The sequence below is a fragment of the Caloenas nicobarica genome, chromosome 1, assembly GCF_036013445.1.
Source record: "Caloenas nicobarica isolate bCalNic1 chromosome 1, bCalNic1.hap1, whole genome shotgun sequence".
NCBI lineage: Eukaryota > Metazoa > Chordata > Aves > Columbiformes > Columbidae > Caloenas > Caloenas nicobarica.
The window spans coordinates 58,199,367-58,477,860 of record NC_088245.1 but is presented as its reverse complement, the minus strand read 5'-3'; the positions used below and the strand labels follow the sequence as shown (position 1 = coordinate 58,477,860).

Sequence of the window (278,494 nt, the reverse complement as noted above, 5' to 3'; positions counted from 1 at the left end):
TGGATAGTTTCCTTTTTCTTGATGTGACTGCCACCTCTCACTGAGTTGCCTCTGTTGATGCAAACCATTTCAAAATACCTGAAATTAAGCAAGAAAAGACAGCAAAATACATGTAAGTGAATTATGGGGTTTTACTTTTAGGTTTTAACCTGTTCTTCTGTGTAGTGCAAAAACAGCTTTGTTGGCGTGTTTTGAATTATGCTTGGAAATCGGACCATTAATGGCATTGCTGTGGTTCTGTCTCAGGTGTATAGCAGTTTTAAATTCTACACTTTTTTACTTCTATTTTAAGTCGATAGACATAAGAATATAAGCCTATTGATTATATTTTTTAATTATTAAAGCAAACTGCTTTCTCAGCTTGAAGGAAGAGGATAGTTATAATCCAGATGATGACCGACAAAGCTGAAGAAGATGATGGCTTTCTCTTTTTCTCAAATCAGAGCAGATACAAACATATATTTGACTATTCAAACATAAATTTATAAATTTTAAAAGGAATAATTTTCCAAAAGTATATTGCTCACTCTACAATTAATGTTACTTTTTTTTACTGTCAGAGGTCTGCTGTGATCTTCGCTGCTTTTTTTTAAGGATTTGTAAAACAGCGTTTACGTTTCAAATCAGATGTGATTATTTCTTATTATATGGACTTGGATTTTTTTTTAATGCCATTTTTCCTCTGTGTAGCTAATCTTATGGAAATGAACAACAGATATTGGTAAAGGGAGCAAGATGAGTTATGTTTTAAATGGCATCTTATACTATGAAAAATCTGTGCTACTTTAAAGACAAGCTGAAATTGGGAACCTAAGTTCTCAAAAAAGTTACTTTGATGATACAGTTGCATTCAACTGCATGATACTTCCAAAATGCCAGATGCTTGATTTTTAGCAAAATTCATACATCTGAGCACAGAACTGGTGCTTTGCTCCTTGCAAGGAGAAGAAGAGCCTGGCTCTTACCTGGCCATCAAATAAGCACGTACGGAGACTTCATAAATCTGTGACTTAATTTCAAGTTGCACTCTGGGTTGAAGCAGGAGGAACAGGTTTAAACAGGTATAAAATTGGGAACACTTCTTAGCTGATATCCCATTAATTGAAAAAAACAAAACAAAACAAAACAAAAAAACCAGCAAACATGCTGCCTTTTTTTCTGAGAGGAAGAAATCCTCAGTCAGCATTCACACATTCAGACACATGGCAAATTGGCAACTGAATTGACCTGGAGATTTTTAACACCGACAAGGTCTGAGGCTGATTTAATATAGTTTTGCATTCTTCTAACACTATGCATAAGGGAGAAAATTGAATGCTATTTAAAAAAAAAAAAACCCAAACATTTTATCTGAGGTATTACGTTATTGTGCAATACACAAGGTAAGTTAGTAGTAAATGTCGTGTTCATGGAAACAAGTAGAAGTATGCCTGTTTGGACCTTTTTAACGCACTCATATTCGTCACTCCTTCTTGCATATTGTTTATAAATCTTTATTGAGTAGGTAGCACCAGTTTCTCTGGAAAATGCACCACTCTGACTCTCCAGGGTTAAAATGGGTTTCACCCACTTGATTGTCCCTAGTATTGCAGAAAGCACGTGTGGTTGTTATTGCAGCAGTTATTACTCAAGTGAGCCTGTTTGTGGGCAAATCAAAGGTACGAGGGAGTCACGGAGGAAGGAGCTAAGGACACACCACCTGGGTGTTTAAAAACAAACAAACTAAACGAAAATAAACCACCCAGGACTCAATCTCCTCTGCCTTAGTAGCTGGTGCCACAAACACTTCAGCATGTGAGCACCTGCATGGGCCTGATGAATCTAATGGAAGGATCCACACAATCCAGGGAAGCCTGCAGATACTCACAGGGGTACAACTATTTGGCACCTGACTGTGACCTCTGTTGAAGAGTCTGCTGCCCGTGGGTCAGGATTCAATGAGTGACCACAGCATTGTTTCACAGACGTGACATCTGTACGGTACAAAGATGTATCATATCGCTTTGCTGCATGTCACGTCTGAAGTCCTCTTGATCCAGAATTTTTTGAGCCAGAATTTTTTATAGTTTTCTGTTTCCATTTTACAGTTTCCATTAAAAAAAAAAAAATAGAATGGATCCAAAATAAGAACTTATGTGTTGTAGTCAGATACGAAATTGTTTGCAAAGTGCGGAGGCGCTCTTTCTGTTGACTCGAAAGAACCAGAAATTCTCTTGTGTGACCTTAAGTAGTGCTGGGAGGCACAGAGGCCTGTGGGGCTGTCAGTTCTATCCCGCATGCCTTGTAGGTGGCCATGCCTGTTGAAGAAGGTATTAAGTTTCTAAATAACATTGTTTTAAATATACTTGTCACCTAAAAGGAGTGCTTTTTGTTTGTGATTTTTAGGGCGCTTTTTTGTTTGTTTTTAATTAATTCCCCATAACTTCTGATTTAAAGTACTTGCGTGGCTGGATGATTGCTGTCTGTCACGCTTTAGAAGAGCTTCTAAATGCACAGTTGTCATCCTAAGCACGAGGCAGCTAGACAATGCTTTTGATTTAAGATCTCAAATATAACAATTGCTTCTATCAAAGCAAAATCTCTGAGTGTGCTTTGTTTTCAAATGCTGCACCCTTTCTTCATGTTCCTCAAAATTTGCCACTGCCTAAAAATTATGCTAGTAGAAGTTGAATTCTGGTAACGAATGCAGATTGGCCTGAGCAGTGAGTCGATTGACAACTGATGCTTTTATTTTCATGTAGTATGAGAATTAAAATGGTGTAGCTGTTTTCGTTTCTCTGATAAATGTGCGTGCTTTCATTCCCACAAATCTGAAATCTGCTAGTATATTTAAAAGACCGAAGGAAGTGCAGCTGCATGACTTATTTTGAAACTGTAGTTTGAATTACTTCAGTAGGTTTATATCTTAAAACTACTTTGCTGTTGGAGTTAAACTTTATGTTTTTTGAAAGTAATGTTAAAACACATAAAACAATAGTTTTGAAGATTACTGATTCAACCCACTTCGGAATTAGCAGTGTTGAGATTGCATATTACTTCCCTAGACTTTGGTTTGTCGTTTGCATTTCATATTCTCTTGTCAGTATTAACATGCTGGTGCTGGATGTGGTTATACATCAGAATTTTCCTGCGGAAGTTGTCCAAATAATTTTCTGCAAAATCACTACTTTGCGCTCCCTCCGGTTTAACAAACAATCCAATGAAGTAGCCAGTTTTCACGATTGCACCATCCTGCATCACCTGTAAAGCAGTCCTGACGAGGAGTGCAGGGAAGGCAGACCTGCTGCTCTTTCTGATGCAGACATCGATGAAATTCTGTGGAAACTCTTCAGCTTTCACTACAGCTCTTCTTTTGGACAAAGGGCTGGTTTTGGTTGCTCCCCTGTCCATAGGTGTGTTCCTACCAGCCGGCTGAGATCTCCCACCCTTTGAAGACCAATTTACTTTCTGGTGGGTGTCAGAGTATTGGTTTCAAAAAGGCATTTTGTTCTTGTGTATATATACATTTGCTGTTCGAAAAGGCAGTTCATTACTGGCAATTGCTTGGAAGACGGTGTGAGGCAGCTCCATGACAGACATCACAAGGACCACCGCCAGACTTCTGCAAGGAAACAGGGACACGTGAGCCCATTCCCATCAGCCGACCCCCATGAGTATGTGATGGCAGAGCCCCACCGCAGCCATCCAGCCTCGAGGTGAACGACGTGTGAGCTGCCTTCAGATGGCTGATCAGCAGCTGGCCACAGGTAAGCCTGTCCCTTGGTTGCGGGGCAAGGAAGGACCCAAGCAAGCAGGTAGCAACCTGTATTTCCTGACATTGGAAATTTCATACAGACGTTTGTACATCAGCCTTCTCAGCCCCAGCTGCCCCTGATGCAGCCTGTGGTCGTGGAGGCAGCATCCAGAGTCCTGCCCTCAGCAGCTGACAGCAGAGCTAAAATCTTCACAACAGGCCCCTAGTGCCCAGCTTTAGCCTCTTACAAACTATGTGTTGAAAGGCTGAGGGAGCTGGGTCTCTTTAGCTTGAAGGAGACTGAGGGGCGGCCTCATTAATGTTTATAGATACGTAAAGGGTGAGTGTCACAAGGATGGAGCCAGGCTCTTCTCGGTGACAACCAATGATAGGACAAGGGGCAATGGATACAAACTGGAACACAGGAGCTTCCACTTAAATATGAGAAGAAATTTCTTCTCAGTGAGGGTGACAGAGCACAGGAACAGGGAGGTTGTGGAGTCTCCTTCTCTGGAGACATTCAAAACCCACCTGGACGCCTTCCTGTGTAACCTCATCTGGGTGTTCCTGTTCCGGCAGGGGGATTGGACTAGATGATCCTTTGAGGTCCCTTCCAATCCCTGACATTCTGTGATTCTGTGATGTGTTGGTTGTTTTTCACTTCTGACTGATCCAAACAGACTTGGAGTCCTGACTGCATCATCTATGCAAAGCTTCAGAAGCCATGAGATTATCTGGTAAATGTTAAACACCGTTCTAAGTTAAAATACAGTCTCAGCATCTCCTCTGGCCATGGGTGATGTAGGGGTTGGATGCACGCAGGAGAATTAACTCTCAAGGTTACTGTGTTACCCGGTGAGCTGCTGCCTTCGTTTTCAGCTGATGGTGCTTTGTGTATGGGTGACAGCAGGGAATTGAACCAAGTACTGAACGCAGGGAGACTCGACACCAGCTGGTCAAAAAGTAAGATGGAAAGTCACAGCCCATCTAAACTGGGAAAGCAGGACTGGAGCTTTCCTCAGGAAGGTGGCAGCAGGTGGCAGGCAACTAATCTATCTGACTGAAAAATTATTGGTTTACAATACAGAAGCTCTACACAGCAAACCCCACCACAAGCACTGGTAGCAAAGCCTGACTGATGGGAATGGATGAACTGAGCCAAGGGCTAACCAAGATGTGTTCCGTCTCTAGTGTAAAAACCTATTGCATGTTTAAGTAAAAATAACAGTAGAAAAAAAAATCCCAGGCCTGTAGCAGCATACGTTTTCTGAAACCCTTTGGTATTAGGAATGGCTACTACAGAGCAACTGGCCTGATAGCGGTGTGGTAGTGTCACTGGTACAACCAAGGACAATATTTACATCCATTTATATTCATGTCACAGTCTGGGTTCTTAATAGCCTTCCTGCCAAACCTTTCTTAATAGTCCATTTGGAGAACCTATGGATCAACCTTTTTTTTTGAAAGTTTGATGTCGTACTCTGCAGTGGGTAAGTGATTGAAAAAGGTAGCCAGAGGAAAGTGCTATTTCCCGTATTTATTTTCCTATTATTTCTGTACCTTCTTGTCTGCTGCATCATCAAGTCCAACTGTCGGTTCTGAAACCAGCACATTTTGTTCTGCCTAATTGCCTATGATAAAGACTATGGAATAAAAATGTAACTATTGCTTATGGTAGTTTGGCACCAAAAAGCTTGTTTTGTTGTGTTGCCGTGGTAGATAATAACCAAACTCTATTTGCAAACTAAATGTATTTTCTTGGACTGACTGCTTTTCTACAGACCAGCTTTGAAGAGGGCACTTCCTTGGAGGACCTTTCAAAGGTTGATACCTTCCTCTTGAAAGCAATTCCTGCCTAAAATCATCCTGACCGCTGTCATTTTGCTTACCTGTTGTCTTCAAATAATGATGAATTACTTGGAGGATGGGTCTGTCCCTGCTGTGCAGATGCTGGATTTGGGGCTGGCCAGAGCAGAGCATCCCCTGCATCCCCAAAAAGCCCTGCTGAGGCAGGATAAGGCTCAGCCAACTCCCATTATTTCCCTTCTCAGTCAATAAGGTGAAGAAAGCAGCTGCTTCCTCACCTCTAGATCTTTAATTTCTTTAACTTCAAGTTTTACTCTGCACGTATACATAGAGACCTCAGAAATTTGGGCATGTGGGGTACTGAGCGTGACTTCACACGGCCTCTACAGGACCCTGGGACTTAACCAAGCTGGCAGTGAGAATTAGGAAGCACAAACTATTTTCAGGTCCTAGTACAAGTTGTGATTTTATTCTGGATTTATGTGCAGGGTCGCTACCCCATCCTGTGTGGGAGATCTTGGATCAGAAGGGGGCAGGCAGGTGGGAGGACTGCAACACGCCCTTGAGGAGCATTGCTGTCCCCCCACTCGCCTGCCCCCCTCTAGACATTGCACCTTGCACAGCACCCGATATTAATCCAGACTAACCCTCCCCACAGCAAATCTCCCCGGCCAGATAATCCCGTTGCAATCTGGCCCTTCCACCCCCGGAGGGCCTCGAATTAGGTCAGCCGGGTTTATATTGGTATTTTATTTATTTATCTATTTATTTTTTTTTTCCTGGTTACACGCACACCCACCCGCCCGTGGGGCGGAGGCGGGCAGGGAGGCGGGGAGCAGCGGGGGAGCTTTACCCGATGGCAGCGGCTGCCCGGCGGCCGATGTCAGCGGCAACGGGGCGATGGCGCGGAGCCGGGCGATTTACGAATACACGGAGGCGGAGGACAAGAGCATGCGGCTGGGTTTCCTCCTCATCGCCGCCGGCTTGCTTTCCCTGCTGGGTTTGGGTTGTTGTTGGCTGCGCCCGGCGCTGCAGGAGCGGGGAGGCGGCGGTTCCGCCAACTGCACGGTGCTGGCGGTGCGGCAGCTCGGAGAGCGCTTCTCCTGCACCTTCTCCTGCGGGGCCGCCTGCCGCGGGACCGCCCGCTACCCCTGCCTGCAGGTCCTGGTCCGCACCTCCCGCTCCTCCGCCCCTGCGCTGCTCCATGAGGACGAGCGGCAGCTCCGCACCAACCCCAAGGTGAGACCCGCGCAGCACCGCGCTCCCGAAATGCGGGTAGGGGGACGGTGGTGGTGCTGGGATATCCCGTAGGGGCAAATCCTGCCCCGTCGCCGCGGTGCTGGGTGCCCTTTCACCTTCGGTTAGGGTCCGGGTCCCCTGCCACCGCCTTCCTCGGGGTGCAGGTTTTTCTCTGATGGGGGGAATGGATGAAGTCGCGGAGCATCCTTTTGAAATGCCCCTGTGCTGTTACTCGGCAAAAAGTATATATATATAGTGTGTGTGTATATATATATATATGTATAAATACATAGTATGTGTATATATAGTGTGTGTATACATAGCTGCCCAGGAAACTGGAGACATTCAAAACCCGCCTGGACGCTTTCCTGTGTAACCTCATCTGGGCGCTCCTGGTCCGGCGGGGGGATTGGACTGGATGATCTTTTGAGGTCCCTTCCAATCCCTAACATTCTGTGATTCTGTGAAACACACACACACTATATAGTATAGTACTACACTATGTAGTATAGTATAACACTATGCTATATATAGTGTAACAATATTATATATACACACCCACATGCTATATATATATATATATGTATGTATTTCCGTACAGCCCCAGGTCATCCCCGCCGCGGGAGCGGGGCCGCCCCGGGCCGGCAGCGCGGCGGGAGCGGCGGGCGCGGCTCCGCTGCCGGTCCCCGGGGCAGCCCCGGGCCGCCGGGGAGAAGCCGCGGAGAAAGTCCTGTTGCTGTTGTGCTGTGTGTCCCCGAGGGTGAGGGGCTTCCCAGAGCAGCTCCCCAAAGCGCAAGGAGAAATTTTAACAGAGCCGCAGGTGACGGGGCGCTGGGGAGAGGTCTGCACTGAAACTGAAGTTCCCCCGGTGCTGTTTTGATTCTCAAACTTCTCCATCGCCCGCATGAAAACGAACCGAACGGAGGCATCTTTAAAGTTGCATCTTCTAGCAAACTAGAATAGTCTGAAGGCAGTGCGTGACTTGCGGTTTTTTTCTTTCTTTAAGAGCAGTTACTCTCCTTTTTCTTTTCATGCTGAGTAAAGATCAGGTTGCCAAGTGTGCTGCCTGAGTGGAGGAGATTTTGTTAAGTAGTTTCCAGAAAACACAAAATGTGGTAGAATATCCCCCCCACACACACACCTTCCACCTGAAAGAACCCAAAATTAGGAATGTACTGGGGGAGCAAATTTCAGCTCTTCGACCAAGATGTGTATGTAGCACAGTGCCAAGGGTTGCGCCATGCATGATGCAGGGGTCTGCATGCAGGGGCTGGGAAGTGGGCTTGTGTGTCCAGTTGGGGATGTGCAGCCTTGCATCTCCGCAGTCATAGTTACACCTGTGTGGCTCTGCCGCTTGGAAGATGGATGAAGTTGCAAGCTTTGGGTTTGGTGGTTGGTTTTTTTCCCCTTGGCAGCTTGTGGGCTTTGCTGGGGCAAAAATCAGCAGAGCGAGAAGCAGAATGATAAATCTGACAGGATTTGGATTAAATTGTTGGCACCATTCAGAAGCAATGAGTGATGAAGCTGCAGAGCTGGATGGTGCCTGCTACACCTTTCCCTAGGGGTGCTGCTGCCAGGCTACCTGTGGAGATGGCTGTGGTTACGGAGAGGTCCACCACGAGCACCCAGCTGTCCAAGCACCAGGACTTCCCCAACCCTCTCTCCATCTTCAGGTGGGCTGGGGGTAGTTGGTGAAATGCCCTTTTGATACGGGGTGAAGATGTTGTGTTGCTGCAGGGAGTGCAGTGTGGCTGCCCCTGAGCATGGACCGATGGCCCCGTTGTGGCCATCTCCAGCAGGGACGAGAGGTGGGAGGAGGGAGGTGGGCGGTGAGCCGTGCCACCAGCACGCCTGGGCTCTGCAACTCCTGCAGCACCCTCAGTTTCAGCAGAGGCTTTCAAACTGGACTGCGAATGTAACGTCTCTCTGAGTAGTCCGAGTGTTTTGTTTTGTTTTTACTTCTTGATTTCATCTTCTCCTGCCTTTCTGGAAGTCCAGTGGGAAGAGGAGAATTGCCCCTGCCCAGGGGCTAGATTACAATTTCCGCAGGAAGGCACCCAGAGCTTCAGAAGCAATGCCTGTAAATGTCACTCAGAAGCCTATTTGTATTTAACAATTAATAAAGAAACACAGGGCTGTGTGTTGGCAGCGTGTTAGATTTGCATGCTCTTACAAATATAATCCATTTTCCCTAGCTTGCACCTTGCATCTCTAGGCGCGGACTGTTTACTCTGGCATATTGATTGCTGAGCATTGAATCTGATTTACCAGATGAGACCAAGAAGAAAGGATGTATTTTTTTGATGTAACCGCATTCTCTGGTAGTAATTGAATTTAACCAAGTGGAAAACAACATAGAAATAAAAAATGCGCTCCAATTGTTTTCCTTACCTTAAGGAGCTTATGTAAAACCAATACAAAATAAGAAGAAAAGTTGTTTAGCTCTCATTAGGAAAACATATCCTTTTAAAGGAATGATGTGTAGCTGTCACTTTGGTTTTCCCTTTTTTTCCATGTTTAATGTCTGTGTAGCTAAGCAGTTAAATTCTTTTAATTTTTGCCCCAAAGTATCACCGTCTTTGAAAGCTTTCAGGATTTTATGCTGAAATAGATTAGTTGTACCAACAGACTAGCAATCTGCTGGATTTAATGCTTGGGATCCAGTATGTATTTATGAATGAACACCTCAGGAGCCATTTAACCCTTCCCATTTCCATCACCTTCCCGCAACACGCTAACTTGTGTTCATGCAATTAGACATAGAGCACGCTAATCAGTTCCAAATAACAAGAAGGAAAAAAAATCACCAATTTTGTTATGATCAGTCTTTAAATTTTACATTCTGTTTAGTTGCTTCTCTTTGTGGGGTAGCAATTCTTCCTGGTAAAACAACAGTGCAGAAAAGTCATAGTTTGGGCTCCTTAAAATGTGCAATACCGAATCAGTTGGCAGCTTCACTCCACCTCAAAAATTCCCAGTGTATTGGACTAAAAATATTCTACTTTCTGTAGTGGAGTGGACTGGTGTATAAACGCAGCAGCAGCTACAAATCTGTCTGTTCTAGAGAGGTCTAGCTGCAGGAAAAATAATTTTTTAAAATTTTTCTCTCTCTTGCTTCGTAAGATAATCACATCATTGTACAGCCCAGGATTCATTGTAGCTCTTAAAAAGATTATATAGCTGGGTCAGAGTTAATCCAGAAACATATATATAAAGCACCAGGCATGATTACGTTTGTGTTCAGACCAAGTGATTTGTGGATTTTTTTTTTTTTTTTTTAATAAATTTAATTGTTGTCTCAGAGGAAGAAATTTCAGCCGAGGGACGGGAGCCTTTCTTCAGCTGTCTTGATAGCAATGATAATCTCTGAGATAAAGCCTAAGGGGGATTAATTCCAAAGTCAATTTGTCACTATCGCTCTGGCCGTCGAGCGAGTCTGCACCACATATGGCCAGCACAGGGGCCAGGCTATAGGTTTTATTTGGTAAAATAACGGCGGTGGGGTTTGTCAGATGCTAAAAATATCTGCTTTCCAGCTTTTTAGACTTTTCTATGTTTAAAGTTAAGTGTAGGGCAGGAAGAACTCGTCCACTGTTTTGATAAAGAGACTTTTGTTGGAGTGACTGGTGAGCCTGACATCAGCAGCTGCACAGCAGGAGCCGGTTGTCCCCGTCCCTGTCCCCGGACAGGGGTGCGCAGCAGAGGCAGCCGCTGCTCCTTGTCTGCGCTCCGCGTCTGCGTGTGCTCCTGTCACACTTCTTTCTGTCACCACTCAGCCTGATGGGGTTGTACACAGTTATCTCCTCTGTGTACTTTTAAATAGGATTGGTTCTGGATTCTCGTATATATGACCCATGACAGAGGATGTTTAATACCAAAATGTGTCCAGTGCTCCAACGATTTTGGAACAGTCTGGGTGCATCTGGTGAAGCGTCAGTTCTGTGTTTGCACTGGTGCCTGTGATGGGCAAACTCTGCAGATGCTGTCTAGTGATTCCTCTGGAAGCAGCCCCAGGTGCTGCAGATAAACCCCACCGCCCTCCCGTCTCGCCTGGGGCACCCCTCGCTGCCTCCAGCCTCTGTGAGGGGTCGTGGGTTTAGTCACTTCTGGTGGGTTTCTCTGTGCTGAGGGAAGCAGGTGAAAAGCAGACACGAGGCTCAGCTCCAGCTCCATTGGCGCAGTCAGCTGGGAGGGAAGCATTTTTTTGTACTAACGGAGCAAGTCCCTCTGCTCATCTCCTGCCACAGCAGGATGGTTGTGGCAGCGCTTCCTGCCTTCCAGGCCATGAAGATAACTCCGTAATGCACAGAGCTGCTCGCAGGCAAAGTTAGGAAAAGCTCATACATTGCCTGGTGTGGTAGGCTGGCCCTGTCTGGACACCAGGTGCCCACCAAAACCACTCTATCTCTCCCCTCCTCAGCTGGACAGGGGAGAGAAAATATAACGAAAGGCTCATGGGTCAAGATAAGGACGGGGAGAGATCACTCACCAATTACTGTCATGGGCAAACCAGACTTGATTCAGGGAAATTAATTCAATCATTAACAATTAATTCAATTTAAATTAATCAGAGAAGGGTAATGAGAAATAAACCCAAATCTTAAAACACCCAGGCTCAACTTCCCTCCTGATTTTTCTACCTCCTCCCCCCGAGTGGCACATGGGGACGGGGAATGAGGGTTGCGGTCCGTTCATCACACGTTGTCTCTGCTGCTCCTTCCTCCTCACACTCCTCCCCTGCTCCAGCGTGGGGTCCCTCCCACAGGAGACCTCCTCCATGAGCTTCTCCAGTGTGGGTCCTTCCCACGGGCTGCAGTTCTTCAGGAGCTGCTCCAGTGTGGGTCCCTTCCCCGGGGCGCAGTCCTTCAGGAACAGTCTGCTCCAGCCTGGGTCCCCCATGGGGTCACGAGTCCTGCCAGCAAACCTGTTCCAGCCTGGGCTCCTCTCTCCATGGGGCCACAGGCCCTGCCAGGAGCCTGCTCCAGTGTGGGCTTCCCACGGGGTCACAGCCTCCTTCAGGCATCCACCTGCTCTGGCGTGGGGTCCTCCCCAGGCTGCAGGTGGATCTCTGCTCCACCATGGACCTCCATGGGCTGCAGGGGACAGCCGGCCTCACCATGGCCTACAGGGGAATCTCTGCTCTGGCACCTGGAGCAGCTTCTCCCCTCCTTCTTCTATGACCTTGGTGTCTGCAGAGTTGTTCTCTCACATATTGTCAAACTTCTCTCCAGTTGCTGTGCCACGGCAGTTTTTCCCCCTTCTTAAGTATGTTATCGCACAGGCACCTCTACCGTTGCTGGTAGGCTCAGCTTTGGCCAGTGGCAGATCCATCTTGGAGCCGGCTGGCATTGGCCCTATTGAGCATAGCAGAAACTTCTAGCAGCTTCTCACAGAAGCCACCCATGTAGCCCCTTTGCTACCAAAATCTTGCCATGCAAACCCAGTACACTTGGCGATGAGGAGTCAGAAAATCTTGGCTTCAGTGGTGCATTGTACTTTTGCAGTGATACTTACCTAGAGCATCCTTTCCACTCCTTTGTTTCATCACAAGCTTCCCAACCTGCACAGCACACAATGTGGGCGTTCTCTATCACACCAAGCAAATGGTACGTGCTGTGTACCATAGTTCACCAGCAACCAGCAGGTCAGTCCTCAACAAGTCACTTGGGGACTGAGGCTGGAGACTTGCTTCTTAGTGCTATTGGCTTGTCTTCTCATGGGCTGACTTGTTTCTCCTTCGGGTCCTTACATCTATTTGCATTTGGGATTTCTTGGTCTCATCTTGTAGGCAGTGTCTTCCAGGCTTGAGACAGTTTCCCTCAAAGCCTACTAAGTCTGGCTTTTTTTCCTAAAAAATGTGACCAATTTAGGCAAGAATTAATCTTTGAAAAGCATGAAATGCAACCTAGGAGCTAAACTATGGTCCAGAGTTCATGCCTCTGTCCCTTCGCCAAGACTATCTGCTCTGATTAAGTGTTCAGAAGGAACCAGGAATCTTCGCAGGCATCTGCAGATGAGAGCACCCAGCAGCACACACACATAGAGATCTTACAAAACCTTAGTGTTAAGGTATATTAGCTGCTCGCTGACATTTTTACTGAATTGAATCCTGAGTCATCTATCCAAACACTGGCTTTGAGTGAAGGGGCAATATTATTAGCCTGATACTGATTTTGAACAGCGTAATTGAGACTGTATTTGAATTACATCATAATTTTATTGTTGCTATGACATGGCGTAGGAGGTGCGATTATGGCACCGTGTACCAATAGATCCGCTGAAAAGGCCTCTGCTCCATTAGAATTATGCTGAATGTCTAATCTTAAGTGCTGTTCCCCAACTTCACTGTAACTTGTTTAAGAAAAAAAAGTCAAAGAAATATATAGATTGGGACACTTCCACTGAAAATGGATGTTGCTGCATGAGCTACAGTTGAGCACAAGGCGTCCTAACTTGCTTTCAACTGCTTGGCATTCGTTTGTTTTGATGATAGAATTTCATACTCTGTCTTGTGGAGGAGGACTGTGGAATTAACCTTTCAGAAATTGCCTGTTGCCAAAGTCGGAGCTCGTTTCAGGTTCATCCAGCAACTCACATCAGCGGAAGTTGCCAGGTTATGGTTTCCTTTTATCTGCCTGCTGACTGTGCTTTGGAGGGTGATACAGCTGATCAAGCAGAGTCCCCAAGAAGTGTGCTTGGGAGGCTGAGGAAAGAGAGATCCACCACCTACGTGGATCAGAAAGGGCTCAAATGAACTTCAGGTTAGTATGAATTGTGCCGACATCCTGGGGAGGCAAACAAGCTCCAGAGTTTGCGCAGCAGGTGATAAGTCCATGTTGGAGTTGGACCCTGGGTGTTCACCATGGCTCAAGGCCTTCATCAGGTTGAGGAGATGATCCAAGGTGACCTCTGGGATTCATATGATGACCATTTTGCCTTGGGCAGAGACCACTCCTCTTTTCAAGATTGCTAATCCTTGACAGGCTCAAACAATGAGGTCCCATCAGTTTATGGCAAGCCCCTGAGTGTCTCCTTAGCATTTTCCACATGAAGATAAAGAGATGGAAATGAATCCAGCATGTTTTCTGTCGACTGTTATTGGGATTGCTTGTGCAAAGAGTGGTTTGACGTGAGTTACGGGGAGCATATTCACCATTGTCCCCAACTTCCAGGTGTCCCTGCTGTCCCTTGCAGTATTCCCACACACTGTCTTACCTTGGCATGGGAAAAGACGAACATGTTAATCGGGGAAGCTGTTTGTGACTCCCTTTACATCTTCTAAACCAAGCAAAATCCCTTCCCTGAAAGACTCAATTTGTAATAGCTTCATATTGAGATAAAAACCTGGGGACCGATGTCAAAAATTGTGAAGTCCTCTGTGATGAAGCTGTCCTTGGAGAGTGTTACAGCTTGCTACTTGTCCATTCAGATGGACATTTCTTGGAAAACAGATCTCTGCAGCTGTTTCTAAGCCTGAAACTCAGGATGGGGATAAACAATGTTTCACCAGGTTCTGAACTTTGTGAAGGATTCACATAATATTTGGGGGAGGTAGGTCTCTGAAGGATCCAGAGAAAGTCTGGCCAGCAGAGGAGTGGTGGGGTGGTCATGCTTTTGTAGCAGAGGACAGGATTAGGCTCATCCTTGATGAAGAAACATTTCAGAGGAGAGAGGGAAGCTGCATGATGGAGTTGGTACCACAGGAAAAGGAGTTTTTGATATCAATGAGGAAATTTAGGCTGAAAAATGTATATTGATACCTAGTTGTTCTGTCTAGTTCTGCATTTTATGTGCTGGTTGGTTTGGGGAACTCTCAGTAAAGTCTGTTTACTTCTGCTCTCTTGTATCACTATATTGCAAGAGCATATCTAAAACCTGGGGGCTTGGGGAAGAGCAAGGTGTAGGTTACAGTCAGATGTAGGTGGTGAGTGTACAACCGGTGGGATATGGTACTGTTCCCACAGCAGGATCTGAAAGGCTTCATGAAGAAGAACAGCAGAGTGAAGAAGGCTGGGAGTGCTGGACCCTGAGCCGAGCAGGGAGCACCAGGAGGGGAGGAGGTGGGGTGGTGTGGCATGTTGGTGACTGTCAAGGGGACAGAGCAGAGCCAGCATTGCCCTCGGGTGTCTTTATGCCAAATCTGCTGACTCCGTCTAGCTGCTGCTCAGATGTGAGGAAAGAGGAGTGTGGTTGATGCTTCCAAAGTACGCAATTAAACCAAAACCATTGCCGGCCAAGGAATACTATCTAAGAAGGAAATAACTTGTGATAAATCCTGTGTCCTGGTTTCTGAGGTAGAGTGGTGTTGCTGCTCATTTCTGTCGTTTGTCATCAGCAGTGCGAGAATCCTTGTTTAGGTCATCTGAACAGGGATCTAAAGGGAGCTCTGTGCTGTAGCAACACTGGGTGTGGGCACATGTGGAAACAGGTGCCCTTGCATGTGAAAAAGACAAATTTCAACTTGGAAGCAACAAACAAGACCTTGCAGATCCGTCCAGTCTGAAGCATGGACACTACTTGCAGCATTTGTAAGTGTTGACAGAAGTGGTCATGTTTTACATGACGAGCCAATAAAATCTGGAGATTTATCCCATCTCCCCAGGACAGCAAAGATTGAAGCTGTCGTGTGGTTGAGATGGACATCTAGGTCTGTACAGCTCGGATATAGCGTGCAGCTGGGGGTATGGTAGGCCCCTGTGAAACCTCACCAGATGAAGAGGAAGAAGCAAGCACTCACTAGGCATAGTGGGTCACGGTGGTCTTTATTTTCAGATTAGAGGGGGCGTTTCTCTGCTTGTTCTTATTGCCTTCCAGATACTATGAAGAAACTCATGTTGTGATAATTTGTGGGGATTCTTGCTCCCTCATCCTACCTAAGTAGCAGACTTTTTAGCTACCTTCCCAGTCCTGTTTTTCTGCTTGCAGCTCCCAGTTTTAAAGGAATTAAATATCTGTGTGTGCACCTTGAGCCTTTCTGTTCATGCATCCTCCAGGGCCAAAAGCCTTTATGTTATCTGAGGAGAAGTGAAGCTGTGTTTCTCAGTTAGGTTCGACGTCTCCTGTAATGACCTCCCATATGGATGCCTAGTAACAATAGGAGGGATTTTGCTTGGACACTGAGATCTTGATGCTGCCAACATTTTATTCAGTAGACTATTATTTTTTTTTTCCTTGTTTAACTCACTGTGGCCAGGAGGGAAGTGTGATGTGTCGAATATGAGACTTGGAAACAAGATATGTGGGCTGTGTGCGACCCAGGGCTGAGACTCTGAAAGCCCAGACCCAAGTGCACTGAGGTGGGGGAGGAACAGGCTTTGATCTCTTTGGGCTTTGAAGCAGATGTCTGAGGGTGAGATCTGCAGATAGCTCAGCTGCACACTCAGCTCTTGTTGACTTCTATATGGTAGAAGCAGATGCTGAACCTTTCTGCTGAATTGGGGCTTTGAACTTTTTGTGTTTGTTCCCCTGTATTGTAACAGTGAAAGAACACTTGTCTTCTGCCAGCAGGTATCAGCCAGATATCAGATACCCATCATCTCCGGGAAAGCTTGCTGCAATATTTTGGTTATTTATTAGCATGGCACTAAACAAAACTTGTGCTTCACTGAAAAGATGTCGTAATTCAAATCCAATCCATGCAGTTGGCTAGGAATACGTCAAAATGAAACAATCACTTTTACATTTATCGTGCAAAACCCCAAGGTATTATATGGCAGTTTGGTTTGATAAGTGAACAAAACATGATAAAGCCTTTATTTCATTTCTGAATTCTGGCAGATTCTTTTCCAGTACCTGCAGGGAGTAACTAGCAATTGAAGTAAAGTTTAGCTAACTTTTCTTTTTTTGTTTCTTTGGAGTTTGTACTTACTTTTCTTTCCCTTTTCAGTCACACGGTATTATGAGGGAAATGCAAAGAGAGTGATGCCTTGTGTCCTGGAGCACAGAAGTAACTGTTTTTCACCCTGTGTTTGCAGTGTTCATACATCCCTCCCTGCGCAAGAGATGATCAGGAGAACTCTGAGAACGTCACGTACAAGCAGAAATACTGGAAAGAGAAAGTGGGTTCTCAATCATTTACATGCTATTTTAATGAGCACTTGAGGTAAGTAATCTACATTTGCATAGGCAGAAGTGTTTATGCATCGGTTTAGCAGCTGTACATTGGTTCTGCTTGAAAATACATATAAATGCATGCGTATGTATATACACACAGTCCCACATACTGATGTGGTTTAGCACACAGAGTTCAGTGTAGAACTTTGCAAGAGAACTTGACTGATGAAAAGCTACATAGAAAGTAGAAAACTGGTTTTACCACTTGAAGTAAAAATATAAAACTCTGAGGAAATTTTCCCTTAAAACATATAATTTTATGAAACAAAAAAAAAAAGAAAAAAAAGGCATCTTGGCTTTTAAAACTCAGATGATAAATTTCTGGATGTTAATGTTTCTTGCCTCCATGGAAGAGAAATACTACTGTCTTCATGAGGGGCTGGAAGAAAAGGCAGACCAATAAATAGTGCAAACCTGTTCAGGAATTGTGTTCATGGAGGCTTAATGAATCAGACGTGTAACAAATGTTCTCAGATCTGCCAGTTTTCACACATGCTTGCAGAATGGGAAGTTGTAACTTAAAGCATCTCCTTTCCTGTTTCAATTCTTACTTTTACTACCGACCTTGATGTGACTTACATCTATATGAGGGTGATGTGTGGTTTCCTTCCTTCAGTAAAGAGGAAGAGGAAGGAGTCCTTCTGCCCGTCTCTTTCTGATGATGATGTGCTGGGAAACAAAAGGTGATGTGGTGGCAGCAACTTACTGTTACTGCAGTGTGCAGGCACCCTGGGAGGATTTTGGGCAAACAGCAGTCATTGGAATGGTAGGTCCATGTATACGGGGAGGCAGAAAGAAAATAGAGCTGGGTGAGCTGGTTCTCCCATCACATCTATAGGTAAAGCAAAGGCAAAATTCTCTCAAAGGATGCATGCTGCCTAGACTCTGCCATTCACATAGGTTATCACTGAGGAATTGTGCAGCACTCAGGCAAGGTTTTTTTCCTTATAGTTGCTGCATCCTATACTGTTAGACATTCTTGCCAAACGCAATGACTGCCTTGAAACACTGCCTTTTGCTGATCATACAACAATTTATATACAGCAGAAGACAGGCTTGCTGCCAGAGATACTGGAAGATAGTCTCAGCCGAAATGTGTACGCCATCTATTTTCTTCTGGAGATAGGAATGTGCTTTGAAAGATAAGTTTTGCTGACTTGGAATGTGCTTCCCTAGGTATACTTTTGGAGCTATGATGACTAAACAGCTTGTGAAGCGGTAAAAAAACCATCCAAACTGAGGGAAAAATCTGTTCACTTCAAAATAGAAGTGTGCGTATTTTGTCAGTATTCTTTTAACTGTGTGGCTGAGCTATCTCTTCCGTGTCAGTCTGTGTAAAGCATAGAATAGACTGGTAGGTTCCTTAGAGAGAGTAGTATTTGCAATATTAATACTCTCTCTTTTGAAACAGCAGAATAAAACTCTAGGTAAATATCTAGGCAACGAATGAACATCATCTCCTCTTCATCAAGCTTAATTTAGTGTAAATCTCAGAATTGTTGCTGCATGCAGAACACACTGTTAGGTAACATCTCCCTTCAGTTTGGTGGGGCACCTTTCAGCAGGCTGGTTTGAAAAGAAGAAGAAAGTGATGCCATTTGTACAAAAGGGCTGAAAAGCAGACTTGGCAATTTCAGGCATTCTCTGTTAATATAAAAAGAGAGGCCCAGCACAAGTAGCTGTCTGGCATTTATCTTAGGGAACCAAAGCGCAGCTTAGCTTGGAGCTTGGAGCTTTACTGAAAATCAAGATTTTTCTTTACTGTGGTTGGCACTTAACCTGTAGTGTCCCACTCCTCTCTGGCTGCCATCGGGCCAAGTGGTGCAAGCTGCATGGGAAAGTTGCTTTTCCACACCTCTGGAGAAGGTGTCTGTCTGTTGGTGTGATGATAACTCGGGCCTGTAGGGAGCCCTGCCCAGCAGAAACCACCTCAAAGTGTTTCAGCGCCCAAAATAAATAACAAATTCAGATCAAGTCCTCAGGCTGTTGCCAAAGTTTTGAGGAGGTGCTGAGCTCCAGTGCTTCAGCATTGGTGGATCTCACACCGAGTGTTCTAAGGGGTCTGTAGTCATGACCACATGCAACTAAGGGTCACATCTGCATGTCCTAAAGTGGGAAGCCCGTGAGAAGAGGCAGGATGGGGCAGACTCTGTGACTTTATTTCTTCAAGTTACAGGTCTCATTAACATCAACAACAAGAACAAGATCAAGAAGAGAGAAACCGAGTTCTCCATCAGCCCAGACCCCCCAGTTTCATGCCATGCAGAAATGGGTAGAGCAACATATGTCAAGTTGTTTCTTATTAGTGGCTCATTTATATGGCACTATTGGTTTTTAGCTCTCAGTTCACCCATTCCAGCAAGAACACTCTGTGGTTTCTTTGCCACAGAGTAGCAAATGAACCAGCCATGCTTCATGCTCCTCTGTGTTTGCTGCAGGATACTGTAGGTGAATTCACCTGATAGTTGAAGAGTAAACACTGTCCAGTGATTGGTGACCACCTGTATGGTGTTGGGGTACCCTGCAGGCCATTTATCTGGGAATAATTATCTGCAGAAGCCAACGGTGCTCAGGAAGTAGTGCTGCACAAAAGGTGAAACAGAAGTCTTGGCTTGTTTTGGTACTTCACAAAGTTTTCTAAATTAATTCCCTCCAGTCAGAAGATGTTGTTGCTATTACCTATCCTTTCTTTTACTGTATCGCCTGTGGAGCAGTGCTTGGGCCTGGGAGGGAAAGGGCATTGCTGTTAGTAAGACATGGTACTGCCCCTGCCTGCAGCCATCCAGCTGAGGATCTCTGTGTCTTGCAACAACAGGGGAAAAAGTTCTGAGGAGTGCTTGTCATAGTGAAGGGATGTGAATAATTGTGGTCAAAATAAGCGTATGCGGACTGTAAACATCTTTAAATCCCGATTTGCCTATCCCATCTCTCCACCTCTGCCAGCTTTCACTGTGGCGAACAAACTATACTATGTGGTGCGCAAGTGATGACTGGAATGTTTACATGCCTGTAACTTTCTGGTCCTCCATGACTTTTTGGTAACCCCTGCACTGCAGTTCTTCCCGTGATGTTCAGTAGTTGCTCCGAAGGCTCTGATGGAGGCCTGTTGTATCAAGGGTCTGTTATGAACTTGCTTGGCAGCACCTAAAATGGATGTGTTGCATAATTCAGCAACTAATCCAGTTACCCCTGGTCAGAGCCCCACGAGGCTCCAGCCCTGAGCTCAAAGTTCTGCTAAAAATAAGTACTGGTCTCACCTTTTAGCAATGAAAACAAGATTCCTCCCTCCTTGTCTGCTCAGTGAAAGGGAAAGGTGTGTTTTCAGAGTTAAGGTAGAGACTTCTTTAGGGCTTTTAAAAAAATTTTGTTGATTCTTCTTTCACCCAGTAGTGGTGCTGCACAGTGGCCATCACCGTTTGCAGCAGAACCATGTCTCAGTGCCTGAGCAGGGCCTGAAAACATTCAGGGATTTTCCCCCCTTTTGTCTCACTAGGTCTTTCTCTTGCCCCTGACACTGTATTATGTACTGATAACTGGTGTTAGGAGTTTGGGTGCATCCGCTGGAGAGGATTTGCCTTTACTGGAGAGCTCAATGGCAGCGTCACTAGAAACAAGAGACAGTCCATTACCAAGCTTAGGGGGAATATGTGCAACCCCTCCCATCAACATCTTTGAACTGAAGTATTATGTGGAAGTCACAGAACAAAAATGGGTTTATTAAACGCACTACACTTTCAGGAACAAGGTAATGTCTTTAATTGTATCTGCTGATTTTCACAGAGAAAAGAAACACATTTCCAGGCATGACATAACTCCTTTGGGTTTGGCATCACTGCCTCAGCACCAAGGGAGTGATTCTGTGGGGGCTTCCAGCAAAGCCCTGTCCTTGTCTGTTGTCAGGAGGTTTCCTCCGGCAGCAGGGACACCTTCCCTTTTTTGTTTCCAAGCCAAACAACAAGTCTTCAGGCTCTGGTAACATGCAAGTCACCTCTACAAAAGTAGCAAGAAAAAGGACCTGCAAATCCAGCTTGCAAGCCACCCACTCTATGCCTCCCTACCCCTCTTTCCAAGGAGGAATTGAAAACCTGGGCACCAGCCCAGTTACCTCACTTGCAGGACATGGCACATGGGGCCACGATGAGCTCCCAAGCCCCTGCAGTCACCTCTGCACATCTCCTGCAGAGCTCCTGGGGCTGCGGCGTTCCTGCTGCGGGGGATATCTGGCTGCCCGGTCCCCCCTCCTCGGGCTGCTCTTGCTGTGGACATGCAAGTCCAGTATAACCCATGTGCCACTGGGGTGTTTTTGCTGGTCAGGGGTGTTTTCCTCTGCCGGGATGGTCGTTCTCAGGTCGCGCTGGCCAGTTTGGCCACGTGGCTCCTTGCCAGCACTGGCCCTGGGCTATGGCAGCGGTGCAGTGGGCTCAGGGTCTCATGCAGCGTGTCGTCAGGCTGCAGCAGGGCTGATTTTCCCTCTTTGCTTTGGAAGTTGTTGTTTACAATCTCACACCAAAAAGCAGAGGTAAAAGGAGTTATCTTGTAAAGGAAAATAATAAACATTTTCTTTTTCAATAACCCTTCTTCAAGTATTTCCCTCTGCTGTAAAAGCTGTGTCTCAGTGGGACCCTCTGCTGCTGTTACACCCTCTGAGATGTTTTCCAGAGCACTTTCCGTAACTGCTGTCAGCTCTGGTGATGGATCTGCAGGGAAGGGCTCCTCAACTGGGCACCACCAAGCCCACGTTTCCATCTTCCACTTCCTCCTCCCACAGCCCCACCACTTTCCAATGCTCTCCCCTACATCCTGCAACTTCTCCATGTGGGCCAGCAGATGCAGGAAAGAGGAGGTGGTCCTGACACGACAGGGCAAGAATCATACGAATGCAAAGAAATGGCATTATACACTGCCAAAGTTGACCTTGATAAGATTCCATGGGCTGTTATAGGCAGATAACCAGGACATTGCCATCCAGGAGCATGTGGTCTATCTGCCGGCAGCGCTGTCTGCCTTTATTAGCTATTCTCATTCACTCATGGGGTCCAGCAGTGCTTATCTGCACTGGAAAGTTAATTTGGGATAAGACAAAGAGCAGCTGAAAGCACAGTAGTTCTTCCAGAATAACCACACAGATCAAACCACGTAGGAGCAGGGCTGAGATTTGTCCCACCGCTTTTTGGCACCAACAGTCAGTACTGAGAAGCTACATCCCCGAGGGTCCCTGAGCTCTCCTGTGTGCTGGGTCACCCTCCAGGAGTGCTTTTCCCTCCTCTTGGCTAAAGAAGGGCATTTAATATCTTAAATGTGGTGCCAATAGTCATTTAATGATGTATTTTTGAGGATACCCAGTCATGACATGACACATTGTCTGAAGAGATGCTGTGAGCAGTTGACAGTGAATTGCCATGGAGGAATTGCACAAGGACTCTTGCTGTAGCTAAGAATAGCAATAATGTACATCTGAACCCAAATCTCATCCTGAGGCTTCATTAAAGGCCAAAATGGAAACTCTTTAAAATTACTAAATTGCAAGAGTTACAGTCACACCTATAATGAGTGTTTGGCATCTATTGCTGCTACCTTTGGTACAGATGTTTTCAAAAATATCTAAGATTCAGTCAAAAGGATATCTTGCTCTCCCCAGTCACACTTTCTTGTCTTTAACTGAATCCAATTTTCTAGTTTGTTTGCTTGACCCTTATTTTTGAACTCTCTAATTTGTATCCACTTAAAAGAATACTTAAAATTAAATATCACTTGTAAGGTGAGAGCTGTGAGGACTGAATGCTGCCTACTTATGGCCTCTTTGCCAATTAGCACTCTGTTATTCAGAGATGATGATACAGTAAATCTGAGGGAAGCAGTATTATACCTCCTGTGAAAGGATTTTTCTGTTTGAGTGCTGTCATTTATATGGCATGGGCTGGTGAGTTTGTGCCCATAAAATTAGTATTATTTTATTCAATTTATGGTCTCCACATGTGCCTGATTATGTGTCTGGAGGATTTCGACTAAGCAGACTTCGTGTATTCCACTATTGAATACACCCGGGTTTCTTTTGACCATTTTTTGTGTTGCCAAGTTTGAATTTTTATATAGTTGAGCTGCTTATAACCAGAGTCTTATTCTGCTCCTTACTACACAAATAGAGACACAAGGTGCCGGCCTTGGGGACTTGCAGGCTGGCATAGGGAGGAGGAATCTCCACATAGCAATTCTGGGGGAGAGACCCCAAAATGCAAATGCAGGTACAATTAAATCAGGGATCAAGTGTAGCCTTGTGGTCTGGCTCCACCAACATACTAAGGACAGATAATGCCCTGTAGATTTGCAGGCACCTCCATTAATTAACATTTCTGCAAAGGAAACAAGGTTTCTTCTTGTTTCGCCTGCAGGGAATGTTTTCTTAGTGCTGCTTTCTGATCAGGATGAAGCTGTTGGGGAAAAGACAGCACAGTCATTGCGCAGGTATCTGATTCCCAGGTGCCCCTGTGTTAGGACAACTTAATTCCCAGGACCCGGCTGGATGAGCCTGGGCTGCCAGGATTTTAGGCTGTGAGCTGTGTTGCTCCAGGGAGCACTGGGTAGTGTTGATGAAGTAATGCGGGATGGGAGCGTTCAATGTAAGTGAGGACCAAGTGAGGAGTCAAGAGGATATATGTATTTTCCTAATTAGCAAAAGTTCTCTTTCCCTCTGTGGCAGATAGTTTTTCAGCAGACTGCATGTCTCTGGCTGTAGGTGGAAAAGCAGCAGCAAAGTGCAAATGCCGGAAGACTGGTTTAATAACTCTGTTCAACTGCAGGGAGAGCAGAAAGAGCCAGAGCGGAGAAAAACCTGCCAGTAGATTTCCCAGCCAACCTCCCAGACTTAGAAGAGTTAGATTGACACCTGATCTTCCAGACATGTGGCAAAGCTGAATTTCCAAACTTCTTGAGATGCCCCTTCCTCGCTATTCTCCTCCTCCCTCCATTTCCCTTTCGAAATGCATAAATCTGTCACAGATCTGACCGGGACTGCGTATTAGATGTTGTTGGCAGAGGCACAGGGGTTCAGATCTTCAGGGGAGGCTCCCCGAAGCATCCCTGTAGGAGCGTACTCAAGTCCCTTGAGCAGCTGGTGTTTGTCGTACCAAACTGTAGCTTATTGCTGAAGTAGCCTCAGCTGGGAAGGAGCCCAGTTGGGATTGTCTGGCACTCCAGGGCTGGGCAGGAGTCCTCTGAGGGTAGGTTTTGTGCAGACCCTTGTCTGCTGGTGTGGCTGGGCTAGCCTGGGCTAGTAGCAGTGCAGCGCTGAGGACAGGGACTGGCTCTCCATCCAGACCCAAACCACAGGAAGGGTTTTGTCAGGAGCCTCCAGGTAGCCCCATGGATGTGTTGGGGCTCAAAGCTAAAAGGGAAGCTTTAACTGCACTTTAAGCTCATTACACAGTGTCTGATGCCATTTGAGGCAGATATCTATAGCTGCCGTTGGTATCATGTTTTTTCTGGAGTGTTTTTTCAGTCCACAGTGTGATACTGTATCTCTCATGGCTCTTTGTGATGACCATGACTCCTGGAAGACCTAAAGTACCAATGCTTTTTAATTTTTTTTTTATCTGAATGAACTTGTTAGCCTGTAAACACTGCAAGTAGAAGTGATAAATTGGCTAACGAAAGCAGTGAATGAAATGGTCCACTTAATCGTTTTCTACCACTATTGCAAATAAAACACCTTTATTGTTTCCATGGCAGATGCTTTCCACTTACGATGAATTGATGGCGTCGAGTTGGTTTATATTTTCTCTCTCTTCTGTTCCTCCTCTTCACAGACCAGATGACGTGATGCTGAAACGCACCCATGACGAGACTGTCCTCTTGCACTGCTTCCTCTGGCCTGTGGTTACGTTCCTGGTCGGAGTCCTCATTGTGGTCCTGACCATCTGCGCCAAGAGCTTGGCCGTCAGGGCAGAGGCAATAAAAAAGAAGAAGCATTTATAAACAGCAAAGCTGCTGATGGGAAAAAAAAATTTGCAAGAAGGTCTCATGTGGGGCAACTCGACACACTTCAGGTCTGCAGGGCACCCAGCTGCATCTTCTTCCACTGCCTCATCTGAGAATGGAGTTGCTTTTGCCTCAGGATTATTCTTGGGCGACTGCCCCATGAAATGTCAGCTAATCGCTTCTTCTGCTATGACAGTAAATAAGAATATTCTACCAAAAAAATAATCTACACTGCACCAAATATGTTATGCGCTGTTAGTCCTGAACAGCAGCTACCCAGGTCCTAGTGGTACTGAGAGCCAGTTTATAAAACACCCTGGTGTTGTTCATTTCATTTCCGCAAAGTGATCTTTACTACTGTTTCATATTAAATATTTAAAATATTTAATTTATGATAGACTGTATTTCCAAAATAATAAAGTTTGATTGTTTGGGGTTTTTTAAAACTTTTTTTTTCCTTAAAAAAAAAAAAAGCTTTAAGACAAAAATAACACTGTGCTGATTTTGTTCTTTTTTTTTTTCACTGTGTAGAACTTCATTTTAGAATTCTAACTTTAACCTCTGTCTAGATGAAATCTTTCATCATGACCTGTTTATTGTGAAGAAATGTAGAAACCTCTCAGAAATACTTCTTCAAAAAATGAAGCAATTATTGGAAAAGGTGATTAAATACTGGACCTAATTTTATTGCCTTGGTGGTATTCAGTCCCCACAGTTTTTCTTGTCCCTTCTCAGTTACCCTCTTCACCAAAATGCTTCGGGGCTGTAAGGAGCAGGGATTTGGAGTGGTTTTACATGAATATATTTTACCAGCGATTTCCCCAAATAGTGGAGTGCCTGAGTGCTTGCTGAGGGGACCCTGGGAGCTGTGGTGTCACGTAAGTCACCAGGCTCCGGGGATGGCTGGAGAAGGACATCAACTCTTTGCAGAGCTGTGGGCATCTGCTGCTGAACTGCCCCTCCCAGTCACACCAGCTCCATGCTGGGTCCCTCCCAGGGGACACTCCAGCAAAGGCAAGGCAGGCTGGGCACGGCATCTTGCTGGGTTGCCCTTCTCTGCTCGTCCCAGCTCCTCACTGTGTACAATGGGAACACGGCCTTTGTCTCCTTGCTCAGTGCAGAGATTTCTGTATTTCTGGCAGTTTCACCAAGAACGTCCAGTCCATGCTGTAGTCCGACACTGACACAGCATAGCTTTATGGCACCCGTCCTTGCCCCCGCAGGGTTGTGCACCCCTGGGACCAGCTGAATGGCTTTGCAGGGAATGCTGGCACACGGTAATAAAGCATTTTAATCTACCTGAACAACTCTGCAATTCTAACCATACTGTTCATTGTACTAATCTCTGATATTCTTAGCATTATGTTTGAATACCTTGTGTTTTGTTGTGCTTTTGACACATAGGAGAGGTATTTCCTGATGCTGAGGAAAGTGCAAGATTTGAAAGCCTGAAAGCTTTGTTGGCACAAGGCATGCTGACAAACCTGCTTGTATTGCCCAGTCTCCATTTCAGATTAATTGTATTGTGCATTTAAGAATTGATCTCTGTACAACTTCTTATTTTATAAACTTGTAGATGTTGTGGGCATCGTGGCGCCCAGTGATGAGGGCAGCAGGACAGCTGGAGGACGTTCACAACTCCCCTGCTTACTTGCTATATAACTTTTGGAGAGTCTTCTGGTCCCAGTGCACTCCAGGATAGCTGTTCCTTCAAACGAAGTTAAGGAGATATGTTTGTGGAGGTGGGAACTTGATGCTTGATACTTGGGAACTTGATACAATAGAACAAGGGGTAATGGTTTTAAACTGAAGGAGTGGAGATTCAGGCCAGACATGAGGAAGAAATCTTTTACACTGAGGGTGGTAAAACACCGGCCCAGGTTGCCCAGAGAGGTGGTCGATGCCCCATCCCTGGAGACATTCCAGGCCAGGCTGGACGGGGCTCTGAGCACCCTGGTCTAGTTGAAGATGTCCCTGCTCATGGCAGGGGGTTGGACTGGATGAGCTTTGAAGGTCCCTTCCAACCCAAACTGTTCTATGATTCTGTGATTCTTGGCTAATTACTCTGTATGAAAGATCTGATTAGTTTTGGCTGCACATGTTCAAGCACTTCCAGTTCTGTGGATGGAACATACTGCTTTTGCGAGAATTTCCCAGTTTCTGTGTTTTAAACATCACCACTTTGGAGGTGCCTGTTGTCAGACTCACACAGGTACTCTCTGTCTCAGCCTGCCAAAAAGGATAACACTGGATATGCTGAATGAAGAGAAGTTGTGAACGCTGAGCTTGTCGGACGAAAGCCTGCTGGCTTCTGGAATTGCTGTCCTGCAAAAGACACAGCATTTTCTTTCGTTCGTGTCTCACTGCTGTGGCCTCACATCTCTGCAATTCTCATGCCTCACAACCTGCAGAAACATTGCACACGTGTGTCTGCTTTTGGGGAGGTTGGTTACTATATATATTTTTATATATATATGTATGTATATATATATATTACTTTTTCACACTCTGCAAATCATAGAATGGTGCTGCTGTGGGGTGGTTTGGTTATCTGGGTAAGGTGGTGGCAAGCTCCCCTCCTCCATTTGCTCTTGGTAACTTCTTACAGGTAAGGGGAATAACCCTGATTTATGCGGGTGCACATTCTTTGTTTTCCCAAGGGAGAAGGAAATATGCCGTGACACAGATTCATCATGGATTTTAAGCCAGTAGCTTGGGGCTCACAAATCCAGATTAACAAAATCCTCTCTAGCTTTGCTCCAGAAGCTTTTGTGACTGAATTGTGCAGCTGATTCACCAAGCAAAAGGCAAGAAGTGAGTTAAGTTGATGCAGCTCGCTTGATTGACAATCATATCTTTAAATCTGCTAGAAATGCCATTTGCAAAGGCCTCTGAAAGAAAGTAGTGGTTACAAGGATGATATTAAATCATTCTGAAGAGAGATTAACATCTCAAATTAAACATCTAAATTGGCGTGCAAAGACAGGCAGCAAGTATCACCCTGCTTGGCAGCATGTGATACCGAGGGGAAAAAAAAATCCTAAAATTCACTCCTCTGTTCCAGCCTGCACCTTGTTGATTTAAGTGTGTCTTTCTAATCCCCATACTCTATTATGGAAGCTGGGTATTTCCTTCTAGTGGATTATTCACTGATTTCCCCCTTGGCTTTGTGTATTTCCAGTTTTTTCAGCGTATTCTCTAAAGCGTATTTTCAGCCAGAGCGGCTGGATTTTTTTTGTGTTTTTGTTTTGTTTTGTTTTGTTTTGCTTTTTTCCCAGAGCCATCTGCAGAGTTGACTTTTGCATTTTATTCAATATTTGTATGCCATTGCTTTGAGGAATTTTGTTCTGTCATGCTGTCTGCTGCTCTGCTTCAGTAAGACCTGCCTTTTCTTTCATGTAGTGCAATTAAATCATTTTGTTTATACAGTATCTTTCTCTGTCAGCTTCTTAGGCTCACTTCAAAAGTTGAAGTAACAGGAGCATTTTCTGTTGCATTTTTCCTCCTTTGTGTGTTTCTGTGTTGCCAGCAAAAGATGAGATTTCACAACACATTAGAAAATTTAGCTACGGAATTAGGGGAGCTTAATTCAGCACTTGGACCAGATGAAGGATGTCATGGGGGTATCCTGGGGCATTTTTAAAGATGATTACCTGTCGTTTCTGGTGTAAATGTAGCCCTTTGATGGAGTCCAGCACAGCCTGCTGGATTTGAAGGGCTTTTAGCAGCTGGGCTCTTCAGTAAGTGCTGCAGAACGCGACCTGGGGGTGCAATGGAGATGTAACACAGGTCTCCGTTTCCAAACTCACGCTTCCAGGCATGTTTTGGGGGAAAGGATCCGTCGAGCACGTGTTATCCTCTCAGAGTCCAGCTGGGAAATGTGAAAGGGAAAAGACTGGTTAATGTTTAAATCCTTTACACAGATAAGGTGTGGGTATTAAGTAACCTTGAGGAAGGGTCTGATGCAGGTTTCCGGGCGTTTATGCCTTATTTGAAAAATCAAAACTGTTTGGAAGTGGGCAGTCGACACCCGTGTGGGTCTGGTACAATAGCAGGACAGCGTGAGTTGCTTGTTAGACAGAAGGAACATGCTGTGCAAACGTCTTTGCTCAGCTTTGCAAACACGGGAGCTGCCTGCCGAATCTGTGTTCCTGTAAACTTTAGCCTAAATGGCCAAAAGTGTCTTAAGCCAAGAATAGACACGTGAAAGAGGAGACACCTAGAACGGTGTTCAGTAAGAAAAGAAAAAAAAACCAACTTAGGCCATAGCTTATATTTGGGTAATCAGATGAAAGGAGGCACAGCAGAATTCCTAATTATGAGGCTTATTGTATAATGTGAATGTTTTCTTGCAGTCCCTGACAGAAATTCTATAGCCAGAGTTATCGAAAAATCAACTTATTTCTGTTTGTGATTTCTCTGAGAATCAAAAGATGGTTTGCTTGTTTGTTTGTTTTTCCCCCTCATCATGGAACGGTTGCTACTCCTCCATTAACTTTCAATCAGAAACCAACCCCTTCCCTTTCTGGCATCTTAAGAGGTTGCTACGCTGATCTGTCAAGCTAACAATCTTTGCTGCAGAAAGCAGGAGTGGGAAAACCTCTGAGGGAATATGTGTGCAATTAATCATACTGCCTTGTCAGGTCACAGACCCACTGAATGAATCAACCCCAAAGTTTGATATTTGAGAGGCTGTGCAATTTTCTTTCTGGTTTGATATGGTAGCACGGGTGCCATCATTACTTGCACAGTGGTTAATTCACAGCTCTTTGGTGGTCTAATGGTTTTAAGTCTCGTAAGCTAAAAAAATTGCTTTGCATACACTGGATGCATGGCTAGAGATGCAATATGAAGAAAAAGAATAGTCCATTAAATTATATACCCACAATTTGGATGTGAAATTTTATTGTATAATACATTGGCATAGCTGTAAAATTATGTACAACCCTACAATACACAAACAATTTCCATACAGCACATACAGCAATCGAGCTGAAATAACTGCCAGAAATGCAGTAAAAGTTACTTAAATCACCTTTGATATTGCATTAAAAAAAGCAATCTGCCTGTAATTTAATTTAATGAGCTAATGCAGTGTCAAACATTACCTTACATAAGGCAACTTTCTCACAACTTTTCAGCTAACATAAGGTTTATCTCTATTTATTTGCATGCCAATTGCCATTCGCTAAAAGCAGATGGAAAAAATCAACTACTAAGCTCTTTCATATAATTGCTTGTTCAGAAAGTGACAGCAACTTATGGTTTCTCGGCAAAATTCTTTAACTATTTGGACCCCATACAGCAGCATCAATTAAAAAAGGGATGTGAGCAGCTAAAGTTTTGTTTCAAAAGCCTCCAAGAACCAACTTTGAGGCCATTTCCATTCCCTCACTGTAGGACTAGGACAAATCTAGACTTCATATGAGGAGCAATTTCTGATCATACCCAAGAAAGCACATGCCAATATTGAAGTCTGTGTCTTTTCAATATACACACATGGCTGCATTTCAGTTCAATGTATTTCAATGGAAGAATGCAATTTCAATGCAAGAAACACAGGCTCCTACACCAAAGGTTTGTGGAACTGCAACCTGAATTTTGCAGGTGAGATGCTTTGAGCAGAGCCACAGCCCTTCTCATTTTGGCAGGAGAGCACCTCCTCCCTCACCCCTCTGCCCCCTTGCAATTAAAAGGACTGAACCGTCTTTTCCTGCACTACTCCTCTGAAGAATAATGTTTGAGACCATTAAAAATTAACTGTGAAACTGTGAGGAATTGTCTAGATCCTAACTTTTTTTTTTTCCCTGAAAAATCAGGAAAAAATGGTCTAATACCGAAGGAAAAAAATAATATGGAGATTCTGGAGTTAGCTAGCTTTCCTTGCTTTTGATGGATTAATTTTCAATCCTTACTGAAAATACAAAGTATATGCTATGAATCTACAAGTGTCCAGACAAGTGAGTTGCAGGCAGTCAATGGTTCTGGTGTATTAAAAACAAATCACAGAATCACAGAATCACAGAATGTTAGGGATTGGAAGGGACCTCAAAAGATCATCTAGTCCAATCCCCCTGCCAGAGCAGGAAAACTTAGGTGAGGTTACACAGGAAGGCGTCCAGGAGGGTTTTGAATGTCTCCAGAGAAGGAGAATCCACAACCCCCCTGGGTAGCCTGTTCCAGTGTTCTGTCACCCTCACTGAGAAGAAGTTTCTTCTCACATTTAAGTGGAACCTCTTGTGTTCCAGCTTGAACCCATTACCCCTTGTCTTACTGTTGGTTGTCACCGAGAAGAGCCTAGCTCCATCCTCGTGACACCCACCCTTTATATATTTATAAACATTAATGAGGTCACCCCTCAGTCTCCTCTTCTCCAAGCTAAAGAGACCCAGCTCCCTCAGCCTTTCCTCATAAGGGAGATGCTCCACTCCCTTAATCATCTTTGTGGCCCTGCGCTGGACTCTTTCCAGAAGTTCCCTGTCCTTCTTGAACTGAGGGGCCCAGAACTGGACACAATATTCCAGATGAGGTCTCACCAGGGCAGAGTAGAGGGGAAGGAGAACCTCTCTGGACCTACTAACCACCCCCCTTCTAATACACCCCAGGATGCCATTGGCCTTCTTGGCCACAAGGGCACAGTGCTGGCTCATGGTCATCCTGCTGTCCACCAGGACCCCCAGGTCTCTTTCCCCTACACTGCTCTCTAATAGGTCATTCCCCAACCTGTACTGGAACCTGGGGTTGTTCCTGCCCAGATGCAAGACTCTACATTTCCCCTTGTTATATTTCATTAAATTTTTCCCCGCCCAACTCTCTAGCCTGTCCAGATCTCGCTGGATGGCAGCACAGCCTTCTGGCGTGTCAGCCACTCCTCCCAGCTTGGTGTCATCAGCAAACTTGCTGATGGTACACTCAATTCCCTCATCCAAGTCATTGATGAATATATTGAACAGTATTGGTCCCAGAACTGACCCTTGAGGCACTCCACTAGATACAGGCCGCCAACCAGACTCCGCCCCATTGATCACAACTCTCTGGCTTCTCTCCTTCAGCCAGTTTGCAGTCCACCTCACTACCCGATCATCCAGTCCACACTTCCTCAGTTTTGCCGTGAGGATGCTGTGGGAGACGGTGTCAAATGCTTTGCTGAAGTCAAGGTAGACCACATCCACTGCTCTGCCATCGTCAATCCACCTTGTTACGTCTTCATAAAAGGCTATGAGGTTGGTCAAACACGACTTCCCCTTGGTGAAGCCATGCTGACTGTCCCTGATGACCCTCTTATCCTTGATATGTCTTAAGATGGCACCAAGGATAAGGTGTTCCATCACTTTCCCAGGGATGGAGGTGAGGCTGACCGGTCTATAGTTGCCCGGGTCCTCCTTCTTGCCCTTTTTGAAGACCGGAGTGACATTTGCTTTCCTCCAGTCCTCAGGCACCTCTCCTGTTTCTCAAGACTTGGCAAGGATGATGGAGAGTGGTCCAGCAATGACTTCAGCCAGCTCCCTCAGCACCCGTGGGTGCATCCCATCTGGACCCATGGATTTATGGATGTCCAGATTGCTTAACTGGTCCCTAACCCAGTCCTCATCAACTGAGGCAAACTCCTCCATTGCCCTGCCTTCCTCTGGGGCCTCAGGGGTACGGGGCTCCTCAGGACAGCCTCCGACAGAGTAGACAGAGGCAAAGAAGGCATTCAGTAATTCTGCCTTCTCTGTATCTTCTGTCACCAGGGCACCCACCCCGTTCATCAGTGGGCCTACATTGCCTCTGGTGTTAGTTTTATCTGCCATGTATTTGAAGAAGCTCTTCCTGTTGTCCTTGACCCCTCTCGCCAGGTTTAACTCTAAGGAGGCCTTAGCTGGTCCCGATCAGCTGATCTCGACGACTGAGTTGCTGCTTTTTTGCATCCAAACTGGAGACTAATGGAGATACATACAGGAAGCAATACACCTTAGGGAGCATTTTAAATAATGTCCCGAGATCTTATTTAAAAAATTAATTTAGATCAGACTAGCAACAAATGAGGGGGGGGATTGAAAACTGGCTGCAGATCTGTCAACACAAAGCAATAATGAACAGCAAGATACCGAGCGCAGGTGTGGGGTGAGGTGTCTCAGTAGCTTTATTCATGATATGAAATGGCAAGGTAAAGGGCAAATTAATTGAATTTAAAAAAAATATGACAGATCAGGAGGGTTGCAAGCTCCAGTTTGATGGGCAGGTGATTCAACAGCAAATATGAGGAGCTAAGAACATTAGCAGAAGAAGAAAATGTCCTTTCTATTCCTGAAAAATACAAAGTAATAAATGAAGATGGGAGGGACAGAGCAAATATAATGTTTGGTGGAAGGAAATATTTTGGCAAAAAAAATGAGACTGTAAAGCCTTTGGATGGATGCTAGACAGCATGCTGGTATGATTGCTGCCAGCTAACCCTGGCTTTGGTTGAATCAGCTGGTGTCTCAGCCTGAAACTGTAGCCTTTTCTCCAGTAGCTGTCACATAGTGACTTTTTGGTAGAATATGGGGGTACCACGTTGTTTTGATTTTTTTTTTAACCCATTTCAACCTATTTTTTTGTAGCCTGTTTTGCTCAGAGCAAACTGTATTTCCCATTCTTTTTGCGTTGAAATTGCTGGGAAGTTTAGAGCAGTGTTGCATGGGTTTTTTTCAGCAATTTGGGCAGTTTCTGGTGCGTGAGTCTGCATGTTGGGGACAGCATGGGGGGAATGGAGCTGAAGCTGGCAGAGCCTGATCGCGACAGCCTCATCCTCTCTGGGTTGCATAAGTTACTTAAGTTACTTAACTCACCTTTGATATTGCATTAAAAAAAAGTACAACAACAAAAAAACGGCAATCTGCCTGTGATGTTATTTAATGAGCTAATGCAGTGTCAAACATCACCTTACTTATAAGGTAACTTAAAGCAGCTATGCTGCCTTTCCAGATCCAGAGAGGGTGGAGCCATCGCTGCCGTGCTCTGCCGGCTTCGAGCTCTGTCATTGCAGCATCAGGACCGTCACATTGATTTTTCTTTCCATAAAGCAAAGTTTCTATTGCAAATCCATGCACAGATGCATGGCCCTGCATAAACTCTCCCTCAGGGAAAGGAGTTTGCACGACTGGGTGCAGCACACAGGACATTGCTGGAGCTGAACATCTCAAAATTCACTGGTGTCAATGTCAACAGGTTTGGGGCTATTGTTGTTTTTTTCTCCCGAGATATTTTGGGCATAAAACATATAGTTATGCACAGCAGTTATTTGACAGTAACCTGTTTTCCTTGCTTACAGGGCATGCACATGTGCTCAAGGAAACCCCCCTGTGCAAAGTGAGCAAAATTAAAGGTTTGGGCAAAACTCCATATTTCAAATCATTTTTAAATGACCTACTGTTTAAGTTTTGTCTTGACCTATATTGAAACATTGTGGGAATTATTTCTTTTTGGCCATAATATCTGTACAGATCGATAGCCCATTTTGTGGAAACAAGGCAGCTAATGTATGGCTGCATAGTGCAAGCTCATCGCAGCATTAACTGTGCCTCCAAGGAAGATGGATTTGGACTTGTTCCTTCCTTCAGCCCTGCTATTAGAGTGACGTACATACTTTTTGATTTCACTCTGTTGCTTCTTTCTTAAGCACTCTTTCTCTGAGCATACAAATGCATAGGTACTGTGTGGTAAAGGTTTACCAAACTCATCATTATTCTGTATTCACGCACACTGAGCCATCTCTCTCAATAATTAGCTTTATAATGATCGAAGACATTCTGTACCAGCTTGCATTCCTCCTCATGTTATTCTTCTCTGTCATACTTGTCTAACACTGCTTATGATGCATTTTCAAGGTTGCTTTTATTGATAGCTAAAACAAAAAGGTAAAGTAAAAGTGAAAAGCCAAATTGATTAGTTTTATATTTATTTTACAAAGACATTAAAATTAACTTTTTTTAAAACGTACATTCTGTGCTTTGCTAAATAACCTTGAAGACTGTGTTACCACGTCAAGCATTGCTATTAGCAATACTCATTACGTAGGTCAAAAACATTCTGATAATATGGCCCTATCCATTTAAACACTACCTATTATCCCCTATGCAATCTGGAAAAAAAAAAAAATTAAGAAGTGCTGTAGCTTTTCTGACAATTAAGGGTTTGTTTCCCTTTTCAAAAGAGTACATTTCTGGCAAATGTACCATATTACAATCTGCTCCATCATTGGGTGAGGAAAAGGAGGGCTGGCAGCACAGTTATTTTTAAGAAAGTCTTTCATACAAAGATTTTAATTGGACCGTAGGTCTCCTCACATCCCTGGGAAGCGAGAATTACTTTTACAAGCAGCTGAACTGCTGCTTGCAGAGGTTAAGTGTTTTGCACAAGGTTGGACAGTGAAACAGAGACAGAGGTGAAATGCAGAGATCCTGGCTCCTCACCCCCCATCCCAGCTGCTCGACTCATTCCTTGTCCTTTGCTGAAAACATCTACAGCAAGATGCAGATTTTGCGGTGGGATCCAGTGTTTCTGCACATCAGAGGCCCCGAAAAATGCTTGTAGTGCTCTGCAGGCTGGGGTATGTGATTGCAAGTGGTGGTGCTGGCTTCTGCTGGCTTCTGCTTCCACCCCGAGCGCTGGATGCTGGTTTGGTGATGAAGTGGTGCTTCGCCATGCTGGCTGGGGATGGTTCTCAGGCATCTGAGGGAAGGGAGACAGCTTTTCCTCCCCTTCCTGCCTCCTCTAGTCGCTTTATCCCTTACTGTTCCTCTGAACAATGCCCTCGCAGTTTGAACTAATTTTCTTTGAACTGCAGGCACTGCATAACTCATACTTTTGTGTGTTATTCCTTCCTTAAACATCTGCCATTATTTATCAGTACGGTTTAAACTCTTTATGTTCAATTTATTAGTCTCTCTGAGAATTACCTCCAGCTTTGTGTGGAAATACACTCAGCGGTGGAAACAGCTGCCAACCACATAGCTCCCCTAGATCCTCTTGTGATGGTTTTCATTACGACACGATGATCTCCAGCACTGTTTCAGAGGGTGGGATTTGATGACTGTACCATTTTCCTGGAAAGAGGAGGCAGCACCATCCGACACAAGCCAGCACAATCTGTTTTGACATCTATGTTTTGAGTGAAGACATTTTTAATGCTGATCCAGAGGCAGATGCCGTTGGCAAACCCCTTTACTTGGATACACTGCAAAAGTTCTCCCCTTCTCCTGGACATGCAGCGTCTGGGAGGCAGCTGTGGGCTCCCACCGTGTGGTGCTTCTCCAGCAGATCTGGGGATGTGGCATTCATGCTGCCAGCAGCTGTGGCACCTGGTCCTTGCCCAGGCCTGCTCCATTGAGTTCATGTCACAGTCTTAAATGTAAGGAGTCGAGGGAGGTTCTCCTTCCCCTCTACTCTGCCCTGGTGAGACCTCATCTGGAATATTGTGTCCAGTTCTGGGCCTCTCAGTTCAGGAAGGACAGGGAACTGCTGGAGAGAGTCCAGCGCAGGGCCACAAAGATGATGAAGGGAGTGGAGCATCTCCCTTATGAGGAAAGGCTGAGGGAGCTGGGTCTCTTTGCTTGGAGAAGAGGAGACTGAGGGGTGACCTCATCAATGTTTATAAATACATAAAGGGTGGGTGTCACGAGGATGGAGCCAGGCTCTTCTCAGTGACAACCAATGATAGGACAAGGGGTAATGGGTTCAAGCTGGAACACAAGAGGTTCCACTTAAATTTGAGAAGAAACTTCTTCTCAGTGAGGGTGACAGAACACTGGAACAGGCTGCCCAGGGAGGTTGTGGAGTCTCCTTCTCTGGAGACATTCAAAACCCGCCTGGACGCCTTCCTGTGTAACCTCACCTAGGTGTTCCTGCTCCGGCAGGGGGATTGGACTAGACGATCTTCTGAGGTCCCTTCCAATCTCTAACAGTCTGTGATTCTGTGATTCTGTGAGTACAGTGGGATAATGGGCTTAGAGCCTCACATAGATAATTAGTGATCTGCTGTTTTTTGTGTCGTTCTCCCTCACTTTTCAGACTAGCGCTAGGATAAACCGCTTGCTTCAAGATCCCGTCTTGTCCAAATCCTTTATTTGCTACCATTGACATTTTCCAGGAACCACGGTTAGGTCACACCAGCTTCTGTGGCAAATTAGACCAGCCACAATATTTGGGGAAAAGCTTGATTTAAATACTTAATTATGAATATCAAGTTCGAGGCTAGAGGGCCATTCATTTCTTCTCATTAAAGGCCATTGCTCAAGCAGCTTTGAAGTTCAATTATTTCAAGGCCCATATACTACCCATATCTATCTGTGTCTCTGCTGTAAGGTCTAAAATGCACCACTGTTTTCTATAGCATCTTGCATACCATCTGTTTTCCAAATCACTTTCCTCAGCTGCATAATTTAATTACTGAGATAAGAACTAGAAGGGGGAGGATACGGAGATGTAGGTAAGGGAAATTTGTTTATGCAGTCTCTGCACCCAATTCTCCCTTTCAGTGTGAAGTACTAGAAGATAAAGTGTAATTTCAGGAGCAAACAGGACCTGCGCCCATTAACAAGATGCTCAGCTTTCCTGTCGACCTGGAGGAGTCTATGCAGGGAACAAAATCCCGCCACACTGAACTTTCATCTGCTTGGCATAATACAAGGTATGAGCCAAAATCCATCCTCCCTCCTGCTGTCCAGAGCTTTTTTTGCCTTTCTTTGGTCCCCTCTTCTTTGAGGCTGGTTCCCAGCCATCAGTCATTCTTGCACCTATGGGAAAGTCAGCGCTAGACCCGCTTTTTTTCCAACCCATCATTCCTGTTCCTCACAGAGGTAGGTGACAGGCTGGGGACTGAGCTGGGTTGGGGCCTCATTTTCTGGGGCCAGCCAGGTGGGACTTGTGAGGGGCAGGTCAGGCTTTGCCAGAGCAGCTGGGCTAATGGAACAGGGAAGGGTCTGAGAGGCAAAACCAGCCCATGTCTGACAAACCCTGCCCCGCCAGCCCTTGGCTGCGTAAAAACCTCGGACACTCTCTCCTGGAACAGAGCAGAGAGCTTAAAAACAGCCATTTGTTTTTGTTGATCACAAGTTAATTTTAACATAGGTCGCCCCCCAGTCTGTTGTGCTGAGTGGCAACAAGCAGAGGGCTGTGGGAACATGTGGGGCTGGAAAGGAGAAGGTGGGCGAGAGCCGCTTCCTCAGGGAAAGCAGCATCTCGCACAGCCGATTCATGTCTGGTTTTCCCTGGGGAGGCTGAGTGAGGAAGCAGGAGTGTGTCCTGCCTCGGCGTGAGGACCTCCTGGGCAAGGTGCACAAGTTCCCACTTGCACTGCGGGATCTTGGTGACTCAGCACCCCCCCCAGAGCACAATGGGGTCCAGTTCCCCCCAGTTGCATGATATAGTCCTTCATGGGCTTTTCCTTCGTCTGGTCTCTGACAGCATGTCAGGTAGAGATGGGAAATTAAATAAAAGATGTCACCACAAAGTCGGTAGAGGTCTTTGATGGCTTTGCCCTTCTTCCTAGCTGCCGCCTTCTCCCAGCATGGATGTATGTGCATTTTTCCCCACTGAAATGGATGTGTCTTCCCTAGATGTGACCAGTACAAATTCACTCACCATATTTTCTGCCTTTTCTCCTTTTCCTCTAATAGACTTAGTAGAACAAGATGTTTAGGTCTGATCCCACCAAAGCAAACAGAAAACCATGCTCAAGAACATTGCCAAGTCAAGGATCTGAATTTTTCCTACCTACTCTAGTTCATCAACTACAACATACTTGACACTAGCTTTTCCTTTTGCTTTTTGCCTCCTCCGTTTTTGCCATTGAAATTTTGGGCATCTTAAAGACAAGATTTCAGCCACCCTGGGAGCTGCTGGAGGGGCTGAGGGAGTTGCTTGCTCACCAGAATGTTTACAGAAAATTTGTCACAGCCTGACCAGATCTAATTGGCATGATGTGTAAGAAGAAGGCTTCTCGGATATTTTTAGTGCTCTCCAACATTTCTAGCACAGATCTGTAGGGCATTAATTAATTCTACTCTGTCAGTTCATTCTCTTGAAGTTGGATTCTCACAAATAATTTGGCTCCAGATGTCTTTTAAATCCAGTGATAAGATAACAGGATGCTGGCATTTATCATCTGTAGTGTCTTCAGCAGATATTTTCTGATCTGTTTGATACTTTGGACATTATATACCTCTTTGTTGCCTCTGCAGATGCCTGCCTTTTTCTCCTCCTGGCTTAGTTACTGCTACTTTAGTCATTGACAGGCAGGAGAAATGCCCTCAATTAACACACGGACCTTTCTGTAGCTGTCCTTTATTTGCATAAAATTTTCTTGCCCTAGCCAAGCTGCATGGAGCATTCTGACCACCTTCACTTTGCTTTCTGCATCCAATTATTTTTACTCTGTGTTCTTACATTGTAGCTCAGCTCATACCAGATCTATTTGGGTAGCTTTACTACGTGCCATCTGGCCTGTGTTTGACTTTCCAGGAAGTCTGGGCTTTCTTATGCGTAATGCCACTAGTCTCTTTTTTAATTTCAGGATTCTTTACTTTAGGTAGGATGGAAAACAAAATTGAAGGGCCTTCTTTCTGTGCTGGCTGCGCTACAGCCTCAAACTTGGTCCAGGCAAAAACCAGACGTGTTTGTCTCATGTATCTAATGGGAGCGGGAGAGATCTTGGGATTATAGTGGGAGGAAATAATTTTTAAAACTTCTAATAATATGTTTTCAAACTGAAAACTATTTTCATAACTTTACATCATGTGGCAATGCAAACAAATGGATTTGAAATATATCCCCATCCCTACTGACAAATTTGTGTGTGCCTATGCCAAGGATGAGGAGAATTTCTAGAGGCGTACCTATTCCCTGCTGATTCCTTCATGCTTGCAGGCTGATGCAGGAATCTAGTGCGAGTGTCCTGGGGAGCTACCTGATGCAGTTGTTTTCCTCCCTGAAGAGGCCTCTGGCACTATTTTGCCATAGCACTTTGCTACTCTGATGACTAGTGGAGACACTTCAGCTGCAGATCTCTCATGCTTACCAGCTGCAGTCCTGGGGAAGAAGCTGAACTAATGTGAGAACTGAGCTTGGATTTTAGTTTAGTGATAGACCTCTGAGTGTGGCTCCAAAGGGCATCGCTTAAATTGAAAGCCTTATTCTGAAAATGTGGAGCAGCTCCTGCAGAGCTGTGAGAGTCCGAAGCCCCCGAGGATGTCCCAGGACCCACCTCCATTGGGCAGCATGAAGATGCTGAACTCCTAGTCCATCCCAAAATGTGACTAGGATACAGGGATAGTAACCAGTTAATTTTAGCCCATGGATGCCTTCATTAGGTGCTATAGATGTCTACTTAGATGACTACTTTGTCAATCTAACTGCTTTGTGTGTCTTTGACGAGAGGCAGCCACTTCTGGGGTATGGTTCTTCCAACCCCCTTTGGCTGCCTGGTGATAAGCATTCATAAGGGCAGTCTGGGATGATTACCCCAGGCAGACATGCCTCTGCTGGAAATGTTTGTGCCTGATCAGATGGAAATGCTCCTGGTGTTTGCTCTTTCTCCACAGTCAATGAGCTTCTCCAGAAGGTACTTCAGATCTGAGATGCCAGAGGTGAGTAGCACAGCGGGTTTGAGGAGATGGAGGAAGCCAGGGTTAGTCAGTGGCTTGGTCAGTGCCTCCTGAGTGCAGCCTGTATATGGTACATGTAACTCAATAGTGTCTAGGTGCCACATCCAAGGGAGAAAGCAATCGTTTCTGAGCTGATGGAAATGCTGCAGCTCCACTAGAAGTGGAGACAAGGACTTAGTGAACATACATTGTTCTCTGCAAGAAGGAAGCACCTGACCAAGAAAAAATTATGCTTCTGATAAGCCATCAAAGAGTTTTTATGGAGGTGTTATATTAGCCCGATCATCAGCTTTCTTCTGTTCAGGTTTTGGACCTATGCAGGAGAGAACACCTGGGCGCAGCTGAGCGAAACGTGTCTAGTTTTAAAGCCTGGTGCAAACCAGCCCAGCCAAGACAGGTAAATAGAAAAAACATCCGTTAGAGCCAGGCACATGAAACAGGGCTTCCGTGAGACACATCCAAGCGAAGGGCTCACTCAGCTCACCCCTTTATGCCTGTGCTCTGCCTTTTAGAGAGGACGATGCCTCTCCTTGAGTTATGGGTGAAGATTTGTGGAGGCAGAAATACCTGGTTTTAGGCCCCTTCTCGTCCTGAAAGGACTCAAATTGCAGGTCTCAGGTGGCACCTGATGACCAGGTTGTGTGACCAACTGTGGGGAGAGCAGGACAACTCTGCCTTCAGTCCTGGCAGGAGGCAGCTGCTCCCGCTGCTCTCTGCTGTTGATTTCATACATCAGCAGCCCTGGATGCTTGAACACCAAAGACAAGCAAGGACACGGCGTAGAACTTGGCGGGGATTTAGGCACGAGCATGGGGAAGCCTGGGTACAAAAATGTCTGGCCCAGCCGCTGCAGCACTTGCCAGCAGCGCTCGGTGCGCAGTGTTCAGCACGAGGCCATGGCCATGGTCCTCTCGCCCTGGCTCTTCGCGGTGCCCTCACACTCATGGCCCTGGAGCCTGGGAATTGGAGGCACTTGGTGGAGCAGTGAGCTCGGCTGGGGAGCTCTGGTTGGAAGGGAGGCAGAGCCAGCGAGTCCCCGCCGTGCACCTCTGCAGTCATCCCCATGCGCCGTGGCCCCATAGCTCAGTGAGGGAAGGCTTCAGCGTGGAGGGAAGAATTGCAGTGGTGCTGAGCCCCAGCTGGGCTTCCTCATAGTTTTATCTCTCTTTGACCCTTGGAGCTGTGTGGGCCCATCTGGAGCATCTCTGGGGGCTGGGACATGCTCCTGGCACGCTTTCCAGCTGGGAATTTGGGTCAGGAGGAGTGGGGAGGGTAGCCTGCAGCTAGGCTAGGCATGGACCCTCTCGGTGCTGATGGTGGGGACCCTGCCTGGTCAGTGACAGTCCTCAGGGGGACTTTGGTCTCTTTTAGGGACCCCAGGAACCCTGCAGCAGCAAAGCTGTAGGTGCAAAGGTAATGTTTTGCCTGGAGACTTAAAGACTTTGAGGTCTGCAAAAATTGCCCTCTTGGACCTCGGTGCCTCCACGCCTGCCCAGTGCTGCTGACTACTCCAGGCCTCCAGGAGCAGGGACCATGCCTTGTCTCAAGCAAACCTGCGTGTTGTGGAGTGGTTTCACACCATGCAAATGACAGCTGGCATCTAACTTGGGTATACAGAGGATGTCAGATACCTGCAGGAGCCAGACCCCCAAAAAGCGTGAGGCACACACACCTGGTTGTGCAGCTACAAGCAGCGATGAAGGTCCCGGGACTGTTTGTGCCCGGAGACCCTCCCCTTGCCAGCGCTGCTGGGTCCTGCTCTGCCCCATGTGCTCCTGGACGTGCCCACCCAGCCTGGCTGTGTGCCCAGCCAGCAGAGGCAGCCCCGCAGCTGCCAGATGGTGAAGACCAGCAGATTAATCCAAAGGGGCGGCCACCGGCGGCTCAGCGATCGATACAGCCCAGTCCCCGCAGCGGTGACTGTGGCGTCACTGCCGCCTCCCTCCTGGCATCGGGCGGCCATGCACGGCCTGTTGGCAGCCGCTGCACGCTGCGTCCCACATCTCCGGCCCTGAGAACAGCAAAAGTGGGTCTGGCTTTTGCAACTCCCCCAAAACGCAACATTTTTCCACAAATTAATTGGAACAGAGTTTTCTCTCTCTCTTTTTTTTTTTTTTTTTTTTTTTTTTTTGCTGCCGGGGGTTTTTGGACAGATCAGGGCCAGTGTTGTACCTGAGTGATGTGCAAAGGCTTGCTTAGCAACGCTTGAAATTTTCACTTGTGGTATTTGCTGACATATCAGTGTTGCCACGTCGCGCCTGCCGTAAGACGTCTGACACCAGCAGCTATTTCTAGGGGTTAGGAAAGCAGCTAATAGTGAAGACCGGGACTGGCAGAAAAACGAAATTATTATCTATTAAATGACTTACCAGACAAAACAGTCAACTCACATCTACAAATCCCAGGTAAAAAATCAGGTCCAAAGCTAGAAACCTGATTCTGGCAATGTTTTAACAGGAATCAACCACTGTGTTCTTGCCAAACTAGAAGAGATGCTCTGTGTTTCAGTTTCCTTGCTGTACCTTGTAAAAACATTTGTATTTCTTCTTGTCTGCAATGCTGGCCATGTTTCTCCTGTGTGGAGATACTAACTGTACATTATTTTATCTTTATTACTGCTCTTTTGTGTCTCCGTTGGCTTCAGGACGGAGTATGGCTCAGAGGTAAGTAAGCTTTTATATCACGAGAAAAATCTAACAACTCCCTCAGCCTTCAATACACAGCTCCTTAGCAAACAGCTCACAGTACAAAACAGAAGCTAATAAACCATTCTTCTTTTTACATAAACAGAATTAACCTGTCCTAAACACTTCCGATGACAAATAAGGAATAACTGAGACACAGAGCGCTGGCAATAAGCATGCTGCTGCCGAGCACCCGGAACCCACAAGAATGCTAATTCTTTTTAAGCATTGTGGAAAGAGGGAAGAGAAGAAATATTTTCACTAAAAAGCACAGTTCAGATCCTTGGGTGGCAGGCAGTGATGGAGCCCCAGTGCGGTGTTAATTTGTACAACTGCCTGGCCAAATGTCTCTAAAATAACAGGCACCCAAGTTCAAGAGGCACTGTTGTTTCAAATACCCATTGTGTAATCCAGACGGTATTTGGGTAATTAACAGAGAAGGGCAGAGAACGGGGGGAGGCGGAGGGAACAACTGTATCTTTCCGCCGGGGCACTAATTCGGCCAGCGGGCAACAGCAGAGCCCCTTTCCCCAACAGGCTGAGGCTTCTGATGAGTCTAATGATCTCTGAAGACGGTCTCACTTGAAATCAAACTCACTTATGACCTTTTCTCTGAGCAGCAGGACAAGCAAACACATAATGCAAGGGCAGTCAAACAGAAGACGAGGATGTGATTTCTTTTAAAATTAATGTTTTATTCATGAACTATTTAGAAAAATGTGTAAAATACGCTCAAATATATTTGATTTGTTGACTGTAGCTAAAAATATAAAAATATACTTAAATGCATAAATTAAATTGACAATAGTGGCAAAATTCTGTGTTCACCCAGTGTTTGTTAGGAACACAAATATAAGTAATTATATAGCATATGAGAAAGGAATATGTGCTCAAGATGTTTTTCAGACACTTTACTCCAGGCACTGGCAAAGAATTTATGGCTAGTGACATTTCAAAATTGTGGGTTTTCACTGTAAGATACTGCCCTGCTGTAGAGCAACACATATTTAGCTACTTGACATTACTTACAGTATTTTGGTAGCTTTCAAATAAACCAAGAAATAACCGAATCATCGTGCACACCTAACAGCATCACTGACACTGAATGTGCCCTAATTCCACAGTATTTGCTAAACTTAGCTAGTCATAGAATCATAGAATCATTTTGATTGGGAGAGACTCTCAAGATCACCGAGTCCAACTGCTAACCTAGTTAACCCTAGTGCCCAGTATTTCCCGCCAGTCTTAGAAACCAAATCCCAGTCTGAACCAGCTGCTGATCTGTGAGGTCACTGGTAATGGACCAGTTTGCTTTGGCCATAGTGGTCGGGAGTTTTGATTTTGTCAGCCTGTGAGGAAGACCCGAGGGCACGGTGAGCGCCCAAGTACGGGGTACGCACCCATCTTCTATTCAAAGCCGCAGCCTCTTGGGACTAGAGGTCCCAGCGCTCACAGCTCCACAGCCTGAATGTCTGTGACCGGGCCACCAGGGAAGGGGTTGTGGTTTTATATTGCGCTTTGTTCACACAGACTGTCCGTCTGAAGTACAGGAAGAAATCAGAATAAAATGTAATGCACCTGCCATGCCACTCCTTGGTAGCGAAGCTGCGGCTGCGGCAGGTTCTATCTCTGCACGTCAGGCGCGTTTCTCCCATCTGTGGCCCTGGGGGGATATGCTGATATAGCGATTGGATGGTTATTGTTCTTCATATATATTGTATACAGGAACTCCCAGGCTGAGGCACACGGCTAAGTGCTCACGTATTCCTATCCATCTAGTATTTAACTTTTTGCTTTCAAAGTCAAAGCGTAAATAAACGTATACAATACATAATATAAACTGAAAGCTCACACATTTTCTTTTCTCTGTTCTACAACTGAAAGGAAATTCATAGTATATCATGGCATAAAATAATATTTCTGGCAATTTTAGGCACGTCTATAAGCTGTATAAATAATTATAGCAGCAGAGAAAAGTGTTTAAAGTTGCACTTTTATGACATCTTCACAGTATGCCTATTTCTCTCACCCACTTTTGTGTTCCACTAGTAACAAAAAATATCATTTATCAACTCCAGCTATGCAAAATCTTTTTTTTTTCCCCCTACTATTGGTAGTGGATCTTGTAATTGTATTGCACAGATTAAAAAAACACATTTATTACAATTTTTTCATTATTAAATAACTTTCAATACAAAAATTTAAACTAACCTAAAAGCCCAACCCTGCAAGTGCTTCAGAAGTGGAATGACATTCTTCAGGCAAGTATTCCAGTTGACTTTCACAAAAGTACTCAGGTAGCTTTGTGGACAATGCAGAGATTCACAGGACTGGGCTCCAAGTGTGCAAATCTTAGCTTATGGATCAGCAACGACACTAGCCTTGCTTTATAACATTATTATTGGGAAACATTAAGAAGGTAATTCTGAACATCATTCGTGGACATTCAAAAGAGAAACATCCTCTTCAGCGGAGGGTGTCTTTTTCCTTAAGAGCTCTCTTTGTTCAGTACACAGGCTCCTTCAAGTTCATTTTTGTTACATTAACAATTTCCCATCAGTCCTGTTATTCAGCTTAGAGGCACAGTAAATATAATTAATTATACTGATAAGCAGGTGTCTTATATTAACAAAATGCTACATAGATACTTTTTACCTATTCTCAGTGGATTTACACTGGTTTCATATGGCCAGAATTGTCTGGAAAGCAGAACCAGAACAATAATGTGTGTGTACAGCCTCACGCGTGACCTGCCCAGGCGGAAATGTAAAGGTGCTCAAGAGCATTGTGCCAGCGTGTTTAAGGTCACCTGTCATGTTATTAAGTGATGAGGAGGAAGAGGCTTATGAACTGTGTCCATTATCAGCTGAGAGAAAAGATGAAAACAGCTGTCTGCTACAACGCCATCATTTTGGGTGCAGATTTGTGAATTCTGTAGGTGTGGAGGACAGAGCTGAGAAACAATGTCAAAAGAAGGAGCAGTACGATGTGTGTCTTTCTGAAAATAATGAACATCATGCATACATAGTATACAATCAGACTTTTGCCCTCAGATCATATATTACTGAGTTCCATTTTCCTCAGCGTAAAAAATGACACAGTAATACACAGAGTGAGATAATTTATAGGGTACATTTGGTACGTCTTCACAGTGTAATTGTACTGCTGGTAACTAACATGGTGATCTTCATTCCTCAGCTCCCGCTGCAAAAAGGAAGGACTAAATGCAGCGCACGTAACACAGTCACAATTTTCATGATGCCCTAATTTCAGTGGCTATTAGCAAGGTCAATGATTGATCTAAAGCTGCTGTGCTTGGTTGTCCTTGCAAAGGAAACAGAGAAAAAAGGGGCCTGCAGAAAATTTGCACATTTCTGTGTGGCTTGGCTTAGCTTTCCCTCTGTGCAAATGCCTTCCACTATGATGCTAGTTCCCTTCTTCAGATCCCACTGAGGGCAGAGAATTTCAGGGTTCATCTGGGGCCAAAGAGGATGTACAAGTGGAATGAGCAGTATTTTCATACAGAGATACCTAAAACGTTAACCAAGCTTACATGTTCCAAGCAGCAGCCGTGAAAGCTGATATAAAGGGTGGCTTCTGAGGCATGTGAGGATATTGGGTCAAGAAAGGATGAGACTCTAGGTGGAGTAGGAAGGAAGAGGGATTATCAGGCTGTTTCCTTCTCCCTAGGAAAACCAGAGTGACATGGATGTCCCACTGGTTCTGTTTTGGAATGATTTAAGAAAACTATGTCAGAGCTGCCCTGCAGATTTCTTCGCTCATCTTCAGGCAGGTGTTCCTGCCACAAGGAGAGCGTGGCTCCCGTAAGCCATGGTGAAATCACAGTAGTCTTGGCCCAGGGCCATAGCAGGTCCTCACTTAGGCACTTAGGGGTATTGGCTAGTTCTCTGAAGGCCTTCAGAAATATTTATTTCTCTCCAAAATAAAAGTGGAATTTAGGCACTTGTCTTCAGCAGCAGGCTGTTTTCTCTAGGTAAAGTATGGTTAGATATATAAAAGAACTATCAAGCCCTTCCTTCTTTTTGTTATGGAGAAGACCTGTGCACTGCCTCTTCTCTATTTGCGTGAAGAGCATTCTAGAAAGACAAAGAAAAGCTGAACTGAGTGTTCAAATCAGTCCCTTGAATAAGGAACCTCTTTTCAGAGGAGAGAGGATGTGCCTAATCCGCTTGGCTGGAGAAGGTACCAGGTGAGTGTTTTTTGATTGTACGTCTTGCTAATCACTAAATGCTTTGAGTAACCTGATGATTAGCACAGCCCTGCCAGCCAACATCCCCAGCCGCCTTCTATTCCAGCTGCCCTTGTGGTGGTGACATCAGGCAATATCGAAGTGGAGAAGTCTTTTCACATGGACATGCTGGGGCCATGCTTTCCCTTTGTGAAAGCAAGTAGCATTCGACGGAGACCAATGCTTGGGCCAAGGCAGCTCTGTTGCAAGCAGCTTAAGGCTGAAGCCAGTCATGTGAACTGCGGGATATATAACTTTATATGTCTTTATTTCTCTGGTTTTTTAGCTATCATGATGCAGCGTTGTTTTTAATGAGCTATGGAAGTTGCCAGACTTCACATCCTTACAGGTCTGTTAACATGAATGTCCGAGGCGTTTCCTTGAACACCTTTCTTATTGTAATTGTATGTAAGTGAAACTGCACAGACACAGCCTGTGGTCTGATCCTGCTCTCTCAAACCAGTGCAAAGAAATCAGAATGTGACCTGTCTCCCCTCAAAGCCACGCGTGTGGGGCAAAGGTCTGCTAGACTTCACAGCAGCATGTGTTGTTTGATATTTTTCTGCTACGTCCCATGAGACTGAAACAGTTGCTTCTAGTGAGGTGGACCCTGTTTTGGCTGGCTGTTAATGAGTTCTGTAAAAGGTATGTCATTGTGTTATGGGCTACACCCATTTTCATCAGATCACAAGCAGTAAGTTTGAAGTGTAGAGTAGCATTGTAATTCCTACACAGGACTACTGTTCCTTTGCTAAATAGTAGCTTATTTCATCTCACAAACACTGAACTAGTTAAAAAAAATGAGGTTCTCCTTATAGGAATTTTCCTGTGTGTTACATGCCAATACATAACCTGCCCCAAATGCAGCAGTCCTGTTAGCCATACAAATTAAAACAGTTTATGTAGAACAGTTCACAAAAACTGTGATAAGAAAAAAATAGTATTATCTGAAGCTTAATATTAATATAAACAAGATAGAAAAAATACATATTTACATAATGCCAAAATACAATTATATACATTAATATCTGTTACACTTAAATTATATATCTTTTAAAAAAATCACCAGACCAATAAATTATACAGTCTCAACAGAAAGGTCTGGCACCTTTCTAGTGCATGAAATACATACATTAAAAAAACCCAAACAAAACCCCTAGTTAACAAATGTGGTCACAAAAGCAGTTATCTGTAACATTCTTAGTGCCTTGAATAAACAGCATCTGAAAGCAAGCAAAACTGAGATTAGAAAAAATAAAACAACCCTGGTGGCTTCACGTTCAGCTCTTCACTACCGAGCTCTGAAAGGTGGTTGTGTGACAGCAGCGCTGGCTGGTGACTGACGTGACAGCTGAAGAGGAGATCCCACCCCTGCTTTTGCTAGCACCCCCAGCTTGTGGGACCCAGTTATAACATTTCAGTCCTTGAGCTCCTCCAATCCTGCTCTACCTGTTGATGACAACCCCGATTTCTAAGGGCTTGATCAAGAAAATTATTTTGATCTCTCTTCCTATACTGGAGTGCCCAAATTTGAGGAGCTACCGAGGTCCTGCTGTCTGACTCTGAAAACTTCCAGAGCCTTTAGGAACAAGCTCTGCCAGGACACGCAGGCCACCTCTGCTTACAGCTTCTCCAGACTGGTCCTCCAGCCATGAGAACAGGAGGTGAAGGGCAGTGCTTGTACCAGGTTTGCTACTCCTGCAGTTCTTATTCCCAGGGGACTGAGTACAGGCTGGGGACAAGGGCCTATAAGGAGGGAGAGTTGGAGGAGGAGGAAAGAGCACAGCCTTGGACACCTACATCAGCCAGTCAAGGCAGATGGGAAGTCTCCTAAGGCCGTCTATACAGTCAACAGAAGATGAGGGAGATTCAGGACAGAAATTGAACGACGTCAATGACAGAGACCAGAGAACCCAGCCAGTGGCCTCAGTGTGCTTAAAAGTGCGTGATGTAAACACTGATGAGGTACAGGAGGAAGCCAATATCATGACAGGGAAGAGGCTCAGATCCCCCAACAGCAGAGGAATCATGACGTGTGAGACAGGGAGAGCATGAAGGTAAGGTACGAATAGCAAGAGACGTTATCATGACCACTAATGGAGGAAATAAAGATGCAATTGTGTGAGTGACAAGACCAGAGCAGTGAAGAAGTGGAGATCCACGAAGAGAAAAAAAAACAATGGCAAGGGATAGCACAATTTGCCCCCTCAATTGCATTGTCAATGAGCTATTACATTTGAAACACTTTACAATTTGATAAACTTGCATTTACCTCTGTGATACTCTGGATTCACATTTTCATATATTGGAAACAAGGGATTTTCTTGTTCACTGCGAAGTTTTCTGGCTCTTAACACATCTCTCACACATTGATGTAGATACACATATTGACACTGCAAAATATTTTTTTCAAGTCACTCTGGGATATTTTGTAACTTAATTTTCTGTATTGTGAAAAATCATTACAGGCTAACTTCTTCACACACAACAAAGGGTGGTGTTAAAAATGAAAACATACTTCTAAAATTATTCTCATTTTCGCACTAGTAATATAGTAAACTTTTGTGATCACTCGGTTTTAGAAATGTTACCAGTAAAACATAAATGAACATAGTATGTTTTGACAGATCATGTCATGAGTGAAAGGTCTATCAACTGTAAGGCATAATTTGACATGATGCTGTGTTGGATTGCTACTACTTCTGAATGCTTTATTATAAAGTATGTGTACCAGAATTAATATGTACAGGGAAGCACGCAGAAGAGACAAACAATTTCCTGATTTTTTGTTCCAAAAATAAATATTTTCCACAGAATTTTATCACAATATATTAATATTTCATTGAATTTTGATGAACCCAAGTTTTCTGGCAAAGCAGAATTTTTTGATCCAATATAAGATTACTTCTGACTATGCAGCAAAGGACAGACTGTCTTATCTGAAGAGTGCCTTTCCTAGAAGGGAGCTAAGATAATATTAACAACCAAAGTCAGAAGGGCCAGCATGTTAATGACTATTTATTGAAGTACCGTGGTAGAACAGATTGTTAAGTCCCCAAGGTTTGCTGCTCTTTGTGGTTTATGACATGGATGATTCTTGGTTTTTGGATTAGTGTAGCATAGTACCCCAAAATCAGGCTGAGCCTTTTTATATATCAAGGTGTACCTTTTTAACATTACTTTAGCTCAAAGACATCATTTCTCCCATAGCATTTGTATTTTGTCCCCCCACATCTTCTACTTCTTTTTCACAAGAGCTACTGCTCTATGCATTTTCCTCAGTGCTCTGGGAGAGCGAGGATACCCGCTGTTACACACTTACGGCTGCTGTCTCTGTGGAGCAGAATCCTGCACCTTCACCCACCCATTTGGTGGGAAGTTGGCCAGGGCATGGAGACTTCCTTTGGCAGAGACCATTTGGGACTGAAATGGTGGACTTCTCTGCCTGTTACAGCTGCTGTGCTGAGCTCACTGCTTTTTGAGCTGATGGACAGAGTTTGCTGTTACTCCTCTGCATGTCTCCAGCTGCGGTCTCTTGTCTTAAGCAGCTTTCAGCCAAGCCTGAAGCAGGGGCACTGTCTTGTTGCTGCTGTTTTACTCTGACTGCATAATGTCAAGCACGATGGTGCTGTGACCTTTGCCTGGAGCATCTCATTGCAAACAGTCCTATCTGCTGGCTTGGGCTCCTCACTGGGGTTTGGCTTCTGCCACATCGACAGATGGGGAGCTAGCTTTTATCTCAACTCCCAAACAGATTGTGGAAGCCAAGACCAGGAACTAGGGTCTTCACACACTTCAGATGAAGTTTGTGGAGTAGATCTTTTCTTGTCCCTCTCTCTACCCATTTTATTTTTTCTTAAGAGATGTGTAAGATTACTTCATAATTTACTGCTCATTGCAAACTTCCATAAAACTCCAGGATAAATTTACTTTATTTTCTTGCAGAAGGACGAGAGGTTGTATTGCTTGGGCTTCAAGCTACCTCGATGAAAGACAATTCCAAATCAGAAACTGACAGTTCAGATTAATGACTTGCCCAAAATACAGCAGCTCAGTGGCTGTGCACTGGCACAGCTGCAAGGTCAGCCTAAAAGCATGTTACAGCTCAAGTGGGGTGAGTACCTGTGAGCTGCAAAAGCTTTTTGTGGCCTCATCGCTGGGATGCTGCTTGTGAACTCTTCCAGGGGCAGGACTGGTTACAATGGGGAGCTGGGTAAGACTCAAGCCACTGCTGGTTTGTGGCAGAAGTGCACGTAGCGCTAGTAGGGGCATAGAGGGATGCTACTCACTACTGCTGTAGATATTTCATTTGGGTCTGGCTACCTTTTGACTTAGATGCCATGTCAAGCTCATGCCAAAGACAGGCTTTGTATCACACAGTTTCAGTTGTCTATAAGCCTGGTGTCAAATTTAGGCTCTTGAGGTAGTTGCTTCTTTTTCCAGGCAGGGAAAAAGAGCCACCCTCCTGAGACGCCCGTCTGCCTTTGATGACTACGGCTGATGGGCGAGTAGAAGGTGAAATGGATCTGTCAAGGAAGACGCCCAGACCAAGCTGAGAATCTGTCTCCCCTCCAACAGGAGGTCTCCTCTGATTAAGATAATTCCAGGAAATCTCTCTTTTGCCTTCCCATTTGAGCCTCTCTTTATACCCATGTGTGACTTTTATATCTGTCAGGAAGCACTGTCACTGATGTTTTAGTTTCCAAATTGCAACAAAGAGCTCCATTAGTACCAAGCTACAGGCAGACCCACCAAACTTGTTCTGATTCCTCTACTAACAGTTCACAGGGAAAATGTAAAGGCTGCCTCCACAACTCGCTTTTATTAAATCGGCTCCTGAGCGTTTAGCTGTTATTAGTGTAAAGTGATTTTCTTGCAGTTTTAAAAGCACAGAAAGAAATCCCAAACACATACTTTTTCTGCACTTTGAGAATAAATGCACTTGCTTTTGCATAGTATGTTAGGGGAATGCTGATCGACTTTCTAATACCATTAATGAAAATGACAGAGCAGCTCAATAAAAAATGAACTGCAATGCCACAAGGCCACAGTGCTTAGAGTTTTAAAATTATGCACATTTAATTTTCTCTGCCCTCCATTCCTTTTCCCTATTATGTTGACCTCTCTGTTTGGTTTAGGCTTGTCTTCCAAACGCATCCCTGAAGGACCTAGCTGTGCTCAAAGCTCATTTACTGGGCACTGCACCAACACAACGATGTGCTGTGAAGCGTCAGCTGGATAACACTGCTGGCGTGATTGTGGGCCAGTGCCAACGGGAGAAATCTATAGGAAGCTGAGATACCACTTGTTATGGTTTAGACTTGCTGTATGAGAGCCAATGGAAACAATCCTGAACTAGAAATTCTCAGAGAACTAAAATACATCTAACTAGGATTTCACAGTGGAGCAACTGTGAGGTGCTTTGAAAGCCTTTAAGATGAGAGACTGATTATTATATATTGCAGCTGGTTTTGCTGTGTTGTAGAGCTATCCAAAACTTACCTCTGTCTGAACCATGTGAACTCGATGAAGCCTTAGATCATGTACTGCTGCATAAATGTCCACGGTGTCCTTTGAATCCAGCTGCTGCAGAATTCGGTCCAGTGCAATGAATGTGCCAGTCCTGCCAACACCAGCACTGGAAAAGAACACAGCCCAAAAGATTTAAAAGAAGATCAGTCAAAGCATACACTATCTTCATGCGATATTTTTGTGAAGTTCAGACCTCCAGGGCGAGAAGCTTATTGTTCAAATGGCATCTCTGGGACTTCAAACTCTTTGTAGTGCAATTTGTTTAGAAAGGAGACAAAGATGGTGATAGTAGAGTCATCTTTGCTACTGCCCATACTGCTTTCTGCTTTGTATTAACTCAACCATCGAGATACACTGAGAGACTGTAATTTTTAAACCTCTTCTCTCCCAGGGATGAACCAGTAGGCTTTATTCTAAAAGATAAATTGGCTTGTGCTTTATGGAAGGGCAGAGTAAGGCAAAGTATCCCAGAGCCCCCAGTAGCTGACATGCTGCGAGGTGGCATTTAGAAACAGGAGGTAGGGAAGAGGAAAACTGACCTGCCAGTGATACCATAGACATCTGACATGTTGCAGCACGTGATGTACAGGCAGACACACGTGGGGTCATGTAAGAGATACATGCCTCAGCCCACGTAATGGGTGGAGGGGTCAGATACTACATTCAGGTAGTATCAGTGAGCATTTGGCTTTATCAGAAGATATACACAGCACCACACCGCGCTCTCTCACTCTATAACCCTATATTCTGCTGCAGCTGGCCAGTGGATCACGGATCAAGCAGTCCAGTTTTGCCTTTTTTGTATATGTGCGTAGGAGTGGATCACAGAGCAGAGCAAAACCTGCAGCCCTATGGCTGCCAGAGATGGCACAACAGCAGAAGAGCAGGAGAAGGCAGTAAAGAGAGGGGGTCTCAGTCAGAATGGGGAAAAGGATAGGTCTTCCAGCTAGTTTCAACATCCATACCTAGCCAGATTCACCTCGGGTATATCTTACCTTTTCAGAACACTCCTTTGCGATTCAGACGTTGGGCCGCAACTGCAGTGCATGGGTAATTTAAGAATGCAAAAGCTTATGAACAGTGGCAGCTGTTGACACCTTTAGTGCTCTCCAGTGATCCCACAGAGATGCAGTGATTCCCTAAGAATCATTTTTGGGGCATCTCCAGAGTGAGGTTGTGAGTGATTGCACGTGCCTTGGGAATGTTGCTCTGATGTATTTGGAGACTTAGAATCATGGAATGGCTTGGGTTGGACACCTCTCAGTAGACCACATTTCTCAAAGCCCTGTCCAACCTGGCATCCTCAGAGTGAAGAATTTCTTTCTTCTAGCTAATATAAATTGACACTCTTTCAGTTTAAAGACATTACCCCTTGTCCCATCACTACATGCCCTTGTAAAAAGCCCCATCAGCTATCTCTCAGGTTCTGTGGCTGCCCATGGCCTAACAGGGATGAATATTTGGGATCTTCCCAGGGGTACGCACAAAGGCTCTGTGCCACAGACCTTTTGCTGCTGCACATACCTGCAGTGCACAATAGTGGGTCCTGTGTCTGGGGTCCTGTTGATATAATCCCTTACAGTTTTGACAAACTGGATCAGGGATTGGGTGGTCTCTGGCACACCATGATCTGGCCAGACAGTGTAATGGAAGTGACGAATGAGCCTTGTTAAGTCAAGCTGTTCTTCCTGTTGGGATACAAAAGTGTGGGTCATCAGAACAAACGAGAGAGGAGGGGACACACACAACATGCACCTTCAGAGCAAGTGCTACAGCTGCCACCAGAGGTGAGCTGGGCATGATGCAACTGTGCTACAAAAGAAGAAACCTTCCTAATTTAGCTTTGCAGGCCTTTTTAAGTAAATTAATTTAAAAAAATATGAACACAGACATACACTGCAGATTTTAAACTCTCGTATTGTCCATTCTGGGAGCACTGATTCAGACAGCATCTCAACGATCAGGTCTCCATAGTACAAGGAATCCTGGTCAAGAGGCCAGTAGTGATCACACTTCACCTGCAGGGACACAGGAAAAGATTTAGTGTCAGTAACAGCTGTAAACGATGCCTCCATCCAGCACTGGAAGAAGTAGATTTCAGACATCCTGTGCCTGAGGATGAAGGAAGAAAGGCAGCAGCTGAATTCAGAGGGACATAATCCCCTGCCATGTCAGCTCAATAAACAGGGCCTAGGATGGGAATGGGCTAGGATGGGGCTGAGAAGTAGAAGTTCTCATTGTGGATGTTTGTGATGCGGGGAATGGTAAGCACTTCACTGATGCTCTCTTCTGGATATCATAACATTTTCTGCACCAGCTCTTATCAGAGCTCTGCCTGGATGAGAGGTAGGCCTCCAGTGCCTGCTGAGACTTGATGGTATGGTCCCACTCAGAGCCAGTGAAGGGTAGGAGACGTCTGCATCTGCTTTTGCTCTCTCAAGAAAAAATTGTAAACTGTAAGGAAATATCCCCCTATGTGCCACTTCGAGTTTGTTTATTTTTTTTTAATAGATCTAGTCCCTCTCTTGCAAAGGGTGCAGGATGTGGTCATATCTGGGGAGGTGGACTGCTGAGAGAGCTAAATAACTTACCTACACTTGCACTCAGTAAGACTGTTAAGTGTGTGAGTGCTCTCTTGGCTTACTACACCAAGGTTTATGCATCAGAGAGAATTCCATGTATTTCATGATCAACACCAGGGCTTATATTTAAAGCACTAGTTGATCGGAGTCGATGTGATAAACAGGTATTTTTTGCTGGTGGTTGTCCTGCTGCATGCTTAAAGGGATTACATTAGTACTAGTGAGCAAAGTGCTTGATTAGAGACCAGAAGCACTGAGCTCCGTTCCTAACTCTAGTCTTCACTTGCTGCGTGATTTGGGGATGGTCACTACCAACTCACTTCATGGTCTTAATCTGTCTTCAGTCTGCAGATTACATCTCTTATCTCTTACTCTATATCTCCTTGACTGGCACCTTTGGCATTAGTGTGATGTACATAATAAGCAGAAACTTTTGATAGATGTTAAAGCAGTTATTAATAATAAAGAAGAGTCATTGCTCACCCGGCCCTTCTCAACACACTGGGTTACCATGACAATATTGTGAACATTTTGTTCCCATGCCATCTTCCAGAACTCATCTTTGGTGCCAGGCAAAGGGCCCTGAGTTGCTATGTATTCCCTGCGGAAATTATTGCCCTGCAAATAAAGAGAACTCCATTAGTTTCCATAAAGGCAGAAAAATAAGATTTAGCAACTGAATGAGCCACAAAGTTCCAGCCAGGGCTCTGCAGCAACAATTCCCTGCCTGGGACAATAGTCTGGAGAGCTAAATTGTTGCCCTGAACCTGGAAACAGAAGGCTGGTTGGAGCAGAGAGAAGGAAAAGACTGCAGCAGTGTATCTAAATACTGTTCTTTTTGTGGCAGTGAAAGCTTTTCATAGTTCAATTATGTTCAGCACAGTCTCAAGCCATTTTGGAACTACTAAGGGTTTTTGTTTTATTTACTGCGTTTAATAAATTAGCTGAGTTCTGGCTCGAAACCCGGATTGCTAAAGCCACTGCTATTATCAATCACAACGCTTTGGCAAAGGACATTATTTTAATCATCTCAGCCAGTTTTAACATCCTACAAGGTGCCAACACTGTCAGGATGAGCTACAGTTCCACAATGAGGGTGCCACCTGCAGTGATAGCTACAGTTGTTGTGGACACTATAAAAACAGTGACCTTTAAAATGTGTCCTTGGCCAATTAGACCTGCTATCTTCCATAACTATAGCAATCTAAGAAAGTGTCTTTAAGCGCTGGGTAAATCACTCACAGTTAACTTAATGGCAGTCAGACACAGCCTTTCAGCACACCCACAAAATGAGTTCTCAGACTTTCAGGTCCAGTGAATAAATGAAGGGGGAGGGGAGCCTTAAGCATCCAGCTTTATATTCAGTTTTAGATGAAGGACAAATTACCACTGGAGAGAGGACTATAAAATACTATCCTTGAGTCACTTACTGGTATGTAGCTTGCATTAATGTAGTCTGAGCAAGGGTCATCATCCACATTGGAAAGCTTCACTCTTGATGTATCATCTAGGAAGAAATGGATTACAAGAGGCTTATGGCTAGGTCTTGATTTTCAGTCCCTCTCTCATTTACAGGAATGCATTTGCAGAAGGACTGGCGGAATTCTTATAAGGATTTTATATGGAAGGCTAATTTAGAGGGATAACTCTTTATATCTGTACTGCCTCTTTCACCTGTGAGTGCTGTGGAGTGTTCCAAAGACTAGGAGAGATGGATGGGTGAGAAGGAAGCAGTGAATATCCAAAAAGTCTTCTGCTGAGTTGAACAGGATTTGTTATGGCATTGACAGAGGCACAACAGCATCCTCCGTTGTTCCTGACAGCAGTGTGCTGCACTGGAGAGCAGTGCCCAGCGCTGTAGTGCTTCAGTGATCTGCACAGCCCGCTGACATGTGCGAGCAGGCCACCAGTTTTCCCTGGGAGAAGTGGCATCTCCAGTATGACAGATGCCTAAGACACCAGGTCACTGATTTGTGAGACAATGCCATGTCAGATCTCAGTCAGGTGTGTTGTTTCTTGTGCATTGTGGGCATGCTCCCCAGCCTGGCACGGCAGGCAGAACACAGGAGATGCTGTGAGGTTGTGCTCCAAGCACATACCAGACTCAGCGGCAAGGCAGCACATGGAGCAGCGAGTCATGTGGCGTTTTCCCTCGATGCACAGCATGGGTTACCTCCAAAACTGTCAGATAGCAGATCAAAGGAGGAAACTCTCAATGACAAGTCTTGCCTCAGGAGAATGGGGCTAACCTCACACATGGAGAGTGTCCAGAAGAGGGCCACAAAGTTGGTGAAGGGTTTAGAGGGGAAGCTGTATGAGGAGTAGCTAAAGTCACTGAGTTTGTTCAGCCTGGAGGAGACTGAGGGGAGACCTCATTGTGGTCTACAGCTTCTTCACAAGGGGAGGAGGAAGGGCAGGTGCTGATCTCTTCTCATTAGAGACCAATGGCAGAACCCGAGGGAATGGCAGGAAGATGTGCCAGGGAAGGTTTAGGCTGGACATTAGGAAAATGTTCTTCACCCAGAGGGTAGTGGAGCACTGGAGCAGGCTCCCCAGGGAGACAGTCACAGCCCCAAGCCTGACATTGTTCAAGAAGTGATAGGACAAAGCCCTCAGACACATGGTGTGAATTTTGGGGTTGTCCTATGCAGGGACAGGAGCTGGACTTGATGATCCTTGTGAGTCCCTTCCAACTCAGGACATTCTATGATTCTGTGTGTTTCACCATGCAGAACCACAGTAGCTCTACACCGTATAGTAGGTTTGCTGTGTCCTCTGAAGAAGAACTATTTGGCAAGGCTGTCAAAAAGCACTGAATGGATGATACCCCGTATGTAAACAACCCTACTGTTATTTCTACTATGCTTGTTATCATCAGTGACTGAATGCCCATAATAGCTGGAGCTTTTTCTCTCTAGACTGGATGCTAGTCATTATACCTCTAGTGCGAAATGAAATTACTGGTCTGCATGAAGCCATTCAGAGCCATGTATCATCTGCTTCCAAGCACCAGAACCTGAGCTGGCAGAGGTATTTCAAGTCTAACAGGAAGGAGGGGACTGATTGCGCTCTCTATTCCAGTAGGCCTGCTAAAAAATGTGAAAAATAGCTGGCGTGATGTAATATTACACAACCAAACTTAAAACTCACAAGGCAATATGTTATTGTATCGATTTTTCCCTCTGTTCTCTGGCAGAAGTGCTATGTCACATGTCTGGTTTCGACCCACATCTTTCAAGTCCTGCAAAAAAATAGGGATAAAATGTGAGGAAAAAAATAATTAAAGGATGTGACAGAACAGGGGGACGCACAGGCCGTGGATAATTTCTTCCCCCACCCCCCAGGTTGGTTGTTGTTGTTTTAAACAAACAAACAAACTGACATTTAGTACCTAATCATACTATTTTAAAGCAAGCGCATGTCTGGCAGGTGCTTTCCCTGCTTTGTCACACAGATGTGCCACACGAATGCTCCTGACCTCAGCCAGAGAAGTATCAGGCAGAGGCTGTCAACCAGAAGATGCTATGCCAAATGCAGAACCGGTTTCTGCACTAGGACAAGCGGATTTCAGGTGAGACTCTCAAACCTATTTGGATTAGTGTGAATACAACAAACAAATGCAGGCCTTTCTAATGCATCACCCCATTGTTTCAGCCAGCCCACCCCTTCATAAAGCAAGTCCTTTGCCTCCGTTAGGATCCCACCTCATACTCCTTGGACAGGAGGTAGTTGGAGTCTGCTTGAAGTTTGGTGAAGTGTGCTTCAAAGTGACTGACTTTGATCGGACTAAAATATTCAACAGGAGGAAGAAAATCACAGGATGAATCACAGTCATAATTTATCCAGTTGGTTATCAATAAGCTTTTTTAGGTATTAATTTTTTCTTTTTACCTGGAAGTTTTCCGGTTCCTAGAGACAATTTCAAAAGAAAAAGAAACACTTCATCAGTGAGTGACCAAATGGGACTGCTCATCCATGATGCCATGTTAAAAGTGTTCTTAGAAACAAAATTTTTGATGTTACCCTTTTTGTCCCAAGTTCAGATGGACTGACAGTGGCCTGTCCCTGCGAATGCTCAGCCTTGCTGTAGGTCTCTCGTGGCCATTGCTGGAATAAAAGAAAAAGGTATCCTGTTTTACTGTTATGTTCTGATACTGGTAAGAGCTGCCAATAACATCACTTACATTGGAAAGAAGTTGTTAAGTTGGAAAAAAAGGAATTTAAAAAAGCCCGTTTTGATTTGTGGCTCTGATCATGTGACATGGGTCTTAGCTGTGGCACAGTTTTCTTGTATTTTAGTTTGGTAACAGTGATGTGGACTGCATGCATGCACACAGGCACGAAACACTAAAACACTCACAGCCCAGCCTATCATTAAAGAGTGTGTCCCGTGCTAAGTTGGGCCCTAAATGGGCTGATTCTCCACATGCAGAGAGAAACATGTAGGTAGATTTTCAGAGCTGTAGAAGGTCTACAGCTTCCAGCACATCCACTCTGCAGACCAGGCCTCTAGGAGATGCCCAGGTTCACGGCAGGAGTAAGTGGCAGCACTACAGTGGGCTTTGAGAAAGCCGTAGAAATGGTACCGACTCCATAGGGTTAGTGTTGCCTTTTGTCCTTTTATGCCCTCCTGCAGCATACCTCCCTTAGAGAACGCTTCTCTTTGTGTACGATGACAGAAAGCCACACCAGTATACGTGTAGTCCTGCTGGCCATATAACACAGAACATGAAACCACACTCTACTCTGAAGTTTATCTACACTAAAAAAATACGAGACGTGCAATGTGGAAAACACATCAATCATGCTCTATATGTCACTGAGATGGTTAGGAGTGCACAAGTCTATATATGCAAAAGCAGACTTTATTTGTTGTTGCTAATGATTTATGCCTCTTTTTTGGGATGGCATGTAAAGGAATACACTGAATTTGTTCATACAGCCTGAGAATAGCATTGCTAAAGGGTAAATCCGTTCTGTCTAAAAGCTACAACTAGTCAGAAAACAGGGGTTTTTTTCAATGTGAAATTCTGGCATCTGAAAAGGAAATTCAAACCAAAATAGACCTAATCTTGCATCAGTAAAAGAAGTGAATTTCAGATTTTCAGAGTTTCCCATGCAATGGAAATGTTGAATTTTTCCTTTCACAAACCACACGGAATTTCACATCAATAATGTCATATCCCTTTCAGTCATGCAAAATGGTTTAAATGGATAACGCTTTTTTCAAAGTTGAGATAGAATATTTCAATTTTAAAAAACGTATCTAAAATTTGCTATTTACGATTCATCTATAACATGAATTATACAACTATAATTGACAAAAAAATGAGAAGTAAAGTTTGAACTCATCTTTTGGACACTGAAGTAATGCCACATGTTAAGAATTTTGAACTGAAATTATAAAGTCTAAATGAACAGTTTTAAGAGCTTCCCATCTACAATGCAGACGAAATTAATTCAAAACATTTCATTTTTGACAAAAGACATTCAGTTTGAATTATAAACTGCTTTTTCAGGAATATTCAGACTTCTACTGAAAACTAAAGTTACATGGATCCTTTGTGAGATAATTCTGACTAACATCAGTAGGTATTTGAATCAAGAATATACAGATCTCTTAATATCTAAGTCATTAGTTCTACACTTAGTGTGCACAGATGTTGGTGGCATAAATTTCATCTGTTGAATAGTTCAGTGCATTCCTCCAATTTTACAGTTACACTTTAAATATTGTATTGCTTAAATGAATATAATTTGACCTGACTTCAATCACAGACACTGATAAAGGGACTCAACTTACCTAACTTTTTGTCTGCAGACAAATAAGGCAGTAACAGCCACTAACATCAGAATCAGAAACAAGCCAGCACTCACACCTTCAATAACTCCAAACAGAGGCTCTAGAAACAAACTGTGTATTAATATATCTTGAGGAAAATACATGGAGAATCAAAGAATCAAAAACTTTCAAGGGATATGTTAGTATCAGCTCATGAAAATAGTTAAATACAAGGAAATGTAAGGCATTTAAACACTTAGCTAAAACCTGGCCATGATTTTGTGCCCTTATATTTTCCAAACATTGCACACAATCTTTCATTCTCCACCACAATAGAAGAAAGCACAGCCCCATTATATGGGAGATCGGTTCTCTTGCACATTGAAGCTTTCTTGGTGACAGCTTCACTGAGCATTCACTCATTCCTCTCCTGTCAGCAGCTCCATCAAGCAGTCCTCTGAATTTTCAAGCTAAGGCTGGATAAGCCACAGCTCGAGCCTCATTTCAGAGCAGCCTTCAGGATGTGCACAACAATCTGTTTTTCTTCCATTCCTTGCAAGTAGTTCTAGATACCAGAGTGTTCTGAACCACAATATGTGATCACGCTACAGTCATTGACAAACAAGCCTGAAACGAACCTGCCTCTGTAGTGATCGGTAAAGAGAAGAAGGTGTCTGCAAAGAGCGGTGTAGGGAATTCCTTTGGGTCTTCACTGAAGAGCTGGGTAAAAGCCCGTATGCTGATCCTAAAAAACCAGTACCATTATAGTTAGAGCTCATCAGATGTTCAGAACCAACAGCAGAAAAATAAGAACTCATTTGCCCCTTAGAGATAACTAAAACCTTTCCAATGACCACTGACATCATCATGCCTAATAATGTGGCAGAGCACAACTACCAACATAAATCTAACCTATAAGCAGTCCGAGGCTTTAGAGGTCCATCGCAGAATTTTTGCTGATCTGGATCACACCTTCCTCCCAAATTTTCCATTTCTCCTCCAAGCTTTATGTCAAAGCTTTTATAGTCACTGTCAGGGTTTTCAGCACACCTGCTGGCAAAATAATTTGTCTGGTAGATGCGTATAGAGTCATTGTGCTTGTACTCCAGGTAGGAAGGTAATGGGTGCTGCTCATCAGGCTTTGGTCCTTCACTACCTACATCATGTGCAGAGAAAGACAGAAGGTTTACATACCACAGTCATTAATGTGACACAGTTTATAGACTCGAACTGTTAAGACTCGAACAGACATATTCCTATACAACTTTCTAGCATTCCTTGTAGGCTGCACAGGCTACCTTGTGAATACAAAGATACCATGGCTAGGGTACCTTGTTTCTAGTACCAATCTTGCTACTATTTTTCTGGGGAAATTCAGACAGATTTCCTCACAAGACCTCATTGTAACTTTTCCAGATACAATGCAGGTCAAATTCAATGCTTATGACTGTTCTTCCTGTGGGAATCCCTGTGATCCAGAATCCTGGATCCTACCACCAGCTATTTCAAAAAGCAAGTAAAAAAAGATCCACACACTGACAACAAAATCCACACAATCATGTGTAAAACACTCAGGTAGCAAAGCCATGGCAACGAGTAGTCCCTTCCTCAATGTGCTGCACAAACACGACAGAGTAGACAGTGGAAATACTATCTCTGCTTTTTTCCCTGAGGGCTGATGGACAGAGAGACTAAGAAACTTTCTCATGGGTCACAAAATATGTCCTGGCATGCCAGTAAATGAAGCCACTTCTAAAAACAACGTATTAATTGTTGAGACATCTATCTGTTTTGTCACATATAGGTCAATTGCAGAAAAGAGGTTTACATGCATGCTACGAGGGCAATTTCTGTTCTGTTTCACAGTGCTGCATCAAAGTCGTTTTCTTCAGTGAGCAAGCACCACCTGGGAAATGCTATCTTTGCCTTCTCAGCATGGCTTACTGAGGCTCTGCAAAAGAGTTGCCTTAGTGTTCCCACCTAACATTTAAACTACCTTTGGAGACCTGTGCACAGCAAAGCAGTTTCTTCTGTGTTCACTGCCAATGGCATCCAACACGTCTCCTCCTGTGGAAGTTTCCCGAACATACATGAGGGCATAACCCAGTGTACAGAAGCTAACTACTGCTTTTGGCTGAGCTCTGTGGTTGCTACTGACCATCATAGGAGAAGGAGGTCCTAAGTCCCTAGGGTAGGGAGCAGGTATAGATCCAAAACCTCTATGAAAGGAGAAGCCCCTTTGCTGTGTAGTGATGGGTGTGTACCTCCCCATGTAACTCCTACAGGCTGCAGAAAGAATTGTATTAAATCGTGACACTTACCATCAGCCTCTCTGACAACCACAGTGAAGTACTTCACAGCTCCATTAGTATCACTAAACCAGCTGCAATTAAAAGTAAAGTTGATGGAGGATTTGGTGATCAGCACCTCTTTTTTGTTCACTCGTATTTCTGGAGGTGGTTGAGGGGGACCTGAGTAATTTAAAAAAAAAAAAAAAAAAAGAAAAAAGAGAGAAAGCATTATCTACGTATTTGCTCTGAGCTAGGCCTAATAGAGGAAATGCAATTCACAATAAAGCTCAGCTGACTGGACCCAAGTGTCTGATCCTATTCTCTTTGCAATCAGGGAAGTGTCTTCACCTCCCACAGGGAAACTGCCGAAGGATGAAACATGCCAGCAGTGAGTTAACTATAATAAGTGGCAGCTCCTCAGTAGGAATTCCTTCAGAAGCCCACATGGAAATGCATTAAAGTCTTACTAAATCTATGAAATCAGAAATTGTAGCTGCTAAAAATGACGCAGGTTTAAGCCAGGTATTCAGAGGCCACTTAACACACTCACTGGAGGAAGTCATCTAGTTTAAGCATCTAAATTTCTGTTTCCTTTTCCAGAGGAACAGCCCTAAGTCAGCCAGACACAGCATTCAACTACAGAGTACCGTTTTCCAGACTGACTGCAGAATTTCCATAGGAAATGTTCTTCGTACAATAGAAAGCTATACCTTGAACAGTGACACAGCAGAAGTAAACTGGAAGGTATGTAGGGAAATACCTTCAGAAGACCAGTGCAGCAAAAATGGGGCTTTTAAGGATCTACATTGCTGCACATTTAAAAAATCTGTATCGTTGAAACTATACTATATGTATGGGAAACATATCAAATACGTAAGCAGGTGGCTAAACTTTAAAAGGTTTCAAATTTCAGAAAGAACCAATAAGTCACACATTTGTATGTTGTTCAGCTAAACCTCTTAGATCTCCAAAGCCTAGCTGCAATTTTTTGTGTTCCCTTGAGGTAGGGCCTTCAGCATTAACCAGAGCCCAGGAGAGCAGCAGTATTCAAAACAAGTAAGAACAAATGTGAAACAGCTAATCCTCAAACAGGACTTGGTCTAATTTCTTCTGACACGAGTAGCTAGTTCTCACAACCTCTGAATGTGTAGCATCCTTTGTGGTAGAGGAAGGAGATGGCTTGTTTGCAATTAAAAGGCAATAGATGGGGGAAGGGAGAAGGTGGGTTGGTGACTAAACTCTGTGGCTCAGCTCACTAGCTCCCAAACCAAACATAATTTTTCTGATCTAGCATTTCACACAAACGTGGTTTTAATAAGCAGCTACAGAGGCATCCTTGAATATAAGCCTCCTGACCATCCTGTCATTTTTGAGAAATTGAGCCCCAGAGTGGTTCAAGCCTCTGCGTTGTGCTTTGCCACTGAATCCAGAGGTCCTGCAAGAACTGGAGCAACTCTAGGGCCAGCAATGGCAGGCTGCTGACCATGGCCATGCCTGGCAGTGAGAGGTATCAGCAGATGCTACCACTACCTTCCACACAGAGCCTATGGGTGGAGAAATAGAAGAAGCTGTCTCCAAGCCCACGCTATGGAAATCTGTGATCCTCCCTCAAGTATAACTCCTACAGGTGATTGGGTCAGGTAGCACCTCAGAAGAGTGTATAGAAAGCCCAAAGAAGACCCAGTGCCACAACCCAATGTCCTTACTGATGGATATTTGTGCAGAAGAATTTGTGCAGAATATTTGGCTCCCATCTGTGAGGGGAAACAGCCAAGCACAGGAAGCCAAGCAGCAACCATGAAGACAACTAAAGGTGTGTGATGATGATTACATCTTTGGTGCTAAACATCAGAGTGACAGGATAATTTTTCATGTTTCTCACTATATTTTGTGAATGAGCCAAATAGGCAGATCTGGCACTGTAATAAGAGGCAATATAGCTAAAATCCTTCATTGTCTGTCACAACGGAGACCAAAGGACAGGTTCACTCTATTTTGGCCACCAGATTACAAGTGCCACATATTGGCAATTGTGGAGTTCAGGACTCCTGTTGCTGTCTAACCAACACAAGCAATTGCTTATTGCTGCTCACAGCCTTCCTTCACGGCAACTCTGCATTCCACTTACGGTCGATCATTGTGATGGTGCTGTCTTCAACTACTTCACTCGTCATGTCTGCAGAATGCACCTTGATGGACACCAGGTATCGCTTGTGGGGAACGAGGGTCATGATATTAAGCAGAGCTTTGTCTTTTTCTATCCTTTTAGAAAATTCCACTTCACGAGTGTCCATTTTTTTGCACTCAACACTGTATCCATCGAAGTCTGAATCAGGAGGAGTCCAGGAACACGCAATAGCAGTAGAGGTCTGGGGCCGACAATGAAGACTTTGTATCTTGTCTGGTTCTAGAGGAATGTCGAGAAGTTGAAGCTCAGTGGGAAAAGGGACAGGCATCATACAGTCTCTGCTCCCCCTCTGGCCCCTAGATTCTGCATCAACCATTTGATCAGGGTAGGAGGCTGGGAGCCAGAATTCCCTCCTTTCCTGCCAGTGTGTGCTGACTGATTACTAGGCAAGGCTGTCTAACTCGTTTTAGCAAATGGAAGTCAGATCTAGTGACACTAGCCTCATCAGATGCAAGAAGCTTCAGTAATTACTTGTAAAAAAAACCCAAACAAAACTACTTGGTGAAGTCTTAACAAGAATAGCAACACTGGAAAGCAATGGATTTCTAGAACTCTGTTACAACTTATTTGCAGGTTACATGTGGTCAACAGTATCAGTCAATACTGATACTGTCATCTCATGACTGGTCTGGTTTCCTGGGTAGTATGTGGTGTGTCCGTATTACTAAAGCACACCACAGAAGTATGCTTTATCCATGTAATATTGGAGCACCATTTATAACATACAACATGTAACAACAATGGGATTTCACTTTCAGATTGCAGACATCTACATTTAAGTGATTAAATACCAGTGAAAGAGGCAGCCATGCTCTTGTTTTAATTAATATGCTGAATGAAGTCTGGAGAAGTATTCAGCTTACTAAACATAGATGTCAATTTGGAGCTGAATCCCACCCCAAGTGACATGAGGGTTTGCCGAGGCTCAGTTATTTTTACAATTCAGGTCACTCTTTCAAATCACTCTGCTACTGCTCAAGACAGCTAGAGATGATGTGGAGCCACAGACAAAAGGCAGAAACCCAGAGCAGTGAAACACTTTGATTACAGTTTCAAATCTAGTACAGCAGGGTTTCATTCATCCTTCCTGTCTGATTGTTCAGAAACATTTTGATTATTTCAATATACTACTGTCAGAGACATTTGGACATTCAGTTTTATTTTATGCCTGAAATTGATTGTTTCAGGCTCTGCAACCAAACAGCCCCATCCTGGATGTGAAGATTGCAAATGTATGTCCATTTTCTACCCTTAAACAGTTGACCTTGCATGCAGTAAAGGCTTAGAGTCTAGCTGAATTGCCAGTCATTCATGAATTTATTAATGGGAATTACGGAGTGAAAAATGAATTTGTAAGATTTAAGAGTTTTGCATCTTTTCCAGCTGAGTGTTAGAGTGCAATGGAAATTGTTACTTACTCGTTCTTACACTTGCAGACTGTGGCTGACTGTACGTTTTCCAGCTGTCACCACTGACCGTTCTGATTCTGAACTCATAGAGTCTGCCTGGTCGCAGGCCATGGATGATGCGTACTTTGGATTTGCTGCTGCTGTAGGGATTGAATACTGTGAGGGGATCCTTTGGCAGCCACCGCAACTCAAAATCGTCATAGTCTGTCCAGTCTGGGGGACCCAGCCAAGTGATTGATAAAGAGGTGTTTGCCACATCAGTAAATGATACCGTGTTAGGAGGGCTGGGTGCTACACAGAAAGGGGAGAAAAAAAAGGAAAAAAATAGATTCTTAAATTTGTACAGAAGACAAATAAGCTGAAATATGCATTATTTTCTTCATGCGACACAAAGTGGTTTGTATTATCCCATGTACAGAGCCAGTTACTGCATCTGTGCTGATGGTGGTGACTTTCAGAGGCATTACATATTCCTGAGTCTTTGAAAGAAAACCACTGCTGAACAAAATCACATTCCATGGGTTTAATACATTTAAGGATATCCTTTATCCTTACACCTTCAGTGACTCTCTTAACAGATCCTCCCTTAGAATAAGTCTGTTGCATAGTTGTGAACTAACATGAATTCTGACAGATGGGACTAAACAAAAATCTCAGAGCTTTTGTCTTTTACCTGTTCTTCCTTCAGCATTTGCTGTGTTGGTCAGGTCACCACTGTGAGTCACCACAACCAGATTGTACTTTCTGCCAGGAATGAGTCCCTGGAAATGCCACTCTTTCAGGTCTTTCCTGTGCCATGTTTCTTTCTGGGTCCCATTTGGGTTGTAAAGATTCAGCTCATAGAAGTCAACATCTCCTGCTGCTGGACCCCAGGTGAACCACAGACTGTCTGTCATGTTTCGGTTGGATGCCTTGAGACCAACAACAGGGGCTGGTACTGAAAAAACAGAGGATAAATGTTACTTTATGTAGAACATCCTTAGGGTGAGGAGAAGAAACAAGCTCAGGGAGACCTTACACTTATCCTGTAACATCAGGCATGTAAATAAACCAGACAGCCACCACAGCTGGCCAAAAAGCCAGGAAGCATCAGGAAGTATATCTCAATAGTTTATTTTCTTATTTTGAACAGCCGATATCCCCAGAAGAGGCTGAAATGTTTCTAATAGATAGTTTTGCAAATGTTAAGCAGCTTTTTCCCCGTCAGTGTCTGGAAACACTCAATTCCGAGGCAGCTGAAGAAAGCACAGAGGCAGCAGTACACGGTGGTTACTAGATGGCGCCTCAGAGGATAAAGGTTTCACAGTGTGTCAGGACTCCTAGAGCTGCTTAGGAAACTCTGCTTCCCACATGTGGCTAAACAAACATGGAACTGCAGTCAGAGCTCCCCATGGGAAACAAGTTTTACTTCACTGGTAGATTGTCTACCCCATTAACCCTACTTGCTTTGCCTTTTGTCTTCTCCACTCACAGATCAATATTGCTTTTAGGATGGGAGACAGCTGTTTTCCTTTAAGTCTTACGCAGCATACATTAGGATGTCCTTCTCTTGACCTGAGTACCTGGGAACTATTGCTTCATTTTTCCTCTTGTAACCACATAATTCAGAATTTACCTTCTTCTTTATCTAATGCTTTTCATGTATAAGAGCCAATTTTGATATTTCCAATAGCTGACTTAATCTAGCATGAACACCAGATTCAGACCAGCTCACTGGTAATCCTCCTCAGCACCACACTGGAGACGATTATTTTCTTAGATGCTCTTGCCTGTTCTTGCAAAGACAGAAGACTCGTTAATGAGGTCTCCGCTGCGGGTCACAATCACCATTCGATACATCCTGCCTTGCCGCAAGTTCGGGAACGAACAGTTCTGGAGGTGCTGCTCTCCTGAAGTCCTGTCATGAAGGGACTTGTCTGGGTTGTACAGGAAGATGTCATATGAATCAAACTCCCCTTGTGAGGTGTTCCAGCTGAAGGACAGTCGGTCAGTGGTGTTCTCTGTGACCTTCAGATTTGTGACAGCTGCTGGAACTGAAAAGAAGGACAAATGCAGGAGTAAATATCAAAGTGTCTAGCCACTAAAGCTGAACCTTTAATCAAGTAACAACTCATGGCTGGAATACATTTCAGTTAAGTCACAAGCAGCTAAGTAATGTCGACATCAACTTTCCGAAGCAAGGGGAAGGCATTTATGAGGTGCCACTGAGTCTCTCCAATACAAGGTTTGTATTTCTCAGTAGGCCTGGTTCTCCAGCCTGTGCTCACACAGAACTGTCCATTAATTTCTACGAAAAGGTTTAATTAAGACTGCAAGTCTTGGCTCTAAGTTTAGAGGTATGTATTAACATCAAACCCTGCACTAAGAGCCTTGAGATTGTCAATTAAAAGCTTGATGACAATAAAGCATTCAGGTAGTTCCATAACAGATAGACTGGGGGAGCATTCAGCACTTTGGTTCAATATCCTTATTATGAACTACGGCCACATTATTATGCTAACAAATTTCAGATTCAGATACCAAGCACATATCAGGAAAAATGATGCATAAATATCTGGAGTCTGTTCCTGCTGGAATCCTTTCAGAATCAGGATATACAGATAATTCATGTATTTAATCGTATTTGACTGAGGGAGCTATAAATAAACTGAGATGTTCTAATTACCTGTTCGACCAACAGTTTCTGCTCGTTTACTGAAGAGCCCGCCACTGACTGTCAAAACTTGTATTTTATACTTCTTGCCGGCTAATAAATCTTCAAATTTGTGCTGTTTGGCAGAAGGTGGCTCTGATTTGTTGCTCAGGAGGATTCCTTGCTCATTCAAGAGCAGAATGTCATATCTTTCAGCTACACCAGGAGCTTTCTGCCAGGTTACTAACAAGGAATGACTGCTGTAAGCATGATGGGCTAATAATTCCTGGACAGAGGCTGGAACTGAAAGCAACAATTAAAGGCAGGACATTACCAGGTGAAACATGGACCATTCAATACAGAACTGTGAACAGGGTAATTAATAGAGAATATATTTACACATTTGCATGTTCACTTGTTGGAAAGGGGTATCTGTGCACGTGTTCGCACAAGCAAATAATTCTTAGACACAAATACAGTCAGATGATGTTACAGAGCATCAGGGACATATGAACTGGGTATAGAGACATTCCAGGCCAGGTTAGGTAGGTTTCTGAGCAACCTGATCTAGCTGAAGATGTCCCTGCTCATTGCAGGGGGGTTGGATTAGGTGACCTTTGAAAGTCCCTTCCAACCCAAACTATTCTATGATTCTATAGAGACGCAAGAGACGTACATAAATTATCATGAAAAGAGAGAGAAGGAGAGTGGGATGAACTGACTGAAGCAGTTAAGAAAGACACATGAAAAAGAACTGAAAAATAAAGAAGTGGTTAATTGGTGCAAAACAGTGGCACAGCATAAAATGTGTTAGCTAGCAGCTGTTGCACAAAAGTCAAGGCCACAGCAAACACATGCAGGTGCCAAAGAGAGAGAATGGATTAAAAACAAGACATTCCACTGTTTGTATGTCCTGACTCGCAGTATATTGGGGCAATCCATTGTCTAACAAGCCTTGACCATACAACGGGCTCTGCTAGAACACAGCATTTGACTACATGGAGCCCTGCAGATGTATGTGTTGGATGGGTACAGGCACAGGACTGGGGAGGGCTGGAACTGCGTTCATCCTGTGAAGGCACGCTTTGGGCTGCGGACCTGAATTCCACACACATTTACCCAGGTAAAGCTACTCATGTGTCAGATCTCACTGGTATTAAGGGAGTAATTGCCTAAGTGTTTGCAAGAGTGAGGACTCCTGCTCTTTGAGATAAAAACTTCCTGTGAGCCTGGGTCTCCCTACACCCAGTGGTACATCCATGAACATTATTAAGTAAGGGTCAGCTCCCGGGAAGACATAATGCAACTTGCTCCTTGTCTCAAAAGAAACGTACCTGTTCTCCCAAAGGCTGCTAAGCTGTTGTGCAAGGTGCCACTGTTAGATTGCACCACCACCTGGTACTGCTCCCCAGCTTCCAACTTGTGAAACGTGTGCTCAGAGACGTGCTTGGAGACACTCTGGGAATCAAGCTGACGGTTTTGCTGAAATATAGTCACCGTGTAGGAATCAACATCTCCACCTCCAGGAGTCCAGCTCACTTTCAGGCTGTTTGTCATGCCGTTAGGTGACAGATGAATGTTTCTGACCACACTTGGAACTGGAAAAAAAAAGGAACATAAAGGCATCTTCTCACGAATTTCCTGTTTGATTCAGACTTTTTAATGCCTACTTCTTCATGGCCATAGCAAATGATTCAAAAGAGTATTTATAGGTACAAGTAATTTCACTCATGGGTAAACACATGTAAAGCTGCAGACATTTGTGCATGGTCGTGCCATTTTAGAAGAGCAATTCTATGTGTTTACAGGAAGAAAATTAAATAAAATGTAAGTTAAACAGAAAAAAAGTTTGTATGTTCTTTTATCTGAATAACCTCCCTCTTCTCCAAGTGATGCTTTGGAAACATCTCAGAAAATCAAAGCTCTTTATGTACACTTAGTAGGCATTTTGCAGTTATAATCTCACCCATTCATTTTAGGTGGATAAGCAGACGTGGAATATAGCTTAAGTGATTTAGCTAGAGATACTAAGCAAACAACTGGCATGCATGGGAAAAACAGAATCCCAAACACTGACATCTCAACGCCATTCCTATGCAACAAATCAAATTATCTGCCAATAATCAAATATTGGTGCCTGTGACATTTGTTTAGTAAGCACAGATCAAGTTGGCTGAAAGTGCTACTGTGATTTTCAATGAGATGGGCTGTCTTTGTGCTAGTGCTACAGGAGCTCAAATAAGATCATGGTTCTCCTTTGATTTTCTATGCCTCTTTCTTTCCTCTAAAGAAGCCTCAACACATTTTAAATACCACATTATTTCTTACTTGTCAGGCCTTCTATGAAAGTAGCACGTTGTGCATCTCCACTGATTGTCAAGACAAGAATTTTGTATAGACGTCCTGGAGTCAGAGCTGTGAACCAATACTCCTCAATGGTGTTCCCAAGGAAAATGGGTGGGAAGATCTTCATATCATTGAAGAGGAGCTGAATCTCATATTTATCAACATCCCCCTCGGCCTTCGACCAAGTTACCTGCAGATCTTCTGTGCTCCTGTTACTAAGAGTCAGCTCCTTCACTGACTCTGGCACTGAAGAGGTGAGAAGAAAGACAGGAAAATTCTCAGTACTTATTACCAGAACACAGCAAAAAGGTAACAGCTCTGAAGCCATGCTCCTGAGCTAGAGCTTTTCATTCAGTTCCCTAGGAAAATCAGTAGATTGCATTAATTTACAAGGGTTGTTCTTTGTGGTTTTCATCGTATCTAATACTGGAAGGTCCCATTTCAGAACAGGGACACCACAATCTACCAGCATTAAAATAAAAAATAATAACAGAGCCTGCAAGGAGTTTGCACAGCCAACAAAAATTGAGCAGGATCTGCATGTACAACTAATGTGGTGCAAAGAGGCCCGAGCCAGCGGAGTCCCAAGGCAAGCTGCCTGTGTGATGCAGCACCACACGGCACAGTTCCCAGCTCCCGCCAGAGGCAGGTCACTTATTTTTGCCCAGTTCTACATCTGTATTAATAAACTTCGTTTCTTAGTGTGGCTCATTAGCTTACACGTAGTGCTAGGTGAAGACAGGCAGATTGTATCCAGACCCCTGCTGGCTCACAAACGAGCCACCTTACCGCTCTTGCCCCATACTCTCCAACTCCAGTTCCTGGGGTAATGTGAGTAGAGTGAGGTCTAGCCTATCTTCTTCCTTATGCATTTCCATGACCAGAAAAAAACTGTCTTGTATATTCTGGCATAGTTTAAGCATAAATAGTAGGTTTATGTAGAAATCCGTACAACCGGTTTTTTGTTTTCCTTGTTTCAAGATTTGCTTTCCAAGCTCACAATACAGGTCTCTTCTTTCACTTTCTATATGTCTGTAGCTTAAACATTGGTCATAAACTAAGTTCTGTTTTCCATATTTGGAGTTACATTCAGAGAGTTACAGTCAACATCCTGTTAAAATCATATGAGATTTTTGAGCTCAGCTATGGTAAATAGAAAAAAATCATTCTATATTAAAATCATATGAGATTTTTAAGCCCAACTACGGTAAATAGAAGAAAATCCTGGAGTGTCTCAGGATGTTTCTGGAGTATTTACTTACTTGTTCTGCCATAGACCCTTTCACTAGTTTCATATTTCCCACTCCTGGTGCTGACTGTGACACTGTACTGCCTCCCTGGGACCAGATTAGTGAACACACATTCATTTTCATCCTTTGGGACACTTTTTGTTTGGATGAAGTCATTGTTGTTCTTGATGGTCACTTCATAGTTATCAAAATATCCAGAGGCATGTAACCAGGACACCTTCAAGTAGTCACTTCTGGCTGAATTGCTGACAGTAAGTCCCTGAACACTTGAAGGGACTGAAAGAAAAAACACAAAGATTCAGAAAGTAATAACTTCCTGAAATAACAGGAGGCTATATTTGTGGTAATTACTAGACTTTTCTGAGGAAGCTGCAAAAAGACCACAACGTTGATTTAAGAAATAGCCTGCCCTCTAAAATAGTACCTCTGCAGTTTCCAGGCTGCTTTATGTCATATGACAATAGTTTGCCTTTCCAGTTTTGGGGTATTTTTTGAACTTGGTCAGTTTTGCTTATAGCAGTGAGTTCCACAGGTTCACACTAATCCTGAATTTGGTTCTCCTCATTTAAATGGCTGTGCCTTAGATTTTCACTTACATCATGAGAAGACTAAAACTGCACTAGCTTGATACTCTTTGTTGTTTTAACACCCCTTACCATCTTCCTTCTATTCTACTGGTTTACAAAGTCTCCGTCTTTTCAATTTCTGAGGAAGTTTTCAAAAGTTTTCCATCATTATTGCCAACCTTCTCTGAAACGTCTCTGTTCTTGTTATAATCTCCTTGAACACTGCATGACCAGAAACAACAGATGTGGCTTTTATTCATTTATGTGACACCTTACTAGTATTTTAGTAGTTAGCTCCTACCCATTCTTGCTGTCTTTGGGTAACTTCTTTGGGAGATGCTCTGCAGGGTATACTTGAAGAGCCAAGCAGAGGGGTTAAAAGCAGGAAAATGCCTTTGAGCCAAAACTGATACATGATTTCTGCTCACTCTCAGGGACACATGGCTTTTGTTCATGCTAAAGTAATTTTTTATGACATAAAGCAGCAGTAGGGGCATAAGAATAAGACTAAGTCTGTAAAGCTGTAACGTTATGATTTGACCCTCCAATCCCTACTCACCCATCCACATTTGGTCAGATATTGATAGATCATTGATAATGGGTATACAAACTAGTTACTGTGACTAGATTCGCTCAGAGGCTCTCTTTACCTGTTCGTTCCTGGCTGAAGGAATAATTTTCATACTTCCCACTCTTCGTTGTTATCATCACATTGTAAAGTGTCCCAGGAGTAAGGCTGCTGAAGGAGCATTCACTGAAGAATTTGGAAATGGTGAGAGTCTGAACAATCTGGTCGTCATGAGAGAGTGTTACCAAATAACTGTCTACATCTCCAGAAGCTGGCAGCCAAGAAACACTGAGGTAGTCACTGCGACCTGAGTTATTCACTGTTACTCCGGTCACGCTGGAAGGAACTGTGCAACAAAGAAAAAAAACAGATGAGCTTTAACTAGCCAATTCCTATTGTTTTGAGAATGCCTGGAATTCCACCCTACAAAATGAGCAGTCTGGGACTGCTGAGAATCTCTGCTCTGACTCCCACTCAGCAGCATTCATCTGCTTTTTTGGAGACAGTGAAGGAAATTGTCTTTGGTGGCACAATCCCAGCACTTCTTAAATCCCAGAAGATGAGTTATCCTCTCAAACTTCCATTCATCAGTAATAGCAGTAACTACTGAGGCCTGTGTGAAGCTGAGGCCCATAGCAGAATGTGTTTTTACAACATTTACAATGAGTTTAAATGAGTTTATACAATGAACATTTACAATGAGTTCTCTGACACCTAGTGGCCAAAACATGAATGCAATTTGTTTTTCAAGCCAGCAAGGTGAGCTCAAAGGCTCCACATTGCCAGAACTACCATCACTTAGGTACCAAACTATCAGACTAATTGCAGGCACAGACCTTAATCTTCTCCAATTGTTTGTTTGTTTGTTTTTCTTAATTCTGAAAATCATTGTTTTCAAACTGAACATCGGAGGACACTGCAGAATGCCTGGCCTTTTCCAAATTCACAAAAAGGGTGAAATTGCACTGCGCTGTCAATTTTTCCCTCTGTCTAAATATCCAAAGGGCTGGTGTTACATTCCATGAGTCACTAAACTTACAGTATTTGATGCAATAGTAAATCCTGTCCTACGCAGTACAGAAGGGCCTCATAATGAATAATTAACCCTGGTGGACATCCTTTAATGTTGGGTTGGAGAAAAATAATGGGTCATGAAAGACTGAGACACAAGTTCATCCCCCCACCTTTAGGCAGCTAATTTGCACACATAAGTAAGGAGTAATAACCCTACACTGCCATCTAGTCAAAGGAACAACAAAGTCCCTTCCAGAAAGTGATTTGCCCACCACAGCTGTACGTCACTCTTAGGGCCTATTTTTGTCTTTGCTACAGAGTGATCCTGCTGTATAGTGTTCCTGTTGTAGGCAGAGCAGTTAGCTCCCTAAAGCTACGTTAGCGTGAATCTGGACCCACGGTGTGCCTGAGGTCACACGCAGGAATTGTATGGCTGAAACTGCTGTATTTCTGAATTCTCAGTGCAGTGGCTTAATCACAAGACCATTCTCTTTAATAAACTCGGGAACTGATGAAAGACATGTTGGTGTATTTTCCTTCTTACCTGTCCGCCCTTCTGCGATCGTTTGCCTTGAAGATATTCCCCCGCTGACAGTGGTGACAACAACTGAATAAAGTCCTCCAGGTTTCAGGGGAGAGAAGTGGTATCTGTTGGTTTCGCTGGGAACAGTCTCATTTTTAATGACAACATTCTCGTGAATCAGTAGCACTTGGTATGAGTCTACATCTCCCAGTGCTCTTGTCCAGTTCGTGAACAAGCTGTTGGTTGATCCCTGATTTGCCACAGTCAGACCAGTCACTTGGGCTGGCACTGCAAAGAAGATTGTCACAATGTTACTGAGAAGAAACAAAATAAAACAAAACAAAATGCCCCAAATAACCCAAATTCAGTCACATTGAGGAAGTGCATCAAAAGAACATTCCAACTTGCAGCCAGACTCAACAGGACTAAAAATAATCCGCGGACTGTTTCCTGTCTGATGGGATGCTGTCTATGGGAAACTATCTAAGGCACTAAAAGGTCTTGCAGGCTTTAGCAGAGCTTTTTTCAGTCAGACCAAAATGATTCAAGATTAGGGAATGGGAAGAGATGACATTTATAGATACCATTCAACAAAAGCCATCGATGTAGGAAATCTCTTGGTCTTGTGATGACTATTTCAAATACAGTCTGTGTCTTTCATTCTCCCTTTCCTCTCCTGTTCCCCATCTTTCATTTTTCTAAAGTGGCAAACTAGTTTGATGAATACCTGAGGCACAGTCATCTACACCCCAGAGAAGCGTCAGACCCTTTAATTTTGGGGTTAACTGAGATGGATGGTTTTGGTTTTGTTTTTTACGTCAAAAGATCTGCAGGATATTAACTTTTCCAGCATCAAAAGATGAATTAATTGTTAAACTTACATGACATCTATCTAAGTATAAGCTGCTGAATTTAGCCAGACCAAAAAGGAAAAAGAAATAACAGAAAGGAATGGAATACCTAGCATAAATTTTACCCAAAACATTTTTTTTAACTTGACAATATTTGGTCAAAGTAAGGATATACAGTTACTTCTTTCTAAGTATTTCTGCTTCCATGACCAAGAACAACCGAAATAAAGAACACTCCAAGTTTACAAAATGTGATTGCAAGCTTCATCTCTTGCTTTATATCAGCCTTTTTGCACACATAGTACTGGATTAGCAATCAATAACAAACATTAGAAAATCAGGCACACAGCTGAAAAAAATGTAATGCTGATAAAAAATGAGCCAAAAATCTCACCATAACGTCATAACATAGTAAGCTCCAACAAGACACTAAAGTGACACGTTTCTGTGCTAGAGGCACTTTTAGTGATACCTCAGGCTTCACTACAAGCTGACCAATCTGGGATGCATGTAAGACCTATTTCTGTCACATTTACAGCAATATTTTGCAAGCCTAGTAAGCTGTCCTACTGCAAAGACGGTTCAGAAGTTTGGAATGCTTATTAAGACCTCCATTCAAATTCACTGATGTTTGTTCTTTATCACTTTGAATGTAATGCAGACAGACTGTCCCTGCCTGATGTGTTTTCAAGCATTGATTCATACCAGTGAAGTGGGACACTGTAACCTTTATGCCTGAACAGGCCTCTTAAAGGGGCGTAAGGCAGAAGGAAGTGAAATCCCAGCTATCTAATCACATAACAGAGAAACAAAAATGTAAGTCAAACTTTTCAGGCCTTGGAAGGAGTTACAACTTGTAAGTAAAGACCACTATCAAGCTATAGGCATGATTTGATTCATGCACTAGCAGCTAGTTTTCTCCTGTGCTGTGCCAGACCAGAGCTACATTTTAAGTCTTTGCTTGCACTGGAGAATGCGTAAGTCAAGCAGAATTAAAAGCAACACACACAGTTTAGAAGTTGTACACAAAATTAGCACCCTGCAGGGGTGTCACAGTCACATTCCTTGTGTCACAATCATCATTCTAAGTAATGTACAGATTCTGGAATCAGAAGAGCAGAGGGATTCAAAATACACTTTCAAGGTCACATATGTTTTGTGTTTGTCAGCTTTGGAATGTTCCCCCTAAAGCAACATTTTCCTGTATGGTGGTGGTGTTTTTTTTTCCAGACGATGAATGCTTTGAATCAAGGAAGTGACCTTCCTGAAGATACTCAGGGAAAATTGTTCTTCTTATATGGAATCTTGTGCTAATGTAGATTGATCAGACGTGACATAAGATTTCAGAAAACTGTTTTGCCAGGAATTACATATCCATTTCCTCAAAACCTTAAATAAATACTGCAAGATAACTGAGTCAGAAATGAGAGACTCAGGAGCATAACTTTTCTATTGAGGAAACAAACATAAATACAACACTTTTGAGATTTAGACACTGAGTTCATTCAGTTCACAACAAAGCAAAGAAAGTTGTTAATGGTTAATAGAAATAAAGATCAAAATAGTTTGACAGGATGATACCTGTTCTTCCTTCCACTGAAGTCCAGTTGCTTAAAATCCCACTAATGGTAGTGATGGTAGCTGTATATTTTCTTCCAGGTACCAAGTCAGTGAAAGTGAATTCCTTAGCTTCTTTTGCAAGCCCTTTTTTAATGACAGTAAGATCCCTGTCTCCCAGTGAAACCACATAGCTGTCCCACTCTGCAACAGGGGTCATCCACATGACACTAAGCGAAGATTCATTAGTGTGCTTCACACGGAGCTGGAGAACAGGCTCTGGAGCTGTGAAAGTACACGAAGATCACAATGAGAACAGGACTTTGTAGTGAACATATGTGCCACATCTCAAGCTGCTGTAAGGAATCTGTTCTGTAAGACAGAAATGTGAAAGCAACAGAGTATTTGTAATGAAGAGGAGATTCTTTCCCTTTTTCTAGGAAGCCAATCTTACAAATCTACTATTCATGCTACTCTTCTAGTAAAGGGCTGTAGCAGCAGACTTCAGCAATGCATTATGGCTGTAATGCTTCAGTTTAAACTTAGGTCAGGATATATATTTTAGTGTGAATGGAAATGCAGTGAAGTCAGTGAGTTTCCTCTTGAAGTGTGGGCGCTAGACACGGATGTAAAACATTTGTACCATAAAACAGATCTACACCAATTTAGCCATAACAAACATGGATGCAAATGATAGGGTCAGAGTGACATTGATTTTACACTGGTTCATATCACAGTCAAGTTGGGAGACACTACAGTCTTACAGTGGTATAAAAGAAAGAATTTCTGTGTGTGTTCATGTGTGAGTGTGCATGCATACACAGAGGGCACCTGCTACCTAACATAGTCCCCTGATCTGATTTTGTCCCTGTAATGTTAAAATACAATTCACTATCCAAGACTGTGGGTTTATGTAGGAGAACATTAAATCAGAATAGGGCCTAATACCTATGCTTCATAACAGGTACATTATGTACCTGCCTGTGGGCCAAACACCATTATGATGCACTCACTACTGGATATTATTTATTGGACCATTTTCTAATCACTTAGCTGTGTCAATTAAAAGTAACACCAGAAACTTAAGTTATTTGTAATGCATATCAGAGTAAGCAAGATGAGAGTATGCCTTGCTTTGATCAACTTGGCATGAAATTAGAGAAAGCTTCAGTTCTATTGCTTCTACTGCTCTTGCCATTGTGCAAAACTAACAAAATGAAGCCTTCAGGGAATGACAGGTAAGGGTGTAGCAGGAAAGGTGGGCACAAGGAAGGGTGAGGATAAAGAGGGGTGGCCCTATCTTATCTCACGTTCTCCTGATATTCCTCCAAGTCTTCTTTTCCTCTGAATTGCATTTACTTTGCATTCACAGCAGAACCATTAACAATTTTATTGCAATTATTTTTTAAGTTTGAAGCAATCAGATGTAGCTTTGACTAACATGCTGCAAAAGAATTCCACTCATGTCCCTGCAGTGTATAGGGATTTCCTTTGGAAAGGCTGACTTGAACAGACTAACCACATTTTCTTTCTGGAGCACAGAACAAGAAATGGGATGTAATGGAACAGCCACACTAACATACACCTCAGACTGTTGATATTCTTTATACAGGGTAGCAAGGAAACCAGTTTGCCATTGAAAATACTGATGAACAATACAGGAAGATCTATATTGCTCTTTTTAAGAACTATATAGGGTGCTTACAATCAGCTACAAAACAGAACAGTGAAATGTTATGCGTGTAGTGTAATGCCTCAGTCATGACAGAATGGTGATAGAATTCTCCAAACTTTCACTAACAAAACATTTACCACAGAAATAACTCTGAAAGTTTTCACAGAACTGCTAAAAATAATTATTTCTATTGTTTACATGGGAGCTACTTTTTACTGTATTAATAGTGAAATATATCTGTAGATTCCCAAGAACTCTCTCTTTCTGACTGCCCACAGAGCCTAGCTGAACATTTTGCACGTTTATGCTTCCAGAGGAGCACGCTGACCTGTTCTCCCCGTGCAGCTGGACTTGCTCTGCAAGTCGCCGCTCTCCACAATGACATCCACACCATACTGCCTCCCCGGGATGAGCCCCACGTCGTGGACCAGGTACTCCGTCGTGTCCTTCTCCAGGGTGGCGTTGAGCACCAGGGCCGAGCGGTTCCAGAGCAGCAGGCGGTACCTCTGCCAGTCTCCCGCAGGGGGCAGCCAGCTCACTCGCAGAGACCTCAGCCAGCCACCACCACCGGCCTTCAGCTCCGACACCTTCTGGGGAACTGAAATGCAGAAATTGAGAGAGCAATTCCGAAGCGGGGTATTTCTGGTAAGATGTAACTGCACACTGGCAAAACCCGTCTTGCAGCACGGCTATTGCAGAAGCACTTGGATCAGTTAGAGCAATGTGAGGTATCTCGTTAAAAAGGTTGGCAACCTTTTTAAAAATGAGGGTTATGTTTCCCTTTTCCAGTCAGTGGGAACTTCACTGGACTGCCACGACTTCCTAAATACGATGGAGAGTGGCTTAGCAACTTCATCTGCCAGTTCCCTCAGGACCCACTGATGCATCTCATCAGGTCCCATGGACTTGTGCTCCTTCAGGTTCTTTAGATGGTCTCAAACCTGATCTTCTCCTACAGTGGATGATTCTTCATTCTCCCAGTCCCTGCCTGACCAACTGCAAGGTCCTGCATGTGAGTCGGGGCAATCCCAAGCACAAACACAGGCTGGGCAGGGAATGGCTTGAGAGCAGCCCCGAAGAGAAAGACTTGGGGGTGATGGTCGATGAGAAGCTCAACATGAGCAAAATTACTTAAAAATCTGCTAACAATTTGACTACATGCAGACTGCCATAATGTAACTCATTTTATATACTGTGCTGAGTTGAATTCAAGATAATGAAGTTGGTCAGCAGCGAAGTAGCATGGAACAGTTTTGTAACAGACTCGCCCAACTATAAGGTCTAAAACACATTATTGTTTCCTGCTCCCAAGCTACACTGTAGCTGCTTTTGGTTGCCAGATTGAATGTTGCCAGAGAGTCAGGAAGGGGTATTCCAGGAACAATGTTGTGCTCTTTATTTTGCCTGGAATCCAAATAATTTTGTCTCCTACAATGATTTTCTACAAGGCCAGTATAGGCAAAAATAGCATTGGTTACAAAGTTCTTACTGAAGGAGAAGACTTACATGTCCTGCCAGTTGCCATCCGATCAGTAAACAGCTCACCACTGATTGTGCGGGCAGTAACCTGATAAAGACGTCCTGGAGTCAGCTTGTCAAAGTGAGTTTCTGTGACTGGTGGCTGTAGAGTTTTGACTTCTTTAACTGATTCAAGATGAGACAGAGTGATATTATAGAAATTGAGGTTTCCTGAAGGTCTTCTCCACTTAACTTTCAAAGCATCTATGCTGTCATCATTAGTCACCGTCAAATCTAAGACTTCAGCTGGGGCTAAAAAATAAAAATAAGAGAATAAAATACTTCGACCATAGAACATATAAGACCTGCTGCCTCCAAACTGCAAGAGTTAAGTTTTGCTTTTAAATGGTTATATGAGATGAAGTATGAATGAATGTGCCTGAACAGTGAAAGGGCAAAGCCTGGTCACAGTGAAACTGAACCCAGCCCTGTTTAAGACATTCTGCTGCTCAGAGTGACACCTCTTACGATGACCTCTCTCGTTTCACTGAACAGAAAATCTGTTAGCCATGTCTGCACTCACACTAGTCATTTTGACTATAAAATAGACCAGGCACATGCTGCTAAGAACAGAGGTGCCTGTGTAAATTTCGGTAGGATAAATACTACAGCATCACTGGAGCTATGCCCGATTCACATCAGTGTATATGAGATTGGAATCAAACTCCTTTATTCAAATTCTCCACTGAAAGAAAAACATAGCCACCTCCAATATCTTAATTTCTCAGGCTTAGGACACATGATGTACTGAAATGGAGGACCATGCTGCAAACTAGATGGAGTGCTTTTATGTCCTGAGAAAACTTGTGAGATTTAAAATTTTTGCACCCCACAACAGGAAGAAATAAAAAATTCTGAAGAAATAAAATTAAACAAGAGTATAATCCCTAGAATAGCCAGTGCTAGGCGATAACAGCACTCATCTGTGTGCCCTAGGCATCATAATATTGTTCACTTAATATTAAATTATGTTTACATGGTCAGATTTCTGTAGGAGAAACTGCACCTTATGTTTGTCAGGAATTAAGGAAAACAAAGGTATGACCTTGTTTTTCCTTATGTGAGTGTTTTAACCACTGGGCTCCAGTAGGATGTCATCTTTCTCTCTATGACCACAGAACTGTATTCTGAAAAACCTTCCTGAAGAAAAAGCTTCATTTCTAAACCTCTGGTTCTGTGAATCAATATTTCTTTGGGGGAAAACAAAACCAACCAAACAACAAACAAAAAACTATCACATTATTAAAGTTCTTAACCCGCTCTCCATTTTTTTCACTTCCTTTTCAGAAGGTCAGCGATTCTGCAATCCAGAGGAAAAAAGACATCAAAAGTATTTTTTTTTCAAAACTCACAAGCTCTACACCTCCCATGCAGCTAAGTAAGAATCATGGAGTTAAGCTGTCTTCAATACTATGAAACAACCAGACTACACACTGCTCCAGTTCACTGAAGAAGTCAGATGAACCTTTTTCACAGATATGAGGTGAAACCTGTGCACTTGGGCTCAGACTGTTAACATCTAACTTTGCATGTTTAACAGAGCTCCCTACATTAAGCGGTGCAGCTAATTTAGCTGCAGACACTCTAAAAGCTAATTTAGCTACTAGCTTTGCTGTAATGGCAACTTAGGGAACTAAATAAGCTAATGGTGTTGCTAACTCCCTCGATAGCCTTTGGAGAGAAACACCTGCCAAGGGTAATTCAGTCACTCAAGTCTGGGAATATACATTTGGAACACGAACCATTTATTATTCTGAAATATGTCCTGCAATATTATTAGATTACAGCCTTAGCTTCTTATTCTGTTGCAATGAATTCTGAACTCATACCTGTCCTGACAGTTTGAAAACTGCTGCTCTCCAATCCTGCAGCCTGGGTTATGATAGAGAGGTTGTACAGGTGGCCCGCTGTAAGGCCTGAAAAAGTATAGGAGGTCAGAGGATCTTCTTGGTGAATCTCATGAACTGGGACATGATTATCCAGTAACACCAGCCTGTAGCGATCCACGTGCCCAGAACCAGGAGACCATGAGGCATGGATAGTGTCTGTCTTGACACTGACCTGAATATTTTTCACAGGGGATGGCACTGTTGGAATAAAAAACATGCTTAAGGCCTAATGGTTATCTCCACAATTTCAGTACTTTTGAACAGATTTACTTTTGCAACATGTTGAGTTTCTTTAGGGTTAGTGAAAACACAGCCTCAAATTTATGTTTAAACACGTCATAAGAACATGCCTCCATTCTTAGCAAAGAACTCTTTCTGTTAGTCAGAGATTCATAGTTTGTTTATTTCTATGTATAATCAATAGATACTTATATATATCTTGTCAGGTAGAAGAATGGTACATACTTGTTAATTTCAAAATGCAGAACTGCAAAATACTGTAAGTGGTTTTATTTAGATGAACTACTGTAAAAGAAGTCTTACCAGTAGATCCACTTATGTGAAGTTCCGGGGTACTTTTATTTCCAGCAACTGCACTGAGAACAATGTTGTATTTATTCCCAGGGATGAGATTGGAAAAAGTGTTTTCCATTTTTGAAGTTCTTCCTGGTATGGAGACTTCTTGTATCCTTCTATTATCGTGGTCAAATAATACTAGGTTATACAAGTCTACCTTTCCTGAGGAAGGATCCCATTGAACCTGTAAGCTTGTGAGGGTAGTTTTTTCCTTATTAATTTCAAAACGAGGTGGTGGTAAGGGATCTGTAGTTAAAAACAAACAAACAAACCCCATAAACTAGTATTTCTTGCATTGGGATGTCTGAAGTTTTACACAGGAGAACAAAAAACCTTTCAAAACTCTCCCTTTATCATCATCACGCTGCCAGTGCTTTTCAAAGAGGCTTTTTCTTTAAATTTATAAACACATCACTGAAACCTGTCTACAAGAGTCCTGCAAAATTCAGAAATGTTACTTGTATATATGTGTACACACTCACACACACACACACGCATGTAGAAAAACACTTCCAGGTGTGGATGTATATAACAAGCTTGGAAATATGCTGATAGTAAAACTGTAACAACTTTAATAAAAAGCAGCTAACACAAAAATCCAGCAAATTAGACACAATGCTGCAGTGTAATGGAGCTTTGTAGATACAATGGTACCAAGTGGCTTTTACTTCCTAGCACTCATGCTAAACACTTTATCACTAATGGGCATAAGCACTTATAAAATTTTAAGAGCAACAATCCTTTGGTTTTGGTATAACTTCAAACACTTCAGACAGATTCTCATAGAATATGCTTCTGCTCTGCTGTAGTATTGTTCTTATAAATTTAAAAAAACCCAAACAGTACATTGGATAAGCTTTCAGGAACTATTTTTAATTGGGACTATTTATCTGAGAAACTCTCAGCGTTCATTATGTTGTTTATTAAGGATTTCTCAAGTAAAATCACCTGTAAAATATGATAACTCTAAAGGGATGGCCAAAACAAAAGACTGGTTGCTTGTATTCACCAGGTGTATTTAATCGCTCACAAGACTTCATGCAAATCAAAAGAAATGTATTACATGTTGATGTACTAAGGTATTGACACTTATGTCTCCCAATAAGGTTAAACAATTGCATGTTAAAAAGCTTTCGTAAAACAACCCAAAGCAGCAAGATCAAGCATTTACAAGTTGGGGAGTTAAAGAATAAATGTTTCCCAACAATTTAACAACTACATTTGGCTTCCACATGAGTACACTCCATGCTACTCTTGCCTAGCATAAGATGGGGAGCCAGTGGTGCATCCAGGCTACGAATTGAGGTTTCCATATCAACAGTGCCTTAAACACAGAAGGATAAGACCATTTTTCCAATGCAGTCATTGCTGCCTGGTTCTCCAAACAAGGCAGATGAAAGTGTGTGAGATCGCATAATTAAAAACCTCACCCCAAAGGCCGAAAGGACCAAGTTAAACCTACCCCCCCCCCCAAATACAGCAGTAGGAGTTTCATGGGGCTACTGGTCTTTAAGTTGCGTCTTCTTCAAAGCCTGGATGGTGCAGAGGGTTTAACTGATTCTTAAAAAGCTCTGCTGAGAACAGAGTGGTGCCAGGTTTTGGTGGTATGCTCTGTCAATCAAATATATTAGGAATTTCAAGGGAATATCTCCCTCCTTGGAGATATTCAAAAGCTGTCTGGACATGGTCCTGGGCAACCAGCTGTAGGTGGACCTGCTTGGGTTGGACCAGATGATCTCCAGAGGATCCTCCCAACCTCAATCAGTGTGTGACTCTGTAACTATGTGAAAAACACTGTGTCTCTTTGAACCCAGGTCCCTGCTTCAGTTCAGATTACTGCTTTGGACCACAGAGAAGCTAGTGCTCCTCAGAAAGAAAGAGATGCAAGTTAAATTAACAAAATCAATCAATAAAAATAACTATCTTATTTTCTTGACCTCTTTCTTTAAGGCTAAACTAACTCTGCTTAAAAGAGAAAAACAAAACAAAACAAAAAACCCAAAAACCAACCGAAACCTCAAATCAAAGACCAAGCATATCAAACTTCAGGCCAAATAGTTAAAACTTCACCTAGTTACAGCAATTGAGACAGGAGGTTTTAATGAAAAGTGTCAGGAAATCTTAACAATAGGCTTGACTACCAGCTCCACCTATAATATACACTAAGCCACTAAAGACTATTATGCTGGCAAAAGTGAATAGTCAGAGTATAAACTTGTTCCTTGAAGGCAATTGTTCTAATCAGAAAGGTCAAACTTTGGGAGTCAAAGAAATTCCAGCACTATATATGGTCAGATGCACAGACAGCTGAAAAAGTTTAAACTTGACTGATATCAAGAGAACAGTCATGATAGCTGTCAAGATGTTTAACTCTCTCTCTGACAGTTAGGACAAGCTTGACTGCTTGCTAGTCCTGCAAAAGTAATTAACATTGTAATTCGCATTATTTGACAAACTCTACAAAAGAAGACACCTCCTCCATTTTTAGAAGGGTTTACGGTGTCCTGGGCAATCTGTCTTCTAAGGTACTTTAGCAAAGAAAAGAGTTGCGTGCCTAGAAGGTGAAGTTCAGAAATTCAGACTTTATCTAATCTATCTGGTCCAGAAAACAAAACACTCAGTGCTTTGTACATCCGCTAGAACAAAGGAACAATGAGATTGGGAAGTGCCTGGGCTGAAAGGGCCCTGGATGGAAACAAACACTTAAAAAGCCATTTTCATTGTTATACAAGTCTCTGCTGGCAATGATACAACTCTGATATGTCACAGAAGTAACGGATTTTCACAAGGATATTTTTATACCATTTGATACTATATGAATTAAGGCCTCCTAGTCTACAAAGGAGTCTTCCAGAAGACTTTATGTTGTTTGAATTATATTGCACTGCCATTTTCACTTTTGTGTGCGTAGCTGCTATAGATACATTTCACATAAATGATAGATATGGTTATGTCCAATCCCAATGACATGAGTCCCAAATACAGCCTGTAAGCACAGAAACACCTCTGCCTTATGCAGGAGAAAAAAAAAAATAACTGAGAGATATGAGCCCAGGACTGAGTAACGGGGAATTCCTGACTTCCAGTCTCAGCCATCTTCCTACTAAATCATCCATTTTTTTCGTAGTTTTCTCTTTTCATAAACCAGCAACCTATTTTACAAGGACTTTTCTGAAGATTAAATAAAGAGGGTTGAGTTCATTGTTCTCATGAAGTACAAATGTTCGTTTCTTTGGGATGATATACAACCTAGAAAATCTTTAGAATGGGTTACATGGTTATTTATATTCTTCTTGTACTCTGCCTTTTGAGACAATAACAATTACATGATTATGGATTATAGGATTATACAGCCTATAGTCACAGCCATGTCACAGTAGTTTTTCCTACAGATGGCTAATAAATCAGATTTGTCCCAAATAATTTGAAATTTACAGGACTGAACAGATGGCCACGCCATGCTTCTGGCATTTACAGAGCTACATATTACATTTGAAAAAAACTCTACCAGACTGTGTCTTAGAAGGTAGATGTTTTAACTTAACCTCTTTTCATTCAAATATTTAGCATTTTTCTGACAAAAAATTATTTACCTGTTAGTTCTCTCACTACAGGTAGCTTCGATTAGGCAGTAACAAAATATATCACCGCAATATTTTTGTAGAAAACAATGCTGAAACTGGCATTTATAGGCCTATTTTAGAAGATATATTTGAATTGAGAATTTTATCTCAAATCAAGAAAGCTCTCAGTCACAGAAATGGTTTTACTGACAACAATAAAGATAACATGAAAGGACCAACAGGTGCATCTGTTGTCCCAACTTTACAATGTCAAGCACGCTGACTAGCTGCATGTTTTTATGTGCTGGTTTATGCATAAATATTCAAAACCACAACAAATGGTAAATATTCATCAGGAATAAACAAACGGACTTGTGCCTACTGACATCTGTAATCTCAAGTTTGCCGTGGAAAATTTATCTGCAGCTCAGAGCTGATAAATGGTGTTATCAGCTGTTTCTTCATTTCCTATCCTACCAAAATAGCACAACTGCCAACATCGTCTATGTTTGCACGCCTGTGCCTACCTGGCTTACATAGTGCATATGTGATTGTATTTTCCGTCATTTTGCAGGACCTATTTCATTTCTGCTCTAGAGTATTAAAAACTTGGCATTTTAAGTTGATAACCCATAGATCAAAATTTCTTGAGTAAAGAGACATAACAGAGTCCATCTTAGTGGACTAGCCTGGACTACTGTACTAGTATTCCATACATTATTAGATTTCAGATCTATGTATCCACAAGGGAAACAGAAGCTGTTTCTCTACTCGAAGATTCATAAAAGGTCTGGTGTTACTTGAGAGTTTATGCAGAGCTGCGTATTTACTCTATTGAAATATCAAACTTGCAAACAACATAGACAACTCATTGTCATAACTGTGATTTTATTGTGAAATTAAATACTCAAAAATCTGAATTAAGTTAAGGATTGGGTCCTCCCTGAGCCTTCACATTACGACTGCAACTACAGTACACATTATTCATCGCTTTCACCTTAAATCCTTAATCAGAACAGATCACACTCAAAATATGACAAAATATTTTGGATTTTATGGGCTTAGCTACTCTAGCACTTTGTATAAGAAACATGATGAAAAGTGAATTCATAACAGGAACAAGTACATGAAAATTTTAACAGGATTGAATGTAAGCAAAAAGTTAAAGGTTCTGAACTAGGTATACAAACGAATCAGCTACTTTTTCCATGTACATTTATTGTATCCAGACGATAAATATGTTCAAAACCTCATTTTGCAAAAGTAAACACATGGGATTGGATTCCTGTCACCTAACTTCAATCACCTAAATTCCAGGTGCCTGGTTTAACCTCGGCTCTTTTTATAGTCCATGGAGAAGGCTGGGCACCTCTAAAGGACAGCTTACCCCATATTTCTTAGACAAAGAGCTCAGGAAGGGAACCTCAATGAGTACCAAGGTCAGACATCTTATTTTTAGACGGTTCATGATAGCTCAGTTCCGCTAACATTCAAATCAGTGGGAATTTTGTTTACAATATGGCTGAAAAAATTGCTCATACTTCCATATTCACAGGATAGTTTCCAGGAACAAATTCCTATGGACATTCATGTTCAGTAGATCACAAAACAAAACTACTGACATCAAGTTACAAAGGAACAGGTGAAAATGAGCTTCTAGAACACTGGTTTAAAATACTGCCCCTAGAGGAAACATACAGAGGAATAATCCTCGCCCATTCTCCCTTGAAATTCATAGTACTGACAGTACAACATGGGCTGTTGACAGACAAAAAGAACCATATATATTCTTTAGAACAAAATAAATTTACAAACTTCAGAGCTAATTGTGTATTTTACATATGATCAAGCAATGCAGCAGGTGTAATTGCATCAGGGGAAGCTAGGAACCACAGAGCAATCCCACTAGCTGTCTTTGCAAGAAACCTCTGTGGTTCCTCTATTCTTATTTCATGCTTTCGACTGCTCCCTAATATCCAAAATCCAAACATCAACTTCACATCAACTCTAGTCCACTAATCTCCAGTATTTCAACTTAAGCTTCAGTCAGTCTTTTCACTCTGACACCAGCTACATAATGTGACTATAATCAGCAGTTGCTTCCAGCAACTTTTATCATCTTACAGTCTTGTAAAATCTGTTTACTGATTAAAAAAGTAATAAACGGGATGTACAAGTTACTGTCTAAATTATTATGCATTAATTAAAATGCGGTCTGAAGTGGTACCTTTTTCTCTAGTTCTACGCAAGTGTTCAGTAATAGATCTCTACTATCCAGCAACGACGGTGATTTATACCTATCATTCTGATAACAGTTGATTTATTCTTTCAATTTTCAAATTACAAGTCATCAATATTAAAAACAGTTTTCATGATGCGTGACACTGATATAAATCACTGTCTGCATATAACCCATTCCTCATTTTTACCAAGTGACATGACTGGTGCTTGCTGTATAGCTATCGCATCAGAAGACTTGTCGCTAGACTTTTTTACCTTGAGTTACCAAAGCAAATTAATGAGGGGTATTTAATGCATCTGTACAGTTAGTGCAGGGAAAAGAGTCTGACAGTAAATGATGTCTCTGATCTGGTAATTGTCAAGTATTTGGCTGCTGTAATCTTCAACACTAATACTGCAAAATACCTCTCCAAAGCAAAGACTTCAGGAGCAAATCAGAGACACATTTAATGATGGACCGCATTTAAGACATCTCTGGTTGGAGGTTTGTGTTACCACCAGTCAGAGGCTGGAAAATATTTCATCATCTTTAACAAAACACTAATACAGGTAGAAAGAGCCCAGTTCTGTCACTGCAGCCTGTGGCTCTACGTCGTGCATTGCTTCACAGCTGAGTTGTTCACATGCACGCACAAACACACACGCAGAAAGACGGCTTTCCTTGGCAGCACTCTGGCAGGCTGCTGAAACATTTTTACAGCCAGTCACGGATGTGACACTCCAAGTGCTCTGCACACAACTGTACCTCGTAACACCTCACTGGCTGTATTCAAGCAAGAAGTTTCAGCTTTTCTTTCTGACTTTCAGGCTCTGGTAAGGCAGAATAAAAGCATAGAAATGGGATGAAACAGTACGCTATCCTTGAACAGGATCTACCTGCCATGAAATAAATTGTATTTTAAGCACAGTAAATAAGCTGTCATCTGAGGAACTACAAAGCCAACTGGGTCTGCATGAGCACAAATGATGGTACAGGCTACTACTTCTTAAAGCATTGTGCTGGATGGCAACTTAAGGGGTTGAGGAGTGGCAGAAACCTTCTCTAGTACTAGACCTAGTCTCTGCACAGCACCTTCTCCGGTCAGGCCTGCTGGATTAACTTTAAGCAGTAGTTAAGCCTGGCAGCGCGGTAAGAGACCTCGAGTGCAGGACAGCAACGCGCAGCAAACACCGCAGATTTACAGTAGCTGTAAATGCATCACCCTCCTCCTCTTACACCCGGCTGAAGCAAGGGGACGGGAAGGAAAAGCCCGGCGTCCCTCCCTGCCCCCGAGCACCTGCCGTGCCCCGCTCCGCCCGTACCTGTCTGCACGGAGATGTTGACAGCCTCCCCGTCGGCGAGCGGCTCGATGCGGAGGTGGTACCAGGTCCCGGCCTCCAGGCCCCGCAGGCTGCAGCCGTAGGAGCCGTTGCCCGCGGGGGCGGGCTGGCAGCCGGCCGCCTCCCCGTCCTCGGAGCGCCCGCTCAGGCTGAAGTTGCAGGCGCGGCCGGCGGCGCCCCAGCGCAGCCGCACGCTCTGCCCGGCGACGCGCCGCTCCGTCAGGTTGGCGCTGCATCCCGCAGCCTCCCCCGGCGCGGCCTGCGGGGAGAACGCAAAAAAACCTCTGAGAGACCCCCCCTGGGCTCACTTCCCAACCCCGCTGTGTGCTGTGTCCTCCGGGCTCGGCTGGGACCTGAGAGGGGCGACCCCCGCACACCCCGCCCCGCTCACCTTGGTCAGGGCCAGCGCCGTCCACAGGGCAAATCCCGCTCCATAGCTCAGCATCGCCGACAGCTTTTAACCCCGATAACCCTCGCGGGGAGGGGGAGAGGGGAAGGGAGGCAGCGGGGATGGGTGGGGGGGTATGAAGCAGCGAAGTGGCCGCGGCGGGGCCCCGGGGGCCCCCCGCTCCCCGCCGGGCTCCGCGCGGCGGCCGCCGAGCCCTCTGCCGGGCCGCCCGCTTGCTGCATGCGCTCGGGGCTGCCCCGGCCGCCTCGCCGCCGCCCTGCCACCGGGCTGGGGTGGGGGGGCTGCCCGCAGCCCGCCCGCCCGCGGCTGAGGAGGAGCGGAGGAGGCGGGGGAGGCGGCCGCCGCTTCCCACGCTGCCATTCTGACCCGGGCTGACTCTGCCGGCGCCCTTCCCGCCGACTTCCGCAATCAAGAGGCGATTTCCTCGCGTCTCGCTGCGGGGGGCGAAGCGCCGCGACCCGGCACTCGCCGCCCCCGCGCCCCCCCGCGCCCGGCACCCGCCGCCGTCCCCCGCGCCCCCCGACCTGCGGGTCCCGGGGTGCCGCCCCTCGCTCCTTGTGGGGCCCGGCTTCCTCCCGGCTCCTCTTCCACCCCACCTCCCTTCCTTCCTCCCCATGCCGGCTCTCCCCTGGGCCTTCTGTCCCCGCTCTCCTCCTGGCTCTCGGGGGCGCCTCGCCCCCTCAGGCGGTGCCATTGTTGGAGGGGGCAGCAGCACTCCCTCCTCACGCCGCCTGCTCCTCGCTTGACACCCATCAGGGCTCGAAGCCCTCTGGCCTCGTGCTTGCCTTGCCTCATGGCTGCCCCAGCTCATGGCCACCTCGCCTCGCGACTGCCTTATCTCATGGCCACCTTCCCTTGACTCACTCACCTCATGGTCGCTTTGAGTTGCGTGCCCCCTTCTCAGGCCTGCCACCTCTCATGGCCACCTCACCTTGCATGCCCCCTTCTCCTCATACCTGCTGCCCCTCACACCTGTCCCCTCTCCTGGCCAACCCTCTTCTTGGCCTCGGCCATCACTAAACCACCATTCCAGCTCTTGCGTCCCAAACATGGATGTTCTTAGGGGTTAGCCGCTGACCACCAAGGCCTCCATCCTCTCCCCGGCCCCGCAGCACCACGTCCAGAGGTGGAGGAGCAGCCCTTCTGTCAGCGGCCAAGTTATCTCAGTTTTTTGGTTTGTTCCGCATGAGCTTGTGTCCTTGAAACAATTCCTTCCCACATCCCCTGAATACCTTCCAAGCTAAAATTACACACACCACGGAAAGCAAGAAACTCTCCCTGTTTTCAGACTGCACCAAACGAGCTGTGCACAACTCTAAATTCGGTTGCAGCGGTGGCACAGCTTTCCATTTCTGCCATGCGTGCCCATTTCCTTCTTCTTTAGGTTTCAGCCTCTTAAAACTCATGTATATGTGTATGCACGGTGTAATAAGGGGGGAGAATCACAGCCAGAAGGGTTTTGGACCTTCAGATACTCAGACAAGCAGCTGTGGGGTAAATTTGACATTCCTTCAATGGGAATGGCACTTTTCTGCATCTTTCTGTACTGTATGATGCATGTGAGATTTTTAAAGGCATAAACTTTTAAAAGCAGCACCTCAAGTAAATTCACCATCTAATTCACTTTTGCCGCATTTTAGGGAGAAAAAGGTGCCCACATTTACAAACGTCAGTCTGCCTTTTAAGGGAGATACTACTGCAGGGTTTTTCTGGGCATCAGCCTGTCAGCATGATATAAATGTCTGAAAAACCTTCTCTCTCATTCTTCCATTCAGAAACCGAAGGTCTGAGCACTCGTGGGTGGTACCTGCACCTGTGGAAAACTTCACCTGTCCAAGTGGAACTATATTTCTGGTCCTAGGGACATGACACTTAAACTGTTGGGCAAGCTTGAGATGATTAATAACTTTATGAACACCACCTTAAGTGATGATAAAATATGTGTTGGTTATTACACCATTCTCAAGCCCGTTGCAGAACAAGATCTCTCTTGGAAGGGATGTTTTATGTACTTCCGACAAAATGAGGGACCCTGCCCCAAAGAGCTACTACAGCCATAAACAAACCACTAATGAAAGACACAAGGTGTGTGTATTAGACCTAAACTGGCACTAAAATGACATAGCTATCTTGTAATCAGTTCATAGCGAGAGATATCTTACAGCATACATTCATCTTTAGATGATTGTTCTTTTGGGATCTAATGGCATAAAGCACACCAGTATTTTTTCCAGCTTATTGGGATGTTTGGGTTACTTCAAACCCCTCTCTGAAAAATGAGAATATTTGGAGTAACTTGCCTTTTCTTGGAAAGTGGAGCTCACATTGTAGGGATTTTTGAAAACATCCATAATCCGGATTTGCAAGGAAGATGTAATTTAGATATGCAGGTGTAAATCAGTTAAGTAGACGTAATATAGGAAGGTAAAAATTAAAAAAAAAATGGTGCAAGCATAAATGTCAGGAAAGAAACTGACACTACCACAAGTGAAATTTAAAGACCTTGGAAATGTCTATCTCTCCAAGCTGCTGTAAGTTAACATGCGGAGAAAAGGAATCTTGCTGCTTCTCAGCTTTGCCCATAATTTAGAAGTTCCTACTTTATTACTCTTATTCTTGCTATTGTAAAATCTTTAATACTACTCTGCTATAGTGGTAGGAAAGTACTGGTTTTTTAAGGGTTTTGAGACTTCTTTTAGTACATTATCCAGCACAAAGCTGCTGTAAGGGTAAGGTCTACCACAGATGTCTGTGTCAGCAATGGAATAAAACAGGAGGGATCCACAGTTTACTGATGGCAACATATTTATATAGAATAGCCAAGATAATATGAGTAATTATTTCCAGACTGAATAAATTGAATAAATGTACTTTTAGCAAATCAGCAGTCACACAGCCTTTAACACTTACTGACCTGCATGGCAAGCCAAGAAACTAATTAAAAAATTCAAAAATAATAAAAAAAGAACTGGAAGTGAGTTTGGGAGTGGCCGGACATGTCTCTAACAGCAGGCTCCAAAGTCCCTTTCAGAGACTTTCCCAAGGCTTCCTGACTTTTTTTTTTTTTTTGACACCAACCCCTCTGTCTCTCTAATCAAGAGGAAATGGGCTTTTCATAGCTTTTGCCATGGTTTGAAAGTGCAAGCTGCAGTTTTAGTTGAAATCCAAGGCTGCTCTAAACCAAACAGTTTGTTCAATTGAAGTGTCACCATTTCCGCCCCCCGCCCCAACCCTCCAAAGTGGGTACACTCACAGCCAAATCAAGGCTTTGCTTCTACAAATAAAAGGACCTAGCCTGCGCAACTGCAGTTCATAGAAGGTATTGTCTTTCTAACAACAATACTGTGGACTTAGTCTGTGTGTTTTAAAAGTATCCTGTTAAACCTGGTTAATCCTTTAAAAGTCCCTGCTAGTTTGACAAAAATATTTTTAATTCCACTCTAAAGACAAGGAAACTGAGAGATGTAGGCCAAAGATTTTAAGTCTGTGTGTCTAAATTGGTGTATCTAGATTGAGATGTGAAGACCTGGCTGGAGGCTGGACAGATATTGTTTTTAATTTTTTTTGCATGGGTATGCTTAGAGTGCTTATCAAAAGGATTCTGGTTTGAAAGCTTTGACCTAAGCAACTTGCTCAGTGCAAATCAAGTGACTCAGGAGTTCAACTGGGGTAGGAATACAGGAGGTGGCAGCTTCAGTTCTAAGGGTGCCATTTCTCTAGCACTGGTGCGATTATTTACTAGGAGTGCTGGAGGCAGTTTTCGTAATACTGTATTATATAGGACATTTCCATTTGGACTAGAATTCAGTGCAGGAGGTGTGCCTATGGACAGAGGGCATGGGGAAATTAGCTCAGCCTGCCTGCACTGAGTAAGAATAATCATATTTTAAAAGAACTGTCTCCATCATCTGTGGAATGGAGTGCAGTGCATCCATCATCATCTCAGTCCCTTCCCCTCATCGGCACTACAACAGCAGTGACAGGATTCATAAACCTCCGAGTTGTTTCTTTGGACCAATATAGTCCTGAGTGACGCTGCTCCTTTCTCCCCATCTCTAGTGATGTTGTTCATACCAGATTGCACAGATTGCTCTGTCCACAGCCCTCCCAAACACAAAACACATTTCTTAGTCTCTTCCACAGTAACAATGACACCCAAAGTAATAACTGAAACAATATGTTTGCCTGCTCCAATATATCAGAGCGCAGTCTGGTCTCCTGGATGAGAAGCCACAGGGAATTTAGGGGGTTTCAGTTCTAAATCACTGTTATTGATGCAGTCACCAATAATGTCCTGCATGCTTTAGCTTGTGCACATTTTGCCAATGATGATTCCAGGTTTGTTCTGAAATTACTTAACTATGCCTTGCCCACACACACACAAAGAGAAAACTGGAAACTGATGCAGAGGTACTGAGTGCCCACTGTTAGCTGTGGCTATGAATGGGGCTCGCACCTCATTCCCCTCCTCTGCCAGGGCTTTTTGTGGTCTGACAGAGCAGGGATCAAGAAGCAGTCGTGTCTCCATGCTGCCCAGCTGTCAGTAGACAAGCTGACCAGGGTGAAGGACAGGGTTCCTTGTAAGGCAAGTTAAAGTATTCGCATTTCACTTGCTTTGATCTGTGAAACACGTGTGTAATTTTAGGACTCAATTATCCTAACATACATGATAAAACATAATGTGATTCTTCAAGTGTAATTAGAGCTAGACCCTCATGTTGTACAGCAAGCCAATGGCAGAGCCTGAGTCACTGAGAGCAGATACCCAGGCTCCCCTGCCTCCTGCCACATCCATGAGCTTTCCATTGCTCCTCACATATCCTGAGCATTTCCCTGGAGCTTAGAGATTTTCCCAACACATTGTGCACACCAGGATTGTGCTGTACAGAAAAGGCAGAATTTTTTCTGCAGCTGTGCTTCTAGAAAGGGCATGATCAGCATGAACAAAGCATCTCATCAAAATAAAGAACAAAGTTTAGTCCTCTAGCCGTTTTTTTTTCAGTCCACCAAACATCCACCTGTAATAGCTATCAGGCTCCACAGAGTGGAGCAGGCTTAATAAAAATCAATAATTCCCCTGCCTTACCTCTTTTGTAGTGCTGGAGTATTGAAGAGTAGTTGTTGGAATCCAGAGTTTCTCTGTTCCTGAAGATTTCAAGTCAAAGTAGGGACTTTCAATGAGATTTTTACTGAAGTGTTCAGTCACATTTCTGATGAACATCTCTGTGCTACTCCTCAGCATATTTTCAGGCCTAGAGGTAACAGAGTTTGAAGGGGGAGGTGTAGTTCTAGTAGTCCATATGGAAGTGTCTGCATCTTGGAGACCTAAGACAAATAGAGGAAAATAATTAAAAGCAGCTCAATGTTTTTATAAACAATTCTTTAGATGCCAATAAATGTGGCTGGTCTGACTTCTAAGTAGTTTAAGAGCACCTGTCGGTTCTATACTTTTTTGTTTTCAGTGCAAATGTATTTTGCATCAGTACCAAATCTTGTACAAAACAAAAGCAGAAAAAAAATTAATTTCCCTCAACCTTCATACCACTAGTCTTAAATACAGTCCATCAATGATTCTGAAGAGAAATGTTGCACTTTGTCATTCAGAGCACAATGTTTTCACTTGTAGCTTTTTCACTTGCTTGAGTCTATCAAACAAGACACAGTTTCAGCTTTATATGGTCACCCCCTCACCCGCTTTGCAAGTACATGGGACAGATTCTCATCTGCCTTTTGTTGGTGTATGTTCAAAATATGGCTTTGTTCCACATAATTTTTCAAGATAATTTGTTCAAGATATTTTTTTTTGTTCAAGATAATATTTGTTCAAGATAAGTTCCTTGTGTCCACATGGGACATTCCTCTTGCATTTTTAAATCAGTCCCATGCAGACACCATGCTAACCCCTGACTGCTCTCTTCCTAAGGTTCAGCTAACAATCATATCAGTTAACTGAAGTGCCTGCAAATATAATGGTGGATTCGCTTTTTCAGTCACGTATCCTTCAGAGAATGCCAAAGTTGCAATTAGAGTGCAGGAAAGATTTTACTACACATTTTTCCTCCACATTTTCATGGCTTTTCCTCCCCATTGGTATGTACTTAATATCCTTTCTTTGTGGCTGTGAGGCCAGGGTTCAGGCTGTGGTGGCCTCTACATCTGGTAGCATCACATTTCAGCTCAGTGATCGGAATTACTCACTGGCCCCTTCTCCTCACAAAAAGCTGCCCGGCCATTGCTGGAGCGCAGCTTGTGTGCTTTGGCTCACCGCCCAAGACACTTTGTCTGTCCTTGAACTGGGGTCTCCAGCATGACAGAACCTTGTTTTGCTGCTGAGCCACTGGGCTGGTTGCCATTTATAACAATTTTAGCTCACAAACCCTCTAAAAAAAAATCTAATGACTGTTAAATTGCAGCAGAAGCTTCCAAATGTAATTACTTGATGTGCAATTATGATGTCTTAGCAGGACAATGTGTGATTACCTCTTACCCCAAGGATCAGCGGGTGAGCTTCCATGAAGTCAACATGATGGGGGTTTTTTGTATATGTGTAAATATACATGTTGACATGTTTATGTAAAAAAAAAGTTGCAGTATTCTCATTTGCATCTAGAAATAAAAGTGAGATTGTAAGCCCTCGTAAGTGACAATTCTATGCAAGTGTTTCCTTTGCTCAGCAGCACAGTGCATTCAGCTGGTACACAGTTTTGGATCCTCTTGAAAAGGATTGGTTTGCTGGGATGGGTTGATACCTACATTAAATGTTTTCCCCTTTTTTATCTAACTTTGCTTCTCTGGGAATACAAATCTCCAAGTCTCCAGTTAATTATACAAAATGTTGATCAAATATTTTTCCAAATCAAGGCAGGGAAAACAATACAACCGATCTAATTCTACTCTCTCTTACACACATGGAAAGAATTTCATCGAACCTTCAGGTCTCGTCTGACACCACACGATCATCCTTGTGCTGCTGCTGCATTTGCAGAATCCCCTTGCAGAGTGCTTGTGGTGCAGCATCTGCAGTGGTCCTACATCATGTACCTGCCTGGCCTCCACAAAAGGGATGGGGAAGAGTCTGGCAGGGGCAGCCCTGTGCTCAGGCTGTCACCAGCTGCTGAAACAAACCCATTAGCTGACACAAGTCCAGACTTAGTCTAAATCCCATGTCAGCTGTTGTTCCTGCAGATCTCTTATTATTCAGGGGTCTCTGAAAGTCTGCAGTAGGCAACTAGAAATGCTAGCCCCAAGGACCTGGAAAGAGCCTGCTGGCTCTGGGCCCCTTAGATACCTCAAGTTCAGCAGGGAGTAGAACTTACTGATAGAAAGACGACTGAAAAAAAAGCACACCTAAGTGGTCAGTAGCCACTTACAAAAAAAGGCCACTCAATTGGGTTCCTAAATATAGATTTACACACCCAACTTAAAAACACATTAGAAAAAAATCTTGGCTTTATTTGCAGACAAATAGCAGCTATTCCAACAGGAAGACATTTGCGTTCCAGCGCAATTGTGCTTTAGGAAAGCTGCTGCTCCGTAAAAGGGAAGCTGGTGCTGCCAGCGACATTTATGGGACTCAGCAGCCAGGGGATAACTGGCATTCCTGATGCAGGAGCTGAGGGGAGAGCTCGACCCTCCTGGAAGCTAAATTCTTTGTCCTCAGAAATGTCCCACCAGCCTGAGGAGGTACCAGGAACAAGCACTTGGTCACTGCACAACACGACTGCTCTTGTTAAGCTCGAGGCTACCGTGAGTTTCCACGTAAAGGATCTTTCTGGCAAAGACTGACAGCTGTCTCTCACCTGTAATCTGTGGATGAAAACAGCTTGTGCATAGACTGTGCCATACTGGAACTTCAGATATATGTAGCAGCACTTGCCATGTATGCTACATTGGACTGACTAATAGGGTTTATATCTGCCCTCCCTTCAAGAAAATCAGATCCAGGTTTATATTCTCTTTCTAAGGAAAGCCACTGTGGTCCTAGCATAAGGACCCTCATAGCCCTTCTTCAACAGCAGGCACTTACAAAAAACCCCTGCATATTATAAGACCCAAACAAACAGATTTCTATACAACTTGAGTTCCAAATCCTTAAACCAGAAAAAACTCACCTCCCATCTGGACATCAGTAAAGCACACAGAAATCTCAACAGTGGGATTTTTCAGAAGCGTTTAGCATTGTTCTAACAGTCTCTTTGGAAATCAGTCATAAAACTGTTCATGGGAACAAAACTGCAGCCCTGACACTGACACTGATTACTAGTGGCTGAATGATATACAGCGTGTGAACGTACCATTGTAATCATCAGTAGCACACCCAGGAGAAATTATGACATTCTGACTAAGCGCATATTTCATCCATGGGGTGTCCTGCAGACTGCATCCATCTGCGCAGCAGCAGGCCGCTTACAAGAAAAGGAAATCCATACGTTTTGCATGTATGATGAGTGCTGGTTAGTTGTCAAGTACTGAGAACCCTACAGCGATGCCTTCAGACTCAGACGAGCCATTTTGTATGCAGCTTGCTGAAATAGCTTGTATCCTATCAATCTGCCTACCCTATTAAAGCACAGTTTCAGATAACTAAGGCTGAATTGCTAGTGAAGCATAAATGAATCAGACATCTATTGTATATGAAAAAATACTCTGTAAGACTGCATCTAACTTGCTGACAGCAAGACTTGAAACTAGAAGGTGTTGTTGTAAGATCTCTGTATGTGCAGGACAAAATGAATTGTCTTTTTAGCTGTCTAACTGCAAAAATAAAGACATACTTAGAAAACATAATTCAGATTTCTCTTTTATGGAGTGTGACAGAAGAACAAAATCCACTAAATGTCTTCTCTTTCCCATTCAATGTAGTCCTTCTAAAAACTGCAAAATCTATGCCACTTGAAAGATTTTTACCTTCTTTATCTGAAATGTTAAAGTTAGTGATGTTTGTGTCTCATGTCAGAGAGGTCAAATGTTTCCAAACTCCGGTCTAATCCTGAGCTGCTCTTTTACTTGCTTATTTTTGAAATGCTGAAGTAGCCACTTAAAGGCTCTTTCCGCACCAGTGGTAGCAGAACATCCCATTTAACTATTGTGATAATACAATAGCTCCATCAGCCCTATTTCTGACACTTTGGATAGCCCCAGCTCACCCTGAAATGGATTTTTGGCCACTGAAAGGGATCAAGACTCCCTTAACTCCATGGCACTACTGAAGAAAGCTCATGACAGTAACTACTATATAGACACCCAGGACTTGGTTCAGTTGCCTAAATGGAGTTACCTAGTACAGCCTAAACTGCCCTAAAGCATCTGAGACATCTGCTCAGGGCTCTCCTAGGACCTACAGGAGAGCTATGTCCTTCTGGTAGGCAGTCAGAGGTCAGGTGGTGTACCCTGTAGCATCTCAAATGGCAAAAAGCACCTATGTTGAGACAACCGAAATAGGGTGTTCCTTCGTACACCTGCATTTAGACACCTAAAAGCTGAAACCCACTCCAGCTTCTACAAAGACATCCATACAAAATGAAGGGAGATAATATAATAACGAAAATTAACAGTATAGTTGTCTGGAATGGGAATCTTTGTTATCACTCGCAGCAGAAGATGAATTAGTAAAGCAGGGCTTGCCATCCTCTGGGAAGCTGTTAATATTTTCCATTTTTTTCCTTGTGAAAGTAGCTGAGCTGATTTTGTTCTATAGTTGCTGCACTGTGGCTCACTAAGGCTTCGAAAATTTATGAAAACTGAAGACCTGGGCCACACTGCAGATTTTTCCATTTCTTTTCACAAAATGCAAACCCCACATTTATCTTTGAGCTTCTGCCAGTATGCTATTGGATTGTGTACAAGGCCTTGTAATTTTGTCCAAGGATCTGGCATTGATGCCTTTTTCCAGGTGGAGCTGAGCAAAAGTTGTCAGCCATGTACTGCTTTGACCACAGACAGAAGATTCAAATAAATTTTGGTATTTCATGGGTTCACAAAGATGTTATCAAACTCTTTTACTTATAAAATCTTATAAAATAATAATTCAGGGAGGTGAAAACAGGTTTGAGTGAATGCTTTTTAGGAAAAAAGTTTTGGGTCAACCTGAACGTGAAATGAAATTATTGCTTCTCACTGTTCTAATTTATCCTGGAGAAATTTGTAAAGGTTACGCACACAAAAAAATCCAACCTGTTGTGAACCTCTGGATGGATTGTTGCAGTCATTTTAAACACTAAAGGTGTGGAAAAATTAAAGCTCATTAAAAAACTTTAAAAAGTAAAGTTTTTTCTGTGCTTTTGCCACCTTTCTTTGCTGTTCTTCCAGTTTCCCAAGAGTGCCAAGAAGATGCACGTATCTTTCCTTACCATGTTCTGCAGCTGCTACTGCTGCTCTGGTGGCTCAGAGCGTGCTCTGACTGTACACTGCTCTGGTCTCTACCACCCTCCATCTCACCCACTGAAGTGTCCACAGTGGGATGTGAACTCAATAACCTCAGGTTCTGGTATGAAGCAGGTGAACTGAAAACGGGGTAAGGGGAAGAGAGAAGCCCATGTGAAAGAGAAGATACAGGGCCAGAGACTGGGGTAGAAAAGGAGGAACAACTGTGGAGGTAACAGTTTGAAGGTCAGATGGCACATCAGGCTTTGGCTCATATGTCGTATCTGATGTATTGTCTATTTTAGACTGCAAACAAAACAAGAGATAAAAAGATGGTGTATTTGTTATTTGAATTCCTTGTCCAACTTCTTTTACATCTTCATGGATCCCACGATGGTTCTTAAGTACTTGGCACAAAACAGGAAGCAACAAAAACATTCTCCTCCACAAAATCAGATACTCTTTTGAATGGAGCTTTGTCTTGATATCCACAGTTCTAGGGGTTTGCAGCTACAGTTCCTTCAGATGTCCCTACTATGTACGATATGGTAGCAGAGAAAAGCCATGCAGAGCATCATAGTACAAAACAATTCCTGTCACCTTCTGCATGCAGACTGCTTCACAGGCTGGGTGGTGGTCTCTAGATCATTCCAGTGAATGACTGCAGCACACAGCTTGAACTTGTGTCTCCCAGTTTGAAATCATTCTCCACTTAGTGAATAATTTTTGATCTGCGGTGGTTTTGAGGTTTGTTGGTAATATTCAAGGTGCCACATAGCATTGCCTCTGTTCTCTAATTCAATATTTTTTTGAAACTAACCTACCTAGAGCAAAAGAAGCTTGTAAGAATTGCTTACACAGCTCAGAAAGAAGTGATATCAGCGTTAGTGTGTCAGCACTAGTGGTGCTCTGAGTGCTTTCCAGACATACAAGAGGAGACAGGGTTTCTTCCACAATTGTTATCTGAACGCAACAATTTTTGCTCAATTTGATGAGAACTGAAGTCTTGTCCTCTCAAGGGAGACTGATACCTCATGGCCCTTCTTCATACTAGCTGTGTCAGCCAGAGGCTGGATTCAACCATGGGTTTGCGTGAGGGCTGTCCGCAGTTAGATTTAAAATTATCTCTGACTGAACAGAGACGTGATGCATGTTCAAACTGATCCTGATTTACACAAGGAGTCATTTAAGTCAGGGTTGTAGCAAAAAATGTGTATCCAGACACAACTCAGACGGCTGGTTAGAAAACCAAATCCAAGCTCAGACTTTCCCTGGTTCAGAAAAATCATGCTTGGCATTTGAGTTAGGTCCAGAATAAAAGGTAGTTGCAGTTGTTGGGTTTGGAGCGTGTACTGTATCTGGGCTGATAAGATGTTTGGGATGCAATTCAGTGAGTTACTCCTTTGCCAAAATATAACTATTTTTATGAGTACTATGAAAACAAAGGATAAATTATATCAAAATATGGTGTTAGTCAGGAGTAGAAAAACTTACTGCCATTTCAGCTGCAAAAACTTTGCCCGGTTATTACTATCTTAGTTAAATATAGAATGAATATGTTATTTTAGGCTGATCCACTGCTGCTTTCACTGAAAGTAGACAGATGTTCTTGGAAGACTAATTTTACGCATTCAACATTGACATTTTTGACATGCATATGGATGTCAAGACCAGCACTTTGGGCATTAGATTTTGTTCTTGTACTACAACTTACTACTACTACTACTTCTATTATTATTATTACTATTATTATTATTGTTATTATTATTATTAATCTCCTTCCATTACTTCAACTCCTTGTGGGTTTCTTATATACCTGGAATTCTTAGGTATTGAGAGTCATAATGTACTGCTGATTTATCACCAGAGCTTCCCAGAGCTGTCAAAAAGGAGATAACTGTCACAGTGAGACTCATAAAGTGGATTGGTAGGCCTGTCTACAGAGAGGATTTTAGGAAAATTAAGGTAAATTCCTTAGAGGACTGAGCACAGTAAATAAATGAGAAGGTGCTTTAATACCCCTTGAAAATTGTCTTATTTAGTACTTATTGGCCTTAAATTGCTCCTCCTCTGAGGATGATTAAGGAAAGGATGCAAGGTTACTTTAACTCTGTTAGGCCACACTTCATCCAACTATCTAAAGAAAGTAACTTTGCCTGGGTACCTAATCTTAACTTTTCATGGTGTCTTTGAATAAGCAGGCCATACTCACCCTATACACAGGACTTCAAATGATTTTGCTTTTTTAATTCCTAAAATAGTTGGGAAGGCTGGGGTAGCATCTCAGCCAATTTTTCACTCCCTGATTCTGAAAGTCTTTCAGACCTCCACTCAGGTGAGTAATCCTGCTGCTGCGAGCAGAGTTCTGCAAGTTCAAATTTGCTGAAAAAAGTGGTACTCTGCTTTACAATGAATTGGAGGTTAGAAAGGTTACAAAGAACAAGGAATTTATTTTAAACATTCTGAAAAGCTGGCCATAAGCAAAAGTATTGGGTCATAAACCATTTTTTAATCCTGTAAATACAAGAATAAATTGTGTGTTCCCCAATAAAAAGCTTAACTGTGCAGGTTGTTCTTATTTACCATGAAGAACTGCTTAATTGTGCACAAGAAGAATGTCAATGGGATTGGCAGGAAGGATTGACAACAGGACATCAAGGCAAGTGTTATTAAGCAGCATTCAAACTGTTGTACCTTTCCTTTTGCCATGGATGTCACACAGAATCACACAGGTATATCAACACATCTGTAAGTATGTGCACAAACCCACGCATCTCAAAGTGCTATTGTGAGAATGTTGGAGATTTTTGATTCAGTTCATTATTTTCAGGATTTTGAGTGTTGTCATATATTTTGCATCTTAGGGCAAAGAAACACTGTGTAAACACCTGAATGGATAAGCCATATGGCTGTTCTAATCATGCATTTGGGTTAATCAGAGAAATAATTGTGCATGTGTTTGATCTTCAGATGCCTTCTTTCTCTTGGCAGATTGAATCTGGATTGGTGTGATTAAATGAATAGGGAGGAAAAGGACTTTTATACATCCATATTTTTCAAAAAGTGCTAGGAAGTAGTACCCACAATTCTCTTTAAAAGTGGAAAAGGAAACGACACAGGAATAGTGAGCTGAGCTTACACGTAAGCACTTTGATCCAAAGACAGACAGTAGAGAAAAGGAAAGACATCCTGAAAATATGAAATGCCTTAAAAACCCCACAGTACTCATATCAGCTGGTTTTTTTTATGGTTGTCTCAACTCTTTTCAATAATGAAAAAGGTTTTTCTGTATGAATAAAATCCCATCATTTTTAACATTCATGTTAGCATAAAAGAAACATTTTTGTTACCAAAACTTCCAGGATACTTCCTTGAAGTAGTAGCTCACCTTGCTTTGAACACAGATTTACATAAACAGGTTTTCCCGTCTCGCTGGCTTCTAGCTGCATCCACGTATGAAGGTATTTCTTACTCTGCTTGGCCATTACCTTCTGACCTTGCTTTGTGAGAAAGAGAGAGCTATTGGCCACCTTCAGGAGCCCATCCTCCTCCTGGCAAGTCCACCTGACTGCCTGGGGACAATCAACGACGATGCTGCGAGATGACAGGGCAGAGCGCGTAGAGATGCTCAGGCACTGGGTGGATTTCACATGGAGGAGCTTGTCATCTGCCGTCCACTGCCACTGCTGGTTGAGGTTGGTCATATTGCACTTCTCCATAATGACTCCTCTCTTTTCTGAAAGACACTGCTGTTTCTGGACATGGATAATCAGAAACCCTTCTGGAAGAGGAAAATTCCAGAATTACACATGGTTAGTTAACAAAAAGCGAATTCTAGATGATTAAAAATACATCAGCAAATAAATCTCTCTTCCCACTTTCTATATGCTGAACTTTTAATGAACTTCCCAGGTACTGAACCTATTAAAAAAACCACCCAGAAGTACAACCTGCACAGTGGAAGTGCAAGTAATGTAAAGAGTGAGAATGCAAAAAGCAAACTATTGTGGCAAAGGTCACCTTGACCTTCATTATATATAAAAATGAAGAAAAAATTGGATTGTATATTTTTATTTTAAATTCCCCACTTCCTCTGCCTGAAAGCATACAGCGACCTACATAGGCTCTCAGTCTTTTTTCCATTTTATGACACAGTCTTTTTACAACATAATTTACTGCCTGGAGATTGTTTAGTAAAACTCATAGTGTTTCTGAAGAAACCATAGAAGACGACATTCCCAGATCTGTGTGCCTCTAAATGCCTGTGCCGTTACAAGAATGGAGGCTCTTTACTGATAGGAAGTACATCTATTTTACTGGATTTACTCCAGCATCTCTAGCTGCTAGTTTTGTGACCATCCTAATTCATGTCAGATTAGCTCTTTGTGACACCACATTTAAAGATCAACACCAAACACTCAGATGAAGAGAACTACAATGCATTCATCAAAAAACCTCAAAGTTACCAAAGCAAAATCCACACAGAACACAGAACTTGATATTTCAAATGCAGGCTTCCTGCCACATCTTGTTTCTATTTTTCCCTTTTTATAATCTCAGTTACTCAAACGTTTCCAGACTCATTAGTTACAAAGTGCTAAACCCAACATGTGTATTTATTTCCCTTGGGTTGAGGTTTGTCATCCCCCTATTTTTACAGACCTGGGTATTTTCTGAACTAAGCATCACAGAAAGCTCTTGGCTCTGGAAGTTTCACAAAGTATGAATTAAAAAATAGGAATCTCTTCTTTGAAGAGCTTGTCCTAAAGCTCAGTTCCTGGATTATCTACCAGGAGATCTTCTCCAAAAAACAGAAGAGGTATCTCAAGCATAGAAGGAGACAGTTTATTTTCCTTTGGAAAGAAATCTAAACAGAACGAGCTACATTGGCCCTGCCCCCCATTCCTCTTGTATGAATCCAAGCATAGAAGTGACTCCGTTTTGTTAGTCCCCAGCTGCCTCGGAGGGCTCTGCTCAGCGGCAGAAAGAGCAATACGGCGAAGGGGAAGCGGGGAGAGACACTTACCTGAGAATGTCAAAGCAAGACAGGTAGAAACCAGGACGTGAAATAAAGAATCCATTTTCCCTCTAGCAACTCGCCATGCTTCTCTTAAAAAAACCCACCTCAGATAAGTGAAGCGAAGGCTAGGAAGGAAATGTGCCTTCACAGGGGGAACAAGTCAGTGACGAGCACTTCCTTCTATTCAATTGTTTTGGGGAGTTTTATACCACTTTGTCCTTTCATATGATTCTTCAGAGTTTACTAGTTGCTTTATTTTGGAAAAATACAAGCAAAAAAGAAAGAGGTTTTCAAACACCCAGGGAACTAAAAGAGATGGTGTTCAATAAAGAAAAGGGATTATACTTTCACATAATTCATTGCCTGTGAAATATTGCAAGTCTGCAGGTGATCTGGATGTTGCTGAATAGGTATATATTGTATTAGCCAGGGGAAAAACTCACATTTTTTTGTAACTATAGGTAATCAAGCAAAATCTCGATACTGACACATCTAACTCCACAAGTTCTAACAGCCAAGTGGGGAGCGGGATGAGAAGGGGAAGAGGAGGAGGCAAAGGTCTGAAGTCTGCACTGGGTCTTACACAAACTCTCCCCGATGGATCAAGTGATGATGATTTTACCTTCCCATCAGGTGACCCACCTTGCTCCATGTCAGCGGGAGGTTGCCCGTGTCCTCTGGATTGGGTCTCCAGTGGTCTGAAGCCATGGTGGAAGCTAACCAAATTGTACTGGGCTGTCCTTGTTTATGGGGGTACAAGAGTGTGTGGTGCATTAACTACTCTAGGCAAGAATAGAGACTTCAGTAAATATTTTATATCAAGTGTAATTTATTATCAGTATGAAGCAAAGTCAACATCACTGCATTAAAAACTCATTATACCCTGTAAACAGACCTCCCAGTGCTCTAAATCATAATGCCAACTTTGCATTTCTCTTAAAAACAAACTCTTACAGAACGGTAAAAGAAACAGTCATAGCAGCATTTTCTTTCTTGTATAACCTGTCGTGGAATAGTCCATATCACTAAAGACATCTATCTCTTACTGAAAGAGACAGAGCAGATAAACAACATAAGCAAAAAATCCAGTATTAATAAAAGACAGACAAATATTTAAAATCCTTAATATTTAATATATGCTACAAAGTTTCTTTTAAAAGTAAAATGACTTACACATTTACAGATACACCGGGTTCAGGTCTGTAGCAGGAGCATGTTCTAAGACAATCAACAGTATAGGGTAAATACATACATACTGAATAACAGACATTGTGCTCTGCAACTGCTCTGTAAGACCTACAGTAAATACACATTTAATAGTTAATAGTATGAAGAACATATATTTCCATATAAAATATTAACTGCTTTCGAACATTTTCAAACCCAGGACTCTTAATTTTTCTATTATCTCCTTTTTTTTAAATCCATAATTGAACACTTGCAGTTTTAGCAGCAAGAATGTTATGTGGCCAAGAAACAAGCTCACCACATAATCAGTAATAGCACTTTACAGTACAGTTGACAGTCCATTCACAAGACAGTTTGCAAACGTTAAAGCATTTATACACTTGATAAACATTTCTTCTGTGGAAGTTCCAATGTCCATCCGACTGCAGCAGTAGCACATATGTACATTCCATATGGCAGATATCAGTGTTACAGAATTAAACCCACCTTTAGATATATACGTGAAATCCACGTGTAGTTTCAGTATGATACCTTCTTTATAAATCATTTTTGAGAAGCTCACAATACATTCATATACAGTAAGGGTCCTGCAATCTCTATACTTTTGCCAAACTGTTCACACTCCTTTCAGAATTTGGCCTCAAAGCTGCTCTTCCCACTGCAGTAAACTTCTTGAAGAAGTTGCTGGTAGGTAATGAAACAGGTTACCTCAAGAGACTGACATTTGGTTTTACCCTCCTTGGTTTCACTGGACAGCTTCTGCAGAAAGTCTGCTTTCGTACAGACTCAGTGCATGGTGCACAAATTCATACTGTTCGCTGGTCTGAACCATTCCACCCCTAAAAAGGAAACATATTGGAATGAAATCTTATTTCTTAAGAATGCAACAACCCCTGGCCCCTGCCAGCCCCATGATCACCAGATAATACAAGCCCTTTTCTCAATTTTTGACTTAGAGTTTCCTTGAGTAAGTGGAAGATTTGTCTGAGCAGAAGTACTTTCTTCATAACTTACACCATCCAGCACATGCCCAGCATGAATCACCATTCCTGATTCCGTCCAGGTAAGAACTAGAAAGGAAAACACCTGATATCTACACTGTTAAAACCTACATTTCAAACTCAACACATTCACAGAGAATTTTGCACAGTCACTTGGGCAAGGAAGGCCAGATACACAGACACAGCATTAGTATTGATGGAGCAAGGGAGTATTCAGAATCTGGCCTTTCATTTTTGTTCTTTACTAAAAATGTAACCTTTGGTGACCCTCAGATCGCCTGTGCAGAGAACAGCTCTTCCTGTCCTCTTTCTAATGCCTGCAACGCATCCTGTCTGAACAGCAGCCACCTAAGAAATTTTACAGCAGTGACTCATCTCAGCACCAACAATAGAAAAGAATTTAACTTGACCATAAAAAGGATTAGCTACAGTCAGCTTGGATTAGATGCCTACATTTAATACATTCACCCGATAACTGTCCTTTTTTCAGGTCTAAGTATGAGGATCAAGTCCCACATCTGTAGTGCAGATTGCAGTGTAGTAGGAAGGGGTTGATGTCCTACAGGAGGTAGGTGTGATATTTAGCAAGGCCGGTACCATTCAGCTCTGAAGTTAAACTGAACCTCTTTCTGGCAGTACTAAGGTCTTCCAGGTCTCACTTCTCATGGCGTAAAGACTCAAGCTTACTTAATTCCACTTTTATTTTTTCACCTGCCGGAGTATTCAAAGCTACCTACTCTGCTTCTAGAACCAAGCTCCCAGTTCATCCTCAGCCTACTCTGGAGCAGCGAATTACCTTTGGGGGGATGAAGGAGTAAATGGCTTTAGTGGGAAGGGAGACATCAAGAGGTGTATCATATTTGGCTTCAGCTAGATCTTTATTGAAACAACCAAATTCATGAGGGATTTGGATCCAGAGCAATGTTGAAGCCAAACATCTTACAGGTCTGACAAACCCCCATGGGATCCCTTCAGAGACCATGGCAACAGTAGTGTCTACTGATATACAAAGCTATATGAAAAATGGTAAAACTGCCTCAACAAGTATTATCCTTTAGTATTAGAAGACTTTATCTGCAATCATAAGGCCCTTTTATTTTCCTAAGTACTACTGGATGGTTGAATGGCTGTGGCAGGAAAAACATAATTACAATTATACCTGGTTCTTCATGCAAGCAACCAGCTGTCTCTGCTCCTCCAGTAAGCTCAGGCAACAGTAAAACACATTTTAGTGAGCTGCATGTCTATTATGATCCGTTATTCCTAGGAATTAAATCACGGGCCCTTAAATGGTCCTGTCCAGTACAAAATGCAGCAGCCTCTTAGCTTTGCAAACAAAGACATCCACAAATTCATAACTCTTGGCTGCCTGCTGCCTTCAGCTGCTCTCCTCTTTGCCTGTCCCCTGTCTGGAGATTCAGGGAGAGTCTGAAAGTGATGGGAGGGCTTTGCTCTGGTCCTCTGTGCTGCCTGGGCTCCTTCCTTCCTCCTCACTGCTGCGTCCTGCCCTGCCCACGCAACCCCTTCCCAGCCAGCTTCCCTCCCTGCCTCCCCCATCAGCGTTCCCCCAAGGGGTCCTCCAAGGGAGTGTGTTTCCCCAGTTGGATCCGCTCTGTGGAAGGGGTGGAGGAAGGGCATGCATCCAGGGAGAAGGACTTGCCAGGAAGGGCAAGTTAAAACAAGTTTGGCTGCACTAGGCTGTTTGTAGGGGCGATCATTGCTCCTACCTCTTCCGTGCTGAAGTAACATACAAAATCCCCAGGGCTGAGTGTATAAGCCCAAGAAGGAAAGCATAAGCCTGGCTGGGGCTGAGCCCAGCACTACTGCATTTGCCCTGTGCTAGCAAGCATAACCGAGATGTTATGGTGCTTCTGAACCCTGCATGGGCAAACAAGTGCATATCCCTGTCAGTTTAGGGACACCTAAGTCTTATACAGAGGTTCAGACAACTTGGCTTTGTCAGTGCTATTATACAGGGGGTTCATAGAACCATAGCATCAGCGAATGGTTTGGGTTGGAAGCGTCCTTTAAAGATCACCTAGTCCAACCCCCTTGCCATGGGCATTTATACATCTTTCACTAGATCAGGTTGCTCAAAGCCCTATCCAGCCTGGCCTTGAACACTTTCAGGGATGCGGCATCCACAGCTTCTATGGGCAACGTGCTCCGGTGCCTCACCTCATAGGGAAGAATTTATTCCTTATATCTAATCTAAATCTACCCTCTTTTAGTTTAAAACCGTTACCCCTTTTCCTATCACTAAAGGCCCCGGTGAAAATGCTTTCTCTGTCTTTCTTACAGGCCCCTTTTAAGCACTGAAAGGCCACAATAAGGTCTGCCCAGAGCCTTCTCTTCTCCAGGCTGAACAACCCCAGCTCTCTCAGCCTGTCCTCACAGCACAGCTGTTCCAGCCCTCTGATCATCTCTGTGGCCTCCTCTGGCCCCTCTCCAACAGGTCCATGTCTTTCCTGTGCTGAGGGCTCCAGAGCTGGACACAGGACTCCAGGTGGGGTCTCACCAGAGCGGAGCAGAGGGGCAGAATCACCTCCCTCGACATGCTGGCCACACTGCTTTTGATGCAACACAGGTTACGACTGGCTGTCTGGGTTGCAAGCGCACATTGCTGGCTCATGTCCAACTTTTCATCTGCTGATAATCACCAAGTCTTTCTCCTCTTTGTTCTTGTGCAAGGCTCACATTTAATAGCAATGAATTATCTGTGACCTTAAGACATCAGTTTGCGCAAAAGCCTGTGAGGAAGAGCATTTCAGGAGGAAATCTGCTCAAGGCAGGAGGTTTCCTCTCCCGTGTCCCCAGTACCCAGAAGGGATGTACCCACAGCTATGGCATCCCTGGGTGTGCAGCCTTCGTCCTCTGCTAGCCCACGCTGCCAGCTCCTCTGCGAGCTGCTGGGCTCTCTGATTCTCTGGGAGAATCTGAGGTGGTGCTCAGAAGAAACAGCCCCTGGTAACCTGAGGGCTCAGGGACTGTGACCAGCTCTGCCTGGGCAGCCACGGGGGAGGGAAGGGTCCTTTACCCTGCCCTCTGGCTTGCTGCTAGTGCAGCTGGATGCAGTCTGCTCCAGAATGAATGTGATGCAGCGTTCGAGATTTTTTTTTTTTTTTAACCTGAAGTGATTAGTCAAAACACTTAAACAATGAATTGACGCACACTGGAAACTCTTTTCATCCTGTCTGAGGAGCCAAGAGCAAAGTTATTGGATGTCATTCCAAGAATGCGCCTTTAAGGTTAAGAATGTGTAAAGTTTCTCAATATCACAGTAAGTCTTAAAGATGCCTCACATCAAACATTTCCTGTTTCTGTTGTAAAACATAAAAAATGAGCTGGGAAAAAAAAGTAAGCTGAGCAGAGCTGTGGGTCTGTCTTTCTATGAATCCACAAAGGGCATGGCTGTATCTCCATCCTGGGTCAAGATTTTGAGTGGACGGTCCATTTCCTCACGTTAGCTCAGCACAGACAATTACTGCCAGATTTGTTCACCCCTTAATTTACACGAAATAGCTAAGAAGAAAGTTGCACCTGGACATCAATTACCTGGGAACAGCTCTTTCCTGTCTCATTCCCTGTTGGAGCTCAATATTAAACTGTTTCCTGAGGGGCCACATAGGCAGTTAATTAAACTATTTCACAGCATAAGTTTTTGCCACTATCTGCAATTTGTCTGGATGCTCGTTTGGTTCTCACAGAGTGGGCTGGGCAATGGGAATGTTTTGGTAAATCATGACAGCACCACTGTGACTTCCTCAAGCACCGGTCTTCTCTTTTCTCCTGTTGCTCAGTACGCTTTGGTAGAAGAGTGGCCATGGGCCCATGTGACAAAAGTTCACGCACAAGTGGAAACCATCGAGTGTGTTCCATCAGTAGGTCTGTGTTTGGCTGGTGCAGCTCTGAGCATGAGCAAGCCTGGCTGGCACTCTAGTGCAGATGGGGTATCAGGGATGAAATATTCAGTGTACCTCCTAGGCAGGTTTCTGGCTCCCAGGTGGTCAGATAAAATTATCCTTTTCTGCTGAACTCTCTCTTTTTTTTTTTTTCTGTTTTGTGAGGGCAATCTGATGTACAAACAATAAATTTGAGCTCAGCTGCTGGCCAGCATCACGAGGAAGACAGCTTCATCTCTGTTCCTGCTCTGCTCCTGGTTGTACCCCATTGGTGATGTTGGCCATGTCGGTCACTGAACTGTAACACAGCTATGGCCAGAGCCAGCTCTTGCAGCCACGTCTAGAGGGACCTTAAGTTCATTTTGCCAGCTTCATGTCACATGTAATGACCCTGTCTCACATGTGACCTGCCAATAACCACCACATCAGGACTGGATCATCAGGGGAAGATGGTCTCATGGAGCTTTGTCCATGTAACAGTGATACTCATCCATTTTATGAACCTGTGATCTGTTTGGGCTGGCACTGGCTACTGTAGTCTTAAGGGCTGCTAAGCTCTGCCTTAGCAATCTTTGCTATAAACTGACTGCCAGGTGAGTGAGATCCATTCTGTAATATGGCCAATTGGAAAAAGGAAAGAAAAAGAGTTTTTGGTTACTGAGTTTTTCCCAGAAAAATGTCTTTAAACATTAAAACACAGATATACTTTTTGTCTCACGCAATGCCTGAGAGTATGAAGAACTGAGGCGCATCAAGGAAGACCTCTGGAGTCTATTTATATAATCTGAAACTCGAAAAAATACAGAAATGCACAAAGCACGAGACTCAACAATTTTTATAACAAGCTTTGTGTCACTGAGATTGCTGTTATGGATGTTTATATTTAGGTCAGATTTTCATTCTCTTTCCAAATTTATCTAGGATACTAATACATATAAGAAAGTTAATTAGTCAGATACACTCAATGAAATTGTGTTGTCAGTTATAATGCTGAAAATTTGGATTATTTTTTCTATGGCTGAAATAATGACATAAAAAATGATGTAGCTGAGACCAGTGTTTGCTTCCACTTCTCTACAGTGGAGTGTAAAAGCAATAAGAAAATGGGGGAGAGCACTACAAACGTTTTTCAATAAGATGAACAGATAATCAGAACGAAGTGTTGGAAATTGGGAGTTGATAATTTAAAACAGGGCACGCATTTTTTTCCCTCAGCTCTCCCATCTTTTTGCTGCTGAGACTTTTAGGTCAGGAACTCCCCTTAGAGAATTTTACACTTCAAGTGGCTCACGTTGCCCTGTAAGGATCGTATTACAATCTCTAGTATGATAAAGGTGCCTGGGAGGGGAAAGCAGAGGAGGTGATCCATAAACATGGTCAACTATATGGATTCTGGTCTTTCTGCAATTTGTGGTTTCAGTACCTTTCAGAGCTCTTTGGAACACAAAAATCCTGTATTTTCCCTTTGACCTGAGCTCTTTTTTCAGCATTTGCATCCTTATCAGTTGTTTCCATTTTAAGAAGAAATGTGTGTCAGAAGCAGTTGATATACTTGCAAGGGAATTATATGGTTTGGTACCTAGAACAGGAGAGAAACGAGACTTCTCTATTCTTGGTGCAACCCTGTCTATTTACTTTAAACAAAATCCTATTTCCCTAAGCAGAATAAGAAAGAAAAATACAACCAAACCAGCAGCTTCCATTGTGTACAATACATCCTCCTTTCCAACACAAATCTATCTTCATCTGTGGTTTCACAAAACAAAGCACTCTGCAACAATGCCGGCTTATAGCGTGCTCCCAAGCTGTGAATTCAATCAGAAAATTGGTCTGACTCAAGAAAATTCTGCAACAAATGCCTTGCTATTTTCTTAAGTTGGGTAAGTTTGCCAACCCAGTTAAAAAAGATGCCGAGCACAGTGGAAGGAATAGCAAGAGCACCAGATTTGGCTTGCTCCATTGCATAAAGAAGCTACACACTGATTGAGCCTGGATGTCCCTGTCGATCCAGGCTCAAAGACAATCCCTTGACTCCACACTGCCCTGTGTCTCTTGTGTCCTAGTGGGACGCCGCAAACAGAAGAAACCTCCAGGAGGGGAAAAGAGGAGTGCCAAGTGCCCAGCAACTGTAGGGTTGCTATCTCAGGAGAATTTCATTTAGTGGAGACTCACCTAGTTTCACCCAGAAAATAATATTCCTTCCTCAGGACCCAAATACAAATGTTACTTTGAATATTCAGCTAATGTTGTCTTAAGAGTCAGCAAAAGTTATGGCAGCTGCTTCATGTAACACAACATTCAACTGTGAAAATGTTTTCAGAATCATTACTGATCGTTACTAAATCATCTCAGTAATTATTTCAGAATTGTTTCAGAATCATTGACTGATTTGCAGAGTCGTTGACTGATTTATAGTTCTTCTGGAACTCACCGATCCATTCGTAGCTGGCAGACAATGCTCAATGCATCTACAACTCCCTCTTCCTTCAACTGCTGACAACCAATGGCCGTGGCAATAAAACATCCAGTTCTTCCTATACCAGCACTGAAAAGAAAGCAAAATTTAATCAGGCAATGGAGTTCACAGATCAAAGGAGTTAAGTGGAAAACACTAAATACATAGGAAAACGCTAAAAGTACAAAACATGGAATTGCTTGGACCCACAGTTCCTGGGTGCTTGACCAGCAAGGGTAACTTCTCAGCTCAGCTTCTTAAAGAGGAATTAAAGCCTACACTGTCCCAGCAGTCCAGTTGTTGTGGGTAATTTTTGAGGCTAACATATTTCCAGTTCGCACACAAGCATATGGTAAGAAAAACAATCTCCATTAGCACCACAAAGTCCAAATATTCTCTGGCACAGTCCAAACCAATTAGGAAGATACACACAGAGCTGGGGGAAAAGCCCACTTAAAGGCAAAAGTCAGTAGGGCTTTATGCTTGAACCCTCAAAGTATACAGGGGTTCTGCTAACTACACCTCTAACCATGAAAGTAAAAAGCACCTAGAACCATGCTGATGAAATTAACTCCCTCTCCCATGACTCTGCAGGAGGGAGAAGGATTTGGTGCTGTAACTCTCCAGGTTTTCTAGAGGCCTGCTTGGAAACAGCCGTTTTGGCACTCTTTTTACTCCCTGGGCCTCCAAAACTCTGTTTCTTGCTTAAGTAATGTGGAATTTGGTGCAGGGATTCCTGTCGCGCTGCATGGCAGGAAAATGTGAGGAAAACAGTTAAAACATGGAGTCAGGGGCACAGATTTACATCTCTGGCCTTATAGTAAATACTTAACCATTTGGTGCCTTGCTTTGTTCATCTGTGTGATAGCTATGATTACTATGTACCTCGTAAGAGCACTGCAAGAGTTATTTATATGAATGCCAGGAAGAATATGTTGAGTATCTCAGATGGAAGTTTGATATATCTGAGTGCCAAGTATTAGCAGGAGTATGTCCATTTGCTACAGCTGAAAAAAATCACAATCTACTCAACACAGAATGAAAGACAGAGGTGCTTTAGAGACTCAAGAGCCCTCCCATCTGGAAATGAAAATTTCCAAGAGGACTCAGCAATATTAAATATAGGAGTAAGTCTAAGCCAACCATGAGGGGACAATGAGATGTAAAACTGGCAGCCTAAGAAAGGATAGAGTATGATGAAGATCCCAAGTTTACAGCATGTCTCCTTGGACATCAATATATATGGGATAAATGTATCCAAAAGGATAAGGACATAGTTTATAAAGAGGGATTTGGAGAATGCAATATAATGCATACCCCCATTCTCTTCCTCAAATATTTTGAAACTCTTGAAAGCGGGGCTAACAAGTTTATACAATTCAGATATAAGTGAAGTTTGCTATAATGAAGAGTTCTTTTTTTCTCTTATTTGGAGTGGATTAAGTGTTCTTGGACAAGTCCTTAATATGTATTAAACAAAGGCTAGGGTTTTCTAATGCATTTTCTTCCTTGGCTTAGGCATGCCAGTCCTATCTAATTACATAGCTTTATTTCAGGCAATGCAGGATAAAAATAACATTGTTCTTCACTTGCCTGACCTTTCTTTCTTGGTATATCCAGAAAATATGGAGAGCTACTTACTCTGAAGTATTTTCAAGCACCTTAACATGGTGTGTGTATATATATATATATATATATATATATATATAGATTACATATATTTCTATTTTCTCCCTTTTTTTTAGGAGTTTGATGTGTAGCAGCTCATTCATAACAACTGTGGTCTGTTAATTTGGAGTGTGGAATATTGGACTGTTATGATTTTGGGATTAAGAGATGCAGGCAGTATGCTTTTTATAGAACATGTTCATGCACTTGCTGATGAGGAAAGAAAGCACAAATTTCCAGCAATAACTATAACAGTGTCAAGTTTCTGAGCATGAAAGTTTTATCCCTTATTCTCATTTAAGAAACTTTTACAAGTCCTCCAATATGCCAAATTGCTTGTTCTTCTGGGAAGCAGAAAACGGCATTGTGGTCCAGATTCTCAGTCAACTTGGTTTCACTGATTAAATGCAGCTAAATTAGTTTTACATTTGTAGAATATAATTATGTGTTCTAATTCTTCCTTATTGATTCAATTTAAATAAAAAACAATTCCCTTTATATTTGAAAACTCTCGATTAAAACTTGCATTTGATCCCAAACTGCTCAGCTGCCATTAAAAACAAACTTATTTTGATGTACTAACTACACATCCAAAGGAGAGATTAAGGAGATATTTTCCATATTTACCACATGCTTTGATGAGTGACATGAGGGAGGAAACATATACCTTCCCAGTGAATGCCACTATAAAGATTGGTAAGAACTTAAAACTTTCTTCCTTTGGAAAACTGTGTCCTTGGCTGTGTGTAATCAGACGTGCTAATTTTAAGGAGCAAAGCAAAAGTTTATTTATTTATTTATTTTTCCTATTCCTTTGCAGAATAGGAACTACTTTGCCAGAAGAAGTAAAGTCCTTTTTATATCTGGAGTCTGGAGTGGGTTCATCACTGAAGTGTCTAAGACAGCACCCTATGCTGATACACTGCAAGAAGATATACAAAAAACTGAATTACTTTTTTTTTCACTTGTGCCATATAAATAGATTATTAAAGCATGTCTGCTTCATGTTAAGGATCATTGTTTGAGTGTGCACTGCAATGCTCCTCTGGAAATAACTGAGAATTGTGCAGTTGTATCTGGGGTCCAAGTTTAAAAGTGTGCACAGGCTCTATAAGACTTGGATAACCTCATCTGCAACTCAGATTAAAAGGAAAGAAACTATCTGACTAGAAAATAGAGTGTGAATGAGTTTACCCATTCTGTAGACCAATAGCTGAATTGTCACTGAAGTGCAATTAATCTAATCACAACTGAGATGATGTCTGGGTCATTAATCATGATTACAGAGCTTGCTGCCCTATCAGTCATCTCAGAAAGACACCCCATTCTTCAGAAGACTCTCATTACTGAAGATCCTTACTGGAAAAATGGGACTCTCAATAGCCACCCAGAGATTTGTGGATTGTTTCAGGAAACTGCAATTCCTGATAAAAATAGCTGCATAAAATTTTGGAAAGTTCCTTATTCCTCACATTCTGGTTTTGAAAAATGATGGGTGGTTCAAATCTGGCTTCCATTTCTCTAAATCTCCTAAACATGGAGTTAAAAAGAAGTGGTTCAAGATGAGAAGTTCTGGTTTTGATGTAATTCTCGGAAAAAAAAGAACTGTAAAATATGTATCCTCACAGTTATGAGACAAAGCAAATAAGGATTACACTGTTGTTTTTTTTTTTTTCTATTTTGCTTCACCTACTCGTTTCCACCAATGTAACAAATCCAGTACTACTTCCTACTACTTAAATTGCAACATGGGGCAATGAATCAACATAAAGCAATAAAATGCGATTTAATTAGAATGATTAGAAGGACATTCTCTGGTTCATTACAATTTGAGTAACACTCTGGTCTTTAGTACTGAAAAACATTTTGCTCTTGAGTATCAAACCAACTGCCTTTGTGAAAATGTTCACAAATTTTAGTACTGATGTGTTTTGGTCTCCAAATTTGTACCTGATATGTGCTGTGCAAAATTGACTGTCTTTACAACATTTTAGCCAACCAGTCACACGGCAGTGCATGTGACTTCGGTATGTAATTGTAAAACAAGACTAAAAAGAAAGCAAATCATGAATAAAGAACAGAAGCATAATAATTTTTCCAGCTGGTCTTTCAAAAAGAGAGTTCATTAGTAGAAATGGACAAAAGTTCAGTAACGATTTGCTAGCAACAAGGGAATTCTCTCCAAAGCTCAGATCCTCAAATATGAACAGAAAAAGTCAATTAGCATGAAGAGGATCTGGGGAATTTTACTCTTCCCCAAATACGTTCTTTGTTTAGGAGGAGGACTGTTTGATGTGATTTGCTCTGGCCTTGCTTTGGGCAATCATTTAAGAGAAGGATTGCAAAAATTACCTGCAGTGCACAACCACAGGCCCTCTGCCAGGTGATTCCACCCTGTCCTCTTCTACATCCAGCATGAGCTGCAGCAGAGGCTGAGCGCTGTCGGGGGTTTTGTGGTCCGGCCAGGACGTGTACCAGTAGTGTTTCACACTCCGAGACTGACTCCCTTGCTGAAAATAACATGAAGATTTCATATGCACACTTGTGGTGAACAATTCTTTTGATTTCTCTTAATGTTATGGTAAAAAGACAGTAAAAGGGAGAGAGACTTAACTTTTTTTTATTAGACTCAGAGGATGCAATTGCAGGGAACAGGTGTGCTTCCAGGGACACAGTTGTAAGAAGGGTTTGTACACCTGAGAACTTAGCTGTTTTTCCAGCTATGTGAGTTCTGCTCTATCCATCTGACTACTGGCTTGTTGACTCTGTTGTCCATTGGGAATTGTTAGATCAGCAACAAGATCTAGAGATTAGCTTGATCTGGGCTTCTGTATCTCTCAATTATTATATATTTCCTCTACCACTAAAGGACATTATCATGAGAGTTTGATACTAAAATTACAAGAGTATTTAAGTTAAAGGTGCAGAAGAACTGCCCTTCTAGATTAATCAGACATCCCAGTTTGTCCAATTATTCTCTCCAATAGAGGATGTTACTGCTTCAACAAGCAAAGGGGCTAAATATGGGCTGGAGTAGTTTGTGTTGGATGATATGACTTCTGCCCACTTCCCACTGCATGGGCTGAAACACCAAACAAATTTTCCCAAGTCATTACTTACTGTAATGCTCCATGAGGAGCAGTAGATGATGCAATCTGATAGCACATAAGCGTAATATAGGGAGTAACTTAGAAGAGGAGCATCTGCCTTCTTTGGCACAGTTAATGTTTAGTTAGAACCATGAAAACATAAAGCTTTTGTTATACACTCCTTATATTTTTAGCTTCTCAAATGGGCTATGGATGCATTCAGCAAACAACATGAGCAGCGTATCTTTTTCAAAATGATGCTATGCCAGTTCTTTCTTTAACTAAAATCCCTTCACATTGCCTGGGCAATTCTAAAAAGGCCTCATAGCAAATGTAATTCAAGAGAGCGAAACTTGCACTCTTTTTGAAGCCTTTTATATTGCCAGAGCGATACAAAACAGCAATAGGATAAGTGTTCCAGTGCTTTGGTCTCAATCGCACCTTGCAGCTGTGAGCTTCATAGCTCAGTTACTCCTCCTGTAAAAATCTATGCCCTTTAAAAAAATTCCTTAACTTCACTTAACATTAAAAAAAATAAAGCATTAAGAGCAGTGCTTCTCAGATGCAGATTGTTACCTTTATTGTAAGCTGACGGATAGTATAGTTCTCGCATTCTTGCACACTGTTAACAAGGACTTCAACCTTCCCATAGATTCCTCTTTTTTCTGGCCAATAGAGCACGCATTTCTGGAAAGCAACCATCAGTGTCATCAACAAACTGGATCCTGGAGCCATATTCATATCCAATTTTTACACAGAATGTATTTGTCTGGGAAGTTCAGATGAATTCAATTGAGGTGTTATTCATATCAGAAGCATTCCTAAATAAGATATTGCAGGGTTCTTAATGAGTGGCTTACTTAGGCCTGATTTTCAGGATCTGAGTTTTTCAGATATGGATCTGTCACTGAACATTTTCTACAGCTGTTTTTATTCTCAAAAGCTCAATGAAGTTCCGTTAACGAAATTATTTTCCACATTTAAAATGAAAGGGTTTTTTTTTTCCCCCTAAAATATTCTTTAATCCATAGAATTAAATTTATAAAGTTTACTCTTTACAAATGAGATTTCCTTCTGAGGAAGGGATTCGTCCTCTCCTCACAAGACTTTTTGTCCTCTTTACTCTCCTCAACCCTGACACAACAAAGCATGTAAATGTGGCCTTAGATCTTACTGAATTCAATGGGACTTAATGTGCATATTAAAGCATTTTGCAGAATCTGAGTTGTCTACTATATAATTCACTAGAAATTAATTTTAAAAAATCCATCAATCTTGCTAGAGCTACACAAAATTATTTATAGAATTCTTAATGAATCAGTAGTGTTATATTATTTCAGCAATGTACCTGACAAGCACCTACTAAAAAGATGAAGAAATAGCATTTTACAGTGTGAACCAATTTGATTTTCCTCTGCAATAGTTTGCTTATCTTCCAATCAACTGCAATTCATATTAATTTCCATTAAAGTATCTCTACAGTCTACCTGAAAGCAAACATCCCTGTTGTATAAGTACTTCTCTAAAAATATATGCTCATTATCTTAAGAGTGTAAGGTTTTTGAAAGCCACATTTTCAGAAATAATGCTGGCCAATCTAACTTGTTCATTAAATAAAACCAAACCAAAACCAAAACAACAATTTAATAAAATCTTCTTTTTAATATCCAATGCACAGGTAAAAAAACCACTGACAGAACAGACAGTTCTACAACAACAGGAACCCACAAATAACTTGTTTGTATTTCCTCACAAAGTCTTGCTGAAGAAACTGGTATATATTCAGGCAGTATCCTACATTATGCAGCAAAATGAAACAATCCCTTTAATGTAAGTAATTGCCACAAAACATAGGTCCCAGTAAATCCTGCTAAAAATGAACCAGAAAAAAATATCGGTGAAATGCAAGGCTTTACCACCAGGTGTGATCTTTAAGCTGTTACTCTACTTGATAACCCAATAGCTGATTGAACTGAATCATCTCTGTTTTATAAATACTTTTCTAAAAATAGATGTTCATTACCTTAATAGTGTGAGGTGTGTGAAAGCCAAGTTTTCTGAAATAATGCTGGCCAGTCTGATTGGTTTCGTTCAAATCCTGTCTTTTGCAGAATTACTCGAACATCCTAAATTTGCTGTCTCCCCGAAGACATCAAGAATGGCAATAAAATACTCAGAAATTTGTGTGAAAAAAAACCTTCACAAGTTCCATGTGACACATATAGCTACTATCATCTGCCAGATCTGCAATTCATGCCCCTCCCTGGGAGTGCAGTTTTCAGTGCTAATATGGGAAAAAGAAAAGTCTAAATACACAATTGTACCCTGACAATCAACAATAGTCAAGTCAACCCCTGAGACTTCTTGATAAATGCGAGCAAGCGACGTTCACTACAAAGCCTTCAGGCACTCCAGAAGAGTGTTTTTCTTGACTCTTTCCCAGAACTGGAATTGGCAACTTGCTCTGGGTGGACAATGAAACGGGGCTGTTCATTAAAATAACTTTCATTTAACAGTCTGTCTACATTTAGTGAGATACAATGGATTATTTTTAACACAGTCTCCGTGCACCTTTTTAAAATACCGTTTGTTACTGCCTTAAAAAATAGCCTCGCAAATTGAGCTGGGATCAGCTGGTTCAGGCACTTCTAAGAAGACAGATATTTGGGAGAATTAGCATGTTTTTGGAAGTTAATTATAATAAAGGGATAAAGATGAAGACGGGAGGGATAAACATATCAAACATAAAAAAAAAATACAGAAAATCCCAGGAGCATCATCAAAAAAAGAGTAAGTTGCCTCAAGCTATTGCATGAACCTTAGAGAAAATTCCACTGGTCTCAAGTAGGTATGTTTTAAACCTATTCAAAAGCCAAACACAATGGTTATGAAGTGTGCTCTCTAGCTTCATGTCTGTAATCAGGAAAAGCTTATTGTCTACAGCATATATCAGAAAAAAAGGAAGAATTCACTTGTCTTATCACCATGTAGTCCTCAACCTCCACTCATTGTGCTGGTCCCGATTCTGTTCCTTGCTGTTCTTTCAGGCCACATAGTTTCCCTTCGAGCATATTCCTCTATTACAGCACTTTTAAAATAGGTCACATATTTTGTGAGTTTGAGATTGAACGTTCAACCATCTGTGTAGTCAGCAAACACAGAACAGCTACAAGCAGGATTTTTTAAAAGACACTTAAGCTCAAAAAAAAGAAATCCTAACCAAATTTGCATGGCAGCCAAAAGCCTGGGAATCTTCTAACTTTCACGTGGAAAATATCTTCCTGCCATCTTTCAAATTCCATTGGTTAGCTTTTTCATAGAATCATAGACTCATTTTGGTTGGAAAAGAAGCTCAAGATCATTGAGTTCAACCATAACCTAACTCTGGCATTAAACCATGTCCCTAAGAACCTCATCTACATGTCTTTTAAACACCTCCAGGGATGGTGACTCCACCACTTCCCTGGGCAGCCTGTTCCAATGCCTGACAACCCTTTCCATGAAGAATTTTTTCCTAATATCCAGTCTAAACCTCCTCTGGTGCAACTTGAGGCCATTTCCTCTTGTCCTGTCACTTGTTACTCAAGAGAAGAGACCAACACCCTCCATGCTACAACCTCCTTTCAGGTAGTTGTAGAGATCGATGAGATCTCCCCTCAGCCTCTTTTTCTCCAGGCTAAACAGCCTCAGTTCTCTCAGCTGCTCCTCATGAAACTTTTGCAAATAAATGATTTTTTTAAAAAGGCAAAAAACCAAACAACAAACAAATGCAAACAAAAACCCTACAAAAAAACAACCAACCAAACAAAAACCAAACAAAACCCTAAAAAACACCAAAACAAACCAAAACAACACCAAAGCAAAAAAACCCACACAACATTCTCCGACCTGAACAGGAAGGTTATACAATGAACAGTATCTCGCATGACCTGTAATTGATTTCAGCCCTTGTCCTCCCCTCAGTGACAGGGCTGCAGGCCCAGGCTCCCCCCGTCCTCTGCCCTGTCTCCTCGTGCGCCCTGTCCCAGGCCTGCTGGGTGCTGGGCTCCATGGGAAGCTCCTGAGCAGGATCTGGCCCTGCTTCAGGCTGGGGTGGCAGCAGCTCTTTGCTGTGGTTGGTCCATTCTCACGAGCACAGGCTTTTTAGACTTTCCATAAGCGCTCCTGTCGCAGCCTGGTCCCCCAGTTCTGCTGAAGGGACAAGGCTCGCTCAGCTGACATGTTATTTATGTGCTTTACTTTCCCTGGATTTGGACCCTGAACAAAATAAGTTTAATAATTCTCAAATATGTGTGAAGTTGCTTTACTTCAGCTCCACTTCTTCTGTCATGAGGATGGAGCCAGGTTCTTCTCAGTGACAACCAATGATAGGACAAGGGGTAATGGGTTCAAGCTGGAGCACAAGAGGTTCCACTTAAATTTGAGAAGAAACTTCTTCTCAGTGAGGGTGACAGAACACTGGAACAGGCTGCCCAGGGAGGTTGTGGAGTCTCCTTCTCTGGAGACATTCAAAACCTGCCTGGATGCCTTCCTGTGTAACCTCATCTGGGTGTTCCTGCTCCGGCGGGGGGATTGGACTAGATGATCTTTCGAGGTCCCTTCCAATCCCTAATATTCTGTGATTCTGTGATATTTTTCAATATAGCTATGCCATCAAATTTATACATTAAATGTCCCAATAACCAGGCCAACACACAACAGTAATGAACAATTACAACAAAGCTTCGATTCCAGAAGTCCTTTTTACTCCTGTCATCTATTTACTGTCACTACTAACTCAAGCATGAGAGCTATACATTCAGAGGGCTAGCAGGATTTGCCTTCATATACTAAAATCCTCAAAGTTAGGATGAAATCTACTTAAGTTTTTCCGACACCTAAGACATATCTATGGTGCCAACACTCAACTAAAAAGTAATCTTCGAAGAGGCTTCTGTGAATTCTGTAAAAGGCTGGATTTCTGAATTCCAAAATCTACTTTGCTATGTGCAGATAAGCATGCCTATAGACAAACTGAGGGAAAAAATGACACATGAAAAATAATATGAGCTTTAAACAGTGAGTTAACAAGATTGTCCAAGATAATTACTGACAACAAGATTTACATTATCTGAGATGAATAAACATGCATTGTTTAATGCATGTCAGTACTAGTCCTTTCTTCTTGCAGAACACTGCACAGTATTCTTTATTTACACTTCTCAAAATATGTTTCCTGGTTAACAGGTAATGTTGCCAGTAAGTTTTGAAGGCAAACTAAATGCATATTCTCTATGGAGTACATAGCATAACCATGAAAAACAGCTGATACAACAGCAGTCTGTAAATTTCTCTATAAAATTACATAAAAGTCTATAAAATTCTTACACTCCACATACTTGTCTAACTTCCATTGCGTAGTCGTCTTGACTAAACTCCGTCAGATATGAAGTTTATATGTGCCTCATGGATAAAGCTTTGCAAGATCATGTCCTGAAATATTACTACAGAATTAGAGATGATCACTTTCAATGGGTAATTGATCTCATTCTCTTAGAGCAGGATGGATCACCCTCTGGAGGTTACTGCTCTTCAGTGACCAGGAAGGGTACCTAGATCACTAGATGAGATGTGTTTTTCCTCATATTAACCCTAAAATTATAGCCTAGAATTCCAAGTTTCTCATTTATTCAGGAAGAAGCTCCTTTCCCATGGACTTTCCTGGCACAGGTAGATTTCCAATCTGTTCAGACATTGTGTACTTTTGAGGACAGGTTTTATAGATTCTGCTTAAAATACTCCAGCATCCATAGTTCCTTCAGCATTATTCTTGCTTACAAATCAATCTCATTTTTTTTGGTCAGACTTCAAAATGAAAAAGAAGGAAAATCCAATAATTTAATGCTCTACTTTTTTTTCACACAGCTGAAATGAGTATTTTGCTCAGCACTCTCCTTTCGTGTTATATCTTCTTCGATCTTACAAACACTGTTACCACACCGAATCGTAACGATTTTTTCATCTCATGGAAGGAAATAACTCTATAGAAACCTTTGTTTATCATAATTTCACACAATTCCCATTGTTATTGCAAATTCATCACATCAGTGTACTGAACTAGCACACTAATGTCCCAAATAATTTTGCTTATGCTAAACAAATGAATTTATTGTTGAGATTACAGTTTTTTATGTGACGCTCATTATACGTGACTTTATATATTATAGTATATTATAACTTAAATGGAGGCTGACTGACGTTACAACAAGGAATGGGGCCCATACCTGAGAATCAGGTGTGGGGGTTTATTTGTGCAGGTGTGGATGTGAATGAGTGGATGAATATGCTTTCAAATATGAAGGTATTTGTATGTCTGTGTATTGCAGATGCACCTCCCCGAGAATGATGGAAATAAAGCAGACCACAGAGAAGAAAAAAATATGAAGTGCTATTATGCTAACATCTGCTCTTTCCTTCCCTATAGAGAGCAAATACTTTAACAGTGAAGTTAATACGCTCAGCATCGCCACTAGCCAAGCTGTTTCCTTTCCAATAGCAAGCAAGGTTTCAGGAGGAACCCGCTAACGGTGGGAGAGTTCCTAAGGTTTGTAGACAGGGCAGGACAGCTTGTGCAAACACAGCCTCTCTATATAGCCTGGGAACGATTTGAGATTCCCCACCCTTTCTATTAGGAGGAAATTACCACTGCCAGGCCACAACAATGCGGATAAACACCAGTGCCTAGAGCCTGCGTAACTCAGGTAAACACAGGGCTTCCTGACATGATGGAAACCACTGGGCACTTCTTTCAAGTCATTCTTCTTACACAGTGTCAGATGTGACTGTTTAAACAGTCAGCATTTCCTCAGTGAAATACTTATTCTTTGGGCCAGTTAGGCTGGGTTAAGTTTTCTATGTTTTTAGGAGTAATCTTTTTAATGTGGGCTTCTGGACACTTCTTTGAACAGTCCAGTGCAAAATGGCACCTGATTTGGAAATATGTCCTGGGTTATTTTACAGCACCAACCTGCTTTTTACATATAGCTTTCTTAAAATCCACTGCATTTTAAGTTCATGTTAGAAGCCCAAACTCACAAAGACAAAGAGCCAAGCAGCGGTCAAGGGCAGAAGAAAGAAGAGTATGTCTACTGAGTCCGTGTTTAAATGGAGCAGTGAGTCTGAGACCTGGGAATGCACTTAGGATCTTGGTCCCTTGATCACTCAGACTGGGAATTTTTCCTGAATAAACTCTGTTTCTTTATCATCACATACATCGTAGTTTGAAGAGCAGGAGTGTGAGTGGAACAGGAGCGATATGGCCCTGGTGCATACCTGGTAAGGTGCTGAGGCACCTACCTGGAATTGGGAATTGCTACTGAGTCTAGTAGTATGAACTCAAGAAAAAGTCGAGCTCCTTTATGTCTGTCTCTCTCTTGTCCACAAGCCCTGTAAACCACTTCTGTAACATTCAGTCTTCCAGAACAGAGCTTTGTGTTGGCCCTCTGCACGGGAGAGTGATTTTCATTCCTAATGTCTGGCAGTCACAAATATGGACTCTGGCACTATCAAGGAAAGCCTGGCAACAATTTACATGAATGCTAAATAAAGCTATTAAAGATGTAATTGGGAATGGATCCAAAAGTCACAGAATGTATAACAGGCAGTTAGATGGCCATTAGCAATTGAAATGCAATTGTCATCTCTACTTAGTACTAAGGTAAAGAACCACGTATTTCCATTTTGGCTAAGTCCCTCCATGGTATTGGCATTTGGGAGCCCAAACTGTATTTGTGGGATGGTCCAGAAGATTTGTAATATCTGGAATGAATTCAACACCTGCCATTATAACAAAGTAGAAACTTCAACCATGTCAGGAAACCTCTAATCATAACACTAACCATCTATTGTTTATATACCAGAAGGTAACTATAAGTACAGAGTTGACCAACAGACAAATGAGGTGTTTCTTAAAAAATTATGAACCCAAGATCACAGATCTAGAAAACGGAATTCCTTTTTGTCTTTTTTTAATACATCTCTTATGATTGCTATGCAATTGCAGTTGGTGTATTTTGCTACCCCAATATTACTTTTCATATTGCCCATTACCATAGTATTTAAGAGCTGGTTATCTGCTAGCTTCCTTCTATACCTGCTAAGGCTCTTCCTACAGTATGCAGCCATAGGAATAATTTCTCAGTTCGGCTAGTTGTCATACCTCATTTTTTTCTTTCAGCTTTGTGATCATAACAATGACAGGGCTGTCTTCTTGCCAAACCATCTGCCAGAAATCATTCACGGTATTAATCATGGGTCCCTGAGTTGCAATGAAAGCCTTCTCTTTACCTCCATATCCCTGGTTTAGAAACAGATACAAAAGCATTTACTTTAAATTCACGTGGTCGACCAAAATTGCAGATGAATATTCTAAAAGAGTAGAAAAATGAATCTGGAATTAAAAAAAGAAAGTTATTTGAACTGAAAGCAATTATAACTAACAGTAGAGCAGATCAGAAATTTTTCAGTAGAACAGTTTTTCTTCTGGAAACTACTGATTCGATGGACTGGAATGGTCCTGAGAATACATCAATCCTTCTCAAATTTCCCTGCTTACTTGGCTTCTTCTATCTTAATCTGTTTTCCAAGTTGTTGGGGCTTTCCAGCATCCAGTGGTACTTTAATCCATGATTTATATTGCTGAAGTGTTTACAAGATCGTTTACAGTCAACAAGTCACAGAAAAAAATGAGAACTATAAAACTGGTTTCTATGAAGATTTGTGACAGGAAAAAAGACTTAAAACACTGGAATGCTCGTGGAGTCAAAGACTCTGCTGTGGATCTTTGCTAAGCACAAAGCCCTTTTATGAGACCTTATAGGAGGGACAACATGTCAGCATAGGGAGTCCCGAGATACACAAGTATATAGGAGGTCAAAAAAAGGTTTGGCAAACAGTGGGGAAGCAGAGGAAAGGGAAAAGCAAGAAGAAATGGGAAAAAACAAGAGATTGCCTTCTTATTTTTCGTGTGAGGAGAAGAAGAACTTGTGAGTTTGCGAAGTGACAGGGTCCACAACAGTAATGCAGATGAGGAGAACCTGGCAGTGGCTGACGAGGAGGAGTGAATGGAGAATGGCTGGAGGTGGTGAGGGAGCCTCTAGCCATCGGTCATGCTTTTGGATGCCTTTCTCCCTGACAGCTACTACTTCTTGCATGAACCAATGGGATAGATCCTCAGCTGGTTCAAACAGCCCTCCTTCTACTCACCAATCTACCTGAACATACTTTGTGCAAGACAGATCTGCCAGGATCCCAGCAAACCTAATGATACTGCACACATGGATATGAAATTTCACTTCATCGCTGGGTTGTATTTTTTTCTTCTGTTGCTGACAGTCCAACTGGTGTTAGCAGCAGGAGAAATCACCATATGTTGGCCTGAAGGGTGGTGGCATGGGGAAAAGGGAGACCTCAGAGGACTCAAAACACGGCCTGGCTGATGGAAGAGTTGATCTCCAAAGAGAACCGCTCTGCTTAGTTACATGATGATGTCTTTCATACCAAATACTGAAAGTATAGGATGTAAAGTGAGACAGGGTAAGGGGCATGGGGGATGTGTATGTGTATATTCACATACTGTTATTTAAGTAAGCAACATCATTGTAGAGCTCTGGGGCCAAATTTTAGTTGCACTATTACATTTATTCCAGCTGAGGATCGGGTACATAACTCTAATTAAAACATTCAATTTTGCAGATAGAGAACTACACTCCCAAAACATGACTGAAGTAGTGTCTTAGTAGTCTATTCAGCATACACTGTGCCATAGGATCAAGAAGGCTCAGTGTCCGTGTGTCATCGAGAATTATAACACAGATGACACTTAGAAATAACATTTTCCAAGAGGGTTCATGCTGGTAAAGTCTTTATAACCATGTAAGCATTCACTATAGGGAGTAAAATGTGAATGAGTGTGTGTGCTGGTGCACATGTGTATATTTAACACATCTAGTTTTGCTCCTTTTCACAAACTTGTTACAGTATTTTTTTAACTATTTATCTGATTATTTCAAGACTATCAATTGATATAGTTATGCATGACAAAAACCCGTCACCACTGAATTTGTTTTTGGATAACATGACTGCAATGAGCAACCATACAGCTTATATTGCTATTGACTCTGATCTTCTCTTTACCAAAACGCTGGTATCTCTGTCACTGCTAAAAGGTAACCCTCTTTTCCTTACTATAAGGCAGTAGGACAATATTAAACAGTAAATACAGAAGCAAACAAATAGTACTGCATGTGTTTCTTAACATTTTTTCTAAAGTATTTGATAAATTGTTTTCTTACTGCAACCATTTTAGTACATTCATGGCTATGTGGTCTTTGTCACAAACAGCTCATGAAACTATTTCTATGACACCAACGCAGACAAAAATATTAGGAATTATCAATGAAGATGAGCAGGAATAAAATGAGTGGCACCTTGGCAAAAATCAGCTGTTCACGTGGAAAATCAAATATTGTCTCAAAAGCACATGAAGAGTGTACATTTACTTACCCTAATGTAGTTAGCATTTATGTAGGTACTCAAGGAGTCAGATGGATTTTTTGGTTTCAAATACACTCTGCTTAGAGGATCTAAGAGCACAAGGAAGATGGAAATTGAAAAGAAAACCCATAATTAGAAGATTTCTATAAAGAGTCAAAGACTTGTTGAAGAAAATAAGCTACTGTTATTTGGGGTTGTCAAGCACTAAAGCATTATGCATCAAATTCTTCCTTCTGCAAAGGATCATCATGTGTAACAAAGGTATCTCAGCAAGCTGTGGGCATTGAAGCAACACTATCAGGTCTGGGCCATGTTCAGCAAGGTCTGGTCTAGCTGTGCCGAGTATCAAGCTGACCTGCCTAGACTGTCTCTGAAACCCGCATCATATCACTGCGAGATGCTAAATAATTACACCAAGTCCTTTGGATTCGACTTTGGTATCTTTGCCTGAAACTGTACTGTTCCAATGACTACAGTTGGATTTAAATTAAGAAAAGCTCCCTCTGCCTGGGATGAAATCAGCTATGTGTTTTTCTGCCAGTTTAAGTTCACTGTAAGGGGCTGGACTGGGTAACCCATATCCTTCCCTTCATTCCTGTGTTCTCATCTGACACAATTTGCAACCATTCATGTGTACAAGACTGGAGACACAATGCCAAAATACAGGAACATTTTCCTTCACGTTCTTCTTTTATTCACTGTCTTGAATGATCTAGAATGGAGTGGGGGCCAGTTCTGTTGAGTATACAGCTAGGGGTTACTAAATCCCTCCTGCAAAGAAAGTTTTTGCTTGCTCCTTTGTGATGACATGATCCTCCACGTATTACCTTTTTGGAATTAAAGCCAGTAAATTCTCAATTACACAGCGTAACAGAAAGGGATAAGCAGAAGGGGAGTGAGGTGCCTATGTTGTGGGTGTCTAGGGGCACACTTTGAATTTCTTTACATCTTTTCAGAAAAACAATATTCTACTGTTAACAAAATTGTATGGAAGTATTTCTGTGCTGAAAAAAATCATCTTTTCTTCTGGCAATTTTCTTAATTAATTAGAATCAGCAGCTTTTTGACAGTATACTTACACCTATTGGTTTGGAAATAGTCTCTGGATGGCTGCTTTGCTGAATGCAATCTAGGCAATGTGTTCAAAAATAGACACGTGGATGTGAACTGGAGAGTGGTACAAAACCACTATTTATTATTGTGGCCCTGCTGTTTGCACAAGAAATATATAATTGATGTACATACACTGTAGCAAAAACTGGCATTTTCAGAGTTGTTTTGGATTTCTTTCATGACTTTTCATCCTGTTCCTAAGAACAAGATAAAACCTTTGCAAATCGAAGGAAGAGGAGGGATGATCCCAAAGATACTTTACGTCCTTTTCCCACTGGAGGTCACAGGAGTGGAGCCTTTGCAGGACTCAGGCTGGTGTTTTGAAAGTATGTTTCTTAATATGTGCAAATGAATGTATGACTTGTAGTTCAAAGTCAGTGCATGGAAGTCTTGCCCCCTGCGTTAACAGCACAACATGAACTTTAGTTCGCTCGTGTTAAAATCTCTTTGTACTAGCTTTCCCAACTTTTTCACTTAGAGCTTTTTTTTTTTTTCCCCTTAACAATATGAGGACAGGAAACCTCTCATTCCTTTTCAGCACAGTGATTATTAGCTATTTCCACAAATGCCTCGGGCTACGTGGCCTTGAAAAAACACCCACTTCCTCCAGCTCACACAATGCCTCTGATTCTGGTGTAGCTTGACCCCTACCTTAAAAAACCTCTTCCAAGCAGACTCAACATCCAGTTTAATTACCATGTCTTGAGATAAATCCCTCCCTTACTAAGGAGCAGCTAAATCAGTTTCACAATTTCTGAGACCTCCTTCCAACTCCAATCAACGAAACAAATACTGCTTCCGAATGGGAATCTTTTATAAATTAACAGTCCTGATGAGTTATGAAATAGGTAAGTGCTGTAAACTCAGCTCTGAAATGAGGAAAACCTAAAGATCCAGAGACACTAAGCAATCATCAGACACAAATGGAACTAATTAGTTTCCTCCTGAACGACAAATACCTTGGAGGTAATAATGTTTTCCTTGAGGATGGCAAAGTCAGAGAGTCTGAAGCTACAGCAGAAAGACACAGATGGTGGTTGCAAGGCTGAATTCATCAGTGTTTGTACAGCATCTCCAAATGCAGCAGAGCTGTTAAGCACTTATAATTACTAATAAAAAATGTCTCCTACAATTTTGACTGAGGCAAAACTACTGCTGTTTTCTTCCATGTATTTAGGAGGTCTGGAATAGTTCTCTTGTTAGAGTAGAAGAAACTTCCTCTAACTCCATCTTTAACAAATTAATATCGGCCTGAATTTACCAGGCTGGAAGAACAGGAGGGTGTTAAAGGGGCTGTAGCTTGTCCCCATGAGATAGCCCAGCGCAGGGAACAAGCTGAGCTATATGGTGGCACTGCTGGACAGCTTCCCCCACTGCCATCAATAGTGGAGCTTCATCCACTCCATGAACACCACTTTGTCATGAAGACCCAGGGCTTTGTTCCATTGCAAAGGCTGTACTTGTTGTATGATGGGTACGATGTGCTGTGGTTGCTTTTTCATCTCCCATTTCGACTGCAGCTATGTTCTGAATTCTTTAGAGTATGGATGTGTTAGCATTTGTAGCATTTCCAAGATAAGTCATTCATTACTCCTAGTTCTGTCCTAGTTGGCTTACCAGCAGTAGGACTGAAATACTGTGAGAAGGGCAGTCCTTAAGGTATTTCTGTTTTGTGAGCAGGAAAAGAAGAAAAAAATTTGGTGAGGCAGACTGCTCTCACACTTGCAGCCCAAAAGATCATAAATCTTTCAGATATTGAAACATTTTGAAACTCATTTGCCTCTATTTTACCTGGTTTTGCTTGCAGCCTATAAATGAATTATGGATACTGCTATTATAATATTTGGTAAACATTGTAATGCAGGACGTGGAAGAATCATACCAGACTGAACTCCCAGTCTCTGCCAGGTGGGGAATAGGTTATTAGACTTGCAAATAATACAACTGCCTCAAAACACCTCATGTATAGAACACCTGTAAACTATGCATCATTTTTTAATCTCATCTGAATAATTTCCTGGCACTTACAATATGATGTGTGATTTCTCAATGGAAAACTTAACAGATTTATCATGGTGAGCGCCTCTGCATTTTAAAACATGCTTCAGCATTATAAAATAAAGTTTCATTCATGCAAAGGGAATCTTTCTTGTCTACTAAAAATAAGGTCTGCCTACTATCCATTTACATTTCTAACCATGCAGTCTAACAGATAAATAATTATAACACTGGCTATTTACAAACATATTGCTGTTATGATATTGGTGACAACAACTAGGACACATTTTGTCGGCTCACATATATATGCAAAAATGCTTTGATGAACCCGTGTTGAATTCCACTAAGATTAAAGAGCTTTTCTTGTTCTGCTTTGAAAATATTATTTTTTTTTCTTTAGTCTTTGAAACCCTGCTGGTGATTATATTGCCTTCATTATGGAGAAGGACTGGAGCAAACACAACCATTTGTAGTCAAGAATGTAGTGCAAGGGAGCATGAAAACTCTCAACATCAAGAGAACAGTTTTCCAGCATCTGTCTATAAGCTTGCATAATTAAGTGCTTTGTTCCTATGATTTAGATTTAACTTTCCCCTTGTCTTTAGCTGGAATGCTAGAGACAGTTTTAGTACAGGCACTTCAAGACACAGCTTGTGGATTTGTGGGTCTGACCCACCAAGTGCTTTCTACCTTCATGTTATTGTGAATCTGCTGTGATGCCGCGAGTGCTTACATGCAGGATTTTGCCCTGAAGGTTCTCTTCAGAAAGGGGTAAGGAATGACACCCAGGTACCTTGGATGTGTTGCACACATGAAGATATCCACAGAACAGCGTTAAGCCACTTGCTCCTCTGTAAGCGAAAGCCCACGCATGCTCTGAAGGACCACAGGAATTCTGCTTCTGGTTTGAAGTGGAAAAGCGTGATAGGAAGGGGAAAGGATAGAGGGCTTTGAAGCTGAGGTCCTGCTGCAGGGACATGTAGTGGGGGCTGCAGGAGACAAGCAGGCAGCTGAAGATGTGGAGCAAGCGGATGAGGAGGGAGCAGCGGGGCTGGTGTTTTGCCACAAGGATGTGACTGTGGTGAGAGACTGGGGAATCTGTGTGCAGGACTGGGAACCTGCTCAGAGGGTGTGAGAAATGCTGTAGGTGGATGGCAGAGGGAAGGTGGCTGAAGATACGGAATGGGGTTTAACAGGACCAATGTTGGGGTCGCCATCAGGAGGAAGGACGGAGAAACAGTGATTTTAAGGAATGGTTTAGCCACTTGCCTCTGATCCCACACTGTCTCCTTGTTAGTTGTATTAGCATATTATTATGAAATGAATAACACGTAGAAAACTTTATGAGCATCTTAGTGTTTGCATAAGAGCGTTGACTATGTCACACTGCAACTGAAACATCTTTCCTAGAAATGCAAAATTTCCTGCACTTCATAGTTTTCCATATAGAATAGTTTTCATTAGGCATTCATTTTATTTCACATGAGTGTGTTTGGCTGGGTGGTATCTATTAACATGAACCTGCCCTCATACACCCTGTCACAGAATTATCTCTTAAAAAACGAGAACATCCTCCACAGTGCAGAGGGTGGAGCTGGCAGGACTGGGCATTTTTAGGAGATAATCCACCAGCTCAAATGTCATTTGTCACCACAGGTGCCTTGATTCAGGAGACACACCCAGCACTGGGAATGGAAAAGCTGATGTGGGTGTACGAAGCAGCGGGTTGATATCATCTGAGCAGGAAACCAGGAAGGCTGCTCTATTTAATCATTCAAATCATTTCCAAACCCTCTCAGGCTGGGTGTGGGGTGTGTGGGTATTTATTACGAGCGTGTGCCTCAATCCTCAAAATATCTTCTTTGAAAAAGCCTGGTGCTAACACACAACAGACCTTTTGATTTCTATCAGGGGTGGTTACAAAGCGCCTGTCAGTGAGTAGCTGTGGTGCACACCGGCAGCCTGCCTGGACTCAAAATGTGCCGCGGAGTTAGCGGAATGTCCCAGCTAACTGGAGGCGAAAACTCAAAGGCGTGCTGGTTCTCAAAGCTCATCAGCATCAACCATGGCGCAGCTGTCGTGTCCCGATTCGAAACACATGCTGCATTGAAATAGGACTCATTGCCTTTGCAAGGCGTTGCTGAAGGTGAACCTGATGGTGGCTGGGGCAGCTTGGACGTGAGATGCTATGGGAAGGGAGAACTTCCAAAAATCCGCCTGTCGGGCGGAGGGAGGCTTGGTGATATCCTGGCTCCGCTGCAGCTGATGGCAAAAGCCCTGCTGTCGTCAAACGGGTCAGGATTTCACCCGCCGTGTACATCCTGTTGACACTGGGCCAGATTCTAAGGGACACTAAGTTTCTGATTATTTGACATATAATTTGCATTTGATTACTTACTTTCTTTAATTGCCTTCAACATTCCTCAATTGCACTCAGATGCACGCGGCTATTGGTTGCAATAGATGAGCTAACCTCGAAGACAACGGAAATTTTGCTGGGGGCTGAAGGGAAATGAGGACTCCACACAATGAGTTTCTTTCCCAGCTAAGTATCACATTTCTGAGACTTATCTAGAAGCTGAAGGCCATCAGTTTTCACTAATTTGACTGCAAGGCCTTTGTATTATGTGAACAAATGACAATGCTTTCAGGCTTGCTGAGAGAAATCTTGTCATTTAAAGTGTGTGAATTTGCATTACTAACATCTAATATAGGCCTACAAGGACATTATAGAGATGATTAGAAAACAAATTTCTAGTTGACAGGATATGCTGTCATTTAAAAAGTATTCTTCATTCCAAACCTCAGCAAAGGGATGCATTTAAATTTTTCTGTGGGAGTGTTGTCCAATGTTTTGAATCACTGAACTTTTTCACTTTGGTGATTTCAAAATTTGTAAAACCTGAACTATTCATGTCTATATTTAGTGCAGTGTTAAAACTGCCACCTACTTTGAACACAAACCAAAATTATTAATAAAAGAGGAATGGAATATCTCATTATCCCCCAACGAATGGTATGAAAATAGTGGCATTTCAGAGAAATGTATATTTTGAAGGAAAACTATTCCACTGAAAAGTTTTCAGTCACCTCTAGTTATAACAAAGCAATTGTTAGGTGGTCAGAAATAAAGAATTTGGGCCAATGAAAATACAGAAGCAGTAGAGCAAAGCAATAACAACTTAGAGCAATGATGAGGCAGCACTGTGTGAGAATATTTTTCTTACTAACATAAACAGATTTCCACAAAGCCAACTGGCGCATGGAGAAGAAAAAAAAAAAAGCCAACACACCAGAGGACTTATAAAGATGGAAGTTCACCACAAGAAAGGATGGGATGCACTTGCTTTTTTTGTAGTCTGGGGCACTTAATGTTGGAAAGGATCCCAAGTAGCTTGACCCAACCAGAGAGAATTCAGCGACTGCAAGACAGTGTGGGCTGTGATGGAGGCAACAGCCTTGGTCCTCTCACCCTCCAGACTGGGGGAGCTACTGCGAGGTATGGCAGAGCTGTCTCTGCCCATCTGCCTGAGCTGTCCTCCAGAGAAAACCAACATGCACCCAGGCTGCATTTCAGTATGTGGTTGGGATGCTGTCAAAGTGTGCACCTATGAAGGCATCCATTCAGAGTTCTGCATTTGCCGGTCCTACAGCACTGGGTTTTTGTTGTCTTTCCGCATAGACTATAAATACACTTATGAATAGATACACAACAATCAAAGACAGTTAGATTTCCACAGCAATACATTCTCAAAGCAGGACTAAATGTCATAGCAGGAGACCATGGGCTAACTCACTTACTTGGTAAAATTGTTTTATAGCGGTTTTTAGTTCCATGACTTGGGATGTCAATTTCTTTGGGATCCACAAAATTCATTGGTATTTCCTATAAAAAATAAATTAAATCAGATTGGTGTTTCCAAAGGGAGTCATGCAGGAAATTATCACCAGAAGGCCATCTGCTGTTACACAACTGTCTTTTGACATCAAAGTTATTAAGAAAAAAGTGGTTCCCACCTCAAGCCTGTCAACACCCTTCCTTTAATAAACATAGGGAGTTGCATATTGAAGGAGTGACTTCCAAGGAACACTTCTGATGATTTATTAAAAGCAAAGTTTCTACAGGATTGGGAGAGAGGTTAAAATGCACAATAGCTCTAGAAAAGTGGAGTTGAAAAGTGCAGTACTGTAGCAGAAAAGTGCAACATTTTACATAATTAGGGGAGGAACTTTCAAAATAATTAAATATTAATATATAGCAAACTTTTAAAAAAATTTTGTGTAAAGCCCTTGACAATGTCAGTGAAAGACTTGCCTTGCTTTTTATAGTAACTACTAGAAAGAAGTGCCTTGGTCTTTTGCATTCGGAGACTCAAAAGTATAATAAAATTCTCAAGCTATTTCTCTTGATTCTCATCGTGAGCTTCTAGTGACTGATCTGCATTTTCTTCTTTTAAACGGGCAGATGCGCAAGTAACTAACATGACAGTTTGCTTGAAGTTCCAGAAATATACAAATGATCAACTCTCAATCAGCTTAAAAATACTGTTTTTCAAATTGTTTGCCAGCATGAAAAGTAAAAATCCTCCAGTTTTTTGGTGAACAAAATGTTTCACCTGGTCTAAGGGTAGGAAGAATAAGTCTGATTTTGAGATCTTGAAACATTGTTAGTGTTCTTACAGTTGAATATAAACAACCCTTTGAAAATGGTAAAATGAAACATAGTGTCTTTTTTTGGTTTTTGTTTTTCCTGATTCTGGGGGATGTTTTGCCAAGCAAAACAATCTGGCAAAGTCACATTAAAAATGCTTCAGTTGACTCAAATCTTTATTTTTTTACTGATTTTTTTTGGCCACCATTATTTTAATTATCTTAGGGTAAGGCCAAATTTCATCTTCAGTAAATTAATACATCTATTTAAAAGCCCAGTCATTACTAGGGACTTGAAAACTTCATTGCTAGCCCGGGACATTTATCCAAAGAGACAGTGGCGTATTAAATAATTACCTCTTACAGACACACAGGAACATGAGGAGGCACAAAAGGCATGCTCCCACCCTGGTCAGTGCAAACCTCCTTTGACTTGTGCCACTGGAAAATTTACTTAAGGATTTTCCTGTAAAATCAGCTGGTTTCTAACTCTGGAGGTGCAGGCCTGCCCAGGACTTTGGCACAGATCACATGCATGGCCACTGTTCTCCAGGCCCAAGCCCTGGTCCTGCCCAGCACGACTGGCTGCTGTGGGCTTTTTCTCGAAGAACGGGGACAAGGCCCTGAAAGCTTGCCAAGGATGCACCGAACAGCAGATCTTTACATGGGTTCACCAAGCAGAGGAAGACACCCTCTTACTTTTCTGGTTGAAGAGAAGGCAAAGTTAAGTAAAATTTAGATGGGTCATAATTGCTTTGATTCTTTTCTGCTTTCCGACTTCGCTCCTGAACATCTTTCTACATGAGGCACAACTTCTGTGTTGGTTTTTATTTTTATACCTTCTCTGCCTTATGCCCGTGTGTTGAGTGGACCTTTATTCTTCTCTCCCTCACTCAGTTTCTTCCTTGATCTCTTCATTCAAAAGAATGACTCTCATTTCAGGCCAGTTAAAGTGTTGTTGCTAAGATGCACCTTCCTTGCAGGTACTTCACCCAATCCTTTTTCAGCTCCTTGTACTACCATCCACATGATACCCATGGTAAGTGCATGATCTTCTCACTTGTAAGACTCCATTCCTGCATAAACCTCAGCACCATTCCTTCAGGCCAAACCATCTCACCTCTGTCCTGCTTCTGATGCCCCTTCCTCCTCCATGGAACTACCAAACAAGCTCCTGCTCCCCCACCCCATACCAACCTCTGACTTTCACCCTTTGCCAGTGGTGACCTGTGTGAAACTCTTCCCCTTGGCTCTTGGGCTCCGAATTGTTCTAACTGCCTCCGGTATGGGCCAGTGTCTGACCTAGAGCTTCACTGGTTCAGTTCTGTCTTAGTATAAATGCCACCAGTGCGTGGTTTCTGAAAGGTTTCCCTGAAGAACCATATAGCATCTGAGAGAGAGCAATATGTTAAGCCTGTGTTTAATGTGATCTACATTTGTCACCTACAGAGATTGGAAGAAGATGTGTGAGGAAGAGTCCTCTGCCTGCACAACAAGAGACGGTGGTCAGTGGGGCCGTTCGAGCTGCCTGGCTGTCTCCTCTGTGATACCTGCTGAAATTTTAAATTAGTTCATCAGCTGGCGAGTTACTGACAGATGCAGAAATGCCAGCGAGTTGAAAACAGAAATGCATTTCTCTGGGCCAACAAGGTCAATTAATAATATCAATCACTTACATCCTGTAAACACTTTCTAGTCAGTGGGCTCCTCCCAGCAGTGAGTGCTTGTGGGGCCAAGGGCACGGACAGAAATCACTTATTCTGAAACTAGCTGGGAAAAGCAAGAGATTACTCCAGAAAAAAAATATCAGGATATTATGAGGATTATGTTCCTGCTAACATGGGGGCAAATAAGCCCAGCAGATTGCAAATAGCATGTATATGTGTAAATTAATATAAAAAGTCTGTAGCTATATCGGCAATATATATGGATTGGTTTTATTAAGCATATATACATATTAATTAATTACAAATAACATATAAGCTGCACACATTCATGTGCTCAGCTGCATGCATGCAATTATAGACGTGTATGCATATATGCCTTTGTTTATGGGCTACTTCACCTCTGTGGGTGATACTCTTCTAACAGAAACTATTCTGGCTCAAATTAGCCTGTAAATGCTACAACTGTTCATACACTCGAAGAGATATGATTTGGATCTCTGAAAGCATTCAAGAAAATGTGGCAAAAATTTAGGAAAATTCAGGCAGATATTCATTATACCCATCCCTCAAGTTTTATGAGAACCAAATTTTACAGATTTAACAATCCGGCACTTTATCATGCAGGACTGTATTTTCTGAAATTCACGTATTCTGCAAATAGTGGATTTTTCTGTTCCGTCCTGTCACCATCTTCAGTCATTCTGTCTTTTGAAGAGTAGCAGCTCAGACTACTGAAGAAGTGTATGCTGGGCAATTTATGTTCCTTGCAAATTAGATATATTAATTCGAGTAAAAGGAGCCAACCTTTTTGTCAGCATTAAAAAGAAAAAAGGAAAATAGCTCTTTTTTCTTAATAAATATTATGGAAAAAAAATTTTGATAGTACTTACTATTTTTACAATAAAAATAAATTTAATGCCCCCTTAATTGTTAATAAATAATTTTAATGTTAATTAGAGAACTAAAAATAACCTGAAACTGCTCATATTTCAGTTTTTCATTGAAAACTTTAAACATTTCTCTACTTTTTGAGCACTTGGAAGGTTTTCGTGGGAACTAATAATTTTAGTTTCAAGAAGTCTGTCTTATTGTATTTCTTTAGCTAGTTAAAACAAGCTGAGTGAGCAGAACAAGTGAGGGTTATATACTGTGTGCTTTGCATGCCTCAAGTTCCTACTGAAGTTATTATCTGTAGCAAGGAAGGTATTAAACAGATACTGTTCAACAGCTTCATCTTAAAACACACTTTAAAAAATGGTTTTAAAATGGAATAGAAAAGTCACGATCTTTTCAAAAAAGTGGAAACATGAAATGGTCCAAGTCATGTTGTGCCCCACTGAGGGACAAATAAAACGTGTATCTCTATTTCCCCAAAGCTATGCACAGATGCTGTGTGAGAGGATTCAGGTAAACAGGATTCTACGGAGGTGTGAAGTTGTCTGTCTCCTAACACAGGGGGTTTAAAATGATGAAGTTATTTCTTCTATCTTTCCTGCCTAAGCAGCAGAATGGCAGGGAACTGATGGCATAAGTGGTTATAAAAGTATGTTGGATGCTTGTTGTTTTTTTCATGTATATTGTCTGACTAATTTTTGGTAAAACAACTGAGGGATTTATTTTTCTTAAACAAATGATATTACTATAATATAAACCCTGGCTTTTTGAAGGTGAACAAAAGGATTTGTTTGTAGGATGCAATTATTCATAATGAAAAACTATTTTTAGAGTAAGATGGCACTCATCATCTATTCTATTGACTTACAGGCACAAACTGAAAACAAAATGAAACTTGAGGGATCGCATGCTCTGGCATGTTTAATAAGAACTGAATTGTTTGTATGTCTTTGTAGGCTCAAGACACGTCTTGTTAGGACACGCATTTCTGTGTGGTTCTATTTATTAATTTTGAGCTATTAAATCATTCTTTAAAAGCTTTGCTTGTTTAGTTTAGTTTGCTAATGAGTTGTAAAAGCTAAAAAGGTCAGGCTAAGGTTGTGCTGGGTAGTTGGTTATGTTAGGTTCCTCCTCTCTGGTACCCTCTGATAGCAGCTGGTAGCAAGGAACCTGAGGGAATTAGAAGGGGACAAGCTTTTCTTTGTATTGCATTGGTCACCTGATACTGTTCTTTTAGCATGAAAAAACATGAATAATCACTCCATATTTACCTTCTCCTTGCTATCATGATTTTATAGGCTTCTGTTAGAGCCTCTCATACTCCCTTCCCGAGGCAGAAAAGTCCTTGACTATTTAGTGTCTCCTGATACAGCAGCTGCTCTGGTCTCTGAACATGTTTGCCATGCTTCTATGTGTGCTTTGAGATGAAAGTCATGCATTGTGAATATTATATAGATTTTTCCAATGTCATAAAGGTGTTTTCTTTATTATTCTCTGGTTCTTTTCCTAATACTCTTAGTTTTGTTATTTCAGGATGCACCAAAGTATACAAAACTATTTTCTCCCAAATGCATAACATTTTATTTATCAACCCTAAATTTCCTCTGCCTCATCACCATCATAAAATCCTTCTGTAATTTCTTTGAAGTCTATTTTTAATATTACTACCCTCAGTAATTCAGTGTCATCATCAAACTTTGCCACCTTACTATTTATTCCTTTTTCCAGGTGACTTAAGAGCATCTTGGCCAATATCGGCTCCAGAACAAATACCTCTGGGATTCCACTGGTGACCTCCTTTTGCTCTGAGAAGCAACCAGTCCGTCCAGTGCTACACTGGGTTCATTATTCCCCACTGTATTTCATTTGTTCATATGTCTATTGGCTTCTTTATTATAAGTCCCTCCAGTTTCTCTGATTTAGACATCAGATTTCTAGGCTTGCAGTTCTCTGGATCTCTTCTGGAGCCCTTCTGAAAAACTCCTGGTATCTCTGGCCCTCCGATTCCTCAGCTGCTGGTGCCCAAGTGCAAGGCTACACCTGCCCAGTTAATATATCAATAATTGCATATAGGAACTCCTCTAGGATGCCTGGGTGAATACTAGCTTATTCCAGTCAGTAGCTTTTATTAATTTTATTGATTTGTCCTTGAATCTCTTCCATTAAAGCTTCAATAGCAGACAGATCATTCAGTGACCTCTTTGAGTCTCCTTCTGCCACAGAGGTAGGAAATTCCATAAGTTCTTCTATGGTCAACACAGATGCAAATAGTGCAGTCACTTCTCTCCTATTGCCTCAGATTTTCCAAATCCTTTTTCTACCCTTTTGATCCTCTATTGATCCTTGTACTCTGTGGTAAGTGTTGTGCTTTTGATCTATTTAAAAGTGAAGTTATGATTTTTTTTTTTTTAACACAAAACCTTTTTTGGCCTGCCTTATTCAACTTTCATATTCAACTGGCTTCATCTTATGCTCTGTTCGATTTCCCTTATAAAGAGCATCTCTTTATTTCTGATAGCCTCTTTCATCTGGCTGTTTTGCACCACCAGTCTTTTTTGGGTGTTCTTAAAGTAATATGTAATAATGTGTTTTCCCTGACTGAGTTTTTCTGCTCTGACTTGTTTTTACCTGGCCACTGTCTTCGTTTTAGATTCTTACCCTTTTGAATACTAAATACATTTGTAGAACACTTCGGATTTTTTGGTCTTGAGTATATTAGGCTTGCTGTGTGGAATGCCTGTTAAAGATATTTTGGACTGACTGACTGTGGGTATCCCTGTCTGCTCAAAAAAGTCATTTATAGTGACTAAAAATCTAGTCTTCAAATTGGAAACATATGTTACGTTTACATGAGAATAAACAAAATCTCCAATTATTACTGTGTTTTCTGTCATCATAGTCTTTATGATCTCTTTGAAACTGTCACTGTATTACAGTCCTGGCTGTTTGTAGTGTCGCTCGAATATGTCATTTATCCCATATATGAATGGGACTTCAAACCGAGAGGAATCTGTATTATCCATGGATATCACTCACTGGCTTATCTGTCTTTAGTGCATAAACATAAAACACTACCTAGACTATTTTATCTGCCCTTTGGAAATGATTTTTACCTTGACATTAAAGTGTTGCCCAATTATTTTTTCCCCACAGTTTCTCTTGGGCCAATTATGTCAAAAATCCCCATGTAAAGCTTGTTGTTAAACTCACCATGAATTCTGTTTGAAGTAAATGAGAACATGCAACTGCATCTCGAAGCTGCTGCCGTGTCAGGATGCGTCCGGCTGACTGCAGGTATTCCATCGCTACTTTTTCTCGTGGGGTTGGCACAGCGACGAAAGGTTCAACACTTCCCAAACTGCTCATATCCAAAGTCAATGAGACGTTGGATCCTCGCCTGAGTTAGAAAATAATTAAAACAGTTGTATCAGCCCTGTGTTACTCTAAGTCCCATACTCATGCAGTTGATCCTGAGATATTTATGCACCCTGACTTTCTGTATAGTCACTGGGAGATTTGGGCATGCAAAGACTGCAAGACTGGCCTCACTGGAAGCACTGAGTGGCCAAACCCCCAAGATTTTACATACCATCCTACCTCTTCAATCTAATAACTGATGCTGCAAGAAGTGTGCTAGGGAGCAACTATCTGGACTATTCTTAGAAGCAGAAACTTCTCCCTATAGGCTACTTAATTGTTATGGATGTCAAATGTAAAAGTGACAACTTAGTAACAAAGAAATGTTTCACAGGAAAAAAAAAAAAGAGGGTATATTTCTAACTGATACATATAACAACCTGGAAACAAATTCACAGTTATGTCACCCATATTTTTAAGAATCTAGTCAAATTAAATATACAGAATGGAGGGAAAAACGTGATAAAATCAGCAAAAATAAGTGGAAAAGTAGTGCACACATTGTGACTACTAAGACAGCTGATAATGTCTCACGTTAGGTAGAAGAGAAGGGAGTGGCAATAAACCACAATAAATGAGCTGCATCCCAGGAGGAAGGATGGTCACAGACTTAGAGGGGTTATTAGAAATGACAAACATCTCTTGCAGGACAATCAAATTCATCAACATTTCACATTTCTACAGGAAAATAAAGTTGGATTCAACAATACCTCTGAGTCATGGAAATACAAATAAAGCACACTTCTGTGTGCTTGGTCTAAGTGCTATTCTGTTTGTCGCTTTCTCCAAACAACACTTAGGAAAATGGTCTTTTTTCCTAGTTTCAACCCATTGATCAAATGTTATCTACTCAATCCTTAACTTTAGGCATATTGATTGCAATAAATCCATGCTCTCTGAATTGTGATGACTAAACACACACTTGTAGGCATTAATCAAAGTTTTTGTGTTTACTAATCAGAAATCAGTACTACAGACTGTAAGGTTCAGCTGTCTGAACTGGGCTACAGATGCCCAGCTCAGTGTAAATGTCTCTAAAATTGACCAAGCAGCCATGAACAGAGATATGACAATGCAGGTTTCATTCCTACCTCTGCACATTATCGTCTCTCCATTAATGTACGCTTACAGGGGAGTTCTTTCAGCTCTTAACTGCTCTACCATGCTCAGATATATACAACGACAACATAAGATTCCTATATCCAGTCCTAATAGTCATCCTGCCAGATCAGAATACAACTCTGCACTGCTCTGGACACTGGGATGTTGTTAAGATTCAATCATCCCTTTTATAGTAATGTCACATATAATTATTAATATAATACAGATATTGTCAGATAGTATCTGTGAGGCACGTGCTATTAATATTGGGGGAATGCTTTCCTCTGGTCTGAAACAAAAGTTGCTTGTGTTAATACTTGCTTTTTACTGTCCTTTATTTATTGGTTGCCCATAGGTGTTTGTATGCACGCACATTTGAGCAAATTACTTGTTGTTTCAGACACTGTGACTCCTTACTTAGTGCTGGTGGTGCTGTTCTGTTTTCTGATCTCCTTCTGCCACCAGAATAAGTACTCCTAGGGTTTACTGCTTTTTTCTTTGTTTGTAACCATGTGAACATAACACTTTTTATTTGTTCTGACACAACTTTGATGCACCTCCCTTCCTCTTATACATGGCAGCAGATCCTTCAGTAATTTTGTTTTTAATTAAACCATTTCTATCATGTCAGCCTGCATGAATAGAAATGACTTCAGTCACTCACCTGTCACTTAGCAAAACACAAAGCAACAATGGCCAAGGGACAAGATCACGCTGTGGAATCAGTGAATCTCACATTGTGCCATACTGTCATAAGCTTATTTCAGCTTAGGTGATGGGCGGGTGACAGCAGGAGTTTTTCTGCCCAGGCTCCCAGGTGGTAACACTGAGTCAGCGGCAAAAGCAGGGGTGGAAGAGGCAAGACGGAGCCAAGGCAGCTGCCTGTCTCCAGGGTAGATGAGGACAATTTCTGCTGGCAGAGAGAAGCAGGTGGGGTGTGATCCTGCTAATTTTGCTAGGAGGTAGGCAGAAGTGAAGTAGCACCCTGAGCAGAAATGACTACACTGATACACGTGTGAGGTACCAGTAGTGTTTGTTCCGTGGCTCACTTCACACCCCGCATTGTACCGAAGCCCCAGTCGGTGGTACCAGTGCTCGTTCCCTAATCCGGAGCGGTGGGAGGTGGGCATACCGTGAGCCTGCTGTGGTGGCTGCTCTCGGATGGACCCTGCAGAGGGTCCTGGATGACGTCCCCATCCCAGCTCCCTGGGGACTGCCCCTGTCTGCAGGGGAAGCCAGTCCCCCTGCTCAGTGCCACTTGTCAAGGAAAACATCCTGTTAGACCACTTTCTCACAAAAGCCCTCCTGCGAAAGCACCTCTTCTGACCAGGACTAGCAATTTATTCCGTGGAAAAAGGCAGTCCCTCAAACAGGTGGCTCTGAGGGCGTATATCGCAAATCCAGTCTTTTGAAAACAGTCCAGATATCCACAGAAGAGGCGTGCAATGAACCTCTCCAAAACTGTTTAGGCTACCTTTGGCTGAGAAATGGGTAGTGATTTAGACCCAGACATACTTCTGGGAGAGCTGACTGGGATTTCCTAATATAGAGGAAAAGTATTCACATTGTTCAGTAACAAAGTACAGTGAAAATGTTAATATTTTCTTTGGCTTTTACATTGTTATAACTGACAGTCTTGGCAAAAAGGCTATTTCCTTTTTAACAACAACAAAAAATATACCTGATCTAATTATAACTTTGAGTTTACAGCTTTTACCATTTATGGGGATTATTGATGAATACCGGTGTTGAGAATCAAATAACTTACTCTGGGAAGAATAAATAGTTTTTAGCTGCATATTTAACACATTAAAAGCTACACATTGAATAAAAACTGAATATAGGGCAGAAAATAATTACCTAAAGCGTAGCAGTCTTTTTAGAAAGTCCGTAAGAGGATATACAATAGATAATAGCTCTCAAGGTAATTCTTCCATAAAAACAGGCATCACTTTTGAAGTAGTATGCTTCAGTTAATAAAAATATTTTAATAATGTTTACATTAGCAATTCTAACTATTGCCAATATTAACATTAATTATGCAGACTTCTTTATTGCATTCAAGACCATGCTGAGGAAAAGGGCTGCAAACAGGACCTATTGCCTTGTCCTGACAGATGAGGGAGGGCCTGAACCCATCATGGGCTTGTACGTCCTAACAGAAGATGCTTATAGTCTCAGACCCTGCTCTGGACTCCTTAGATTTTCCATGTTCCTCCGACAGCTAAATTCTTCACTTTCTGTAGAAAAGAGTAGAAAGCAAGAATTCTCTTCTCTTTTACTACCTGGGTTGAAAGAGGTTAGGTAGTGAGCCCACCTTTTGCTGCTTTATTGGAGGGACTGGACAAGGCTGCCACAGAGCAACAAGGAGGTGCCATATAAAACAAAGCCCATTTTTTGTAACTATCCCTTGTATCCGATAGGTTTTGAATAAAGGAATCACAATCAGACAAGTGACACTTCAAGTCAGACAACTCATTTTTCTTGGAGATATATATTTATATCTCCTGAATACATACAGGTATTTCTCTATTTCAAATTAGAGTGAAGGAGCCATACACATGGGTTTTCCCTGATTTCTGAATGTTTACAATCCTTTTTTACCTTCTAAATAACTTTATATTCTTTACGTTCCCTGTCTCAATAGTCTGTGCCAAATTAGAGAAGATTTTGTTATGATATACCTCCCCCATCATCCCCTTGAGGTTGTCTTGATGGAGAAGAGCATCATATGAGGAATCTGAGGAATTGTAAACATTCGTGACAACATTACATTAAAATCAGCATGAGAGTAACTCTTCCGAAGTTTCACCAGCTGGGGCAGCCACTTGGGTATGTGAATAAGTGCAATCAGGAAACCACTTGTGTCTGTGTATTGTCTAGTATCCCAGAGTGGGGTCTTGCTACATACTCACAGCCCTCTTTACAACTGAGTAATAGGAACGAGTCCACTGATGAGAAGTCACTGGAGTATTTTGAATAACACATTTACAGAAGCAGATTTTCTTACAGACCATGATAGAAAAAAACCAAAAAACCAATGTTTGTTTGAAAACTCTAAAAAGGAAGCTCCACCTGTCCACCTCGGAGGGCCACCAGGTTACTGAAGCCTATTAATCATTAGTGAGGTCATTTCCAGGTCTTCCCTGACCTTAAAATTAAGCCATAGCTGGTGATTATGAAAATCCAATTACCCGATGCGTTTTCCCAGTTGTTTATTTAAGCCGGGTAACTTCTTTAAATACACATTCCCGTGTTTATTCAGTACTCCTGAAAAACGAACCGCCCAGATTCCCAGTCCTGGGCTTTTCATTCTCTCCCCTGGTTCTGGCAGCGGCGGCGTTGGCTGCTGCCCTCCAAGAGCCAGGGCCCTCCGACCCCGGCGCTGCAGACGCGGGAGGCGCTTCCTTCGGCGTCCGAGCTCCTCGTCCTGCTGCCGAGCTCCTGCGGGGCCCGGGTGGGAGCGGAGGCGGCCGTGCAGGTGGAAGGAAGGCATTAATTAGCGGGAAGAGCGGCGCTAGGCCGCGGCTGCCGGGGAGGGAATTTGCTTTGGGTTCTCAGATCCCGCTTGTAGCGGGGGACGCTCCGCAGGGCCGCTCTCCCTGGGTTTTACTGCAGGGGTGATGCGAAAAACACCGCGATTCCCCCGTGTTTTTTATTTCTCTAGTGCTAGACGTGGGTCCTGATTCTCTTCCCTTGCTGGTCCATCTCATCAGCACATGCACTGAACTCGGGGGGGGTTGCAGTGCTGCAATTGCACTGAGAAAGCACAATTAGGCATGTGGTTTCCACCACTTACCACCTTACCAGTGCCAGACCTCACCTGCTCATCTAGTTTTATGTTTCGGCAGAGTAATTCAAAGGACAAAAAAAATAAATTCATAAAAAAAGGACAATGGAAAAAATACAGGTCTCAGCTTTCATGCTGCTTATGGCAAAATAGCTTAGAGAAAACATGGTCATATAGATGAAAAAATGTGCTACGCAAAGCTGCAGAGAGGTGTCAAAAGCACAGAAAATCAGAAAAGGATATAATGTTGTTGTTATTAATCCTATATTTTGATACAAAATAAATAAAAATAGAATACTGCATAACTCCCATTGACTTCATAAAGAAAAAACAGTGTTGAAAAAAGTAGAAAAGTAGAAATACAGAGGGGTTAAAATAACCTTTGCAAAGGACTGAACATACGGCTATTTTCTTTCAGCCTTGGGCAAACAGTAACACAGATCTTCTAATATATGGCTAAGACACTTTTCCACAGATCCAGATTTATAATATCCTTTTATAGTCAGTTCTCAGAAGTTTAAGAGATGACTCTCATTTGAAGTAAAATGTAATTTGATAAATTTTAAAGTGATATTCACAGTATTGTTAACAGTTGCTTCTAACAAACCTAAGAATGGTTTATGTTTTTTTCACAAATGCTTACATATAATTCTTGCTGTCTACGTGCTAGCCTGAAATATACCTTGTACTGCTTATACTACTAGATGTCTTGGGAAAGCAGGGCTGAATGACAGTATGGTTAAGTTAATGGGTGTGGTAATCTCTCGGGTTTTTTTCTGGCCATCAGCATACTGTCTCAAACAAGTCTTCGAAGCATGTGGTAAAACTACATTATCGACCACTCAAACTTGAAAAAAGAAGATTCATTTTTTCCTAGGACTACATTATTTTCTGGGAAATGTTGAGCTCATAAATTTCAGTTTTCTGTCGTGCTGCAGCACATATTAGAGAATATTCTGATAAAAAAACCCCACAAGTTCTGATAATATACAATACCTGTTAATTATTTTCTTATTTACTCCCGCTTTCAATAAAATTCAATCAATCAGTATTAGTTTGAGGAAATAATGAATAAAAACTTCATTATGTAATTATGCGAATGTCATACTAATAAATACATATTTGCACATAGCACTTATTGCACATAATGTACTTTTTATTTTTACACTCGTAGGTGCCCTCTGAAGCACTGCTCTGCAGATGCTATGCTTAGCCAATCTGTGATGATAAAACTCAGTTTCCCAAATGATCTCTGCTTTACTTGCTGACAGTTCTGGGTCGCCCTTGGTTTTCACTTGAACAAGTGCTGCAGCTTTTAGGAACCCACTCAGACCTGGGGTTATCGACACTTTTAAACAAACCAAACCTATACCACACCCAAACTGCAGTACTCAGAAATTAGAAGCTGTGGTCAACCAACTAACAATTCCAAAGAAGAATTAGTGTTAGAAGCAGGACTAAAATCCAAGGTTCCCTAAATCTGTGTCATTTCTCAAGTTACCTTAAGTCATTTCGCAATCAACTGTTATAGGCCCTCTTCTCTAAAGGAAATTACTCTACAAGTGACTTCAAGATTCCATATTATTTATGTCAATCATTTACTTAAAAAACAACAGCAGAAGAATACAAACTGATTTTGATAGAAAATCTGTAACAATGAATACAAAATAATTGAATTACTTTGCATTAAAGGATAATATGCATTATGGCCAATCTAAATTGATACAATCTGATACCTTGAGGGACCTATTTGACTCAGCTCATGCTTAGTCATTTTGCAGAAACTTTACTATGCATGAAAATAAAAAATGCAGGACCAGAGTTCCACCTTCAGCGCTTTGGTGTGCAGGTGGTCAAAACTTGATCTTTCCCCCGTCCTGCTATTCCCTGACATATCCGGGCTACTTGAAACACAGAAGTTACCTACTGTCCTCCTGTTATGCCTAGGAACATTGGACCTCTCTTCTTCTATAGGTTCCTGGCCTCCTTTTCAAAGCCTTATTCCTCTCATAGATTAACCTTCCTCCGGCTCTGATTTTTCTTCTCCAGAGAGGAGATCCTGGACAGATAGGCAGATATTAGCCCAATGTTTCCACAAGCATGCTTAGCAATTCTATCGTTAATATTGCCAATATTTATAATATTTCTACTCTGCCTCACAGTCATTTGCACCTGAGACGAATCCTGTAGCCATTTGTGTGGGCAGCCTGACCTCACCAACCAGAGGACCTCAGACACATGGTGTGAATTTTGAGGTTGTCCTATGCAGGGACAGGAGTTAGACTCGATGACCCTTGTGGGTCCCTTCCAACTCAAGACATTCTGTGATTCTAGGATTTTATGACCTCATTTATAGTGCAGAGGGAGTAATCTAGATATAACACTGAAGCTAATACCTATCACCAGAAAGCCACAGATGGAAGACGTTTGAGCTCAGGACTACAAGAGAGGGCACAGGATGAAGTATGCTGATCCTATGCACCTTCTTGGAAAGAACATCTATTTCTACTCATGTTTGCTCTATCACACATCTCTTCTCATAGTATTCCAGTATTGCATTATTATTTTTTCCCACTTATTTGTCACTTGAAAAACTGATGCTCTCCCTCTGAGGAAGGGGTCTGGAAGTGATGACAGCAAGCTGTGAGCCTGCTGAAAGGAGAAGAGGAGGGATGTATGGCTGCTGTGAGGCAAGGCTTCCAATCCTCTGCAGCTTCCTAGCTACAAGGAACCTCCTGGCAGCACCTGGCAGCATCCTCCAGCCCTCTCTGAGTCCATAGGAACAGATCAGCAGCCCCAGCTATATATTTTAGATGGCTTTTCTGGAAAGTGGAGGCACTTCATGTTCCCTCCAGAGGGCCTGATCTTGTTCCCACAGCCACGAGTGAGAGCGGGCCAATACCTCTAGCACTAAATTGCAAACAATTCTCCGGATCTGCTCACAGCTCAACATGTCAAAATGAACTGAGGAAACGGTTTTGACAAGTACTTCTGGACTAAGTTTTAAGCAATCAGTATCTGGTTAGGACAGGAATGGCTCAATATCCTGTAGAGGAAAACAGCTGACATGAGAGTAGTTTCAACTTTCCCTCTTTTAATCATGCTTTCTAATGTACTGCCAATTCACTCCTGTTCTGCCCTCGATAAGGCTACACCGCTCAGCTACGGGAACTGACTGTTCAAAAATGCAAAGCTTATACAACCTCCCATCTTTTCCTGTAGATTATTTCTACAATCAAATTGCATTTTGTCACGCAAACTTCTCTCTCCAATAAAATTTGAACGGTAACATAAAGCTCGATTTATGATTCATATTCACATATACGTGTTTTTAGTATGAGTAAAAACTGAGTTAAATGTTCAGAAGTAGAAATAAATAAAGATGCTAACTTGTGATTATTTGAGCTGCTTTTTCAAAGAGCTGAATAAATGTTTACTCATTTATGGTTAATTTGCTTTAGATGGTAGAGCTTTAATTGAATGCAGTCCTGTTCATTGCTATTATTATCTGCTTGCATTGCAGCATTGCTCTATTACATACTGGAGGCCCCATTGCACAAACATACTGGATGACCTGTTCTCTCTCTGATTAACACACACGCTAATTTAAACCAAGCTACAATGAATATAAGCAAAAGGGATTAGAAGAATAGGGAAAGAGAAAAGAGAATGGAGAGGAATAACAATTAACCGCTAGGGCTGCACAGATTAAACAAATGCACTACTTAATGAGCTCAGATAATGCTTTTATTTAAGGTAAGTCAACAACAACTGTTAAAAACCCCCACATATTCTGTCTGTGGTATCTTTTGCTTGAAAATTAGAAAAAAAAAATCAATTTGCAAAATATTTTTTGTCATACTTGTACGAGCGGCCCCTCTACAACTACAGTTCCTAAGTACTTCCTTGGAGGAGCTGTAGCCAGGCACCCCCATTTCCCATTTCGATATCTTGTCCATGTGCAAAGCCTGATCGCTTTTCCTAGCACACGCAGGGCTCACTTCTTTGCTGAACACTACAGCACGCCTAGAGGATGCCTGCCTGTGACATTCAGAGAACCACAGCCTAAGGGAACGATCTATAAATGCGAATGGAGAGATGTAGCACTACAGCAACAGCTTCTAGGAAATGTTTTTTTTAAGATAGCTTAACTGAGATTTTTTGCCATTTAGTTGGTCAGCCCTATGGTAAATGAGTAAATAATGTTCTGATCTTAGATTTTTCATCTTTTAGATGATAATAATGTTCATGAGATTTTTTGTTAATAGGAGCCTTATCAATAAGTCCATTAAGCTTAATGCATTCCACAGTAATTCATCCCTTAAGCACAAACTCTACCTCCATCTTGCACCTGCTGCTCGTTTAAGGAATATAATCTACAACCCTTAAATCCAAATAAGCAAATAAACTATTCACACATTAATGTCCTTCAATACTCTTTTGAGGTTTTAACCAGCTGACCTGGAAAAAGACATGGGTAGGAGTATTCTTAATGTAAATGGGTAGTATCTTCAGACAGTATCAGTAAAATTATTTTTTATTGTGACTTGAAGACTAATCAGTACAATGAGTTCTTTCCTGGTGAGTTTGCCATTTGGGAAAGACAGGAAGGAACATCTGGCAAAAGAGGCGTTTACTACACCCTGTCAACCTTAAGACAATAAAAAAGCACATTCCTTGTTTATTTTACTTGGTCTTCTTTATCTTTAAACTACTGCAAGTGTCACACAGAAGATTTCTAAGCAGACAAATGAATTGCTAGTGAACTTTGAAGAAATTACTGAACAGCAGCAGTTCCTGAAGAACGTAAAACCTCCAGACCCACACCATTGCTCTACAGAGCTGCGCCATCTATGGACATTTCCAAAGGGAGACGGTGAAACTGCTCCACTCAGTCTCACAGTGGACTAAGCATTTAAGGCTGCCTGTACAGACCAAAGATGCTTTTAGTTCATACACTTTGGGAGGCACAGTCCCATTTCCAGAGTGACTTCTGTGCTTAAGTTATACTATGAGTTGGTGGGATTTAGGCTTTTAGAGACAGGAACCATATATGTGCACTTAGGTCCCCAACTTAGCTGCTTCTGAAGTTCCCAGAACTGACATCTCACCATTCTCTCTTTCCAGCTTTTTCTTCTTCATTCACTTCAGTAGTCTGGCTTTCCAGCATTGCCTTCTACAGGAAGGCTTGCTCAAACAAGTATATTAATGTGCCTGAATTCCCTTTGAAAAAAAAGTTTAGGAAATCCACTTACACTTGCAATTTGAAATGGAGCAAGGTTTGAATGCTTTTAAAAGACATCCATAAATGTCTGCATACCAAGGTGCACTTTATCTTGCGCTTCAGTGATCAGATAGACCTTTAAAAGAGGTGTTGCCAAGCTGTACAGTCCCATTTATGGCTGAGCAGCCGATGAAGAACAGACAGGTAAGTGACCTGAAGCTCCTTTCTAGAGAGCTCAGCAGATCCCCTGAAGTTCACAGCCCTGGCCACTACCTGTCCTCATCAGAGATGTTCTTATAAGTTGGGCTCTAGAGCAGGGAAATGCATCTGTTCCTGTGCCCAGAGATGAAGGCATGGGCCAAAGCAAAGGCTTTCTGGATCTGCTCTTCCTCATACACACCATCAATGAGCCAGTACAGACTGGAAATTTCAGAGAGAAATAAATATCATTGTTTCATATTCATAGTTCTCTATTAGCAAAGGATTTATGGCATTAACAAACTTGAATGTTTTGATTTAAATTCACTTCTATGAATTTGAATAGAGAAGAAACATGTCAGGACTCTGATAAAAGCTGTGTTCCTCTAAGTGCACATTGCATTGCATTATGAAATAGAGAGAAATGAGGAAAAGTCATATCTGAAAGATAAACAAAACTCCTTCCCAACCCAACCTCCACCCCATCTATCTCAGAACAAATGCTCTCAAGACACAGGGCTCCATACAGCTAATGATGTAACACAGGATAGATTAACATACATTGAAGGGAGTGATGTAGAAATATGAACATAAATTCGGTGTCCTATGTGAGACCAAAGGTTGATCAGTATCCTGTTTTCAACAATGGCCAGCAAGAGGAGGTTGAGGGAAAGAACACAAGAACAAAGCAAGCAGGAATTTCTGATAACTTAATTAACACTGTTGCTTATTTTTAGTGTGCCCTCCAGCTTCTGGCAATCTGTAGTTTAGGAACATCCTGAATCAAAGGTTGCTTCCATATCTTTGTGTCTGGCGTCTTCTGTGATTTTTCCTTTGGACAGCTTTCTTAGCCCACCTTATGACCTCTGCACTGTCCCAGGACAATGAGTTACGTAGCTGGGAGCTAGGCAATAGTGAACACTAGACTTGGGGACTAGAGAGGTATTTAGGCCATCTACATTTGGGAAAATCCTTGTGATGAAGCAGAAAACATTTATTTTATTCTAATCTTATCAGTAAATTGTGAATGCATTCTCTGTAGCCAGAGGATTACCTTTGGGATTAATTACAATACTGGCTTTCTGCTTTTCACAATGCCTTCTTCTTCTGCAAACCTATTCAGTATTGTGCTCTGTGGGCCAAATTCTCTTCCCAGATACCTCTATAAATCCACTGAAGCAAAACAAGCTAAGTAGAGACTAAAGTGAAACAAGACCATGCAAATTGAATTTATTAGCTGTTGTGTACTTTCCTGCCGTTCTGATTGTTTTCCTTCATTTGTTCTAAGTCTGCGCTGTTACGTCCACCACCAAAACCAGGGAAAGGAACTGAAAGCCTCTGCACTATGCAGCAGCCCTCCGGTGGAATTTGCTACGACTCAGGAAGGATTTGAGACATCTCAAAGACGGGAGATGCGGCTGCCAGGGGGACGGTGGGGAGCGGAAGGGCAGGCTCAGCTGCCCCCTGGCAGCACCGGCCCCATCCCTCGCTGGCAGCTCAGCTTTCCAGGGAGCTGTGACTGGTCACTCCGAAGCATCGGGACCAAGTTCCCTAGAGAAACATTGTACTTAACGACATTTTTCTGTGTGGGAATTATATACAGTACTTCCCCTTCTGATGCCTATCGCATATTTAAGCAGTTATCTGAAGTCGCTGTGTTCTGTTTTGCTCCTGTTATCAAATCACAGTACTAACATAACAGGGATAATTATAGCTGCCATAACTTAATAACAACAATACACACAGCTTGTTAAGCATCAAAAGTATATTCTTTGATAGAGAACATAAGGGAAGACCCTGTCCCAGAAAGATATATCACTGTTGTAGCTTCTTACAGACTCCACCAGTTACAGAACTGAATGAAAAGTTCAAGAGTCCAGGTGCCTTGTGAAGATAGGGCACTGACTTGCAATATCATCTTGGATCAGTCACTTAGCCAATTAATGTCTCACTTGCTCTACTATGAAAACAATAAAAAGAGCTCCTAAACATGTTGGCCATACTCAAGCGAAGGTTCAAAGTCAAACCAAACTGATGCATCAGCCTGGCTGTGACGGTATCAAAGCAGACAAAAAACTCTATCAAGAACCTGGCTGAAACGCCAGTGTTGTACGAAATCAGCTACTGCCTCTGGGCAGTATTTCTTGGTCTGAGCCATTCTCATAGCACACTCTGGGCGTCCTCATCTCTGCCATGATGCTAATGATTCTCCATTTCCTGAGGCTTGCCTGATTGTCTGTACATATCTACTACCTTGTCCGATGTTTAGATTGTAAGTTTTTTGGATAGAAGATCGTTTCATTTTTGTGTGTATGCAGAGCCTTGCACAGAGGGATCCTGACCTCTGACTGAGGCTCTCAGGTACTATATTAATAAAAATGTTAAAGAGAATTTCCCACAAGAGCTGAGAAATGGTCTGACCCACAGATTTACATGCAGTATTCTTTGAGGAAAGATGTATTTGCAAACAAGGGACATTACTGATAGCTAGCAATGTTAATCTTTCTGTACATACTAGCTCTGACTGTGTAAGAGATCTCTGCTGAACTTCCAGAACTGTTTTTTTTCTGAAAAGAAGTAGTATAATTAGTCAACTGTCATAATCTGTAAGCGTTCTCTTGACAAGGCACAGAAATAAAATGAGTTATGATTGCATTCAAAGAAGAGATTCATGGCCTGGAATGTCAACTGATGGCTAAGACATAAGCTGGATGCTTAGTAAGTACTGTCCAGTCCATGGCTTCCTGCAATTCAGGATATACTTGGATATTTTACATTGCAGTTTTGGACGTGTTTGGATGTTTTCCTTTCTTTAACTGTGTTCTGTGTCTGTTCCTAACAGTTTAAATTAAGGGGAACTGAGCTAAATTCAGCTTAAGGTTGCTCTGCAGAAAAGTTTGCCAGAAAGAATGCCATGATCAGTGAGAAATACATTCCAAGACAAGAGGAAAGGTGAATATTTTAATTTGAAGCATTAGTCTTTTTCAGAGATTAATGGGGGCATTCATGGAGATTTTTCTATAAATCCACCAAATCTGAAAAATTAGCCTTCCTTGTAAATATCAAAACCTGTATATCTGATAGGGGTGCTCCCTTCTACATCAGTTGTTTATATTTCTGAAACCAGTACCTATGGGTTCTAGGCAAGGGCTCATGAGATGCAACATACCTCATCCTGCTTACGACCCAATCTCATAATGAAACTGGTGCTCTTCTCCCACTCTTTGTCCCTTAACATGGCATTTCCAAGCTGCCCATGTGAAAGGGTCATATATTTTGTTGTAAATGTCACAGATGGACACATCTTGCTATGGTCTGAGCCAAGATACTCAGAGCATCCAAGTTCAGCTAACATGCACCGCCTCACTTTCCCAGATGTCCCACTCTGCCTGCACACGAGGACAGCTGGTGAAGCAGTCACAGCAGTCCTGCCTGGGATGGTCCACCACAGAAATGAAGCAGAGGCAGAGAGGAGCTGAGGAAACCAGACGCTGGAAAGCTACATCTGAGTTCAACTTTCTGACCAAACAGTGCTTAAAAACTCAAACCTACTGCTCGGCGAGGCACGGGGATTACTCACAGAACTCAAATTACTCATGTGCCCAGGGCAACAATGGCCTGTCTGATCCTAGGCCTCAAGAAGCATTTAAATATTAACATGGATATTTCCCCTCAGTTTCTTGTGCCGTGCATTACTTTTCAAAAGATCGGCTGGAAGAATCACTGCAAAACCACCAAAACTGTCTACCAGATGGCGGCCACTGATTAATTTGTCTTAACTTAAGCCAAAAAGGAAGAAAATCCGATGGGTGGAGAAGTAAAGACAAGCACAATCAACATCTGACCAAACAGGGTTTCCTGTCACCTTGGGAACGACACTGATTGGCACCGTGGTTTCCTGTGTACAAGCTAAAACCAGTAGCAACTGGAGTAACAAGAATAAACGCCAGATAAGAGACCTGGGAATACAATAAAATTATTACAAAATTCCTGACCAAACCTCACAAGACGGTAAAGGCAAATCCAAGGGTAGGCATGGGCTGCGTGCTAAAATGAGTGCTCCCTGGCATCTGAAAGGACTATGAAGCTGACCCAGAAGAATTTCTCCAAACAAGGGTGGGCTAATTTGCCTGAATTATCCACTCCCAGAAATGAATGTCACGTGCTTCGAAGAGCTTTTAGTTCTTTGCAAGAGGAAAGAAAAGGGATGTGGAACAACTTAAAGCAGAAATGGAGCTAGGAGCGAAAACATACATCTACCCACGCTAATCTGAAGTAATTTGCAAGAGGTGCTAGAGACAGAGGGAAACAGACTGTGGGTGTAAGTTTGGGTGATGGTACATAGTTATTTGCATCTGTTTATTTAGATCATAACTCCCACAGAGTATTGCTTCAAAGAGCTGTAACCACAACCAAAACACTCAATTCTCAATCAGCCAGGAATCAAATAGTTAAAATATGTTTTTTAAAGGGTCTTTGTTAGGCTGTGCCTGAGTTCACTTCCCCTCCAGAGAAGGGAGACAATTCACATGCCTGCTCTCTTCCTACACTGCAGATAAGCAAAGACGTCTGTGATGGGTTGGACAGAACAGACATTTGTGCAACTCAGAGGTCCAGCGCTTCCAAAAAGTTTTCAGAGTGACTGTGCACTAACAAAAACGTTACACAAAGGCAAGTTGGAGGTAAAGCATTAGTCTCTCTCTAGTCATGAATCCTCGTGCTAAAACAGATCTCTCAGGCACTGAGCAGGAGACCCTCAGAGCTGGATCCTACTTCATGTTCCCCATTACTCAGACCAGTTTCTCCCACATTGGTAGCCCAGGTTTTTAGCCCTTGCCCTCACCCTGTCACCAGAGTGCAGGTGCCAGCAGTCACGGTGTGGCCTTCTGGCTGGCTGGGATGGGCTGAGGAAGAGGAGGAGGGAAAGTGCAACACCAGCTGTGAGGAGACTCTGCACGGAGAGGAGTTTTACTAAAAAGCACAGTCCGTAAGCAGCTGCCCACGACCGGGACTGCTCCCCTCATGCCAGCTGCTACACCAGCTGTGCACTTCATGCGCGAGCTACATCCAGAAAAAGAAATTAAACAGCGCCAGGAAACAATCCCAGGCACTGAAACTCAGTAATCAATATTGCTATGTTTCAAGCCTTGCGGCCCGGGCTTGTTTTTAGCCTTTTCCAACAAGAGCGCTCCAAAGCAATTCACTGGCACAGGCTGGGAACCAGCACATGCACAAACCATTCCCAGGAGGCAGTCTGCATCCAGCCCCTGCTCTTTTGGAAGTAAAGGCAGCTTGGCAGTATGGACACAAACTAATCTCCGTTAGCTGGCCTCAGTGCGACAAATGTTTCTGGGTGTATTGAATTTATTAGTGCATCTTACCGACCAGGACAGAACATAGCTGAGGGGTCTGCCAAATGAGAAAAATGCATTTTTAAGTCCTTCAGAAAGTGTTTTGTTGGTTGTTTGTTTGTTTGTTAAATTTTTTTAAGTTGTATTCTCTCGCTCTTCTTAAGCGATGTGCACAAATAGTAGCATGTAGGACTTTCACTGTACTTCAAGTTAATTTTCTCACAGAATCTTTGCTACGTCTCCTTAGACGGACATGCCAGCCAGACAGTCTCAATCCAGTGGTTAGGAGCATGGCTGGAGCAGATTTACGCGGCGTGTCCAAAGTGCTCTAATGAGTCGGTGGCAGAGACAGACCGGAGCACAAAAACTCCTACCTCCCACCTCAAACTCAGTTTACTGGTCCCTGGTGCCTTGCAAATTCCTTCTGATAGGATATCACTGTAAAATTGTTCTCCAGCTAGTACTTTTGTGTTGGCACATAGCTGTGCTTTGAACAATTAAACTGACATTTTCCTGAAAACAATCCCTAGGATTTAAATTAAGAATGCAGAAAGCATATTCAGCTCCACACAATAGGGTAAAATTATCCTCCAAATCTATGCAAAGCTAGTATATTTTAGTCAGGAAATTCAAGGCCCCTTCCTGTAAATATATTAAGTTCCCATGCTTGTGTCACAAACTACAAAACCTGGCCTGTTTACAGTATTCCAACTGCAAGGTGCAACCCTCTGAGCATTACTTGAAATAATTACTCACAATGGATGGGTTTGTATAAAGATAACAGATCGGCAACACCATAATGATATTTGCAGCAACTGTGCTCTGTGATCTAAAAATCAGAACAGAACCAGAGAGAATTGTTGGAAATGTTTCTCATCTATTAGAGCAAAGACCTGGTTGAACAGTGATATCCTGAGATGCAGCTGCTGCTGTATCAATGAAGCAAAGAGCACATCAGGTTTTTACCCTGGTTCCCACATTTCTTACGAGGTTTTATTTGGTATACAGTATTGTTAATATAATGATTCATTTTAATGAATACTATTTTTCTGATGCCAGGAAAATAGGTATTACAGTTAGTGTTTGTCATCCACAGTATTTGTCATCCAGATGGCAACTGACAGGGTACAGAAATAGTACAGGTGACCAGAACAATAGTTTAATTTATGTGTCTGTGCAGAATAAGTAATAAAATAGAATAGTTATCAGTATTAACATATGAATTTTATTCCACCTCCAAGCCTGAACTCCAAACTGTCCACAGTCTTCTCTGCAAAGGTGTCAAATGCAAGATGTTTCTGAGGAAGGAAGCCAAAGGCAGACAGAGAACAATAATTGTTCTCATTATTTGTGTGACTACGTGTGAGTACCTCTTGCTAATACATTCCTGATTCAAACTTTATCTTTGGATCGTGAGTTCCACAGACTACTATGGGTTATCTGAACATGTTTTAAAAAATTATTTAAAAATGTATTGCCTTTCTTTGCCATCAGAATATCTTTTTCTCATGTTATAAGGAAGTGGACAGAGATGAATATTATTAGCTTTATAATGCACATTATTTTAACTTTTATTTCATTATACTTACAGTGAGCTGAGCTATACTTACTGTATGTCTACTGAATACTCATCAGAAACTGGAGAAAATAATTCTATTGTCAATTTACAGGCATCTTCAGGATGGTAAGAGAAATCTCACTGGTTACAGCCTATTACCTGTGGCACAGATTTTTTATGGTCTTGCTCTGCTTAGTGGGGAAAAGTAACTTCACACATAGTTCCCACAATCAGAGTCCAAGCCAAGATTCAGAGCTCTCTGTTATGTTTGTAGGGAGTTAGTTATACTTGATATTGATTTAGGTGATTTTTTCCCTACTATTCTCTGTTCTGATGCCTACTGATTTTCTCTACAGGTTGTAGACTTAGTTGCACAGTGTATGTTAAATGGTGACAATGAGTAGCCCTCTCCCCTCCAGTTTTGCTCACCCTGGCATTGCTGCCTTCCCTTTGACAGAGTATTTTCTGTTTTCCTGTGTCTCAGCAGTGCTTCCGTACCATTGCAGAATTCTTGTATTTCACATTTAAAAGATATTTTATTATTTCACTTATCTGCCAGGTTTTGGCTCTGTTTTCCAAACTATTTTTTTTATTATATTCTCCACTCTATTGTATCTATTTGCAGAAAAAAAAATAGCAGGAAGCACATGTAAAATGTTACCTGGTCTGAATGGGAGTCCTGCATGACCCTACTGTGCTGATCTGTGGACAAGAGGAGCTCTCCCTTTTAGACAGACTAATTTTCCACTGAATATGTAACAGACTGAGAAAACATAGTGTTGTAATTTTTCTCACTGATTATTTAGATATAATAGCCATAGTTTTAGGCCTTTGTGGCTAGAATGGGATACAAATGCTTGAGAAGACTTTCCAAAGAACTGTTTGTGTTTTAACATGCACAGTAGAAGAGCTATTTTGCACATTTTCTTTTCTTCCATGTACTTTTGCATGCTAGATAGTAACTAATTTGAACAAAACCGTATATTGTGCGCTAGTTAGTTGAAATACCATTGTCCTCATCACAAAGAATACTGGAACTAAAGCACACAGCACCAGTGGCTGGATGAAAAGTAAGTCCAGCTGTAAAAAAAGTGAATACTGTGCTGGTGTTTATCTTATTTATATCCCCACCATGCTTATGCTTTAACAACTCACTGCTTGTACTAAGAATTTTCAATGCTTGACACATCAGAATGAAAAGTAAAATATCACATCCCACTTCAGCAGATTCTGATTTTGGCTGAGACCATTCATATCAAGATGAATTTTGGGCCAACCAGCAGAATAAAAGGAAGCCTTACCCTGGTGAAGGAAAAAGTGTATATTACTCATATAAATCTATAAAAGCCTAAGTAGAAAAATAAACACTGATGCAATATTCATGGGTATGGTCATGGAAAAGAAAACAATCATTTTACATACTAAATTCAGGCATTTGTGCTATGATATTGTGACTCTTCATCACCGAAGACACTATGGGAGAACATTAGCTCTCCTGCTCCTTTGATCAGCGACAGCACTGTCTGGGTCACTGATGGAGAAAGTCTCTGCTGCGAAGGAGCAGCAGTTGTGAAAACACCAGACAAGAACAACTTTGGAGCATTCTGTATGGAATGATCTGGAGGATGCCGGGGGGCTCTGAAGACATCCCTTCACTCGCCTGCCCCAGCATCTATCATTAATTGTAATAGAAGGAGGTCAGTGTCTCTTTGTTCTTACACTCCTTTTGCTTCCCCACCTGTCAGTCCATCCTCCATTCTTGGTCACCACCGCTCCATCCCTTCCCCAGCCGCACGCTGCACATGGGCACACGACCGTGATTGGCATCCAGGAAAATAACTCTCCTCCCGAGGCCGCTGGGCTGGTTCTTATACCATCCTGACTACACGACCACCTTCCCTCCTCCACGAGGAGGGAATATTCTTTATTCCAAAGAATAAAAAATGCAGGCCACCTTGCTGGCAGAGGCGAGGAGGACACAGAGCGGCTGCTGGGGTGGTGGCAGTGCTGCTTGATGGCTCTAGGTGTCACCCTCCCCACAGCTGCATTCGGTGAAGCACCAAGCACTAGGGTACATACCTGTCACATAAAAATAATCTGCAGCATTCTACAAATTTGATAGCGCAAATAGCTGCGTAAGAGCCTTTCCAGATGCGCAGAAAAAAAATGTACGTGGGCTTGGCTCTAGCACTCAGAAGCAAAATGCATTTTAAGAAGCTGGAAAAACTCCCAGAAACATTTTGATCTATGGACAGTTGTCGATTAACAATTTGTCTGCCTCTGTACCAGCCAATGCTATTCCTATTAGAAATCGAAAGGTTCAGAGGGCCAGATGCTGATGCAGTGCTTTGTAAAAACTCAGTTCCACCATATTTCTGCATTTAGATATGCTCCTCAAAGCAGCACCCAGCGTAGAGAGCAGGGAGAGCTTGAGAGGCAGGCATCATCTGGCTTTTCTGCCCCATCCTTCAGAGATACTGTCACAAACTTCCCCTTCAGATGGCTGGGCACAGTAGTTGGCTCACTCCCTGGTCTGGCCCATGGTCCGGTAATTTCTCTTTGAAGAGATACAGTTTGGTCTTGATCATACTAGACATTTCATGACTAGGGATCACATGGAATCAAACCAGGGAATTTGGATAGTTAGAAAATACTGCTCAGGAACCACTGTCAATCCATCTGGCCAAAGGAATCTTAATGATAATTTTGTCAAGGAGCCTCCATACCCACACTGGCCTGCCAAGAGCTTCTTCCCCTGGCAGAAACCAACATCAGGGTAGCAAACATGGAATGGGTGCCCCCAAGCTGTGGCTATGAGCAGGAGGGGACCTCCAGGCTTGATCCCGCTCCATATTGACAGCAAAAGGGCTGCGAGCAGACTGTTTTGTGCGTAGTGTGCTGCTTGTAACATGCAGACCCATTCTGTAAGGTCCACCGCTCCCATGCATAATGAGGATGGCCTAAGGTTGCCTAGTGCAAGGTTGTTGTAGGGCAGAAAGGTGAAGAGAGGTTTTAAACTGTCCACATACCTGGTCATTAGGTGATGTCTGAGGCAAAATGTGTTGCTGCATTACTACTTTTTGCCTCCAATGCTTCTGTGAGTCAGAATGAGTGTTGATTTTTTCATAATACATGATATAGAAAATAAATAAGAAATATATATAATAATAACTGCTTATTTCAAAGGAAGAGAAGACAATGTGTTCTCTGAAGTTCTCTCCCTCACATCCCCAGCATCACTGAGCTTGAAATAGATCACCATTTCTTAGAAGTGGACTTGGGCCAACCAGGTATAACTGTGTTAAACATGACAAAAAGAACTGCAGAGTGGGACGTTATCACAATTGCTTTCACTTTTTCACAATGGCCTATTAGTGTTCTTTTACAGTAGAAACTGAAGTTGTCAGTTCCTTCAACTTGTTTTTCCTTAGTAATAAGGTGAAATGCCTGGTGTACTCAATCAAACATCAGGTTTAGTTTCCTCTTTGTATCTCAGCTCTCCATTTTGACACATCTGACTCAGAACTTTGTCCTTCTGAAGGATGAAATTTGGTTAGGTGTGTTAACTGCTGAGTTCTTTCTGTGGTGGTGGAAATTGAGACCCAAGAACAATAGTTTTTATTTTCTTTGTCTGAGCATTGGAAAAATTTCTCGTCCGGTTCTTAAATACAAACTCCCTCTACAAATTCCTTCACCCCGATCCCTCTCAACTATTACATATGTTATGTTAGGCACTAGGTATTATAAACTAGTTATGTGATCCCCATGCTTGTGTGCTTTATTTTTAGGGTCTTGTGGAATGAGAGCAACTATCAAAACGTATTTACTTGCTTCCTCCATTCCTTATTTTTTTAGCTGCAGTGATAATGCTACATGTTTTGTGACAGCTCTGCCTTTCAGCATCTTTTACTCATAGAAGAATCAGTTCTCCTCCTTTAGCTCATAAAGCCATTGATAAAATCTCTGTCATTGAAATCCCATGGTTCAAGCTGAATCAGGGTTATTGCTCAACTCTGAGAGTCCTCAGAGACAAGGCTCCACTTGGTCTCCTTTTCATTCTGATTTCCCCGTCAGATCTACGTGGCGTCTGTTCTTTCATTTATCATCTGTGCCAGGGTAGAAGAGTTCAGTTGCATGGCTGCATGCTACGTTAGTTATTCAGAGCACTGATGCTTTATGAAAGCAGCCTGCAGCCATTAGGAAAGAAATTATATAGGTTTCTAACAGAGGAGAGACAGATGTCAGCATGCACTCTCTTGTGGGAAGAATAACTAGTTTTATAAAAAGAGCACTGGCCCAGTTTTTGAAAGGTAGAACAAGTGGCAAGGTTTAGTGCCCAAGTTTTTCTGAAGAGCTGCACACAAAGATCGGTTTCATTACTAATCACTTCTTTTTATTTTTTTGTAAACCCTGCAGACCTTGGACTGTATCCCAACCATCATAGAAAGCTGGATTTAAGACGAAAAACTATCTAAATTATCTAAAGGTGATAATGGAAGCACTGTATGAGATTGGTAAATGCACTCTGTCTAACTATTTCTTCTTTCTGAGTTTCTCATGTGCTAGGGACTCCCTGACAACGAGAACGTCCTTTGCTGAGAAAACATAACTAGGCCTTGTGTCCTCTGCCACGATCTCCAGGATCAACACAGGCAAAAATCAATGGAAAATTAAAAATTATTTATTTGGAGTAATTGTTGGAAAGGGGAAGAAACAAATTAGCAAAAAGAATTGCAGTAATGCAGTTAATGTCAGCCCAAACTTCTGGACTTTTGCTCATATGAAAAGAAAAGGAAAGGAGGGAAGACCCATGAGGTAGACATGAACACACCAAAATCCCACTTCTCAGATGTCCATATGGCAAAGTCTCCCATTCATTGACAGAAGAGACACATACAAAATCATGCAGCAAGAGTACAACAAAGCAGAATAAATCCTGAGTGTGCCAGGCACCATCCTACCTTTCTTGGAGCCCCACAGGCTTCATTCTGAAAGGAGATGGACTAGCACACAGGGGAGGTTTTAGCTCAGGAACACAATGGCCTTGAGAGTCCACTACAACATTGACAATCTTTGGAGCCTGTTCAGGCTGGACCATGCTGTTGGTGGTCTTAGACTGAGTTGTCTGCAGGGGAAGGGGTGAGAGGCGGATCTCCTGCTTCTTTTCCTTCTCTTGTCTCAGTGACAACTGGATCTTCTCTTTTAATCTGTACAGAACCTACAGAAATAAAGAGGAAACCTCAATCTCAGTTCCCTGGTAAACAAGGCAAGGGAAGTATCACAAACACTGGATAGGATTGCTATATGTGGCTATCATTCCTAGAAGGTAAGCCACAAGTTGTGCTACATGGCATTTCCCATAAGAGGGTAAATATTTCCATTACCTAAACCACAGTGTGTACACGTGGGCAGTAGGCATTTTAGCAGTTCTCATTGTGAGCCAGTAATTATTTGTGATACCAGCAGTTGTGTTATTAAAGCAGCAAATAACATAGGATGGAAAATAGTTACAAAAGACACTATGAAGAAAGACGTACTGATAAATAGAGTAATTGTACAGAAATTTGTAAGAATTGTAACACAAGAGAGAAGTGGCACAAAATAAAATAGGTGCTCATGATATATCCAGGTACATGTCTCTAATTGTAGCAGCAGATGTTTTTAAAAGCTCGTTTTGTATGGAGTTAATGGTTGAACAGAATAACTTTACTAGGCCACTTTTGTAGTATTAGGCTGCTACTACCCTGAAATACTCCTCAAGTGTAGGATATCTCTCAATGTCCTCACAGAAACATACTCTGTTCTGGCATAAAGCTGAAGTGATGCATGGTCTATGAAGCTATTTAAGCATTGGTTCAGAAAAGCGTGGTTGACAATTACAGAGGCATTGACGGGTGAACACACCGTAATACCTTGATTCTCTGTCCACCTATTGCTTCCAAACTTGGACGTCAGATATCTGCAGCAAAAGCTTTACAGAAGTTGTAATGATTCTCTTCCACCAAACTCCACACTGTTGTTGCTGTACACCAGCTTGTTGAGGGCTGGGGGATAGAGTGTGCTCGGTAAAGACACTCCAGAGGAACATGTGTTAGACTTACCTAACACATCCTATCTCTCTTGAGGGGAATGCAAAAAACAAAAAAAAGATTTCTGAGCCATAGTTGTGCCATTTTCAAAACGTGCCTTATGACCTGTGAAACTTATGAGGATTACTATTGTAATTATTGTGTGTGGAGGTGGGTGAAAGGCACACAGCTTTTTGAAAGTGTCTGCAGATACCCTTTTACCTTCTACTCTGCTTTATCTGTTGCCATAAAGCATGTGAATTAAATCCTGATTTGCAAAGCCATAAAGACAAAGCCTAAACGAAAGCATTTTTCTGCCGTGAGTCAGAAGCTCTTTGACAGCTGTTGCCCTGCTAGCACCACATGAAGACCTATCGCTCCATAGCTGTCCAGTGAAGACTGGATATATCTGATGGGTTTGTTTTTTCCAGGATTAGCATTAGAGGTTTAGCTGGGAACTGACATAATGTCATTAGCAACGCACCCATTAAACAAGACTTAGCTACGTAAACAATCTGTTCATTGAGAAGAGCTCGGAATTAAATTGCATGAATAAGATAAGCTGCTCTTTGCCATTATTTTGCAGAAAAAACAGCCCTAATGTGAAGCAAGGACACAGATATCAGGTATCAGTAAAGATAAAACAGGGGTTTGAAATATTTTAACCCTCTTTTCTTCCACTGATTGCTTTGGTCTCATTTGTTTCTGCTAACCCACAGATATACAGCTCAGACATTCATGGTCATGACAATGTACACCATACTTTCTTGTCACTGATATATTTTGACATAGTTTCATCCCTCGGAGACCCAGGGAGTTATGTTTTTGACTTCTAAAAACCCAGACAAGAATTATTTCATATCTTTTTAATACTCTATCATTAGACCTTAGGAAAAAAGATAGCCTGCCACCAGCAGGAGCTGAAAAAAAGCTAAAGAACCACATTTGATCTAAGAGCAAACACACTTTCCTCAGAAAGTGTGGTCAGGGCTATCATGTTTTTAATGAATTCCAAGTGAAAGTCAAACAAACAAATGGCCAAAAAGACAGTGATCAACCCAATCATCAGGCTCTGCAAAGGGAACAACTTAGTTGTACTTACATTACAAATCAGTTTAAAGGCATCTGTCAGTATGGATGGCAACAGATATGAAGCTCTTAAATTAGGAAAACTGATGTTTTACTGATACCCCAGAAGATTCATTGTGAGGATAATCAAGAGGCATGGAGTAACTGAACAACACAAAGTACTGTTTTCCAGGACACACAAGGTGGGTCATCTGTAATTTTTTCATGTATTAAGCCTAGGGTTTAAAGCCACAGTCCAAAATAAAAATAACTCTTCTTTCTGCCTCCTCTTTGACTCAGCTTATATGGAAGAAGGACAGCATGGCATTCACTCTTTCTATGTCTGCTCAGATTTCTGCAAAGAAAAGCTGTCATGTTATGCCCTCGCTTGGCCAGTGCCTCCTACCTGCCCATTCTAAATACCAGTGGAAACTGCTTTAATTAATCTTCAGAGATCAACAGGAAATCCCAACGAGATAACTGTGTCTCCAGAATGAAGATCTTGTCAATGATTATGTGGATCAGTGATATGAAAACTCATCTGCCTAGCGACATTTAGAGTATCCGCAACCGTGTAGTTGCACGCAACCATGGAAGTTAAGGCAGTTCACTAATTGAAAGCATTCTCTCTAATGAGTACTTATCAATACGTGTGTGAGGCTTTGTGTGTACCTCTACATGAGCAGAGCTCTTCTGCAAGTGTATACAAGAGGAGAAAATAGGCAAACAAAATTTCCCTCAAACCCTGGGGAAAGGATGAAAGAACAAAAATGTGACAGATGTTATTTGTGCTGTTTGATGCATTACTGGGAGGCATTCGGATACCGTGATTTGAAAACACTGTAAAAAGTTGTACAGAAGCAGAATAAAAGAATTCAGACAGTCTAGGGCTAATTTATAGACAACCCCCCTCATTTCAAGTTAGCTTAAACACTCTTTCAGTATGATAAAAACACATACCACTAATTTTGATTTAAATCTTTAAACTGGCAAAAGTTGAAGTTGATAGTCTGATATTAGTTAGTTGTATATATTGGGAAAAAGAAAAACATATAGAAAACCATCTTATCACAACTAGCTACAAAAAATTCATAATCTAAAGGTGATACATTCAGACTACTCAAGAGATACTCGTATGTATATATATTAAAAAAATATTAAAATAGGAAAAATGAGTTGGAAAAATGATAGCAGATAATTTAATCCACTGTCAAATATTGTATTATTTAGTAAATTCAGTGATGGCTCAGTTATTTCTCTATGTAAAATAAAAAATACAGAGACCCGTTTTACACATGAGAGTGCTAAAAATATTTATTCTTGCTTAGGACTTTTTTTGGCAAACTTTATAAATGATGTACAATGTTCCCAGTTCAAGTGAGCCCATGGTCAGCCCATGATGAGGATAGCAAGGAGATGTGTGTTGGCTTCCACATATGATGAATCACTCCTGAGCTGCAAGAGGTTCCCACTCCATGACGAGGACTAGCTGAGTAAATACATAAAACAAGCTCAAAGGTACCATTTACAAATCCGAATTTAGCTCATGTGCTGCTGTATTACACTGTTTAGCAATACTATGCACTGTAGGTTTTTATGTAGAGAGGCTAGGTATTTGTTAAATTCCAGCCAAGCAGTAGGAAGCCTAAAAGCTGTTAATGCACAGTGCGCTCTCAGCCCAGGGAAGCATTATGATTTCTAAAAGCCAGTTAGAAGACAAAGCTGCACGTTTTACAGTTTCTGTAGAAATTACCCAGAAGAAAGCAATAACACTGACAAAGCAGCTGCCTTACACTGGACACATTTGATCATAATAATCATCACTTAAAGTACTTCCTGCTCCACACTTTAAAGGACACGTCCAAGATGCAGGCTGAGCTTTCTGCTTTTGGACCCTCTAAACTACAAATAACCCCCTATGGACAAACAGGTGCCTACCCTGTTAACGTTAAAAAAGAAGCCACCTTATGGTGGTCTCATACGGTTGCTACAGACAAAGGTACGTAGGGTGAGCCCTAGTGCTTTATGCTAAAGCTGAATAGTCTGGTAGACTGAAACGGCTGAATTTGAAATACTGAGTTCCTACTTTTCATAAATCTGCTACTCTGACACACATAAAGTGGGATGAAAAATGATATAAGCTGCTTGTTAGACTTATAGATTGCATACACTCCATGTATTCAGGGAAATGCCTGCAGAAATAAACCACGGCATCATAGTAAATCCATCTGGAAAGGAGTACAGGAGTCTATACTAGTACCTACCTCTGCCCTAACTCCAGATCAGCTACAGTCAAACTACCCCTGACAGACACTTGCTTCAGAGTTTAATGGGAGAAAACTCCCGAGCTGCCCCACACAATGAACTCCAGGGCCTAGTGACCCATAACAAAGTTCTTTCTAATGAGTCTGTCAAATCACCCTTTCAAAAAATTTGCTTCTTTTCCAGTCCCCAGTGGAGAAAGTATTATCTTCTTCCTTACCACAGCCTTTGAAATCTTTCCATGTTTGAGAACTACCATGTTTCTTCTTGCTTTTCTTTTCTCTGTCATAAATAAACCACATTATTTCATGTCTTCTGTACCTCTAATCACTCTTGTATCTCCTCCCTACTATAATTGCCTGACAATTTTCACAAATGTGGTAGCCAGAAGAGACCACAGAGTCAGTGTTTTTTGCAACAATGTGATTTTGTTCATTTACCTAGGTGTCTGCTTTGTGGTACTGCTGGAACCTTTCCTACAGAACTGTTGCTTTGCCACGTATTTCCTACATTGTATTGATGCACATGATTAGAGCTCTTGTCCCTGCTGAGCAGCATTCTTGTTACTTCCTATCTTTTCTCCAGCACCTTAAGTATATTTTAAATTCTGATACTGTCCTCCATAATGCTTACAATTCCCAATATTGTCTACGCATTCCAAATAATTGATGAAAACACTGTGTAGCACCAGGACAAGGAAAGACAGCATTTTCTATACCCTTCCACTTAAACAGTCAGTAATGACCAAAAGACCTACTTCTCTAAAGTAAAAAGTCTGAAAAGTTAGTACTTCTAGAGCTACCCTCCTATTTTTGAGTGAGATGGCATGGAGAAATGGAGATCACTAGGAAGTATAAATTATATAAAGCAAAAATTTTTGTGAGAAAATAAGTGCTTTTCAAATCCTAGGGAGAGTTTAAAAGCTTAAACAAGATTTTGTTATAAATATGATAATTTATTATTAATATTTTCAGTTCAAACATTCTTTCCATCTTAAGGTTCTATGTGGAAAATCCATCTAGGTTAAAGAAAATTGAATATGTTTGAAAGCAAAATATCTCAAAAAACTTCAAGACACTAAGTGTTCATAAACGCTGAGAATTGTCATAGAATTCAGTAAACCCTTATGTTTATGCACCACAGAATAAATATACAATTCAGAGAAGGAAAACATGTGAGAGACAATATTGGAAAAAATGCAAAAATTACCCTACAAAAGTCAATAGTGGTGTAGTGCTGTTCATCTTTTGTGTGACCCTTGTATATCTCATATTCAGCATATTAGAAGTATGTCTAATGCCCAGAAACCTGGCCACTGAACTCATACAATGTGAATGGCAAAGTTGCTCAAAAATATGATCACTTCTTCATGTACTTACTAGTCATTTCAGTTTAATAACAATTTAATAACAATTCATGTTCGATACATGAATACCAACACACACTCCAAAAACTGTGCATTGACAATATTGTTTCAGTGTGGTGGTGTTTTTACTATCCAATAAAACTGAAATACAGACAGCTGACGTGACTTCAGGGATCCTGGGACCATAATAAGCAGGCTGAGAAGTCATCACTCATGTCACTACACAGTTACTCCGCAGATTCAAGAGCCCATTATTTATTTCTTTAGCTTCCTTCCAGTTAAATTCTTCAATTGGACTCAAAATATAGCAAGAAATGTGGTTCTTCAAACTTTGGCTTCAGAGCATTATGACAGTGACCAACTCTTACTTTGTAGCTGAGTTTTTAATAGCTTTGAGGAGACGCCTCTCATGTACAGAATGTGTGACTGTCCTCCAGACTGAGAAAAGCATGAAGTAAAGAACAGCAAAAAACGGTAAAAAGGAAACTTACCATTAAACAAGTTACTAGAATGACAAAGATGCTGAGAAATATGACAACCGCATAAAATCCTTCTTTGCTCCAGATTTTGTCTGCTTCACGCTGGCCTTGCAAAACATTTTTCTTTTTAAAGCAATAAAACAGAAAGAGGAAGAGAAAAAAAAAAAAAGTTACACAGAAGCGTGCGTGGATTAAATAGCTCTTGTCAGGCATTAATCGCCCTCCTCAGCTTTGTCACAGTTCACATTCCACAGTATGCGGCACCCACTCTGAGCGCCGCCGTTTGCACACCCACCTCGGCCACGCGCCCCGCGTGATCCGTGTGCGTGCAAAACGGGGGGGTCCGAACGCTACCAGAGATGATCTAAGACCTTCCCCGTGGCTGCTGGGATGGTCCTCCTCCCGGAGTCGTGGGCTGGTGGAAGGTGAGGAAACAAGACTCGAGGTCTTTCTTGGAAACTCCCTGTCTCCCAGGTAAAAGGGCAGCGCCGCTGCGAGGGCTGCAGGAGCTCAGCCTCCTCCTCCCCAGCGCTGATCTCTGGCCCCCGCGCCCACGCACCAGCCACCCCACTGCTTACACTTGACACAGGAGCCAAGAGCAGGTGACTTGCCGGTTTGTCTTCACCAGCTGGGGAGCCCTGACACAGCCACCTTTAGACTACACACACACCCCCGCGCGTACGTGCGCGTACGTAAAAAAATCTGATCATGCTGAAAGTAATCTCATTATCCGTCTGTCTGTAATTCTGGTTATGCTTAAAGTCATCTCATTATCTTTGGGTTTCTGCTGATGGTACATTTTTAAAACAGCTGTGCACACTAAAATTTCCAGAACTCCTGGGGAACTCCTGGGGATTATGGAATAATAATAATTGAAAAAGCATTTATTTTTTGCTTTATTGCAGTGCGGGGACTTGGTTGGGCTCCTAAATTACCAGAATTTCACTACGTTTCCAAACAGAGATTTGGTACTAGAAACAGGGTACATCTACCCTCAGTCTAAATTCAACATATGATTTAGAACAAACTGTATTGTCTTGTGTTTCAACGACAGCAGTTCAGTAAATGTTGCTCTCTTAATTTTCAGCTACTTGCTCTTATTTTCTTAGTTGTGCATTTTCAGTACAGTTCTCAGACTAAGCAAAAATAAATTCTGGTTTCCATTGTAAATGTTCAAGGTCTTGATGTTTCCCTTTCACTGAAATTCCCTAATGGCTTTAATTAAACTTGTTTTAACTAGTGAGTTGTCTTCCCATCTCAAGGTGGTCTTCTTTCCCCGCTGGGGGACATCATATAAGAGGACTAGGAGTTTTCCACAGAGGAAAGAGTTCTTCTGTTTAAAGACGAGAGGCTGCTCAGTGGACCCGTGAAAGTGCAGGGACTCTCCTAGGACTGTACATGAGTACCTCATGCTCCAGACTCTGCTTAGCCACCAATCAGCCTGCTCTTTCGAACATGTAACATATCAAGCAAACTCCTTGTGTCCATCAGCCTCCCAAACTTAGAAAGTCCTGATGAAGTTGAATTCATGTGAAGAGGGTTGCTGAGGAGGTGCATATCATGGTCTGGGGAAGAGAGGACAAGCTGACAAAAAATTGTTGCGTGCTGGATCCCACTGTAGTTTTCATGGTCCTGCTTTCAGCACAGGTTTATTCTCAGCTTGCTTTGAAAAGGGCCAGGACAACGCAGATGCAAGACAATTCACAGATTATACTGTCACAAAATGCAAACGTTTAGAGAAGTATTTGGTAGCATGGTTAATTTACAGAGTCTTGCTTGCTAAAAGAAATCCGTGCATGTGTATAACTGGGAGTTGACTGCTTTAGAACTGAAAGCGTAATAATGAAGAGTTTTCTTTGGAAGTCATGGCCCTAGAGACCAGAATGGAAATCCTTTACCTCCTTCTGCTAAACTACAGAAATGGACCTTGTAAAATTAGTGTATTTATGTGTGTGTAATCACACAGTGTTTCGTGATCTGGGCTTAAAAGTATCACAGGTATCGACAGTTTAACAAGGTTTATAAGCGTCAGTCTTGGGTTTAGTGAGCAACTTAAAAAATGGGGTTTTCAAAGATAAGCTGTAAATCTTGCCAAATATTACTGCAAAAATTGTTCCTAGACATATTCAGTGTTGCCGCTCTAAGGGGGTGCAGGTCTCCGTGCAATCTGCTACCTCAGCACAGCAAGGTTATTCTGCTAAGCTCATGGCACAGGACCCGGGTCCCAATACTGGCTCAGAGCCCAAAACTGCAGCTGCTCTGGACTCAGGACTGCTCCTGTTCATCTCCATGGCAATCCCATAATGACAGCAGCAGCTATAAACTATAAAATAAGTGTTTGACCCAGGGTAGGTTACCTGATGGCTTTCCGGTGTTTCAGATCTCTCAGGAGGAAATCTAGATAGAAGGCAGGAGTTGAAGGAGAATTGGTCATGCTGACCTTTTGTAAGTGAGGTTTTGTGCCTCTTCGCTGAAAGGACAAATATACTAAAAAGTAAATGAAGAGCTAATAGGACTTTTTGACTCAATGAGTGAGATACTTTAACTATAATTCACTAGTGTCACAAAACTTGTAAAATATTTTATAATACACTTTGTATACATAACTGAGTCTAACAGAATTAATCTCTATGGTGTCTGTCTAATGGTACGTATGTTCAGGATATATCTTTCCCTTATTTGTCTTTCTAAAAATGAAGTTCAAAGAATATTAACAAATGCTGTGAAAAGGGTAAAAAAATGTGTGCCACAAATTAAAACATATCTGACACACCATTTTGAAGCAGTTTAACAGTACCTTCGCCTAGCCAAGGAAATCTCTCCCTCGCATCTAAGTGCAGGACAGCAAAATCATTGCTTAAGCTGCTCCCTAATGACAGAAGAGGCTGTGGCCTGCAGTCACTGAGTCATCTCATGTTGTCTTCCCATCTCAAGAGATGGGATAAGGAATTACGATAAGGAATTACTTTCTGAAACGTCAGTGCTGCTCGTTCAGAACTTTGTTCCTCGGTCTGGGAGAAATGATAAGAGGGACGACAACTGCCAAGCTCACTACAAACTGCCGAAGCTCAGGAAAAAATCTCACAGGGTGGCCAAATGCCAGGGAACAAGCAAAAAAGAGAGTTTTGTCCACAACCACGGGCAATGAGCCTTCTGCATGGAGATGTGCTGTGTCCCAGCTGACTGATGTTACTCCACATTTCTCTCTCTCAGTTGGGAACCTTTTCCTGCCTGAGAATCCACTAAGACTTTTGGACAGTTTTTGAGGAGTGGGAAGGTACCACTGTCATCAGAGGGCAGGAAGATAAACTCAAACTAAGCTGCAAAAAGCCACAGCTGATCAAGCCGGGGGAATACCAGAGCAAGTGGGCTGGCAGGGGAGTTCCAGTAGCTCAGCCACCATCAGGTCCTAGAGCAAACCTGGCTACAGGGAGGAAGGCTCATCATCATGTACATCACCAAGAGCATCATCCCCCAGGGTTTGACTCCATTCCCTAAGGAGTGTTCATGATCAGGTGTGTCATTCAGGCAGAATTAGCCAGGTTAATTTAAACAGTTTAAATTCAAGGTGGGGAAGAATCACTGTATTCTTAATGATCCCATGCTGTCATCAACCTTACTGAAGAGTGCCTGCACAGGTATCTGCTTTGCTCTGAACTGGAACAAATGTGTTTAGAAAAATGATTTTTTATAATTTTTTTTTTAAGACATTAAAATCCACTCTGGCATTTCTGCTTTTATGGAAAACTGGTGGATTATTTCTGCAAAAAGTAAAATGAGAAGGCAGCTTTTGATAACAACAAGACAGACATTGACCTAAAGTAGTCACTGTAAAATCTGTGAAGGAAAGATCCTGCCAAGGTACCAGGAGTTGCCAGCAAAAGTAAGTCTACACTGGAAAATAGATTAATTTGTAAATTGGGTTAACCCTAACCAGTTCCTTGGCTGCAACACTAAAGAAAGCATGGTAAGCTATAGTTCTGAGCTCAGAGGAAAGCTTAGAGGGAGATGGGAATCAAACTACAGATCAAAAAGTGTTCACTGAAGTTCACACTGAGTTGCTTTGCTTTTTCTGCTATTTTAACTACATTAGCTAAGACAGGTTAGGAAAGTCTGCCAAGAAATCACTTCCACCCCCAGTGAAAATATGCAGGAACATGGGTGACCTCTCAGGCTCCCAGGACACTGGATAACAGCCACTTAGCATCTCCCATGGCAAAGCCTGCCCCCCAAACTCAACCTTACACACATGTGCAAGGCAGTGTTGTGATTTGATGTCAAAGCTGGCAGGTCTGCATGGCTCCTGTTCTTATGGCTGTGCTCTGCTTGCACCCGTGCAGGTGTAATGCTGTGTCTGCCCTGTGTGACCGCAGGAGCACATCCTTGTGCTCTGCTTTGTTCCCGGGCACCTTGGTCAGTCCAGGCTTTTGTAATTCCTAAGCCATTGGTTTTGATCACTTGTCCTTACAATGATTTACGGTTTCTGTATGCTTTAAGTGCATGACTGGTTCCTTTGATTTCTTCTCTATGAAGTTAATATCACACGCTTCAAAGGCAACCAACAGAAGCCTTCTGCAAGGAGGCTGTAACGGTATATTTTGGGATTGCATAATTTTGGCGTGAACTCTGGAAAATTCTCCATTGGTGCCACATCTCCTAGGTGGCAGTTAGATTATCTCTCTAAACACAGTAACCCTTATTTTACTTACTGTAACTTCAGTTAATCAGTCATTCAAAACCACTTCAAATTCTCTTCTACTCTACTAAGCTCTGAAAACCAATAGTATTTTCTTTTTTCCCTGAGCACAATTTACAGACATTAGGAAGTCAGGATTCCCACACCATAATAACATGGACTGCCTGCATCATTGAATTTAGTCCCACCAACAAGCACCAATTCAGTAATTTGTTCTGGGGAAATCTGCTCTTGGCCCTACTACACACTATGGAGCAGAACACAGTCCTAAATCCCACTTCAGACACAAACTTTAGGCCATAATAAAAGAGCAAATGCTACAACTACAATAGGCCAATGGAGGAGAAAGGACATATGGAAGGTATTGCCATTTTCTTGGATCCCTCAAAGGGCAACGACTCCATGAAATGCTATTTTCACGTGCCCACAGGTACGCAATCCATTTAACACTAGGTAGCAAAGGGGACTGGTGGTTCCTGCAGCAAAGGCATGCAGGGCATCTGCCCTTTCAGCTACTGCAGAAAAAGAAACTAGAATATGAATTTTGAGATAGGTAATTCCATTTAAAAGATATCAATCAGTGATTAATGCATCAGCAGGTGTGTATTGGCAAATTATTACTGGAATGAATGGAAATGTAGTTTCAGTCACCTACATCCACTGAGACTTTTGCTGTTTATGGTATCGCACGGGCTGGGACTTTAAACAAAGAGCTTCAGTTTTCCACTTGGTTTTTCCTACATAATCTTGGTAAAATTTCTTAGGACAGGGTAACCTCCCTCACTATTAACCCTCTGCAGCTGGGGGATCTAGTTTAAACTAAGCCCTGTCAGAAAGAGCCAACCAAGCAACCTCAGTAGAGATATCTCAGAGATGGGCTGAACTGCCCGCTGGAGGTAATTCTGTCTGTGTGTTTACTGTAGAGAGAGCCGTCAGACTTTCAAGCTTTAGGCTGCTAATCCTGAAACAGGCAGCTAAAAAAGTGCTAATTGCAGCCCTAACACCTCTGCGTCAGCCACCCACCTAGAAAGATGAGGATAGTGCTCCCTTTCTGCACTGATACACTGTGAGCACACATGCAATACTAGTCGTGAAGCATTCAGACTTTTTGGTGCAAGAGCATATAATTTCTTAGTTTATGAATTAATTAGGATTGAATTCAAGAATAAATGCACGAAATGTGGCAAAACGAAGTTTCAAAGCTATGCAAAGCTTAGTATAACTATATCTTCCTTCAAAGGTTTGTCGGTTTTGATTTTCTTTGTTGTTATTTTGTTTGGCAGCATTTGTTCTTAGAGCAAGTTGAGAGGAGTAAATAACTGGATAATAGTTGAGCAAGTAAAGATTATATGTTGTTGTCTTCTAGCTGCTGTTTTCTGTGAAGTCTTACACATCTAAACAATTTATCGAGATACAAAAGGCATACCTATTGGTGTAAAGCTGCATGAGGTTTTCAGCATCAGGGCCTTAGCTGTATAATCTGCTAGCAACTGAAATATTAAAATAATCTCTTGTTTCTCCAACAGTATTAGAAGGGGTTAGAGTCTACACAACTTTCATTCTAACAGTCGTTTTCTAAATGATTCTGTCTGGTTGTCTACATTTTTTTCCAGAGAGAAAATTTAAATATCTGCGCACTCCAGATTATTGAAATGTATCTAACATAGATGAGACCTTGAGTTCAGGACTGTGATTTTTCCAGCATCTCTTCATATTTTGATGCCATTTCTCCATTCATCTATTATTCATACATGTTCTTGTCTCACGTCTACCTGAAGTGTGTTTGTAACTGAAGTACTAGGAGCAGATAATTGCATCTATCACAACTGTAAGTCTGATACGCTTCAGTAGCAAAAGAAATGCTGACCTAAAGGAAGCTTAGCCCAGGTCACTGATCGGCGATATAAAGACCTGATCTGACATTTGGACAGCATTGCTTGGTGTTGCTTTGTATTACAACAGCTAAAATTCAAGAATCCACCCATTTTCATAGCGGCAGGCTGCTGTAGTAGAGCATGTAAAATTGCATTTAACTGGCCTTGATTTTATATTTCCTTCTTTATACCAAAGACATCTTCCAGATTCTTAAACAGAATTAGAATATTTCAAATGAGCAAAAGCTTTTCTAATCAGTAGAAATACAGGTGAACGTAACAGCCAGTTCTAACTCAGCAATGGCTCAAACATAGGTTTGGATCTAAAAAAACCCAGGAACTCTTTACACATACGGGGAAAAAGCTCATCAAAACCTCTCCTTTTTTTCCACTTTTTTTTGGGCATAGCCATCTCTATCAAAATGGGAGCTTTCATGGAAAATGCTGGTTCTTGATAACATGTTTTAAGTTATTCAGACCTCACACTGAATTCTGAGGGTCTTTCTATGTAGGTAAGGGCTTCTAAGACACTGAATAAAATGCAATGTGATATGACCATGTCTATGAGCTCAGTGATTTCCTTTCCCAAATGCCTTCTCTTTTTTTCATTTGCTGTGCATAGCTTAAGCAGTCAGCCCAGAATTAGATGTCCATCTCACTGGTAATATCTGGGACACTGTGGACATGGTAGTGCAGTCTCTGCTTTTAAACAGATTTTTTTTTTCCAAATAATATCTACAAGTTATATTTTTGCCCTCTTTTTAGAGCAGGTAAACAGAATAAATCTCCCACTTCTCCGAAGAACGGAAAGAAGCATGGGTATAATGTACAAATTCAGTTTTGCAAAATCATGTCAGACACAAGATACACAGGTAGTGATGCTCACACCTGACGTCTACATTTCATTTATCTCTCTGCTGAAACTGTTATACCTGCTGACCTACATTAATAGACCAAAAGTCCTTGGGCCCATTTCCTTTAAGGCAACTGATGCATGCTTAGGATCTAAACTTTGATTTCAATGGTAGCCTAGCTCTGTGAGGAGGACCTCGATATTAATGCTTAAGTAGCCTAACCAAGCACTATTGAAGTAATTTAACAGGGCTAGCTGTAAAGTGCTATATAGCAGTAATGACATCTTAACTTACACAGTTCCTGCCTCATGCCTGAGAACCTCAGCCTGAAAATTACCAGGGATGTAATAACTGCCTGATCTGCAACAAACTACAGGTTAGAAAATTGATAACCAACCTCAGGGGAGACCTCTATTATTCCAAACTGGGATAAACTCTGATGCAAAACGTTGATATTAAGAGAGCGCAGCACTTCTTCAGATGGCAGCGCCTCAGCGATTCCTGGCTTTCTGTTCAGTGGTGAAACAAACAGCTCTACACAGTTCTTCTTCCCCTAAGAAAATAAAAAAATGCAGAATCAAAGCCAGGGTCTGAGATTAGATGATCTCTGCTGTCAATAGATTGTAACTATAACTCCAAAAAAAATCCAAGCATGGAATACAAAGGCTGCAATTTTTTCTGTGAGGAGAGTATACCTATTCCCTGACTTCTTAAATCCCAGATGACTGTGCAAGAAAATGCAAATACCATACCTGGGCACATGTGCTTTGTCTTGTTCGCTATTGACAAAGTATCCTCTTCCTGAGTCTAGTGCCATTAAAGGAGACAGGTCAATGTACCATAGTGAGGGGAGGAGCCGTGGGATGGGGTCAAGGGCAAAGTGCCAGCAGGGATTTTAGCAGATAGTTCATCTGATCTGAGCTGAAATGCAGCTTTGGTTTAGAAGGTGGTCCTTAAACAGGAATTCTTAGTATGGTGCTGTGGTATTTTGGCACTGCTTTCTAATCCCATGTCAAGACATTGCAGACATATACCACAATGAAGTATAATGAAGTCTAAAAGTGAACTGTGGTGCAACTCCTTAAAATGGCAAAACAAAATGAAAGGACCAGAAAAGCTTTGTTTACATTTAATGGGTAAAATGAGCACGTCTACTCTCCCTTCTATTAATTCCTGCTCTGGTGTCTTTGATGCAGCCCTGGTAGCCCAAAGTGTGCTGTACTAGAGATGTCAATGATGCTCACTCTGTCTCAAGGGAGCAAAAGTGGAGGGTTCTTCTGGTTGTGATTGACTAGAAGAGCACCTGAGCCCAGAGCTCCAGACAGTGCTGGTGTCCACACAGGGTGTGTGAACCTGAGTTCCCCAGGGCTATGGCCAACTTAGCTGAGGCTGTGACATAGAGTCCAGACCTCGGGGGTTCCACACATGCAAGGTAAGCATGGAGCTACCACCTGCATTGCTGTGCACAGGCAAGGACCTCATCGGTATGGTTATTTGCTATTCATTGTTTTGGGATGGGAGAGATCAGTTCATACCAGGATAATCCTGATTTCCCTTGCCTCCTTCCCGTCACCTTGAATATGCATCTTTATCTTTACTCAAGTGGAGAAAAATACATCTTTTGCTATTCTTAAAATATCTAGTTTTGTATTCAGAGTAGAGCTGCACGGAAAGAGATGCTTTCAAATGTGTTCACTCTAAATCTGCCTGCTGTGCTCTCACATGTGCTGCTGGTCCATCTGCTCAATAAGATTGACAAGGACATTGGCTACGTGTGGGACCAGGCATTTTTCAGTGGGACTATTCAGATCAGCAGGTTTATAAGGAGTGAAAACAGACCTACGGGTCTGGACCATCAGGTCAAGGCAGAGGCTTTTGTCAAGCTGACAGTTTGAGGCTGTGGTCCTACTCGGTCGCTGATGTGGGTAGCATCATAGAATCATAGGATAGTTTGGGTTGGAAGGGACCTTCAAAGGTCATCTAGTCCAACCCCCTGCCATGAGCAGGGACATGTTCAACTAGATCAGGTTGCTCAGAGCCCCGTCCAGCCTGGCCTGGAATGTCTCCAGGGATGGGGCACCAACCACCTCTCTGGGCAACCTGGGCCAGTGTTTCACCACCCTCATTGTAAAAAATTTCTTCTTCATGTCTGGCCTGAATCTCCTCTCTTTTAGTTTAAAACCATTACCCCTTGTCCTATTGCAACATGCCCTACTAAAAACTCTGTCCCCATCTTTCTTATAGTCTCCTCCTAAGCACTGAAAGGCCTCAATAAGGTCTCCCTGGAGCCTTATTTTCTCCAGGATAGGTGTCTGGTCCTGAGTGTAGGTGGCAGGCATAAGGAAAGGCTTCATGGGGACACAGCATTTGTAGTCTTTTGTGCCTCCTCTGTTCAGGAGCTCTTCTGCCCATTAAAATGCCTTTATGGAAGAAGGATTTACTCGAAAGCTTAAGGAGACACTGGAAGCGCCCAGTTAATATTTCCTGGCACACTACGTGTTGTTATACGTAAGAGGCTAGCAAGCCCTCTGCTCTCCTTGTGCCCAACCACATCCTGCCTGCTAGGCTCCTGACCACTTCTGAGAGCCACTCTGTTGGGAAGGAGTCAGCTTACCTCACTTCAGTCATCTAAACTACCTCCAAAGTCAGTGGAGAGAGACTGGCATCTCCAGAGAATGATTTAATCCATCCTAAAATAATCAGGATCTCAATGCCTCTCCTCCTGCAGTTATCCTTCTCTATATATTGCTTTTACAGGGAGCCTAGATGAGCAGCTTAGACTAGGCTGAAGTGAAGTGAGATGAATTTTGATGTGCCCTGCTTGTTTGCCAGCACTCTGCATGAGAGGAACTGTCTCATGTTGGAAGGATGGGAAGTGGGAGCAATGTCTCCTAAATTGTATTTTTCTTCCTTGTGACTTTCAATTTTCTGTGTGCGATTTTTAGAGCAAATAGGGTAAAATTTTGAGCTCTCCTTTACATCATTAAAAGATGTACTCATAGCAGACTTTTACAGATGTGGAGAAGACTAATTAATTAATAGTACTTTATGTATTCAGAGCTATATGCAAAATGACATTACCTCTTCACTTGGATTACAAATGAGAGGAAAAAGGGAAAAGCTATGTAGCCAGTAGAAAAATAAAAAGCATATTTCTTCTGCTTAGTTAATTCAGCTTAGATAATTTTCACAGAGCATAGTGAGAAAGCTACTAAGTGACTTAGTATGTTGAAATACACATCCCACACTCTGGAACATTTCTCATTTAATTGTGCTTTTTTCTGAATATGTTTTTCAACCTTTCATTCTAGTTAATGCAGGAGATGAAGCAGATTTAGCATCACTTGTCATGAATGAGTGACATCCCTGGCAAACATGAAAAGGGCTGCACTGCATTCCTATTGATCTTTTCGGCTGTACTTCTTGTGTGATCCTTTCTCACAGAGACATTATTTGCAGGAGTTTTATAATCCTTTTTGATGTATGCAACCCTGTCTAGCTATCAAGGCAGGAAATACTTTTATGGTGAACCTGTCAGTTTTCTTCCCTAATATCCAACCTGCATGTAGAATAAAATAAAACAACTCTTCTTCTTTATGCAATATGGATCGAATGCTAGGAATTCGTACATGATGTTGTTTTTTCTTTGTTTCATGGCAAAACTGTCATAAAAAGACAACAGTGGTAAGAATGTATGCTCTTAACCATACATAGAAAACCATACAATGAGAATTGCTTTTTAAAAGTCTTTGTTGCTAGGAGCACATTTATCATCATCTTTTGCAAATATGATACTGTAGCATACAAGATCATTTCTGAGCATAGATTGTTACAGCTGAATAGCAAAACATGAATATTAATATTGTGAGAAGACATTTAATTTACTAATGGAAAGTCTGAGCACAAATTGTGGAGATGCCTTGGAAAGGCAGAATCACGCCTATTTTTTGAGCAATATTCAACCTTTGAGAAAAAAAAATGAATAAGTGTTTCTTAATGACTGTGATGTAGAACTGCATTGAAATGAAGACTGGGGGACAAGCAATCCACTTATGAATAGGACACAAAAGAGATTTATCTGACTTAATTTTTCTCTAGACTGCAACTGAGAATGGTTTCCTTTCAAAAGAAAATTTAAATCATTTTGTAATGGAGATATATTTTTTCTGCAGTGCAGTTAAAAAAAGAATGGAAAAAAGTATTTTTCTATCCTATTTAATTGTACTCTTCTGTAGTGACAGGAAAATAAATTTAAGAGAATTCTGAATAAGCAGGTACATTTTATTATACACAGCCTTTTGGTACTTACAATGAGTCTGTTGATATGAACTTGCTGAGGTAACAGTCCCAGTGCTGCTGCTACTCCTTGGCGAAATATCCGAAGCAATGTGATATTCAGCTTATTTACATCCATTTGCAGTGTCTGAAAAACAAAACCAGTTCAAATGAACTCCTTGCTCAACACATTCCGTTAGTTCTCAAGATGACGGATCTCTAGGACTTGTCGCTAATTGTTTTTTACCCAGAATGATAATCTGTGCAATCCATTTGCATTGCAATAAAGACTAAGTCCAAAGGAAAATCTAAGCATCTTAAATCCTGCTTGTTAGCAAAGTACCACCTTTCCTCAACTACACTCAAAATACATTCCAGATGTTTTTGGCTAAGTTCCTTGAATAAGTCAGAGTTCAAGATAACACAATTACTACATTAAAAATGAAAGTCAAGCTTTAAACATCAATTCACCTTTAAAGAATGAGATGTTGGATTTACACAATGAAGATTTGCTTTGATTTTTACCTTAGCATTTCTCCCTGCAGGCGAAGAACGAGTCAGACATAGAGAAATTATACAATTTTAATTCTGATTAGTGGTTTCTGAGATAAAAAAAGAAACATACTGGATACATTCAACATGCTTGAATTTCCTAAAACTTCCTCATGTGAGTCAGAGAATGCTATAATTCTCAGCAGACCAACTATATCAATCACTGAAGCATTTTCTTTCTCTATGTTAGAATCACAGTGAAATTTAAACATTTCCTCAACTTCAAGTTCTTCCTGTGAAGTCAGTGGAATTTCACTTAGGAAATAAGACCCAGATACGGGGTCTTCACATGACACCTGATGGCCAGTACTTCCATGTGGTACTTTGGGGTCCCTTCCTTCACTTCCATATCCCCTTTGCAGACCATACGTAATGAAGGAGAGATGAAAGAGGAGTATGTTAGACAGTCCCAGAAGACTTCCAATGTTTCTGGCAATTTCTGACTTAGAAAGTTGGTAAGTTCTGAGTAAGCCAGTTGACTTGAGCTGAAAAAAGATTTTTTATTTTCAACTTCCTATTTAGAGCCACAGGCCACCTTGCTGCTCTGAGGATCCAAGCAAGTATTCTTCCTAACCAGAGCTGCATAAAGAGAATTAAATATCCATGGGTCAGACATCACACTGGGAATACAGTTATGGTCCAGAAAGAAAGGCAATTTTTTTCTCAAACAAAAACAGCAGCACACATTTTGACTGTTCTTTATTTATCAGTGTTTATTAGTTATGACATAAAACCATAAAATATTTGCTTTCCTATTCCACTGTGAATTTGATTTTTCCATCAGTACTGCAAGTTTTTCTTTTTTTTCCCCCTTTTTCTCATTTTTTTACACTAATGGGATTGTCAGGTCTTGATACATCAACTGAGATCCACTCTTACCACACAGTCGAGCCTTAATTCAGCTGGAAGGATTCTTCAATTTAACTTACTGTTTAACCCTCGCATTTTCAAAATGCAAAACCTTCTCCTCTTTGCTTCTTCTTGAATTAGACAGATATCTTGAGTGGCCACAAAACTGTTCCAGCTTTGTCATTGAAACAGAGAAATGTCTTGGGAGGGGAGACAGGGAGATCTAACAGATCCGAGCACCATTTACTCTGTTCTTCAGACAGGTTCACTCCAGACACGGTGCACCTGAGTGATCCAGCAGACAAGAATTGGTTTGGAGCTGTGAAGCCATCACTACACTGAAAGACGGCAGCCTGGTCTGAGGATGCTGGGGAAATGAGAAAGGGAGTTGTTGCTGAAATAGGAAGGCTGTCGTGATGGTCCCTAGAGATCCATCAGGATGGGATAAAGAGCGTGAAACTGCTTGTCCAAGTCAGTGACCCCGCGTTATGGGGATAATGCTAGCTGTTGTTGTTGAGCAAAATTAGCAGGCATAAAATCCAAATTCATTCACTTAAACATACTTGAGCCAGGGACCAGAATACATTAAATGTTAAATAGTGTGTTAAGAGCTCGCTGATAAAGACACAGAAATGAAACAGCCAGAAAAATATCCAGCTTCAGATGAAATAGAAGCTCTTAAAGAGCCTATAAAGAGGTAATAAATTCTAATAGATTTAGTACACTGGGATTATGGTTCATCATATCCAGGGACAATAAAATGTGGCGAAGCTCCATTAGCTTCAGGAGAGTCACATTTCCTTCCATGAGGTCTGAATTGGGTCCACCATGTCTTATAACAAATAGTCATAAAAGGCTGCACAGTGTGTGTCTCTCTCTAACAACTACATCTCTATTGTCCTTGGTGGTTCTGAGGGAAGCCTGAAGATGACAGCACTCACTGTCAGTCTGGCAACAGCCTGCTTAGAAGGCTCACCTGGCCTTGCAGCTGGAGATTTCAGGGCCCTTTTAGGAAACCTCATAAGTGAGTGGTGGGTGGGAAGAAATTCATCCTTAAGCCTCATTTCAGGGTGCTTCTTGTGCAGTAATAAAGTTTGTGTGTGTGTGTGTGTGTGTGTGTGTGTGTGTGTGTGTGTGTGTTTGTCTGTGTGTGACTATTCATCCAAAAACCCCAAGTAGTATCTGAGGAAGAAGAAGTTTGCATTTTTCATAAGAACCCTGCCTTGCTGTCCATTGAAGCAATCTGCTTCTCAATTGCTGGTGTTCCTGTGAAGCTTAGTTCCTTGGGAATTACAGTAAAAATTCAGTAAGAGTAACACTACTTGTTCTACATCAGGCAGCACAAGACAGCGTGTTTGCCTCTTCGTATCAAGAGGAAAGTGAGCAGTCCAGAATCTGCCACTTTAGGAATGGGATTTCTAACTCGATCTGTGAAAGAAAACATATAGAAATGCTTGATGGGGCTCCAAGAGCACCTGCTTTACAGTGAGCAGCACATCACAAACGTGCTCTGTGCTCTCTGTTACCCCCTTGTTTGTAATAGATTTGTAAAAGCATAAAGTGGGCCAGACTGGAGACACATCAAGTTCAGTATCCTGTGGTCAACTCTGGATGCTTCTGGAAAATGGCAGGAACAGGGCAAGATTATACACTTTTCCCAAGTCCCTTCTGTCAAGATCCAGGCTAATTCATGCCTACTCAGAACTAAAAGACAATGGGTCTCCTCAATTACGCGAATGTTATCATACAATAATGCATACTGCCACCATCAAGGTCTGTGATGAAGGCAAAGATTGGGAGCATTATATTCTTAGGTCCGGCATATGCCCTCTAGAAGGTGACTGAAATTTAAGTCTGACCTGAGAGTCTAGCACAAAATTGCCTTTCTGCCAATTCCGAACTATGATAATTTTTGTTGAGAAAAGTTAGAGAAAACAAAACAAAACAAAACAAAAAAAACTCCCCACCACCAAAAAAAAAAAAAAGAAAAAGAAAGAAGACAAAGAAGAAGAAAAAAACTCACAAAGTCCTAACTATTCCTATCACTAGAAAATTCTTAAAATATTATTAAAGTTTCAATATTTTAATGTTATTGTGCCATTCTGATGGCAAGCCTAGATACTGTGCTGACTGTAGTCCATAAAGGTAAGAGATTAGGATAGAAAACTGATAATGGACGAACTACAAATGCAATAATACCTGCACATTACACCCATAGTATAAACTGGCATTAAGAGAATCATTCCTAGAATGGAAACCTGTTCAGCCCTTTACAGGTTATAATTACACAGAAAAAATCATTATGTTCTCTAACATCATCTGCAATAAAACGTGAAATTAACCCCTGTAAAGTAAATCTATAGAAATAAATAAAACAAAGCATTAACATAGATACACAAGTTATTTCTTACTGTGTTCCTCTAGTTGCTCCTTTTGCTTTGGAAAAGAAAGGGCTGAAGCATCCCAGTTAGACAGCACTAATCACTTACCCTTTGCTCATCTGCAGTGTTTATCATGGATTGCAACCTACTCCCCAAGGATTTTACAATTTTGAATCTGCTACGGCTGTTGGCAATAGCGACTTGTTGAGCTTAGAGGAGAACACCCTGGAGGACTCATTTCCCCAGGCAATTACCAACCTGGATATTGCAACTACAGCCACAGTTTCTAGGTTTATTTGATCCAAGCAAAGTTGATTTGTTTGAAGGGAAGGACTTTTCTGCTTGTAGTGGAAACTTTGAGAAGACAGAGTTCCAGAGAGGGAAACTCAGCACAGGAAAACACCAAAGACCATTCACAACTGAGATCCTACAGAGGCTTTTTAATAAAGATCTTCATGTTAAAGAAAAAAACAAAAACCAAACCAACAAACAAAACAAAACACAAACATGAAAGGGATGAATGCATAACACAGTTTCTGAAATAATATTTTTAGAATCTTATAATAAATTATAATTTGCCAAGTTCTGCTTCCCAATAAAAATTCTGATATGCCTCTCTTTCTTATCTTTCCTTATCATCAGTAATATCCTTTCTGCAATGAGCCTCAAATATTCAATTCTTTTTCTATACCTTGTTTAATCCCCTCTGAACTCCTCCTGATCCCACCACCATAGCTGTTTTCTCAAACCTCCAGCTAGCCTGAATACACAGGAAGAAAAATAATCAGGGATGAAGTCTGCCTCAGCTGTACAACCAAAGCAGGATATATTTATCAGGAGTGAAGGTGAAATTGTTGGACTTGTATTTGTACAGTTTGGGTACAGGACTACAAAAAATCTGGCAACAAAGTGTGAAAATACCTGCGTTTTTCTCTTTTCTTCTCCTAAAGCACAGTAGAATTGCCTTCCTGCTGCTGTTCAATGACTTGAGATCGTAGCTGCACTGGACGTCAGGTTAATCCCTTTGGCTGGCTCAGGTGGCCAAATACACATCTGCAGAAAATTTTGGCTTTTATAATATTCTGTGTGGCATGGCTCACAGCGTGTTTAGCATCTCATGTAGTCCATGAATCTCAGCTTCTGATGCAGGTCAACATTATGCAAGTAGAACAAAGCATTTTGCCAAGACAAGCTTCCAAAGGCACTTTGCCCTAGACCAAGCTGGTGTCTGTGGTGTCATTCCTGTCTCTCCTACCTACTTCTATATCTACAATGTTATTTTCTCCAGGAGAATACTGCCCTTTCATGAAGTCCACATTAAACTTTGAAATACATCTGTAAACTAATATAAAATTCTTATGAGTATAAAATCAACTATTCTTGGTGACTAATTAAAGAAACTTCATGTTTCTATGTATTAGCAGTTGCCTACAGTGATCTACTCAAACTTTCGTACATAATATATTTCTGCTAAAACACAATGTGACTAGAAATATTAATCTTGGGACATTTAAATCCTTCTAAGGTCAGAGAGTTATTATATTCTGAAAAATTGTGAGGGGGAGAAATGGCCTGGACCTGGAACATGCTTCTGCTTAAGTCACTCATTTTCTAATGAGGAGTCACTGAGGCTGCAGACTGTGTAAATCTGCCAAACTTCCAAATTTCACATGTAGCCTGTGCAAATTTAAGTGTGCTTGCACAAAGAGTGTTTGGGTGATGAGAAAAAGAACTCTAAATTGGATCCGTATAAACATTAAGAAAAAGTGCTAGGAATGGGATACTTTGATTGCTTCAGTCCTGATTAGTCCAGAGAAGTTTTGTATATTTGGATATTGCTTTTCAAGACGTGACATTGTACAACTTCACTCACATTTTGGCTGGAGAAAAAACCCCCACATCTTTTATGGAAAATCTTTGTTTAAAGTAAGCATAATATTTCCTAGATTTATTCATTTCTCATATAGCATTAAAGAACAATTTTGGCTCTTTATTAATTTTTCATTAAAGCATATACATTTAAATATTTATGCAAGTTATTAGCTCTCTGAAAGAAATCAAAGGCAGAAGTAACACTAATGGGAAATGTAGGGTTAATCTAATTAGTTAAGACAGATGTATGGTTTCCCTCCATACTGATTTTCAAGTGAATGTTCATTAAAATATGAGAAAATAAAATTTTATAAAAGGAAGCAGTTTTTCAGACACTGCAATTAATCCACAGACCCTTTTACCACAGGAAGTTGCTGAGGCCAAAAACTGAACGATAGGCAGAAAAAGGGCTGGATGCTTAGATGGATGCTGAAAGTCACAAATGTCCCTGAAAACTGTACAGGAGAGATACTACAAATGTTATACAGTTGAAGCCAAACCTTGAGTAATCAGAAACCAAGATGAATCCTTGTGCAATAAAAGGATAATTTTCTCAGTCTGCTATCAAAAGTTTTGAGTGCTGGCCATCATCCTTGACTAGATACTGGATTTCACACAAGTCCTGTTTGCACGTGTAGGTACCAGCTGAGGATGTTCCTAGAGGCTGCTGCATCACAGAGATGCTGTACCCGGTGTTGAGGTGAGGCCAGGGCACCCTGCTGGCATCCACAGTTCGAACTGGCAAAGCTACTCTGGAGGTGGGTGGGTGATATGACTAAACCGGTTTGTCTCAACTATGTGACAGATTTACACTTCTTTTTGCAGCGAGAACTAATTTATTAAACGAGATCAGCTGATTTCGGGCTGATTTGACCACTTCAGTAGGAAGCACCAACACAAGAGTGGGAAATGCTCCATCTGTGAGGTCTGGCTTTTGTCCAAGGTTCCCTCACTGAGCTTTTACATGCTCTTGGGTGGTGAGTCAGTCAGCTATAGAAAGACTCCATGACCTTCATGGATGATTAAAGTGTATGAGAACACATTCAGCCTATTAAGGATAAGGTTTGTTAATGCCTGTCTTCACAAGGCGCACTTTGGTTTCTATCAGTCCTGTGTTTTGCATTAATCTCTGGGCTTGCAGTCTCCTAGCAAAGATAAGGGTCAGCTCTTTCCGTGTCACTTGACACCATTGTGTCACAAGGTAAGGTGGATTTACTGATCACATCTAATAAGAAGACACAGAATAGTCTTCCATCTTTCTTCTGAAGGAAATCTCAGAAGGTAGGTTATTTAATTCTCCTGGCTTCTGAGTTGTGTGGGTTGTTTCTGTACCACAATATGACGGAGTTAGTGGGGTGACAATCTGAGAGCGTGGGTTAGACTGTCCTCTCAATGCTCATTATACTCATTTCTCCTTTCCCTTTACCTCTTTCCTCTGGTATCATTAATGTATTAATCGTGCATTATATATTTGAAAGCCAGAAAGTACGTACAGCTTCCAAACACCTAATGTACTATAGGTTGTAGGAAACTACCACACCACGGCCCCACCTCAGTTAGGGAATAGCCTTATCCAGAGTCCAGTAAAGTTAATAGGACTTCTTCTGAGTCAGACGGTTGCAGAATCCCATATCCCAAATGCCCATGGGTTGCATGCTTGTCATTGCCAAGGTGGTATAAGAGAAGGGAAGGAAAGGTTATCTATTGTCCATGGGACACAAGTTCAGTGCAGCCTTGTCATTAAATAATTCCAGTCCCAGTAGGTCTCTGTACTGTGGGAGCCCTTCGGAAGGGGGAAGGAGAGAGGCAGGAGGCTGCAGTAGTTCTGATGGACTTCGTGGTTGATCTTCTAGAGCTTCTCTGGGACAGAGGGAACTTTCTGCTTGACCACCTTGTGGAATTTCAGTGCCTAGTGACAGAAGGAGAAAATTTTCTCCTGCATGTGGAAGTATACTATTTCTTCAGCCATGATGATAGATACTACATCTATTTTAAAGAGTACCAAACTGGAAGCATTTTCCATTACTGCAAATTGATTAGTAGTAGGGATGAGAGGCCAAAATTTTGCTGTGCCTGAGCAAGTCTGCCTCAGTTAATCTGCTTCAGTTCTATCTCTATAAAATGGGGACAATAGGATTTGACTGTTTCATAGGATTTTATATATTTTAGTAAGAAGACGGGGGTATATATGTAGAATGGAACTTTTCACCTTCTTTCATGGATAATTTTAATGTTGCCCCCAAAAGATAATTCCTGTGGTTTTGTTTTGGTTTTGTTTTTTTTAAGATTTGATGCTATGTTTCTTCAAGGACTGGAATTTACTTCATCACAATGCATTTCAGTTTTCTTAAAATAACAGCTGAAGTTCACTTCAAAGCTCTGATAGTTTTCTAGGCTTTTCCACCCTCCATCCACCTCTGCCTGCCCTCCTCCCTTATGGTACACTGTTGAAAAGGACAAGATGATGGAAAAGCACAAGACAATACTGAGAGGTGGAAACACAAGGAGAGCTGGAAGAGCTCAGCTGGACACTATTTCAACCTTTTCATTCTTTGAGAGGCATGTATAATGAGCTCCCTAAAATTGTCCTATCTGCCCTTATTCAATATTAGCAAAAAAATTATTCATTCCATTACAAAAGAAATGCATCGTGCTATTATGTCCGGTACAACTTTTACGCACAGCATGATTGTACCAGTCACATCCTATTTCATTATCCCAAAGCCAGCTGTAATCCTCAGAGCAAACAGGCTCTTTTGAGTCTGTTCAGCACAGCACTTTATAATACATTTGTTTTAACTCTCCAATTATTAAATCTCTAGGTAGAGCCAGCGTAAAGCTTGAAATGCCAGAAAACCAGTATTATTTCTCCTTGCTCCTTTTGTAAAACCCTCATTTCAGCTAGTTTTATGTTTCAAACAATTCTTAGTCACTGAAGTTTAAATTCTTGTTACAACTTTGCAAAATGGTCCTCAATACATCAAAATGCCTTCCATTAAAAACCACCCCAAAATAATTTTCTTTTTACCTTCAGAATTTTAAATTTAGTTTGTAGCAGACATTTATATATGCATGTAACATTACAAAGTAATGAAGAACAAAACCAGAAATCTAAATACTGCAACTTCCACATCTTTCAGGAGCTGGTGTGGCCAAAAGACTCCCACTGACTTACTCTTCTTAGTAAGCTTTTTCTTTGCTTTGAAAATTAAAGTAAGATTTCAGTACTGCTGATGTCCAAGCTTTCACATCCATGTGTTTTCAGACACAATTTTTATCAGCAGTTTCAGATGAGCAAAATCTGCCTGAATACGCACAATGGGAATGCTATAGAAAGAGGCAAGTGCTTTCCCTTTTTTTCACATAATTATAGTTCTCTGTGGTTCCTGGGCATATGAAGAAGAAAATTTTAAATACATCTGAGAAAAAGTCTTAAAATACATTTGGCTTAAGCAGAATCGAGATATTTAGACAAAAGTCTGTTCTTGTACAATTCCTGATTGCAGGTTGTGTCCCAGGACAGTCTGGGTTATTTGCCTACGACAGCCAAGACTTTCAAAGTAAGAAGCGATTCTTATACCTCAGCTCTTGAGAGATCAGTATGTTGTTTTCAGGAAACAAACATCCAACAACAAGGGCTCTTTAGTGTGACACAATTCACCAGAAAGTTTTGGGTCTTTATCTGCTTTCAACCTTTTGGCTTACTGAAGTTTGTTTATAGCTATTATCATCATCACACTCACATATTATTGGAAAAAACTTCTACCACTGACTTTGTCCTAACTAATTTAGCACTCAAATCCATATAAACCAAGTGCAGGCAATATAAGGCACCCTCATAATTTCTGCCTTATGGTCCTTTAACTATTAGGAACTTCAAACAAAGTTAAGCAAAATCACACAAAACCTTTGGAGACCTGCTTTTTTTCTTAGACAAACCTTTCATTACTTTCGGGTTTATCCTCTTGTGGATTCATGCAACTAGATATGTGCTTTTGTCTCAAAGCTTTATCAAATCCATTAGTGATTGTGTGTGAACCCTGTAAACTCAGAAACTGGAAAGCAGGTGAAAACACAATCTCATGATTTTGGCAACTGTCTCAGGATCTTTGACCTCCTGAAATTGCTAATACCTAATGTATTTTGGAGGCTATGAGGTACAAATTCCCCTTCTCCCGAGCAGCTGGGCAGACGAAGGATTTTCCTTTTCTGTCTAGTAGTAAAGAGAAAAGGCACAGCTTAAGGTAAAACATTAACACCAAATCTCAAGAAAGGCTTGAGGAGTATTTTACCTCAACAATTCCAGTTAATGTTAATAATGATATTGTATTGATCAGCAGCTCAATATTTGGGTTTCTGTCTTTGGAAATGTGACACATACAATGTGTCCCAAATGTCCTAATATAGGACAAGTTTTCTGATTCAACTATTAGAGAAGAAGTTTTAGCAAATGACTTGCATTCTAATTTCAGGGACTTCTTTTTAGAGATTACTCCACTTGTGAGGTCAAAGATGAAAAGGCTGTGGTGCTTTGTAATATCAGATATTACTGCTTTAAAATGACTGTGAGGCAGAGCCTAATTCATGGATCTTCAATTTTTCTCTTTTATGTTTAGGATAAGAAGAGCATTCTGTGTTTATTTCTTTTAAACAGGCAACACAGCTGTCAATGTGTTTCAGATGTTTAGAATGAGAAAAATGCATTTTTTTCCATTTTATACTCATAATTTGTCACCCTTAAAAGAGAATATTAAAAACTGTCTGCATGCGGTTCTTTCATTCTTACACATACACAAAACCAAAATAATTCATATTTCTTTCAGTGAGAAGTAGTAATTGTAAATCTGGGGGTTGAAGTTTCCTTTTCCTTTTTTTTTTTTTTCTTTCTTATTTTTAAACAGTATTCTTTAAACGTGCAAGAAGTAGTCTTCCAGGTTTCCCCAAGTGACCACAATCCATGCACTTTTAAGCACCTTTCCTGCCTCTTCCCTGCACTCTGGAAACCTGTGAGATTCCCGGTGATTCTGTGGCTGCTGCTCCATATGAGCAGGAAGAGATGCCTGGGAAGAAATACTTAACTCAGAAACTGAGTGTATCACAGAATCACAGAATCACAGAATGTTAGGGATTGGAAGGGACCTCAAAAGATCATCCAGTCCAATCCCCCTGCCAGAGCAGGAACACCTAGGTGAGGTTACACAGGAAGGCGTCCAGGCGGGTTTTGAATGTCTCCAGAGAAGGAGAATCCACAACCCCCCTGGGCAGCCTGTTCCAGTGTTCCGTCACCCTCACTGAGAAGAAGTTTCTTCTCAAATTTAAGTGGAACCTCTTGTGTTCCAGCTTGAAGCCATTACCCCTTGTCTTACTGTTGGTTGTCACTGAGAAGAGCCTGGCTCCATCCTCGTGACACCCACCCTTTATATATTTATAAACATTAATGAGGTCACCCCTCAGTCTCCTCTTCTCCAAGCTAAAGAGACCCAGCTCCCTCAGCCTTTCTCCACTCCCTTCATCATCTTTGTGGCCCTAAATGGCTCCAGTCAAGAGAAATATCTGTGTTATATCTGCCATATCAAAACACAAGTCCTGTGAATGACGGCAAGAGGTCTTATAGACTTCTTAAAGAAACAGGGCATCTACCTTATTCCCCAGAAAAGGGACACAGTGATAGCATCTATGCCTGTTAATAAAAAGCCACGTGGCTTCTATTATTTTAGTACATAGCTAAAACTTAGGGCCTAAATTTATCAGTGGATGTGTGTCTACTTAAACAAGTTCAAGCATAAAAGCAAACCAAAAGCTACAAAGCCGCAGAAAAAGTAGAGGGACATGATTTAAATTTGTATATTTATATGTTACCATTTTTTTGACAGTATCACACGGAGAAATATGGGAATTTCATTTACAAGTTTCTGTTCCATTGAGCCGTGTTAAGACAGAAATCCATTTTGCAAAGGATCTCAACCAGCAAATGCTCCTGGGAAGAAAATCCACTGACATTACCCCACTGAAATTCACGTGACTCCTTGGGAGATGCAGGCTGCCCTCGGGGCGGCTCTGCACCCAGCTAAACACAGACGTGCCAGGCCTGCACAGCTACTGGTCAGCGTTCAGGAGCAAACCCAATGGATCCCATCAGTGCCAGACTAAACACGCACTACACTCTCTAAGATGCAGATGTAAATTTACCGTAAAGCTTGAGCGAGCTTTATGTCCTGCACTACCCCCACTTTCCACTTCTCTGCTGTGTTTCCCCTTCTCTTCAAGCAGTGCTGGCAAATCACGTATTTTGGACTGCTCTCATGTCCTGTCTCTCACCCCTCTAAAGACAGAGAAGCCACAGCGTTGTGCAGCAGCCTGAATATATATACATACTACATCCATCCACCACCTCTCTTGTCAGCCCTGCACAGCGGAGTCCGTATCACATAACTCAACCTGGGGGTGTAGACCCACTGCATGACCCAACACCAGAGGTGTGCAGCAAAGGGCCCAGCACATTTCTGCCTTAACATTGTGATCATGGTGTTGCCTACACCGTCAAGTTCAACTTCACCAGAACAAGCTGGATCAGTTGCGCAAGAGAAATATAGTTGCTCTATAGATGTGCTCGCAGGATTTCTGGACATCCAGAAGCCATCATTACTAGTTGACCAAAGCAACAGGGCAGCACGTTACCTCAATGAAAAATGTGGTAGGTTACTGCTAATGTGGGAGAAGATTACCAAGGCCATTAGGGTTGGCAGGGCTCATTCTCAGTCTGTCAACTAATCCCTCCTCTGCCTTTGTTCTGAGTTAGAACTTAAACCAACAAACTTGTCTTACAAGCTTCATCATTATATTTTGTCTGTAGTAGCAGAGGAATGCTCATTTCACTAGCTGAAACAAAGCTGAACAAAAATAATGGGTAATAAAATGGAGCAACCCCATGCTGGGATGAACAAAGAAACATAAGATTAACTACACGGCTTTTACAGCTTCTCATTTTTATGATCTTTTTTCCATTAAATATAACACTACCAGTAAACCTTCCAGAAATTGCATAATTAAATGACTGGAGGGAATAGATGAAAATAAAATTTAAGAAAAAAATCAAAATCACCATTTTCTAAAGACATTTGGATGTTTTAATCAAAGGAAACAGCAAAATGAAGGTAAACATTCTTAAATATTCTCTGTCATCGTAGCCAAAAGGTTTTCAAAATGTGATGGTTATGTTATGTTATGTTATATGTCATGTTATGTTATGTTGTTATGTTATGTTATGTTATGTTATGTTATGTTATGTTTGTTATGTTGTGTTATGTTATGTTGAGGCAAAGACCAGGACCTGTGCTGAACGAGAGCTCACTCGCCCCCAGAACACAGCAGAAGCTCCTGCCAAATTCCTTGGTGTGCATTTCCTGGGAGGCATTTTAGCTGCAACACCGACCCAACCGAAACTGAGAGAATTGCAGAAAGATGTGCCAGGGGAGGTTTAGGTTGGACATGAGGAAAAGGTTCTTCCCCCAGAGGGTGGTGGAGCACTGGAACAGGCTCCCCAGGGAGGTGTCACGGCCCCAAGCCTGACAGTGTTCAAGAAGAGACTGGACAATGTCCTCAGACACATGGTGTGAACCGTGGGGTTGTCCTATGCAGGGACAGGAGTTGGACTCGATGTTCCTTGTGGGTGCCTTACAACTCAGGACATTCTATGATTCTATGAGTTTGTAATAGACAGTATTGTTGTTATTTGTCATAACAACTTTTGGTCTTCCGTATAGTAATTTTATTTCTTCCCTTACTCTCACATACATCATCTTTCCTGGGTCAGGTCTATTTGTCAGGCATGTATAACATGGTCGTGTGGTGCCTCTTCTGCTAAATGCAGAATTGCTTGTATTCTTCCTAAACGATTTCAAACACACAGTGAGGGTTCATGTCATGCTGGTTGACAGGGAGAACAAGGATGTAAGAAGAAAGAACAATTTAGTAATAAATAATAATTCTCAGCTTACATTTGTAGTTCTTTTGATGTGGGCATACCAAAGGATCTAGCAATGGGGATTAAGAACATTAATTCTGAAGAAACAGAAGTGCATCATGGCAAAGTGCTTATCTTACAAACATGAAGAAGGTATGTAATGTGAGTTCTATAAATAAAAATGAAGATTTGGACACACAGCCCAGAATTCCGGCCAACATGGCTCACTATCTCATTTTCCAGGTTTTGGAGTTATTTTTTATACTTTATCTCAGAAAATGTTGGTGTTCTAGCCCTAAAAAAAGTCAAAAAATTTTAAGATTTACATAGATTTTAAAGTACAGAAACAAGAGGACTTCCCATATATCATTTACAAAGATCATTGAATCTAAGTTATTTTTGTATACTTCATGGATGTTCTTTTCCATTTGAAGCCTGTTTTATATACCATTAAAGATTATTCTATTACATTAAGGACAATTTTTGCAGTTAATTGACATCACAATATATTACATAACTAACATGCAAAATTACAAGACAAGCATTTAAATTACTTGCATAACCTGAATAAGATGGGGATCTTGACATGTCAGCTGAATGGTGCTTTTTACCTAATACAATTTGAAAACATATTCATGACTCACCAGTCTTTTGAAGTTAGCCTACAATTAGAGATTCTAAGCTGTAAGCTTGTAACTAACTGTGAAGTTCCTACATTTCATTGTAATTCTGAATTCTGTCTCTTCTCCTCTGTCTTTTGCACTTACCATTTACATATAGATTACACAGATCGTAGAGCAGCTCACAAATGAGGAAAATGCATTTGCAAAAATATTTTGCAAAATGCAAATAATAAATAATAATTTCTTTACATTTGTAGGAATCCGAATAGACTTAATATACTTGAACAACCATTCTGCAATTTATGTAAGTCAAAAATCTGAATCTTCATTCAGTGACTCAAAGCTTTTAATTTTTAATATTTTTGAGATAATTTAGTAAAATAAAGTAGAATATACACCTACATAAGAAAGGTGACAATTTTTGTCATTTAAAGATGATTTTCAAAAAGTTTTTGTGCAAGAAAGAAGCTACTAGTCAATAGTCTCTATATCGTTATGGAAGATGACTGTTTGGATATATGTGATATTTTAAGGCCATATCCTTAAGATACTTATGCATACCTGTGTATTCAAACTTCAAGTTCAATGGAACACATAGAGCTTTAATTATTAGTAGAGCATGTGGTTGCTTACTTTAGACTGAAGAAGTATCACATTTGGGTGTAAAGAGAAGCAGCAGTGCCATTCTTGGTTCAAAGCTGAAATAATGGGAAGGAAGATGATACCTGATAGTAAGAAGCAATAACAGAGTGGCTTAGGAAGTTGGAAAAGCAGAAAGAGAACTAGGAATTCAGATTTAATGTTATCAATCTTGTTTCCTTCCCCCGTGGGAATTCTGTATTCGTCTTTTCTTCCAACATTCTTCCATTATATATACTTGATCAAGGGGATAATTTCACACCATTAGTGATGTTTGCACTTCCGTAGCGTGACTAATTTTGTCTTTCTCGATATGAGTTCCCTCTGTATAAAAAGGTTGTAAATCAGGGTTTCCTAAAGAGCTGCATAATGAATATGATCCCAGGCTGAGGCTGTCCATCTATCCACAGTGCAAACCCAGTTGTGGGCTGCTCTGAATTCTGAAAACAGTGACCATGGCAGTGCCACCTCAGCCTTAGGCTCTTGTCTCACATATCCCACAGATCTAGAAAAGACAGCTGGCCCATGACAGCTCCAAATTATAAATTGTTTTGCTGAGTATGGCCACAATTAAAAAGCCTCTTTAGGAGAGACAGAGAAATACTTTGTGAGCTACAAATATGCTCTGGCCCTCTAGGAAAGCCTGCTGCACTGCTTTCAAATCCAGAGAGTGCTGACATCTAGATATTACCCATATATGAAAACTCAAAGTGCTTCCTCATGATGAAAACTGCAAAGCTTGTGTAAAGACTAGAAACAGAATAATAGAATTTATGTTTCTGTGAAGAAGGCTAATTTTTATCCTTTTACATAACCGTGTAAATACTGTAATAGAAAAATGGAAGTCTATATGAACTGCTGGAAATGACTAAAGGAAGAAACGCTATCAATGGATAGCCAGGGCCAGTAAACTTAAAACTACTTGAGCTTTTTTGTTTAAATATCTACAGGGATACACACATTGAGAAGGCAAAATCTTCATAATGATAGAGTAAAGAAAGAACGAACAACTTCTAGAGGTTTTTTTTGAGGGATAAGAAATCAAGGGGTGATAGTAATGTGACGTATATTATATATATTCCATTCCAAAAGTAATCACAGTGGATGCTGAAAGAGTAAGTAGAGTTAAACCTGTAAATATGCTGGAACAGATGACCTCTTTCAGAAAGTTGCTCCTACCTCTGTGCTGGTCAACATCCTTATTAGAGGTATGTTGAGCTACACAAAATCACTCAGAATCAGGGAACATGGGATAAACAACAAAGCAGGTCAGACACAATGGGTGATTCAGATGAAGTTCATGTGAACATCATGTGCTTAATATAGCTAAACTCAAGACAATATAAATCTTGGAAAAGCGTATGTAGTCCACTTGCAAATAAATATGTTTTTTAAAGGAGTGACTCAGAAGGTGAGTCAAAGTTCATACCTGATAACCAAGTGAACAGATACTCCCAGGACAACACGCAGACTAAGGTTATGGGAATACAATCCCTACCCAATCTCTGAACTGACTGGAAGCTGTATAGCCACGTCACAGAGGTGGTAAAATTCAATTATTATGTTTTGTATCCTGGTAATCAACAGGGAGAACTACATGCAGGCTGTCATTTTCTACTACTTTTCAATTCATTAATGTCTTGCTCATGGTGTTGATCAGGAGTATAACCATGACCATGACCGCACACGTTCACATGCACACAGCTTCTAGGGGACATGGTGATTTTGTAACTCTCCAGCTGCTTCCAGTTCTGTAAACACTTATTGACTTTGTTTCTGCTAATAAGCTGAGACTTACCAGGTGACACAAAATACCTGAGGGGCAACTTGCACAGACTGCAATTAACTCTTGGTTCCTGTTTCTGTTATTTAATTAGCAACATCAATTTTGAACACTACACATGCTGATCACAGAAAATACAGGTAATTATCAACAGTCATCAAACCCTATTTTCTAAATTACATGCCAAGGATAAATGATTTTAAAGTACAAAAATAATGTAAGCAAAACATCTTTTATGCTGTGTCTCTGCTGTATAAGCTCAACAGTTCCTTACATTAAATTCCTACTTCTGTCTAGGGTCAGTGGACAGGCATAACAATCTAATAAAAGCTGTTCTCCTCTGTGGACACCTCCGAATGTGTTTTCCTACACAACAATGTAAAGATGCAGAGTTTGCCTGGAGAAATGAACTAGAAAAGAGTTAGGTCTCAGGAGCATCATTTACTGTTTTTGCTTCTCCACGTAGATGTACACTGAAGAGGGGAAGGTGTTCAATGGCTACTCAGGGCTTTAATGTCCCTGTTTTACTTTGCATCCTCTTTTTACCTGCCTGCAACCAGTGGATGCTTCACAGTCCCTGGTCCAGGGCTTTCAGGCACAGTCCACAAATGCATAACCCTGAATACTGAAGTGAGTCTCTATGCCAGAAAAAGCTCTCCTTTCAATCCTATGTCCATGTAACAAAGCAAGCCCAGGAGCCAGGCCTATGCCTACAGGACTATAATGCCTTCCGTGTCATCAAAATGAGGAAAACTGAGTTTCTGAGGTTAGCTGCTGGCCTTACACCTTACAGAGGCTAGACACTGCAAAGCAGCAAGTGCTCCAGGTTTCTGTTGAGCCTGAACTAAGACAGAGCTGGGGGAGAAATGCAGCTGCCTTTGGCAGCAGCAGAGGTTTCAGGTAATAGCTCTAGGCTTCTGCTGAACTCCAGATACATGGAGACCTGTGGTCTGGGACCAACTGCTGCTCACACAAGCACCAAAGTCAACAGTACTTCACCTCCCTGAAGACAGTGGCTCCAAATCATCAGTTGCTGGAACTTGATGGGAGCCCCTGGAAGGTGATTGCTTAGCCTGGAGAAGAGAAGGTACAGCAGGGAGCTTGGCAACCTGTATACATATTTGAGGGGAGGTAGTAAAGGAGATGGTGCCAGGCTCTTCTCAGTGGTGCTCAGTGACAGCACAGGAGGCAACAGGCACAATCTGAAACACAGGAGGTTTCATTTAGGTATAAGGAAACCATTTTATAGTGTGAAAGTTGTCAAACACTGACACAGTTTTGCCAGAGAGCCTGTGGATTCTCCATCCTAGGAGATATTCAAAACCCAAATGGAGAAGGTCCTGAGAAACCTGCAGGTCTGAGGGACCTTGCTTTGGACAGGGGGTTGGACTACATAATCATCAGAGGTCTATTCCATGTTCAAACATTCTATGATAAGAAATCAAACTTGATATTAAAAATTAGCCAGAATCAGTGTTTTCTTTCTTTCTTTCTTTCCTTTTTTTTTTTTTTTCCTTTTCTGTGCATTGTACCTATATTGCAGACTTACAGCAAGTTTTCTCCTAGAACAAAAATTTGGAAGTAATTCTATAAGGGGAAATGACACGGACATTTTCCAAAGGGAAAAAGCAAAATCAGTAAAGTAAGAAAGTTAAAAAAATGTTTCTTTCTTTCAGTAAGAAACTGTCTGGCTTGATCTTCAAATGTTTGATCCAGATCACTTTCCCAAAGCTACAGGGTTGACAACAATAAAACAATGAGAAGCTTACTTTTGTATCTAATATTAAACAGCTGTGTTTATGAATAAACACGGGGCACAGACCTGCCAAGAACAAAAGTGGCATTTCGCAATCATTTTCCAGAGCAGTTGTTACGACCATTCAAGGAATATGAGTGCTCCTATTCCAAAAAATTATCCACGTATTCAGCATTCTGCTCCAGAATTTTGCTGCCTTGCTGCTTATTAGCCTTTGCATTTTATAGAACACTTACAATAGCATAATGGATAGTGCATGGCATACAATGATGGCCACCATTGCTAATCACAAATCTGTTATGCATGTAACACTTGAGGAAGGAGGAAGACACCTCCTTCATATCACTTCACAGCATGAAATTTTCTGAAATATGTATTCTATTTCATGCTTAGTTGTGCATAAATTGGCATAAAATCTTAAAATAGCTCCCAAGAAATAAAACTAAAACATTACTCATACCATGCCAGTGCTCATATTTTACAACAGAAGCACACAGCCCTACTGGTTCTGTCCTGCTCTCCCTGTACTGTGTCTCATGCACAGCTGTAACCAGACACGAAGGGAAGAGTAGGGACAGGGCAAGCATATGAAATCTCTCCCCTGCTACTAATCCTGTGTCAAATCACTTTTGCCTTGGGGGATTTTCTGAGCCTGCTGTACTTTGCCATAATAACAACCTTCAACAGATCTCTCTTGAACATTCCTTCTTGATTAGACTTCTTGAGTAAACCACAGCAACACTGGGTGAGGTCTTCTGCTCACTATCTGGAGAACCATCTTCCCCATCTGATCTGAGCCACGCTGCTTCTGAGAAGGATGAAGCTGTCATGTGAAGAGAAGGCAACATCACAGTGCAGCCATTCCCATGATGTGAGTTGGAGCACTGAGTGCACAGGTTAGGCTACAGAGCTGCTCTGGGCTGTATTAGCACTACAAAATTCGGATTTCCCCCCAAAAAACTCAGAACATGCTCTGACATGATATGCTTCACATGCTCTGTTGTGCTTCAATTAAGTTTTCTTCATTTGGTTTCAATAAAACACTTTTACAAATAACTAGTATTGCAATATTTCATTTTTTTTCTATGTCCCTTCTGTTAGTATTATTTCTCAACAATAAAAGCATTTTGTCAATTAGTTAATTATTGTCATAAACAGTTGCAAAATTCTGTCATTAGTTTCAAAAGATAAATTTGTCATGTGTAAGAGGTTCTAAACAGCTCGAAGGAAGCCACTTAAAACTTTCTCTTTAGAAAGTGGTGATAAATAAATTATGTAAGTGTGAGTTTGCAGTTACTGAACTCAATAGCAGTGCCCCCAATAGCTTCTCAAAGACAGGTTTCAGCCCTAGACTTTGCCTCATTCATTAAGAGCATAGCAGGGGACCCTATGGAAGCTGCAGGAAGGCTATTGCCTTAGGTATTAATATTAAAAAAAACGTTTTTGCCCTTAGAACTTGCTAGAGATCAAAGCACTCCACAGAATCTGTCAGATTGGGATAAGCTTCTGAGGCTAAATATGATTTGAAGTTTATCCAGTTTCCTGCCTTCTCACCTGCCCAGTGTTTCAGATGCAGGACCGTAAAGGTGCTGTGCAGGTAGATGTTTTCAGAGGCATTTTCTGCTCAATCATTTACACCACAGGCTTTTCCCTCTATAGTTCATGGAATATGAGACTGAACCTAGACCCATATTGCTGAAGACTATTGTTTAAGCTGGTGCTTGTTCTAATTCAATCATTACACTAGGATTAACTCTACTTCTTTTCAGAAGATTACTATCATTGCAAGGCAGGACGCTAACAAGAGTTGTAGGTTTTAGGTTTTTTTGGTCTTCCAGAAAAAGGACGCATCTAGGCACGCATGTCTTTTAGACAAAGGATGAAGAGTCGCATAAGATATGGTTTGAAGACAAGAACTCTCTACATAATGGCATATGATAAAAGCTATCCCTTATTTTGGTAGCTACAGCTTACTCTTCCTCGCCTCCTCACCAGCTGTTATTCTTCTGTATGCGAAACACATCCAAATCTCTTCAGTTATTAAAAAAAAGAAAAAGAAAAAGAACAACAACAACGTCAAGAATAGAGCAATCCAAACATATGACAACCTGATATTTAGAAAAGTAGTGACTTTAATTATCCAACTGATCAAGTCAATCACCACATCATTAGAATTTGATTAGCAACCATTGCAGAGATTGACAAATGGCACAATGGAGGGGAAAATCTCAGCTAGGAGTCAATGACAGAGCTGTAGTTTGTGATGTTTCCTATCCTTCCCCTCCACATCCTTCACAGACCCTAATGGCATAAGAAAATGACATATTTCAAAGGCACATTTCTGTATATTTAGAATAATTTGAAAATTACTCATGTAATGACCTTAAATGCTCAAAGTCCTTAGAAAAGGATACAAAGCTTTCATGTACAATTTAGCTATTCACATTTTCACACAACTGTAAACTCTTTCAGAGAGATTAAGGTGACAACACCCTCATGTCCAATGGCCCGGTGTCTTTGCAGTATCAGGGCCTGACAAAAGTTTTGTCAGCCATTCAATACTGAATAAATAAACTTTAAATTACAAAAAATAAAATATAAGACTGTTAAATGACTTCCATTCACTAGGGCAGAGGCCTACAGAGTACTTAACCTAGCATGAAACATAGGGAGCTTGCAACAGGAATTTATCAGTGTAACATTGCTTTGATTACTGTGGGAAATCACTCCTGTGCTTTAAGCTCAGAGAAAATTATTCATAACTATATCAACATTTTTGCAAAAAATAGCACAAAAAGCGCTGGCTAAATGTATATGATCTTGTTCCGCATAAATAAAAGTAATGATAAAAATATTTTTTTTGATTGTGTATGATAATAGTTCCCTGCTGTTAGCACGTATCATCGTTATGGACTTATTATCACTTAACTCCTGCTCCTCAGTTGTCTCTGTGTATAAGGTACACAGAACGCATACTAACAAATTAATGTCCATAACAAATGTGGTTTTTTTCCATCTGTCAATATCTTGGTGGGAGAAAATCAAGGTTTCAGAGAGATGAGTTTCAGAAACTGATGTCCAAGAATATTTAATCAATAACTTGCCTTCAATCCAAGGCAATAACTAAGCAATATTCATTATTCAAAAGCCTTCATCCAGGCAACCAACACTAAAAAGCAATTTAAATTCTAAAAATGTAACCACCTTCCTAACCTGGATGAGCACCAGCTCAACAGTATGCGTGTTTCCACTGAAAGAGTCTGGCAATAACAGATGCATTGCGGCTCTGGAAAATATGGTCCAAAAGATGGCATATGGCGCTGAAAGGCTCTGGCAAAGGGGCTCCAGAGAACTTGTGGGCTGTGGTGGGGTGGTACAGTTGTGATGTTACTACTCCGCACAGTCTACTCTGCCCTTCTTCTGCAGAGAGGCCACTGACCTCCTCCCTGGGCTGGTGGAACAGGACTTACAGCCAAGTCACGCGTGGTGCAAAGATGGACTTCTGGTTCACGAAGAAAAACCACAGAGGAAGGCAGGTTTGCAGCAGGATACTGGACAATTAATTCAGAAGCTGAAACACAGGATCTCATCCTATTCACTGCTGTCCATCTGGAGGGTTAAATACAGGCAGCCATGGCAACATGTTAATTTCAGTATTTAAATCTGGCGAAGCCTGAAAAAACCAATGATCAATATCTCCTTGACAAAATCCACCCTTTAAACATACTATTAGCAAATAAATCAAACATAGGCATATAACCAAAGCGTATTCAAACAGCACATCAGGAGATCATATTTAAGACCTGACTGCACCTGTTGGATTTGGATGCCTCCAAGTACATCCACAGCGGGGTCTGCAGCTTGTTGCAAAACCCCTGTATAATAGGGAGGCAGCTGGCAGATCTAGACACTTGTTAAGCTTCCTGATCATTCCTCAGACTGACATACAAATGCAATGCAAAACTACTGTATGGAAAAACATTGTAAATCGCACATAGTGGTTAACTACATTACTCCAAATGTAATCAATGCGTTACAATATTTCTCCCACCCACAGTAGGCTTTAAAAGATTAATGTCATTTACTAGTGTATCGTCACTTTTTTGAGTAGCTTTCTATACAGAATGAATATCTGAACTACTAACAAGCTTGTAAAAGGATCCAGGTATTTTATTCATGGGTGCCATTGTTTTTAATAATTAATATCCTGAGCAGTTGTTTGAATCACAACGTAAGAATTGGGCAGGGAGAGGAGTTGAGACATTCTTTTTTTAGCAGTTGCATAGACCTTCCATTATTTAAATTAACATGACTGATGCAGAGTAAGGAAAAGAAAGACAAGGGAAATTAAAAGAATGAAAGCTAAGGATTTGGTTTAATGATATACAAATTAAACATGGAACTCCTGAGATGCCTTGTTTTTGTAAAAGTGCAAGGCATGGAAGGAAAGTGATTTGTGGCTAAAAGTTTATGCCTCACTGTATCTCCTTACAGGAAAGGAGCCTGTGATTCACAGAGAAAACGGTGAGAACCTTTCATCTAAAAGGACATCTAAATACATTACAAACCGATTTACAAATTATATGCAATATTAATTATACACAATGCTGCCATTTTTCACAGAAATTCAACTGGCACTGGGAGAAACAGAACAAGTAATGAGGGCAGAAAATACAGAATACGGTCACTATCACCCCCGTCCCTACAGACCCGGGCTGTATGTTTTCCACTGAATCTTCCTCTTTTTCTAGTGGTCATGGTGAATAATGACCTGCAATAAAGTCAAGCAGTTTAAGTTCTGCAAGACAGAGCTCAGCAGGCCTGAGAGCTGCCCTCTTTTCTAACCCGTTAAGTGTAATAAATGACAAAATGTTTGCCACATCGCCTCAATTTGCTCGTCTGCCACCAAATAATGGATGGCTGTTGTTATGGATACCACAACAGCAGTTAACCTTCTTGCTCAGGTGGAAGAGACGTGCATTTTGGAGCTCAATATTTCTGTTCCAGCCCTTGCTGACTGTAGGGTTGCAGAAATACTAAATGCTTTCATCAGACAAACTGCATAAATGAAGCAAAACTTCAAATTTTTACTTCCCACTGAAATGAGGAACCAAAAAATCATTTCCTACGAACTGACATTTTCTATTTGGCATTTCATTTTAGGGCACTTATGGAAAAAACAAAGAAAATGAAAAGTTATATTCGGCTTGATGTTTCCCCCTATGCTGAAAGAGCAAAGCAGTCAGAAGTCTCCTGGGGGAAATGTAAGATCCACCACTCTGCCACACTTGTGGCAGGGGTCGCTTAATTGTCATCTCTCAGGCCCCAGCAGAAAGAGACACCCACAGGGTCAGCTAGAACCCTTGGCAAAAGAAATCCTGATTTCTCTTTCAGAAGATGCTCCATTTTTAAAAAAGCACATTCAGTCATTAAACAGTAGAGAAAGATAGTCTAGCCTGGTGGTTAGGACGCCAACAGTGCTTGAATGCTACGGCTACTGTTTGAGTAAATCTCCGATTAGATCACATTAGGTAAAAATTGTCAAAGGAAGAAAATGAAAGCATCTAATGCGGAAAAGCAGATAATCCAGAAACTAATTTCAAAATCCCTGAAGATGAGGAAGGGATGTATTCTAGAGACTCAGCTGCTGCAAAGAGGAGATTTTCTGTATCCTCGTCTCTGCCTTTCCCAGCAGTTCATTTTTTAAGTCAAAGCTACTTACTGAATTAGACCTGAACGTGAACTTTCTTTGGGATAACTTTTTTTGTGACAAATTTATTGCTTACCAAAAATATTTGAGGCAGCTTTACTGATTGTGGCTCATTTTGAAGTGGGTTAAAAACAAATCTGTCCAAACCAAAATTAATTTCCAGACATCCATATTAGCCTTAGCAATGCTCATATAAATGCCCAAGCCGTGCTCTAAAGGAACAGGTGAAAGATTTGACAAGTACGGTAAGTTCAAACATGGGTCCCTGAATAACTGATTTTCATGCTAATCTTTCTGACAACCAGACAAAAGCTAGAAATTTCTTTTTTTTCTAACTAGACTCTGCTAAGGTCAAGTATTCAGGTTATGAGAGAAGGACAAAGGAGCTGTGGTGTTCCTCCAGCAGCAATAAAGATAATTAGGCAAACAAAGCAGAAAGTAGAGATCTGTTAAAAATCTGGAACTAAAGCTGCCTGAACTCAGTCAGAATCTTTCCTTTTATGCTCATGGATTTGAAGTAGGCTTGTACTAATTAAGCAAACGTGACAGTAGGAAAACTGCTATTTCTCTGTTAAAGTTAAAAAACTATTAACGGGGTGTCATTTACTTCTGTCAAAGCTCTTCACTGTGCACCTCCTCTCTGATCTGTTCCAAATCACTTCAGACATCCCTCCTTTTTCAGATGCAAGCCCCTGTCACAACCCGCTGCTTTTGTGGGGTGCATTTTTGGGGGGACAGGATGGTTTATTGACAGCTGTAATGTGAGGATTTAAATAACTTTTGCATAAGCCTCCTAAAGTTTATTAGTTTATAAACTAGGACATAAGTAACAGCCTGCTGGTTCATGATATTATGTTACATATTCTCATATAGCCTAATGGGTGGAATGTGTGTAGTGGTTTCATATATAACATATAGGTCAGATATGCAACTTTTTAGAGGGATGGTGAGAGACTATTTCTAGAGTGCTTTCTGTAATATCCTTAACAGTGATCTAATAAAAACAGTGTCACTGAGAGCAAAATAACGCTTTTACTTATAAGAGAGCAAGCAGAAACTCAGAACATCTTGCTAGAATGCAGATTTGATTAAAACCCCACAGAGGATGCTGTTGTGAAAGGGACATATACCAGATGGGCTCAATTTCTCAATAAACTGAGAGGAAAAAAAAGAGGGGTGATTTTTCAATTAGTTTCAGAATCCATTTGGAAGCTCTCTAGGAGGCGAAAAGAACCTCTCAGTTACACTGATGTGACACTGAACTATACTAAAATGATAAACAGCTACAAGTCACTGCCTGAAAACAGATGTACCTGTTAGGTCATTGGGCTAGATTTGTTTCTAGTGTAATTTCTCTGGAGGCAGTAGTGCTATACCAGCCATGTATTTCATTCATCATGTTTTACCATCTACTCTTCAATTTTTGGAATAATCCGACATATTGTGCGTGGTGGGCATATGGTGTAGTCGCAAACCAGAAGATCTGCCCTGAAACTATTTTTGGTTATTTCCCTCTCTCCTGTCACAAAACCAGAAATCTGTAACAACAAATACTGTAACTGAATGGCCGTGTCTTCTGTTATAGCAACTATGCTGAAGTACTCGGGGATATTAATTCAGTACACACAATAAAAATCCTGTTTAGCATTTGTCGTGACACTAGATGGTAGCGGCAGTGCATGAAAAAATAGTTCTTTCTACAGTCCTGAATAGGCAGACTGGAAAATGAGCATAGGCATTCATCTAGCATCTCCTTTCCACTGGAAAAAAGTAGAAGGGTGGATTTTTTTTAAAACCCTTTCTATCATTAAACAGTAAATTATCCCTACTCTTTAATTATTTACAAGCATCAGAAGTGAAAGCTTTCCATGAATCCACTGTATATCTTTCAAAATGTTTATATTTGAGAAGTAGGATAATATATCAATTCTTCTAAACGTGACGTTTAAATAAATATATTATTGCCAGCTGCTCACTGGCAATAACAGTTTCCAAAATACCTGAATGTATCATAGCACTGCTCTTCTGCTTGAGACAGGGTATTTTTAATTTTTGAGATTGTCTGATGAAACGTAAACCCCTGTCCCTGTCAGGGAGAAATTTAACTACTCCCTCTCCTTATCTCCAGCTATGATGATCCCTACTTTTCCAGATTTACCTAATATTTTAGTGACAGTAGGAAACACCATTGTCCTGTGTATTTCCTCTCCCCTATCTGCTGGATAATTGCATCTTTCCCTGCAACTGGGAGGCAAAAGTACCTCTGTGCCAATTAGCTTTTCAGAGCTTTTTAGGTAAGGGAATCAAGCCTAATTGAAACACGCTGTGACAGCTGGGTTGCTGCAGGTCATGTCAACACTACGTTGGACGTGAGGTAACTGATCAGTCATCCAGCAGGAATCGCCCGTTCTTGAACATGCAGACAGGCCCTCTCATAGTAAATGTGTCTCTATGCAGCACCTCGTCACAGCTCTCCAGAGCTTGGTGAAGTAACTATTCTTCGCTGGCAATGGAAATGTGTGTTAGAGCATTTATCAGTGTTATTTATTTCACTTAAGAGCCCTAGGAAATAAACTATTCACATACGAATAATCCTGTCACTGCTAGGAAGGGATCACTGTTAAAAGTTCCTTGCCTTAAAAATGTTTTCTCACAGCTCTTGTCTGATGCAAATTTAGGGAGTCCTTGGAAAGACTTACATCCTTCCTTTATATTCTCAGTAGGAGTCAGGTTTACAAAACACTGTTATATTAAAATCAAATCACTTGTTGAAGGAGAGGCCATTTAAGGCCACTCTCTCAGAGCTGGAAGATGTTACGAAGGGTAATCATGACCTCTGTTTCTCATCGACGTATTTTTTGCTCGCCATCATCTCAAACACGATATAATTACGGCTGAGTGCCTGATGTTTCCTTCTGCATGGGATCACCTTTCTCATTACTGACAGCAGCCTAACTGGCAACTTACAGACACTAGTTTGTCTCCATTCTCTTCTGCTGTCTGTTCTGGGAGAGCCAGAAGGTCACAAGCAAGTCAGGAGCTGAGCATCCTCACATAAAGGAGGGATTCTTTCTGTCTAATGCTCTCAGGCATAGCACGAATTACGTGCCAAAGCAGAAAAGCTGATGACTTTTTTGCTTCTCCACTTTCCATTTCGTCCTGTATCATGAGAGATCTTCCTATTACTCATTTAAACATCAGGTCTGCAAGACTAGAATAACTGATACTTTTGCCAACAAGCAGAGCTCATTTCATCTATTTTAATCTCTGTTAATACCTGCGCCCTTCTCATTACCACCCACATTGTCTCCAGGCTGGTGGAAGGATCCCCCTAGTCAGATGGGAGATGTTGACCTATATATCTCATCATGAATTCAGTTTCTCACCAGAGGCTTGCTCTGCTGTAAGAGAAAACTGAATTCATTCACTAATGCAGGAAGCATTAGCATGTGCATTTATATCATTTACAGAGAATGAACTTCATTAACATAACCAATACAGAACCACAAAATCTTTAAAGAGCATCTAAGCTCCTTTTTTTTTTTTTATGAAACATTTCCATTGATTTACTTTCCCAGATGTACTCCTTGTTAGAGTCTGATGGCCAGCTTAAGTGTTTTATAAAAGGAAGAAAAATCTCAGAAGGCTTTATTTCTCTGAGGACCACATTTATTTGCAGATTTTTTTCCATTATTTTTTCCTGACTCTAATAATATCACGGCACTTGTAATAAATGTCTGTCCAATATCATCTTATAAGTAAGACATTATGCAGCTAACAATAACTGTTAGCAGCAGTGAAGATTCAAGGTTTATTTGCTTTTTTCCTTTCTGTTTCTATGCAGTCATGCTAAATTTAGTAACAAGTGAGAACAGCTCAGCTCACACTGGGAAGGCAGGACAACTTTTTAAATGTATGCAATACATGTTTTCCCGTTAAAGCAGGCAGGTTCAAATAATAATGTTATGTGCCCACTTGGACTTTCTTTTCTCAGCAGGCAATATAACGCTTGTACCTTTCAACAGCTTCATAAAAAACTAGACTATTTTGCAGAAATTTTCTCCAGTTCAATCGAAGAACTGAGTGGGAAGAAAAATAGAGAAAAACACAGACATGGTTTCAAGGTGATTCTTCATGTGGACCTCCTTGACTGTCTGCTTTCACATAGCTTCAGGATATACACATATTTACATAGGAGCACTGAAGTAATTCATCTGACAGATGCTCACCAAATTTATATGAAACACGTATACAGATAACATGGTGAAAGGTGCAGGACAACACTTTTGCATATGATGAGACACAAGATTTGATGGCAAGGACACAAAGTCCAATCGTGATTATGTGTCATTTCAACTTGGCAGAATACTGGAAGATTTCCTAGGGATTTTCTAGGGAATATATGGCAAAAATAGAAAGGCAGTACATGGTAGTTTAATACCATAGGTGTAAGGTCTGAAGAACATCCAAAAGGAATAATGTCTTTGAATAGAAATATAGATTAATTTTTTTACAGTTAAGCAGCTTTTACACAGGGGAAAATGGGGAAGACTGACGACTGGATTTCTCTAACATGGCCTCCTCTGGTGTCAGAGAAGGAAGCACCAAGTTTCCTCAGAAAAGGTCCTCTGGAGAGAAGACAATGAATGGACCCATGAGGTCCCCAATGAGGGACCCAATGAATGATCTTTGGAAAAGGAGGATGTGGATGGCCTGGCAACCTGCCCTTGCCTACTGTTCTCTGCCAGATGTCAATCTGTGTGGTGAAGTGGAAGGTCAAGAAATTTAGTATTAATCATTAGGGAAGCAGTACAGTTGAGTCACATGAATAAATCTAATGTCAAGAAAAAATACTACTACAGATAACCACTATTCCCCTTCCCCCTCCCTCATTCCCTGTCTAGGGATGAAATGAGTAGAAAAGAGAAAGAAAATGGGGCAGTATAAAAAACATCAGATGAAACGTAGTACGGGAAGGAAATTATAAAAAAAGACTACAAAAGAGTGACCTTTAGTCACGAATGCGAAATGCAAAACCAACTAAACTCATAAAACCTGATCTTCAGTAAGGAAGCGAAACAAGAAATCTCATGTTCCTGAAGTGATAATTTGAGTAATTTTTTTTTCCCTCTGTGTTTTCCTACCCTGCACTTCCACATAGCCTCTTTCCTGCTGTAGCTGTCCCAATACCAGTTCTGACTTTACACGTAACCTCTCTTGCCAGGTTTGTATCCCAGTATTGAGACAACCCAATGAGAGTTTGGCCTCTTCAAATGTCAGTGGAGGGATTAATTGCTGAATAAAATCCTGAAGGTGCAAGAGATGAGCACAGCTTGCAGGAAGGAAGCTGTACACCATTAATACCATCAGGATATTTGCTACTGAATTCAGAGAGTAATGAAACAAGTCCTATAAAAATGAGATTTGCAAATGCATTTCTTTTACAGAACAGTTTGTCCCACAGCAGGGGGAAGCTACATCTTTGGCAGATTTACAGTAATGAAATTTTTCTGTGACCTTTTCCTCTGTCTCTTTACATTACAAATAAATGTTAACGTCCTACTAATTTGGATCAGTCTGGCCTTCCTAGCAAATATTCTCCTAATATATTTAAAAGTTTCTAAGATGACACAAGGTGGGTGGCTTTCTTTGCTCTGAAACAGTTTATTTTCCAAATAATTATTCACTCTGATTCACCATTTTGCAGCCTACCAATGATATAAGCATAAGCTACCTGTAGATGTTTACTTAGTTTTATTACATCAATAAATGAACAAATATTTGCAAGCTATGGTTACTGCACAAGAGTTCATGATGACAGCCAGGAAGACGTATGAACTTTAAACAGATAAAGGCACGGTATTGGAGATTATCTATTAATAGAACTAAATTACTAACCAGGCTGTTAATTTCATTCAGAACATGTGGGAAAATTCTAAGCATATCTTCCATAAAGGTGTATGCAATATACCACAAATACTTTTTAAAAATCCACAAAAGTGAATTGGTTTCCAAGAAACATTTTCATTAGAATTTTTAGTTTTCTTTAAACTTTCTGCAAATAACAGCTGGTATTTCTCAGTAAAAGAATAGTTTGACATATCTTGGAGGATGGAAACTGCACACAATTGTTATCAGCTTCAGAGCTAGCTTAGCTACTGCCCAAAAGCTTTCCCTATGTTTTTGTCCTAGTTTTGCTCAAAAAGCAACCTAAAAACTTGGCCAAAACTCCCTGACAGAATAAGTTATTATAAAAGGCTGTTTCAGTAGAACATGCTGCTTTAGTATATTTCCCCCCCAAATTATCTAAACTGTTTAATATTATAAAGACATAATGCTTTATTCAGAATGAAAAGTTCATGTTTCCACCAGCTTTAAGGCTAAAGAACACTAATAATTTTATCTTTAATGATCTAGAGAAAGAACACAGTCACCAATACCTGTATACTACCTATACACAGATAAAAGGCAGTATTGACGGAGAAAATACTTTGAAAAAAAGTTCTACAAAATTTCTTCCTTACATCAGATAATTTCCAGTTTTTCTGCAACTTACCAATCATATCTACCAGAGCAGAGTAGCCTTTTGTCCCTCACTGCCTTCCAGGAGGCTAGAAAAATATCTGCATGCTTTTTTTTGGGAGGGGAGAGAGGCTCTGTCTATATCAGCTCTGCTGCTGCTGCCAATTCTGTGGACTTAGTGATGCACAGATAATATGGTTCAATACCTCTAGTTCAAAAGCCTTCATATTTTCAGATTATTCTGTTCCGCTCCACATGATTTAATGCATGCAGAATAACATAAAGGCCTTTGGGAACTATCCTATCTCCTCAGTGCTTGTGTGATACTTACTGTAATGCTAATGGGAGTTACGTGTGTGCATCCAGGGAAGAATACACCATGGTTTTTAATACGCTAAACAAAGAGCAACCTAGAAACAACTTAGCTTTTTACTTCAGTGCAATTCTGTGGTCTACATCTGAAGCACAGAAAGAGTAACAGATTTTTAAAGAAATCACTACTCTCTGAGCATCGTGGCCCTGAAATTCTGTACCCCAAAATAACTGGAGTGGTTGAAATCTGATTTGACAAACTTGCTTAATGAAAATTAGGTTTATTAATAATTTTAGAGACTAATACCATAACAGCCATACCTAAATCTGATATATATCAATGACTGTATAAAAATATCTACATGTACATATTTAAATGTGTATAGCTATACATATATACATTTATATACAGGGAGGTATATAGGACAGGGCAATGAGATGCTATTTTGTGCAAGGAGACTTTGTGCTACTTTGAGGAAAATGTGCTGGCAAACCACATACATGGGAAACTGCTTTCAAGAGCAGTTTCAAAATGGATGATACCACTGAATGATAGCACGCACACACACACACGTGCAAACAAGAGGCAGAACATATTAAATATTGCCTTTATTTCTTTGAGTGATCACCTCTTTTCCCTAGAAGGCTGGAAATTGTAGTTCCATAATTCCATCACGCAGGTTGGTACTTGGGTTTTGTACATACTGACCTTTTCTAATTGTTCTATTCCATCTTGAAGTGACTGTGCTGCAAATCAGATCCACACACACATGCACAGTTAAAATCAGAAAGAAACTGCATGCTTTGAAAGCCTTAAATACATGTTGTATAATTTGTAAGCTAGAGAAACTCTAAAGTAGAGAACATATTGTGTGAAGACTAGCTTTGATTGAATTTCTTTTATCCAGTTACCAAGGCAAGGCCGTGAGTTACACAAGATCATGTGACTTCCTCTGTTTCTTAGGGAGTTATCTTCTCTGAAAGATACAACTATTTTTAATTGAATCCATTTTTAAGTTCTTAACATGCTGTCAGAAAATTTGAAGCAAATCACAAGGCCATTAACAAAAATTTCAAAAACAAAAATGAGAAGATCTGATGATCTGAAAAACATAAGTATGTTTTTCTGTTAAATCACAAACGTCTTCCACTACAAACTTTTTTCTTGAGATATTGACCTGAATCATTCATGTGAAGCCGGCCTGCAGAGCAATTCCCCAAGTGCACAATCTGCCAGTGCACGTTCCTCAGAGGCCACACACTAGTCTTTGATTGCAACTGCAGAACACTGCCCTGCCGTCTGTAAAACCTCAGCTTACACTGACCGTCTCCACCTCGGTATTGCCGCTGCGAGGAGGTAGAGCCGCCAGCATGGCAGATACCATTAACAGTTCTTGGGAAAGGTAGAAACCTTCAGGAGCAGCTGGGAGATATAGAGCTTCACTGGTTTCTCCACAAGAGCCTCTGCAAGATGAGCTATAATTTAAAGTGTTTTTTCTTGTGGCTTTCTTTTCTTTCTTTCTTTCTTTCTCTCTCTCTCTTTCTCTCTTTCCTTCTCTCTTTCTTTCTCTCTTTCTTTCTCTTTCTCTCTTTCTTTCTCTCTTTCTTTCTCTCTTTCTCTCTTTCTCTTTCTCTCTTTCTTTCTCTCTTTTTCTCTCTTTCTCTCTCTCTCTTTCTCTCTTTCTCTTTCTCTCTTTCTTTCTCTCTTTCTCTTTCTCTCTTTCTTTCTTTCTCTCTCTCTTTCTCTCTCTCTTTCTCTCTTTCTCCCTTCCTCCCTTCCCCCCTTCCTCCTCTTCCTTCCTTCCTTTTCTCTCTCTCTCTTTCTCTCTCTCTTTCTCTCTTCCTTCCTTTCTCTCTTTCTCTCTCTCTTTATCTCTCTCTCTTTCTGTCTTTCTCTCTCTCTTTCTCTCTCCCTTTCTTTCTCTCTCTCTCTCCCTCTCTCTCTCTTTCTTCCATTTGAGAAAGCATACAAAGTCTAATAGTTGAAAGTTTGATAGTCGACAATATTTTCTTCTTAATGGAGATTTCATTTTTCTTCCTTAACTATGCATCATTCACATATAATATCATTGGAGCGGCTGAGGGAGCTGGGGCTGTTTATCCTGGAGAAAATGAGGCTGAGGGGAGACCTTATCGCTGTCTACAACTGCCTGAAAGAGGTTGTAGCGTGGAGGGTGTTGGTCTCTTCTCCCAAGTGACAACTGACAGGACAAGAGGAAATGACCTCAAGTTGTGCCAGGGAAGGTTTAGATTGGACATTAGGAAAAATTTCTTCACAGAAAGGGTTGTCAGGCATTGGAACAGGCTGCCCAGGGCAGTGGTGGAGTCACCGTCCCTGGGGATGTATAGATGAGGTTGTAAGGAACACAGTTTAGTGGTGGACTTGACAGTGCTAGATTAACAGTTGGACCTGATGACCTTAAAGGTCCTTTCCAAACTAAATGATTCTATGATTATGTCAAATAAGGGACAACACACAACAGTGCAAATGAAACCCAGAAATTCCTTTTGCCTGGCTGATTTATTTGATGGGGCTGGTGATTGTTGGCATGGGCATTTTAACCTCTGAGAACTGCAACTTGGTACCCGGCAGCTCGGGGATGCTTCTCAGATCACTGGAAACAGACCAGCTCCTAAACTTTTCCAAATCATGATTGTAATCCACAAGAGCAAAAAAGCCATCAGCCCCAGAAGTTCTGGATGACATATTCTGTCTGAAAGTTTTCCCATTGAAAAATAACCTGATCTTATTTTTTACCAAAGAAAACAATATCTGAATGGTTTTTTATATGAAATTTATAAGTAAAAAACCCCACAATAAACAAACTGGCAAACCTGACCTTATTCCAGTTGGAATTCTACATTGATTTAGTCTCGGAAAACAAAAACTATGATACATATTTTTCCCCCTCTAATTCTTCAGCCCCAGTCCAACCTTTTTGTCATCTACTGGAATAGAAGAAATTATTTCCAGCTTTGCTATTTATTTTCATTTCCTTTCCAGTTTTCCTGTTTTTCTCTTTGTGCTTTGTATTTTTTGTTACTGGTTATTTAACTTATCCAAATAGTTTCAAATTTTCAAGAATTACAGAATGCAAAATGCAAAAAAGATTAATAAAAAACAACCTTGAAAAAAGCACAGGTACAATTAATTCTACTGAATTACATAACAGCAAAAAAGAAAATAAGAAGAAATCATTAAATGGGGGGGTGTTGAAAAGTAATATAAAGTTAATTTTGATCTAACAAATGTATATTATTTTCTATAGAATAGCCACAATTTTGAACAAAAATAGAAGAAAAAAAATTCAAAGCTTTTCCTTTAAAAAGGAAAAACGTAAAAAGGAAAGATAAACAGGAGTTAGAAGGCATGCCCCATTACGTTTATAATTAATATCCTTAATGAGAGAATTGATACAATTTATAATTACTAGTGCTTACAGAGTCTCTCTGGTTTAGGATGATTATCTACAACAGGGGCATCAAACTCATTTTCACTGGGGGCCACATCAGCCTCACGGTTGTGTTAACCACCAATCTCTGCAAAATACTGGAAGACATGTAATAACACAAATAGAGTCTTATCAATCATCTCTTTCTCATAGCCTTCTCTTTTCCAAGAAAACGTATTGGAGATGATGCAAGCTTTCTGAAATCAAGATACTAAGGACAAGAAGAAGTATTTTGTTGTCCATGTAAGACTACAAGAAACAAGCTTTGAACTCCCTGATCTGCCTTGTTGCCTGTAGCAGAACTCAGAGCTGAACTGTCTGTCATTCCAACAGCTTTAAACTGACCACCATGCATTAATAATGAATTTTAAATTTTGACTGGCAGAACTGAAAAATTAATTTGTCAAAAGTAGATAGCAACTTGTAATTTCATGCCCTGCTCTTGCCTCACCTGCAACATCTGCATGCAGCACCTCTTCTGCAACATCATATTTATAGTTTGATTCACAGTTTTACCAATACTCAAATGCTTTCACTCAAATGCTTTTTCTTTTTTTCACTCAAATGCTTTCCTTAAATTGTCATAGAAGCAAACGTAGATTTGTTTCTACTAGAGGCATATCTCATCATGTCAGATTTTTTTCTGTTATATTAATGCTATGTTTTCTGTAAGAGATAGATTCATAATAAATAATCCATCTTCATCAGGTAAAGCCAGATCCAACCTACTAAATGCATTACCTGTGACATAACACCAACAAGTCTGTATTGTGATGTCAAGTGTCACAGCTTTAAGGAGATATCCTGGATATCTTTAAGGAGAGATCTTTGGATCTTCTACAGTACCTAGTGCTACAAGAAATGAGTTTCCTAGAACTTTGATTTTAATGCAAACTGTGTGTGTTTTTGCTCAAGTCTAAACGCACTGATTTCAGACAATACAGAACTAGGAAGCACCTACTGTATTTTTGGATCAAGTTTCTTGCTATTGAATTCAACTATGTCATATAAACCCATTGTAAACTGAAACTATAAGAACCCGGACAGCTATGCAATTCAACCAATGTCTTTTCTCCATGAAACTTACGGAGTACAAAGTTTCCTTGATGCTATTGTGAGAAAATTCACTTTAGAAGCACCTTTTCAGACATATTTGTACACTGGTTTTAATTTTTTTAAAGGCTTTTTCCTTTCTGAAGTCATTACTGAGAAACTCACAAGCTGTTAACGAATGTATATTTGCAGCTACCTCTGTATGAGGCAAAATCAAATAATACTCTGATTGAATGATGGAGAAACTGAGGCATAAACAGACAGGTCATGCATCAAATCTGTGCTGGAGCTGGTGACCAAACTAAGATTACCATGGAAGAGGCATGGTTTAAACCCTGTTCCACATCAGAAGTCCTCGTCTGGGGGAGGACTCTGCTTGATTGCTTATGTTTAGCCCATTTCTGCAACCAGTACTATATAGGAATTATTGTATCCTTATTAATTCCTTCTAGTAATTTAAGGATTAGAGATGACATCCAAAGAAAAAGTGTGCAGGTCCAATATTCTCCCTTTTATAAGGAGACTTCAAGCCACATTTCCCAAAGATGAGTGTTGTCTAACAAGCCAGAGGTTATTCTAGGACTTCCACCATTCTCCATCCATCTATTTGAAGCCACTTCAGTGTACAGATAAGAAGTCCAGATTTTTGAGGGAAGAGATACCAAACAAATGTGACTGTAACTCTGCAACTTAGTGACTGCTTTAGGCACAGAAGAGGGCAAGTCTTGGATTTTTCTCCCTGTTTTTTATCCTGTAAATATCTAGTCATACCAGTATTTGGTATTTTTTACTTAGTTACTAACAATTAGCAATTCTTTCTTACAAAATAATAACCAAACACATACAAAAAAGTACTCATTTTTAATTTATGAGCAATAAAGCAACATCTCCTACTGGGTACTGCATCTCTTTTTATCTTGAAGTTTCTGAACAGAATTTTATTCCATCTTGTAAAGTTCAATGCATTTTGGAGAATTAAAATGATTTTTCCTTTTATGATTTCTGATAAATATCTACTATTTAGCACACATATATCATGCAATAACTTCGATATCCTGTTTATGACAGAGGCCCTATTTTTCTAACTATTTATGATCTTGCATCTCAGAGCACATTTGTTGGCACCATTCACACTCCTGCTGAAGAACCAGAAGAAAAGAGGTTTTATGGCCACACGGTCCCTTCCTGTGCATCGAATGTCCGCAGATGTCACCTGCTGAGTCAGGGCACTTTGAGGAGCAGGGTAAAGAAACCCAAATATCTTCCTGAAACATGAAAGTTAATCCCAGCTAGGGCTACTATGCTATGATGGCCGCACTGCTTCCAATACCTGGATCGGGCTCATTTACAGCCAGCTGTTTGCAATAGGCACCATAAATGTGTCCTTATTTGCTACTCTGGCTTCTAAGGGGGGTATGTGATCAAACCAGCAAGGAAATGCTCAGGAGAATGGGCTTTATAGAGGCTGAAAATATGGAGGTGCTTGGCTAAAATGTCTAAGAGCAGCCTTTTAAACATGAATGCACCTTGACAGGTTTATGGTTGTGGTCAGAAGAAATGTGTGTTAGGAAGCTGCCCTGCTCCAAAGGCAGAGGGCTCCAGGGCAGAGCTCTGACCCTCTCAGAAGAACATTCTTCTCCCAAACTCCTCCCCCAAACTGAATTGAACAAGCTGTTTGACAAAGCCACAGTTACTCAAGTAAACTACTGTTTTCCCATGTGCCACCCTCTCTGGTACCACTTGTGTCATTCTGTTGCAGGTATTTCACCTCCATTATTGTAGCATGAAGAACACGACCAAAAGGCAGAGAGGGAAACTGGAGTATGTGGAAGGTCTGCTTGAATGAGTGCTACGAGATTAGACAGATGCACTTTTGTTTTATTTCATGTTATTATGTGATATGGCAAGTCATAGCAATAAAAGCAATGAAAGAACCAGGAACATTTTGTTCATCTCGGCTACTCTGCTGAAGGAAAGGTTTTTCCTGGATCTTTGCCTTTGTGAATATATTACATCTATCCGGGACCGTGATCCAAATGTTATGAGCAATAACTAATACACTAAGTTAGGAGAATTGCCTTTTTCATTGTGTAACCAACCCTCACACGATGTTTCACAAAACTTATGCACAAATGTTATTTTATAGATCTAATATTGTTTGTCATTGACGGAGCAAAGCCAAATATAAACAGATCAGTTCACTGAAAATCAGCCGTCAGGTTTGTCCTTGAGAAAGCATATCATGAGTGCTATTAGCCCTTATGGGAAGAAAGAAAGGACAAGACAAGAAATGAAGGATAGCTGCATTCTGGGCAGCTCCAGTGGTCTGAAGACTCTGGCAGGGAGCTCTCAGGCAGAGCTCAGTGTCACACTGACCAACTGCAAGCGCTGCAGCTGTCAGAAAGGTCTTTTGGCACCACAGACATAATCCCAACCAGCTATTCAAAACGGAAAAGTGTATCTGTCCATTCTCACTGAAATCTGAGAGCCTCAAGATGACATACTCCTGGTCATATTCATAAGACTCAAAATGATGATGTATAAGCAGGCAGGGTCATTCAGTCCCTTCTACGTTCCTTGTCCATCTGCTGTGCTGCAATATTGCACTCACTGCTGGCCTGTAGCTTTCATTTTCATACGCACTGAGATCTCAGCCCTGTCTAGGCAGAAACTACCAGTGAACTTCAACCTTTTATTTTATCACCGCACTAGAAATGCACACAGCACCATTTCCTGTGCAGGTATTTATCTAAGGCGCTTTCAGTTTCATTAACTGTCCATGGGATGGGACCTTTAGCTCCCTTCCTCAGTAGGACCCAGGCAAATAGATGCCCCAACACTGGATGGGATCCCCAGAGACACAAACTTGATGTGGCTGGAACTTGGGACAGAAACACCAATGGGCCCAAAGTACGCATGGGTATTTTTCATACACCTACATACTATAATTCACACCCAGGTAACAGAATAACTTACAGGCATAGAGGTACACTAAGAATAAAAGAAAAGAATTAGAGAAATACTAGTATATATATTATCCAAGACCTTCTTTCCCATTGTATAGGCATCATATAGATAATACTCAGAGTTGCTGAATTTTTCCACATTTTTTCTAGTCATGTTTTGACTTTACAATAGCACATCAACTACTGTTAACCAAATGTATTTGGTTAATAGTTATTTAAAACAATTCCTCTACTGCCTATGTTTCTCCCTCACTTCAAAAAGCCATTGTCAGTTTTCCTCTTAAAGCTCTACCAGTTTAAAGACAGGTGTTACATTCACTGCCAGTAAACATAATTCTAAGAAGTCACAGTAAGAGGATTTGAACTCCTCTGTAAAGAATGTTATGGAAGCAATTTTATACAAAAAAGGCCATTGCAGACCAAAACTTATCCATGTTTGTATGATATACACTTTACAGAAGATTAGCACAAGTATTGGAATATTTCATAACTACCATCATTGTAGAATTATTCTGTGCTAGATTGGTCTATAAAATGAAATTTAGCTCATTAAAGGCATGAGTTGTAATGAGCATTTTCAAGTAACTATAGACAAGAGTCCTTTTATTGCAGCATTAGCAACATACTGCTAAAATAGAGCTAAGTCACAATGGCATTATCATACCTTTGCCTATTTTATACCATTCTTTCTAGGTCTAAGCACAAAATCTATTTAAAAATTACAAGTACTTACATAATCAGACTTCATTACTGCCTTTAGAGTAGGTGGTGTACATTCCTACATTGAAATTTAAAAAGTTGTGGAAGAAATTTTGTTGTCTCTATTTCTTTTTCAGCCAATGTCTTTCCCCAACACATGCAAGCAGTTTAATAAACATGGTACTTTATGAGATTAAAGAGCTAGAGATAATCCAGGAAACTGCAAATAAAATAACAGGATTAAGTTATATAGTTAGCTCAGTGGACTGAAATAAATTTAGTTCAGTCTGTTGGGCTAAAATGCACATAAAACCTTTTACTTCCACTAAATCTTCTTCCTGAAAGCTTCTTGACATTAATATAATGGTATATCACAAACTGAAAATATTTTAATAAAAATAAATATGTTTAGGAGAAAAACCCCTACTTTTCTATGGGTATATAGATTTGAAAATCTGAGTAGCACTTTCTAATACTCAGATTTAGAATAACTTTTCATGCTTTGTTTACTGGGCTATGGCAGTAAACTTTTTTTCTTATTATTTTGTTTGATAGCTGTTCTTGAGAGACAATAATGCTTTGTGGAAACAGAAAACTTTGCAGCAAAAAAGTCAACACAACTTTCCATGCAATATGCCATTTTGAAATGCATACAGACAAATATACATAAATACAATATATATATTTTATGTAATAAATATAAAGAACTAGTTGACAGCTTAATTTAGGAGAAGTAAACTCTTAGCACATCCACTAAGATAAGGATGTCTGCTGCTTTCACAAGTGGTTTATTTTCTCCAGATTAGTTAAGAAATTTGTTCTTTCTGACTCCCTTCCTGACTTCTTTGGCTCCCACTGATTTTCCCTTATTTAATTAAGCTTACAGTGCTTAGACACCAGAAGGCAGTCATCTTATTAAGACAGAATTCCTACTGATTAATCAATCTATGTATCTAGTATGAAAACTTGGATAATTGCTCACCGATTGGAAAAGTCACATGCATATACTAAAAGACAGAATCACAAATACATGGAAAACCAACAGAAAATGTATCATTTGCTCTATTGTTATTATCAGAAGGCCCTATTAATGGGCAATAAACATTTACTGGTTTTAATAAGAATTGTATAGGTAGCATTTCACTTAAACAAAGGGCAGAAGACAAAAGAAATGCCCATGAATAAATTCATACACATTAAACATAAATGTTCAAGGCTATGCACCTTGCAAAACTTTGTAACTATGATTAAAAAGCAGCAGATTGGTTATAAAACCATTATTTTAAAAAAAATTATAATCATTACCAAACATAGAAACATCTGGAGAATCACAACTATAATCATAAAATTATAATTCTGTCCACACTTTTCAGCTAACTTATCAGGACTAAATACAGGATGCATTCTTGTGAATTTGCATTCAGCACCAGGATAATTCCATAAAACAGGACTACTCTTGAGAATAGATGGCTCCTGTTCAAGGTGGGATTTCCACATGTGCATTGTTTGGCCGGTACAGAAGATTTGGCTCTGTAAACCTGTAGTTTGCCCATGCTCATTTGTTTGGATTCTTGCAAGACTACCTCAGGCCCAAAGCTAGGTCTAAACAACAGCTCCCAAGACACCTTCGATCATTTTAGATATGTCAACACTGCAGGGAGTGCTTGGGTCTGCTGAGGGTCTGCCCCAGGCCCTGCTAACATAAACATCTTGTGGCCTTCCCACACGGTCCTTTCCAAGAAGCCCTCTTTGATTCCTGCAATCATCCACCAGCTCTTTGTAGCAAAAATAAGAGGAAAAAACGACCTGGGGCAGCCATTTGAGCACTAGGCATGTCGCCCTTTGCAAGAGATGTACCTCCCTTGTGTCCTGAAGGAGGCCACTCCAAGCCAAAGTGCTGCTCCCTGCCCAGGGGTGCCTGTACCTCAGCATGGCAGCTGTTGGCAGTGACGGCCCCTCTGCAGAGATAGGACAGGAGGCCAGGCAGCCCCCATGCTTAGCTGGGCCTTGGACATGTGTGGTAGCTGTCAAGATCTGCCATAGCACACAGATAGGGAAGGTCTGCAGAGCTTGCCAGGACTGCGTATCACCAACCTGGGCTATGCCATGGTGGCACTGACACAGAAAACAAAAGGAAAGCTTGGACATGGGTCCTGTGACCAAATGACCTGCCACCTGCTGTTTGCAGTTGCCTTCTCCAACGATAGCCACCAACGCAGACCTGTCACAGTGAACACCTGGGGTGGGATCTCAGTCATACCACGGCCTTGCTTCCAGCAGGGACTCAGATGCTCTTCTGGCAGCTTAGTCATCCCACACAAAAGGGAGACAAGGTGTCCTGCCTGTGTTGTGGCATCACTAAAAAGTCAGGTTGCATCTTCAAATCAGCCACAATGCTTAAGGACACACATGTTGGCAGACCTGCCCAGTTCCCACCATGGGTATGGTCGGGTACGTGGTTATCTACAGATTTGAGGGCAGCAGCCTAAGTCACCACTTGAGAAGAGATACTTCACAGTCCTGCAGTAGCCCCCAAACATGCGTGGAGGGCTGACAGCCAAGCATTAGGACGGAACATTGCTGGAGTCAAGGGAGCAGCGGGCAGAGATGAAACACCCTGCAGGAATGCAGGTACCAGGGCTAGAGTCTGCTCCAATATCTACCAAAGTTAAAGGAAATCTTGGCAAAAGCCACATTCCTTCAACTCCCTAGTTCTGTCAGTCCTCGTAACTTGTCTTTCATAGGTAGATAGGCAGTTGAAAACATATTGATTGGCAATATTTGTATGACTAATTATATTTACATATATACATTTCTATAAATTACAAATGCAAGAGACAAATATTTATCACTTCTATCATGCAATGCATGATAAAGGTAGAGTGTTCCCCAAGAGAAGGAAAAGTACACAAAACTGAGATGGCAAGTAGAAACTGAGCAGTGAATTCCTGTAATTTATTTTCATAACTAAAGTGCTCCAATACTGTTAATGTAATTGCAATTTATCCATGATCTTATAACACTGTGGTTAACAGAGACTTTGGAAATACATACACTGTCTGTAAATTGCCTTTAATAAAAGTAATTAGACAGTTGTTCATTACCACCTATGAGCATAGGGACATCTGGTGGACGATATTTTTATCTGATATCTATGTATTTTCACTAGATGTTTTCTTCCAAAACTCCACAGAGTACAAATTCAATTTATTCAATGGACTATACTTAAGAAATACTGCATATTTTAATAGTGCTAAGTGACATTTGACATATACACCTTACAATATTAATCTTAAATGAATATTTACTTCAGCCGAGATAACTTTTTATTGTCTTTGAGCAGATATGAATTCAGCTTCTTTTATTCACCACTCATGTGGTAAACACGAACCTTTTCAAAGTGAAAATGTATTTTTTTCCGTAACACTTTCTCAAAAATAGCAAGATTTAATCTTGGACTTCAAAGTATATTTTGGTTCCATGTTTAAATGGGATTTTTAGAAATCACTTATATCATCATTTCATTCCAGGTCTGTAAATACATGTGTACATGCTTCACAATAATCCCCAGAGTAGCCGGAATCCAGAAGTCTGTGGAGCACTGCAAAAGCAAGCCCACCCTATACTAACAGCAGGAATATTCTCCAGTTGATTTTTCCTAGTTTAACAGAAGCAAATAAGCAAATAAATTTACAAATACTCACAGTGAACCACAACATTTTTTGCCATGCATAAAATAAATAACAATAATTATTTAATTTAAAAAACAAACCAAAACATACCAAACCCCAAAACAAACAAACATGCAAAAAACCCAACCAACCAACCAACCAACAAAACCTGAACCAAACAAAAAAACCAAGCAACAACAACAACAAAGACCGAAACATATGACCAAAAACAGAGTTGAGAAAACCTGCCATACTGTCACAATGTACCACAGAATCATAGAATCACAGAATAGTTTGGGTTGCAAGAGACCTTCAAAGCTCATCTAGTCCAACCCCCTGCCATGAGCAGGGACATCTTCAACTAGATCAGGTTGCTCAGAGCCCCGTCCAGCCTGGCCTGGAATGTCTCCAGGGATGGGGCATCGACCACCTCTCTGGGCAACCTGGGCCAGTGTTTCACTACTCTCATTGTAAAAAACTTCTTCCTCATGTCTGGCCTGAATCTCTCCGCTTTTAGTTTAAAACCATTACCCCTTGTCCTATTACTAAAGGCCCTGTTAAAAAGTCTGTCTCCATCTTTCTTACAGGGCACTTTTAAGCACTGAAAGGCTGCAATAAGGTCTTCCCAGAGCCTTCTCTTCTCCAGGCTGAACAACCCCAGCTCTCTCAGCCTGTCCTCACAGCAGAGCTGTTCCAGCCCTCTGATCATTTCTGTGGCCTCCTCTGGCCCCTCTCCAACAGGTCCATGTCTTTCCTGTGCTGAGGGCTCCAGAGCTGGACACAGGACTCCAGGTGGGGTCTCACCAGAGCGGAGCAGAGGGGCAGAATCACCTCCCTCGACCTGCTGGCCATGCTCCTTCTGATGCAGCCCAAGATACAACTGGCCTTCTGGGTTGCAAGCGCACATTGCTGGCTCATGTCCAATCTTTCATCCACCAGTACCCCCACGTCCTTCTCCACAGGGCTGCTCTCAATCCCTTCATCCCCCTGCCTGTATTGATAGCAGGGGTTGCCCTGACCCAGGTGCAGGACCTTGCACTTGGCCAAGCTGAACCTCGTGATGTTTGCATGGGCCCACTTCTTGAGCTTGTCCAGGTCCCTTTGGATGGTATCCCATCCCTCAGCCATGGCAAGAAGATGTACATTACAGTTCAAGGACATGTCTGCATATCCACAACATTGTAAGAGATCTGGTAACAGAAGGGTCCTCAGCAAAATAAGGAGCATGCACAGCAGAGGGGAAGTCTATCAAGGAGAAGCGTGGGCTAAGAAATATGTAAAAATGGAAAGGAAAAAGAGATCAGTAAAATGGTTTGAGGCTACAAGACTAAAGGAAGGAGCAGAAGACAAAGGGGGAAAGAAAGACAAAGGTGAAGGTTACTAAAACACAAAGGCAAGCCAAGACCCCTGGTAATAGCCTAGGGTAAGGGCAGCTTTGGTGTCTCCACATTCATGTGCCATTAAACTGAAGAGATGCAAAAAAGAGGGTAGGACAGTAGAGCACGAGAAGAATGAGAAGATATGAGAAGAAGGGATGAGCGCACAGGCAGAAGTGTGCCGAAGACCAATGTGGCCCTCCAAGGAGAAAAGCAGAGCTTCACTTTAGCAGCTACATGGGGCCGTGGTCAAGGAAGATGAATGTGCTATTCAAAGTATTTTTCCAAGTTCAAACTTATTATGAAAGATTTTAGGTAAGATTAGATATTTGCCCTATCATAGCCTGAAACCCAAACAAATGAAACAAATCAAAACGAAACAAAACATGGTTGGATGAGGAAAGGATTAAAGGATTTATATGACTTGCACACAGCAGTCAGAGAGGGAGTAGATGAAAGAACAGAATCGTCAGAGACTGTTTGAATGGATGGTGAGACAAATGTCTTAAATAGGCACTACAGACTAGGTATTTGGGGGGCAAGAACTCCAGCAATCTTACTACAGGAATGAAAAAGAAGGATAAAAAGGGGTAGTGCATGGTAAGCACCAAGAGGTTAGCTAAAACAGAAAAGGATAAAAAAAGGGAAGGATGTATGAAAACTGCAGCAATGTTCTTCTGAATCAATGCTTTTGAATATGTTACATGCCTGATTAAATGGAGAGAAATACAAGTTTTATACTGGGCAACACAGAACGTATCAAGCAGTCAGGGCTGTTATGCTCATAAGTTTTATATCAATTCACATCAGTAGTATTAGGCTGCAAGTCCCAGCAGAAAATGAAATTCAGGAAAGAATGAAGAATGCAGAAGTAATGTAGTGCAAGTTTGGCTGAAATGATTGTCTCATTGACATGATTTTAACTAAATGACTCCTGATTATACATGAAGGATTTTCAAAAGGCTTCCAGGGATAATAAGTGATCTTTCTAAACAGAGAATAATGGAGTGTACTAGATGCACCACATTGCAGTTTTATTCATTCCTTTCTGTTTATGTAACCTGTCTGGTATTGCTTCTGAAAACCAACTTCTGCCTTCCCACTTTACCAGATAAACCACATGGACTGCATGTGGTCTTAACTCCCTCTACAGAAATACTTTATCATTTTTCTTTCAACTTTTTTCTCTAGGAAGGGTGCAGAAACTCGCTTCTATCTAGTTTGGATAAGGAACTCAGCATAACCTTATCAGGGTAATCTGTGTTGAGATTTGTGCCGATACGCTGCCTCCTGATTTTGTACAGGCTGTTAGCAAAAGGACAGCTACGAATAGCTTCTTTTTCCAGTACTCCTCCCCAGAATTTCTTCTCAACTGTGAGTCTTATACTGCTGGGAAATAATATATTGCTGATAATCTCACTAAGGGCTAACCTGCTGAAGACCGGAAGATCAATTTACTTCAGAATAAGCAATAGATCTGTGGTTAGAGCATTATATTGGCTATGGGAGACCTCAGCTCAAGTCCCTGATCTGTATATGCTTCAGAATAAAGAATAATCACTTTGTCTTCTGTATGCCACATGATTAATTGAATGACTAGACTTCCAGACAAATCTTCTACTGCCAACACCACAGATTCCACTCAGTCCAAATAATTAAATAAAAATTGATCTGGAAAGAAGAGCAAAGCATTTCAGTGTCTAAAAGAGACATGGCCTTCTGGAACTCCCACATATCAAAGGCAGGACCAATCTCCAGTACACTGAAAACACCTCATGTATGAGCCTGTCTCAGGTCTATCCCAAAACATAAACAAAGACACCAAATAACCTGACTTGGATAATTTAACTAATTTCCTCCTTGTGACTCTTGGCCCCTACCAGAGTGTGGCAAAAGAGGCGCTGGAACCTGAGCATCCATTGTAGCTCTATGCCTTGAGCTCTGGAATCTTGGCCATTTTGTGATGCATGGCTCTCATTTCCTCCTTGCCTCCCAATTAAAGTGTCTAAATAGCTCAATTTTATCCCAGTTAAACTTTTTTTTACTTCAAAAAATTTACCCTGACTTCAAAAATTCTTTAGAAAGGAGCTTTGTTTTCAGGATACCTCTGCCTTGAGATTTTGACTCAGAAGATTTCATTTCAGTGTGGTTCTTGCTCAGCCCCCTGTACAGCTCAATTGCTCCAAGGAATGGGTGATCCACTCCTTAACTAATAAACTGTTAAAGACCTAGCTGGCAGCTGATGTGATATCAAAGTGAAGGTATTTTTGTATTGCATCAGCCTCAAAGTAATTTTGAAAGAAGTTCACAATTACAGACAAGGGAAAGAAAAGAAAGCCAAAGATAGAGTCAGTCAGCCTTCAGGCAGAATACGATTTAAGAAAGCAAAGATGCAGCTTATATGTTAAAGTAGACAAGCCAAGGAAATAAATTACTATGTATTGGAGCCAAAAATTATAGTGGATACTTTGCTATTACAACTGAAGAAACTACAATAGTATTAACATAGCCAAGAGATCAAAGATCAATAGCGGTAGAGCAGTGGATGGAGAGGGTTATAACAACATCAAGGCAACAAAGAAAAGCTAGCAGCCTTTGCCAGACTTACACAACTGGGTTTGGCAAAGGCTGGGATCACTGAGACTGGCAACACACAAAGACATTAATGAGGCCACAGTGACTGAACAGTCCTTTCAAGCAGCAGATATGCATTGCCAAAATATTTAATTTCTTCAGTGATTGATCAAAAGAGACAAATATGCAGAATGCCAAAAGCACTGGATCCTTCATTTACAGTTTCTTACCTTTAATGAAAAGAATTTGTAGGGCCATGCTCCTAACAGATGAGGACTGGTCAAATGGCAGCCCGTGAGTCAAACAGGGCACGCAAGGAAATTTTGGCTAGCCCTTAGGAAAGCCTGCAGCTGTAAGCCAAGGCAGTTTTACAGTTCACTGAAAGATAACAGTAGAAAGCAAATGTAAATTTGATGTGGGACACCAGAAAGCATTGCCAACCATTGAACTCACGTTTGCCAAACAAACTGGTAGCGTTACAGGAGAAGAAAGATCAGTTACATGAGGATGAGAGGAAGGGTTTGACTGTGGGTAGGACAGTTGGGAACATCTGAGTCTGGTCTAGAAGCACAGTCGGTGCTCAGTTGCCCCTGGATTTCAGTTTAATGGCACAAGAGTGTGGAGACACCAAAGCTGCCCTTAAGCAGGAGGATAGCTTTAACTCAGCGCTGACATTGATGCTCCCCATGTTCTACAACACATTCCCCAGCACTGGGACTCCGAGGGACTTTTTGGTTAGAGCTGGCCAGCTCTGTACATTGATGCTAGGCTTTGGCTAGCAAGCCCTGATAGATGCGAACTAACTCTGTGTCCACTATGTCTACATCATGATCTTACTGTATTATATCGTTATATTGTTACATTACCTTATCAGGGGTTTTTTGTCATTACCTACAACATCCCTTAGTCCCTCATATTCAATAAGGGAGAATTAATTATAAAAACATCTGACTTAAAAACCAGATAGAAATAAATATGAACCTTGAAAATAAGCTGCCTGTCTCTACCTTTTCCTAGCATATTTATCATCACCACAAAGATGCATTATTCATACTGAATAATACTATTGCCAGACTGAATCTTTTATATTTTTTAGAACCAACATTGTAAATACAGCTACTTGTTAAAAATTTTCCTAAAGTATTTTATTAAAACAACTCTGTTCATTCTGGCATAGACATGTAACTCTTTGCCAGAGTAAGCATGTAGCTTAAGTCCCACATTAATTTCAGCACGCATGTTGTCCTCTCATTTTAAAAGAGTAATGCAAAATGTTTATTTTGGCCATCTTCTGAATGAGATTAAGATCCAGGAAGGAAACTATTAAAGGTGATAAAAAGAGACTTTAAATTAGCGTGTTTAAATAGCAGAAAAATTAAAAGAAAAAAAGGAAAAAAGGTATTTTCTGCATTGTACCCTTATCTCTACTGGCATGAAGGATTGTGCATAGAATGAACTGCCTAACACAGGTCTTCTAAACCTCTGCTTTTGAAAGAGGAAACAAGCTCACTCACCCTTACTGTAAGAACAGCCATTTTACTTTTGTTACTGTACCATGCAGCCATTTGGAGCATTTCAATTTGTTTGGGCAAGACAATACTTAATTCTATAAACACAGTAGTATCCCATAGTGCTTGCTGAGCAAGTTAAAGTAGAACACAAATAACTTCCATTGACTGGAGGAAGACAGTAATTAAACCAGAAAAAAACCCATTACTAAAGTAGCACTGCTCTGCAAGTATTTTTAATGTATCAGGACCTCAGCCTTCTAAAACTAATTAATGCTTTAATGAAAGTTGTCTGTTATCTGACTAACAAATCTAGTTTTTCTAATATCCAGCTACCCTGGCTTTCAATTAAGAATCAAAAAGCCAAGAAGGGATGAGAAGGGACATCATAAGTGATTTATGGATGTCCTACTTTTGTGTACGGTACATTTATTATTGTACTTAATGCATCCATATGGTCTTCTAATTGATTCATTACTGAAAACCTCACATTACAGTTATTTCATTAAAGGTTATATCAATTTTCAGGCAGATTCTTAGGAAGCATATTTAAAAATTAAAGCTACAATCAAATTTTTGGTTTAGTATATGGATTTCAAATTATCTATCAATTTAATTATTGTGCTATTATCTATTTCGAGAGGGGTCAGTTGTTTCTTTAAATAATTTTCTTGGTCAACGTTCAACAGCTTTCTTGCTATTTCATGATCTGAGTGGTCTTTTAAATTTGCAGTTCATGTTTCCTTGTTCTGCCAACTCCAGTCAATAGTCTCTTGTTCCAACCACAAAAGTATGTATAGAGCATGAGAGAGGTGTTCATCACCTTCCTTCCTCCCACCCCAGCCATCATTTAACAGAGTATTTCTACCAGGGTCAATCTAGAAACCCCTAAAAACTAAGTTTCTGTCATAGTAGGCAGAGTGAAAAGAGAGGAAAAAAGATAATGAGTATTTTTATTTTTCAAGTTAATTTCTATTGCCTGTCTACACTTTTTCTGTGGCTTATTAGGCAGAGCCACAGCACCCTGTAGCACCATTCCAGAGAAAGCCTATGAGAGAAGTTTTGGGGACTAGTACTTCATGCTTATTTTACATCATCACCTTAAGACAAAGCATATAATTTCTATACTGTTTTAGCTTTGCCTAAAGAATGCAAAGGCTCTAAGATGGCAGTATTTAAGGTAATTCTTCCAATAACCCAAAACTTTCGCGTTTTAATGACCTGTCAGCTTAGAAGACTGCACTACTATAGAACTACACAGTACAGTACCTGAAATTAAACCCTTTTTATTACATGAAATTTGTAAAGGTTAGCCTCCAGAGCTGTGTTCTTAATTAGACAATACATTATGTGTTGCATGAAGAAAGCGTATCAGCAACAATTTGGCTAAACAGTGCAGAAAGATATGTGTTGCCAGAACTTCACAGGACTGTAAGAGAAGTGATCCTTATTTCTTTCAGTGTGTTTTCAAAAAGAAAACAAGATTAATAGTACAATTAGTACCAGCAAAGAGATAACCTCTTATTCTAAAAACACCAACAAGTAAATAGGCAAAATAAAGAAATTAAATCCAACCAATGACATTATGTAAATCAAGCAAAATTTACTTCGGCATATTGTAAATATAAAAATCTTGATTTATATTGTCATTGATTTCTATGCTACAGTTTATTACACAATGACCATTCCCAGTGAGAATGCATATCCCCAGCCAGATCTGTACAAAGCATATATTCCACTATTATTCTCCAACAGCTAATAAAGGCTGAAATGTAAATTTGTTCCAATTCATGTTTGAATAAACATAGTTAAACATATACTGTCAACCACTTTCCTACACTACTCAATGCTATTACATTAGCAGCCCTGGTGTATACTCACAACACTTTTCATGATGCTTTTACCATATACTTGATGCAAAGCACTATAACCACTAAAAGAATTTTCCACCAATTTATTGTGGTACAGAGCCAAACAAGAATTAGCTCCATTTCAAATTGTCAGTCATGACTGACCTTCAAAGGAAGGACAGCAAACCATTCCTTAAATTATTTTAACAACAAAGACAAAGACTTTCTACCTCTCTGCTTAGCTCCCCGGGTTATTCCCCTTTCCGTGAATCATTTTGACACTGAGGTGACTAAAAAAATATCACTCAGTTGACAGCTATACGACCACTTTCAAACTCCAATATCCTCCCAGCCTGTGCCTTTCATTTCAGAATTCAATATTTATTTTTTGCAAAAGAGATGCCCAAGTGCAGCAATACTTGATCTATGAAGCATTTTTAAAAGTGTGTTCCAAATATCATCTTCGGCTCTCTAATAATGTTTCTTTGATTCAAAACATCACTCTGTTTTAAAAATATCACATATTGATTTAGCAATGATATCCAAAAAATATCATTTTTCTTTTTCAAAGTAAGGCTTAATATTTAGGGGGTTACATACAAGAACACATTATGAACCATCTATTGAGGAACTGTATAGAAGCTGTGACTTTTCCTAACAATGATGTCAGAAGTGAAGAACCAAAAGGATGATTCCAAAGGCTGAATTGCCAGATCAGACAAAACATTGACTGATAAGGAAACACATGCTGTCTTGCTGTCTTTTTATCTGAGTGCCCTTTATCTGCCTTTTAAATGTTACTGTAGGGGACTTGGGTTTTCACAAAAATCACTGTCTGAGGGCACTAAAAGACTTTTTTTTAAAAAAAGGAAAAAGAAAAAGTGATGCTTCAGTCTTTATTCCTGAACTTTATCAATATAATGCATAGATTTATTGTGGGAAGCAGTCACTGATTTATTTATTGGTGGGTCACATGACCCCAGTAGGGCCATTTTGTACATTTATGATTTTGGACGTCGAGCATGTGTGACTCCAGTGATGGCACCTAGAACTCTGTGTGCTAAGAAACTTTCCCTTTCTTTAGTCAAATTTAGGCAGTAATAGGTTTCAGATCAGTTGTAAAAGGAAAACAGAACATTGATAGCAGTATAGCAATCTCCTCAACTCCTGCTGAAATTTGGGTTGGACTAGATGATCTGGGTTGGAGTAGATGATCTCCAGAGGTCACTTCCAACCCTAACTATTCTGTGATTCCGTGAAACACAAGCCTGTCTGTACTGTTCAGGATAATGGAATCAGTGCAGTTCCAACAGGGAAGAGGTGCAAGGCTACCTCCAAAGCCAAATGCTGAAACATCCACAGTGGCTTGGGCATTGGCATAAAGAAGCCAAACAAAGAGCATGGATAGAAAATCCATGATTGTCTAAATCTCTGGGTCTTTTCTCCTGGATCTCAGTACAGCATAGCACAGAAATGGTACAGAAGCCTCTTTCAGTCAGAGGAATAAATGGGGCCACGTAAGTGATAAGGAGGCAGCAGGGGGGCTTGGTTGTTTATGGGTGGCTGAATTCAACCTACTTTCATGGAAAATTTCTTTTTTGCAAAAAAAATATAAAATAATAAAGACTTTCCTTGAGGACAAAACCCAGCAATTTGAAGAATGGAAAAACATAGGCAGATTACGTTCTGCTACACACAAGTACCTACTTTGTGGCTGGGACTGGCCAGGTATAGGAATATACAGCTGAAAGAAGTACGGAACAGCTGATATTTATCTTGCTACAGATGAACTGCACAATGCTGTCAATGAAACTTTAGCCTTTAGCTTAAAAACGTATAACATGCATGCACCTGAAATTCAGTTTTCATTTCAATTGTGCAGCCTCTGAAGAAAACTAAATTACTTCAATAAACGTCTTCCTTCCACTAAAAAATACAGGGTAAGGAAAATTTTAACCAAAGAGGACCCGGGCAATTTGTGAAAGATACAACCAGCTTTTATGCCAGTTTAGCATCCCACTGAATGTTACAGAAAATAATGCCAAAGTTGCCAGCAGTAACCTAATCAATTAAAGCACTGGGCTGCTGAATACCCCACTAACATTCTTTTAACATTTTGCAAGTCAGATGACAAAAAAAGTGCCTTAAGGAGGTTTTAGTCCGTGTTATGACCTAATGCAATCTTTCCTGTCTTCCACAAAGACCGACAGCAAACACAATACCATGATAACAGTTTGGCATGTGATTATCCCTGCTGAAGTGCACAGGAGGAAGCAGAAAGCAAATGAGGCCAACTAATGCAGATTCTCTGGATTTCTCTGTGCAAACAAAATCCAGAATGACAGAGCTGCAGGCTACTAGGTCTATTTGCAAGGCTTGCTGCACATAGCCTAGTATAATTACTTAAGAAAGGACTAAAATAACGGTGAGCATCAACCTCTTGTTAGAAGGTGGGCTTGAGTCTAGAAGCCAAATGCTGTGCAGACCTGGTGTTTGGGGTCATGGTGTAAAGTGCAAAGGGACGTGAGAGCGATTATAACGATCACACCAAGGGTATTGACTGATATTGCCAACTGTTGTAATGTGTGACTAACATTTAGAGCTTGTTAGCAATTCAGCACTGTAATTATAATAGTCTTAACACTTCACTGTCTATCAGCACGGCACTTGTCCTCTGTTGTTCCAAGCATTGGACAAACACATGACCTGGAAAGGGAGAGGGACACAGTTGATGCCTTTCTGAATTTCAAGATCTGACTCCTCAGGAGGCTCTGCTGAGAAGACTGCAGAGACATTATTTTGTATTTATGCCTCCTCTGTTTGGCCCAGTGCAAATCCCTCTCTTTGACTGGCAATAACAGATGTTAAATGGCAAAAAGTGACATCTGACTCTTTGTTACATTTCATATACACTTAGCTTGGCTGTTTGTCCCAGCACTGGGCAACCTGCCACTTTCTGGACTACTTGTTCACCTCACTCATAACCATTTTCTTCCCTTATTCTGGTCCCATTTTGTAGCTTAATATACTTTCAAAAGTATTTTGACCACCTCTTCTCAAGCCCTACAGAGGGAGTGAGCTTAAAGTACTTCCACTGAATGAGAGGAGTAAGATATAAAAAGCCCTCTGAGTCAAGCACCAAGCTGCGCGTGGTCTGTCTGCATATCAGAAGGTAGATGGCCTTTGGAGTTGGAATCTGACAGACCCAAGGCTGAGACCCCAGGTTTCTGCAGTATTCAAAAGGCAGCTCCTTAGTCGCTTGTATTGTTGCAATATAGTATAACTACATTTAGCTATAGATAGACCTACATTTATATCTACATGTGTCTCAGGGAAAATAAGGACATTGCTGTACAGCGGGGGTGTCAAACTCCTTTTCCTACTCATGTAGGAGTAGTTACACTTACACAGTCCTAAAATTATATTCGGCCCTTTGAAGGCAACCGCGAGGCTGATGTGCCCCCGGTGAAAATGAGTTTGACACCCTTGCTGTACAGGGAAGGAAGATAAAATTACCATTCTGAATAACTTCCAAACTAACTGTAGTACAACATTTCACACAACACATGATGGAAGGCAGACGGTGCATAAGCAACTTGCTTTAGAAACTCTGCCTGTTCTGTTGTAAGAACATCCCCAGCCTTATCCATTCCTCTCTTCTTCCTCACAAATTAAGAAAGACTTTTGGTCTGTTGTCTCCTAAAAGCAGTCCTAAATTTATGGTCTAATGGATCACTCTCAGCTATCAAATTTTCTCATAGACTTCTATGCATTTTTATCAGACTGAGACAGAAACATTTAAATATAACTTTACAGATTGTTCACCATGGCCTTACTGGGCCAGTTAACTGGGTGGATGCTGTGCCAGCAGAGACTGCCACAGTATTTGAAAGACAGAAGAGTTCTTAACAAAGAAAACTGAAAAAAGGAAGAGACATTACTGTATATCAAGGCAAGGTATTCAACATCAGGGAAAAAAGTAGTAAGAAATTATGGTAAAGCTGGGCAAAGCTGGAACAGGTTATTAGTGAAAAAACATTACTGGAGCATCTTCTCTTCTTAGGATTCTCAGAAGGCCATTTACATTCTGGTACGTGGAAATATCACACACAGCTTGGTGCTGTGACTCAGAGGGGTTTCTGTATCCTACTCCTCTCATTTAGTAAAACTCAAGGACTTACCCTTCAGAAAGAGGGCATCTTGTATGGTGTGAACACAGGCACATGGTGTGAATTGTGGAGTTGTCATATGCAAGTACAGGAGTTGGACTCGATGATCCTTGTGGGTCCCTTCCAACTCAGGACAGTCTATGATTCTATGACACTACCAAAATACCCCTGAGAAGAAACATGTATTTTCCATTTAAATAAAACCAAAAATCAAATTTCATAGATATTGTTCCATTTTTATGAAGAAAAAACTATATTACATGTCCCCACAAAAATGTGCCCACAGGGAAAATATTTTTTGTACAGAAAATGACTGGAAAGATTGAACGTCCCCACCTTTTTATCAAGCTCTCTTCATGCAGTTCTTCTTATGAAACTCCAACAAAGCCCATCAGTAGAGGCAATTTAAATGTTCAGAAGAAAGGATACTTCGTGGCCTAGTTCCCTTTGTTTCGCTGATCTTTAAAAGGAAGAAGCAAGTCTTGCTTCAAAAGTAAGTCTTGGGTGGATACATGAAGGAGGATAGAGTAGGACATCCTGTGCGTTAGAGGAAGAACTTAGAGAGGACATTCCATGTGGAAGCCATGGCTTCACAGAAAGTACAATGAATTAGAAAAATAGACATTTCCAGCAGAAAAAGTTGTGGGAATCATGAAATAAAATATAGGAATGAATAAGGTAGATAAGCTCTGGGCCTTAACACTGGTAATTAAACCTGATGCATCAGTAAATGGGGAACTGATGGAGGAATAAACTCATATGTGTAAGGCCATGTTAGCAGGCAAGCAAGAGATGCATCTTGTCTGAGTACATAGTGTGAGCAAAGTTAGACAACAGGATCAAGCAGTACTTGTGGGATGAATTTGACATAAGCGTAAAAGCAGTTCTGCTGTGGTTTCACAGCCTCATGGTCTTCAGCTACCCAAAGCCACCCAGAAGCAGCCCACCTACTTGAACTGTGCCTAGATTTGGAAAGGATTTCCACATTATTTCAATATTAAAAGTGTTGTTTAAGCTAGGATCAGCTCCAGATTAAAAAAAGGCACTAAATGCATGTCTGTGTGCGTGCATGAATATAATGAATATATATACATAGGTAAGTAGTCAGTGTGCAGTTGGTGCTTAAGCACTCACTATCATCAACAGAAATCTTGTCACTACAGCCATTTGGGCTTAGGGAGATACTCAGCTCGCCCTGAAGTAGGCATCAAGACTATGTTATACTGGTAGATTAAATGTGTCTGGTACTCTTCTCAGGCAATGAGAAAACTGATGCGAAAATGGCCTGTGTCAGTACCAATCTCCTAAACAGGATGGCCACATCCAGTCTGACTATTGGATATGGTCCCCAACCTATATTAACTCTCTAATCCTCCAGAAATTGTTTAGAAAAGTGCTAGATAGCTTAACAACCAATAGACTAGATTTCCACTGCCTGTATTGAAGCTTGCATACCTAGTTCACATATGGATATCTACTTATAGATACATACGTTCGTGTGCTCTACTCTTCCCCTGAATCCCCTCTGGAAGGACTAGCACCTGATGCTCTTCTTTGTGCACTTCAGTGTGCTTGAAGGCAGATGGTTCAAACATTGATGACAAAATAGATGTAATGGTGTGGCACAGCTATAGCTCTGAGGCATTCAGCCTTACACGAAAGGTCACAGAAAAGGCAAAGAGCTCTGTGTGGCTGTCTGTGAATCTTATGTCCTATTGACATTAGCTGAGAGAAGCTCTAATTACATCAACTTCGTTCAGTAACACTCTTGGTAAACCAAACAAAACTGAAGAGATGTGCTGAATTTTAGGCTACTGTACAGTGCTGTGATCTTTCTAAGCAACAGAAACAGAGACAGATTTTCACATTTATATAGGAAGGTGTACAGTAGTAGCAAGATGTGAAAGGGAAAATCTTGATATATTGGGCAACTTTATTATGTTTACATTTCTGAGACACTTCACAGGATACAAGTGAAGAAAGCATCTGAGAAGCTTAGTCCAATCTTAGTACAACAGACTTGTGTGTCTGAGAGAAACTTTGAACAGATCAAACTATATCAGGTTACAAAGGATGATGCTTTGGCATCCATGAAGTGATACTTTAGACCTAGTCTGAGTTGTAAACTTTACTACAAGTCCTTCTGCTTTTCTCTCAAGTTTAGCTCTATGTATATATATGTATGTTTGATTGGGTTTTTTTTAAACAAGTGTGTTAGACAGCAACATTTTTAATCATAAGTGGTTATCCACAGAATATTTCTACTTTCCATGTACTGCCTTGACCTTGCTGGTGCTCATATTCAGTATTGGAAAGACTTGGAAAAAACATGAATAAACATTTGGAGAACTTGTTCATTTCAGTACAAACTCTCTTATATGTTCAATGAGTGTTTAGTTTCTGAGATCCAAAATAAACCCATACAAATGGAAAACTCTCAATCATTACAAAAAATTATGTAATTCAGTATGTTAACCAAGCAATTTTCAGATGACTTGGTCTTATGTCATTTAAAGACACGGCTAAACAGAACATATGGGTAAGCACTAAGACATTTATAGAACAGTCAAAATGCTTCTAAAAGCTCTGCATTGTCCTCACTTACCTCAACAAACCATGTACATGAACACACACACACACAAAAAGAGGAACTTAATACTGGGTACCCTGATGGAAAGCCTTCAGTTATATAGAACTCACTCCCAGAAAATAAATCCCTCCTCTTCCTCCTTTATGCAAACAAGCACTACAATTTCCCCAGGTTCAGTAAAATTACTTTTTAACATGTGTTCTTTATGGGTAGTCACAAAACATCACTTTTTGACACAATACCTGCAGAATTCTGGGTTTCACAGCACTCTGCTGTGCATTGGCAACATTTTGCTTATCAGATGGTCTAGTCCTTAGCACAAAATGTAACCTTGTAATAGTTCTACATTAGGCATCATTCACCCTAGCTTTCCACCTCAATCATGAAGAAAATGGACCTCAAGTCACTGAAATTAGATTGAATTCAGTTTCCTCCACTCTGCAGAGCCACAACAATGTTGATTTATTTTAAAAAATAACCCCCGTTGCTGGCTTTCATACTGAATCACAATGTGCACTAGTCATGTAACTGGATTACAGGAAGCATTAACACTAGCAATTGCCCTTTCAAGTTGAGCAACCAGCAACATTGCTAAAGGCTGGAACAAAAAGGGTCAGCCAGGGCAAAAGAACAAATGTTGTCGCTTTCACTGTATGATAAACCCCCAAAATTAGCAACAAGTAGTAAGTGCTAGTTTGAAACCAAGAGGGAGCACTAATACACATGCATTCAAAACAACATAGACTCCCTTGGCAATGACATTAACATTGCCATCTACTTAAGGTGAAATTCAAGAGGGAGAAACAAAACATCGAAGTGCAGAGACTTGGGGGGAGCGGGGCTGTGCTTGGATCAGAGCAACCACCCTGCTGTGGGACAGCTGCCCTTTGGAGGAAGGCACCTTCAGAATTTCTTATTGTGGGATTAGTCCACTGACCTGTCCAAATCTCAGCACTTCGGCTTTGAAACATGCGCTTTCCCCAAGGCTCTTCCTGAAAGGATGACATTAAAAACCAAAAATGCTGTCCTTAAACACACCCAGAGACAGATGAAGATCCCAAGCAACAAACAGCTTTCATGTCATGATTCGCTCATGCTGTTATGCCCCCGTTTAAAGCACATATGGTTCTCAGCGAGAACAGAAGGCTTCAGAGCAACAGCTCCATCCTAGAAATGCAGTAGCAAACCTTCAGACCGAGGTCACTTAATGAGGACTTAATGTAGATTTAATAGATCTTTTTTTATGTGTCTGCCAACTGAAAATCTGCCTCATTTAGCTTTTAACGCAGGCACGGAGCCAGTCAGCTAAAATCAGGGTAGCCCCAGAATATATTGCAAGATTCTTCGATTGAAAGTTGAGGACTGCAGGTCTCCAAATGTGTGTAAAGTTCTACTAAAATAACAGACCATAGGCAATTGTCATTTAATGAAAAAACGAGGTGCCATGCATATTCTGAGTTCCTTGCACTAACAGAAAGGTTTCAGCTCCACAGGAGGTGAAATAATGCTTGCTATGGAAAAAAAGAGAGCAGGTATCTTTGCTATGGAGTTGGTCCTGCAGGTTTAGGCTAGCTTGGGGCATGGATGAATCCAGTTTGCTTGGCATTTCCTCCTCCTGGTCAGCACCATTCAGTATTGGCACGCTGTGTACAGTTGGTATGTGCCCAGTGAAGCACGGCTGTTAGTACCTTATTTTCCTTATTTTGTTCTGATAAGGACACTTACATACAAATTAATCTAGTCCACTGACTGTACCAGCCTTCTAATCTCAAATTAGGAGGTCTTCTTCATGTGGGATACAACAAGTCCAGAGCACAACTTTTTGAGCCTCGTTCTCTAATAGTATTAACATTTTATATTTTATATAGTATTAAATATTATTAATTAAATTAATTTAATTAAATTAATTTATTATTTTAATTTAACAAATTAAATAAAATAAATATTATTAATCAAATATTAAATATTTAAATAAATAGAAATATTAATAAAATTATTTAATTTAATAAATTAAATAAATATTATTAATTAAATACTATATTTTATATAGTATTAAAAATTTAATAAAATTACTACATTTTTTTTTCCTGACTATTCTTTTCAGTGTCACTAGCCTTTGTTGCATTTGTTGCATTCATGATGGCAGATCTCTAGAGGTACCAACATGAGGAACTCATAAGCAATTCTGAAACACTTTGTGTACTAACATGCCCTAATGCTGTACACTCTCTTCTTTCCTTCTTTGTAAAGGCCATTCTCTTTTAATCCAGCATCTTCTGTACTGAGTAATTTACAGAATTAGGCAAATAGCTGCTGATCGTAATTAGTTACATTGTTTCAGTTTAATCTTTATTAGTTCACTCTAATGAGTGGGTGAGCCATTATGAATGATTGTTCTTCCCTCCAAGAAGGAGAAGGATGAGCCCAATGCTGTTCTCCATAATCAGACAGGGCTGACTGTGCGCCAGGGTGAGGCAGAGCAGTGCCGAACAAAGGCAGCCGCTGCTGTCCACTCCATAGAGGACAGCTCTGGTGACAGTGAAGGGTGAGGATGGAGCAGGGTGGCATCAGCACATGGCTCCACTGACATGCTCTCCACTGCAGGAGGGAGCACTGCTGTCTGAGAAAGGGAAAGATCCCACACACAGTTACCTGAACGAGGAGGGTCCCAGACCATATCTCCCAGAAAGAGCATGTATGGCTTATGCCAACAAAAACATAGTTCCTATTCTTTGCAAGAAATAGGCTTGTTTTCAAACAGCTGTGTAAGCATAATCGTGGATTCACTGGAGAAATAGAAGTGAATGAATCCTTTGCATCAGCCTTTTAAAATCTCCCTGCCTTTCTTGAATTGTTCCCTAAAGTATATTTTCTTGTGCCCTGTGCAGAACAAGTTTAAAATCCACCCATCAAAAGCAGTGCAAATACCAGTCAAGACAAGAGGACTAAAGGCATTTGAGGCAAAGGTAAGTTCTTTAGCTACAGAGAGGCTATATTCTGCACTGGTTCATCAGATTGCTTTGTTGATGACGGTGAGACTATGTGAATGCAAGTTCTACTAAAGTGAAGAGCTTCAAGATGTGTGGTCGTTATTTAGATTTATATGAACAGCCAGGCAGAGGAATGTGAACTTTGGATACCTTACATTACAATCTATGTCTATATTCATCTACAAGCACATTTATTCACAACACTCCAGAACTCAGGAAAAAAAAAAATGCACTTACCACAACAATCACATTTGTTGCAGGAATGGGAAGATTTTCCACTTCCAGATCTTGACCAGTCATAGCTAACAGATTGAGGGATGGGTCGTAGGCAGGTCTGGGGAAGGCTGATTTAACAATTATTGCAGGATGCAGCTTGCTTATTTTGGTGTGAGAAGAAGAATGGAAATTTTGTTTGGAATTCTTGTAACTGTCTGTATCCAGACTTTTCTCCACACTCTGCACATGGTGATAAATAAACACAGGTTTCCCACTTCTTCTCTGATGAATTGCCAAGAAGTGGTCATTGTCTCCAGAAAAGCAGCCTGCAGAAAGAGAAGAATAAGGTCAGAATGCCTCTCTTGGATATTCTGTAGATGGCCCTGGAAAACTGATGAGATCTTTGTGTTCTGCAAGATTTGGAAAGAATATTTATAGAATACAAGAATTCCCTTAAAATCTCACAATGCAATTTCTATAGCAATAGCTTAAAAACACTAGAGAGATTCTACTAAGTATATGAAGCGTATCACATTCTTAAACCCATTTTTACAGGGCTTTTTAAAATGTTACTTATACTACCAGTCAGGGTTACATTTCAAAAATGATGAGCACATGCTGAGCCAAGTCCAACCTTTGTATCAGCATCAACTCCAATAGGAAAATATATGCAATCTACTTCCTAATTTATTTAATGAGCTGATAATACCAAAGATGAGAATTGCTGTGATCACCTTTTATACATGGAGACTTGAAGAGAAAATGCCAAGAAGCAGATCCAAAATTCAGATTTAAACATGTAAGAAAGAAAGTTAAAGTTCAGATGCCTGAGTCCATAATCATAATTCTGCATTCCCTGGTCAGCTGCCATTAACTTCTTAGATCAGGAGCCCTTATACTCCCTTGCTCCAACTCCTGTTATGACCCAGCCTACAGTCAAGCATTGCCTGGCCAGCCATTGGAACGCCCGCCTCTCTGAAGAGGAGATACAGGTGTGTGGATTTAGCAACAACTTGCATACCTTGGTGTCGGGCATAAGAATTCTTTTAGATTATATGCTTTTAATAAACTGTATATTAGTAAAAAAAAGTTTTCTTTTGATAGTCAAAATACTTCCTAATGATGCCTTTATGAAAGGAACCAGAACTAAAGTTTTGACTTTTTTTTTTTTTTTTTAATGGCGGAAACCTAGTGAGTCCTCAGTTCCTTTGTGAAGCACAGAGTAGCTACAACAGCCCCGTTCAGCTCCCAGTATGGAAGTCAGGTTGACCCTATGAGCAGAAAAACAGGCAAGGATGAGTTCCTTTCTAGATAAAACGTACCCGAAGCTGCATTAGTCACCTCCTGAAAGACTGGTCTAAGAAACCCACTCTGGTACAAAAGGGACGTTATGTTCTAAGAGGAGTGAGCCCAGAGAGCTCACTCTGATCAGCCTGGAATTTCTTCTTCAGAAGCTGTTGGAGTGTTGTGGTTTGACCCCAGTTGGTAACTAGGACCACGCAGCCGCTCACTTACTCCCCACTCCCAAGTGGGATGGGGAAGAGAATCAGAAAGGAAAAAAACCTCATGGGTTCAGATAAGAACAGTTTAATAAGACAGTAAAGGAAGAGGGAAGGAAAAAAAAAAAAAAAAAAGAATATATGCAAAACAAGTGATGCACAATGCAGTTGCTCATCACCCATGACACCAAGAGATCACCCGTTCCTGAGCAGGAAAATTTGTCCCCCCGTCCAACTCCTGTTTATATACTGAGCATGATGTCATATGGTGAGGAATACCCATTGGTCAGTTGGGGTCAGCTGTCCTGGCTCCGCCCCCTCCCAGCTTCTCATTCACCTACAGCCTTCTGGCTGAAAAGTCCCTGACTTGATGTAAATATCGTGTGGCAACAACCAAAACATCAGTGTATTACCAACTTTCTTCTCATACTAAGTGCAAAACATGGCACTATACCAGCTACTAGGAAGAAAATTAACTCTATTCCAGACAAAACCAGGACACGGAGTTGCATTTGTGCACTGATTGGGTCAGCTATTTTTTTAGTTAAAAACAGTAATTTTAAACAATCAATGTTATTTTAATTCTCGTCATGAGCTATGAAAAGCAGCTTAGAACCAACAACATGTTTCAATTCAGGTTGAACAAGAAATCATTTTGTTGTATTCAGACTGATTTTTGCCTCTGATTTTTTTGCTTCTGTAAGTAAATCAAAATAATCAGTCATTTGCACAGCTCTACTCAGTGCCCTTAGGAGATTTCAGTGTAGGTAATTACATTCTGTTGACCTAATTTCCTCATGAAATTTTGGTTAGGAAAATCAACGACAATACTTCATCTGTGTTTTAGTATTGCTATGCATCATTGGGAAATGCGTTCTCTGCCGAAAGCAGGTCCATGTCAGTAGGCGGTGAAGCAATTCATAACATACATGAGCAGAAAATCAATACAAAGAAGACAGAACAGAGAATCTTGCATTTTGCAGTACACTTAGAGATCATCCTAGTATAAAGTATGATGTTAAACCTAAGGCTACTCTTTTAAATGGTAAAAACAAACACTGACAATTTCCTAGATGACCACGGTGGTCACATGTACAGCTGTTGTCAGGTTTTGATTGGGAAGACAATTGAGAGTAGGAGAAAAAAAGAGAGAAACTGCAGAGTATAGTCTTAGAGATGGATGAATTTCAAAGCCCGTTAAGATTGCTGGGATCACATTAAGCTTTGTTGGGGGTAGCTTTACTGATAACATCCCAAGGGCTGGCCTTATCTAGCAATTTAGAGAGTTGTGTGGCAAAATAAAACCAATATCAGCATTTCTCACAGTCACTTCTTTGCTGAATTTATTTTCATGTCTCCTTCACAGACAACCAGTATTCCAAAACTGATCACAGATAATATGCAGGAGCATAACTACAGACACATTTGGTGTCTGTGGTTGCTCTTTACTTCCTTCATTCTTACTGTCTTTGTTTCCGAGGGAATCAAAACCACTGTGATTGTCCTGGAATTCTTTATATTGCATTTCCTACCTGCTCTAACATTCCAAATTCCCCTTTTATTTTATTTATTTTACTGAAAGAAGCAGAAAACATAATATAATTAAGTACTAGCCAAAATTCTTCACTGCATAATATTAAGGTAAATCCCAAGTATGACTTCAGAATTCTGACAGAGCCCAAAGTAACACAGCAAAGCCAGAAAGGTTGCCTTATTTTTGATAAAACAATAGTTAAAGCAACTCCCTGAAAAGCTCGCCTGCTCATGTGACTCAGTACTTTTTAACAGCAGTCTCACCATCTCCCACTAACTCCCAGCAGACTCGCTTCCATTAGAATGCTTAAAATCATGTCAGTAACACAGGTCTCTGCAGTGGATTCAATGTATGGTCCATTGCAGCAGATTTTCAAGATGGACAACAAAATATACTTGGGTAATGGCCCATCCTGCAGAAATGAAAAATTAACAAGTCTAATTGCACAAGATACTCTTCGCACTGACACAAATCTATTTTTAAGAGCTGCCAGTGCAGACATCCAAATAGGTTCCAAGAAAATTACTAGGCTGAATTTGGTTTTCTGAGAAGTCCACATAGCCCCAGTAGCTTAAGTAGATCATATGTATTTACAGTGCCTCATGTAAAAAACTCCATTGATCTTAGTAGACTGTGGATAAGGCCTAACCAAGATCAGACTTTGGCTCTCAGACTGCTATGGATGCCTCAGGTGACCCTAACAAGTAGGACAACCTTGACACTACAGGGAAACCCAAAGCTTCCTCTTAATCTCATGAAGGAGGAAAATATTCCTTCTTCACCCCTCAAGATTCAGCTCTGAACACAAGCAGTATGCACCCATGAGACACTTGGAGAAGTCACTTGCAACGCCAGTACTTCCGCTACACACCACCTTTAAATATTGCCAGCCACCAAACCTTAAAAGAGAGAAGACTGGGATTCCCATATCAAGTTGTGTACCTATACAGAAAAAGCAAATACTCCTTTGTGGCCCACAGGGAAACCAACAGAAGCTATGAAAAACTGAAGAACCACAATATTATAGCAAAGAGTGATTTGAGTGCCTTTTAAGCTTCAGATATCCCAACACACACAGAAATCCAGAAAATGGGGACTCAAAAAAAAAGACTTCCTAGAGATATCTCTTCCTTAAGCTTAGCAAATTTGATCCTAAAATGAATTTTGATATTCTGCCTACACTATCCTGTTTGAACTCTACTTCGGAATGAAGTTATTCATGACTGACTTGTAATATTCACCCAGTTCTGATATCATCCTTTAACTAAAATAATTTTATTCCTTCTCCTAAAAATCCTTTCCGTCAAGTGTATTTACAAAGAATTACAGTTTATTCTGCCTTGGCATTGAGGAGAATAGACTAGATTTCTTCTAATCAAAAAGATGCTGAATCTTAACCTATTTCTCAGCTAAGTATAGCTATTTTTATGCCAATGGAAAATTGTCCAAAATGAACAGTAATCAGTGGCTACACTCAAGCTCACATCAGAACTTCTCAACAGCAGGTTTGAATCTGCCTTTGCTCCTAGAAGATAGCCTACTCATCCATCATCTAGATCATCTCATGTAATAACCATTCCCTTTAGGAACATATTCTGCAATGTGACTGGTATGATCTGTTGATTCTTTCTTCCAGTTCTTCTGTCTGTACAATGTTTTGATTGGTCACCACTCTTTTTCTTAGGCTGTGGCTCCTGATGAATATTGGTACTTCTTCCTCTGTTCTTTCCTACTGGTTGACTTTTCCTTCTTCCTTGCAACTCCTCACATGCTGCTACTGCTTTTTCTTAGATTTTTTTTTTTTTAACAAGAAAGTCTGTCTTGATCTTGCTTCCATGTTCCTCCACTGCAACCTCCCTATTCAATTTATCTTATCCTGTACAACAGTATTTTTCTTCCTCAAAATATCAGATTATCTTCAGTTGCATTTCCAGTGCCTGGAACTTTGCTTCTAGAACCTCTACAAACTGAAACACTTCATCTATTAATAAAGTGCAACCAGAAGTTACAAAGTGATGTAGAATGCATACTTTCTACATCTTGAATATCTTTACTGCTTGTGCTAGTTTCAGTGTTTCCACCGTTGCCACCAGTTGCCATCTTCATCTTCATCATCCTTCCTGGAAAGGAAAACGGGAAATAAACATACAAAACTCCCTGTTCTGTTGGTTCCAGCTGTTCTGCTTGCTGGTTCCAACCATGTGTTCACTTGATTTTCTCATTTGTCTGCAGAAAAATACAAGATTCTGTCCTGAATTAAAAAGAAAAAAAATATCTGATCTACAGAAGAATGATGGATAGTGGGCCAGTAGAAGTCCATGCAAAATACTCACATGGTCCCAGTATATGTGAAGCACAAAATTTTCTCATGATAATAGATGCATAAATCACATTAATGCTAGACAGCACACACTGCTCAGACTGTATTACACTACAAATGTGTATTGCACATACAGAAATGAAAGCCTACAATAAATAGTAAATCAGATCAGAAAAATGTTGTGGGCACTTTTGACTGTCCCAGTGGGCCTCTGCCTAACAGAGAAATCCCAAGGCTTCTTTAGACTGTCTTGTCTCCCTGAATAGTCTCAGGCAGTGGGCATTTTATTTTACAGCAACCTGCCAGAAAATTCTTAGATTCTCAAATCCCAAATATCTTCACTTTATCTAAAATAGACAGATAAAAAACTTCATGGTAATCAAAATCTATTAATAAGCCAGTAACACAGTAGCGGGGTTTTATCTTTTTAAAACATAAAAATATTGCAGCTTTACAGATTTTTTTATCTCACATCCTCTAGAGACAGAAACCAGAACTTTATTCAACTGCAAAAGGAGATTCCCAGTGGGAGATGACATTCTTTTGTAAACCTGATAGGGCCAGGATAATGGTGTCTTGATGAGTGTCTGAAAAACAATTTGAGGTCGTCATCCTAAGTCTTATTATTTGTTTTAATCTGAACAAATTAGATTCATAATAATGTATGTTCCCAAACATACCCATTTTCTCTAATGAGAAGTATACTGTATATTTACTACTTGTAAGTAGTGCAGTCACCTCAAATCCATTGATAGAACTGCTGTGCTACACCTGATCACTAAGTAAAATGCACAAGTGAATACAGACACATAGTGCATATGTTTTAAAACTCACACTCAATACTATAACTGGTCTATAATAACACTGAAGTCTCTTTATAGTTACAGATATCGTAGTGTATTACACAGCTTGATATTTTCATGCTAACAAGCTGGAAATTGGATGAAAAAAGGCAGAAAATGTAGAGGTATTTCATAAGGGAAAAACATGCTGAAACTTGACTGATTGCTTTCAAAGATAAATATAACTCAAAGGCAAGTTGAGTTACAGTACCTAATGCTGTTGCCAAATAATTTCTCATTTTCAGTAAAAAGCCTTACTAAACTTCGATAATTGAATTTTGTAGCCTGAGCTCCACATTCTTTCTTTCTTGCTGTTTAGCTCACCATTCTGAAAGATGCTCTGTGTCCCATACAACCTTTCTCTACACCCTATAAACCAGCCTCAGACTTTGGACAGGTTTGGTCTCTGAACACCTCTTGCACAATGGTTCATCTGTTCTTGAACAGCCACCCAGAGCCACTGTGAGAGGCAGGTCAATGTACTTATGCAGACCATTGATCAATGCTTTCCAATAATGCCAGTGTTTCTATAGCTAGGGGATTCATTGCCTTTTTTTAGTCCATTGAGATGGATATGGTCTCACATCCTGCAGAGCAGAGTTTGCAGTTCTCTCTCGACTGTATAAGAAGTAATTAGATATTGGCTCAGAGGAAGGGGAAAAAAAAATCTCTCAGCATCTGTGCTAAAATACTTAATATCATGGTAGCCATTTATGAGAGCATGGGTCTAATTCTCAGGAGTCCCAATGACAAAGATACTAAGGGAAATGCTAACTACTGGTCATTTCTAGACATAGGATGAACACTACTGTACATTTAAAAGACCTTTGTCCTCTCTGGGCTGTGAAGGTTGCAGGCAGGGGGACCTTCTTTTGACTGTGACTTTAAAAGATACAGAAGTTTACTGCTTTATCCCTTGTTCACTTGTCTTACCAGTAATAAACCTAAAACATATCAAGGGGAGTCAACATATCTGATGGGAAATAAAAATGTTTTAAATGATGCTGAAAGCACAAATGAAAACAAAATCTGTCTGGAGGCAATATGCCTTGCATCTGTACTGTCTAGTTAACAGAATATCTTACTGTCAGTAAAGCAGTACCTTAATCAAATCTAAATCTCATTAGGATAGACCATGCAGTTTTAGGTAAACACAAACTACAGTTCAACTTTAGCAAGGTGGACCAAGAATTATTAGCAATAAAATGCAGTTAAACAGTGGGAAAAATATGACTTCACTATTAGCTAGACAAAAGAACATACTCTTAAAAGATGAGGAAAACCAGGCAAACCTGAAAAGGAAAAAATATGAATCCATCTGCTGGTTTGGTAGCACATGCATGAAGGAACACATTGGAAGTTTTGGAACTAACAAAAGAATTCACCTGGGAAAATACTTTCCCACGTATAACAGTCCTTGTAGCAGAGGGATTTGCGGGCTGTGACTCTTTCTATCATTCAGAGAATAATGCCAAAATACAAAGCCCGATCAGATCCTTACTTCACACTACAGCTTCCTCTTAAGACAAAACCCGTTGGAGCAACGCAAATGAAAACGTTCCCTACCCAAAGCAGGCTGCTAGACCTAATGATCATTCACTGGGCATGCTTCTGCATAGCTTCTCATGACCTCCTTCAGCTAGCAGAAGTTTATCAGTCCTGTTACATTCAAGGTCTTGTTCATGAGCAAAGAGGAAGCACACCTTATACAAGTAAGTAAAGCTGAGAGTTTATTGTTAGCATAATGAAAATCTTAACAATATAATTCAAGAAGCATTGTTAGTCTAGATCTGTTTTATATAGAAAATCAAAGAATAATAAAGCAGAAAAAGTCAGAATTATGGCAATAATACAATTAAAATAGTCTATTCCTTTCCCTGGTGTTATGCTCGTCCCTCTGCTGCTTCTCTGGTTTCACACTGGTGTTGGCAATGGGGTAATGTTATGAGGAGTTGTCAGCATCTGGAGTCCTTCGCTGGAATGAATATGATGGATTCTTCTTCTTCTTCTCTTCTTCCATCCATAGGACCGCATAGGCATTTGCAAACAAGCATTTACACCTTTATCTTTCTTCAATTGGTCTGCAGGTCCAGGTTACATCTGAATTTACTATAAATGGTGCTACATATGTATGTTAGATATTACTTCTTTGTTATCTTTGTTAAACCCTAAAACCAGTTTTTTCAAGCTCCAAGTCTGCCTTTTTACCTATTAGTGAGCTATTTACAGCATGGGTCCTCCATGCCAAACCCGTACCCCAGTTCTTATTGTCCCAGTTCTTATTGTCCCACGCCTGCACTATTGTCCCATCCCGTGCCTCCACCCTCAGTGCCTCTGCTGTTGTACCAGGCCTGTGTTACTGATATCCGTACAAAACCAGAGTTGCACCACACAAAGATAAACAGGAGTAAAACAGATACAGATGCTTGGTCAATTAGAGAAAGCACTGTCAGAGCTAAACCAAGTCAAACAGGCAGCTCAAGGAAAGTACCGGCAGAGCCAGCCTGACAAGCCCCAGTCATGAGGCCTTGCAAACTCAGTACAAAGCTCGTGGCTTTGTTACTAGCAAAGGCAACACCATATCACAGGGCTACGGGGTCACAGTTCTTTATAGGAAGGGTTCTGTGCTTTCCTAGTTAGGTCCAGTAATCAAAAGGCCAGGCCTTTTGCAGCAGCGGAACAGTACCCATGACACGTCAAAATTCAGAGCAAATAACCTATGCCAGAGTTAAGAACAGATCAATTGTAAAAATTTGGAAAAATATTTTGATTTGCCCTTACACAAAATGTTCAGAACATTTGACCAAAACAAAAAATTCAGACAAAATCAATTGGTGCAAAATGTGTGTGTGTGCATGCAGGGGTAGATAGAATTCATTTTCTGTGTGTGTTTGTGCATGTGAGAGTGAGCAAGTGCATGCACACATGTGTGTGAGAGAGTGAGGGCACTCCTGAGAGAGGGAGGGAGTACACACAAGAGAGGGAGCGGGAGAAAGAGATGACTGCAAGGAAATTTTTTTTCCTTTGCTAATAAGCAATCTGCTGAAAATAGAAACAACTGCAAATTCACTTTTGCTGAATTTGTCCTTTTCAGAAGGAAAAAAAAAATGCTCTGGCCAAAAATATCCACAGCTATAGTGAATTTGAATTAAGCACAAGTGGTATATTTTTCAAAAAGACACTTTGCATGTCATTTTATGGGCCTGTTGCCTGATATGTCAATAATGAAACTGGATACCACAGAGCATTGATTTCACTAGGTCTACTCATGTGAATTAAGAGATGAGCCAGTGGTCCCAAAGGCACTTAAATATTCTGCCATACTTATGCCCTGGCACTAATGTACTGTATAGTCTCACATCAGACTTTTTTTTCTTTTCCAGAAGGTGTGAGAAAGTGCTGCATCTATTTGCTAATTTTGTGATTACTGTAATTTTCCAAATGAAGGTTGTGGCTAAATTTCTGCTCTGCATAATGTGGATGTAAATATATAATACCTCCATGAAACATATAGTATCTCCATGGAAATCAGTAACTGGTATGAAGGGAAGTCAAGCTCACTCTTAAGGTTTTGGCTGTGGGTTTTTGTAGTAGTACTGTAGGAAATCACACTGAGAATTTCTGACCAGATCTTATGAAGCTTCTCCAAGTACTTATTCCAAAGCCATGCTGAAAATCCTACAGAACAACAACTGTGCTTTATAAGTCTAGTCCCCAATATCAAGCCTCATGACATCCTTGTGGAGGGGAACCCCACCAAACATGGCCACCCACTGCTGTCTTGTTAGCTGCTTTCTAGAGAGACAAGACTCCTCCAAGAGCCCATTTCATGTTTTTTTTCAGCAAGTCTCCTGCTTCACTCTCTAGAGAAGCTGGAACCAGCTTTTGCTGTCTAAGATATTTCAGTCTTCTCATAATACAACAAATGAAATTAGGCAGGGATTATAAGATCACAAACCTCAATAATTTCCTAATGGATACACTGGACATAAACCTCTTGTAGAAGATGAATAGCAAGAATTTCCACATGTAGAAACAGGACAAGACTCTATTTACCAACCAAATACTTCCTGAAAAATATGAATTATGAAAGTATTTCTCCTCAACAGAACCTTTAAAGAGACAGATGACTACCCTCTGATTATCCATGAGTCTACTAATAAAAGGCACAAATGTCTATTCTAGTAAAAACACCCACTCATGACCAGCAATGTGTTTTCTAAAGAAGGCAATTGTAAGTACCAGCTTCATTTAGATTATGTTAGTGTAATGAAGCAGAATTCCAAGACATTTTTAAAATCAATAGCTCCTTCAAATTCATTCTAAATGTACTTAGAAGCTAGCATTACTCACTTATTAGTATGAGGTTACTGAAATGGATCTGATAGCAAATGCATTTTGTGCAGATCTCACCTCAACCCTAGAAGTACAATCCCCAGATTTTCTTGCTTTTGTAACAGAGCTTGTGCATTTTTTAGAAAATAGGCCCCCAAAGCTTAAGTAGAAACCGTGGTCCACTCAAGTAATTTCCAACTATAAGAACATCACACAGGTGTTTGACCAGGAAAGCTGAAATACTACTTTCTGCTCAGCTGAATTTATTAAATCACCCTGTGGACTTTGGTAACAATTAACCAAGAACTGGTCTAGAATATTTATAAAATATGTTTCTACACCTAGTGAATTACACCTAAAGGAGTGTTTGTGGTCAAAGAAATTTCAGGTTTTATACAAGCAATCCTCAGGTTCTTACAGCATTGCCACTACTTCCTACCCTGAATTTTACCTGATTCGGGTGACAAGCTTGGGGAATAGATCCATCAAGAGGTGGAGACAAGGATCTACAAGCTTCGTCCCTGAAAAAGCTAGTAGGGAAGTATTGGTTCACACTGAGTTAAGGTTGTCAATTCATGTCTTCACTGATGAAGAGAATAATAAAATGAGGTAATAGAAGCCCATAACAAGCCAGTGTAAGGCCTTTGCTCAAGAAACCATGACTTAGATGACCTGAACAAATCTTCAGTTATTAGCTCCTTGCTTTTCCAGGACCAGGGTTTGTTAATCTTAAAAGCAAATTCTGCAAAAATTCTCTCTTAGAGAGAGATTTTTAACATAAGGTGGTGGGTTCATACGGTGATATAATTAACTAAGTTTTTTTCTAGTCTAGTTGATTTTCCTAGCCTGTTTCCCACGACTGGATATTTAATTTATCATATATTTTAATTCTTTCCACAAAATTTGTTAAAAAAAGAAAATGAGGTGAAATAGTTAATTAGTTGAGTAATCTGGATGACGCAAATGGCTCTAATTGCAAGTTAGTCTAATGCATCACTTTGTGTTTTTGCTACCACCTGCCATTCTTTTACAAGGAAACAACACTTCCCAGTCATCTTGGGAGACATTAGTTTTTTATTGCAAGAACACGTATTAGATCATACCTACTAAAAAGAGTATAACCTGCACTGTCATGCACTCTCTCATGCAACGCATAACGTAAGTTGAAGGTTCGTGCTGACCTGTAATCAGCTGCTACAGTTTTAGGTCTTTATCCAACAGCAAGCTCTATATAGTTTGACTACTTCACCTGCTGCACTCAGTAGAAGGGCCTAATTCTGTTTTCAGAGATGCAAACATAATTGTCTGATTTCAGCAAGCAATATATGGGCATACCACCAGCACAACTGGATTTAATCTTCTGTTTACACAACTGTGATGCTTTATTGGAATCAGTATCCAAATCACCTTAGTAAAACAGCACCTTTTTAAGTGCATGAATTTTTGACAAGAATATTTTCGACAATAATATTTTCAATTATTGTGTGAATACATATGTGGTTGTTCTAACACAACTGTAGCAGAATTGTCTTTCCATAGAAACCAGACTTCCATTACCTTTCCATTACAAAGCACAATTGAAACACATTAGAGAATTAATTCTTTTTGCTGTAGCATTAGTTCAAGTAAATGTAGATTTATGTTTTCTCTAAAATCTGTTATCACCAACAAATACCAAGGAAGATTTTCTTAATGCCTACTGACAGTGTCTTTAGCATTCCCTAGAAACATGTCTCATATAAATTCAGCCTCAGAACAAAAAAGCCAAGCAGTTTCCATCACATTACAAAAAACCCTGACATTTGGGATATAATTTGGGACCTAGCACTAGTGGCAAGTGGAACGCATTTTGTGATTCCACATGAACCAAAGCTGCAAAATCACCATCAATAATTCATACATTTAGGCTATACATTAAAGATGTCCATAGCAGTAGCCCATGAAAGACCAAATTTCCTACTTGCATCAGATGAAACAGAGAAATCTCAGCAATTTAAGCTTTCTACGTTATTTCCTTTTTGTGACATCTTCAATGACTTCCACCAGGAGCAAGGTGTATGCAGACTTGCCTTAGAGGAAGCACAGCTCTTGTGCTCAATGGGAGCTGTCCCCAAAATGCAAAGGTTGAATTCAGCTCCTGTCAATCCTCCCTGCTGCTTTCTCTGATACAATCATTTTCCAGGATTGCCCAGGGAACAAAGTAACACCATATAAATGTCTAATTTCCTCTCTTTTTCTCATGATTAGAGACATTTTCATAATAAAGTGGAAGCTTTGTTTGTAAGCATTGACAGCAACTTAATGAAACAAGCAAAACTTAGCAAGCAAAGTAAATGGCTTACTTGCAGGACAGAAACCCAGTTTCCATTAGTGCGATAGAAAAATGAAGCACATCAAAACTAATGCAAAGTCCAGTATTAATAGAGGATACATTGAGATTAGAAGGCAGGTTATGTCAAATAGAGGCTGTACACTAATTTTGTACAGATGATCCTTTTAATACATGTTGTAAAAGAACAATCTAAAAGCAGCTTAAGGCTTTTATTAAAACGGATCATGAATGGTCCCTATCTTTCAGACAATAATCTCTTGCACATATGAATATCAGGCATAACAGCATGAGCTTCCTAACTACAGACATACAGGAAAGAGGCTCTTGAGATTTTATGGAGTGTAGCCTAATATTCCAGGGCAATAAAATACCAATAACTGAGACAAACCACTTCTCCTGACAACAGTAAACAAAAGAATGCAGTGCCTGCTTCCTGCTGTATCCTATAAACAACTATTTTCATAAGACAGCTTATTTGGGGGGCACATACATGTTCATGCCTTGCTTCCACATTAAGAGAGACATGAAGTTCAATTATTATTTCTAATGATTCTTCAATAAAACAATGCAAATTAGTTGCATCTTAAAAATTGCTCCAAAACACAACATTCTTGGGAGCAAAAAAATCAGTACTTAGGGAGTGCATTTAATTGTTTTCCTTAATTAAACTTCAGTGAAGTTAAAAGCAGGGTGCAACAGCCATTTTCTACTTCAGAAGTAGCTATGCTTGCCATAAAGGATAAAAAAAAAAAAAAAGGAACACTTTAACTTTATTAATTGAGAACTTAATTCAATTATATGGTTACCTCAGATTTTATTTCCTTCCTAAAAGTATATAGACTTAAATCTGCACAGGAGAGATAGACCCTCTGAAAAGCACGCAGTTTTTCATGATTTAAGGAGAAGCCCGAGGTGTCCACCAGAAATATAAGCTATGACTGTCAGAATGAAACTGGCGGTGGAACTTCATGCACGTACTAGGGCGCTCTTCGCTCACCACATTTCTGAATGAGGCACACGTTTTGCTAGCAAAGCAGAGAGAGGATTTATGATCCCCGCTACAGCCCAAACGACCGCTGTCGCAGCTGAAATTTCCCTTTCTAAAAACCCCGCTGCCCCGAGCAAACACAAGTGGCAACGCCAGGGATCAAGACGGACGGTTTTGTTTCGCTGCCTCAACTCCCCGGCCAGCCTCAGCCCCAGCCCCAGCCTCAGCCCCAGCCCCACGCCACTCGGGGCCGTGGAGCGGCCGCTCCGCGGGGCGCTGGGCGCGGGGCTCGCCCGCCACGCCGCGGCCGCCCGCTGTCCGCGGTGCTGAAAGGCGCCCGCGCCCGCTGCCCACCCGGGGCAGGCGGCGGCCGGACGCCGGCAGCTGTTCCCGAGCTTCCCCGCTGCGAGGCCGCCCCCGCCACAACAGGTGCGCCGCCGGGCGCAAGCGGGCGCCCGCCGCTTTGCCTTCCCCGCCCCACCGGTCGGCCCCGGCCGCCCCCGCTCACCTGCGGCGCGGAGGTGGAGCAGGAGGCACAGCGCCCGGAGGCAGGCGGCCGCCCGCCGCATGGTGCGAGCCGCGCTGAGGCGAGCCGAGGCGAGGGCAGCCGGGCAGCGCCGCGCCACCGCGTCCCGCTGCCCCCCGCCCCCGGCAGTGAGCATGCCTGGGAGCCGGCTGCGCATGCGCAGCGCCGCGCGGGCGGGAGGGCGGCGGGGCGGGCGGGTGCCCTCACCTGCCTCCTCGGCGCGGGGCGAGGCGAGGGGCCGGCCCGGGCCGCGGGGAGCGGCGGTGACCGGGATGACGTCCCTCCCTGCCGCGGGGATTTGGGGTCGTGGAAGGGCCGCGGGGAGCCGAAGTGTCCGGAGATAAGAGGCGAAGGGGGAGATCTCCGGTTGCAGCCGCCCGTATGGGCAGCGGGCGGTAGCGGGGGGGTGGTTTGTCCCTCAGCTCCCCGCTGCTGCAGCGGAGCGGTGGGGTTTGCACGTCCCCAATATTGCAGCGCTGCTGAGGCTCGTCTCAGATCTGGCGTGCCTGGGAGAGGGGCTTTGACGATGCGTGGGTTTTGTGCTTGCAGCGAAGGCAATCCTCCCCTCCAACGTGTCGTGAAACACGCCGTGTTGTAAAATACGCAGTTAGCAAAAGCTGTGTGGCGGAAATCACGGCTGATGCAGAAATAAAGTGACATTTGCTTGGGATTCTGCTGAACTCCAGGCAGTGGTTCGGATCAGACTGATGCAACACCTGCTCGGGAGACACTTGGGAAACTCGATCACACGGGTATCAGAGACCCACATAAAGAGGCCAAACATGAAACAGCCCCGTAACAAGATAATTTTCTAAAGTTGAGTTTAATTGGCCAGAAGAGTCACCGAAGGCTAACCTTGAGAGGAAGCGGCAGACGCGTCGCTCGGCAAGTGATCCGTCTGCAGGCTGCTGCTGGATGTGGCAAGCCCTGTACCCACACGGGCAGGTCAGCGGCCGAAGTGACGTGTCCTGAGTAGAAAATAACAGAGCTTGCTCGCTTCTAACTGGCTTTAAATGAGCCTTTGTGCGGTAATTTTTTTCGTAGAACGATGGGAAGGGCTGCACAGGGGCCGATATGTAGGTGCGACTGCATGTGTGACTGTACGTATGCAAATGAGCTTCCTTTGCCAGCCCCCACACGGCTGTTCACATACATATAGGCTGTTATGTCGTTCGCTTGACAGCAACATAAGTGAAAAAAGGCTTGAGCTGGAAGACAGCACTCGATCTTGAGCTCTGCCCGAAACAGGGAATTAAAGTGATGGAGGGGATTTTTGAACAAGCAGAGCCTTGTCGTCTCAGCAATATCTTTCGTAGGTATTGTGTCTCAGATACCCTTCTAGGTCATGAAATCTCTGCAACCTCCTCTACTGAGAGGATAATTTGCTGTGGGTATATACTAACTGCAGCACATCCTGTTCTGGTTTAATCCTACTGGTTCTGACTAGCAGAAATAAAAGCTGAAAGAAGTGAAAGAAAGAAGTCTGTCTGTGCAGTGTGCCCCACTTGTGCACCCACAACTGCAATTCCAATGTGCCCAGGCTTCAGAGGTATACATGTGGGAAAAACGAGTAGGGGACTATACTTACTTCCCTCGATAAGCTGTGCAGTGCAAATCACAATTTAGCCAACTCCTAGGGAAACACGAAAGAAAAATTTACTTACAGTCCTCTAATGTTTTGTTATTGTCCACAAGTCATCGACCTTGTGTGTTCTAGGTAAAGATTTAGGGTCAAATATGTCAACAGGGTAACTCTACTGAAGCTAATGGTATTGATTTGTCCCTGTGTGGTTACAGATGAGGCAGCTGTGGTTTCATATGATTGAGCGCTGTAGCAATATCTACTCACCTCACTTGTAGAGCCCTAAGGCACAAAGACCAGATGACTCACCACTACTCTGTTAAGAAAATTGTTTTCCACTGGGGAAATGTCTTGAGATATGGTTTTGAGCCCACATCCAAGAAAACATTTAGGCTTCCAGCTCATACTTAAGCTGAATTAAGTGGGAAGCTAAGACTAAATGATTTGCTGAATTTTATATCAATGCATCCTTTTTAAAATGCAGTCTTGTCAATGCAAAATTAAAGCATTACTGTGGAGTGGGAAGCCGTTACACAGCAAGATAACACATGTTGCATCATCTTGAATCCTCTAAATTCACTGATTTTTTATGTATTTTTTATTTCCAAATATAGAACATGATGTTAACAGAGTGGAGATCACTAGTGTGTGACTTACTCTAAGAGAGTGTAAGAAGTCTAGAGCTGAATTAAGTGTTCAGCTGAATATTACCAATATTTATCAGTGAGGTAAATGGTATGGGATATTGCAAATTCTTTTCAATGTTTTTTTTTCTGTAGTACCTTTTTTCTCTTCTGACGTGACAGATTGAGCATGCTGCTGAGAAGTCACACTCAATATTGGTTACAATTAAGAGAGACCGGTCCAAGTGTTAGAGTTCTTATTGTTTTCCTCACCTGTCACGCTGAGTAGTCCATCTTCCTTGTCTGGAAATCATTTTGCACTATACTCCTATTGAAAAATTGCTTTAAGAGGAAGCTAAAACAATGAAAGTTGAATTTAAAACCAATCTTCAGTTTAAGAGGGCAACAATACACAGATTAGCAAGCAGAGAATATATCCAAAGAAGAGAGAATCACACTTTTGTCTAAGATGAATAATATGGATACTCATATCTATTGTCCCTTGATAAGCTTCAGCAGAAAACCGAAGCACTGTGTTGTAATAAATGAAAGCAGGTTGGGAAAGGAGGAGGGGTGAAGAGGAAGTTATATACATAGATCAAAGGGTTCTTTGGAGGCATGAATACAAATCAGAAAAATAACCGCTTTTGCTGTGTGCATGTGTGTGTGCATACAGCGATCTCAGCAGAAGAAAGCTCACGACATTTACGATTAGGTCTGACACTAAATGATATTGCTAGGACGGGAAGAGGGGTTCTTTTAACACAGCGCGAAAGGAAACTGCCACAGGAAAAGTGCCAGGGAGTAGCTTGTGTCCTGAAAGATCGCCTGTGGGCAAAATCATTATTGTTCCAATGCAAACCCATCATATTCCTTAATGAGTATTGTCATTATAGGATTACAGCGTTCTAAAGTGGTCTGAGAGTCTCCAGTGTATTTTTGGCGGAATCTCTAATATAGACATGAAAAACTGACACTGACTCAGCTGAGAGACAACAAAACCTTTGACAGCATAAGAGAGAGAGAGGATGCAAGGGTATTTGCAGCTATGTGTCCAGATCTGAAACTTCAAGGCCATTATCCAGACTTTGGTAAGACCATTATAATTTTTATATAATTTTTTTTCTTTTTTGTTTTTTTTTTCTAGTGAATTTAACTACAGCTTAAGTAGAAATATTTCACTCCTGTTCCATGAGGATGTTTGGAAAGAATCAAATGGATTAAGTGTACTTGACCAAAAGCTGCCTGAAAAAGACACAAGACAAACCACTGTTAGTCCCCGGTGTGAGCATCTAGAGTGCGGAACAGGACTTGTAAGGGGCTGGGACAGCCCTAACCAGTACTGAGGGCAAGACATGAGTACTTAAAAGTGCATTTAGCCATGCTGATTATTTCCCTTCTGGCAGCCAGTTTCATTCATACATTTAGACTACCAGCAAAATTTCATCATTTTCTTTTGATGTGAAGATGTATAGCTCCAGGTCACCTCCTTTCCAATGCATTGCCCAAAAGCTGTGGTGTTCTACAGTATCTTGAGGAGTTTATAACGCTGTGGATAGGAAAGGGAAATTTAGCTGGCAGTTCAGACACGGGTTATGGCTTTCTCTGCATTTTCTGTCTGAAGGAGGAGAGGAATGAGTGTGCTTTGGAGCTGCTTATTCCTACCAGGTTGATGATAGCTTGTCTCAGCATTTTGTATTTAATGGTAAAGTACTTTTAAACAGATTTGAAATAATACGGATAGCGATTTATCTTCTTGCCCATGGCAAGGTCTTTTAGCACTGTTGCCATCTGAAGCCTAATTGTGCAAATGTGCCAGACACATCAGCTTTGCTTTCCACTGTGCTGCATTAGCTGTTCCATTGTTTTGCCTGAAAGTGGGACATGAAGACACAGGTCAAAATATTCCAAATATAGGTGTGGGATTCACTTCATCTAACCTGAGACACCTGCAAGGTATATATCTTCCTCTGAACTAGTCATGCTTAGTTCCCTTTGTCATCAAGAGAGAGAAATAGGAAGTCCCAGAACTTATTTCATCTGACCTGTTTTAGGTGTCAGCCTTGGGATGAATCATGCCTCAAAATGCCATTTTTTCTCCACTGACAGTAATGGGAATTTAAGATAATTAGCTCACATATAGATATGAGTATATGATCAAGTGACTCTTACACTTTCTTACAAAGTTGTTCATTTGGGCATTTTTCTGAATTTCTAGTTGGAGATATCTGTGGTTTTGAATCGGTGATAAACCAGCCTCTACAAACTCATCATCAAAAATTCTATGTTAGCAGACATTTTTGGCTCTCTGCCCAGGTCCATTCATAGCAAATATCAGGAATAGCAAGTGGCAGCTCTGATTTCCTACAGCCCAGGTACCATGTCACCATTTTCTCTGATTTCAAGTTCTCTCTTTTATGCTGTTCATGCCAGAGGGCAGTAAAGATATCATCCTCCAATGTTCTACCAGGGGCATCAAGATTCATGGCCAGGTACTTTAAATTACAACACAGGCAGAAAAATATGTAAAAATAAGTTTCACATTAACCCTTAAGAGACCTTTAGTCAAGGCTAGGAACGTATGTCTTGAACTATACTTATTTGTGTGATCAGTTATTTTATGTCAAAGTAATTTAATATGATAAGCCTTTCTGACAAAATACTGGTTAAAAAACCCCCACAAATATGTGTGCATATACTAATATGCATTTAAATATGGAATGCAAGTTACCCATGGTTACTAATAACTACATAGCACATCTCTAAATGATGCAGCTATGCTTGAGATTTAAAGTTGCACAGTAGAAGTTGCATGCTAGATTCAAATCTCTCAACACAGAGATAACTAAATTTGTGTAGAGATTATACAATAATAATGAGCTTCTACCTAAAGCGAATCATACTTCAGGCAACTCTGATCCAATCCATACATGCCAGTGTTAGGGTAAATTCACATTCAGATAAGACAAGGGAATTTGGACATTTGTCTGTTTGTGGTATTAGCCTCAGATTATTTGCTTTGATGTTATATCCGAAGAAGTGTACCATTCCTTGAAATAGGAAATAGAAGATAAATCAGTCAAAATCTTATTAATTGAATATGCAGTTTTGTGCAAGTTGACTTTCTTCTTCTAGCCCAAGTAAACAAGAACAAACTGCCAGTCGTCTCTCTCAGATTGGTGTAAGATTCACTATTTTCTTGTATAAGCATGAAGCCTGATTTTAATGAAAATTTGCATGATTTGGCTGCCCACTGGCTTTTCAAAAAATGTTTCTAAAATGTACTTGCAATTAGGAGTTGAGGTTTCCATGCACCAAAACCTGCAGCACCTTAGGCTGCATGAGAAGAACACGAACAGGAAACTGTCACCTGTCAATATTGAATTGACATTCATGGAACAGGAGAGGATGGGAATCATAGCAGTTGTCCTCAGCAAATAACAAGTAAACATCTTTTATAATCAATATTCAGCCTGACACTGTTGAAAGATTTAGTGGGTAGAATCTTTTTTTCATTACTTATTTTGCTTTAGGGTATGATTTAATTAAATTTTTTATTAGACACATGACATATCATAAATGTAAACCTCTTAACATAATTGCCCTAGCCTGAAAGTTTAGATAATTTGTAGGACTGTGTTATCTCTTCATGTCAGGCTGAAGTGATACATATGTTTGCTAAGGGACAAAATATCTGATCACCCTGAGACATCTCAGGTTGGGCCTAATAAAATATCTGCATGAATGCCATGTTTATCTACCTCTAGGGAGTTTCTGTGTTTGTTTGGTTGTTGTTGTTTTTTTTGGTTTGGGGTTTGGTTTTTTTTTTAATTTAGTGGCTGTTTTAAAGTATCACATCTTCACCTTTCTACTCACAGTGCTAGTTACACACAGAGACAATCCTAATCAGGTTTATAAGTGTCCTAAACAAGTCTTTTTCAGCCACCAGAATGAAATTCCATGGGTATTAAGAGCCATAGCAAAAGCTCACTTACTTTCATTCCAAGTCTAAGGCATGTTTCTTCAACCTTCCCTTATCCAGCATAAGCCGACGGCACATAATATTTGTTCTAAAATCTCTCTCAAACAACTTTCCTCTGGGGCAGAAGATGGAGAAAAGAATAAACGACATCAGGCACATGTCAGCCATGTTGCTTAATGCAATTCTGCACAGAAGACCAATCTCACAGCATCAAACTGGTCTAAGTTGAACAGTATGGATCTACTCACTGTGAATTTGAGGAGCTTGCAGCACACTCTTAAATCTTTAAAGAACTCACGCATTTTATTATTAGAAATATTACTTCTTGGATGTTTTGCTTGCTTACTTGTTTTATTAATATAAACTGGAAAGCAATAACCCATCAGAAATTCATATCTCATTTAAATAACACATATATAAATATATATAGATTATATATAATATAATTTTTAAAGCTAAACATACTTTTAAAGAGAGTAATAAAGGCATAATAAGATAAATAGTCTGTTGTGCATATTTTTAAAATAAATTCTTTACAGCGAAAGATTATCCAATTTCTATAATACTATACAGGATTGGAAGTATTGTTATAAATTATGAGGACTGTATGATAATTTCATAGCAAGCCCAGACATACAAATATACCTAGTTTTGTTGAGAGCTGAAAGTGTTTTTGGGATTCACAAATAAAATAAAATTTATTCTTTAAGGAAGAGTCAGAGAACACTTAAATAAAAATTTCAAAACATCGGCAATTTTTAAGTTTCTAATTAAGGTTTCCTGGTATCCTCTACTAGAAGTTGCTTCTAAAACCCATTCTTTTTTAAAGATTTTATCTGAATTTTTCCACGTCTCTTTTGGAGAGTTTGCTCAATTTTATTGCCACAGATTTGACTCTACCTGTTGATGCCAAGAGGTACCCCTTAAAAAGGTATTATCTCTAGTATAGCCAAGCTTTTGATCAAAGCTAAGAGCCATTCCAACATCAGGATATACCTATTGTCATTACCGAAAAAAATCTGCCCAAGTTATAAGAACTAACTTTTTCAGCCTGAAAACTTCAGAGTTTGTGGAGGTGTTGACTGCTGTTCGTTTTCAGCTGGAAGCAAAATTCTCTCCCGGTTTCATCTGCCCTGAATATACTCCAGTTCTAGTTGCTGGCGGAATGCTTGTGGCATTTTCCATCAGGACGAAAGTGCGTGCTTCGTTGCAAAGGCGGGAGGACTTCCTTGTAGCTGCTGTTCCGCCCAGGGAAGTGGTGGAGTCACCATCCCTGGCAGAGTTTAAAAACATGCAGATGTGGTGCTTAGGGATATGGTTCAGTGGTAGACTTGGCAGTGCTAGGTTAACGGTTGGACTTGAGGATCTTAAAGGTCTTTTCCACCCTAAATGATTCTATGGTTCTGTGTTTCTGTTCTTAGCAGCAGGGAGTCACGAGGCAGCACAATGGAATATGGGGAACTTCTTTCTCTACCTGCTCCTGGCAGTGTAAAGGAGAAGCTCAAAGGGAAATATTGGAAGAGGCATGAATAGAAAGGAAAATATTAGCAACATGAGACAGTACAGGCGTTAATACCCTGATGCAGTCTGATTGCAAAAGGAAAAACTGAAGCATAGTAGTGAGTGGGGGAAAACACAAGAAAAGAGACAAAAAGTGGTCAGGAGGAGAATATAGAAACATGAGGGTCTGTGGACAGTAAAGTAAACACTATAGTTTGGAAAAGAATGTCAGATTCTTTGTGGGTTGAAAAAAACATGTTCCAATTTGCTGAGCAGCAAGTAATTTTATCCAAAGAAAGAAACAAACAAAGCTCCCCTCTGCAATTTATAATCTGGAGAAATAAAAAAATGAGAGGCCAACATTAAGTAACTGTTTCTCTTAATGCCAGTTTAGGGGCTCCAGTCCTGCTTTCGTAGTCACATGGGCTCCCTTGCCAACACCTAGGGGACACAATGATTGAAGACAAGGAAAATAATTGTGCTCATTTACCATGACTTTTTAATTGATAGAAAAGGAAAGGAAAAATTGAAAACAGAGCACAATCAAAAGGAATGGCTATTTCATTTTAATTGTTTTTATTTATTTTTCCTTTTTGTGGAAAGACAACATCACCGAGTGTGGTCTAACCATATGGAGTCCAGAATATTTACTTCTTCCAAGTAGCAGCAAGTCTTATCTTAATGTAACATTAGTAACAAAGGTAATCTATAGGTGGATCAGCAATTCCAGCTCAGGATTGATCAGACCTATTTAATGTATCACAGATAACATAACCCGTAGGGTTATAGATGATCAATACATAGAAATTTCAAGTCTTATAAAATCCAAAAAGTGATTTCATAAAAATAAATCATTTGGGGAGTTGTCAAAAATAATAATCGTATAAATATATCTCAATAATCTCACAGAAAAATTAAGTCTTTCTAATGTTATCTGTTCCACTTAATATTTTAATTTAAATAGTAAATCAATATTCTTGTAGGAACTTCTAAATAGATATATCAATCTAACTTCTTGGCAATGCTTAGGCACTTTGTCTTTCATAGGACAAAGCAGTCCTGTCATCATATAACAGAAACATTCATGAAAAGAAAATCACTATTCCCAAGTGATATATTGCAGTGTTTTCACCATTCTTTTCCATTTATCTGGCTATTTTTTCATTTGTACAAGCTAACAGATACACTATGAAAATTGCGGTAAGCTTGAGAATAGTAACATGTGCTTTCTTTGGCTACTTGTTTTATAATCTCATTTTTTGTAACTTCAGAAAAGAAGGACCCCATACATTTATCAGGTCAGAAGTGTGGGCTTCTTACTGTCTACAGACTCATTATCTTCTTTTACTCCTAATCTGCTCTTGATATGTTTCCTTCATGTGGTATCAAACCAAATCTGTGTCCACCATTGCTACTAATATGTCACTACATTTTCTTTTGTTTCTGAAGAGAATAATATTTTTTTCTTTTAAAGTCTAGAATCTTTCTGATACTCAACTCTTTCATAAGGCTTTTTTTCTTGAAACTAAAATTCTTTCAGCCTTCTGAGACAGGCTTTGCTTTTTCCAGTGACATGCAATGGTGGCCTAATTCTTCCTTTTGCACTTTATTGGTATGTAAACCACTTCCAAAATATAATTAAAGATTCCTACAAAGCACAAAGCTTTTTATACACTTTCCAACTCGCAGCATAAAAGGAAATATTAAAAATTGAAGAGCTGTAAATTTCTGTCTCGAGTCTTTAAAAAATAAGTTTAGTAGATTACAGATAATGTATTTTATTTTTTAATACTTGAAACTGGTAATTAACTAACAAAGGATAAGGAATTCCTTTATTTGTCCAAAACATTTACTAGGAGAAAGCAGTTCCCGTAAAATCTAACCCATAAATACATATTTTTATGTCTTCTGGTCATCACTGTTTTAAAAATAATCAAAGATACTTTTCAATTTGAGAAAAAGACTCTGAAAAGATTGGAATGGTTTAACTTTACGATTTTACTAATAACCATCTTTGAACCAATATTGTTGTTTTTCCCTACGCTTTGCAACCGGAAAGTATCTACTAAGCCACAGGCAAAATGTACCACTCATCCTTCAGCAGCTGAGAGGAAAAATAGTCTGTAGTGCTCGAAGTGGCTCAGGTCATAGAGGACATTGTCTGTGTAATGATTTCAACCTGTTGTTGACTCTTGGAAATCTGTAAAATTCCAGGTTATTTATAAAATGCAAATTGAAGAGAAAAATCATCCCGTATGGAAGGTTTTAATTGAAACATTGTGTTCACACTTATTCAGCCAAGCCAAATACCTCATTGTTTAGACTATTGCTAAATCTTACATAGTTTTAAACCAGCTGAGAATGGCTAAATACAGTCTCACTGTTCTAGCTCTGTCTTTTTTGGATACAGCCCTAGGTCAGACCTCTCATCATACTTTTTGAATCTGACAGGAAGCTGCAGTGGGTTCCCAAATTAGTGTCAAAGAGTTCTCTCTTGGATGTTTAGCATTAACATAAAAAAAAAAAAAATCCGTCCATTGGTTCATCTAAAATATGGTCTCTGAGGAGACCATAACTGGGTGTCCTAGAATCAAGAAAGGAAATAGCGAAGCACGTGCCTATCGACAAAATTTCTTAACTGTGGAAGATTTATTGTTAAATAAAGGTTTTCAAAGACCTTACTGTAAGACAAATTTTCTCCCCACCTGGTTTCAGTCCTTCTGCAGTGCTTTTGTCAGATGGTGGTGTAAAAGGGAAAATCAGTTTGCTCCTGTGTCATGTTTCCACTGACACGCTGCAGCTCTTTCCCTCTTTACAGCAACCTTTTCAGTAGATCTCTGCAGAAAAGCCCTTGTTTCTAGAGACATCAAGCAAGACTTGAGAGACACTGCCTGTGTTGGTGGCAGCATGGTTCTGACAGTTGGACAATACTCTTCTAAGAAGAAGAAAAAATTCTAAAGGCATGTTTGAGTCTATCGCAATGTTGCAGAAATGTTGTGGTAGCGAAGTCAAATGCACAGAAAATGGAAAACACCAAGATCAAGATTGCCCAGAAAACTTTGCTTTGATTATGTTGTGTTTACCCATTAAAACGCAGCTTCCGTGAGATGGCCACATACTACACTTTTCCTTAAGATAAAACAAGAAGAGGCGTAATACAGTGGGATAGCCTTCAGATTCTATTCCTGACATTTGAGATATTTGCACAAGCTTTCCTCAAATGTGTGCACACCTCCAGCATTTGCAGTGAGGAAAATGAAAAGGAGAGAAAAGAAAAAAAAAACAGTGTAAATGCCATGACATGGGAAACTATAAAAAACCCACATTACGGTGGGGTTTTCCACCATTCAAGTAGCTTCTGAGAAGACATTTATGTAAAATTAACTTATTATTCTCCAGTTTTAGGACCTACATAACACATGATGTATAGATTTAATTATCTTTATTTTTCCATCTGCCCAAGCCTTCTTGTAATTACTACTGAGTTTCTTCAAATGCTGGCAGGTGAAAGTAATATCATTATAATCTAAATGTAAAAGGATTCTGCCTTTTTAAACTGGCATAGATGTAGAAAAATTGTTTCCTTAGACTTAAATTGCTTTAAAAAACACTGCTGAATCTGGCCCAGTATCTCTCAGAAAACCAATAAAATATATGTAATTTATATAATAAAATACATATTTACACCCTGGACAGATAGGATTGTATATAATGGTCATTCATGACACAGCTGAAGGATCACCTCTCCAGTTTTTTAAAGACCAAGTGCTAAAGAAGTGTCCAGCAGTGTATGTGATGGAGTGCTGAAGACTTCCAGTTTGGTGTGTGTGTACCTCAAAACCATTTGTAATCCCCAAGTTCATTGTGTGATTCACTGCAATCTTTGAGAATTGTTCCTTCACAGCAACATTTCCAGTTCTTTTTGACAACCTTCCCTCACCCAGGGGCTCTTGGAAGATCACCCCTGCTGTTGCTTATTCACAGAGCTGCAATGCAAAATGAACAATATTTTTAGTTCCAAAAGCATTTTATTTTAAAGCTCTGACATCTTTGGTCTTACACAAATGTGTCCATATGCTCTCACCGTCCTGGGGTGAATCCCAGTAGGGAAGGAAAGTGCAGACTGTACCTGATGGACAAATTCAGACTAGTGTCTGGGGAAGTCCTCCTGGCTGCATGTAGAAGTGAGTATGAATACATGCCCTGGAATCTCAGCAGGAGAAGGCAGCTGTGAATTCTGCTGGGAGCTTCCCAGGAGCCCAGGAACAGAAAGTCTACCAGAAAAGTGCTGAACGAACGAACCACTTAGACTTTGTGGTTTCCTGGCTGACGCAGCTCCTGACCATTTGACAACTTGATGCTTGTCTCCAGGGCAACTCTGCTACCACCATAATTCCTCTGCTACAGCAAATCTGTCCCAGGGCACATACCTACATTTTATTTATCATGCTTAAGTCTCCTCTCCGAAGTCACCCCATTCCCTCACTATTCTGGCTCACAGCTACTTTGCTGTTTATATTTATTAGAACCTGTCAGAGATGAGCAACACATGAAGTTGAGATTCAAGGAACCATGTAGTTCAAATAGTAGAAAAACAAAGACCAAGTAGCAGGCTCAGTCTGAAAGAAGACCCCAGGGAATGGTCAGTCTCAGTCAGGATGCTCACTAGATGTCACTGTTCTCCAGCAACAAATGTGTGAGCACTTTTTTCTGTCTGTAAATATAAGCTGGTCTTTAACCAAGTAGTGCACAACTTGTATTTTCAGAAACCGAGCTCATCTAAACTTCCATAGTTCAGCGAAAAGTTTCTCCAAATGTCTTACTTCACTTGCACTGTCTGATTTTCTTCTCACTTACCTCAGTGTAAACCAAGAATAACTTCACTCAAAATTGATTAGTGGTCTTGGTTCATGCCCATAGAGGAATCTTGCCTTTTTCCAAACTTTTACCTATCTATACTTCATAATGTATATGCTTTAGAGAAGGTGTGGTCTCAAAATGAACAATGCAGCACTTTATATTGTATGGCTGTATGCACACTTAAAATTTTCACTCTGCAGATGAAATAAATTGAAAATATTTTGATGTCACTTTTGTCCAAATGCTTAATTTTTGACACTTGACTCCATATGTCTAAGTTAGAAGTTAATTTCCTTAGGCTCCCTATGTGATCACTAGAGATCAACTGAGTCTCCCACAGTGATTGATCAAGGAAGCACAATTCACATCCTTCTGGAAGAGCTGCTTTTTTTCCAGTGAGTACATCAGGAAGAGCTGCTTCTTTTTTGGCAGTGTGAGTGCTCCCAGACGTACTGGACTCAGGTTGTATCCATCTATTTTAAATTAGAAATGGTGCTACTAGTAAGAAAACAGACTAGAACAAAAGGCAGAGAGGTTAGTAGTGAGGTAGAAATCTGTGAAGAGGATAACTAAGTTAAATCAGGCTGTGTTAAGCTAGGCTGTTTCAAAAACATTTCAGAACATTAAGTGTTCACAAGCAGGCTACAGCATGGAGTTACTAATAACTACCAGATTTGGCACTTCTTTCTTCGTATTTCCTAAATCAATAAACGTTGGGGAAAAAATCCAACCCAGCAGTCACCCAAGTGTGTCCAGGGCATCATTAGTGCATAACAGCATGTTTCGATATGGGGGGTCACACTGTTGACTTGAGGCAGTTAGCTGAGGTGCTCTGACTCGCTTTATGCAGAGTCTACTACTCTCTAGTGACTCCTTTACTTTTATATAGAGAAACTAGGCTGTGAATTGCCCTTAGGAGTGCAGTTCAACAGCATTTTAAGCTGATCTAAATCAGTGGTGTGGCAAATCCCACCTTCACCTCCAGCTGTACATTCCTGTTCTTTCTCCCTCATGTCTTGTAGGTGGTAAGATGGTTCCGCCAACAATTTACACAGAGGAAAAAAATCAGATTAGTTTTCCATTTTCAATAAGCCCCCTGATGAGACGTGACGTTTGGCCACAGAGTTAGTGCAGGGGCGAACGTGGGAATGTGCCACCAGGATGACAGATGGCAAGGCCCCAGTCACCCTGACTTAGGGGTGCTCATGCTGCTGGAGACCCACTTCTTTGAGTAGGTACCTAACACAGCCTGGCCAAGCAAGGTGAGCCCCACCCTCACTCATCTCCCTGCAGCCTCTGCCCCCATGCCCCAAACACACCTCCTGAAGTGCAAAACTTTCAGGCACATTCTGGCTCCTGGCCCTCAGGAGGTAACAAGATTTTTTGCCAGCACAGCGTGGAAAGGGTCTCTGTCAATGAAGTGAGAAGCTTGCACTGGCTGGCGAGGACAGCCACGTTCCCTCATGGGTAAAACATGAAAGTGCAGCTCAGCTATATGGCAGGGCAGAATAAAAGAGCAGTGATGCATATTTCTGGATCGCTACAACTTTCTCAGGGGCATCTTGGCTCTCAGTCTGTTTACAGATTAGGAGGATGGCAAATGGCTTGGAGAAATCTTTTGTCTTCAGCCCCAGTGCTAACTCAAGTACAGCTTGCACAGATCAAGGGATCTCTCTCTACATATTTTAAATTATGCAAAGCAATTAGTCTTCATTAACAGCTTGTCTGATTTAATTTCAAAAGATCAAGCTGTTTCCTTCTTAGATGACTGAAGTACTAAAAAAAAAAAAAAGGCACACAAAAACTTAAAAACTTCAAACCCATATGTATATGTCACCTAAACTCTGGAGTCATTACTACTTACCTCAGCTTGTCGTCTGCTCTTATTTTGTCCAGAAACTTCACATTGTTCTCGACACCATATCAGAACATTTTGTGGATGGCCTTTTGCACTACAAAGTGCCAAGTACTATGGGAAATTGACTCTTTATTTTGCTAGGAGCAACTAGGAGAAAGAAAAATCAAAGCTTTTTAACTAGCCCATAGCATTAAATCTTAAGTGAATTGAAATTCCTGTCATGTGGAATTTCTCAAAGAAATTCAAAGATTTCATTGAACTTCCTTAGGATGAAGCTAATAATCCTGTCTTTAAATATATGACCAGATAGTTGTCAGATTTGGACTGCTGGGTGCCTTCACCAACCATCTCTAGGTTTTGTCTGCAGGATGTTTGTGTCTCAGAACACATATTCACAGTAACATTAATTCATAGGTTAAAAGCAAACAATTCTCTAGTCTTCTTATCCAAGTCTGGGACCCTATGCTACCTAAAGATATTCTCTCTGGGAATGTGTGTCTCCTTGGTTACACTTCATTGCTGAGAAATAAATGCTAAATTCAGATATTTTGAAGATCAGCAAGCCTTTGCCAGAGACTTAAAAAAACTCTGTTGTTTGTGATGCCGGTATTGATCCTCACCTGCATTTTAGAAAGCTAAAAAATCAAATAAATGCTGGATTTTTTTTTCTAAGTGAGCCATTTCTTGTTTCCCTGCTCAGATATCACTGTATCTATATAAAGCCATATCTAATAAAATGGAAAGCACCAAATAAATAGGCATAAGGAAGAGTGGAAAAAAAAATACATTTTCTGACTGAGGCTCACATTGCAAGGAAATGGACAATTCTACTTTGTTATCCTACTTTTATTTGTTCTTAGTGAGCTTGATGATTTCTCATAATCAGGGGGCTTCCAGGGGTGTAGAAGGTGCAAGAAATTGATAGAAATGCAAATTTGGGTCAAGATTCACCAAGGTTCATGGTGCTGTACTAGAAAAACAGAAGACAAGGAAAGCAAGACAGAAAACAGGATGGTCTTGGAATGTCAGCCAGGATGTGAGAGTCATGGTCTATATCCTTCTGGTTTACAGCTCCATCAGGGATTTAATCCAAATTCTTCTGCTTCTCCAGACAGTGCCCTGACCAAATACAGTAGGTATCTTCCATCTCTTTTGCTGAAACAGATTCTTTTTGTAAAAACACTACGCATTTCATGGGTGTACATCCCCAGGCCCTCATTTCCAAACAGGAGATTCAGTGTGGTTTTTTTCCATTCTCTTTAGACCAACATGATAAAATACATAAATAGCGTGAGTATTGTAATTATGTTCTGTGCCATGGCTTCCCATCTATTCTTGGATGGCCATTATGCTTTGGTCACAATATTTCAGCCCCTTGTAAGCCTTATTGTTTCAAAACCTTTTTTTTCTTTTTTTTTGGTAGAAAAGCTGAGGACTTAGATGCTCTGTGAATAAGTAGCTGTTTGGCAGCCAAAGGTTCAAGGTTCCTGCTTGTTTTCAACTCCTCATCTAAGGTGCAGTTCAGGTAGTCAAGAGGTTGTTACTGAAAGAACTTTGACCAAAATATTGCTTCAGACATCTCATAAAATAGACTTCAGAAAAAAACCCCTTAAACCACTGAATTTGTGAGGACTGCAGATGCAGGGCCATTAAGGCCTCATTGTCTTCTTGTATTTAGACAAGGTCATGCACGAGAGGTGTTTCTTCCTGCATTTGTTCTTGGGAAACTGAGTCTAGCTACGGAGCTTGACACATGAAACACAAAGAAGTTGTCTGCCCTTCTGGAGGAGGTCATCTCAGCATGGGGAAAAAAAATAAAAATCTTTTTTTGGCCACCCAGCTAAGCCAAATGCCAAATGAGGAGTGTGGTCACTCTAAGTTTCTTCCACTGAGAATTCATAAAAAGAGATGCTGTCAAAGAGCCCTTCTGACCATAGCTGGACTACATTCATAGGCAAAGGAGCTTCTTATACCGCTGTTCTGACCATAAGAGGGAGCCTGAAACTTCTGTGTTCCTCACAAATTGGATTCTCTAAGTCAGATGAATTCAAGCCACAAAACCTGTCCCCCCATACTTGCCTTGTAAAGCAACAAGTTCAAAGAGAGCATTTTCTTCTCTATACCTATTACGACAAAGAGAGATTAAAGAACTCATCCAGGGTCACCCAAGGAGTCTGTGATTGAGGTAGAAATGTAGCCAATTCCTATTCCAGCACATCAAATATAAGGCAATATTCATGACTTTTTCTGTTTTATTTTCAGATCACTTAAATAGAAGATTTTGAAAGTAGAGTGGTTTAATAGAAATTATTTGAGAAGAATAAGTTTGACAGACTAAATTAGTCTCTGAATATCAATTTTGGTGTTTCTTATGCATTTGCCATCTTAAAATTGTTGTACCATTTCACAATAGAACAAAGATTTCCCTTTTTACAGTAAATCAATGCAGATGATTGCTGAATATTTTCCATTGGCAGGGACAAAAATTTAATTATTTCTTTTTATTATGAAAATATTCACGCTTCAGTCTTGTGGGAGGAGAAGGTTGTGACTGAAAGATGATTTGCTTGGAAAACCAGCAAACTCTCCATACTGCAAGTTTTCTTTCCTCAAACCCAAATGCCTTGGGACTTCACAGCGCTGCCACTTACACATATGGAAAGGCATATCCTCTCCCTCCAGGCTCCTGTTCTCCTTGTCCATCGATCCAAGTACCCCTGTTCTTGACTCCAAATTCAAGGCTCCCTTTGACAGTGATTGATGGCCACCCTCTCACAGGAAGAATGACTAACTCCAACCTGTGAGTATTGGAGGCACTACAGAATATATCTGCTGTACTATTTATTTTGGGAGGCAGACATGTGCCCATATTTTTATTCCTGGAATAAACATTCTGACATTTTCTGGCAGGTGTGAATGCTGTAACATACCAGGAGGCAGAAAAAAAAATTAAAATGACAGCTTCTAACCTCTCTGATGGAAACAAACTGACTATTGCTGATGTGAGAACTGTAAACCCCCACCAGATTCCATATGAATTCTATCACTTGGAAAGCCAGATTTTGATCTTAAGGATCTCCCGGCAGACCTAAATGAAAGATATCCATTTTTTTTCAATGATGCCTACTTGCTCTTCTCAACCAAATCCAAACCATAATACAACTATGTAATGAATTATGTAAATTTTAAACCTCAACCTGATTGCAGCCAACTGATTTTGCCAATAGTCTGAAAAGAATAGCCCTAATGTCTAAGTGACAACATGCAGAACCCTTCTCAAATCTCTTTCAGCCGTCTTCTCATCAAAAGTGCATTAATGTAGCAGGTCTGATGTGAAGAGGTAATTTCAGTTCTTATTCAGTTTAAGGTCAGCAAAATTTAGCCTTAATTCTACATTGCTTTATTCCAACACTTATCTAGAAATTTATATAAGAACTTTTAAAACAAATATGTATGAAAACTTATTATAATAATAGTTCCTTTCACATTATTTGATAAGACATGTCTTAACCGTGATGTCTTAGAAGTTAACAGTACGTATGGAGGAGATGTTAAAAGCCACAGATGGGGCATACCCTTCTTAGCCTGATCAAACATATGTATAACTGTAGGATACAAATAGTAGCAATTCTAATCGTGATTGGTCCATAGGGAGATAATCTCAAATTCTAGATTAAATGAAATTTTGGTATAACTTGAATCTTACCAGGACAGTACAGAAGAAATAGGAATCAGAAAATACACAAGTGAAAAAAGAGAAGCACTAATAAATTTTAGTATATAGGGAAGAATAAGAAGAACTCTGTTTATATTATAAGAAAGTCATAGGTAAATTAATTTTTCCCCCTTAGCATATGCACTGTATTAGTAGATATTTCTAATGCTTTACCACTCAACATTTTGGTTGTGAAAAATCTCAGCTTAGAAATTAATCTATCCCATATGAGTCTAGCAGTATAAGTCAGTAGTTACCCATTTTGGACAAGCACACACAGAACAATTTGTCCAAAAAACGGCCATTAAAGCATTTCAGCACTCTCACATTACCACAAGAGCAGAGTATCCTTAAAAGCCCAGAGAGGCTAATAGAGGAGTCTGTCACTGACTGATTGCAGTACCTCAGAAGAATCACTTCAGTGCTCTGTGCCTCAGTTCCCCATTTCTGTAGCCATGATGTCTTTTCACTATGATGCTCTTCAAGACCTGTGGTTAAAAGCAATAGAAGAGTTGCAGTTCTTATCACAAGAAGTATCTGAGATTTGTTTTGGGGACTGGTTAAGTCTTGTTTGTATAGCATTTTGGAAACAATGCAATTTCCACAATGTGCTGCTGTTCACATGTGACTAAATAATAAATAAGTAAAAATGATTAACTATGACTAAAACCAAATAGGCTCATCTGTGCAAAGATGCCTTGTTCATACGCACAGATGTCTGAGAGGACAGCTAGCTGAAAAATATTTAGTATTTGAATGAATGCAGGACTGCCAAACCACAGTGTCAGGCCACCAACATTCACAGCATTGGCATCAAATCCAAATATTAAGAAATACTAGATTTTTCTTTCTTTTTATTGGTCTTCTTGTTTTTGAGCTTGCCGCGATAATTTTTTCCAGCTTTCCTCAACAACTAGAGCTATTCATAAATGGAATTTCTGTCTTCAACAGAAAAACTATTAAATTGTTTAAAAATGTTGTGGAACATAATTTCTAAAAAAAAAGAAAAAAAAGAGATATGAAAACATAGGAATATTTCATTCTGATAATGTTGAAATACCATTAATTTGAAGTCCAAATGAACTTTTTCAGTTT

The 278,494-nt window shown here is 41.1% G+C and overlaps 3 protein-coding genes across 6 annotated transcripts; 1 reads left to right on the top strand and 2 right to left on the bottom strand.

Moving 5' to 3' along the window:
* The first annotated feature begins 6,439 nt into the window (after positions 1-6,439).
* Positions 6,440-24,862, top strand: KCNMB4 (potassium calcium-activated channel subfamily M regulatory beta subunit 4). The gene is made up of 3 exons (XM_065626681.1): positions 6,440-6,778; positions 16,753-16,880; positions 24,694-24,862. Exons 1-3 carry the CDS (start codon positions 6,440-6,442, stop codon positions 24,860-24,862), a joined length of 636 nt encoding a protein of 211 aa, XP_065482753.1.
* A 20,456-nt stretch (positions 24,863-45,318) lies between these two features.
* Positions 45,319-107,178, bottom strand: PTPRB (protein tyrosine phosphatase receptor type B). 4 transcript variants are annotated; one of them, XM_065627020.1, is made up of 34 exons: positions 107,095-107,178; positions 105,457-105,849; positions 96,793-97,031; positions 91,280-91,556; positions 84,141-84,419; positions 83,538-83,795; positions 81,697-81,960; positions 80,519-80,788; positions 78,540-78,800; positions 76,129-76,395; positions 74,653-74,916; positions 73,449-73,712; positions 72,169-72,432; positions 71,175-71,438; positions 69,874-70,143; positions 68,978-69,241; positions 67,882-68,145; positions 67,218-67,499; positions 65,740-66,018; positions 63,642-63,791; positions 62,233-62,476; positions 61,959-62,065; positions 61,342-61,441; positions 59,562-59,645; positions 59,430-59,447; positions 59,243-59,324; positions 58,689-58,779; positions 56,969-57,045; positions 56,022-56,156; positions 54,852-54,974; positions 54,481-54,644; positions 52,927-53,062; positions 49,697-49,817; positions 45,319-48,663 (listed from the first exon to the last, which is right to left on the bottom strand). In XM_065627020.1, the coding sequence occupies exons 1-34, from the start codon at positions 107,147-107,149 to the stop codon at positions 48,581-48,583; spliced, it is 6,693 nt and encodes a 2,230-aa protein (XP_065483092.1). In that variant the 5' UTR covers positions 107,150-107,178; the 3' UTR covers positions 45,319-48,580. The 4 variants fall into 4 exon arrangements, with proteins under 4 accessions (XP_065483092.1, XP_065483094.1, XP_065483095.1 ...); XM_065627022.1 differs by having other exon boundaries at positions 45,319-48,647; XM_065627021.1 differs by lacking the exon at positions 45,319-48,663 and adding an exon at positions 48,670-48,873.
* An 810-nt stretch (positions 107,179-107,988) lies between these two features.
* PTPRR (protein tyrosine phosphatase receptor type R) lies at positions 107,989-250,940 on the bottom strand. The gene is made up of 15 exons (XM_065632240.1): positions 250,937-250,940; positions 249,967-250,056; positions 244,925-245,238; positions 184,862-184,975; positions 180,950-181,105; positions 173,141-173,251; positions 166,847-167,103; positions 144,457-144,643; positions 137,837-137,921; positions 130,934-131,013; positions 128,589-128,726; positions 120,968-121,078; positions 119,655-119,812; positions 115,611-115,724; positions 107,989-109,115 (listed from the first exon to the last, which is right to left on the bottom strand). The coding sequence occupies exons 1-15, from the start codon at positions 250,938-250,940 to the stop codon at positions 109,022-109,024; spliced, it is 2,013 nt and encodes a 670-aa protein (XP_065488312.1). The 3' UTR covers positions 107,989-109,021.
* Between the last annotated feature and the right edge of the window lie 27,554 nt (positions 250,941-278,494).

Coding starts and splice junctions, on each gene's coding strand:
- PTPRB (XM_065627020.1), bottom strand. CDS start 107,149: ATGGATTCTTTATTTCACGTCCTGGTTTCTACCTGTCTTGCTTTGACA. Junction 69,242..69,873: donor AGAAACTGTTGGTCGAACAG/GTAATTAGAACA, acceptor CCTTCTTTTCAG/TTCCAGCAGCTGTCACAAAT. Junction 56,157..56,968: donor TTAATGCAAGCTACATACCA/GTAAGTGACTCA, acceptor CTTTATTTGCAG/GGCAATAATTTCCGCAGGGA.
- KCNMB4 (XM_065626681.1), top strand. CDS start 6,440: ATGGCGCGGAGCCGGGCGATTTACGAATACACGGAGGCGGAGGACAAG. Junction 6,779..16,752: donor AGCTCCGCACCAACCCCAAG/GTGAGACCCGCG, acceptor CTGTGTTTGCAG/TGTTCATACATCCCTCCCTG. Junction 16,881..24,693: donor TATTTTAATGAGCACTTGAG/GTAAGTAATCTA, acceptor TCCTCTTCACAG/ACCAGATGACGTGATGCTGA.
- PTPRR (XM_065632240.1), bottom strand. Junction 184,976..244,924: donor CAACAAATGTGATTGTTGTG/GTAAGTGCATTT, acceptor TTTGTTTTTCAG/ACACTGCAAATGGATGTAAA. Junction 115,725..119,654: donor CCTGTGGTTGTGCACTGCAG/GTAATTTTTGCA, acceptor CTTTCTTTTCAG/TGCTGGTATAGGAAGAACTG.